Source organism: Ahaetulla prasina, chromosome 2 (genome assembly GCF_028640845.1).
Source record: "Ahaetulla prasina isolate Xishuangbanna chromosome 2, ASM2864084v1, whole genome shotgun sequence".
In the NCBI taxonomy this organism is placed as follows: domain Eukaryota; kingdom Metazoa; phylum Chordata; class Lepidosauria; order Squamata; family Colubridae; genus Ahaetulla; species Ahaetulla prasina.
The window spans coordinates 71253088-71541445 of NC_080540.1; the positions used below are offsets into that span (position 1 = coordinate 71253088).

The following is a 288358-nucleotide window of genomic DNA, read 5'->3' on the forward strand; positions in this document are numbered from 1 at the left end:
CAGTGGCCTCAATTTACCCTCCATAGGTTTGCTTACAATGAAATTAGAAGGCCAATTTCAGTCAAGTGCAGTTTTAACAACGCTCTAGCCTTTCCACAGTACATCTATTTCTGGAGTCTTATCTTATATTGGCACCATGAACTTCTAAGCAGCCAAGTGGAGCAGAGTTGTTCAACTCCCTGCAACCCAATCTCTATCTATTGATGGTATGAAGTGTTGATGGGGACAGTCTGAAGTCAAAGTGCAACTAGATTTATCTGGGTGAAATTACTGAGCTCTGTATTAACAGAAATCTTGAACATTATTGGGAGTTGAAGTCCTCCAGGCTTAAAGTTGCCAAGGTTGGAGACCCCTGCTCTAGAGGATGGTAGAGGACAGGAAGGCCTGGAAGAACGGTGTCCATGGGGTAGCGATGGATTGGACACGACTTCGCAACTAACAACATTAACAACACCTTGGTGATCCCCCCCCCGCCATCCCGGATAACATTTGGCAATACATACAGCATCATGACCAGATTAAGGAGATAACCAGTCACAACAAACAAGCTGAAAACTGCAATCAGGAATATTATAATAATCTACTTGGGAGTGTTCTTTATTATGTAAACTCTTTGGTAATTTGCTTCATCCCTGATATCCTGTGCTTGGATTAAATGTAGAAAAGTACTCATGAGGAAACTTCCAAGTGGCCTTTTCAGACCCTAACTGAGAAGCTTCAAAGGAAAGATGTAAAGCAGGAAATACGATAACGAAGTCAATGAATTAGGTTATGTGCAACAATATAGCAAGTTTAAACAAATTCTAAAGCACTCTGATAAATGAGGCAAGCATCAGGAACTCAGATGATAAATTGTAGGACATATTAGATTTATTTTAACAAAACAATTTCTCACTGAAAACTTTTCAGCTGAAAACAAGCAGAACACAAAACTCATGAGTTATCTTTAAATAATTCAAAAGAACAGAGATTGTCTTTACAGCTTCAGAAGCTTCTGGATTTCTTTAACTTTCAATAAAATAGTTCTGAATGGAATGTTTGGAAAGCAAAGTCATGAATTAGTGAGTCATTGTTTCCATTCTAGCCATTATTTGCATACCATGGTCAGTGGATACCAATAAACTGTTTACAGATGTAATGGCTGTTCATTTTGAATAGTTATTTTGTATGCCCCAGTGTTCAAAATATGTGTTTATATGAACCGTTTGGCTAAGAGTTAAACAAATATGACTAAATTATAGCATAGGTTCTACAACTGCTATATTTAGAACAGTGTAAGGAATTCTCACTATTCATACCTTATTAGTTAAGAGGAAATACAGAATGAGCATTTTTTTTGGTCACCCACATATGGTTTTAGCCAGCCTCTGCCTCCTAACTCCTCTTTTTTCCCTTTCATAACTCTCGTCATTTTCATTAAATAACAAAACTTACCTCATTTTGGAAGACGTGCTGAAGGCTACTCCATGTACCCTTCAAAATAGCATTAGTGGGGAAATTTGTAGCTAACTTTGATCACATCCTATCCAGGACTTAGAATGGTCTTGAAGGTACAGAGCTCTGCAGAGCCACAGGGAAATCCACCACACAATGGGGAAAACAGGAATCATTGCCTGTCCAAGCGTTTTAGCTAGTGGAATAAACATATCATTCTAAATACTATTGTGAGAGTTAATATTTTTGTAGTAAAATATTGGCAGGCAACCAAAGAGATTTATAGAGCCTTTGGTGCTCTCTGAGATTTATCTCTTGACAGAGATCAAGTAAGTTTCTGACCATGCAATTTTGGAATGTTTAATCAAAGCGAGCCTATCTGGAACTATTGTTACAAATAGAACATCCCCCCATCCGCCAGCATTGCCTTCAAGTAGAAAGCAGGGGATATAGTTGAACCTGGCAGCACCTCTCCACAAATAGGGGACCCCAGTAATTTCACATGACACAGCACATCTGCAATTCTGTTAATTTTGTCCCTTTTCTTGGACTTTCAGAGATTAATTCATCCCATTTTATATTTTAATCCACTAGTGCAAGAAAACTAATGCCACATAGGTAAAGGGTAAAGATTCCCCTTGCACATATGTGATAGTAATTCCTGATTCTAGGGGCAGTGCTCATCTCCGTTTCAAAGCCGAAGAGCCAGCACTGTCCGAAGACATCTCCATGGTCATGTGGCCAGCATGACTAAACACCAAAGGCGCATGGAACACTGTTACCTTCCCACCAAAGGTGGTCCCAATTTTTCTACTTGCATTTTTTACATGCTTTCGAGCTGCTAGGTTGGCAGAAGCTGGGACAAGTAACGGGAGCTCACCCCATTACACAGCACTAGGGATTCAAACCGCTGACCTGCCAACCTTTCGATCGACAAGCGTCTTAGCCACTGAAACACCGCGTCCCTTAATGCCACATATATAACCTCTTTTGCCGAGAGTTACATTAATTGTTAGAAGTTCAGTTGGAGAATATGTATTCTATCAGCAAGTGCTTGTCAAAAATTCATCGGATGTATCTGTGGCAAGCGATTGTTTATAGATAATGAAATTGCTAGATTTCTGCCTGCACAAATACACAGTAGGTGGAATTTGGGAGAAGTACATACATATAAGGCAAATATTTATCAGGGGCCTCTGTCAACTGACTAGGGAAGTTGCTGCTCTTGAATTTCTGTCAGGAAATGATATTCCTCCAGCCCAAATTGACCTGAAGTATTAGAAGGAACAGGGTGTAAGAATCCTGAGCTGTAAATCCCTCAGGGAGTACAAAACTGAACAAAGTCTTCATAGTTTATGTTGAACAGAATTTGAGAATTTAATTATATATTTCAATTTCCCGGATTGTTTTTTATTTTATTTTTTGAAGCATGTCCGGCATGCTCACAGCTTAAGCTGTGTGCCGTTTTTTTTAATGAATGGCTTGGTATGTCTTTTGTTGTAAAGATCTTTTATTAGCACTCTGCATAATGTCGTAACCTACACCTGTAGAAAAAATACCTCTGTTGGGAGAAGTGTATTTCTCCCAGCAACGTTTTGGCTTCTGCCAGAACTGGTGAACCTACAATTAGATCAGAGGAAACTGAGCACTTCTCCTCTTGTTAAATTCCTTTGCATCTAAGCTACAGTGATCCATTTGAGAAAAATGCTGCTGTGAAAAATGCTGTTATTGTCTACATTATTCTGTTTGCCATTTTAATTGGAAGGTAGCTTCATGAATGCAAGAAGGTAAAGAATTTAGCATGAGTTCATTTTAAATTATAAATCTTCAATGAAACTACTAGAATCTATATGAGCCACGGTGGTGCACGGTTAGAGTGCAGTACTACAGGCTACTTCTGCTGACTGCCTGTTGCCAGCAGTTCAAATCTCAACAGGCTCAGGGTTTCCATCCTTTCGAGGTCGGTAAAATGAGGACCCAGATTGTTGGGGGGCAGTATGTTGACTCTGTAAACCGCTTAGAGGGTTTACATATAAAGCACTATGAAGTGGTATATAAGTCTAAGTGCTATAGCTATTGCTATCTAGATAATATGCTGCTTTAAGAGCAATTTTCCAAAATCTTTATCATTTTCTGAAACCGTTCATTTAACAAAACACAACCCAAGAATTATGACTGCTTTATGTATGGAGGTCCTTTATGCAGGATGGTGAGATACGGAACTAAAGACATTTGGAAGGTGGAATAGCCAAACTCAGACAAACTCAGTGTCAGTACCTGAGGTAAGAATCTGGAGAGGCCACCACAATAAATTACAAACAGAAACTAAAGGAAAGAGACTAAAGGGAAGGAAGTTAAATAGATTAAGCTTAATTTCTTATATTTTTTTCTCCTATTCTGGAAACAATATTCTACTTCTATATATTAGAACATCATACTACTTCATTAGTACAGAAATCAGTGCCAGAATAAAATCCCTCATTTGAAAAGGTCCTTGGTGCTCTCTGAGCTTGCTAATACTGATGTTACCTAGTAATCAAATGCCTGCAAGAAAATAAGCAACCTCAAGGAGCACCAAGGACCTCTCATATCAACCCTGAGCTACACATATTCTCCTTTATTAATGCCTCATTTGTTTAACTACTCATTTTCTCTCTGTATATCTGTATCAGCTCCTATCCTGAATCACCCTCCAATATACTGGAACACAATAGAATATTCAATAAAGCAGGGGTCTCCAACCTTAGTAACTTTAAGGTTTGTGGACTTCAACTCCCAGAGCAAAGCTGGCTGAGGAACTCTGGGAGTTGAAGTTCACAAGCCTTAAAGTTACTAAGGTTGGAGACCCCTGCAATAAAGAACTATTTTAGAGGCACAGAAGGAGCTGGAAGTTGGGCTTTGTCGCAAACCTCTTTCCCCCCCCCCTCCAATGGAAGAACTGGATCTTCCTATCGTAAGACTGCTAGCAATTAAACGTCACATGAAAAAAGTGCCAACACCAGAAATAATTCAAATGTGTGGGAATGTTTAATTAAAATGAATATAAGACTTAAGTGAATGTGAAAACAGCTCCATGCAATTTTGAGCTAGGACCAGTGACGTTCAATTCAAGGATGCGAACACTTTTAATCTAAGCCAAATTAAAGTCATTTAAAATCAATGCGCATTTTAAATGGTCTGATTTATTACAAATAGCCACAAATATGCTAGCTTTTTTTCTAAATGTATTTTCTTTACCAGAAGCAACAACATGTAAAGGAAAATTTTTATTAAAAACAAAATCAAGATTCTGAACAAAAACATCACGGTACGTTAATATTGTACAATAGCTATGGTGGCACAGTTACAAAAATTTGAAAAGGCACTTTAAAAGTTCACAATAAAAAAGGATAAACTAAAATCTTCTTTTCTTAGACAAAGAATGCAGCATTTTAATTGAGACACTACATGTGCCACTTGTTACAATTCTTCATACTTCACACAAGTACTATGAATTGTAACAGGACCCACTTCTAACAGTAGAAGTGCCATTAAAGAAATATCTTCTATTATAATTTTTTCATAAGCAAATACTTTTGGAGAAATTCTGTTATCAGTTGTCAATTACTGAAATCTTGCCAACGTTAACTGTGATTTCACACATTACAATGATTAGAAACTACTCTCAGAATATATAGCCTGACTAAGGAAACAGAGGCAGCACTCAAGGCAAGCAGGCAAAACGGCCTTCAACAAAATAATACTATGATTCCATAATTACAGCACAGTGATAGAGGTATTCTTTGTAAGACATATATGGAAGTAAAAACATAGTCACGCTGTCCTAAAATCCAAAGCTTGCTGAAATAACTAAGGGGTAGGAATAAGGGGGCAAACTCTTTCAGATTTACAAATAATCCTTGTCTTACAACTGTTTGCAAAAAAAGTCATAAAATCATAAAATGTTCTGTTTTACAATTATCATAACTTATGATCATAAATTGCAAGCTTCATTATGGTTGTAAGCTGAGGACTGTCTGTATTTACAAAGAGTGTAAACTGCAGAAATCAACCATTTTCTCTTCCTAGGCTCAAAGTAGTATTCCATTATCCACATATATAACCTTTAATTTCTGATATCCTTTCATTTTTTCTTCTCTCAGATGAGTGTACTTTATCATGTTGGATTATAATTTGTAGTATCTCCAGCAAGCATGGCAGTAGTGGGTTTCAAATCCCATTGCTACTGGTTTGCTCATGGACATGCGTAAGTGACACTTCTGCGCATGCCCAGAGACGTCCGGATGGGGCGAACCGGTAGCAACCCACCACTGAAGCATAGCCATAAATCAGTATCTCTCAAGATTAGTGGTATGGAAGACTGATACAAGCCATTAAGGCAGAGGAGATACAATCTTTTTCTGAAGAGAAATGTTCCTGTGTTAAGTTTACTGTAAAGTCCCCTACATATTAAATGAAAGCCCTACAGAATTCACTCTTAATTTTTCTGCAAGTATTTTAAATAGAAAAATGGAACTGAAATTGGGAGAGTTAGAAGACACAAAGGTGACAGAAATATTCATCGAACACCAAGACTACAATTCTGTAACTACAGAAAACTATTAGCAATGGGGAAAAAAAGTCCCATACCATATATCTCTTGGCTGGGATATTTCTGAACAGGGACTACAGTTCTCAGAATGTATATAATCTCATAGTGTTGGCTGGTTTTATGAGCTGCACTGATTTATTTTGGGTGCTGTGTCACTTTATTTGGAGCAAAGTTGTTTTCCTTTGGATTGGTTTAGCTATGCAGAAATTGGAAGACATCTCTATCCTGGGGTGTTAGCCCAGGGTTAGGCTTTCTTCCATATCAAATTACTTCCATGTGTAAAAAGTTTTGAAATGTTTCCACTTTCATACAAGTCTCTAGGATGCCAAAGGTATTACAGATAATGTTTATTTCAAGACAGAAATTCACCTTTCTTCTCTCAGATGAGTGTACTTTATCATGTTGGATTATAATTTGTAGTATCTCCAGCAAGCATGGCAGTAGTGGGTTTCAAATCCCATTGCTACTGGTTTGCTCATGGACATGCGTAAGTGACACTTCTGCGCATGCCCAGAGACGTCCGGATGGGGCGAACCGGTAGCAACCCACCACTGAAGCATAGCCATAAATCAGTATCTCTCAAGATTAGTGGTATGGAAGACTGATACAAGCCATTAAGGCAGAGGAGATACAATCTTTTTCTGAAGAGAAATGTTCCTGTGTTAAGTTTACTGTAAAGTCCCCTACATATTAAATGAAAGCCCTACAGAATTCACTCTTAATTTTTCTGCAAGTATTTTAAATAGAAAATGGAACTGAAATTGGGAGAGTTAGAAGACACAAAGGTGACAGAAATATTCATCGAACACCAAGACTACAATTCTGTAACTACAGAAAACTATTAGCAATGGGGAAAAAAAGTCCCATACCATATATCTCTTGGCTGGGATATTTCTGAACAGGGACTACAGTTCTCAGAATGTATATAATCTCATAGTGTTGGCTGGTTTTATGAGCTGCACTGATTTATTTTGGGTGCTGTGTCACTTTATTTGGAGCAAAGTTGTTTTCCTTTGGATTGGTTTAGCTATGCAGAAATTGGAAGACATCTCTATCCTGGGGTGTTAGCCCAGGGTTAGGCTTTCTTCCATATCAAATTACTTCCATGTGTAAAAAGTTTTGAAATGTTTCCACTTTCATACAAGTCTCTAGGATGCCAAAGGTATTACAGATAATGTTTATTTCAAGACAGAAATTCACCTTTCTTTCTCTCTTTCCCCTTAAGTAGTTGAAAAATTACTTTCAATTGAGAAATGGATTTATTCTGAAATGGTAGCAAAACATGCATTTAAAATGAAACATTGCTGTGATATTTCCTCCTTCTAATAGTACATTCAGGCTGGTGAGACTCTAATCAAAATACCACTTTATAAAACTATACGTGCCTATAGGAAACTGTTTGTCAGTTAGGTAAGAAAAATGGTTAATGTGGGGAGGAATGAAATATCCCATTTAAATAGCCTAGAGCAGGGCTATGTAATTTAATGTCCCTCCAGCTGTATTTAAATTCCCAGCAGCCTCTGGATGCTAAAGGCAAGGGATTCTGGGAATTATAGATAAAAGTAGAGGAGGTCACCACCTTATTTACCTTTGTTTGGTCCGAGTCCCTGTCTTCTTTTATAAGAGCACAACATGCTGTAATATTTTGCTGCAGAAGACAGAAAGCTGATAAATGATCCCATTCAACAATCTCCATGCAATAGAGAATACAAAAGATATTTTTTTTGGTATAGTGACAAAACTCCAATGAAATTCAAATATATGCATTTGATACTACAGTATATTTGAATATTCAAATATTTGATACTGAAAGACTATGCAACTGCTGTGTAATGGACAAAAACAAGGGGATTATTGACCAACATGCCCCATTTCTTGCTAAAGAGTTATTTCCCTATTTACTTAGAAAACATAGTGTTTCACATCAGATGTTACTCTTCCGTACTAAACTGGAAAGAGATTAGCCCATTTTAAATTGATTTTGATGAAATAATGCCAAAATAATCCCTCAAATGATTGTCCCTATTTAGTTCAATTATATTCCCAATGCTTACTTTTTAAGTTCTTTCTTAGATTCACACAACTCCCCCCCACACCCTTTTTCCCCCCCAAAAAAGTCATCTTTTAATTGTTTGAATATATTTCACTTCTCAAAACTGTGACCCACCCCTCCAAACAGGTATATCAGAATATCATCTTCAGAAAGAACTCCACATGAAAAAGGCAATTTGAAGAGGCTTCCAAACAGACACACAACAGCAAAAGTCCATTTAATAGGGAGCCTTTGGAGGATCCATGTATGCTGGATTATAAGGGGGTTGAGCTGGAGGAGCTGAGGCACCAGCTGTAAAAGAAATAAACAGACAAGCACAACAGGTTAGCAGCTTACTTTTATCTTTTTATATTTATTTCTGCATATTTCTTAGATTTTCATCACAAGTGCTGGTGTCCATATAGTTATGAAATCAAGGAAGATCTCTAGCTTGATCTATAAATTCTGAAAATCAAATTGAAGAATGAAGCGTATTGAAGTTCTTCCGTCATAAAAAACAATACAAACACATTACTTGGAGTGCTCTGTAAGATGTCTGCATAGAAGCCTTATTCCTATACTAGAAAAAGAAGCCCTCCTTGTTGGGCCAAAATGTCTCCTTAATCTTCATCTAGATCTCCTTCTCTATTGATAATTGAGTTGACTACCTACTGCTATAGAACAACGCTCCTTCTATAGAGGAGATTTATCCTATAGAGATTTATAGGAAAAGTGGTCTGTCTCTGGTTTCCTGATAAACACTGTGTAGGAAATGAAGCAAAGTTTGCTCTATGGAAAAAGACTAAGAGAAATCATCCTCTGCAGTGCTGGTCAAAGTCCTTGCAGATTGGGATGTCTCAGCAAACACTGTAGGAAGACTATGGAATGCATCAAACCCATCCTGTAGCATGAATCCAAGCAATCTGCCCTAAAGCCCTCTTCTCATAAACCAAAGCTCTTGTAGGCAGACAGGTTTCAGTGTCTGCTGAATTCTGCACCCTGGATTGAAGTCATCGAACCTGGAAGCATTTGGCCACTAGAGGAAATTTCTAGCACAGTACGGCTCACTGCTCAGCTCTATTTTTTAGGAAAGTTGACCACCAGTGGAATAAAATCATCAGTAAAAAAGAAATTTCAACCAGATAGCCTCAGAAGAATTGACACAGAAGTGATAGCTTATTTGTATTAAAGAAGCCAAGATAGCAAAAATGAATTTATAATTTGAGGCTGGACATATTTTGAAAAGAAAGGCTACTGTGAGGTACTATTTGTTTCCTTTTCTTTCTAGCAGTTTCAGTACATCTCTCCCCTCTTCTTTCCTTACCTGGCACTGTTTCCTGGTATGGCGGTGGTCTTATAGGATGCGTAGGATAGGGTGGAGGGTACTGGGTTGGGTAGGGTGCTGCTGGCATTCCAGGCTGGGGCTGTACCGGCAGTGGATTGTATCCTTGGTATGCTCCTCCAGCATAAGTAACTGGTGCCCCAGGCTGCTGAGGGTAAGGCACCTGCACCACAGTTGTGGCTGTGGTCACAACAGCTATAAAACACAAGAAGGATATTTAGGAAGGAATAAGCACAGGAATGTAGTCGTTGAGGAGTCTGGGCATCTATGTGGTTACTAGGAGTAGAAAATGTCATCAAGTCACATAATCAATTGATCTATCAATCACAGTGTAATGGGCATGTGGGAAAATCCTTTGGAGATGAGGCGAAGCGATGATACTTAAGGAATGACCCGATAAGAGGCAGCATAGCCTGCAGCTGGATAGTGGGCAGAGCAAGAAGCTCAGAAGGGGCTGTCCAAACTTTTTCAGGCTGTAGAGACGACAGCAGAATTGTACTTTCAGACCTTGCAGATTCTGTTGATGTTTCTTTACAATGAAGTAGAATTAGCTTCTCTGGTTATGTTTTCTTGTCTGGTTTACCTGGTAAGGCTGACTCAGGGCAGGAAGGAAACTCAACATTTCCCCTCTCTTGCTGGTTTTATAACTTGGCCACTGTTTTTTCAAATAAGTTTTGAGGCTTCCTCCATAGGCGTGAGGTAGAAAAAAACCCACATCATTCCTCCCACCAGAAAGGTTACTTCTACTAGAAGGCACACCAAGAGAAGATTCTGATCTTCTGGTATCTTATGTCCCATGTCTGCTGATCTGCCCAGATACTTAGAAACTGTAAGCCAATCTTTCCATCTTTATTCAGGCATGTCAAGACTATAATGCCCAGAATTCCCTGCAGGTACGATCACCGGCATCTCCCAGCTCCTGGAGATTTCTGAGAATTATAGTCCTAGGTTAAGTAAATATACCTGACACAGTAAGGCTGAGCTCCCTTAAGTTGGTCACACGTGCAAAGAGCCAAAGGAAACTGCATCTCTGATGACTGAGGTAAGTGTTCATTCCTTGTCCAGCCTCTGATCAAATGCTAGTTACATTTTAAACAGGCGACTTTTGACCTATTTTAAAAGCAGCATTTCTGGAAGGCGTTCCACTGTGTCTGCTTTTTCTCCCCCAGTGTGCTCAACAACATCACTCATAGTTTTCCTCAAACGGAGCAACAATTCAGCCGGGGAAGATACTTACGCTGTGGTCTCCTTCGGCAGGCTTTATACAGGCAGCAACACGAGCAGGTGAAGCAGAGAATGATGCCTACTACAAACACGACGAAAATCGAAATGCCAATTGCTATAAACGTCCCACTGAAAAACATTGAGAATGCAAGTTGTCCGAGTTAAAGGCTTCAGAAAATAATACATTTCCATCAAGAGCATTTTGCTATTTTAAATGCAAACAAAAATGGAAAACATGTCAGGCTAGGATCAAAATGCAAGATTTGGGCAGTCTCCATCAACTCAAACTTTCAGAGGGGTAGTTTTATTAGTTTACTGCCAGGGATAAGAAAAAAAAAATCAAGTAGGCAGGCCTGAAGATACAAAAGGAGTTTCACTTCTTTTAAAAATATACCATATAGACGTCAAGCATATAAAAAAGTGAAGAGGTGCGGCTCGTCTGGATAATCATATCCGCCATTCTGATTTCTTTTTACACCACTTTTTTTACTTCCTGTCTACTGCTATATTAATCAACAACTTTGACGCACCCAGATGTTGCAAACTACAAATCTGATCAGTCCCAGCCACTGTATGGGGATTACAAGACATGCTGCCCTAAACAACTGGACAGAACAAGGTTGCCACCTCAGCTATGAGCTTCCCCAGAATAAGCCTTACTAAATGTATCTATACAGTCACATTTATTACGTTAAATCTAGACAATATATCTTTTTCAGAAGACCACAAAACCCTAGGTTAGTTTCAATCCACAATGTTAACTTTACGGAAAACAATAAAGAAGAATTTCACTTCGAGGACTTTACATGCATGATAACTAAAAAAAGAAGTTAACAGAAATTCAAGGTTATGATTCAGAAATGCTTATTCATAAAGGCAATGTTTATGGCTCTGGTGGCTTGGACTGCTAAGACAGTCTGTTATTAACAGCAGCTGCTTGCAATTACTGCAGGTTCAAGTCCCACCAGGCCCAAGGTTGACTCAGCCTTCCATCCTTTATAAGGTAGGTAAAATGAGGACCCAGATTGTTGGGGGCAATAAGTTGGCTTTGTATATAATATACAAATGGATGAAGACTATTGCTTGACATAGTGTAAGCCGCCCTGAGTCTTCAGAGAAGGGCGGGATATAAATGTAAATAAAAAAAAATAAAAAAAATAAAATGACTTCTCTTTACAAAGGAAAACTGCATTCCAGTGAACTGTAAACTTCATATGCAAATAAAATCTTTTAATGATTTCATCCTGGTATTAGTCTTTAATTTACTATTTTATTTATTGATTAGATTTTATCCCACCTTTATTACTTTATAAGAAATTCAAGGCAGTGAACATTCCTAATTCTCCTTCTTCCTCCTATTTTCCCCACAACAACCACTCTGTGAGGTGAGGTGAGCCAAGGGTGAGTGAGTAGCCCAAAATCACCTGGCAGATTTTTGTGCCGGGTATATAGCATGCAAGTTAAAGGAGGCAGCATTTTGGCCTAATGTTTATGGTACCGGGCTAGAAAACGGGTATGGTAACTAAAATCACAGTCACAGTCACCTGCTAGAAACCAGAAATCTGGTTTCTAACCTAGTACCTTAAACACTACATTAAACTGCTGCATGCTTTTATGCTAAAGCTTTGCTTTCTGCACGTAAATGAAACGCTCTCATCTCTTTCCTTGGGGGAGCAGGTTGTTGCTCAGACTTCATGCACTTTACACTCAGACCGAATTGTTCCCACCGTCCTTTTCACAGGCTGACTGCTCCTATGCTGACTTGGCTCATGTTTATTTGACCTCTTAACTTCTGATGCGGTTACCTCTGGTAATATACCGTATATACTCGAGTATAAGCCGAGTTTTTCAGCATGTTTTTTGTGCTGAAAAACGTCCCCTCGGCTTATACTCGAGTATATACGGCTTATACTCGAGTTTTTTTTTTTTTCTTTTTTTCACATTATACCGGATGGTGCAAACTTGGCGGGCTTTTGCATTAGCGCGGGGAAGCCCTGCCGGTGCAGTGAGAGGGCGGGGCGGGGGAGCCGCCAGCCTTCTCGGCTGAGGGAGGGAGGCTTTCCCTGACCGGTAGCTGCCTCATTTCCCTCCCTCGGCTTATACTCGAGTCCCCAGTTTACCCCAGTTTTTTGGGGTAAAATTGGGGACCTCGGCTTATACTCGGATCGGCTTATATTCGAGTATATACGGTAGTCTGAGTCTATCCAAATGCCAGCCCTTCAAAGAAAGTGAAGTCAAGGAACAGACATGGCAGGGATCCCAGGAATTCTGCTTCACTGTTGGGGTGTATGTTAACTAAATATGAGAGGTTTGTCCAAAACTTTAATTGCCCTTTTTTTAAGGACAAGACTGTCAAGGGAGGACTATTCTGTCTCTTGAGTCTCTTTGGTCACACTTTTTTACTTTCCTAGAGCTAAGCAACCATAGTTGTCCGCCCCCCCCCCCCCCACCGCTCAAGACCAGAGCTAGATTTTTATATACAGCAACTTAATCTGCAAAATATTTGCTTTTTTTTTTTTTTGCATTGCTGACAAATCCTTCAGCAAGGGCATCTTATAAAAGCATAGCCAATGGTGAAAAGTAAGGTCAGAGGCTTGGCTTGGATTTTCATTCCATAGTGGTATAACTTCGGTATAAATTTAATAAATATATAGATATGAATGGATTTTGAGTGTGACATTGGTTTGTAAGTATAGGAAGCATTCTTTGGGGATAAAAGTTCTCTAAAACCTCATTTCCCCATGTTCTATTCTATAATGGAAATAATACTCGTGCAATGTTACTTTTTTTTAAAGAAATCCAGATGTGACGGCTTTTTTCACAATAAATAATAATTGCATGTGGCCCTCAGTCTATGTTTGACACATGTTTCATATTTTTTCTTCTGTAAGAACAATATTTATCCTGCCAATGCTAGATGATTCTGGGATACAGTATCTGGAATGCAAATTGGTTCTAAATCATTCGTGAGATCAGGAGAAATATTTATGGCTATCTCCCTGCCTCCCCCCCACCCACCCCGGTTTTTGTCAATTAACCAAAAATTTAACATTTAAAAAATTCAATCTTTTCTAAATTCAGGACTAGTGATTGTAAACACCTTTATCCATACAATGCAGAGACAAAGGAGAACATCTTGTCACGGTCAATCTTATGGTAAATCACACTAAAATGATAAAGACCAACCTAAATCAATGAGGTGAGTTAATGGTTAATTGTATATGGAATTGGCAAATACCAAAGAGATCCTTTAAAGCTACAGCTTTTATAGGATGGTGGTACTTTCAACTTTACAGATTTCAATCTTCATCATATCACATACCTATTCAGATCAGTACCAAGTAATAGCATGACAATGTTAATAACCTTAACATTATCAGAATGAAAATCAAAGGTAGTCTTTTGTGCCTTACTGGATAGTTAGTATTCTTTGTCCTTTGAAATCCTAGCAAATTCTTGGTTCCCACTACAGAGGGAATTTAGTGCTGCCAACCTTTAAGGTAATTAAGACATACAGTAAAAGGTAAAGGTAAAGATTCCACATATGTGCTAGTCGTTCCTGACTCTAGGGGGCGGTGCTCATCTCTGTTTCAAAGCCGAAGAGCCAGCGCTGTCCGAAGATATCTCTGTGGTCATGTGGCCTGCATGACTAAACACCAAAGGTCCATGGAACGCTGTTACCTTCCCACCAAAGGTGGTCCCTATTTTTCTACTTGCATTTTTTACGTGCTTTCTAACTGCTAGGTTGGCAGAAGCTGGGGCAAGTAACGGGAGCTCACCCCATTACGTGGCGCTTGGGGTTCGAACTGCTGGCCTTTCGATTGACAAGCTTAGTGTCTTAGCCACTGCCTCCCTAGACATAAAGTATTTGGACATTATTGGGCCAGAAATTAAATGTGAGATTGTGATCTAGAACAAACCTATTTAAAATGACAGGAAAAATATTTGTGGTGATGGTGCAGAGTTAAGTGGGGACCATTATACTTAAATGCCTTGATATTTTCCAAAAGAAATATGATTTACTTAAAGCCAGTTTGGTACAGTGAAATTATTAGACTACAAACCAGGAGGAACCAGGAAACTGTGATTCTAGCCATGCCTTTGGCGTGAAGCCAGCTAAGATACTTTTTCTCTGTTCTAGGAAAAAGGCTATGACAAATCTTCTCCAAAAATCTTGCCAAGAAAATGGCATGGACTTGTCTAAGTATCCATCAGGAATGAAGACTAACTTGAAGATGTACACACATGTAAAAGCTAAACAGTGATATATAGTACCAAATATATACTTATCTGGTCTATGGTGCTACATTATGATACTAAATGTATAAGTGGGTGGCTGTAAGATGGTTATTTTGTATGTAAGGCACTGGTTTTTCTCCTGAAGTCTTTTATATGATTTTTGTATGATCTGGATACTTCAGCAGCTAATAAACCTCTATCTAGTTTAAATACATTTTTAAAAAGGGTAAGCTAGGAATCCCACTTTACAAAAATACATTTGGAATGAAGAACTAGAGTTGGCTATAGTAACAAATCAATGCTTTTAATGAATACTGAATGTTCTTATGACCAATTATTCGACTCCTCAACCAATTTTTAAAATCTGATTATGATCCATATTTTGGAGATCTAATAACTTGAAGGTGCTTGATGTGTATTTATCTGATTATGTCCATTGTCAGTTGCTTTTTGGTTAAAGTTAAGGCTGAGGTGTACCAAATTTTTGGGAAAAAGTGAAGGTTTAAAGATGTTAATATATTGTCAAGTTATATCCCAAAATGCTGATTTAAAAAAAAATATTACAACAAGCTTTGGCTATATATTCCCTGGGCACAGAGAAGTATGAGAACAAAAAAAATAAGACATATTGAAATCTGCCCTTTAAAAAAAAAATCTTACCATTAATTCTTAAGATCTAACTTTTCAGTTAGCCTCCTTTCTGGTCTACTGATGTGGCTGTTAAGTACCTTGTTAGAAGCAGGTTCCATATTACTCAGTCATGGATAAAGAGGCTGAACTTTTGTGAGATCTCGTATCCAAGAGCTAATCGTGCCTAGGCCAGACCAATTCAGAAGAGAAATAACTCATGTTCTATTAGGATTAGCCTTTCTTTCCTTCTTCCAGAATGGTATTCCAATGTTAGTAAAGAATTGTTTGAAAATGTTCATTGAGCCAGCTTATATTTTATTAAATAACTTTATATAATGCTGCCAGTTGCGTTTCCACAGTGAAACCTCTAGAGAAGAGATAATTTGGAACACTTAGTGCGAAGTCTCTATTCCTATAACTTCTACTTTGTTTTTCTTCTAGGTGCTTAAGGTTTTCCTAGAATTATATACAGAAGTGGGGGGGCGGGAAACAGCTGGAGATGAAGAAGCCATGAGGACAGGATTAAAGATGATCTCACCAGGCATACTGCTTTGTTGTGCAAAACTGTTTTTGCCCAGAAGAGAAGCTGTCATTTTGATACAAGCAGGGGCATGCTCAGCTGAAGTGCCTTCCAGCAAGTGGCATCATCTAGCCAGGTCAAGAGAAAGGAACAAGGAAGGGGAAAAACAAATTCTTCCAAGCTTGCACTTTGTTTAAATTAAAATCTCAACAGAGAGAAAAGTGATGCGATCTACGCAAGCCAGATCGGCTTCTTTACCTATGCTAAAGAAGCATTATTTTTCTTTTACTGTAGATGCCCCAAGGAATGTATCAGCTTCCTTAATGTACAATACATGAAGTTATTTTAATTTACAGATCTGGACAAAAAGTCATCCTTTGTATTAGCTTGATTCTGGAAACAGATCCAAAATTCACTGTTAAAAGGATACTGTAGATCAGGGGTCTCCAATCTTGGCAACCTTAAGACTTGTGGACTTCAACTCCCAGAATTCCTCAGCCAGCTTTGCAGACCCCTACAGACTCCTGCTATAGACTGTAGTATTTTCTGTTGTACAGAACCTTATACCATGATAGGAAAAACAGGCTAGCTGTGCCACTCAATTATCTATTTATCTTTTTACAACACAACTCACCAGACAGTATCTATCAAGAAACACAAGACCTGTCCTCTCTAACCTGATGAAAACAAGAAACATAGCCAAGGACAAAGAATGATTTACTTCTATGCTAGTCTACGCTAAGTACTGTCATGGCAAATTATTTTATTGGGAACACAAGCATGACACGTTGCTACTTAATGACTGACTCTTTCTAGTTTGTGTAGTTAATTACCAACACATTAAAAGGATTGGAATTATTTTTATACTTTGGTAATGGCTTTCCCCTTTGGCTCAAGCAAAGAAATTCGACATTAAAGAAACCCTCAGCTTCTTCAATGTAGTTGTGTTTTCTGGACTTTGCAAAATGAAAAAAGATTAAATGACTGCTATTAATGGAATAGGCATTTTTTCTAAATAAATAATATCCCAAAGTTACACAGGAAAGCTCCAAAGCTCATGGTTAATGAATGAAAGAAAGAAAGATGCCTGCCAACAAAACGCACAAAGCTTACCTCATTTTGGCTTCCAGGGGGAGGGAAACCCCTTATATTTTCTTTTTAAAATTTCCTTTGGCGATTCTGTTTCTTAGAACTCTTAAGCTTTTTTCACTGAGAAATGAAACTACAGTAGCTACATTTCTGGATAAAACCGGAAGACATGTGATTTGTCTCACATCTCAACAGGAAAAGTAGCTTCTTTGATCACATCCTGCTCCCTGCTCAGAGTTTTCTTAAAGACACAGAACACTGCTGGGCCACAGATATCCCGAGCGCAGCAGGCACGGCAGAAACAATTGCTCAAGCAAACCTAAACTTCTTAGTAGAACTAGCAGAGTCTTCCCAACCCTTTTACCAGAAATCAAATTATCCCAAGTAACATTTTTCTGAAAAAAATATTTGGATGCAGCTTGAACAAGGGCAAAATGACTAATTAAGGACCGTCTCTTTAAATCCTAAAATCACACAGGGCGTATTGCTTGAATGATTTTATTCTTAAATATATTGCTGGACTACTTTGGTCCCTGCAAAATAAACAAACCATCTGAGAGGATTGGGAAAGTACATCTCACCAGTAGCTTGAGAAAGCACATCAGAGAAATGTGTAAAGAAGAGATAGAGAATTGCAGGTGAATAAGATGGTGAGATCTGCCCACGTGCTCATACTATAGCAGAAATCAGGGATTTGAATTCTCAACTGAGACTTGGGGAGGCTCCTGGGGGGTTTCTTTAATCCCTCCTATCTAATCAAAAGTAACTCAGCATTTATTATTTCTAGTTTCATTCTCTGTGTGGGCACATCTAGTGATCTGAAAGACCCACTGGTGGCTTATGTCCCTGTCCGTTTGATAATATGGTAGGGCAGACTCATTTGGGTCTCCTGGATACCAAAATTACGAGCATTTTCCACCGGTTCCAGGTATTTGGAAAAGAGCTCCAGCAGGACTCCATTTGGCTCATTTAAAAAAGTTTTCAGACTGCTTCTATTTCATGGGCTTCTATAATATATACCTTTAGTTTAAAGATCCCTTATTTGATATTACAACGATATAATGAACATTACCTGGTTGGTTAATGAAATGTCTGCAAGAAAACAATAAAGCTCAGACAACACCAAAGAGCCCAATCCTATAATTGTTTGTAACATACTAGTATTTCAATTGCTCTTTTATCCTGTGTCTGCACAGTGATTAGCATAATACATACTTCTGATTATGATTTTGTGGGTGTCAATGATGTCTCTAGAACAGTGATGGGTAACTTTTTGTCGTCACGTGCTAAAAGTGCGTGTGCATGCAACAGCACCCGCGTCCATAATGCAATGAACGTGCGCGCTTCCCTTGTGCATGCGCCCGCGACCCCCCTGCATTTTCCCCGCTCCCCCGCGCATGCACGCGTGACCTCCCCATGCCCCGTTTTGGGCCTATTAGGCCTCCCTGCAGCCTCCTGGGACCAAAAATGGGCCACAGAGGGCGCATGATGCACCTCCCTGCGCTCATCCCCACCCCCTGCGCATGTGTGCAACCCCTGCCCCCACACATACACATGACCCCCGCGCATGCGTGCACATCTCCCACATTTGCCCTGCCCCCCCGTGTATGTGCAGCAGAGACCTGAAAATCAGCTGGCGCATGGGCATGCACAGTAGAGCTGAGCTGGGTGACGGCTTGCATGCCCACAGAGAGCGCTCTGTGTGCCACCTGTGGCTCTAGGTTCTACCTCTAACTTCGTCCTTGTTGCTTGGTGGTCATCATATTCTTTTTCCTTCTATCTTTCCCAGCTTTACAGGTTTCTCCAGATAGTTGGGACTTTACATGTGTCTGAAGTATGATAGTTTATTCTGCTAATCTGTGCTTTGAGTGCGAATTCTGGGTTGATTTGGTTGATAATCCATTTGTTTCTTTTCTTGATCGACCATGGTATTCACAGGTGTCTTCTCTAATATCAAAGCATCAATACTCTTCCTATGCTGCTTCTTCAAAGCCCAATTTTCATTGTTGGGGATGATATGCTGACACTGTAAACTGCTTAGAGCAGGGATATCAAACTTGTGGCGTCACGTTGTCGTCACATGACGTATTGGGACTTTCCCCTTTGCTAAAATGGGGGTGGGCGTGGCCAACATGTGACGCATCTGGCCCGTAGGCCACAAATTTAACACCCCTGGGCTTAGAGAGACTGCAAAGCACTATGGATCAGTATATAAATCTAATGCTATTGCTATTGCTATTCCATGGAGTGTCACAAGAACTCCTGCTTGAATTATTTTTATCTTTGTAGATACAAATAGTCCTTGTTTAGCAACCACAATTGGGACCAGGAACTCACTCACTAAGCTGCGCAGTCACTAAGCGGAAATTGTATGACCCTATATATACAGTTTTACTTCTGTTTTTTCCATAATTCTGCTTGTTGTAAGCCGGTTGTGAAGCACACGAATAGCTCTCATGTTATTGCAGGACAGTGCAATTATCATAAATGAATAGCACTAGCAATAGCACTAAGACTTATATACTGCTTCATAGTGCTTTTACCGCCCCATCTAAGTGATTTACAGAGTTAGCATATTGCCACCAATAATCTAGGTCATGATGGCGAACCTTTGCAGCACCGAGTGTTGAAAAGGGAGCACTTTGCGTGTGTTCGTCACGGCCGCAACCAGGAAGGGGAACTGCCCAGGGGGCATACGCGCACTGGATAAGGTACTTCCGGTTTCCGCCACGCCGCAAGTCTTCCGGGTACTGCTGCGCATGTTGCATGCCCATGCTCACACTGGAAAACAGAAGACCAGCTCTTCCGGTTTCTGGCACTGCTGCACGCACAAAGCCCAACTGATTGTTGCGTGCGCATGTGCGCCAGAAAACTGGAAGAGGAACGGGTGATGCTGTGCGAGCCAGGCGACATGGCTCACATGCCACTTCAGGCATGTGTGCCATAGGTTCACCATCATGGATCTAGGTCCTCAATACCAGATGGGAAATGCCCGATTGGTGACCACATAACCTTAGGATGCTCTGATGGCTGAATTGGAAAACTTTTTGCTGCTTCTCTGACTCCTTTTAGGACCCAGTTTCTGCCACGGCCATTTGGTGCATGTTCGTGCTGAAGCCGCTTTTTGTTTTTGAGTTGAACTTTTTTCTGCAGAAAGGTTTTCTTTGCTTGCTTCCTTTCCTCTGTTCTTTAGCCAGGCAGTCATTCATTCATTTCATTTCATTTCATTTCATTTATTAGATTTCTATACCGCCCTTCTCGCGAAGGACTCAGGGCGGTTCACAGCCAACGTAAAACAGAATTCATACAATATATATAGATAAATTAAAAACACTGTAAAAATTTGATTAAATTTTGGCTAACAATTAAAATTAAGTTATTAAAATCAAATAATAAAACCCCAGTTAAAACACAACAGATTAGGCTAGCCCTGCGCGATGAAACAAGAGAGTCTTGAGCTCGCGTCGGAAGGTCCGGAGGTCGGGGAGTGATCGTAACCCCAGAGGAAGCTCATTCCAGAGGGTAGTAGCCCCCACAGAGAAACCTCTCCCCCTGGGGGTTGCCAGCCAACATTGTTTGGCCGACGGCACCCTGAGGAGACCCTCCCTGTGGGAGCGCACAGGTCGATGGGAGGCTACCAGTGGCAGCAGGCGGTCCCGTAAATACCCCGGTCCTAAGCCATGGAGCGCTTTAAAGGTGGTTACCAACACCCTGAATTGCACCTGGAAGACCACCAGCAACCAGTGCAGCCTGCGCAGGAGAGGTGTTATATGGGAGCCACTCTATCATCCGCACAGCCGCATTCTGGACCAGTTGAAGCCTCCGAGTGCCCTTCAAGGGGAGCCCCATGTAGAGAACATTACAGTAATCCAGGCGGGAAGTGACGAGGGCGTGAGTGACTGTGCACAAGGCATCCCGGTCTATGAAGGGGCGCAACTGGCGAATCAGGCGTATCTGACAAAAGGCTCCCCTGGCGATGGCTGTCATGTGATCTTCTAATGACAGCCGAGCATCCAGGAGAACACCCAAGTTGCGAACCCTCTCCATAGGGGCCAATGACTCTGCACCAACAGCCAGCGATGGAACCAGCTGACTGTACCGGGACGCCGGCATCCACAGCCACTTGGTCTTGGAGGGATTGAGTCGAAGCCCATTCCTCCCCATCCAGACCCACATGGCCTCCAAACACCAGGACATCACATTGACGGCTTCATTGGGGTGGTCCGGGGTGGATACGTACAGCTGAGTATCATCAGCATACTGATGATACTGCACCCCAAAACCACGGATGATCTCCCCTAGCGGCTTCATATAGATGTTGAACAGGAGAGGCGAGAGAACCGACCCCTGCGGCACCCCATAAGTGAGGTGACTCACGGTCGACCTCTGCTCCCCTGCCAACACCGTCTGCGACCGGTCAGAGAGATAGGAGGAGAACCACCGAAAAACGGTGCCGCCCACTCCCAATCCCTCTAATCCTCACAGCAGGATACCATGGTCGATGGTATCAAAAGCCGCTGAGAGGTCTAATAGGACCAGGACAGAGGAACAACCCCTATCCCGAGCCTTCCAGAGATCATCAACCAGTGCGACCAAAGCCATCTCCGTGCTGTAACCAGGTCAGAAGCCGGCCTGGAACGGGTCTAAATAGACAGTTTCCTCCAGGTACCAAGGAAGTTGTCGTGCCACCACACTCTCAACAACCTTCGCCAAGAAACGAAGTTTGGAGACAGGACGGTAGTTTGATAAAACAGCTGGATACAGGGAAGGCTTCTTGAGGAGGGGCCTCACCACCGCCTCCTTCAAGGCGGACAGGAAGACACCCTTCCTCAAAGAAGCATTTACAATTCCCTGTAACCAGCCTCGTGTAACCTCCTGTGTGGCCAGTAAGGTAAGTAATTTATAGATGTTGTCACCCTTTTTCTAGGCAGGCAGTAAATTTAGCAAATTAAGTTGTTAAAAGGGATTGAGATGGGAGGACAGAGGCGGAAAGTTTCGTTTCAGCACCTAAGGTAGGTGTGTGTGTGTGTGTGTGTGTGTGTGTGTGTGTGTGTGTGTGTGTAAAGATCAACAAGTCTGTCCTACCCAGATTTTTAGTTTGTTTGTTTTTCATTGAAGAAATGTGAGTTTCTGAGGAAGGGAGGGAGGGGGTTAAGCAAGGGAACGGTTTGGGGAAGCTCATCCAGAAGCTGCAGCATTTGCATGAATGCAGCTGGCTTCTCCAAAAACTAGGAGAGTCTTCTGATGGCCAGCTTATTTGGTCTCAGGTGAGAAATGCAAGAACTAGAAAGGGGATATTATTAATTTAAATTTAAAATGATTAAAAACATATAGTTCTAGCCCAATGCTGGGCCATGTTGATGGCAGAGATATTTCCAACCAGAAAATCATTCTGTGTTCATCTCAGTCCCAGAGGGCACTGTAACAGATGGATAGTTGTTTGAATACTGCCATATTTGCAGTAAATATCCTTGTCCTCAAGGAGAAAACCTCATTTTAACATGCGGTCTTTAGTTCTAGCCAAACCAGTGCGCAGTCTATTTAAACATCTCCAAACTATCCACACCTCTTCCGAACCTCCAGGCAACTCCTCAAGCAATTCTATCCAATTATGAAGATGTTTAACTTGAAGTTTCCATCTTTTTAGTGTTTCTTTTTGAGGTGTAGTAATAATCTTGGCGCAATCCAAAAAGCTCCTTCTTGATTTCAATTTTTTTGTAGGGGGTACTTGGCCAAATAATGGGTGTGTCAGATCCTGTAACACTGTTCCATATTCCACGTCTTGTGCCACGCTCCTGGGGGAGCTATTCGCACCAAAGATATATAACGTGTTTCCCTGAAAATAAGATCCACCTTGAAAATAAGCCCTAATGTGATTGGGAGGGGGGCGCTAATATAACCCTTACTCCAAAAATAAGCCCGGGGGATGGGCGTGGCCAGCAAAAGAGGTGGCAAGCACGCAAGAGCCGACAGTGTCCAGCAGCAGCCGCAGCCCACCAGCCCCTTGACACAGCACAGATAAGTCCGACCACGAAGGCAGAGGTGTGGAGGAGACAGGTGATCTGGACATGCTGCGCTGCTGCCTGGCTCCAGGAGGCTCAGCGGACGCTTGTATGGCAGCACCGGCAGGAGGCAGAGGCATGGGGGAGGGAGAAGCCAGGTGATCCTGATGCCCCAGGCGGGTGCCTGCCCAGTGCAGCAGCTGGGAAGCCAACAGATGGTGGGATGGAGTGGGTGTTGCATTGGAATTGCCTCCCTCCCTCCCCCGTGCCTCTGCCTGGCTTTGCCTCGCTAATCGCTCCATTTCAAAACATCCCATTTGCAAGCAGACAAAGCTTCATCTCCCTCTGTGCGGAAAGTGTGCAGTGGAGCCAGGCATTGCAGGGGGGCGGGGGGGCGGGGAGAGGTGGCTGATCCCAACATGCTTAGCTCTGTTTCAAAGCATCCTATTTGCAAGCAGATGAAGCTTCAAGTCTCTTGTCATTTCTCCGTTTGGGCGAAACATGCGTCTGCTCTGGGAATCTCCGGTTTTATTTTTGGGGAAACACAGGTAGTTTGGCCAGCTGCTCAAGGCAGAAAGCTCCAAAAGCAGCTGTCATTGCCACAAAGAATTGTTGGAGTACTGAAAATGGTGGTTGCTTCCAGGAGGCATAGGGAGCAAGCCCAAGTGCTGCAGGTCCCCTCAAGGCAGGATAGAGGTGGAGAAGGGTCGGGTGGTAGGGTTGCAGCAGACTGTGGACCTGTGGTCAATTGTAAAGGTGAATGACTGCAGGGTGCTGCAGCCACTTTAAGTCTGAAACACAGTTGTAGGTATCTTTGGAGCAGTTTGTCATTTGAATGACCATAAAGTGACTACTCGTATTTTGAGGACTACCTGCACACCTCTTAAAATGGCAGAATAATTGCAGAGTGCCAAAGTGACCTAGGTAAGGCTTCACTGCTCTCTAACTCTCTCTAACTCTCAAAGTGCAAGTGCTGCAGCTGATTCTTTTAGCTCTGTAGTTCATCTTTGAAGTCCACAGTCATTGTCCTTACAATGTTACAGTGGCTTTTATGCTAAGAGTGGTTAATTTCACAGTCTCTTACGTTTTTACTTTAGATTGGTGAAAGGATTATCATCAGCATAAAAAGAAGCATATTTAAATAATACAGGGTATTTCCTTTATAATTCCATGGTATTTTTATATATGTGTACCTGTAATCAGCTGTATATAGATCTTCAAAATCTGGGTCTATCTTGAATGGCTCAGGCTTGAAAGATGGACTGTAGCAACAAGATTAAAAAGAAAACATTTTAAAAGATGTTCACAGATTAAATAAAACAATGTTTAAATTGCCCTTTTCTAATAAAAGATGAGAAATGCTATATAACTAATAGAGTTAACTTATATAACATTTACATCTTGGTAATGCTCAGGATGACTGACTACAGTCCTTAGAAGCAATTAAAGAAAAAAGAAGACTTAATGGTGTATTGGAAAGAAACAAGCTTTAGTGAAATCCAGATTAAGATCACTTGCATTGATTTACATCACTTTTGTAATTGTGTAATTAATGTAAGAAGTGTTGTATGCAGGAAAACTTGTTAAACACTAAGTGAAATCCGAACAAAAAATCTCCAATGTATCTATCAAACCAAGACTTTATTTCATTGAAAGGAAGACAGGCACACAACTGAGATACTATAATTTGGATTATCGTACTGAACCTGATGGCCTAAATGCTACCTTCCAATTCTGGATTCCAAGATACAGAGAATAAATGTCATCAGGTATTAAGCCAGGGTCACTGACATAATTATTTGCAACCATGTTGCTTACTGCCAATTCTTTTCACATTTTTAAATGTTAAATTGTGCTTTCTGTAAATAATAATACAGTAAAGGGATCTTATAAAGCAATGTTCCAGTTTCCAATAGAATTTCACTTCCAGAAATTCTCGAGCCCCGACTAAGCTTTCTTTGAAAATAAAGTATATCCATATACATCTGGTAAATGTACAGTAAGGTCTGCAGCAGGCCAAGTCTCCACAATATTCATTTTCTGAAAGTACATGCAACATATTCTCAAAATATCTCCACCAGCTCAAAAAAACCTGGGGACCTTTGTATTTAGGTTTGCATAGAATTGCATGGGAAGATCCAGTCTGGGAAAGTGTTTGAATTCAGTACATACATGCCACTATGGGTGTCATATGATATAGCAGTTGTGTTATGGGCCAAATGAAAATTTCTCCTCAGCTCCAGTTCTGATGTAAAGTAAGGGCATGGCATTAAAACAAAAAATAGATACAACTGGCATAGTAGGTAAATTTAGGTTTGTGTTTCTCAATTTCGGCAACTTTTAGTTGAGTGGACTTCAACTCCCAGATTAAGTATTTTTTATCAGGGCAACCTGGCCTACCCAAATATGGGACAGAGCATACTGCTTCCGCTTTCGCCTTTTCAGCCCCAATCCAATAGGCCAGGGGTCTGCAAACTTGGCTTTTTTAAGACCTGTGGACTTCAATTCCCAGAGTTCCACAGCCAGTTTTGCTTCAACTCTGGGAGTTGAAGTCCACAAGTCTTAAAAGAGCCAAGTTTGCAGACCCCCGCAACAGGCAGTTGCTTTCGCAAATATTTTTGTGTTTAATTTATATTTTCCGACAAAGAAATAAAAAGAGACTAGTATAGATCTATAGATTTAAATAGCTTGAAATAGATCTATACTAGTCTCTTTGTATTTCTTTGTCGGCAGATATAAATTTAACACAAAAATTCAGCTCCCAAAGTTCCCCAGCCAGCCTTATTTAGGCAAAGCCCACAACTAGACCTGGCTATAACCTGTGCCACAGGGCGAAACCGGAGAGGGCTGCCCTATTTAACATTTCTAGTTCAAACAGGGAGGAGAACTTTAAGCAAGGGTCTAGCACTGTTTTCCAGTCGGATACTCCCTGCAGGGAGTATCTATACTCCCTGCAGGGAGCATATTGGAGGATTTTTTCTCCTGGAATGTGTTTTCTCTATAACCATGGTTTATCTTTGAAAACAGTCTTTTTTATTTTTTTGGCCAGGTTCTCATCTCCTGCCAAATATGGCCCAGTTTGTTCTGTTTTCGGAGACCCAAAGGTGCTTTTTCAAAAGTCAACTGGACTTTCTTTGTTTTTCCCTTAAGGAAAACAAAGGAAGCCCAACTGACTTTTGAAAAAGCACCTCTGCGACAACCATGACCTGGATGACTGAGAATCTCCACAGACATTTAGCTGTTTTTGGAGAGTTACCTTTGATAGGATAGGGCAGTATTTTCCAACTTTGGAAACTTTAAGATGTGTGAATTTTAACTCCCAGAATTCTTCAGCTGCTAAGCCAGGCTGGGGTTGCTGAGTAGGGAATTCTGGGACCTAAAATCCACACATCTTGAAGTTGCCAGGGTTGAAAAACACTGAGATAGAGAGAGGACAGACAGATGGACAGACAGCAGTGCCAAGCCTCTTGTTACTGTACTCTTGGGCTGGGAAAATGAACAAGATAAACAGGCAGCAAAGGCAGAACATGGAATTATGTTCTAACTTCAGTATCCTCCCCAGAATTGATATGTACAACACATCTTAAACAACCTCACAACACCCTAACCCTTGTGCAGTCATTTCCAATCATACCTTTCCAAGGAACATAGAAACTGGTAATTTTTGTCAAAGGGGTCTGAGCAACAATAACGATCCGTGCAGGTCCCACAACAAAATTTTGAGCAAATCTGCTGTGGATGCCAACGTCCATCAGGATCTTTGTAAGCCTCACACTGTTCAGAGGAACCTGAAAATTAATCAAAGCAAGAGGTTATTTTACCATATCATATTTAGCTTTGAAAAAAAAAAAGACAGCTGAGAAGAATATGGCTGCATTCTTCATATACCTGAAGTATCACGGCATAGCAGAAAGTCAAAACTTATTTCAACATTTCAGACGGTAAGATACAAAATGGTCTGAGGTTACAGGAAAACAGATTCCCAAGTTGAGCATTAGAAAGAAATTCTTAATGGAATAAGAACAATTTGCTGAGGGAGCGGGTTTTTTTTATTTATTAAATTTAAATAGTTGCCCATCTCACCAAAAGTGAGCGCAGGTGATATCCAGAACGTTACTATTGATGAATGTGTTCAGGCAGAAGTTGGAAAGCCATCTGAGATGTTTTCACTTGGATTTGTATATTCTATGAGGTTGGACTTCATTGCCAACCAATTCTATCAGTTACACAGCAAATGCTGAATATTTTCTAAGTAGATATGCTGATTCTTAACCTGTGGCTTGGCCCTGCAGAAAGAGTGAACTGTGTGTTTCCTGCTTATTACTTGTCTGCAGTCAGATAATGAAAGAGGAGTTCTGGGCAAATGATCTGAAGTTTCTTCAAAGGAATATTTGCTAGTACAACAAATATTTGAACCTAGCATTTAAAGAAATTGCTACCTTACATTCTTAAATAAAATAAATAAATATTTTTTTAAAAAAAACCAGGAGAGAAATCAATCCAAAATATAAATAAGCAGTTAATTATCTATGAATAATTTAATACATTCTACTTAAGGAGAAAAATGAAAGGAGCTCAGAGAATGGCAAGGAGAATGGGAAAAAGTTTTAAGATCCAATCCATTTTACAACGTTTTCAGCTATAACAGAAAAGGAACCTTAAGAAACCTGAAAAAGAAACCAAAAAAGCTTTCCTACCATAGAAAAGGAGGAAAACCACCTTTTACAAGATGGAACATTCACTACATGCAACACAGGAAGATTTTTTTTGCATTAGCACAATTTCACTTGGGACTGGAGAAAGAAAAAAAGCAGACAGATGGAAAGGTATTGTAATTACCTTTCCATTCAACTTGTCTACATATTTTTGATCCTTGAAGGATCCAGTGTAGTATGGCTCCTCCAAAGTTGGAGGGGAAGGAAGATGTGAGACGAATAGATGCTTGCAAGTGACCTTTGGCTGGGTACATCTGAAGTACTCCTGAATTAGAGACGCGTAAAGTTCAAATAGTATTTAAACACTTCTTTGTCTGATTCGGGATCAACTTTGATCGGGTGAAGCTAGGACTGTTTCAGAAATACAGGAAGATTGTGATTCCAAAGTCTAACAAGGCAACATACTGGAGGGTTTAATTCATCTCCTATGAAGCCCAGTGAACTTCTCTGTGACTGTACTACAAATCCAACACAGTAGTTGACCCTGGAGAGCCAGTTTGGTATAAAGGTTAAGGTAACAGGCTAGAAACCAGGGCACTTTGAGTTCTAGTCCCGCCCTAAGCACAAAGCCAACTTGGGCTAGTCATTTTTTCTAAACTTGAGGAAGGAGGTAACAGCAAGCTACTTATGAAAAACCTTGCCAAGAAAACTGCAGGGACTTTTTCAGATAGTCTCAATTGAGAAGGATTTGATTGAGCAGAACAAAAAAAAGATGGCCTTGACAGGCCTCTCATGGCTTCAGGGTCAATGGCTGGGATCAGGTATAGTCCATGATGGGAGTGTCTGGCTACAGATGGCCCAAGGTAAGTTCTCCCCTGAGATAAACATAAAGGTTGGCAAGTGAGTGGGGAAAGCTCTCTTCTGATTTCTAGAGAGGATGAGGAGATATGGGGTTTCTTTCTCCTTTCATAGGAATTTCTGCCCTAAGAAATAAGTACTGCTAGCTCTAGTAGTCCTGATAAATGGGTGACAGAAAAGATGGTCAAGAGTAACAAAAGATAGTCAGAGACAAAAGTTAGTCAATGAGGTTGAGGTGTTTGGTTTGAGGTGTTTGGTTTGGCTTAATCACTTTCCTCCTTAACCTGAACAAAAAAGTTGTGACAAGATTGATGGCCTTGAAAATATTTTTCAGACTCTTTGATTACCAAGCTAAGTTCCAAGGAAACCCAAAGCCTATGCCTTTGATTCAGGGGTGAAATCTAAAATTTTTCCCTACCGGTTCTGTGGGCGTGGCTTGGTGGTCAGGTGACTGAATGGGCATGACCAATAATAATAAATAATAAAAATAATAAAGTATACAAAACTTGGGAGTGCATTGCTCTACCTTCTTTAAAAATAAAGGCACCAGTCTACCAATTGCCTTTTTTTGGGAGGCACCGGTTTACCTTCTTTAAAAATAGAGACACTGGTCTACTAGCCTCCTACAGTGCTGATCAGCTGTAGTGCGGCCCTTTGAAGCGCCTCGGCCGAGAGCTTCAGGGACAGAGAAGAGGAACAGCGAGGAGTGGGCGGTGGGGGGGGGAGGGATTTTTGCTACCAGTTCTCCGAACTACCCGCCCCCATCACTACCGGATCACGTGATCTGGTCCTAACCAGGAGCATTTTACCCCTGCTTTGATTAGGAATGACCCAGGAATTGTTCATGGCTCCGGAAACATTGCCTTCCTAAATTTGCAACTGTTTTACCAAGACTTAGCAATCAGTCATGCAAATGGAAAGTTATCTGATGTTCTCAATCTCAGTTTGGAAACGTTATCTTCGGGTCTTTTTTAACATAATTTTTGTTTCCTTTTGTTACAGAATTGCTGCATATAGAAGTTTGCTCTGTTTACAGGAGTCAGAGAAGGGATTAGTAAAGGTTACCCCACTTTTCCAAATTAGAAATATCTGCCAGGCACCTTGTACATAAGGGTATTGATTTGACTGTGAACTCTTTCCTGCAATTTGCATTTTTGGCCTATTGGTTTTACCATACAGTTGCAATGGATGGAATAATTTAAAGGAGAAAGGACAACTTTCCATTCGAACCTTACCTGTTTTTGCATATCAACACAGAGAAGACAAAACTGCTTTATTCTATTTTGCAGCTATCTTTTTTTTTTTAAATAGAAAAAAAGCGGTCCAACCTGTCAAATGCCATGGTTCGGAGGTTGAGGGAGTAGGCAGAAGAGAAATGCAAGTTAAAATAGGCAAGCAATATTTCTACCCTATGCTGTGCTACTAATAATCCTACCTGGAATAGAATGCCCAGTTCTGGTCCCCACAATAAAAGAAAAATTGCAAAAGAACTGGAAAGTACAGAGAAGAGCAAACATAGTGAAGGGAACTGTAAAGATGTTTTGGAAATACATAAACCAAGGGCTAGTAAAACCAGGAAATAGATATGGTTCAGTGAGGCTTAACTCCCTTGCAAACTTGCTAAGCAAATGGCCTTTTCTAATCAACATGTCAGATACTGAACCTAACGAACTATATTAAGTCTAATGAAGTACATATAGTCCAGCTGAATGCATAGGTTATGTGGAAATTCAACATTATAAGGTGGACAAAAACAATGATATACCAAAGACGAGGAGATCAAAACATGACTGATGGATAAAAATACCAACAGCCAGACATTTTTTTTTTGTTTACATTTATATCCCGCCCTTCTCCGAAGACTCAGGGCGGCTTACAGTGTGTAAGGCAATAGTCTCATTCTATTTGTATATTTACAAAGTCAACTTATTGCCCCCCCCCAACAATCTGGGTCCTCATTTTACCTACCTTATAAAGGATGGAAGGCTAAGTCAACCTTGGACCTGGTGGGGCTTGAACCTGCAGTAATTGCAGGCAGCTGGTTTTAATAACAGGCTTCTTACAGCCTTGAGCCACCACGGCCCCTGAACTTCCATGATCAAGAACAGCTCAAAAAGATCTAGATCTCTCCCAAAATTGTAATATAACAATAGTTTGAGACAAGATTGATGAAAACCAGCTGACCAGAGTCTGATACTTCTAGGTGAGAAAGTAGAATTTAGCAAAGTTATATGTGTGTGCAGCATACATGAATATTTTGCTTGTTAGTTTTAGCTTGCTATTTTTCTCTCTATCTTTTGTAGCCTGGGACATTTTTTGGGAATGCACAAGGGTCTAATTCTGACCAAACTAATGATACTAAGACTAGTAATTAAAGCACACCCTCTTTTTTCCAGAGAGAGCTGCTTTAAGGAGTTGAAATGCCACTCATAAAGCAACCCCAACTTGGAGAGAGCTTTAACGATTAACAGAGAGGTGCCATGTTCATGTGATGTTTGAAGTAATTCTTCTGAATGATCATAGAAGCACTTACAGCCCAAAAGATGTGTTATAAATCTTTACTGACAGTCAAACAAATGCTGTACTCATTGCCTGAAGGATTTAATAGCAGCAACAAGAGAAAATTTTCTGGCTAAGGTTTGGAAACCTAAAAATTAAGGATTTTTCCATTTAGATTGTCACTTCTCAGCATCTATTTGAGAACAACAGTTCTGAGGGTTGAATGTGGGAGAAAGCCTAGGCTGCAATTATGGTACTGATAAACAGTTACCACATTGTACATTTTTGAAACTGATTGGTTGCCAAGTTGAAACCTACAAAAAACCTCAAGAGTAGATTTGATCCCTTCCAAATGGATACAAAACCATTCCAACCAATTCGCTTCTTCACTTATATTAATAAATCAACTCTTGTATTCTAAGTGAAAGGCTTGACCAAAATTACACATATTTTCAAGAAGACAAGCCAATTAACCATCACTGTTTCAGATTAATACACTCTATTAGCAAGCTCGAAAATAAAAGCAGCTCTTGTCTTAATATCTAGGGAAATCCTATTGTTGCCTAATCAATCTTTAAAGTTTTAATGTTTCTATATTCTTGTTTTTACGATGCTGTAAGCTGCTTAGCTTTATTAAATTTATATGTCAAACAAACAGTGAGATGGGCAGCATATAAATTTAATAAAAACAAACACAAGGTAATACCAACCTGAATGTAAATGCGGTGCAGCAGAACATATTCCAGAAATAGTCCCTAGAAAAGGAGTTAAATAAAAGAGTATCCTTGTCCCACTATTCAAGTTTGTATCAAGTCAACAGTTAGCAATTTAACTCAAGAACACCATCTTCCAAAATTAATAACTTGCAGCAAAACTGCTACATGCAGTTGACACAATAGCTCTTCATGTATTCCAGTAGAGAAATCAAACCTTTGCTGGCTGAGGGACTCTGGGAGTTGAAGTCCACAAGTCTTAAAGGGACCAAGGTTGGAGACCCCTGGTTTAAACCAAGTTATTTGTGCCTTATTTCTCTTTCTCCATCTTTAATAACTTGTCTTTCGTATCAGTTTTCTCAAAGTTCTTTATTAAGTTTCTTTCTGAGATCTGTCCTTCTGGGTTTTAGAGACTTGGCGATTTATTTATTCTATAATTTTTTTTTGTAAGTTTCCACTACTTTTTTTGACATCCAGCTTGCTTTCTTCTGCTTCTTGGTCTTTGGCAGGCTCTTTTCTCATTTATCCTGTAACTTATTTGATTCCATTCCATCAGTCCTTTGATTCCCTTACACATGGGGAACAAGACTTCAAAGTATTCCCCAAGCTCTCCATGAAATCAGAAGTATGATGGCACCTTTCCAGATTAACACACTTTATTAAAAGGCATACGTTTTCATGAACTTCAGCTTTGTGTATGTGATGAACTCATGAAATTTGAATCCTTTTTCCTAAAATCTGTTGGACCAAAAATATGCTATCACACACCTCCTGATTTTTTTTACCACTGCTGACTAGCTAAGCTCTTCTACAATGCCTCGAAAAATGGTATGTGCTCAAAATCATCGTGTGGAAAATGGCTGAGTTGTTCTTTAGCTTGACTTGGAACTTGCACAAAAGCAGTTCATGACCTTTATCACTGAGAGCTTACCCATACCTCTGCCAGTGTAACTGAGCTCCACTTCCTGATACCAACAATATAATATTTTGATCTCTGTGTATTCCACCTGGCAATGTGGATATATCCAGGTGCTACTTGCTTGCTTGTTTATAGCCTTAGCAATAAAGAAATAATTAGATTGGCAGAAATTGTTAAGTCATTCTCCTGCTACATTTTTATTTACCATATTGTGCAATTTAACCACATACCCTCTTTAATATTTTCATCACACTCTCCAACCACTAGCAGCATATCCGGTTTGCACATTCTGTCAATTTCAGACTGCCTTTAATCATAAAACATGTCAATTTCTGGACTGAGCATAAACTGGGGTAACTACCATATTAAGGAGTTTCCCCCAAAGTCTAACTGATATTATTTTTTCATTGACTACATTATAATATATGACTGTATTACTTGTTAAAAAATATATGACTATATTATTTGTTCACTAACTGCCAAAACAACTGGACACGAAGATAGTTTTTCCCCTCATGCCATCTCTCTGCTAAACACATAATTCTCACAGCACTGTCTTATACCTAAAGATACCTACCATGTAGTAAGACTGTATTACTATTATCCTCATCTTTCCTATTACCTGCTCCTATTGGTATCTTATAACTATCATTCTATTTTAATATTCTACAGGTGTTGATTTCAAAGAAATGTGTGCCCTAAGTAGTAAACATAATGAACTTCTAAGACTATCTAATTCTAGTCCACTTCAATTTGTTGATGTCTAAGAGAAAAATGTATAGTTGATTCAGTTCATTTTTTGCTATGCTAAGTTTTCCCATTACTCCTTCTTACATTTCTTGCCCCCGCTGTGATTCTATCTTTACAGCTTTGGATTTTCTTTTCCCTACATGGCAAGATTAGCAACCCGATGTCCCAAAGGCTTTAATCTAACCTCCACACAAAGAGCATTAATACTCTGTTCGTTCTTAGTAAAATCATCTGATACTATATCAACTATACCGTCCACACATTGGTAAAAGACCCCTTACAGGTTCCAAGAGGGATATGCAACTCTGGGGGTGATTGGTGACATGAGAGTTTTCCCTCCCCATCTTTTAACTTTGTTCATAATTCTGTTTTAACCGTTTTTATTTATTTAAACCACCCAGAGTCTCTTAGGTGAGATGGGTGGTGTAGAAAAGTGATCAATAAATAAAACCCAGGTACTGGCCCCAGAGTGATCATCGATGTCCAACATTATCCTATTTACTGCTGCCCAATATAAATGTCTATTTATTTTTAGCTGGGATAACTTCCACACTTTGGGTGGCCCTGCTGGGAGTGCATTCCTGGCACTCATCCTCTTCAAGAACAACCCCTAGACCAGTGATGGCGAACCCAAACTGCAACCCCAAACCCACTTGTTTATCACAAAGTGCCAATTTAATCTGAATAATGAGGTTTTACTACCTAAAATAATGATAAACAAGGCAGAGTTCAGCTAACTGTTCTAAGAAAAATGTGATAAATACACTTTTATGCCCCTTCATTTTTTTTCTGCTTTTGAAATATTTATTTATTTATTTATTATTTAAATTTTTATACCGTCCTTCTCCGAGGACTCAGGCCGGTGTACAGCATAAATAAAACATAAATATCGAAAGATTTTAAAATACAATATTCAATTAAAAATCTAATTCAATACGCTGCATGTTAAAATTGTTGAATAAAAAGTAATAAATAAATTAAAACCCCTTAAAAAACCCTCTAAAAACCCTCAATATTAAAATTAATCATTAGGCCAGCCCCGCTTGATGAAAGAAAAAGGTTTTGAGCTCGCGTTTAAAGGTCCGAAGATCAGGGAGAAGACGAAATCCCACAGGTAGATCATTCCATAGGGCCGGAACCCCCACAGAGAACGCTCTTCCTCTGGGGGCCGCCAGCCGACATTGGTTGGCCAACGGCACCCTGAGGAGGCCCTCCCTATGAGAGCGCACTGGTCCATGGGAGGTAACTGACGGCAGCAGGCGGTCCCGTAGATTTTTTTTTTATTATTTACATTTATATCCCGCCCTTCTCCGAAGACTCAGGGCGGCTTACAGTGTATAAGGCAATAGTCTCATTCTATTTGTATATTTACAAAGTCAACTTATTGTCCCCCCAACAATCTGGGTCCTCATTTTACCTACCTTATAAAGGATGGAAGGCTGAGTCAACCTCGGGCCGGGCTTGAACCTGCAGTAATTGCAGGCTGCTGTGTTCTAATAACAGGCTTCTAACAGCCTGAGCTATTACGGCCCATAAGATATCCCGGTTCCATGTCATGGAGCGCTTTAAAGATGGTAATAGAACCTTGAATCGCACCCGGAAGACCACCGGTAACCAGTGCAGCCTGCGCAGGAGAGGTGTTACATGGGAGCTATGAGAAGCTCCCGCAATCCCCCGCGCGGCCGCATTTTGCACCAGTTGGAGCCTCCTGGTGCTCTTCAAGGAGAGCCCCATGTAGAGACCATTGCAGTAATCCAGATGGGAAGTAACGAGGGCATGAGTGACTGTGCATAACGAGTCCCGATCCAGGAAAGGGCGCAATTGGCGAATCAGGCGAACCTGATAAAAAGCTTCCCTGGCGACGGCCGTCAAATGGTCTTCTAGAGACAGCCGTGCATCCAGGAGAACGCCTAAATTGCGCACCGATTCCCTGGGGTCCAACGATTCACCCCCCACAGTCAGCAATGGAGTTAGCTGACTGTGCCGGGACGCTGGTATCCACAGCCACTCTGTCTTGGATGGGTTGAGCCGAAGTCTGTTCGTCCCCATCCAGACCCGCATGGCCCTAAGGCACCGAGTCATCACATCAACGGCTTCGTTGGGTGGTTCGGGGTGGAGATGTACAGCTGAGTATCGTCAGTGTACAGTTGATAACTCACCCTGAATCCACGGATGATCTCCCCCAGAGGCTTCATATAGAAGTTGAACAGGAGAGGCGAGAGGATCGACCCCTGCGGCACCCCACAAGTGAGTTGCCTAGCGATTGACCTCTGCCCCCCTGTCAACACCGTCTGCGAACGGTCGGAGAGGTAGGAGGAGAACCACCACAAAACGGTGCCCCCCACCCCCAAACCCTCCAACCATCGCAGCAAGATACCATGGTCGATGGTATCAAACACCGCTGACAGATCCAAGAGGACAAGAACAGAGGAACAACCCCTGTCCCTTGCCCTTCAGAGATCATCAACCAACGCGACCAAAGCTGTTTCAGTGCTGTACCCAGGCCTGAAGCCAGACTGGCACGGGTCTAGATAGACGGTTTCATCCAGGTACCGGGGAAGCTGCCATGCCACCACACTCTCAACAACCTTTGCCACAAAGCGAAGGTTGGAGACCGGACGGTAATTAGCCAAAATAGCCGGGTCCAGGGAAGGCTTCTTATTAAGTTTAGCAACAAAAAGAAAAACTTCCATAGTATCATTTCTCTCTTTCCCTCCCCCTCTCCCCCCTCTCTGTTTCTCTCTCCCTTTATCCCCCTCCCTCTCTCTCAAACCCCAACAAAGCCAGTGAACTCTTCTTAGAAGGATCTACTCAGGCAATTGGAGGACAAACTGAACTTTTGGGAGCAATTGCAAACTTAGGAGAAGGGAAGCAACCTGAGTCTCTCTCTCTCTCTCTCTCTCTCTCACACACACACACACACACACACTGCAGTGGTTTCACTATCCTTGTCCTTGCACCAGGTCAGCCAAGCCCTTCTGGCGAGGGAAGTTCTCATCATCTGTGGGGTTTCCACTGCCGCCCTCTCCCCCCTCTCTGTTTCTCTCTCCCTTTATCCCCCTCCCTCTCTCTCAAACCCCAACAAAGCCAGTGAACTCTTCTTAGAAGGATCTACTCAGGCAATTGGAGGACAAACTGAACTTTTGGGAGCAATTGCAAACTTAGGAGAAGGGACGCAACCTGAGTCTCTCTCTCTCTCTCTCTCTCTCTCACACACACACACACACACACACTGCAGTGGTTTCACTATCCTTGTCCTTGCACCAGGTCAGCCAAGCCCTTCTGGCGAGGGAAGGTCTCATCATCTGTGGGGTTTCCACTGCCGCCCTCCCCTCCCCAGGTCAGATCTTTTCCGGACACCCTGCTAAAGTCCCAGGGCAGCCCATCTCCCTTTACCTGCTGCTGAAAGGAGATGGGAGAGCAATCCTTGTGGGAATGTGGCAGAGAAGCGGGGTGAGTTGAAATGTCACCGTGGCACAGGAGGGTACCGGACCAAAGAAGGGCGAAGCTAAAGAGTTCTCCTTGCCTTTTCTCCTTTCTATTACTCTGGTGAGGGCTGAAAATTTGCAGGGATTGATTTGAAAGGCCTAATCCTAGTCTGAACCTTAGGGGGCAGGGGCACTGAATGGTGAAGGTACTCTGCACATGATCCGAGACAATCCTGCCACAGGAAAAGAACACACCACGTGGACCAAGCAAAGGGTGAGGAGGAGGGCAGTGAGGGATCCATTATTGCTGCAGGGATCTGTTATTGCTACTCTTACACACATACCATTCTTTGCAATTAGGTCTCATCAACAATAACACACGTTATTTGCTTGTGTATCTGTGTAATTTTTGAAAGAAGGCAAGCAAATGACAACTACCAGAGGGAATCAGGGGTGGAAAAAACGGAAGGCCGGGGAGGGTTTTTCGAAATAGAAGGAAAGGAGCGGGGACCATTCGCAAACAGGCCCCTGGCTGTCTATCAAACAAAAAACGAAACCACATATACCAATCAGAGCCCTGTTCTGCCCATCACTTGTTTCGGTGTACGTCTGGCAGCGTTTCGTCTGTGCTAGGCCAATGGAGCGCGTGCCCAGAGGGCTCTGCATGCCACCTGTGGCACCCATGCCATAGGTTCGCCACCATAGCCCTGGACTCATTGTGAGCCAGCACAGTAGGATTTGAGAACTTACTGTTCACAATTATAGCAGGGCTTTTCCCTAATAAAGTTTAGCATCTTATCCACATCAATTTTCTTCTATGGTACTGTCAAATTAAAAAACCTGCTTTTTCAGAAAGAGTAGGCACTTTGAGAGTAGGAACTCTTGGGAACCATTTGTTTGCATCCAATTATAGTATATTGTGACTTGCACAGACTATAATATTCTTTGAGGGCCTCTTCCTCTAGGTGGATCAATTTTTGTCCAAGATTTTACAATAACACTTTGTGTATCCACATTCTCATTATTAGCTGCAGGTTTTGATAATTCAGAGTAGAATATTTATTCAGGTGGTCTAGATGTATGGCAGCTTATCTTAATGTTATCTTTTCCTATGTATACAGAAGCTTTCTAATTGTTCTATTTTGCTTCATTATTTTAATATTGGTCTACAACCGGGGTGTAAAACTCAATTTCATTGAGGGATGCATCAGGGTTGTGTTTGACCTTAGGGGGTGGGGAGCTTGGCCAGGGTGGGCATGGCCAGCTTGACATGTTTTCAGCTGCGAAGGCATCCTGCAGCCCTCTGCCAGCGAAAACGGAACTCCTCATGTGGCCTTCCCCAGCTCCATTTTTGCTGGCAGAGGCATCATGGCCCGGTCCTTTGTTGTTTCCAGGGCAACCCCGCAGGCCAATCTAAGCATCCTGTGAGCCAGATTCAGCCCACGGGCCTTGAGTTTGACACCCATGGTCTAAAACAATAGTAAAATATATTTTATTTGATTTTTTTTTGCTGTATATTCTCAACAGAATTTTAAAACCAAATTTATCCATTTTTTTATTATGGCAAAAGAGACATAATATTTGTTGGAAAAGTTCCCACAAATTACAATCTTTAAGCAGCTTTCTTACCTCTGAATGAGATTACAGAAGATTAAGAACTAATGCGCCTAGAAAGCACATTTTGGAGAAGAGAAACGTGCTGGAAAAACAATCATGTTCCTTTTGCTGCAGAGCTCCTTAATTAACTGGCAGTTAATCCTCAAGTTTTAGGAAATTTGGGCCTTAGGAAATCTGAGCAACAACAAAGCTAGTGGAGGAGACAGTATTCCAGCTGAGCTATTCAAAATCTTAAAAGACGATGCAGTAAAAGTGCTACACTCAATTTGTCAGCAAATTTGGAAAACTCAACAGTGGCCACAGGATTGGAAAAGGTCAGTTTACATTCCAATTCCAAAGAAAGGCAATGCCAAAGAATGTTCAAACTATCGCACCATTGCACTCATTTCACATCCTAGTAAGGTTATGCTTAAAAATCCTACAAGCTAGGCTCCAGCAATATGTGGATCGAGAATTACCAGAAGAACAGGCAGGATTTCGAAGACGCAGAGGAACTAGAGATCAAATTGCTAACATACGCTGGATCATGGAGAAAGCTAGGGAGTACCAGAAAAACATCTACTTTTGCTTCATTGACTATGCTAAAGCCTTTGATTGTGTGGATCACAACAAATTGTGTCAAGTTCTTAAAGAGATGGGAGTACCAGACCGTCTTATTTGTCTCTTGAGAAACCTGTATGCGGGTCAAGAAGCAACAGTGAGAACTGGACACGGAACCACTGATTGGTTCAAAATTGGGAAAGGAGTCCGGCAAGGCTGTATACTATCACCCTGCCTATTTAACTTATATGCAGAGCACATCATGAGAAAGGTGGGGCTATAGGAATCAAAATTTGGAATTAAGATTGCCAGGAGAAATATCAACAACCTCAGATATGCAGATGATACCACTCTAATGGCAGAAACGAAGAGGAACTAAAAAGCCTCTTGATGCGGGTGGAGGAGGAGAGTGCAAAAGTTGGCTTGAAATTCAACATTAAGAAAACTAAGATCATGGCATCCGTCCCTTTCAATTCCTGGCAGATAGATGGTGAAGAAATGGAGGTAGTGACAGATTTTATTTTCCTCGGCGCCAAGATCACTGCAGAAGGGGACTGCAGCCAAGAAATTAAAAGACACTTGCTCCTGGGGAGAAAAGCTATGGCAAATCTAGACAGCATACTAAAAAATAGAGACATCACCCTGCCAACAAAAGTGCGTATAGTCAAGGCTATGGTTTTCCCAGTTGCAATGTATGGCTGTGAAAGTTGGATCATAAGAAAGGCTGAGCGCCAAAGAATTGAGGCCTTTGAACTATGGTGCTGGAGAAGACTCCTGCGAGTCCCTTGGACTGCAAGGCGAACAAACAAGTCAGTCCTAGAGGAGATCAACCCTGACTGCTCTTTAGAAGGCCAGATCCTGAAGATGAAACTGAAATACTTTGGCCACCTAATGAGAAGGAAGGACTCACTGGAGAAGAGCCTAATGCTGGGAAAGATGGAGGGCAAAAGAAGAACGGGACGACAGAGAACGAGGTGGCTGGATGGACTCACTGAAGCAGTAGGCGTGAGCTTAAATGGACTCCAGAGGATGGTAGAGGACAGGAAGGCCTGGAGGAACATTATCCATGGAGTCACGATGGGTTGGACACGACTTTGCAACTAACAATAACAATCCTCAGGTATAGTTCAAAACATAGCGACATGTTTTAATCACTGGTTGGCTAGAAAGTTGTATGGGGATGAGGGTGAGATGCATGTTTATCACAAAATGAAGCACACAATGAAGAATAGCAAAATCTGTCCCTTGCCCTGTTTTCTTCCACTTTTTCCACCCTCTGTGGTAGCTAATTTGTCCTGGTTGGCTTTGCCTTCACTCCTATCTTCCATGTATTTCATTCTATTATCAAAACAGCCATCCCTCACCGCAACAAAACATGTTATTCCAAAACATGTGTGTTAGGTTTGCTCCATAAAGACCAGCCTGCTTTTTTCCTGAATGAACTTGCCCCATTCTGTTGATGTCTAGCAAGGCCATGTGCATAGTGCACTGAATCAGAGCAGCCAGCTATCACAAAGGACACACAGACACACTAACAGAAATGATATGAATATTAACCAACTGAAATGTACCAGGAAGAGAAAGGCTGTTTTAGAAATGCTAGAACAGTAAAAGGATGAGACAGAATTTGAAGTGTGCAACAAATTGTCCCTTTCATTTTTTTCTGCGTATGAAATTTAAAACTAAGAATATTGCTAAAGCAGCAGCAAACACTTGGCAGTATCTGTAGGGGGAGCAGGGTGCACGATGGACAAAGCAAGGCTGCATTATCATGACAAACCCCTGTCTCTTCTGCAAATACACTGAGACCTTACACAAAAGCATGGCAGGAGTAAAGGTTGCAGCATGAAGGCACATCAGACTCATTATTTTGACAAAAAGTTGTTGCTGACACCCATAAATGCAAGTGTATAAAAGTCTGCAAAGCCTATAAAAAGCCTATAAAGCTCAAAGTTCTAATATTATTTTTTTTTACATTTATATCCCGCCCTTCTCCGAAGACTCAGGGCGGCTTACATTGTGTAAGGCAATAGTCTCATTCTATTTGTATATTTATATACAAAGTCAACTTATTGCCCCCTCAACAATCTGGGTCCTCATTTTACCTACCTTATAAAGGATGGAAGGCTGAGTCAACCTTGGGCCTGGTGGGACTAGAACCTGCAGTAATTGCAGACAGCTGTGTTTAATAACAGGCTATCTTACAGCCTGAGCCACACCTCGGCCCCTAATATTGCCAAAGGCAATCAATATTGTAACTGAGTGGATGTTCATTATACTTCCTTCACTGATCATCTTCAAAATCTTGGTTTGATAGATGTTCATGGTTCACATTTTATACCATTTCCGATTATTATTATTTTTTGCCCTCTCCATTTTGTAATTCAAGGAAAAAGAATTTCTAACCCTCAGGGTCCTCATGTATGTGCCTGGATGGGATAAGAACCATGGTTTCACTTAATGATGATTCACTGAATGACAATTCTCTCAGTTTACACATGCCAAACCACAAATCATGATAAAAATCACAATGGTTTGGTTCACTAGGTCTCCAAAGGAAACCACAGTGATGTCACAATGATAAGAGCTGCACATTACAATCACATAAATGTCACTCCTCCAAACTTGTGTTCTGACAAGGGATGCTAGTTATATCATGCACAACATTATCACACCCTCTCAGATACCATATCACATAATAAACTAAACCCATACCAACAAAGTATTAAGATCCTAGTCTGGAAAAAATTAAATGTAATCCAGACCCTGAGGGAAAGTGATGGTGTTTAATTGGCTCAACTTTAATGCTACTGCTGTAAATACTGTTTCCCGTAATACCTACGGGAAACAAAATTAACATCCAAGTTGTTAATTGTTTATTATCAGAATAAATCTCACACTTCCTAATTGGAAATAAATGCCAGCTTTGTACAATCTAATCCCAGAAAAGTCTGGAAATTTTCAGATAGTTCCATTTAGGGATCAAATGTAAGAAAGAACTGGATGTTCTGCAAAATGAGAGAAAAAAATGAATTTCTCCCTGAGAGAGTGTCAGAATATAAAATACATAAGTTCATACAGAGATAAGCAACAAAGAAGTTGCACAAAGAACAGCAATGAGTCAATCTGATTTTGGTCTTATGGAAATTCCACTTTGGAGACTTTAGGACACACAGGCAGACAAGCGCTGTAAAATTAATTAGATGGGGCTTCGGTGTGACCAAAATGCGCGTCCCTTGCTTCTCTTCCAAGGCAATTCTCGGAAGCTGGGACGAAGCCACTCACAGCAAACTAACTCAAGACGATGCTTGGGTGAACAATCTGCCCCCAGCAAAGAGGATCCAGGAGTGACGGCCAATTTAACCCCACTGCGACTATCGCAACTGAAAAACGCATTGCGTGTTTGGGGCCCTCCGGTTCAGGTAAGGAAAGTTGATTTCTGCCACCCCCTCCAATGGATTTCCTGATCACAACGACTGCCTGCCCCAACCTGGCGGGCCCGCTCGATGTGTTCAACCCCACAACCCATGACGCCAAACAGCCCTGGCGGCAAGCTAAGCGGGACTGATGAGAGCTGTGACGTCACCCAGCCGTGGGAAAAGTCTCCTTGGATTCACACGAGGCAGAGGGTCGCCGGTCCTTCGTTCCTGCCTTTAGCGGCAGCCTCAAATGCTTTAGCCGGTTCCCCAGAAGCGGGCTGACCACAACCAGCCAGCTCTCCCCTCCAACATCCGTCACTCACCGCCGGGCGGCAGCAGGAGACCCAGAAGGACGCAGAGGAAACTCCAGGCGAAGGCCATCGTTCTCCTCCTCCTCCTCCTAGGCGAGGGAGCAGCTGCGGCGCAGTAACGACGACGACCCTTTCTGGCGTCTTTCCCTGCGTCGGCGTCTTGCAACGGGGCGTTCCTTTTTTCCCGTCAAAGAGCTCCGCCCGTCGGATATGCCACTCGGAGAAGGGTGGAAGTTTGCTTGCTCTCTTTGCTCCCGCACTGATTTCGCCTTAGGTTTTGCTTTTCGTTTTAGGGCGGCGGTGGCTGCGAAGCAACGGGATCAAGTTCAGCCGCCCGGGAGGTGAAGCCACCGGGGTGTCATTGTGGCGCCAAGCGTGCAGGAGGCGACTGGTGCAAGTGAGACAGTTCGCCTTGTGGCGCACACCCGTAGTCGTGATTTGGGCCGAACGTCCCTAGGCCAAACTTTCTTACAGTGCTGAACTGGATTTGCTCTTTGCGTTGCCGTTGTGGCAATCTTGATTTATATAGCGTGGCCTTCGGATTTGATCGTATGTACTAAGCCTACGGTGCTTTTTCCCTAAAAACAGTAATGAAATCGCCCGTTAAACGAATTAGGAGCTAGTTAATGCGTGGATCCAATCTCTGATGGTTTGCTATGCATCATTCCCTTTTCGGTAATTAATTTACTTAAGCCGTTGCCTGATTCTCACAGCACACTGTACTACAAATTAACAAATTTTACAAGAAGAGTTCTCCATTCTCTGAAAACAATAAAATACCTTATCCCACCAGACTTGAAATCCTAGGCTTAGAAAACTTGGAACTCCGTCGCCTTCGACAAGACCTAAGTTTAACTCACAGAATCATCTATTGTAATGTCCTTCCTGTTAAAGACTACTTCAGCTTTAATTGCAATAATACTAGAGCAACCAATAGATTTAAACTTAATGTCAACTGCTTTAATCTAGATTGCAGAAAATATGACTTCTGTAACAGAATCATCAGTGCTTGGAATACTTTACCTGACTCTGTGGTCTCTTCTCATAATCCTAAAAGCTTTAACCAAAAACTTTCTACTATTGACCTCATCCCATTCCTAAGAGGACCATAAGGGGCGTGCATAAGTGCACAAACGTGCCTACCGTTCCTGTCCTATTGTTTTTCTTTTCTTCTTCATATATATATATATATATATATATGCTTATACCTCCTTATATTTACTCATTTATGTGTTTATATACTATATAATCTTTTTGTATGATACCTACATATATTGTGACAAAATAAATAAATAAATAAATAAATAAAACATTGAGTGGGATCATACAGCTAGATTATGGTAATTTCTAATTGACTACCTCCCAATTCAGTGTGGTGTGAACCATAGCCACTCGGTGACCTCACACTGCGCTATGCCAAAACCAATGTGATTTCGTTTTTGGCTTACATGTACAGTAGTGGGGAATCCAGCCAAATCCAACTTTAATTGTGACTCCGGTGCCCTGTGTGGCCCCAGCAAATTAGATTCCAGAGGTGTAGCAGCAGAGTCAATGCTTTTGGCATGCAAAGCTACTCAAGTACCAGACACCCAAAGCAGGATACCTTGTAAACATTACTGCTCCCTGTATGTATATGTGTGTGTATACATACACATATATACATATATACATACACACACACACATACATACACACATATACATAATTTCAATATAAAGTCTTAAATTAGTATCTGTAGGGTAGCCTGAAATATAAGCAGAATTAATTTCTATCACTCTTAACAGTTGTCTGAACAGAGATAGCAAACATTTTGCTAGAAACAAATTCTGTAGTAGTTCCTCTATGTACCAATATATGCCAGAATTCTAAGATCCTGAAGATTTGAGTCCAAAAAGATCCTGTTTGAGGAAAAAGTCCATCTGGCCAGTTCCAAGGCGTGAGAAAGGCACTGGAATGGGTGAAATCCAGCAGGTTCTGTCAGGTTCTGGAGAACCGGTAGCGGAAATTTTGAGCAGTTCGGAGAACCGACAAATGCCACCTCTGGCTGGTCCCAGAGTGGAGTGGAAATGGAGATTTTGCAGTATCCTTCCCTTGCCATGCCCACCAATTCATGCCCACCAAGCCACACCACGCCCACAGAACCGGTAGTGAAAAAAATCGGATTTCACCACTGCACTGGAAACTATATGGAGGCTGGAGGCTGATTGAAAAGAAGGTCCATTTATTGATGAAGCAGAACCACCAACCACATATGATTCTGGGCAACTGGGTTTGATGAGTTCATGGATTTTTATACGTTTCAGAGATGCTGCTAGGGCGGGTTGTGCAATGTCTGAAATGCCCTTAGGAGATTGTGCAATTTAGTGAGCTCTGTGTCTTCTGCTAAATGACAGTGGGTTAATCCTATTATGTCCTGAAGGGTATGTCCTGTTCTTAATCCCATCATCCTGAAGCTGAAGGTCTTTTGTAGATAGGATGGGCCAGTTTTTCTTAATGGGCACAAAATATATGCTGGGAAGTGGGGTTGCTATTAAGAAAGACTGAGTCTGCTTTCTGTCTTTCAGAGCATGTTTCTCCATTTCTCCCTTTGGGGAAATATAATATTCTGCCTTTTTAATATTTCCCAAAATATTTCATTCTTCTAAGAGTGGGAGGGGTGGCTTTCCAGAATACCTTACTATTGCATGATATTGCATGAAACATCTGCAAGAAGACAACCGAGCTCAAAGAGCGCCAGGGACCCCACAATACAACCGTGAGGTACAAATATTCTATCAGTCTTGTGTTTTTATTGCATGAAGGCTGCAGAGGTCCATCACACTGAAACAGCAGTGCCAATTTCAGTGCTCTCAGTCTATGAAGGGAGGAAGAAACACCCAGGGAGGAAACAGAAAGGGAAGTGGGAAATTCACAGTCACTCTGGAACTTGGCCATTTTCACTGAGAGAATGCAAAAACAATGGAAATAAATTCCAGAGGTGCCTTTCCTAATCAGGAATCTTACTGCCTCCCCCCCCCCCGGGAAAACCTCCACACAGTGAACCAGCAGCCTTAGAAGCGTTTTCTAAGAAGGCTTCTGACTTTGCAAGTACATTGCTGAAAGGTGTGCTACGGATGAGTTTTCTTATACCATGCTAATCACTTTTTAAAAAAAAATAAATTAAAATGTTGAATAAATTAATTAAAATCAGATGAGTTATGGAAACTCAACAGCAGCTACAAACATAAGCTTAGGAGTTTCCCCTCTTAAACAAAATATAATCAAGGAAACAAGAAAAACATTAAACCAAGAAGAAGCTACTTATAAAAGGGTCCAGTGGTAGTAACTTACTATTTGTGCCTTCAAGGCAGTTTTTGACTCCTGGTAACTGCCTGAAGTAATGCCTGCAGTTTTCATGGCAAGGTTTTTCAGAAATGATTTGCCATTGCCTCCATCATTGGGCTGAGAAAGAGTGGATGGCCCAAGGTCATCCAGCTGGCTTTGTGCCTAAGGTGGGACTAGAACTCCTGATCTTATTGCCTGGTGCCTTAACCATTACACCAAATTTATATAGAGGGTACAATATGATCACAACTATGTCTTCAGTTTCCCTTTCCCTCATCCCATACACACTATGTGTATGGATAAGACTTACTTTCTGGAGAAGACCCTACTTATTCCTCCTAAAATAATACTGCCTTCTGATTTGTTTTAAAAGAAGCAAAACGATAGTCCTGGCCATAACGTTTGATATGCTACAATGTCCATTTCACCATTGATTTTGTCTATGACAGTGGATTATTTATGTCATAGTATTTCTATTTCACCCAGTAGTTGAAGTTGTTTCACTGAAATTCATATAACCATATAATATAAACACTACTCAATTTTCTTCTTTTTTCATGGTTTTAATTTTGATTTCATTGCTATTGGAAAGCAATGCCCTCTAGTGTTAAAAATGGGGATTGAAGACTTAAAAAGAGAGCAGTTCTTAAAATCAAGGGAGTGCGTCTGAGTTACTTGAAGCATTTACGAAGCATCTGGTTATGTTCTTTTTTTCCCCCCTGTTGGAAGAAATATCCATCTGGGTTCAGTTCCAAGTGGGGAAAAAGACACTGGAAACATGGAGACTGCTTGGAAAGATGGTTTAATGGTGGTCAGGATCACATGGCTTGAGTTCCTGAACAGAAAAGGGATGAGATCCTGTGCGCTCCCTGGCTTTATGCTTTTTCTGAGCTTTGAATTTTCTGGGGCACAAGAAGAGTATCCTGATTGGTTGTCAGACTCCCAGGGAGTGGGGGGGTCTTAGCTAGCCTTGCTGGCTGATGTAATCTTCCTAGGTGTCATGTGGTGAGTTTCTGTTGCTAGGTGGGTCCTATTGTGTTGCAGATGATGGTCCATTGACGAAGGTGAGGAGAATGAGTTTCTGCCTCTGGCCTATTGACAAAGGTGGGGGGAAATGAGTGAGCTTGGCTGAGGCTTTAATGGCCCATTGACAAAGATGGGGGGGGGTGGCAGGAAGTTGCAGGGAGCTGCTTTGTCCTTAAAACACGTTTCTCCTTTTCTCATCCAGGGAAATATATTCTGCCTTTTAAATATTTTCTAAAATATTTCATTCTTGTAGGAGGGGGGTGGGTGCTAACTTCCTACACCCCTTATCGCCATATCCCAGAATTATTCTGGACAGCTTGACCTGAGTAATACTGAGAACACCAACACCAACACCAACATAAGCTGACAATATCTAATATCTTTTTGTTAGAGCTGTCTTGAGTTCTCCTTTTAATTTGCTATTAATAGCTACACACAAGGGAGAGGAAGTGATAGGAAAAAAATTGTCCTTATTGAATGTCTGCTTGACAAGCAACTATTAAAAATATACAATAACTAAGAACAGGAGAATTCAAAAATATCTTGCCCATATTCCTAAAATGTCCTTCACGTTGTGTTTTATTTATAGCAAGCATATAAACAAAGATTCCTTTGATCTTCTGTAGGAAGTTAGCACCCACCCCTCTCCTAAAAGAATGAAATATTTTAGAAAATATTAAAAAGGCAGAATATATTTCCCTGGATGAGAAATGGAGAAACATGTTTTAAGGACAAAGCAGCTCCCTGCAGCTTCTTGCCTCCCCCCACCTTTGTCAATGGGCCATTAAAGCCTCAGCCAAGCTCACTCATTCTCCCCACCTTTGTCAATGGGCCATCTGCAACACAATAGGACCCATCTAGCAACAGAAACTCACCACATGACACCTGGGAAGATTACATCAGCCAGCAAGGCTAGCTAAGACCCCCTGGGAGTCTGACAACCAATCAGGACACTCTTCCTATGCCCCAGGAATTTCAAAGCTTAGAGAGAGCATAAAGCCAGGCCCGCACAGCACCTCGCCCTTTTCTGTTCAGGAACTCAAGCCATGTGAACCTGACCACCATTAAACCATCTTTCCAAGCAGTCTCCATGTTTCCAGTGTCTTTATCCCCACTTGGAACTGAACCCAGATGGATGTTTCTTCCAACACTTCAAAGTAAGGTTGAAGAAATAGTAAGGTGTTCAACTAGGAAAGCGGAGACCCAAGCCCAGTCCCTAAAATAATACTGCCTTCTGATTTGTTTTAAAAGAAGCAAAACGATAGTCCTGGCCATAACGTTTGATATGCTACAATGTCCATTTCACCATTGATTTTGTCTATGACAGTGGATCACCCAGTAGTTGAAGTTGTTTCACTGAAATTCATATAACCATATAATATAAACACTACTCAATTTTCTTCTTTTTTCATGGTTTTAATTTTGATTTCATTGCTATTGGAAAGCAATGCCCTCTAGTGTTAAAAATGGGGATTGAAGACTTAAAAAGAGAGCAGTTCTTAAAATCAAGGGAGTGCGTCTGAGTTACTTGAAGCATTTACGAAGCATCTAGTTATGTTCTCCCCCCCCCCCCCTTGGAAGAAATATCCAGCTGGGTTCAGTTCCAAGTGGGGAAAAAGACACTGGAAACATGGAGACTGCTTGGAAAGATGGTTTAATGGTGGTCAGGATCACATGGCTTGAGTTCCTGAACAGAAAAGGGATGAGATCCTGTGCACTCCCTGGCTTTATGCTTTTTCTGAGCTTTGAATTTCCTGGGGCACAAGAAAAGTATCCTGATTGGTTGTCAGACTCCCAGGGGGTGGGGGAGTCTTAGCTAGCCTTGCTGGCTGATGTAATCTTCCTAGATGTCATGTGGTGAGTTTCTGTTGCTAGGTGGGTCCTACTGTGTTGCAGATGATGGTCCATTGACGAAGGTGAGGAGAATGAGTTTCTGCCTCTGGCCTATTGACAAAGGTGGGGGGAAATGAGTGAGCTTGGCTGAGGCTTTAATGGCCCATTGACAAAGGTGGGGGGGTGGCAGGAAGTTACAGAGAGCTGCTTTGTCCTAAAAACACGTTTCTCCTTTTCTCATCCAGGGAAATATATTCTGCCTTTTAAATATTTTCTAAAATATTTCATTCTTGTAGGAGGGGGGTGGGTGCTAACTTCCTACACCCCTTATCACCATATCCCAGAATTATTCTGGACAGCTTGACCTGAGTAATACTGAGAACACCCAACACCAACATAAGCTGACAATATCTAATATCTTTTTGTTAGAGCTGTCTTGATTTCTCCTTTTAATTTGCTATTAATAGCTACACACAAGGGAGAGGAAGTGATAGGAAAAAAATTGTCCTTATTGAATGTCTGCTTGACAAGCAACTATTAAAAATATACAATAACTAAGAACAGGAGAATTCAAAAATATCTTGCCCATATTCCTAAAATGTCCTTCACGTTGTGTTTTATTTATAGCAAGCATATAAACAAAGATTCCTTTGATCTTCTGTAGGAAGTTAGCACCCACCCCTCTCCTAAAAGAATGAAATATTTTAGAAAATATTAAAAAGGCAGAATATATTTCCCTGGATGAGAAATGGAGAAACATGTTTTAAGGACAAAGCAGCTCCCTGCAGCTTCTTGCCTCCCCCCACCTTTGTCAATGGGCCATTAAGGCCTCAGCCAAGCTCACCCATTCTCCCCACCTTTGTCAATAGGCCATCTGCAACACAATAGGACCCATCTAGCAACAGAAACTCACCACATGACACCTGGGAAGATTACATCAGCCAGCAAGGCTAGCTAAGACCCCCACCCCCTGGGAGTCTGACAACCAATCAGGACACTCTTCCTGTGCCCCAGGAAGTTCAAAGCTTAGAGAGAGCATAAAGCCAGGCCCGCACAGCACCTCCCCCTTTTCTGTTCAGGAACTCAAGCCATGTGAACCTGACCACCATTAAACCATCTTTCCAAGCAGTCTCCATGTTTCCAGTGTCTTTATCCCCACTTGGAACTGAACCCAGATGGATGTTTCTTCCAACACTTCAAAGTAAGGTTGAAGAAATAGTAAGGTGTTCAACTAGGAAAGCGGAGACCCAAGCCCAGTCCCTAAAATAATTGAAGCAAAATAGTATCACACATATTTTATATATTCATCTGTTCTGATCTCTTATTTTATATAACCTTTTCCCCTGTCAGATTTTATCCTGCTGTTCCTTCTCTAGAGAAAATACTGAATAATATCATTAGTCCTTTCTTATCAAAAGAAAAAAAAACCTCCATTGTTAAAAGTAAATCAAACAATATATTTTAACCAAAAAAGAATGTGAGTGTAATCATCAGTAGTGGAACTGGGATGGGCTGATGTCCAGGCCAGAGCCAGGTGGCTCGAAGTTGACATGCGGCCTTTCAAAGTGCCCTGTTTCTTCTTGCAGGATCCTTTTTTCTCTTCCCTTTTAATAAGTAAATAAATAGAAAGGAATGAATTAAGAGCCAGTTTGGTGTAGTGGTTAAGGCAGGGGTGGCAAACTGGCGCCCCGCAGGCTGGATGTGTCACATGCAGATCACGCCCACTTTAGCTCTACGAAGAGAAAAAACATTGCGATACATCACATGACAACCCACGACAACCATGGGTTAAGGTATCAAACTTGAAGTTGGGGCTGAGTTCTAGTCCTGCCTTAGAAAAAGCCAGATGGGTGACCTAGGGCCAGTCATGTCTCTCAGCCCTAGGAAGCAGGCAAGGGCAAACCATTGCAGGGACTCATCCAGGCAATTATGAAGAATCAACACTGACTTGAATCTATAAATAAACCGGGCAGCAAATTGGCCAGGTGGATGATTATATATACCTCTGAGTTCCTTCTTTTTGTTTTTACAATGTATCACAGATCTTTGCAGGAAGGAAGGATAAAAAAAATGTCAAATAGCTTCCACAACTGTGTGATTGAAGTCTGTAACTTATGACCACAATTGAGCCCAAAATTTCTGTTGCAAAGAAAGACGGTTGTTAAGTGAATTTTGCCCCATTAGATGACCTTTTGTGCAGCCGTTGTTATGTGAATCACTGCAGTTGTTAAGTTAGTAATATGATGGTTAAATGAATCTGGCTTTCCTATTGACTTTGCTTGTCAGAAGGTAACAAAAGGTGATCACATGACCTTGGGATACTTCAACCATCATAAATATGAGTCAGTTGCCAAGCATCTGAATTTTGATCACTTGACCATGGGGATGCTGCAATGGTGATAAGTGTGAAAAAGGGTCATAAGGTGTTTTTTTTAGCACCGTAACTTCAAACGGTCACTGAACAAATTGTTGTAAATCGAGAACTATCTGTAATGAGTTGGAGCTTTCATTGCATGGTTAGGCCAACCATCTTGACTTCTCGATTCCCACAGACTTAAACCAGGGTTGGGCAACTATGGTACATTTATGGCCTATGGACATCAACTCTCAAAATTCAATACTTAAAATGAAATGAATCAATTGCTACCTAATAATTTCCTCTTTTCTGGAACAAAATTATTTAGTGGTAGTGTAATTCAAATGCTACATTTGGGGCATACAACAACCTGAAAAATTCTAAATAAGCACTTTTCAAACTTGGCAACTTTAAGATGTATGGATTTCAACTCCCAGCCTCTTGGCTGGGGAATTCTGGGAGTTGGAATCCATATATCTTGAAGTTTGAAAAACACTGCTATAAAATAATGATGGAGTGTTTCAGATTATATTGCATTCATATCACCACTAGAGGGCACTGTATCATTCGGAAGTAATAGCAGTTCCACATCTTTCAGAGCAGGGCTTCCAAGCCTTCTGCTCCCTGGGGAATTCTGGGAGCTGAAGCATATACATCTTAAAGTTGCTAAGGTTAAGAAGCACCATTCAGAGAATGTTAAATCCAACCAATATAGGGCAATGGGGAAAAGAGCTATTTGCAAACTGTAATGCCCTTACTACAAAACATCTAGCACTTGTGTGCTGGTGGGATGGATGGAGAGGAAAACTAAATGACATTTCGGGCTTGTCTTCTTAGATGTGATGCATTAAGGAAACAATAATCCTGTTTCTAATCCTTATACATTGCTTGGTTGCTGTTTATAAGCAGGCCACTCTTCAGAGCAATTAAGCATTTATACTTTCAATTTTGGCTATTTATACTTTTACTATACTTATATACTAATTTTGGCTAATTTTGGCTATTTATACTTTTAATTTTGGCTACTTAAATAATTTATTTTCTTCCTAAATGAACAGCAAGAGATGTTTGGGGGACAGAGGTACTATATGAGATGGTTTCTCTTTTATTATGCTTCTCACTTGCACGAGCAATTGTGCATAGGAATCTGCCTCACTATCTGAATAAATTCTGAATTGCTTTTCCATGTGTTGATCAGGAAACCAGATTAAATATAATGTAGTAAAACAATGGGTATAAAATGGCATCTCCATATAGGCTACATCAGAGGTTCCCAATCTTTTTTGGTTTGCGGCTCCCATAACACTTCGGATTTTTTCCGCGGCTCCCTTAATAGGTACATCCGATTTTTTTTTAAATTTTTGTCTTTTTAAGGATTTGGAAATCTACTTTTTAGATCATTAAGGTTAGGTTAATTGAAAAATAATTAAATACGAGCTTTAAATTCTCAATTTAAAGAAGGTCTGCCCGTCTGGATTTGCTGATGGACGCGCCGTCTCCTTTGATAAGAGCAACCTCTGCAAAACTTTCCCAGAAATGAAAGTCCCTGCTTCGGTCTCGGAGTTTGACCTCTCACGATCCTTGTTCCTCAAATCTCCGCCTTGTAAAAGAGGTGACTGTTCTCGCCTCCAGCCTGACTCACCTGGGAGGAACCAACAAAATAGTTTTACTATTTTCTGCGCAACCCCTCTTTCCCGATGCCATCGAGCGTGATGGCCGCAGCCATGTTGAACAGCGTGTCAGGGCAGGCGCTGGATTCAAACGGGCGGGCGAAGCCGGCGCTCGCGCTTCTCCTTTAGTCCGTCGTCTGGGCAGGCGCTGTGATTCAAACGGGCGGGCGAAGCCGGCGCTCGCGCTTCTCCTTTAGTCCGTCGTCTGGGCAGGCGCTGTGATTCAAACGGGCAGGCGAAGCCGGCGCTCGCGCTTCTCCTTTAGTCCGTCATCTGGGCAGGCGCTGTGATTCAAACGGGCAGGCGAAGCCGGCGCTCGCGCTTCTCCTTTAGTCCGTCGGCGGCGGCTGCCGTCTTCCTACCTGCTGTGGCCTGCCCCGCGGAGGGTGTGAGTGCGGCTGCGCAAAGGTCCCTTGGCTTTTAGAGTTATCCCAAGTTGCGGTGTACGAGTCCCGGTCGCTGCGGCCGTGTCCGGCTTTGTGCATCTGGGATCTCGCAACACCGCGTATGGAGCAGATGCTGCTTCTTCGCGGCTCCCTTATGACGATAGCGCGGCTCCCTGGGGAGCCGCGGCTCACACTTTGGGAATCACTGGGCTACATGGAGTCTGGAAAAATAAGCTGAGCCAGATGAGAATTGCAGATCAATAAATCTGCACTAGCAACCCATCTGGAGTATGTATACAAATATAAGTGTTTTGATTTCCCTCTCGTATAGTTTCAGACTGAAGAAATATGTAACTATCCCACTTTCTGGCCTGAGGAGGTTTATAATGTTTGAAGGATGATTGGATGCTTGCACTGCAAATATAAGTGTACTTCAAACTCTACAGTATTCTCTACATGCTATGTTTGATACACTAAATCCAAATTTAGTGTATCAAACATAGCATCAAACAGTTGTTAATACCTGGAATGCACTACCAGACTCTGTGGTCTCTTCCCAAAATCCCCAAAGCTTTAAACAAAAACTATCTACTATTGACCTCACCCCAGTCCTAAGAGGTCTATAAGGGGCGTGCATAAGAGCACAAACGTGCCTACCGTTCCTGTCCTAATGTTCCCTTTGATTGTATCCAATTTTGTATAGTTATTACATACTTATGCTTATACATCGTATAGTTATTTCATGCTTATGCTTATATATACTGTTGTGACAAAATAAATCTGGTTGAGTGTAGGATCATTTTACTGTCCATCAGGACTTCTTATCTAGATTCCTATGATTATTGTTCCATTTGAAACGCTACAAGCCTTGATTAGAAATTCTGTAAATGAAATTGTGGGTCAATCAAGCCTTTGATTAAAAAGTCCCAAATAGGTACAATGTGACAAACGGGTGCTTACTTATTAACTCAATTTCAACTTTTGGCTTAGTGGGTCATGCATGCATAACCTCGGATTGGAGTCATGTATTGTGGCTTATTGTATTTTGACTTTAAATGTTGTATGACCTCAGCTGCACCTGGCTGAACTATCAAGTCATAGTTAAGTAAACCATGGTTTAACATATTATATGAATATAGCATTTAGCTATTCATTCGGTACCAAAATTTTTATTTATATCTTATCTGTATTGTTTTTATAAATAACTCAGGGTGGCAAACATGTCTAATAGTCGTTCCTCCTATTTTGTCCAGAAAAACAACCTGTGAGGTGAGTTGGACTGACAGAGTGACTAGCCCAAGGACACCCAGCCATATTTCATGGCTAAAGCAGGACTGGAACTCATGGGCTCCTGATTTCTAGCCTGGTACCTTAACCACTAGACCAAAGTGGCTCTATGCATCAGTCCTCAAATATACTTGGCATTTAAGCATATTTATGGTCCATTACAAACAAAGCCAATTCATTACAAACAAAGCCAGGTAAACACAGTACAACTTCCAATACATCACTTTCCAATTGTATCGGGACTGCAGTTCTCCTCATTACTAATTATATTGGCTAGTAACCCTAGCAGGTCAGGGTCATGTACTAAAAACAACTGGAATTTTCATATTGTGGGAAACTACCCATAATTTACTGCAGGAATTGCCTATTAGAATTTCATGCTGATTATCTATCTACAGTCTACCTTTAGGATTCAAGTCCTCAATCCTGAAATCAATTAGTTGAAATTATGCTGTGGAATGGGAGTAAGCGGAAGTCAACTCCTGGGCTGAGTTTAATCACAGCTGCACTTATATTCCCCTTAGTATTTAAGTTCACTCATTAATTGCTCTGCTAAGGAGTGTTGCTGCTAAAGGCTGCTGAAAAAAGAGTGTAGCCTAACCTGTGATAAAATGGCACTATATGGAGAAGGAATAACATTTGGTAAATTGGATATTTTAAAAAGAGGCTTTTCTCCCCCCCCCTTCAGCAGAGAAAGTTAAGGAATGAGAGGCTTTAATAGGGGTATTTTCTATTTTTGTGTGTGTGTTTTTGGTTAGCCAAAATGTTCTATATTTGTGAAATGGAGCAATTAATGTAATAAAAGATATTTTAGTTTTATATTCTCTATGAGAATAAAAATTTAATATATATTATATTCTTTAATGTTTTTTCTTATAACAGCAACCTGTGAGGTAGCATGGAGAGATTTAATTAGATCAAAGCGTTTTAGCAACGCTTTAAAGTATTTTCTGATCTATTATATCAAGTTCAATTTAAAAATTATTCATTTGACTTACATTCCATCTCTGAGGAGTATTCAAAATGGGTAATATAATTTCAAAAAATAGTTTTAAACATTATATGTTATACTTAAATTGTTTCAATTTACTGATTAAAACCCTTTGTGAAAAAAGAGCTAGCTTGCTTTCCCAAACTTGGAAATAGAAACTACATATATGAGATTGAACAACTTTTTTTGCAGCAACTAACTTATGTTTGAAATTGTCTGGCATTCAATAATGTAGGATATATCAGTTGCATCTCTTCTGTCTTTTAGCATCAAAAGTAGCTAGTCCATTGCCTGTGCTTCAATCAAATGCCAGATCTCCAAAATGCAAAGGCTCACCTTTCTCATTTTATATTATTCAAAAAATGCTTGAGAGAACAAAGAGAGGGAAATTAAAAAGAAAAAGACTTGCCAAAACTTACATTGGATCTCCAAGTAATTTCAAGTAAGAAATAATAAATTTGTGTGTGTATATTATAATCATTTTATCTTTGCTATCTGCTTTGGAACAGTTGCTTCTTAAAATATGTCTTCATTTGTGCTGGGGATGGAAAGTAAATTTAAAAATCTGTCTGGAATTTGTATATTTTCACTGATACTGATTAAAAATTTAATATATTTCAGACATCTGTGTCATATTGGATGGAGCCCCCAAACGGATTTTGTTGTAAGTAGTTGCCAAGGTCTATAACTACTCCTTTGGGATCATATCTTTCCCATTTATATTTATTTTGAAAGTCTTGCTATTAAAGCAAAAACTGGTTTTCTGTTTGTTAAATTTACACTTCCACTTAATGTGTCAGAAAAGTGTGGTCTAAATGATTCATGGTATGCAATGGGATTTTTACAAAAGTCCTCCTGTGTGCTTGAAGCAAATGGGTATAGACCTGCAATTGTCAAAGACTTGTTTTTCTTATTTCTTACTTGCATCTTTATTCTTTACTCCTTTTACAGTAAATCTCCATGTTTGCTGTGGCAATGTTTACAACTCCCCCCCCCCACAAACAGTAAGAATTATAATTTATTTAGCAAGGGAAAACATAAAATAACTCCCAACAGATTGATCTCTCATAGCCAGCTAAGCCACAATGAAACAGTTATACTGTATCCTGCAACATCATTTTGGGTGCACTATATCTGTATTATTGGATTTCCCAAAATAAATCCTAATGAATTTGGTGAACTTGAAGCAAAGAGGCTCATTACCGTTCTTCTGATATAAGTAGTTGTTATGGCTTTATCTTGCAGACGAATATAGAGCCAGAATTAAAGATGATATTTACTCAAGCTGGTATAACACAAGATCACCTGAAGGACAAGAGAACGTCAAAAAAGATTTTTGAAACAATTGAGAATCAAGGGGGAATCCAAACTGTTTCAAAAGACACAAAAGGTATACTTGGATGATGAAGTATAGCTATCAGCTGTTTTCTGCAAATGCATGTAATATTACTGCACAAATATTGCAGCTTCCAATTCATGTTTATAACTTAATGGGTAATATTCTTTAAGTTTGTCCAATGGTTATATAACCATAAATGTAAGATCCTGAATATAAAATACATGTTGAATAATTCCATTTATTAATACTGTATTCCTCTACCAGGAAACAATCCGAACTGTTATTTATGTCAAAATGTTGGTTTACAGATTATCCTTGATGTACAAAAGCTTGTTTAGTGACCATTCAGTTACAACAGCACTAAATTACTTATGACCAGTTTTCGCAGTTACCACCTTTGCAGCATTCCCATGATCAAGAGATCAAAATTCATATGCTTGGCAATTGGTTCATACCAGTGGTGGGTTTTAAATTTTTTTACTACCAGTTCTGTGGGTGTGGCTTGGTGGGCATGGCATGGCTTGGGTGGGGCTTGATGGGCGTGGCAGGGGATGGATACTGTAAAATCTCCATTCCCACCCCACTCCAGGGGAAGGAGACTGTAAAATATCCATTCCGTCCCCAATCCAGGGGAAGGTTACTATAAAATCCCCATTTCCTCCTGATCAGCTGGGTCTTGGGAGGCAGAGAATAGATGGGGGGGCGGGGCCAGTCAGAATTTTTACTACCGGTTCTCCGAACTACTCAAAATTTCCGTTACTAGTTCTCCAGAACTGGTCAGAACCTGCTGAAACCCACCTCTGGTTCACACTTATCATTGTTGCAGTCTCCCATGGTCATGTGATCACTTTTTGTGACCTTCCAACAAGCAAAGTCAATGGGGAAGCCAGATTCACTTAACAACTAGGTTACTAGCTTATCAGCTGCAATGATTCACTTGGCAACTGTGGCAAGAAAGGTTGTAAAATGGGTCAAAATCCAGTTAACAAATGTCTCACTTAATAGAAATATTGGGCTCGATTGTGGTCGTACGTCAAGGACTACCTATATTTAACTTGTGGTTTGTATACCTAATGTATTGAAAATGTGGACAGAAGTGGACTGGGTTAGAGTTGACTAGCTAACAAATTAAATAGAAATCAAACCACTAAATAGATCAGGTGGGTGAGCTGGATTCCATTCTCAGTCACTGAACGATACATGCAGTGACATCCTAGCTGTGCTTTCTTCTATTTCAGAATCACGTGGATTAGACTGTAATGAAGACCTTCCTTCCGTACTCCTAGCTCAATTACCCTGCATGTCTCCTTCCAAAAAAACATCCCACCATAATTTGATCCAAAGCTTGAAGCAAGAGCATCTGAAAAGGGCACACAGTGATTATCACCTAACTCCGGTCAGTGAAGATCTAATTTGTCAGATCAAAAAAGGAACATCATTAAAACCAGCAAGTATCTTCTTTATTATTATTATTTTAGGATTACCGTATATACTCGAGTATAAGCCGAGTTTTTCAGCACGTTTTTTGTGCTGAAAAACGTCCCCTCGGCTTATACTCGAGTCTACGTCTTCGGGAACCCCGCACAGGAGGGGGTACCGAACGGACTCCCATGGGAGGAACGGGGAGCGGGCCCGCCGAGGTCTCGCGGGATTTGTCGCCCCCAGGCCGGCCCCCATTCCCGTGTCTGGTGGGCGGACGGCGCAAACTTGGCGGGCTGTGCATTGGCGCGGGGAAGCCCTGGTGGTGCAGTGTTCCCGTTCGCCCTGGCCTCCGTCCTCCGATCTCCTGCGCTGGGAGGCGGCGGCGAGCCAGCGAGCAACCGGGCACCGCGGACTTTGGCAGGAGGAAGGTGGGAGGAGCGGAGCTGCCGGCTGTGGGGGTTGAGGCGTGCAAGAGGTGGCGTGGAAAGGCCTTTTTGTGTGTGTGTGCGTGTGTGTGCGCGCCTGTGTGCCTAGGGAGGCGGAGCTGCCGGCTGTGGGGGTTGAGGCGTGCAAGAGGCGCGCCTCCTCCTCTTCCTCCACGCTCGCTCCTCTTGCACGCCCCTCAACCCCACCATCCCCCACCCTCTCCCCGCGTGAAGGTCACCTCCTCCCTCTTCCAGGCGGCGGCGGCGGGGGGGGGTCCGCGGGCGCCACAGCCGGCAGCTCGCTTCCCTCCCACTGGTCCCAGTCCAGCGAGCGGTGGCGACATGCGGCGCCGCTCGCTTTCACCGTTCGGCTGATTGGGACCGGCTTGGCATGGGTCCGCGGCGGGGCGGGGGAGCCGCCAGCCTTCTCGGCCGACGCTTTCACCGTTCGGGGAAACCCTCCCTCCCTCAGCCGAGAAGGCTGGCGGCTCCCCGCCCGCGCGGACCAAGCCAAGCGGTCCCAATCCAGCGAGCGGTGGCGGCGGCGCTCGGCATGTCGCCACCGCTCGCTGGACTGGGACCAGTGGAGGAAGCGGAGCTGCCGGCTGTGGCGCTCGCTGAGCCGGAACCGCCGCGCCGCCGCCGCCGCCGCCTGGAAGAGGGAGGAGGTGACCTTCACGCGGAGAGGGTGGGGATGGTGGGGTTGAGGCGTGCAAGAGGAGCGGCGTGGAGGAAGAGGAGGAGGCGCGCCTCTTGCACGCCCTCAACCCCCACACAGCCGGCAGCTCGCTTCCTCCCTAGGGCACACAGGCGCGCACACACGCACACACACAAAAGGCCTTTCCACGCTCACTCCTCTTGCACGCCTCAACCCCCACAGCCGGCAGCTCCGCTTCCTCCCACCTTCCTCCTTGCCAAAGTCCGCGGTGCCCGGTGCGGCTGGCGCTCGCCGCTCCCAGCGCAGGAGATCGGAGGACGGAGGCCAGGGCGAACGGGAACAGCCCACGCCCGAAGAGGAAAGGGAGCGAGTGGGTGGGTGGCTGGGACGAGACCCCACCACAAACACACACACACGCCCGTGAGGCGTCTTGCTTGCATGTCACACACACGCACGCTCGCTGGGAAAAAAAAAAGGATGGATGGATGGATGGAAGTAAGGAAGGAAGGATGGATTGATGGATGGGCGACCGCTTTGAAGCGCAACCCTTCTCCGCAACTAAGGGGGTCAATGTTTTCCCCAATCCTAGGGTGTGGGAAACAGTCATTCTTTCTTCCCCTAGTCTCTCCCGAGATCGCACTGCAGCGCCCATCATCCCCAGCCGGCAATCTGAGCTCGTGCCATGGCCGGCGTGGAGGTGTGGTGGTGGTAAACGGCCAGGAGAAAGCTTTCGCTCTTTTCGAGAGGTCCTCTTGGAAGGCTGCCTTGGAAAGGGAAAGTGGGGAGGGGCAGAGATTTCTCCTCAAGGTCCCTTGGAAGGCTGGGTTGGAAAGGGAAAGTGGGGAGGGGCAGAGATTTCTTCCTCGGGTCCTTCTAGAGTCCTTGAGAAACTGATATCATACAAGGTTAATAAATTATACTCCTCCTCCTCATTGATGAGTTTTCATCCTGAAATTGATTGAAACATTGTACCATCATATGCTGCCATAGTATAGTGTTAACAACATCTGTAAAGATGATATATGAGCATGACACTAAGTTTTTCTATATTTCCCCTTTATTGAAAAACTTCCATCATGCTTCTTTCTGAAAACAAAGGTCATTATAATATACCTCATTATATATTTGATTTGATGATATTTCAGTTAATAAATACCATTTAAGGTGTTAAGCTTCTTTTCTTTTTCAGCAGCAAAGTGAATTACAACTTTAAAGAACTTTATTACTTTATATTCATTTATTTTAAGTATAGATTTTAGATTTTTAAACAAATATGTTTAGAGCTTTTATATCTTTCAAGTTATTCAAATTATCCCCTCAGCAGGTATATAATGGCATCCAATTCCAATATCATGTTGGGGCTTTTGAGCAAGGGAGGAGGAACGTGAGCACCGCCTTTCGCGCTGGCATTCCGGGATTTCCCTTTGTTTAGAGCTGGGAATCCTCCTTCCCCCTTTTGCACTCCCTCCCTCCCTCCCTCTCTCTCTCTCTCTCTCTCTCTCTCACACACACACACACACACACACACAGACTTCTAAAGTCGATTGGCACAATGAAGGCAAAGACCACAATTGTTTTAAGAAAGAAGCTTTAGCAGGGAGGGGGGGATGGGAGGGTGTTTTAAGTTTTGGCAAACAGCCAGGCCAACTGTATTGGAGAAGGTCACACAACTGGCCTTAACATTTTAGCTGCTGTCTTTTTCCTCACACTTGGGTTTAATGATATTAGAGATCCTTATTGCCCTGCCAAAAAAAAAAAAAAAGCCACTAGCGTCTATGAAAATTAACCTTCTCTGCCAAGAGACACTGTGCAGGGTATTTTCACTATTGGTGTGCATACAGGCTTAGATTTGTGCTGGGTTCTTAGTGCTTAGAGCACTGACCTTCAGAGGCACCCTGGTCCCTTGGAAGCTAAAGGAGGACTCATTTTCATGCTTGCAGTTGTATTGTCAATTTCTGTGAGACAATGTTGTTGAAGTAACTCACTCACTCATTCATTCATTCATTCATTCCTTGTGTGTCCAATCACACTTAGCCAATAAAAATTCTATTCTATTCTATTCTATTCATTCATTCATTCATTCATTTTATTTTGTCAAATACATATTAAATAATTATATAAATATAAGCATGAATTGAATACATAAAAGGAATACAACTAAAGGGAACATTAGGACAGGGACGGTAGGCACGCTGGTGCTCTTATGCACGCCTTACAGACCTCTTAGGAATGGGGTGAGGTCAATACTAGATAGTCTTTGGTTAAGGCTTTGGGGATTTTGGGAAGAGACCACAGAGTCAGGTAGCACATTCCAGGCATTAACAACTCTGTTACTGAAGTCACATTTTCTGCAATCTAGATTGGAGAGGTTCACTTTTAAGTTTGAATCTATTGTGTTCTCGTGTATTGTTGTGGTTGAAGCTGAAGTAGTCATTGATAGGAAGTACATTGTAGCAGATAATTTTATGAGCTATGCTCAGGTCATACCAAAGGCGGCGTAGTTCTAAATTTTCTAAAGCTGGGAATCCTCCTTCCCCCTTTTGCACTTTTATTGTTTTTCGTTCAAATAAATATTCATGTTATTTTACTTGGCTCTATCTTTATTTTTTACATTGACCAGTAGCTGCCTCATTTCCAACCCTCGGCTTATACTCGAGTCAATAGTTTTTCCCAGTTTTTGTGGTAAAATTAGGTGCCTCGGCTTATATTCGGATCGGCTTATACTCGAGTATATACGGTAGTCCCAAAAGTAATTTTGGAATTAAATTTGACAGGAACGTTAGATGTTGAAAGTCCTGCAGGAATCTTTCAGTTAGTTGAGGATAATGCGGGGGTGGGTTTCACTTACCTTTGCTAATGGTTCACTTGCACATGCACGCTAACTTCGCTCGCTCGCGCACCACTTCTGTGCATGCGCAGATTGTATTTGATGACGTCTGGGTGGGTGGGCAGAGCCTCCTGCCGCTGCTGCTAGTAGTTCACCTGAACCGGGGCGAATCGATAGCAACCCATCACTGGGATAATGGAACTGAGTAACTGAATGTTACAGGCTAGAAACTATTGTATAAGCAAAAAAATATGCAGTAAAGAGTTTTACCGGCCTTAAGGGTTATATATTGAAAATAAGATGGGTTGCATATCTCAATGACAAACAGAACAGTATTGAAAAGATGAACAAGGTGGGTGTTTAATACTGGCCTAGTAAAACTCCCTCTCCCTCCTATAAGTAATGGATTGGTTAGCTAGCTCTATTAATAATTAGGTCCATTATAGGCTTGAACTCCTAAAAAATGTTTCAATATTTAATTTGGTGTTTCTGAGAAACAGGTGGCTGAAAATCAACTTTCCAAAGAAGAAGGAATAGTAGCTGCACTTAAGGATGTAATTCAGAAGAGGCACACAGCAATACCTGCTTCAGGTAGACAAAAGATTTAATTTGCTCTACCCACCCCCACCCCCCAACAAGAAGTAATGAAAGCTGCCATGCATACTAATTCTTTTAAAGAAGCCCAGGCAGGCATGTTAACTGAAGGAAAGTCAATTGACCCCCAAGAAATAGTCCAACATTGAAAGACTGGCTGTATCTTTCCTTTTAATACTGGGACCTTATTAGTCAATGAGAAATGTGTGTGGCCTGTAATGATTAATTGGATTTGCTCATTTATTATTGATACAAACTTGGAAAACCTCATACATTTTGACAAACCTAATATTCATTGTTTTGGATTTTTTTTAGAGTAAGTAGCTAGGGCAGAAGGTCCAGATTCAATCCCTGAATCTTTAAGGGCTAAAAAAACCCTCAATTAGAGCCATTGTGTGGCAGTGGCTGAAATTATACATTATGCTAAGTTAGTATCTGCTTTAATTGCAATGCATTTAATAACATTGGACGGATGGTTACAATACTAAGCCATAATCATGATTGATGAGTGGTTGAATTCTCTTCCCATAGCAAACTTCAGTGTGAACTAACAAATCATGATATAAGGCTCTTTTGCAATGGCAGCATTGCAAAAGTTGTTCTCTAAATTTGGTTGCTTTTCTCAAAATACTTCAGCTTAATGAAATGACTTTGTTTGTAAGCCTTACTTACTTCCATTAGATCTAGTTGGTGCTGATTGTCTGAATCCTTTGTTGTATATCCAGAATTGGATTCTGTTTGTGTCTTGATTCTAATTACATTGTATTTTAAATTGTTTAACAGTATATTGGGGTTTTTTTTTGGCATGGCTCTAGTTTTATTCATTTGGTTTGCAAAAGCAATTGCTGCAACTTCCACTTCTGTTAGTTTAGATAATGAATTAAGACATCTAACATGAGTATTCCTGTGTAAATTTTATTAATAAGAGAAAAATAGATACATTCCATTAAAACTGCTAAAGATTTAATGTTTTCAAGCATGTAATAGTGATGGTATTTAATCTACAGTATTTTTGGCAATTCGTGTATATTCGTGTAAAACGTATCTCCAAGAATCAAAACATTCCCTTCTATAATTTCAATAAATGATTGAAATTACAATAGGTGAATAAATAGTTTACTTAATATACATTGAATGAACTATTATTTTCCCTTGTTCAGTTTAAAACCATAATAATAAATTAATTTCCCTACTTTATCTTGATCTGTTTTTCCCAATTTCATAAACTCTTTTTAGGCTTCTGGTGGAAAGAAAAAAAATTAGAATAAACACTCACAAAACCACACACATTTTTTTTTCCAACAGAAGCCTAAACATTGACCTTGATATTTACATATTTATATTATTTTACAATATGCACCTCTTTAAGACATATAACATCTGCTTTCTCCTTTTTTTAAATTTCAGGCAAAAACTTTTTTATTTTTAAATGAGAATATTTCCTGAGGATATTTTAACTTGATCTATGATGTCAGTTACAGTTCAATTTACTCAAAGACCATTTGCTAATCAAATGTTTGATCTTCTGTTTGTTCTGAATCATTTTTGATGTGTTCTATTACAAAGACTCGAGCACTGTCTTAGTGCTCTCTGCTGAATGTACGAAGTGTCTGTCATCATCCATAAAGACTTACAGACAAAATGAACCAGCCAACCTATTAAACCTATGTTTAATTTTTCTTTCTTGGAAACAAATTGTTGAAAATCTCATCTCTCTCTGTTCTTTGAATATATCTGGAGGGTCATCTGCTCATACCTCTATTATTGTATCCCTAAGCTTTAGGGGAAGCAATTTGTTATTTTTGTTGAATTGACTTTACTGTATTATTTTTAAATTTAAAATTAAGTTTATGTTGTAAAATATGAAATTCAATTATACATAGATTGCAGTTGGTGATATAATGTAGAGAGGCCATAATTTCTTAACTCTTGCTGATCTTCACTCATTTTCGTCAAATCAGCTTTATTCCATCTCTTATTTATGTTTTAAAAACAAGAAAGAGATTTATTCTCAAATGCTTTTTCATAAACAAGTTTGGAAAAAGTATAATATAATGTTAAGAACGAAGTACTAACTGAATGTATTAAATTCAACAAATATATGCATTTCAATATAAAAACTTAAATGTTTAGCAATTAAGTCTTAACACAGTAGACAGTTCTTGGGGCACCATTTTAAGGTATCAGCTAAAGGTGAATAGTCTTTCAAAATAATCCAGTAAGTTAAATGAAAATTTAAAATACAATAACATTGGTAAAAATTGGATAAATTCAAAAGTATAAAATAGGGCCAGGTAAATACTGAATAGATTCAGTATGAAAATCTGAATAATTTGTAGAGCAATAGTCAACATTTAAAATTATTGAAAAAACTATTTGAATACCATGTACTAGAGCTCCCTCTTCTGGTGCCAAGTATAGATCCAACAAGAATAGATAATTTACATTATAGGATAAAATAAGATAGGATGATCTAAATTGCCATTGTATCTAGATTTTTCTTCTACTGTGCAGCCTAAACTAAGCTTTCCTGTTTACAAGACATACTTTTAGCTTAGGCTACTCTTCTCTCTTCTCTCCCCAGCATGTTCTGCCAGACAGGTAGTCCTTAACTTACAACAGTTCGTTTAGTGATCGTTCAAAGTTACAAAGGAACTAAAAATGTGTGACTTATGACCGTTTTTCAGTTAGGACCAGTGGTGAAATCTGAACCGGTTTACTACCGATTCGCTGGCTGCGTATGCTTGCTGTGCGCACATGTGCATTGCACACCACATACCAAATGTGAGGTGTGTGCATGCACGCAATGCACCCCAAAAGGAGGCATGGGGTAAGTAGAAAAGCGTGGGGGGGATTAGCTGTGGTGCGCGATTTTTTTTTTTACTTTTAAAAGCATTTTTTTACAATCTATTCGGCTGAAGAGGTTTTTAAAAAAATGCTTTTAAAAGTGGAAAAAAAAAAGCCTCTGACGATCAGGCAACTCAACTGGGATCGTCAGAGCCTTTTTTTAAACCTTTTAAAAGCATTTTTTACAACCTCTTCAGCTGAAGAGGTTGTTAAAAATGCTTTTAAAAGTAAAAAAAAAAAGGTTCTGACAATCACATGGCTCAGCTGGGCATGGGCGGTGGGGGGAGGGATTTTTGCTATGGGTTCTCCGAACCACCCGCTGCCATCGCTATCAGATCAGCCAATCTGATCCGAACCGGGAGCATTAAACCCCTGGTTATGACCTTTGCTGCATTCCCATGGTCACATGATCAAAATTCATATGCTTGCCAATTCACTCGTATTGATGATGGTTTCAATGTCCAGGAGTAATGTAATCACCCTTTGCAACCTTCTGATAAGCAAAGTCAATGGGGAAGCCAGATTCACTTAACTGGTTACTAACTTATCAACTACTATCAACTACTATCAACTTGAAAGGTCGTAAAATGGGGCAAAACTATTGGGTTCAATTGTCATAAGTCAAGGACTACTGTACTTGTGGGGCTGGGGGGGGAGATTTCCTGAGAGGTGTGAGTGAAGAATGCTGGGAGGACATACCAAGAAAATATATTCCTAGCAGGGTCACCCAGAGCATGATGGTCATGCGCCTGTCCAGCTAACAAAGTAGGCTCCTATATTGGGCAGCAGTGATACAAGAAGATGTTGGAGGCAGATAACATTTTAGTGATAATGGCAAAGGCATCTATTCATACTGTATTGCATAAGGCAATGGTAAACATGTAGTGACAACTAAGAAACTTTCAGAATACTAATAGGATTATCATATAGCTAGATTAAAGTCTTTGGGATCTCTAGTTCCTACTGTTGTCAGGAAAATTATTTTTTTATGTTGTTTTATTTATGACAATGTTTGTGTATACTGATGTGACAAAAAGAAATTAAAAAAAAAAAGAACTACTAAAGCTGCAAAGACAGAATTAGTGGAAACATGGAATATAGGAAGAATGAACATGGGAAAGTTCAAAGAAAGCTCAAAGCAAAATGAAATGATTACAAATTGGCATCTTAGGCATCAGTGAATTGAGATGGATTTATTATTAAATTTGGAATTGATAGGAAATGGAGTGGAATCTAGAATGCCAAAGCTGGAAATATAAGGAGGAATATGAGGTTGATTGTATGGCTTAGGAAACCAACATGAAGTAGGTGAATGACTTATCAGTTTCTGCTACTCCCATTATTTCTTCATAGCTAATGCCGTCTTCAAACAATCAATGCCTCTAAACATGGCTATAGAAATCAAATTGATATTATTGCTAAGGGGAGGTGGAAGAGCCGGTTGTAGCATCAAAGATATGGCCAAGTGTTGACTGAGGAAAGCCTTTGACGTCTTCTCAGGTCTAGCAAGAACAGAATAGAATGGTGAAGGTCAGCTGTGTGTCAGCTGGAGAATGAAAAGTTGGTTTGTTTGATTAAAGTTAAAATATATGTTATTTCTGGTAATAATTAATGGATTTTTTGCTGATTGGGACAAAACGATGACGCTTTAAAATGTATTTATAGATAAGAGATGAGATATGGGAAGAAAAGATTGTTGTATCAGAGAAAGGGATAATTTACTAAATTTGTATTTGTCATAATGAAGGGGGAAGTAATTTCTTTATATTTTTTATTATTTTTTCTTTTTAAAAATTTCTCTGGATTTTTTCTTTTTCTTGTCATATTATCATATTATCTTGTATTAGATTTTTTTTATCATCTTCTAAACTTTAATAAAAATTCTTTAAAAATTGATCTCCCCCACCCTTGCTTGATGAAGAGTTCTCTTTTGAAATTTGTAAGTTTGCAAACTAAACAATTAAGTTTTCCTCAAAGTCACATGGAACAATTCATTCCTCTGATGTTATTTTTAAGTATGTTTTGAAGTCCTTGAGACTTATGTTTCTTTTTATTTTGGGGAAATAAATTAAAACCTAGTATACTGCATTTATATTTCCATTTTAAGAACTGAAGATGTTTGGGACTAATATTGAGAAACTTATTTGCCCATTAATCTAAATTGAAGCCAGGGTCTGTATGGCTGGTTTGCAGGGCTTAAACCAGCTGATGTTCCCATTCTTTTTTCTGTTCTGAAGATAAAAAAGAAAAGTTAAGTAGTTATAAATTTCAGATTGAGTCTTCCTAATCTATATTTAAAGTAAGTAAATTTACAGACTGTAATTAGGATACTCTGCCAATCAGTCCCAAAGATTAAATGACACTAGATCTAACAACAAACTGGCTTAATACATTGTACAAATACATTTATCACTCCTTAAAAAGGTGGGTCACAACATTTTCTATAGTCGATTTTTTGTCTCTAGTTCTTAAAAGTTGTTTCATAGACTGGTTAACTAATCCCATTAATACTGAAATTGGAATGGGAGTAATAGAAGCAGAAATGAAATTGAAGAACAAGATTAGGGAAGTATCAACAACTGGGGAGACAATGGGTGAAACATTGACATACTCTAGAGAACAGTAACTTAGTAAGTATTGAATTTTGAATTTCAGGTGTGGAAAATATATCTCTGAGAGTTTACAGCATTCTATATGTGGGGGTCATGGCCAACTGTCTAGCTGGAAGTTTATTTGAGAGATTCTATTAGGAGATGAGGACTGCCAGAGTTTTCATTCAGAATACAATGTAATGCTGCAATATAGCTGTTTCTAATAATTCCCTACCTGTATGTTTTTGCAGCTCATCTAATAATTTAAAACTTGTATTCCTTACTTCATAGACTACTCTTTTTACATTTGTTTAAGACAAAATTATATGAGAATTTAACTTTCAGCCTAAGTATGGATGAGAGTGTATTCCATTCTATTTTTTTTTTTTAAAAACCCATTTCTAATATTTTAAATAATGGCTTCAGTGAATAAAACTACTTGTATCTTTGATCTTTTCTTGCAGGTAATGAAGAATTTCAATCTGACTTGGAGTATGATGATGAATGGGATGACTAAAATAGTGGTACCTGCCAGAAGCAGCACTACTTGATCTTTCTATGTTGCATTTATAATTTGACTTTTTAACATGCTAATAAAATGTTTTCTTAATTCTTCCAGTACCGTAACTCAGTTATTAAAAATACTAATCTAAAATGCCAGAGACTAGAAACAATCTTTTAATATTTTGTCACTTGTATGTTTATAGACCACTTTAATCCCAGGAATCCATTTTCAGCTGGATTCAGATTTAGAGAAACTTGTGTAAAATGGAATTGAGTTTTTTGAAATTGTGCTTACTACAATATTTCAACTTGTTAAATTTTATAATTGCTTCCATTCCTACCTTTAGATACTATCTTTTTGATTCTTACATTTTTAGATAAGCCTAACCTGTTCTTCCCTAGTGCCTTATTTCTATTTTTCATTTCTCTAGGTAAGAGGATAAGGTAGAACTTTGCAAGCGGGCAAAGGGGCCTGTAAGTCCATGCTCCCCTTTTACGGGAGGCGTTCAGTGATTTTTGGTGGGGATTATAAGAGACTTACCCTATTTGGGTTGGGATCTCAGGACATTCTGGAAGATACCAGATTGGAGAAAAGACAAGCTTAACTTAAACTAAATTCTGAAAGAATTTGAGTCAGTTTCAAGAAGAGAAAAGATCAGCTCAGCAGTAGCTGCTGGAGATACAGTACAGCAAAGTAGGAAATATATTGACAATAATGATATTGCCCATGTGCCCTTTAGCTCCATTGCAGCTGCCTAGGCCTGTGTCAGCTTCTCCCACAACTGCTGCTGGCCTTCCAAACTTTTCCACCGCCATTGTCCTAATAGGTTGGGCATGGCTGGATCAGTCATGTTTTGGAAGAAAATTTCAGTCAGTGTGGCAATAAGTGGAAATTATGGAAGCTTTAATATGGCAAAGAAAAAAATTCCATTTCACTATTTCTGCCATTGTACGTAGACTTTGAGAATTGTAGAATACATTAAGATGACTTTTTGGCTTGTCAGGCTTGTTAATAATTTTTTTCCAATGCTATTCATATTTATACTGATAGGGAAAGAACGTTCCAGTACTGTATTAGAACAAAGACCAAAAAAATGATAAAATGTACAAGTTATTAAAGGATAATTAGAAGCTTTCAATTTTGACAGAGAGTTTGAAATGTGCTACGCAGAAACATCCACAATTGCTTTGTGCATATTTGGAAAAATACTGGTGGAAGAGATTTGGTCAGACATAAAACATGCAGGTGCAAGAAGACAAATTGATTTAGTTGAAAATAACATGTCACACCAAAGGTGGAATCTGAAGCCCAAATAATCATGTACTTGCCCTCCACAAATGCCACAAAATGGCTATTTTGTAAAAGGCAAACTGGGGAAGCTCAAAAATGCATAAACAGGCAAATGTATACTCTTATTCTCTTCTTTGCCTCTGAAGATACTCTCATTTTCATTCCTATAATGTTCTCTTTCATCCCCTAAATAACCATGGCCTTTTTTCCAGAACAAATGGGCACATTTCAGAACAAAGCGTTGTGTTCCAGTCATTTTTATTCGCTAAGAAAGCATGCATGCCAATTAATAGATATGAAGAACAGCACTATTAGAGCATCAGGATTACATGAAATTCACAATAAGTTCTAACACAGACACACAGAGTTTGGGGCATAGGACTGAAAACTGAGAGACTGAATTCTAGTTCCATCAAAGGCAAAGAAACTTGGCTGATTTGGGGCCAGTCACTCTTAGTTCTAGGAAAAAGGCAAGGACGAAAACAATTCTGAAAATCTTGCAAGAAAACTGAAATGATGTTGCCAGGAATCCAAAGATGTGTCTGTGTATGTATGTGTTTGTGTGCATGCGTGCACATAAACACATGACCACATGCAAATGGAAAAGTATGTCCTCTATCAGTTGTCAATCACCAGTTAGCAGAAATCTGATCTAAATGGCTTTTTTTGGGTCATGAACACTAAAACATGATTTACTGGCAGTCTTAAGAGTTGAGATTGTCTCGTTTTGACTTCTCATTACATACCTCAGTAAATAAAAACAATTTTTATAATTAAAATCTTATTTAGTTTAAGACAATTCATAATTATTACTATAAGGAACCCTTCAAGATGAATATCAGACTTGGAATAGTGTTGCTTTTAACAGCATGCATTTCCCCATTAGCTCAAAGGGATTTTTTTAAAGCACCTACTTAAAAACGTCTGGCCCTATTCCAGATTTCATCCAGCTGGACCTCCACCAAAGAACAACCTGCTATTGTAATCCTTCTTTGCTAATGATTAGGTTAAAAACCCATTTTTCTAGTTTGTCTTGATTGCTACCTTGTTAACTATTGCAGTGAGACTTCTGTGATTCAGTGCTGTGCTCCCTACAGTAGGGAAATCTTATTTTCCCCAAATTATGTCGGTTACACAAGGTAATTGATGGTTTCTTGTAATGGTTAGAGTGTTATATGGCTCCTGCAGAGAAGTGTCTCCTTTAAGAATGGTGGCTCTGACAGAAGTGTGATGTTGTTTTCATTATAGCTAGTTGTTTTCTTTTGGAAGCCTGAAAAGTCTCCTTATACCGGATCAGATCATTGGTCCTTTACCTCAGCATTGTTCACACTGATTGGAGACTCTCTAGAATTCAGATTTATGTTTTTCCATTCCCCAGCTTGTCCCAAGCATCACTTTGGAAACGAGGACTTCCTGCATGCAAAGCAGCTTCTTTATCGTCGAAGCGCAGTTTGGAACGTTCTGATCTAATCTTTGCAGATATATAATAAAACCGACGCGAGTCTCCAGCCGAGCCGAAGCGGGCTGTGTGTGTGCGCACATGCGCATCCCTATCACAAGGTTCGAAGCTGACCTCCCCATGCTTTCTTTAGCCCACTGTTGGGTTGTTGTAACTTCTATGCGTCTTCACGTAGAAAGAAAGAATAAAAAGCCCCACATCCATTGCCTCTGAAAGGAATGCGGAAACCCTGGAAACGGCCCTTTGAAAGCCTTGAACAGCACCGATACGCCGGAGACAGAGGGAGGAAACCTCTTTGGAGCTTATGAAGGCGAGATTGACATATAAATAGGTTTATGGCTGGAGGCAAAAAAAAAAAAAAAAAGACGAATGAACCCGGAACGCCGGCTGCCCCATCTCTTCCTCTTAGCGACACCCGAATCGCTTTGGGACGGAAAAAGCCAGCGAGGATGGCAGCAGTTCTCCCCGCCTGTTTCTCCGCCCCTCTGGCAGCTTCTCGCCAACCCGCTCGCACTAGCGGCTGGAGTGCGCACGCCCCCCCTTCTCCGCGGCGAGGAGCGGGAGACCCTCTTGTGGGGCTTTGCGCCCTCGGCAGGAGGCTCCTGCGGCCGCCTGCGGATGAACCTTCCCCCGCCAGAGGTCGGCATTAGAGACCGGGCTTCCTTTTCGCCCGCAGGCTCCTATGGGCTCGGGCTAGCGTGCGCTCCGTGCGGCAGGTCGCCTTTTCGCTCCTGCCTTCTTTCCTCCTCCCGGTGGGGCGACCGAGGTCTTGGCGGCGCAGCGCCGAGGAGCGGGTGGCAAACGGCTCAGCCGCGGCACGGATGTCGGTCTCCAGGTGCTGCAGAGGCGGAGGAGACGGCGCTAAACCTGAGCGCCTTTTGCAAGGCCGGGCTTGGAAAGGTAAGGCGCCCAGACGCGGGATCCGCGGACGACCTGGCTGCGAACGTGTAAAGTACAAGCGCTCCGGGGGAGGGGGCAAGGCAAGCCTCACGTACGCGCAAGCCGCCACCGCGGGGCAAAGAAGGAGGATTCCCGCCTCCTTCAGGCTGCGGCGGAGAGCGGCATTGGCCATTGCTATTTTTGACTCCTTTGCTTGCTCTTCCCCAGCTCAAAAGGGTGATTTTACAGCCCGCGCTCGCTGCTTTTTTCTTGCTCGGCCTCGCCCAAAGGAAGCCTGGAGAAGGGTGGGGGCTATTTCCCTGTTGTTTTGCTTGCTTGGCTTTCCCGCGCCCGGACGGACGGACTCCGCGTTGGCGTTGCTCCCTTCGATGTGGCCAGCTTTGGCTCTTAACTCCTCCTTGGGGGGGAGGGGGGGACCGCCGTTCTCCTTAAGTCTTCTGCTTGTAGCAAACAGATTCGGCTGCTACCGCCAAAATTTCTTCGTTCTGGAGCTCCAAGCCGAGGCTTTAGGCTTTGAGAAGCTTCCGGCCCTCTCCCCTACCCCCTTCTTGCTGCTTTTCATTGACGTTGTTGGCCTCTTCTTCTGTTGTCTTTACTACACATATCTGTCCCAAGAAAGCGCTGAGTGGTTTCTTAAGAATCGCCTCTGACCTCTCAGATACACTTGTTATTCAAGGTAATTTTATAACGAACAGATTTATAACGTAAATCTGACAGTGAGATGTATTGAGAGGCAGGCTACTGTTTTTCCTCTTCCCAGCTTTGTAAGGGCAGGTTGCAGATATTGATTAATAATATCTGCAAATGTTTACGAGCCCTTTTATCTTTGTGTCACCATGCACGGAGTATTTTCAAAGTAGATTCGTGGGGTGGGGGAATGCCGGATTAAAGATTCAGTTATTTTCACCCGTTGGCATGGTTTTTATAGAGTTGGGTTGGAAACAGATTGGGCCTTTTGTCAGAGAAGAAAGGGTTAACTCTTGCCTACTAACCCTTTTAGATTACAAGAACTGAGTTCTTGCTTAGACCAGCTTTTAACAATAAGGACTTGCCTCAATCCTGTAATACTATTTTGAGACATCAGTTTGCTCTGGTGAGGGCTCCACATTAAGGAGAGAATGTGGGAGAATTTCTGTATTCACAAAGAAGTAAAATCAGTTATGACTACAGAGCAGTGTTTTTCAAGCTTGGCAATATGAAGATGGGTGGAGGATTGTGGTTGGGGGATTCTGGGAGTTGAAGTCCACCCATCTTCAGGTTGCCAAGTTTGAGAAATACTGCTATAGAGAGTAATAGTTGCCAGTTCCATCCAGGAAATAAATAGCACTGAAGATTGTGAAATTTTGCCTCGCAGGGGAAAAACTGTTTTGTTTTTCAGGTTGATCTTTTTACCAATCCAACAATACAATTTGTCAAAGTAACAAGGTTTTTTTGTACTAGTTGCTATGAGACCGTCAACTATAGATGAGTCCATACATGTTGTATTTCAGTGGGTTATTACTCTGAACTGCGTGTTGCAACTGCATTGTTCACCGATGGGTCAACTGTGGCGGTTAACTTAAGCCCTTTATATACATAAAATATTATAAAGAAAATAGAAGAAGCAGCCTGGCAAAGATCCTATTACAGTATAATCAGTATATTCTTTTATAACTTGTACCTATATTAATATGCCTCTGCTTGGCATTACAATCCTTTCATATAAATAAATTAATAATTTCCATGTCAGTTATTTTGCTTTACGATAGAAAGCAATTATTAGTTGCGATTTATAGGAGTATAGACTGTTTATAGGAGTATAGGAATATTCAGTTTCATATGAATATAGTTGTCATATTTTGTAAGTTACGCACTACATACTCATAGATACTTACATAGATTCAAACTCAAGGACACTGGTTGAAAGTAAAGAGTAAGGCTCACATAATCAAAAGATGGCACTTGCCTCCATAAGCAGTATTTAGCTTCAAAGATACCACTGCACAGTGTTGAGGAGATTAAGGCTACTAATAACTATTAGATGACTCTGTATAGGAGATAATATTGGAGTTGGTGTATCTCTAAATATTAGTTACTGTGAGATTGAGTAAGAAGATGGTATATTCATATATCCTGGCTGCATGTGGAGGCACGTCACTGGTACTTTTAAATTTGTTTATAAATTATGTGATGGGATTGAATAATGCAAGATTTGTTCATGTAATCTTACAATAAATAGATATCATTCTTCTGGGTATGCTACTTGTCTGGGCTGCCTGGTGACCCAGGGCTGACAGGGGACACTATTTTTTAATTTCAGTTGCGATTGATAAATCATGTTTCTGTGCATCTGAAGATGGCAGTTTTCGATCAAGGGGATACTTAAAGAGCCTGATGTACTAGATCTTATTGGGCAGGTAGATATTGCTGGGAAAAAGAATGTCCCACAGATACCCAAGCTCTGAACCTTAAGGCATTTTAAATACAGCAACCAGAATCTTGAATTGTATTTTAAAGCCAATTAATAACCACTGAAGTTTTTGAATAGAGTAGGGGTGTCAAACTCAAGGACCAGGGCCCTGATCCGGCCCGCAGGGTGCTTAGATCTGGCCCGTGGGGCTACCCTGAAAACAGCAAAGGACCAGCCCGTGATGCCTTTGCCAGCGAAAAGGGAACTTGGGAGGGTTGCGGGCAGCCTTCCTGAGCTTCATTTTCCCTGGCAGAGGATTGCAGGAAGCTGTTGCAGCCGAAAATGGAGTTTGGGAGCTCATTTTTGCTGGCAGAGTGGTCAGGCACCCCCCCCCCCACGAGTGACATTGAGCTGGCCATGCCCACCCTGGCCACACACCCTCCAAGCCCCCCCCCTCCTGGTCATACACAACCCTGGTGCGGCTCTCAATGAAATCGAGTTTGCCACCCCTGGAATAGAGGGATCACGTGGGTATTTCAAGATGCACTCATAATTACTTGTTCTTTGCAATCTGGATCAGCTGTAGTTCTAAATACTCTCCAAGTAGAATGCATAACAGTTGATGAATTAGCAGGTGAGACTTCCTGCTCCAGAATATGAAATTTTATGCTAGCACAATAAATAAAGACACCCCCCCATAGCCTCAGAATTTACCTGTTATTTCAGGACAAATGGAGTGTCTAGAGAATCCTTACCGTACACATATAGAATTGAAGGTTGGTTATTGATTGTAATAAGAGTAGTTTGTGTGAAAATAAATGGAATGCTTAAAGAGTAGTTGAACATCAATGATGAAATAAGTAAAGGATGTGTGAGGTCATCTTGAGTGTTTGTTTATAGATAAATGTATAAGAAATATCTATGATAATGTTAAAGGTATGCTAGTTAGGATGTAAAGATATGTATTTTTCTATGCAGATGAGGCTGTGTTATTGACAAAGAACCCAAATGAGTCATAAGAGAATGTTAGACTATGTGAGGCAAGAAGGAATGTGGTTCTGAAAATGAATGTATCAAAAGACCAAGATAGTTGAGCTGGCCGGGGAAAATGAAGTGGAATGAATCATTGTTCATAAATGGTGAAATAAACAGAATACAAGTAGGTGTATTTATATCCCCTAATAGAATGTTTACTAAAAGAAGAAAAACAAAGAAATTTTCAGTCATGCAAAAGTTAGTAAAAAGATGGTAGGGAGTAGATGGCCTATTACAGTGATGGCTAACCTTTTTGCCGTCACGTGCTAAAAGCAGGGGCATCACAGGAGGGTTGCGCACATGCGTGCCCACACCCATAATTCAATGCGCTCTGCCCCCTGCACATGCATGTGCGACCCCCTGAGTCCCTCCGGAGGCCGGAAACAGCCCATTTCCTGACTTCCGGTGGGCCCGGAAGGCCCGAAAATCAGCTGGCTGGCGTGCACATGAGCACTGGAGCTAAACTAGGGCAATGCTCACGTGCCCACAGATATGGCTCCACATGCCACCTGTGGCATGCATGCCATAGGTTCACCATCACAGGCCTATTACACCTTGGTTGCATATATACAGTACATAATTTGAAGTGAGGGGCAAATTTCTGATGATTTCAGACAGTTCAGGATTTGCAAGGAGTCTGAAAACAGCTAATGATGTTAAATGTAAGAAGGGCAAGTAATGCAATTTGGCATATACAACACATACACATATTCCAAACATCACATACACATGAATAAGAGATCAGCTGACAGTGTGTATCATCTGGAAAAAGATTTTAGAGTCATAGAATGCTAGAATAATTAGAAAAGAACTAATGATTACTTATTTAGGAAGTTTTTTATACTAGAATTGAAATTCTACACCACTTGACTGCCTTTTCCTTAGAAGGGAAATGAAAATTAAAATAAAATAGTCAATGCAGTCAACACAGTTAGTTCCTTATACAAATTATGATTAGACTAGATCCTCCTATTTGGAGGACCATTGGCAATTCTGGTCATGTGTAAAATATTCTGTCTCTAGAGAAGGAATATTTTAGGGTTTCTGAAACCAGGCCAATTCAGCTGCCTAGGAGTGTGTATTTTGTAGAAATAAATCTGGATGAAGTTCATGGTGTTTCAATCAGCTTAAATTAAATAGGATTAATTCTAAGAAATGATAAGGTTCAATGGGAAAACCAAACATTTTGAAAGAAACAAAATTGTTTTAAAAGAGATTGAAGAAATTTATAAGGATTGGCCTATTTGTCTTAATGTCTGTTTTATTCCTTCTGGAATTACAGCAGCCTATCCTAAATGGCAGGTGCTAAGAAGCAGTAATGGAAGAAGGTGTTCACCCTCTGGTCCTGTTTAGAATTTTCTGAATGTATTTGATTAGCCATAATGGCAGAATGTGTTTCATTTTGGCTATGAGGCTGATCTGACTAGGCTCTACTTCAGTTCTTAGGATTCTCCTGTTTTGTGTTTTTTTGTATTTACATAGAAGTGGTGTTTGTACAGGAATTTACTTATTTACTTATAGCCCTCCTCTCACTTTGTCCTTGGCTAGATAAAGTGCAGTCTTTTATGGAATCAAATCTAAAAAAATAAGTCCCAATGTATTTTTTTGTACTGGCTCACTAGAGACAAAGAATTATATAAATCACATGAAGAAGTATATAATAAATATGATTCATGGCTATTGTTTTCCATTTTTAATCCACTATTAGTAATGTTTTAACTATTTGCAAATATAAATATGGAAGGAATGGGTGTTTTATTTTATCCTCTTTGATTTGCCAATATATTTTCTAAAGCATATCTAGTATTAATGATGCATTTTTTTCCAAAGTGTACACTATGATTTTTTTAAAAAAATGTAAGGCACTCATTGTGATTAGGAATGTTTTAGAAGGTTAGGAGTTGCACCTTATACTGCAGGTTTGATTAGTGTAAATTACACTGTCAATCTTTTCAGTTTATAGCATACTTAAGCTGGATGATAAGAGTTTAAGGAAGCTATTTTCTCCAGTATGGCTTAAAGTTGAAGAAACATGCCCAATTGTTGAGATAGAAGTGAGATTCATGAAAATGGCATTGGATCTGGATATGTGTGAGTTGTAATGATGGCTTTAATTTTTCATAGAATATCACTATAATAATTTCCTATCTACTGGCTTTATAGCTGCTAAATGCTGTTGGCCCTGTTAACATCCCCCCAATCTTTTGGCAGTGGAAAGTTTACTTTTTTTAATTGTTGGAATTTTGATATCAGCATATATGTGAGAGGGAGAAATTTAGGTAAACAATTAAAAAAATAGTAATGGGTAGTCCCTTTTCCCATTCGTCTGCAACATGGTCTTCATGCGGTCTACATCTGCCTAATGATCAGCTAGTCTGCTGTTGACAATTCTATCATAACTGTTGTTTTTCCATGAGTTCAGTTTCTCAAATTATTTATAGACCTGTTCTGTTGTAAATTATGTAGTACCCTTAGTAATGGAGAAACCTTTCTCTGGAAATGGCTCAATTTGAGTCAGCATACTGATTGGAAAAAATCCAGAAATATCTATGATATTCTTAATCATTATTTCTTGCATCTTTTGTAAAGGAATGCTAAGATGCTAATATAAAAAGGCTGTTACGCTGTAAACATTTTCCTATGGGCAATATGAGGCAGAACAGATATAACAAATGTTTTTAAATTGCAGTTTAAGGGTCAGAAATAGGCTGGTATATCATATGCTTTCTACTTCCCCAAGAAGAACTATTCCTTTCTATCTTAACTACGGTTGAGAATGTGATTGTACAAATATTAAGCATATTTAAAGGCTAACAATAAATTGATCCCGGATAAGAAAGATTACAGGTAGTTCTCAACTTACAACAGTTCATTTAGTGACTGTTCAAAGTTAAAAAGGCAAGGAAAAGAGCGAGTTATGACTGTTTTTCACACTTAATGACTGTTGCAGCCTCTCCGCGGTCACGTGATCAAAATTCAGACACTTGGCAACTGACTCATATGCATGACCGTTGCAGTGTCGTGGGGTCATGTGATCGCCTTTTGCGATTTTCCAACAAGCGAAGTCAATGGAGAACCCAGATTCACTTAACAACCATGTTATTAACTTAACAACTGCAGTGATTCACTTAATAACTGTGGCAAGAACGGTCATCGAAAGGGGCAAAATCCACTTAACAACTGTCTTGCTTAACATTAGAAATTTGGGGCTCAATTATAGTCACACAATGAGGACAATTCTGAAACTTCTGTTTCAAATTCAAAACAAGACTGTTTTGATGTCAGAACACTTCTGGACTATTTTAAAAGTAAGATCTAGTTTCTAGTAAGATAAACAACTGTTTCAAACTCAAAACAGAATACTAAAACATTTTGTGCATCTGTAATGGGTAATATATGATCACAAAGATTCATTGGCCTGTTCCCAATCTTATAACAGTAGTTAAAATTGGCATAGTTAATAAGTATCTTGTTCAAGGTATATTCTTACCTTTTTCAGAGGAAGACGAGACCCAGTTTGGTCTAGTGGTTAAGGCACTAAGCTAGAAAGCTGGAGATTACAGCCATGGAGGTTGGCTAAGCGACCAACCTAAGTATAACACAAATATACTCCACTTATTCATACTAGAACCAGTATATTAGCTACATACCCTACACTCGTGCATGTAATTAGATATTGGCCTATGATTTTTATCTCTCTCTGCCTTTTTAAAATAACCGAACAAAGTATGTTATCTTACAGAGCATTTGAGCCCTAATGATCCAATACATCAAATTGATGGAAGGAAGCATTAGAACTTATACAAATTTTCCCTTGAGATAATGCAGTATATAAATTTTTAATACTGTAGTTTGAGATCTTTGTTGATATTTTGGAAATTGAAATTATGCCAACAAAAGGCAAATGGACATTTTACATCTATTTTTATATCCCTTGAACAAAAGGTATATAAATTTTTGTTTCAATAGAGCATGGAATCCCAAAATTGTTTGTTTCTCTAGATTAATATAAAAAAGCAATCTGATCTAATTCAAGATAAATTTGGAAGTCTACATAAGAAAAAAATAGTCTCCAAAATAACCATTACTAATGGGAGTTGCCCAATGAGATGTGTATTAGCCACTTCTTTAATATGTAATTTGAAAATTTAGACTGCATTAATTACTGATAATATAATATACTCCTTATGGAGTATATAGCAGAGTTTCTTTGGAAACAGATTCTTGTAGATATGACATTTATCTCTTACATTTTTGCCTTACTTTTGCAACTGTTTTATTATATTTGTTCTTACACTGTTTTTTCTTTATAATTGTGTCAACATGAAATTACATACATACATACATACATACATACATACATACATACATACATATTTGTTTTCGGAGGTTTTCACGGGTGTTTGTATATAGGTCTTTGGTTGTTCAGGTTTTCTCCCGTGTAGAATTGGAAGTGTCTTGGCGACGTTTCGACGAAGTCTCATTCGTCATCTTCAGGCTTCAGCTTCGTGCTTCTGGGAGCAATTGCTTCTGGGAGCATTGCTCCCAGAAGCAGTTGAAGCCTGAAGATGACGAATGAGACTTCAGCCATCGAGCCAAGACATATATATATATATATATATATATATATATATATATATATATATATATATATATATATAATGTTTTGTTCATTAGAATTTTATACACACACACACACACACACACACACACACACATATATATTCTGAGGTTTTCACGGGTGTTTGTATGCAGGTCTTTGGTTGTTCGGGTTTTCTCCCGTGTAAAATTGGAAGTGTCTTGGCGACGTTTCGACGAAGTTTCATTCGTCATCTTCAGCTTGGTGCTTCTGGGAGCAATGTGTGATCGCACCTGTTTCTTCCTTTTAACTATATATAACTATATATAGTTAATATATTTAACTATATATAACTATATATAGTTAATATATATATTTATATATATATAATATATATATATAAACATATATGTTTATATATTTATATATATATATATAAACCTCAGAAAACAAATATATATATATATATTTTCTAATGAACAAAAAACTTTTTATGTAAAATTACTGCTGGTATAGCATATGTATTATGTGCCATATGTGTATCTAAATATGACCGGATAGGAGTAGAAAAAAAATCCACATACATCTGCAAATGTTACATTTTCTAATTTTCAAATAAGCTCCAGAAAGATATAGATGGCAATTGAAAGATATATTTTAGCTGCATAAAATAGTGTCTGTGGGTGATGTGGTAACATTAAAAAGTTATGGATAAAGAGACAGATCTTTCCACATTTTTCCAGTTGTACTCTTGATATTTAGAATTATTTTAAAATTGTGTTAAAAAGTTTTGAGGGTTCTTCATTCTTCTAAATTCAACAGACTTCTTTCAAAGTAATTGTTTGATCTTTTTGGAGGGGATCTTTATCAATTTCAATCTGGTTGTCAAATACTACTGGAAAAAATAATAATTGGTAAGTGAGTATAAAAGTATTACCATAATTAAAGGACTAGTTATTTCATGTTTTCTAAACATTGAAAAACAATTGGAGATTTGCAGCTGAAGAGATGTTTCTTTGTGAACCCTAACCCTAACGGAAAAGTTAGAAATTTGTAAATATATATTGCTAGTGATTACAAACATGTTTAATTAGCACAACCTTGTGATCATTTTGTGTCTTGATTATTACAAAGTAAGGTCATTTAAGACTCATTCATATGTTTAAGCATTCTGAGCCTGATATATGTGAAATAAGATGAATCAGTATAATTTCCCTGAAGGTTTATGCATCACATGCCATTATTTTGGTAAGTTTGTTAACTCAGGGCAATTATTTGATATTTTTGAGTTAGATAGTGTATCTTTAAGGCTATTTTATTTTTGAATCTCAGGAATTTAGTGATATTCATTTTATTGACATTAAAAATTTACCTTGATTGTATTGATTTCCAGTATGCTGACTTTAATTGCTTCGCTGCTTTAATTAATGACTATTCAGCATTGCATATTATTGTATAGGAAAAAGAAGAAAATAAAATCTCTGAATTTGTTTAGCTTAGTTCTTGCTTTTCAGTTTTTCATACAGATACATATTTATTGTTCCTTATCTCACGGTAATTCCAGTTCACCATGGATAATTTGCATATTGATCAATTACCATTAAATTAGCTTTTGCATACATTGTGAATCCATTGATGTGTCATCTGAGCAGATTACATTCTTGTAAGAATGTAATCACTGTAAGAATTACAGGAACCACTGCAGCCTCCACCAATATCATATAAACTATTATACAGGTGAGTATAACAGTCTGAAAGACATATATATTGAATTCCTGAACTCCTAAAATGCCTTTAGTTGTATAGATTCAGATTCATTTTTTAACAAAACACAAGTAAAATAGTTTGGCCAGATCGTTAATGTATCCCCTCTGGTTGGAGATGCGTAATTGATTTTTAAATAAATTGTAATCGTAATTTTGAAATCCTCTTGCTGCATGCATGAGTTTAGAACAATGGGTGTTTTAGAACAATCGAGAGTTTTCTTTAGTATATTGAATTCTTTCAACTATCTGCCTAATACCCAATACCGCAGGTGAATTTATATTACAAATCATTTGAGAATTATTTTGAACACTGTATTAGAAACAGTCTTTAGTCATTAATTTTCACCTTTATAGGACACTATGTATTTTGAGAACTCACTTCCTTATTCCAGCCTTGCTCTTGGTGTAATAATTGATATTATTACTAAAGTAACAGCATGTATTGCATTACACAATCATTGCTTAGACAGTAGGTGCTACTGCTTGCAAATATTCAGTCTTGATGCCCTTGAAACGGCATTATAGCATATTGAGCGTATTTTCAATTATCAGTTAAATAGGTTGCAACGTACTCATTTGTATAAGAATATCAAGTTTGATATTTCAAACATTTTGAAAGAGAAAATGATGAAATAACACTTACACTTGTTGCTGTTACCATATATCAGTGATGGCAAACCTTTTCAGCACCGAGTGCCCAAACTGGAACGCATATGCATGTGTGCGCGCCCAAAGACAGCTGGCTGGCGCATGTGTGCCTGTTTTTTGGCTGTTTTCAGACAGTTTTCCAGGTCGTTTTTGGCCTGGAAAACAGCCTGTTTTTTTGGCTGGTTTCTGGCGCTCCGGTGCCTGCGAAGTCCAGCTGGCTGGAGCACATGTGCACGTCAGAAATCAGAAGAGCAGTTGGCGATGGCACGTGTGCCCACAGAGAGGGTTCTGCGTGCCACCTCTGGCATGTGTGCCATAGGTTCTCAAGAAGTAAGTGTATTAGGACAGCAGAGAGATACTTCTTACTCACCTTCCCTAAATTCTATTTTCCCCATTCATTTTTGCAACACCTCATTTTATCTGACTCAAGAGGCCTTTCACTGAGAAGAGAATAAGCAGCTGCATTGGGGAGAAAGAGCTAGAAAGTGGCTATGTATGCAGAAGTATATGGGAACAGCAAGGAGGAGCTTCTGAAGCAGCCCATCTATAGCAAAACAATTATTAGCCTTCACGGTCTTATGAGAATTAGCAGATATTATTTGGTTTTTTAGACCCCTCTAGAATCTCTCTTAACTTTCTCCAGTACATAGGAGAAAACCAAATTGCATCAGTTTACTCAGCTCCTCGGCACAAAAATTTGTAAGGAGGGACACTTAGTACAAATTGCTAGTAACTTGTGATTATTTTGTGTAGGCATTTTGGAAATGGGAAGGGTTGGTTCCTTCCCTATTGCCCTCTAACATGTTGGGACAGTGCATAAAGCATTCTGTTAAAGTTGGTTTCTGAGATTGCAAATGAAACTTGTGCATCCGCAATTTTAGGCCTCTGAGGTAATTTAAATTTATTTTTACTCATTATAGCTAGCAATATATTTTCTTATTTTCTAAGAGTGACCTTGACAGATAACCGCTACATAGATTTGTCTCATCTCTCTCTCTCTCCGCAAGAATTTTTTTCCATGCCCCTTCCTATTTTCTTTATTTACACTGAAAAAAACAAATTAAGATATCCTTTCTACGAGGAATATTTAAATAACTCTATTTTATATGTCTTTCTTCTTAAAGTATAACTAACATAAATGGGCTGTAAAAATCAAATGACCACAAGATAGAAGAAAAGACATAAAAGAAAATGCTAACTCTTTCCTGTCATGAGTGGTCATTGAGATTTTTGCAGTTTTATTCTCATAATTAAAATTGTGGAATATTTTTCTTCAAGTCAGATTGAAAAAAAGTTTCTACTTAAAAGAAACAAGAAGCCTGCGGCTAAGAAATTGGTTTTGTAAAAACTATTAAGAACTTTAAAAATTGAGATCAATCTTATGTTATCAATTTTCTGTGTTTTTAAGATTTAAATCCCAGCTTTCAGTCAAATGATTCTCAAGGCATTTCACAAGGAGCAGGTAATAAACAATGTTGTAACCCATGGAGAACTTTCCTCCTCCTCTCTTTGATGAAATGGATACGAATAAAAGGGAATATTAGGACAGGGATGGTAGGCACGTTGGTGCGCTTATGCATGCCCCTTAAAGACCTCTTAGGAATGGGGGGAGGTTGACAGTAGACAGTCTTAGGTTAAAGTTTTGTGGGTTTGGGGAAGAAACCACAGAGTCAGGTAGTGCATTCCAGGCATTAGCAACTCCATTACTGAAGTTGTATTTTCTGCAATCAAGTTTGGCACGGTTTACCATAAGTTTGTATCTATTGTGTGCTCATGTATTGTTGTGGTTGAAGCTGAAATATTCATTGACAGGTAGGACATTGTAGCAGATAATTTTATGTACTTAGGTCGGACCAAAGATGGCGAACTTCTTGGTTGTCTAAGCCCAAAATTTCAAGTCTGGTGGCATAAGGTATTCTGTTGCGGGCAGAGGAATGGAGGACTCTTCTCATGAAATATCTCTGGACTTGTTTGATTGTATTAATGTCCAATATGCAATGCGGGTTCCAGACAGATGAGCTGTATTCAAAAATTGGTCTAGCAAAAGTTTTGTATTCCCTAGTTTGTAGTTCAATATTACCAGAGAAGAAGCTATACAATATTAGGTTAACAACTCTTAATGCCTTTTTGGTTACAGTGGTTACAGTGAACTCTGGCACTTAGATTATTTGAGAGAGTACTCCAAGGTCCTTGACAGAGTGAGGGTCCTCTACGAGGTCGTACCCGCCCAGCTTGTATTTTGTGGACCAGAGTGTACTTCTCTCTGGATATTATCCCAGGAAAAATAGATGCAATTTTCTTTTTTCTCCTTTTGGTAGAAGGGTGATGTATGGTTTGTAGTTGCTGCTACTCCTTTAGCCAATGAATCAGGCCAACAGAGCTTCCTATTTCCCCCCTGGAAACAGGCTACAGAACATACAGAATTGCAAGGGAATTGGAAGACTTGGAAATGACCTTGGAGGTCTTTTTAATCCATCCCCCTACCCAAGCAGGAAATCCTGTATCATTCCAGACAATTGGATGACCAATCTCTTCTTTAAAATCTCCAGTGACGGAGTATCCACAACTTCTGAAGGCAAGCCATTCCACTGATTAATTGTTCTCACTGTCAAGAAATTTCTTCTTAATTCTAGGTTGAATCTCTCTTTGATAAATTTATATAAGCTATATAGACTTCTTCTAGCCCTTGGGCTGTTTGTCAGAATGTGCTTCACTTCTACAGTAAAGCCTCAGGAAGGAGGTCATGATTTTTAACACATTGTGGTTTGGAGTTACGAAAACACAACTGTCAGTTTCCAGGTATAAGGAGTAACTACTTCCTTCTTTGAATACTTGGATTTACCTTAAATTTCCCAACAAGATTTTGAAACAGTTAAAATCTCCAGTTTCAAGCATTATGCAAGCTATTTTATTGCACAACAGTAAACTTATTCTTAAATTATTTGTCATAAAAATATTAAGATTGTTTTTTTTTACTTTTGACCTTATTCTGAACTAGGTAGAATCTAGTTACATCCAGTTTGACCTTGAGACAAAGTTTTATAAATTGGCCACAATACCATGATTACTAAAACTCATCACATATGTTTTTCTCTTCAGTAATAAGATATGTTGAATAAGAATCTATTTTGACATGTATCATTAAAGATTGTTTTCTACTAAATAGGGTACATTAGATGAGCTACATTAACTGCATGGTTAGGTGAACAATGAAACCATAATACTCAGAAGTTATTTTTATAATTTTTCAATCTGCCCTACATCAAAATCCAAAGTTCACTTGCTGGGACAAATGGCTACTTTCAAAATAATCTTATTGACAGAATTAGTATGCTGCAAAAATACTTTTATGACACCAGAACTCCAATGTATTTTTTTTTAAAAAAGGCCTGTAGAAGTTATTTGGCCAAGTATCCACACAGAAATTTCTCTGTCCTCTTTGACAAATGCTTAGAAAAATTTGCCAAATACTTCCCTTACTCAGTGAGGGAGTTTTTCTGTTTCTTTGTTTGTAACCCTTATATAGCCGCCCATCTTTCAGCCAGCTCTGGGCGGCTCCCAATAGAGTAGATCCAAAGCAAAACTAAGGCTTTTAATTTAGTTTTAAAACCAAAGCCAAGCCTGTGTATTTCAGTACACTATAGTTCTCTGAGCATTTATTCTCTGCTGTATAGGTGATTTTTTAAAAAAAATATTTTTCTCAATCTTGGAACATATGAAGTAAATTCATTCATTTCCTTAGTGTTTTTTTTAAAGAATAGGGTCATTCTCTCTGAGCGTGGGGCCAGCAGTCAGGAATGGGTTAACTCTGTCATCTATCCTAGGACTGAGTCTGTAAGCTGTTAAGCTCCTCCTCTTCCTCTTGCTTCCCAGCTTTCAGACTCAGTCCGATCTGGATGGACATATTTAGCTGAGCTGCCCATTCTTGACTGAATTTGCAATAGCATTGGCTCCCAAGTCATTGGTTGAGCCATTCCAGCATGAAGGGTGAATTCCTGACCCCACTGAAGGCCGCTCCTCGGTGTTTCTGTTCAAAAGGCTCCCAGATCTCTGGTGAGCCCTTGACTTACCAGCGCGAAAGGCTTATGCCTGATACCACTGAGGACTGCATCTGGTGGTTTTCGCAGGCGCCTCCTCACTTGACTAGTGGCAGCCCCTGCGGTTCCAGAGTGAACAGCTTTGGTCGGAGCCCGCTGACGGCTGTTTCCTTCATGACGGGTCTGCCAGGCGGTAGATCGTCAGAGCAGCATCCCTGGCTTTTGCCCAAACGTCTGGCTGGTCGGACTGGGGTTCAGAGGCTTCCAACCCCCACTCTTTTTACTCCGTGGCGGTGCTTGCCGAAGGAGGACAACGCAGCCACGGTCGTTCAATCTACGGCAGCAGTGATCTTGGTACGGCTGTTCCCTTCTTCATCAGGCCGGGTGGAGGATCGTAGTGCGGCCTTGCCACCTAAAAACACCAGCAGCCATTTCTTTCAGCCCTGCCTGCGGCAGATCAGGCCTTCAGTTTTAGTTCCTCTGCTACTTCAGCCACCCGCCATTTTGAAGCCTGCCTTGTGCTGATTAGAAGCCTAGGCATAGTCTAGCAGATCCAAGATGGCAGCTGCCTCCTCTGCCCGGGCCTTCAAACGAGGTCCTTCAGACCAAAATTTAGCAGGCCCTTCTTAGCCGGGCCCTTCCAAGAGGGACAAGGCTCTGCAGGCTGTAGCCTCTAAGGCTAAGATGGCATCTAAGGCCTCGGAGAAAGAGGCCATCAAGAGGCACAGGGCCATAGAATGGACAATAGAAAAGGCTATAAGGGAAGCTGCTCACAGGAGCATGACTCCCCCCCACAAGGGAACCCTCATCTGGTCGGCTGGTAGCAGCAACTCAGGGGACTTCAGTAGCTTCTTCGGCCCAGGACCCTCCCCCAGCCTGATGGGGAATCTTCTACTTCTGCCTCTAGACGTGCAGGAGTCAGTGAACATCTGTTTGCCCCACTGCAGGATTCTTCAAGCCAGCCTTACAGGCCCCAGGGTGACCAAACTGAGTCCACTAGGCCCCAGGAAGGCCAGGCAGAGGCTGTCCTCCCTTCCGCTACAGCTGACATCAGTGAGGAAGAGGTCTAGCCCCTTGTATTCTCTAACCTAGCCTCTCTTTTTCAAAAGGCTGTTTAATGTGGCATTGCTCTGGAAATGAAGAAGAGAACCAGTTCCTGAGTGTCTGACCTTACTAGTTCTCACAATCACCTTCAGCAGTCATATTTGTCTGCAGACTTAGATCACTCTCAGGCCCATGATTATGGGGCTGCCTCACCCAGCTATGATTCTCTGGCAAAAGAGGAGGTGAGAGAACAGGAACTCTCAGAGGTTGAAGATCCAGGTCTTCAGATCCCTTCTCCATAAGACCAAGTCCACCACATGGCTGGGTGTCACTCAGCCTTCATCTGCTTCTGCAGGGGAAAAGGTTGATCCCTCAATGTCCTTGTTCGAGGAACCTACCTTCGAGGCTGAAGAGGTCCCGGCCCCTAAATTATTCAGGGATGCAGTACAGAGACAGTGGTCTGCCCCTGTTTCTGGGCCCAACCCCAATACCTCAGATACACACCTCTATAAAATGGCAACAGATCTTTCCACCATCTTACAGGTTCCTGAAGTAGATCCTCCTGTAGTTGCTTTCTTTGCCCCCTCTGTTTTGACTGGACCCCCAGAGGAGAGTCTCCGTCCAGAGGACAAAATGTGTGAGCATTCTTTAAATAAGGCCCACCAAGCGGCAGCCTGGGCCATTAAGGCTTCTTCAGCCGCTTCTTTCTTTAATAGGGCTTCACTCCTTTGGATAAAGCAACTGCAAGACCGCTTACCTACTTCGGATACTAGGCTCATCAGGACATAAACAAGATTGTGGCCGCCCTAGAGTACTTGGACGCCACTTTTAATGCCTCCAGGTTCGCCGCTAAGTCTATTGGCTCCACTATTGTATCCTGCTGCCTTCTCTGGCTATGCCAGTGGCAGGCGAACACCAAGAATAAATGGAGGCTGGCTTCGTCCCCTTACACGGGCAACAAAGTCTTTGGCGCCCCTCTAGAACCTTTCTTGATCGAGTCTAAGGACAAATGCAAGGTCCTTCCTAGCATGTTCCATAGAATTAAACCTAGATCTGCTGCCCCCTTTTGGCCCTTTTGGGGTTCGGAGGCCGGCTATTCTGGGCCGAGGGTGCAAAGATATTTTCCCTCCAGGCAGGGCAGACTCCAAGATAGACAATGTGGTCCCAATCAGAGAGGTCAGCCCAGATGCTCCTTCCAGGGTGAGCCGGGTCACCCCTTCTGTCGTTCTTGTTGAGTGCTCATCTGCTTCTCCCATCGGGGGCCACCTGGCTCTTTTTCCCAGCCAGTGGGAGGTATTCACATCGGACGCTTAGGTCAGGGAGACGGTCAGGTTGGAAATTCTTCTCCTCCTGACTCGATTTCTCCGATGCCCCCTGTTGTGGGATCGGTCAAAATGGCTCCTTGTGGAATTGGCAATCGAACACCTTCTAGACATTCAGGCCGTAGAGCTGGTTCCACAGGAGCAACACGGACAAGGATTTTAATCTCGTCTGTTTGTGATACCAAAATCCTTGGGGGAATGGAGAGCAATTCTCGATCTCAAGTCTCTGAACTGTCAAATTGTTTACCGACGGTTCAAGATGCAGTCTTTCCAGACCATCTTGGAGAGCATCGGGGTGGGGATTTCTTCACGTCAGTCGTCCTGATAGATGCTTATCTCCACGTACCCATCCACCCGGTCTACCGAAAATTCCTTCACTTCTGCCATGCAACTTGTTATTATCAGTACTGTGCTCTACCTTTTGGTCTCCCCTCGGCACCCCGAGTTTTCACCAAATTGATGGCGGCGCCGGTGGGCCACCTCTGGACTCTGCTAATAAGGATTCAGTTCTACTTGGATGATCTTCTTATCCAGTCAGTTTGGAGCGCCTAGCGCAACAAGACCTGGAGACTATCTAGGTCTTGCAAGCCCATGGTTTTTCTATCAACATGACCAAGAACCAACTGGTACCGACAACCTGCATCCAGCACTTGGGAGCAGTCATCGATACGGTCCAATGCAAGGTCTAACTTTCCCAGGAATGCCTTGCGGTCTCTGGTCAGGAAGGTCACCTCAGGGAGGACAATCTCCTTGAGGTTGCACTCCCAACTCATCGGAAAGATGGTGTCATGCATCGGCATTGTGCCATGGGTACGGCTCCACTGCAGGGTTCTGCAGTGGCATCTTCTTCCGTATCAATGGGCTCACACAAGCTCCTCTGCTCGCAAAATTCGGTTAACCCCCACAGTCCTACTTTTCCTCCGGTGGTGGTTATTCCCATCAGTAACCAGGGGCCAGGAGGTCTGGGAACCTCACGGATGCCAGTCTTTATGGCTGGGGGGCTCACCTGGACTACAGCATGGTCCAAGGTCGGTGGGCTCTAGATGACCTCGACCGCATCATACACTGGTTAGAACTCCGAGCTATCCATCTCACTCTTTGAGTTTTCCAGGACAGAGTACAGAACCAACACATTCTGATTCGGACAGACATTGTGGCCACCAAGGCCCACATAAACCGCCTTGGAGGGACCCATTCATGGCACCTCATGCAGGAGGCCGAGAGGTTGGGTCTCTGGGCAGAGACTCATTTGAGGTCCATAAGGGCCTCACACATACCAGGGAAGGCAAATACACAGGCAGACCACCTCAGCAGGGCCCCAGTGAATCCAGGGGAGTGGCGCCTGCCTCCGGTTTTCTTCCGGGAGATAGTGGCTCGCTTTGGCTGCCCAGACCAACCTCCCAGACCAACCACCAGATGGCAAGATTTTTCTCCAAGTTCCTGGCTCCGGAGGTAGAAGGCATGGACACCCTACTCAGCCCTTGGCCACTGGGCTTATTATACACCTTCCCTCCAATTCTGGTAATTCCCAGAGTTCTTCAAAAGATGTTGGAGGAGGCAGCGGAACTCATTTTGATTGTTCCTCACTGGTCTCGTTGGCCCTGGTTTGCTGACCTAATGGCCCTGTTGGTGGCTCCCCCTTGGAGGCTCCCCCTGGACAAGGTACTCCTCAACCAGAGGGTGTTGATCCACTCGCATCTTGGGTGTCTCCAACTGACTGCCTAGTGATTGAGCGGTGCCTCCTGAAGGGTTGTTATCTCTCTTTGAGGGTCATTGCCACCATACAAGCATCACGTCGCACCTCCACCAACCGCATTTACAACTCTACATGGTCTACCTTCACCGACTAGTGAAAGGAGAGGAACCTGGTCCCCACGGAGGTACACGTCCTGGAGTTTCTGTGGGATGGGTTCGAGGCTGGATTGTCCCCTAATATTCTTCGGAGACAGGTATCAGCCGTTTCTTCTATCTTGACGTGTGGGTCCACGGGTCCCTCTCCAGACTCCCTTTGATTAGACAATTTCTTAGAGGGGGTACAAACCCCCGCCCTCCCGCCCTTCATCAGTACCCAACCTGGGACCTTTCTAAGGTGCTCAATGAGCTCACCCGGAGTCCCTTTGAACCCCTGCGGGACGTAAGCCTACATTTCCTCTCCTATAAAGTGGCCTTTTTGGTCGTGATTACTTCAGTGCACTGGGTTTCCGAGCTGGCAGCTCTTTCCACCAGAGCTGACCTGTGTATCTTCCATGCTGACCGGGTCATCCTTCAATTAGACCCCACCTTTATACCTAAGATTAATACACCTTTCCTTAGGGCTCAAGAATTGGTGCTCCCTAATTTTTGCCCTAATCCTTCCCACCGATTAGAACACATATGGCACACCTTAGACGTTCGAAGAGCTCTTTGTATCTATCTTAAGCAGACCTCCTCTCTTCAAAAGTTGGAGAGCCTCTTCGTGTCCTTCCAACTGGCAATCCTGGGCCATAAGGTTACATCTTCCACCATTGGGCGCTGACTTCGGGCAACTATTGCCAAAGCCTACGATTCACATGCTTTGCTAGCTCGTCGCTGGATTACAGCTCATTTGACTCGCAGTGCCGCGACTTCAGCGGCATGGTCTACTCAGGCTTCCTTAGAAGAGGTGTGCAAGGCTGCCACCTGGTTGTTCCCTTCCCCGTTCATCCGCCATTACAAGTTGGACACCTATGCCTCGTTTGTTGTGGCCTTTGGCTGCTGGGTTTTGCAACAGGTTCATACGGGTTGGGGGGCTCCAGATCGGTCAACTCACTCCCATTAGGACGCCGGCTTTGGCATGTCCCATTCCTGACTGCTGGCCCCACGCTCAGAGAGAAAGAGTGTTGCCTTACCTGAACGCCTGTTCTGCTGAGCAGGGGAGCGGCAGTCAGCCCCACCCTGGTTTATTCCGGTCCTTGCCGGGGGAAGGGGCACTAATCTTTTCAGCTCAGCACACCAATCTGCCATATCTCCATCAGAAAGCTGGGAAGCAAGAGGAAGAGGAGGAGCTTAATAGCTTGCAGACTCACTCCTAGGATAGACGATAGAGTTAACCCATTCCTGACTGCTGGCCCCCTTGCTCAGCAGAACGGGCATTCAGGTAAGGCAACGCCCTATCTCTTTAACCTGTGCATTGTTTAACAGTAATTTACTCCTTGTGGGGGATTAACTTTGCCATGAAACTGAATATTTCATCATGAATTTAGGGACACCCAGCTCTGTTTTTCTCTTAACATCTGAGTCGTTAATATCTGAGTCAGGAGAGGCAAGTCACATCTGCTTCCCAGATGCAGTGATGGATTAGATGAGGGCCAAGAAATGTAAGTTGGGTCCTGAAATTATAGTATAGCTGGGAGGTTTTTTGATACAGTATTTGGGAACCTGTTGATGTGTTCACTAAGAGTCAACATTGACTTGATGGCATAGATTGAAATGGTCTGGAAGTTTCATAGTATTTTCTTCCTGGAACACTAGAATTTACTTCTCATACACCTTACCTCCCATAGTTTATATCTTGAAAACAAGTCTTGACAACAGAAAAAAAATACATTGAAATGCTAGTATTAATAGGAAGGCAGCTGGAAACAAAAGAGAGAATGTCAAAGGATATATTAGCAGACCAGAGTCATAGGACAAAAATGTCACATCTATATTTATCAGGTAATTGCAAAAAGAGGAATCAGTAGTAAGATGAGCTTGTGACTGGTGTATTGCAAATCATCAGTGACCACAGACTAAATTCTTCTGAATTTAACAGGACAATGCTATGCATGTTTACTCAAGAGGAAATAAATTATGGTATGACTCTTAAGTAAGGATGCATAGAATTGCAATTTAATTAATTTAATTGAGTCATATCATTATCTTGCATTATATTATTTTAAAAGGGAATTAAATATAAAAAATGGAATAAAATAACATAAACTATGAAAAAACATTTTTCCAGATTGGTTCATAAGTAAATTTATGCAAGAAACCAAGGGATTTTAATTATTTATAGGATAATTAATAGGATTTATTTTTCAATATTTACTTAGTTTCCTTCTTTGCATATAAGGGAAAAATGCAGTGGATAAATAAAAATTCACTTATAACATGTGAGTATTGTTGCCAGCTATTCTTAATGACACAAGAGCCTGACATTTTGAAAGAAAAAAAAAGAAAAGAGTTTTTTCTTTCAATTTAGATACATGTTTCTTTTTAAATAATTCAAATGCTGCCTCCAGTAAAATGGACAAGTATTTCTTCATTGAACAGGGTTGTGTGTAGATGACTAGAAGAATGATTATGTGAATGACATATGTACTAATAGAATAAATTAATAATGGGGGCGGACAGCTTTTAAAATATTTTAAATTATGATATTTTTCTACCATATTTGTTCATTTTAGAAAAGGCATACTAATATGCAGCTAGTACTTTCTATGGGATGATCTTATTATACTAGTGTTCAGAATAAGAGAAACTATTTGTTTTTCCTCACAACAGAACTGCCTTCTATTTCATTTTTTTATGCTTAGAGTAAAAGCTTCCTATTCTTATTGCCTGGAACATGAAAGAAAATCTTCCTATAGAGAGGGTTGAGTTTTGATCTTTATAAAAAGATTCTGACAGGTTAAGGAGATCTATCAGTCTCCAACTTCTTTTTTTGTGTAAATAAGATAGAAATAAGCTTAAAGTTTGGTACACATCCGCTATATCTGTGGTTTTAATCAGATCAGGTGAGTTAGTGAAACATGGATTTTTATAATGATAATTTGTAGGAATTTTACAAGAAGGCAAACAAAAGAAGAATGAGTTACTCTAGAATTGGGCCACTGTCGGGCAGTGTTTTGTCTCTAGTTTTTGGTATATGAAATGAACAGACAGTATAGCAGAGATGCCATCTACTGGCAGTGAACAAATGTGGTTCATCATGTCCATCCTGTGTTTTGCTGCTTATGGACTATGACCATCTGTGCAATTAAAATATGTTTTGCATTCTTGCTAATTATTTCATGTGCTGTTTTTTCTTAGGAGTGTGTCTCCAGGGTTTTATTAATGGCTTTGGACATAGTTCAAGAATGTTTTTAATTAACCTAGGAGGATTTAGAGATATTCCTATTATAGTGATCTTGGGTATGGTAGATATGCCATTAGTTCAGCAACAGGTAAGAAGTTAGACGTTTTATGTATTGTGTTTTCCTATTCTCTCTCCTGAATCATTCCTCAGATGAAAGATTTGATTTTGGTTAAGGAAAGTGACCTGATATATAGGACTATAATCTAGCTCAGGGATTTCCAACCCCCATCCATGGACTGAGACTGGGCTGAGGCATGACAACAACTAGGCTGCGCAAACAAGCAAAGCTTCATCTGCAGAATGCAGGCAGCATGCAAAACTACATACCCTCCGGTCCGCAGAAAAAACTTCCTCCATGGAACTGGTCCCTGGTGCTCAAAAAGTTGGTGGCTGCTGATCTAGCTGGTGTTACAAAATGGAACTATACTTTCCTGTTAATTAGTATTATTTTTTCTGAGTACATAATGCCTTTATAATATAAAACTTGAGAGTTAGGTGAAAAGATCTTATTGTCTATTAGAATTTCATTCTTTTTCTTGAAGTTTCTTATTTTAGAATGCAGTACCTGCAGGATAGTACTGCTGGCTAACTGCAATTTGGCAGTTCGAATCTTACCGGCTCAAGGTTGACTCAGGCTTCTATCCTTCCGAAGTTGGTAAAATGAGGACCCAGATTGCTGGGGGCAATATGCTGACTCTGTAAACCAGGGGTATCAAACTGGATTTCTCTGAGGGCTAGATCAGCATTGTAGTGCTCTGCGGGTCTCCTCTGCCCCATTTTCAGCCTCCCCGGCCTACAGCACTGTCATCCAAAAATGGACTGCATAGAGGCCTCCTGAGGCCCATTTTTGGCCGTCAAAATAATGGAGGAGGCTGTGGAGGCCAAAAATGGGCTGCGGGGGCTCCCCGCACACAGCCCATTTTGGCTGGCATAGGCACAGTGGGCCAGTCCATTGATATTTCCAGGCCAGCCCCGATCTGGCCTGTGGGCCTTGCGTTTGACACCCCTGCTGTAGAGAAGGGCTGTAAAGCACTGCGAAACAGTATATAAGTCTAAGTGTTATTGTTATTTTATTATTATCTTACTATAGTTGTGTTCAAAATAGCAGAAGCTATTGTTTACACCATCAAAAAAGACTCTTCCCAGTAAAGCTTCTTGTTCATCTAAATTGCTATCTGACCAGCTTTTGTTCATGTGCTCCCATAAACTTGAAATATCTAATTTGATATTGAATTTAATATTCAGAAGACTCTATTTTTCAGTTGGACATCAAACTCATGCCAATACTATGAACCTGAAATAACTCAGGATTTCAGGATTGCCACCCTGAAAACAGTTTTTATAGTCAAGTAAAATGATGAGAATTTGCTTTATTATTTATTTAGTTGGATTATGACACTGCTTAACATCAAAACAACTGAATGACATTACCATATCATATCCTGTTAAAAATTAGGCCTCAATCTCTTTTCTGTTGTGAAATACTTATTAAAAACAGTTTCCCTGGCACCAAAAACATAATGAATTACTGCAACATGGTTGTTGATTCACCTACCCGAGTACGAAGAAATCACAGGACTGCATCTCCTTTTTGTAGAGCAATGAAGAGATTTGATATTTATTTCATCATATGGCTCCTTCCTATTTCTACTGCACCTTCATGTATTGCCCAGCAGATGGAACTAAGAATTGGTTCTTAAGTTTCAAAGTCTTTTAGTTGAAAATCTTGGTAAAAGTGAAGTGGTGATTAATAATATTAACTCATTTATTATGGAGACACAAAGTTTCCCATGCAGTATACGATTAGGGATCTTAAAGGAACATGATTCTATATTGTAGAGAATTTCCTTCTAGGGAATTACATTTTTATACAGATTTATGCTCTATTTTTCTTCTGTGCATTTTCTTAGTGCCGTAAAATGTTACATACTATTTAAAATCTGCCATATCGTCAGCCTAATTTTATACATCACAATTGTTGAAACGGATGCTAAATGATTTTGATATGAGCTGGACATAATTTCTTTTCAGCTTCTTATCTCATGCTTTTATTTTACTTATAGTCTTTTGCAATTTGGCCATGAGGAAAAAACATTCTACCATAACAAGAACAATCTTGACAGTTTTTAAGATAAGAACATGAAATTGTTCACATTTATCTAGAAATATGAAAGCTAAACCCCTCACCCCAAACAATTAAGACAAATATTTTTCCTTTTCTATAAAAAAAAATTCTTAGAAAAAATAGGATAAATTTAAAAAAATCAATTGAAATAGTTTATTCTGGAATAATAAATGTAAAAACAGGAAGTGCTCTTGTGATGCTATCTTTATAGGCTAAAATTTTAAATTAACTTTGAAGATCTTTGTATAGACTAACTTCTATACAGAGCAGAAGTTGTGCAGTGCAATTCTAAAATGCAGGAACATGGTGTAATTCTGCTCCTGAGGGCAGTATCTATTTTCGCTAAAGAAAGGAACACTCTGCCCGATTTGCTTGTGGGATTTTTGTTGCTGACTTTTTATGTAGAGGTCAGTGAATTTGCTCCTGACTAGCTCTGAAAAGACATAAATGTTTTATTATGGTATTGATGTTTTTTTTCTTCCTTTCTCTTTGATTGTAGGGCCAGCAGTAAGGCAGGGGTTTACTCTTGTCTGATGTCTGAGGATTGAGTCTGCAAGCTGTTAAGCTCCTCCTCTTCCTGTTGCTTCCCAGCTTTCAGACTCAGTCTGATTTGGTCAACACATACCTTGCTGAGCTGCTGGCAAAAAAATTAGGTTTTTCTGCATCTTTGCCTTTTTTTAGCTCTATTTGACTCCCACTTAAACTGGTTGAGTTTCCAGCGTGAAGGGCATTGCCTGAAACCGCTGAGGGCCCTTTAAGGGCATTTCTTGCAGAGGGCTCCCTGCCACCAGTTGAGCCGCTGCTCCAGCATGAAGGGCTCACGCCTGACCCTGCTGAAGCCACTTTAGCGGGATTGCAGGGTCTCTCTGGATCAGACCTTTGCAACCTCTGGCGCGACAGGCTTTTGCATAAAACTGCCGAAGGCCACACTTCTGTGGCTGCTCTGACAGCCGGCGGAGCTTGGAGTGGCATCCGTGGGCTTTGCCCACATGCTTTATTGACTGCCCTGGGGGTCCGGAGGCTTCCGACCCTCCAATATTGCACTTGGACGCTGGATTCGTAATGGAGGGTCACGGAGGCTTCCCGACCTAAGGAGAGGACCGATTGGTGATCCGACGGTCCCTGGAGGCTTATGCGGCAAGCAGAGCAGCGCAGAGGTTTGGAATTCCAGGAACTTGGTAAGATTGTCCCTGTTAGGAGCGGAACAGCAGAGGAACCTGGGACCCCTCTTTCGCAGCCCGGGCAGAGGATTCAGCCATTTGGGGCTCCTTATTGGCCTCTGCTTAGTTGGCTGCCATTACATGTTTCCACGTGTTGCCTTAGAGGCCTTGCCTTAGCAGATTCAAAATGGCCACCGCTTCCTCTGATCGGCCCAGCAAACAGGGCCTTTTAACCAGGGAGAATCCAGGACCCTCCCAAGCAAGTAAGAGGACCAAGGCTTCCCACGCTACCTTACCCAAGGCTGCTAAGGGATCGGAAACAGCTGACAGGGAAGCCCTCAAGCGCCATAAGGCCTTGGAGAAGGTTATTGAGAGGGCAATTCGAAAATCCACCATGCAGGAGGCTTCCCCCCAGACCGTGGCTTCTGCCACTTCTGCCACTCTGACCAACCTGACTGCAACTCCTTCTGGCATTATGCACAGGAGACAATGCAGACTAATCCAGAGCAGGTTACTCCCTTGACCCTGTCACTGGATGGTGCCTCCTCTTCAGCATCCAAGCCTGGGGCAGTTAATGAGTGCCTTTTTGGTCCTATTTCGCCTCCTGAGCCACAGGCAGAGCAGACATCTGTTCCTCCAGTCCCTATTGAACCTCCAGCTACCACACAGGCCCCAGTGCCCGAGGCCCAGGTTTCTCCTGACCTGGCTATCATCATTCAGGAGGCGATTCAGAGAGGGCTGGCTGCTGAATTTCAGTGCAGGACCAGTTCCTGGGTTTCTGAGTGTATGGAATCTCACAACTATAGGTCTCAATTGTCAGTGGACCAGGTTCCATCTCAAATTCAGGATTACGCGGTGGTTTCGCCGAGTCATGTCTCATTAGCAGGTGATGATGTCAGGGACCAAGACTTGTTGGATGACGAGGTCCTGTCCCTGGACCAGCCATCATTCGTGGGCCTATTCAAACACCAACTTTTCTGATCGCTGTTGCATAAGGCGAAAATCACCATCAAGCTGGGCTCTCCACGCATCTCTTCGGACCCAGCTGCATCATCCGCCCAGGTATCCATTCCCTTGTTTGAGGAACCTGCAGTAGAATCGTGGTCTTCCATACGGTCTATCCTCGGCTCCCCGAGTGTTCACAAAATTAATGGCTGCACTAGCAGGCAATCTTCGGACACTGCCGATAAGGATTCAGTTCTACGACCTCCTTATCCAGTCCAGTTCAAAGAGGCTAGGGCAACAAGACCTGAGTACCACACTTCAGGTCTTGAGAGACCACAGATTTTCCATCAACATGGCCAAGAGCCATCTGGTACTGACAACTCGCATCCAACACCTGGTGCGGTAATCGATATCGTGAGCAATACAGTATATCTTTCCCAGGAGCGCCTGGACAGTTTGCAGTCACTGATCGGGTCAGTCACCTCCAGGAGGTCTGTCTCCCTGAGGTCACTATCTCAGCTCCTTGGGAAGATGGTGTCCGGCATAGGCATAGTCCCGTGGGCACGACTCCACTGCAGGGCTCTGCAGTGGTTTCTGTTCCCCTTCCAATGAAAGCATCAGGGGTCCTCCTCATGTAAGGTGATCCTTGCCCCAAGGGTGCTTCTCTGTCTGCGATGGTGGGTCTCACCGGCAATATCCAAGGGCAGGGAGTTCAGGGAGCCCCACTGCCTTGTCCTCACCACTGATGCCAGCCTGTTCGGCTGGGGAGCCCATCTGGACACTCACATGGCCCAGGGCAGGTGGACAGCCAGGGACTTGTCACACAACATTAACTGGCTAGAACTCAGGGCCATTCATCTAGCCCTTCGAGCACTTCAGGACAAGGTAGTCAATCAGCACATATTGATACAGACCGACAATGTGGTTGCAAAAGCCCACGTAAACCGCCTCGGAGGGACCCACTCACGCCACCTCATGCAGGAGGCAGAGTCCTTGGGCCTCTGGGTGGAGAGACATCTGTGGTCCATCAGGGCCTCTCATATATCCGAGGTGGCAAATGTTACAGCAGACAGGCTCAGCAGAGCTCTAGTGGACCACAGCAAGAGGTGCCTCCATCCAGACCTGTTCGAGCTATTGTCAGAGTGCTTCGGCGCCCCTCTTTGCCACCAAGACCAACTGACAGACGAATCGATTCTTCTCCAGATTCCTGAACCCAGGAGCAGAGGGCGTGGACGCTCTTCGCAGTCCTTGGCCTCAGGCTCTTCTGTACACCTTCCCCTAATAGCCAGGGTGGTTCGGAAATTGCTGGAAGAATGGGCGGAGCTCATTTTGATAGCTCCCCACTGGCTGCATCGCCCCTGGTTCGCAGACCTGCAGGCCTTATCGGTCAGACCTCTATGGCATCTACCTCCTCATCAGGCGATGCTCACTCAAGGGTTCCTGACAACCCTGTCCACAGGCTGGCTTCACTTAACCGCTTGGCGGTTGAGCGGCGACTGCTGAGGGGACTTAACGTGCCAGATAGAGTGATCACCACCCTCCAGGCCGCTCATCGCACTTCTACAATTCAACTTGGTCAGCGTTCACGTCTTGGTGCACTGACCGGGGCCTGTCCGCCACACAGGTTTTGAGTTTCATACAGGATGGACTGGAAGTCAGACTGTCACTGAGCACTCTTCTTAGATAGGTATCCGCCATCTCATCCATCTGGTCATGTATCCCCAACCTTTCTGAGGTTCCCCTGATTCGACAATTCCTGTGGGGTGCCACTAACCTCCGACCCCCCTCAGGTACACCACTACCCCTCATGGGATCTTGCCAAGGTGCTAGCGGCTCTTACCCGGGATGCCCTTGAATCCTTGCGGGAGGTTAGCCTTAAATTTCTCTCCTTTAAGGTCTCCTTCTTAGTAGCCATCACATCAGCTTGCAGGATTTCGGAACTAGTGGCCCTTTCCACCAGACAGGACCTCTGCATATTCCACCAGGACAAAGGTGGTCCTGAGGCTAGACCCTACATTCCTTCCTAAAGTCAATTCCATGTTCCACAGAGCTCAGGAATTGGTTTTACTCAATTTCTGCCCTAAACCCTCTCACGCCCTGGAACATTCGTGGCACACTTTAGATGTCCAGAGGGCCCTCCGAATTTACATTAAACAAACTTCCTCCCTTCAGAGGACGGAGGCACTCTTAGTGTCCTTTCAACCAGCTACTCTGGGCCACAAGGTTAATTCAGCCACCTTGGGCCGCTGGCTTCGGGCCACCATTGCCACGGCCTACATGACCCAAGCCCTACCGGTCCTGCGCCATATCACTGCTCATTCCACCCGTAGCGCCGCTACTTCCCCGGCTTGGGCAACTCAGGCATCCTTAGAGGAGGTCTGCAGGGTGCCGACCTGGTCCTCCCCATCGCCTTTCATCCACCACCATAAGTTGGACAGTTACGCTTCGGCAGAGGCACCATTCGGCCGTAGAGTTCTCCAACAGGTCCTTACTGGTACCACTTCACAGGACCGGGGTTCTCCCTCCCTATAGGACTTCTGCTTTGGCATGTCTCCTGTCTGATTGTTGACCCTACAATCGAAGAGAAAGGGAGTTGGCTTACCTGAACTCCTGTTCTGTCGATTGGAGGGCCAGCAGTCAGCCCCACCCTATTTCTGCCTGGTCCTGTCTTCTGGAATTTCTTAACCCTAGCTCCTGGGTGGGGCGGGGCACTAACCATGTCATTTCAGCTCAGCATGTCAGTTTGCCGCATCTCCTTCATCTGAAAGCTGGGAAGCAACAGGAAGAGGAGGAGCTTAACAGCTTGCAGACTCAGTCCTCAGACATCAGACAAGAGTAAACCCCTGCCTGACTGCTGGCCCTCCAATTGACAGCACAGGAGTTCAGGTAGGCCAACTCCCTTTTTCAGTTATTTTTTCTAAGTTGTCAAATCGACAAAACTGAGAGAGCTGAGAAACTATAGTGCTGCAGCTTATATTTCAATTTCATTTTCAAGAAATTTAAGTCATTTCAAAGCAATTCCATTAATATATTTTTTTTAATTGAAAAAGTTTTACAAAAACAAATGAATTTCCCCCCTCCCCCCTCCCTCCAAACCCCCCCCCGACTTCCCGGAGCAAACACAAGGTATAGTTCAATAAACAAACATTCATACATAAAGAAGTTTTTTCTGCCTCGCTACCCATGAATTAACTCTATATGCCTTGTCAATTTGAAAAACAACATCTCGAGGGTCCAATCCTAACATTTCAGCTAGAACTTCTGATATAACTTTTTAAAGATCTTCTTCCTTCTGTTCCTGAAGGCCCCTAATTCTCAAGACCTTCTCCAACGCCCTATATTGTAACACCACCACATGATCTTCATTTTTTTCCACTTTATTTTGCAGTTCTCCCACTTTATTTTCCAAATACTGATTTGTTTGACTAATTTCTTCCACTTTATCTTCTATTACTTCCAAATTTTTTGCCAAACCTTGAAATGCCATCAATAAATCTTCTCTAATTTTTTTATTATTCTCTTTAATTTCCTCTCTAAGCTGGTCCTTCACCTCATAAATATTATTTGTAAGTTCCTTAAATCTTTCCTCAGAAACTCTGTTCTGTTTCTTTAACATATCTTCCAGGTTTGATTCAGACTCCCTTCTTGTTATAGGAACTTTAGGTGGCTTAGAAGCCATTCTGTTTTGAATAAAGTCTCAAATTAAAGTTGTAAATTAAAAACCTTCACCTTGTTTCCTATGGAGAGCTTCAATTCTGCTGGAATCCACAAAGACGCACTTCACTTACACTTACAAGCAGCTTTCAATCCACTTCCTCTCAGACGCCATTTTTTTCCCTTCACTAAATTAAAGTGAGAAAAAGTTCTTTCCTTTTTTTAAAAAAGGGTAGAAGTCAGCTTTCTTCTTGCTGCCTCAGCAATCGATCACTTGTATTTGTCCCGTCTGCATCCAGTATTCAAAACGGAATCAATCAAGCAGAGGTGGACGTCTTCCTCTCATCCTGCCTAAAGCAGGATCGCGCCGAGTCCGGAGCAAGGCTGGGTTAGGCAGGCTACCCTCCAAGGCTCCACTAAACAAAGCAGAGCCCTTGGGGAGATCTTCTGCTCTCCAGCCGCTCTTCGCTATTCTTTCTCCCAGGGAAAGCTTTAAAGCCGGTGAACAGCTGTTCTTCGCTGTTTCGCCCGTTTTTTACGGGTTCTCGGTTCGGGGCACCTTTCCAAGTGTCCTCTGAGGAAGCCGGAAGCCACCGGAAGTCTTCCCATTAATATCATTATTGTCTAAATTAAACTTTTACATACAGAAGTATATTTTCTAACAATCTGAACAGCCCTGTAATTGATCTCTATTATTGCATGTTTGCATTTTGTGTATTTAAAATTTCAAAATATTTTTATATTTTAAAATTTTGAGTTTATTTACTACTGATAAGATCGGCTTGCCTACCACATTCCTTTGAATTATAAATTCAGCAGTTTTGCCTTCTGGCAAAGAGATGTTTTCTACTAGTCATGCACACAATTATAGCCATTGTGTAAGGACATCCATGGCACTTTCTTACCATGTTCAAAAGAGCAGTAGTTTTGAATACTGTATTAATAAACATCAAAAGAATCCATGGAAGAGTTCTGTTATAATTTCAGTTTATTTAATTTTAACAATAAAACATTAGCACATTACAACTTTATGTCCATTTATATTGTTTGTAGTGCAAAGCCCTATAATATATATGCACTGGTGAAACCCTTTATATGTTAGACAGCTAAGTAATTTGTTGTTAGCTAGATAATAATACAGAAATTAGAAAGGCTGTGCATACTTTCCTAATCAAAGTACTGATGATGATAATATCCATTCAATCCTGTCTGAATCCTCTTGGCTGATTCTAAGGGCCAGGTCTCTCCACATCTTCTAATCTTGCACTAATTCTTTGTTTTATGCCTTGGCTGGTGTCAGCTTTGATGGTGTCCAGCCAGCCACCGTGTCCTTTGGCAGTCTGGTTTCCTTTTACTGCTAACTCTTCCAAACATATGGCAATTGCTTTCTCCAGTGAATTTTCCTGCATGACATGGCCAAAGTAAGTGAGATGCAGGCTAAACTTTTTATGTAACACTTAAGAGGAATCTGTTTATATATTTTATATTGAAAAATGAAGAAACATTTTGCTACCTTAACCATTTGCTGCTGATTAAATTAAAATAGTAATGAAACATTTATTGTGATTAAATAATGAGATAACACTTATATCTCTTAAGACTGTGGCAGCACTCGCTCAGACTCCTTGCATTTATTTTACATTGATTTCTGAAAAAATTCCAAGTGGACTCTATTTTCTGGCAGAGGACTGTATATAGAAATGCGGCTCCCCCAACACCAATTTGTCTTCCTATGTTAACTCAACAAAATAACAAATTCAGCAGATACCAGAACTGATTTAGCTTCTAGAGAAGGTAAGAACAGCTGATAAGGAAGAGGTCATTAATACCAGATACAAGAAAAATTATTGTATCAAGAGTCTGATTTCTGACATTAGTCACAAAATGATGTTTAGCGTATGTTTTATTTAGAAAGTTCGCTTATTAATTACATTATGATAGGATATGATTCTATCATATTCTTAATATGATTGATAGAATAAAACAGTGAATGTACAAACATTTTAAACATTTAATAACATTTGACAATATATTTGTTTTAACAAGTTACTGTGCAAATTTTTTATAACTTCTTACATTCTTTAATTCTGTAAATGCTTTAAATAGGAAGATATACTTCTAAGTAAGCAAGTGATTTTATCACTTAGCCACTGTAGGCAATCTGTAGCCACTGTAGGCACTGTTTGTTCATCTTTTGAATGTTCTGTATTATTTTTTGGAAAATAGTCATCACAACACTAAATGTACATTTTATTTAAAACAGTAACTATTGTTTAAATGGTCCCCTTTCCAGCTCTCAAATCTATTATGAATGGAAAAGTAAAATGATAACTCAGGACATTTGAATGTAATAGATCCATTAATTTTATGAGATTATAAGATTAGTGTGTTTGTAGTGAGATTTAATTAATGACTTTGCTTAGTAATTTATTCATATGGTTTATTCTGAATTTTAATAGGCAATTGGACTTGATGGCCTCTTCCAACTCTGTGATGCTACCAGAAAACAATATTTATTGTATTTTATTGAGTTTTGCAGTATTTGTATCCTGGGCACTTCACAAACTCTGGGCAATTCAGAGCAGTTATTTAACACGGTTCTTCCCTAGGAGAAAGAGCAGACAGGAAAAAATTAAAAACACATGGCAAACACTTGCATAATACTTGGCTCCCTCACCTTGCAGACCTAAGAAGTCATACTTCTAAACATGCTAGGGCCAGGAATAATAATAATATAACAATTATTAAATTGCCTGGAAAATAAGTTATTACATTTATTGATCCCCAACTTGGATATATTAACTATTTTGTCACACAAAAATATGCGTTGCATGTTTGAATGTGTCTATATATCCCATTATAAAAAAAAAGAAAAACAAAATGAACAAATATACAAAAAGTAGGATGGGGATGGGGATGGGTAAGGAATAATATACCGGGAAGTATGGGAGAAGGAAAGGTGTTTTAAGGGAAAGTAAATAGAGGGAGAGAAACTCCATTTTGGTATTATAAAATGATTAAGTTGAAGAACTTGAGCAGCAGAGATCCCTTCCCAAGTTGGATGGTGACAGCTTAAATTATATTCAAAGCTGTCAATATTATCAGTGTTAGCAGATGTAGCTTCCTATCCATTTGCTCTTTTTCAACATTAAATTCTCTCATTTTCCAGTTTGGGGAAGAATCCGTCTTCCTACTAACATGGGAAAATGCTAGTTTTTTTAAAAAATTAAAATTACTTTTTAAACTGATTTCTTTACAATTATATTCGTGCAGAGGTGGGAGTGGGTAGCGTTAGTATACATTATGGCATAGAGAGAGCTAGTTTGATCTAGTAATTAAAGCACTAGACTAGAAAGCTTGATACTGTGAGTTCAAGTCCGCCTTAGCCATGAAAGCCACCTGGGTGACCTTGGGCCAGTTACTCTTGCTCAATCCAACCCACATCAAGGGTGGTTGTTGAAAAAATAGGAAGGTATGTTGAATATGTTTGCCATGTTGAGTTACTTGTAACAATAATGAAGGCAGGATAAATAAATGGGGTACTACTGTAGTGTCCAGCCTGTATTTGCCCTCTGCTATCCAGAAAATCATTTGCATGGAAATCTACCAAGAATCCTAGGGCTCTGGGCTAGTCTGGGAAGTTTAAAAGAAACCCTGAAAGAAAGCAATTATATACTATTTCCATTTTGCTGCTAATAAAAAATTATTACAAATTTAGCTCAACTTGAGGGATTCTTTATGGAGAATTTGGATGTGCAATCCTTCCTCATCTAAATCAAGATTGGAGCAAACAGCTGGGTTAAAACCTCATCCTGGTGTCTCAATCTAGCTTGAGATGAAAAATGGAAGATGTATATTTTGCTGTTACCCAATTCTTTTCCTCCTGAAATACTTTGCCTGTTTTGCTAAAAAATTTCAGTAGTGTGAATTCTGCCTTGATAGACTTGAAACATGGATCATCAGATAAGAAAAGGGAAAGAGTTGTGAAAAAAGCCAAATAGCAATTAAAATGGTCTTACCAGAGGTTGCTGAGATACATCAGTATCATTGATTTGTCCTCTGGCGATATAGTATAAATTCTGAACATGAAAAATGTAATTACTTGGTTTGTGTTACTGGTCTTTCTTCTCATGAACTATGGTTCCATAATTTCTATGTTTAAGAAGAAAAGCTTTATATATATTTAAAATGTTCTTTTATGTTTATGAATCATGTTTGGAGCAGTAACGCAAAGGTGTAAAGCAGACTGAATAATGTGTTATTGCTAGTTTGTGGTTCACTGTGTTGTGCATTATGGTTATGTGTGTTGGAAGTGGATTAGTTCAGCAAATCATGGAATAGCTAACCATGAGTTAGCAAATTGTGCAAACAGCCCTACTCTAATAAAACATAAGAAACCAACATGACAGCATCTCATGCAAGATAAGCTTATAACCTGGGAACTTTCTGATCATCTGTCATCTAAGTACTAATGAGGACTGATCCTGCTTAGCTTTTTCAAGAGCTAAATGATGCTGCCAGTTGCTCTGATTATGTATATATTGTATTTTAAGGCAGTGTCTTGGTTTTGAAGTGGTTTACTGCTAATGGGTGTGTGCTTCTGGTTTATTGCTAAACCTTTCAAATACATTTTCTAGGCTTCTCTCAAAACTACAGCTCCTAGAGTTCTTGGGGGTTATTAAGAAGATGAATTTCTCCATGTTTCATTTTGAATCAGAAGTAAACAACTGCATATTACACTAAATGCATCCAGAATATATGGAAATTTTGTCTTAGAGAATGAAAAAGAAACAATAGAGGATCAATTACGGCTGCAATCTTAGGCATCTAAAAGGCATTTTTCAGATGAAGATAGCCTGTTTACGGGGAAAAAATTGGAATCATCAAGGCTTTTAAACATTTGTCCTTGGTTTTTATGAAAAATATTTGTATCCATTTTTTAAAATCTAAGGGACACTTAGAAGGGCTGTAGTTTAGAAAACCGTATGACATCGTTAGTTTTTAAGATGACGGGTTACTGTTTTTGATCGGCTGTTACTTGCACGTCAATTGAGTTAAAACACCTGGCGGCTTAGTTCAGAGCAAATCCGCAAAGGTTTTCGGGTGGCATCTTTGCTTTTCCTAAAACACAAACCCTGCATCTGAAGCGCTTGATTTTTGCTACCCCAGCTTGGCGGGGCAAACAAAGCCTGGCTTTTCCCCTGCCTGTCCCGCTCACGCCACTTTCGCGGCTCTCCTTTGTCTCCGCTAAGCGCGCAGAGGGCGGGGCTGGGCGGAGCGAGTCCGCGTCAGCCTCGAGCTCCGCAACCTGTTCTCCGCGCTGGCCTGAGGAGGTGGGGCTTGCCTGCAGACCCCGCCTCCGCGGTGGCCTTGCCAGCCCCTGCCCGTCGCCGAGGGAGACCAGGCACAAGCCGGCCGGCTGGCTGGCTGGCAAAGGCGCGCCTTCTTGGACGTTCGTGCTTTGCTGTCGTAGCAGACGGGACTGCAGCAGAGCTCCGGCCCCGTAGGCGAGAATGGCGTCTTCGCCGGCTCGAGAGCTCACGCAAAACCCCCTGCAGAAGATCTGGGTGCCCTACAGCAATGGGCTTCCGGCGAAACATAGCGCGCAACGCGGCGGTGAGTGGCGGGTCGAAGACTGATGAGAGGCTGAGATGGAGAGGGGGCGGATAGGAGAGTCAGGGCGCTGGAGTTGCAGCACCCCGGTGCGGATATTGGGTGAAGTATGTGGAAGCAGGACTTGGAAGCGGAGGCCTGGCGCTCATTTTCCCCCCATCCCATGAAACACATGCCGGTTTAGCGTTGGATGGCCCTATTGATGGAGGGAGTTGCTTTCCTCCTTGCTGTCAAAAAGTCTCTTGTAAGACACGGAGATTTGGAAAGGAGACAGCTCGAGAGGAATGAAGTGGGGACCCCTGGTGCTCGTTTTGATTGGCCTAATGGTTTTGCAGCACCTGCTAGTTATGAGAATAGCTCTGGTATGGCATGGTATGCGTGGCACTTCAAAATGCCATTGCGCAATACTGAAAAGTTGCAAAAGCCAATTTGAAAAGAACTACAGGTGGTTTCTTGACATCAACCATTGATTGCAATGATATTCGTGAATTTCCAGCTCTTTCCTTTTGTACTTAACCACTGCTGCAGTATAGGACAAGCACATGGTATCTTCTCAGTGGAATAATAATGATAATAAAAAACCCACGTGGGTAATAAAATGTATGTTGATATGCCAATAATTTCATTTTTAACAGTGGTTTTATAATATCAAAATTACCAGTGTAACTGTTCATCTAGTGATTCATTTGCTAATGCATACAGTTTCTTGCATGACAAATGTATTATTAATATTAAATAATAGTGAAACCTTTACCTAATTGAATTTAAGAGAGTTCATGTAAAGATTTTGGGAAACTTACAAAATGAGCTACTGTGATCCCTGAGGTTGAAAACAATTTACCTGGATTTGTACTTAATACTGCTAACCTTTGCATATTAACCAGGTTTGTAGGTCAGATAGAACTAAGTAGGATGTGGTTTTGAATGTGCATGGAATAGGATAGCATTGGTAAAGCTGCTTCTAGAAAATATTGGGCAGAAAGGGAAAAACTGCACTTTTTAATTATATAAGGGAAAGGGGGAAAGTAAAAGAGAAAGTAATAAAGTTGTAGAGAGAGCTGCTTGTTTGTTCAAACAGACTATGAGATTCATTCACTTAAAACAGGAAAAGATGGAAATCTGGGAAACATCTGAAGATGTGGCACTCATTGGATAACCATAATCAATAGAGATTGAATGTTTCAGACTGTCTTTTTACAAGGTGTGATTTGTATTAGCAGAGATAGATCATCTTTTTGATGGCAGAATGAAGGTTGTGTATGCCTAGGAAGATCATAGAGAAGATATGGGGACCTTATATGGACTGTAATCTCAAAGAAGAGAAAAGCTGGCTTTTGGTCTATGTTCTATATCCATGCAATAGGAATTGCTGGAAGAAATATACAGAGTTGAGCGGGAACAGTGTCTCAGTTCTTTAGCAGCTGGATATGTATACTTTAATTATGGGAGAGAATATATTTTGGTGCTTACATGCAGCCAAAAAGTAGTTTTTACCAAAAGGTAGTGTTTCCATTTGCATCTAAGTTGTCAATGTAGGATGGAGCTGGTTGAATCAATACTGAAAGCATATTTCAATGTATTGTGTGCTGATAAAAAGATGTTACCATGTGTCAAATGTGGTTGTTTTATGCAGAGTGAGTTTACATGTGAATGGCTATGCATGTAGCTATTAGGGTTTTTGAGTTTTGGCTTAGTAGTTCTTTTCTTTGTAAAAAGAATAAATCCATGAGCAGCTTTCTGCTTTGAATTTTGTACTGTACCAGACACTGAATATTGAAATATATCCTAAAGAAAAATTAGTTCCCATAGAATTCTTTAACAGCAGTAAGATGCCTGCTTTGCCCCATAGTTACCTCATTCAGGATATAAAAGCTATGTGGCATCCAAAGGTGAAATATTATGCAGTCAGTATGATTGTGTAGCCATGGAAATCTAGTGTTGAATTGCCCTCCACTTAGATAATGTTCTGTCAGATAACAATTATAGAGAGCCTTTTTAGTTTCAAAATGCCTTTACCCCAAAAAAATCACAAATAGAAATTAACGTTAATTATTTTTTCATATTTTTTTACTATGCATTAAGTTAGGAGCAGTGATACTTCTGAATGGTTTGAATTAATATCACCTGGTACTTAGCTATAACTCTGAATGTTATTTGGACTTCAAACTATAGTTTCACCAAACAGGAACAAACTATAGAGTTTACCATTAGAGCAGGCCTTTCCAAGGTCCCAACTTTTTCTATACCCTGCACCCTTAGAACACTTCTGATATATTATTGCACCCCTTACAAAAGTAAATAATTATATGCATATACACTATAATTTTGAAACTTCTAAACCCACATTTTTGCACCCCCTGGAATATCATCTTGCACCCCCGGGGTGTGAGCACCCCCAGTTGGGAACCCCTGTGTTAATAACCAGTGTAGGCATGAAGAGTAAATAGATGACTAGTAAGTAGACCACATATTTTTGATAGACCGTAATATTTTATTTGTACAGAATCACGATTAAATTTATAATGCTTTATTTGATGTTGAATTGTTTTGAACAAATCATAATACTAACTTTCCAATTTGGGACAAAATGATGTGTTTCAAAATTTATTAATCTGTAAAATAAAAAAAAAATCAATCATTCGGCATCCCAAAGGCCATTCAATTTTGGTTGAATGGTGGGGAAAGTCCAGTTGCTTTTTGAAAAGCACCTTTGGGACAACCATGATCTGGATGATTGAGAATCTACATAGACATTCAATCATTTGGCACTTTTTAAAAATATCAATAAAATTAAAGTACAAGTAGTAGGGCTATACTATGACCATAATGACAATTGTAGTTAATATTCTAGTTACTGTACTAATTATTATCTACTAACTGGAGTTTCATTTTGGCCACATACACATACACTGCATTTCAAAATCTAAAGAGTATATAGTAGGAACGGATTACTGTTGTAAACCATTCTCAATCCAATTAGCGATATAGGTGGAATATGTCTATCCTAGAGATATCCTGGAGATATCCATAAAAACCTGCAGAATTGTTGAGAATCCTCAGCTAACTTTAGTGGGAAATTTTGTGTTAGGAAACACTGAAGTGACATAGAAAATCAGAAGGGATGCATTTCTTTTTATTATCTACAGGCTGAGGTCATGCCTCTAGAAAATTAAGACAGGAATAATAGATGTGTTGAAATTTCCTTTTAGTTGCTCTGGAGGAAGAAGGAATTTAGATAGATGATCTGAATATAGTAACTTGTATGACAAGTTGACCTATTTATGCATGCTGCTGTGGCAGCTGTTTTACATGCAATAAATGTATACAGTATAAGTGACATAGATGCATATTAATCTTTAAAAATAATTGAAAATTATTTAATATATTTTTTTAATTTATTCAATATAGGGGCCTTTCTCAAATGCATGATTATGGGAAGCTAACAATTTTTTTAAAAAAATAGTTTGCTTAGTGATACAGGATTTTCACAATATACCTAGGTATTATCAGTTGTTTTTATCATGCTTTTAAGTATGTCTTAATTATAGAAATAGGCAGCATACAAATTTGAACAAATAAATAAAAAAATACTGTTTTTGGTACACACATAGTTAAGTATGTTTCTTTGACATAGATACTTGTATGTATCATGTCCATTTCCATGTTTACTGTTTGTGAAATACTAACGAAATATCTTATTTATCTATATAAATTATCTGTATCATTTATATAAAATGCCTATGTCTGTAACCTTTAACTGGGCAAAATGGTGCATCATATGCAAATTATTTTCAACCAAGGTTATGGGTTAACTGATAGAATACATTCAAAATCCTGGATCCATGGAACTGAAATTGACAATTTTGATAAAACATTTTATGACATATTACAAAATGTCATAAAACGTTTTCTGTAGTTAATTCCTGATGTTTGACTGTGCTATACTGTTCAACATGGGCTATTTTTGAGATAAATATACATATTTCTGAATCTCTTACTAAATGTAAAGAAATTTTCAAGTACATTAGAAGCTTTGCTATTGTTAAAGACATTGAGGAATCTGTTAAGAAAATAGTAAAGTTGCTATATAGTTTATAGTAAGTACAATACATTTATGATATAAAATGCAGTTGAGTATTTAAAAAAAAGTTAAAACATAGATGCAGCAAGCTTTTCTTCTTAACTGTACGTCTTAAAAGTACGTCTTAACTGTACTTTGAAGATTTTTTAAAATTAAAAAACATTTTACTAAATGCCTATAGCCTGCTAACATGTCAAGATATAAATTTAAAAAAACACTTAAGGCATAACATGAATAAAAATAAACAATATTTATTATAAACAGAACTACAGATTTTTACAAGAGACACTAGGCACAACAAATCAGAATGGAAGGATAAAAATCCAGATCTTGGCTCGGTTCCAAAAGCCAGGCCTCGAGGAGAAGGGTGTTTTAAAGGCTGTGGTGGCCATTGCCCCCTGCAAGCATATCTCTCAACCTTCACTGTTAAGGAGATCCCACCTACAGATTGAGGAAAACAAATATTAGGAAAGAAGCTCCTTTGAATCTTAAGATGTGGCACAGTGGTTAGGATGCACTATTGCGGGCTAATTCTGCTGTCTGCCAGTGGTTCGATCCTCACCAGCTTGAGGTTGACTCATCCTTTCATCCTTCCGAGGTCAGTAAAATGAGGACCTAGATTGTTGGAGGCAATATGCTGACTTTGTAAACCGCTTAGAGAGGGCTGTAAAGCACTGTAAAGCCGTATATAAGTCTAAGTGTTGTTATCAAAATGCTCAAGCCATTGTATAAGTTAGTCAGTATATTTCTTTAGGATTAGTTTCGTGTGTGCAAAAGATGTTTGAGACAGCCTTCAGCAGCAGCCTCAAATGCTGAATCATTGAAGAGTCAGCCCATATAAGATAAAATACACTGCAGTAGTCAAGCCTGGAAGATACCAAAGTATAGTGTCTAGGTTATTCCTGTCCAAGAAAAAAACACTTTGTTGTTATTTGCAGAGAACATGACATAGAGAAGCCACAATTACAGATACAAAAATCACTGGGAACGTTTACTAGACACAATCAAGGTACCTGCTGAATAAAGCAGATCAGCTCCCCTCTTAAAACAGTTCTATAATCCCACCGATTGAGAGAACCATCTTCTGCTTTTATGACTGTTTTTCCTCTGTTCACTTTGGGAAGGCTTCCACAGGAATGGGTATGTATCCTGCATTATCTCATATCTTTTGCTTGTGTAGCAGGCAGTGGAATAAAAGGAGGGTTTGGGAGGAAGAGGAGGAGATAGAGGGAATGCAAGAGAAGGAAGGAGGGCTTGACTAAAAAAAAGAAAAAAAGTGGGAAGGTGAGGGATAGGAGAAGATACTTGAAAAAAAGGAGGGATAAGGAAATAGGAGAGGAGAGGCTTCTGTGGGGCAAGCCTGAAGGAGAAAGTGGGGATAGGATAGCAGAGGTTTCTGTGGAGCAAGCCTGAGGGAGAGAAGGATAGAGAGGAGGCTTCTGTGGGGCAAGCAGAGGAATCCACGAAGGAGCAGAGGTGGTGGAAGGAGAGCTCAGCAGGCAATTCAAGAGAGGGAGAGGAGAGAGAGAGAAGTGAAGAAGGACTGACCAGCCACATGAATACCATCTCATCACCCACCGGCTAGGAAACGACTGACCATCACCCCACCTCGTGACCTGCTTGGTGAGTGGAGGCTGACCACCATGACCTAGGCCAGTAGAGGTGCCTGAGTGAGGGACCAGTGTGGACCGGTGGCCATACCATAAAGGGCCAGGAGAATCCGGACTCCAGCAGCCCTTTTGGTGGAGTGCTACATTTGGAAACAGAGATATTGATCTTTTGGAGATTTTGGTATTAGCCATGTCTAAATGTGTGTGTGAGGGGGGTGTTAAGGCAGGAAGTCATCCCTATCTGATTTATGGAAAGCAGATTTCAGAGGCAACAGAGCATTAGAAAATTTATATGAAATAAATTTTGGTGCACTGGAATAATTGCAAGCATTTCTTTAAAAGTTAATTCCTTTGTTTTTATACACCAAATACTAATTTGTCTAATCATCATGGTGCTATCATAACTTAGAAACAGCATGATAAGAGGAACTACTCAAGTTGAATTGAGGTACAAAGGCTACATATGGTATAAAAATAAGACATTTGGAAAAGCTGTGTCCTATTTATTTTAAGCACATTTTCAATATATAAAACAGAAGAACCAAAAAGCCCTGCTTGGATTAGGCTATAGTTCCATCTGGCCTCTCATTCTTTATTACTCACTGACCAACTGTATGTATTTGAGATGCTCCCAAGCCTAGATAGAGTGCAATAACTGCTGTAGCTTCCCAGCAGCCAGTATTTAAGGCATGCTACCTATGATTCATCAGGAGAGAATAGTCATCAATCAGACGTTGATGGCTTCATGTTTCACACACCTGTTCGGTCTCTTTGAAGCTGCCCAAATTTACCTGTATTGCTAAAACCAAAGAATTTCCTTTGGCCAAATTTGACTCTCCCTGTATGTAGATTCAGTGGATGACATCAAGTTTTAATATTGTACTATAGAAAACAGTAAATTTTCATGCACAGTTTTATAAATATTGTATCTACCTTTACCTTATGTCTCAAGTTAAAGTGCCATGATTGCTATAATCTCATTTCATAGGAGAAATGCTCTCCTGATGAACCATAGGAAGCATGCCTTTGTACTGGCTGGAAGCTATAGCAGTTATTGTTCTCTATCCAGGCTTGTGAGACTGCTAATAATTTGCATTCCTTCGTTTTGTACCTCTTTCTGCAATAAAATATTCTTGTGCAGTTCTTAAAGTTCTCTGAGCATGGTAAACAATACAATGCCCTGGGTTAAGAACACCTAACTTAAGGACAACTTGTAGTCATGAACGGATTGCCGTAAAGCCTATTATATTAGAAATTTGAGTTAAGTACAGAGGTTTGCCATAAAGAACACACATTTTGTGGCACTCATGAAAACATTGTGTGGCTTCAGCAGTTTGCCAGCTCGAAGAAGAACATCATCCACCATTTTAAGTTAGATCACATTTTTTTCCGTCTTATTTATCCTTTACATATGTACTTGTTCTATCTCATCTACAGATTCAACTTAAAGGCAGACTTAGGGATGGGTCTCATTTGTAACCCAGGGACTGCCTGTACTAGAATATTATTGTATCAGCAGTTCTATTTTCAGTTTCCTTCTTAATTCCTTGCATGGACCTTGCCTTTTTTTTTGTTTTGTTTACAGCAGCTGCAGTTGAGTTAACTTTTTCATTAATTGTCTACTTGATGCCAAGATCATGTTGATATGTAAATGAAGTTTGGATTCTCTTTATATGTTCTACAGTACATTGAACAGCATTTTGAAATTCATTTACACAGCCCTTTTTTGCATTTATCAACTTGAACTCTTCGTATCATTAGCAAACATGACTACTGCACTACATAACCCTAACTCCAGATGATTTATTACAAATTAAAAAAAACACTCGTCCAAATGCCAATCCCTAATTCATATCACTTTATACATGTGAACATGAGAATAAATTCAGACATTTATTCCTCCTTCATATTTTTCTTTATTAATTATCTCTCAGTCTATGAGAGCATCTTTTAGCATACTTACTCAGAACCCATGTGTTAGGATTTGTAAGTTAGGATTAAGTGTCTTTTCCAACAGAGCAAAGACATGCAGTTGTGGCGCTCTTGACACTTCTCTGAAACAATGAGTATTATTTATTAATAATTGAGGAATTATTAGACTCAATCAAGCTGAGCTAATGTTAACGCTGACATATTATCTTCAGAGAGTTTTGTTCAGCTTGATAGAAATGCGTGCTTTACATGTTCTCAGAAGATATACTGAATAAAACCCTGCAAAATAAAGGCTGAACTTGTCAATAGTCCTCAACTTTCATCAGCTAAATTCAGAAGCCATTCAATATTACAGACTAAATTATTGTAACAAATACATTTAAGAATTGACAATTTTGGAGGAGAGAAAGGGGACAGAGATAGGAGACAAAAAACAGACATTTTGACACACTTATTCGTGGACAGGTTTGGGCAAAAAATAATTATGGGATTGATTATGGGTTTTTAATTTCATAAGGTAATGGAGAACATATAGCTTTACTTGCTTTTTAAAAAAAACCATTTAGCTTCTGTAATAGTGTTCTGGCAATAGATTTATTTCCTGTAGTTTGTGAATGTTGTGTGATCTTTAATTTCTAGTTGCTCAGAATTTCATTTTTGCATTGCTTCGAAAATTACGGATTGTCCATGTTCTGTCTTAATATCAACAATTTAGGTACACTCGGTTCTGGTTGGCAGTCAAAAATGAGAACTATGATTCAAAGTAATAGATGCATACCCTTAAGTTTTTGTTACTGCATTGTGATATCTACAAATGGAAATATATTTTTAAAATGCATATTAGCTTGCAATAGGTGCCATTGTTACTTAATCATTTGAATGTGGAATTCCCAGTTATGCTTGTGTATGAGTGGGATCATATGTGTTTTTATTTATAAGAAAAAACTTCATAAGCAGCAAACATATTATAAAATATTGTAATGTTGGCTTCCATCAAGTACAGTTAGAATCACATTATATTAATGGGCCTAAATCTTACTTTGTAACTTGAGAAAGTTCAGAATTAATGTATTTTTCATGCCTTTCTTGCAATTGTTCTGACAAGTTTTTATTGCTGCTTGATTTTATTGCTGCTGGGAAATTACTCAAAAAACAGTGTTGCCTAATGATTTGCAATGATTAGACTTTCTTAACTAAGTGGTTAAATATGGCTACACATGTTTGATGCAAAAAAAATAAAATAAATACAGTTACTAAATACCAGAAATGTGATAAATCTTTACTGACACCTGATGGCCATCTGGATTTTTAGTTCTAAATTGACACAATTGAAAGAAAAAAATGGCACAAAATGTGCTTGGTAGTTTTACATTGCATTATAGGTAGAAAAGATTAGTTTCTTCTGCTGGTAGACTGGCCATTGGAATCAGGAGGAAGAACTGATTTTCTCAAAATCATCTTCAGAGGTTTGGTGCATCATTTTGCAGAGATCTGAAGAGAAAGGAGAAAGAAGGAAATCCCACTGTATAAAATTTTCATAGTAAAGTTAGCTTGATTTGTAAAGAGTTTGATAAAATATTTATCAGGGTTAATTTATGTGTGCAGGAAGGGGAAGAAGCTTCTTGATTGTTATGTAAGATGAGTTTACATAATGCAAGGAATTATGTGGTATTCTAATATGTGTTTTAGTGTTTACAATATATATTTTTCTTGTTTTAGGTTAAATAGAAATTTAATTTTTGTCTTTTGGATACTCTTTGGAGGCATCATAATAGTAGGTAGATCTAAGCCACAAACACTTAGGTCCTCTTTTGAGGGTGCATTTAGCTTCCCCATCTTTTTTGAGACTTTTTTTTTACTTTGTTCCAGGTAGCTGTTTGTCAGGGAACATATTTTGATAAGAGTCTAAATTATTGGTTGGAGATGGGGCTAAATGTAGCCTCATGGTCATAAGTTGCTGATCCATATTGTATAGAAATATTACTACTTATTTTTATAGTGTTTATACATTTGAATGCTTTCTGAAAAATTCAGTAGAAGTGTCATAGCTTTATAAACCATATAAGTCTAGTGCTTTAATGGAGGAGCTGTATCTGTTTCACATATTATAGAAATTATATTTTTTATTTCCTAATTTAGTCTTCAGATCTATGACTGATACTCTTGTTTTTTGTGAACACTAACTGTACCATTTTTTTTATAGTATGCATGACAAACTGTCCTACTCTGATTGTAATGGTTGGCCTTCCAGCAAGAGGAAAAACCTACATATCTAAAAAATTGACACGCTACTTAAATTGGATTGGAGTGCCTACAAAAGGTGAGTGCTGTCACCACAGAGGGTTAACCAAAATTTAGGTAAGAATAGTTCCCATATACAATGTATCACATAGCATGGCAAATATAGACTTTTAAGGGGGCTTAAAAGTATATTAACCAAGTAGCCATTTTTTTCTTTTCTTTTTTCTGTTTAGATATTGTTGCCTATTTTGGTTTGTCTATTCTTTTTAACAACACAGTGGATAGTATTAAGTAATCAGCTTAAGCAGAAATTTATTTTACACCAAAAACTCTGATGTATTTTGGAGCTGCTCTTTAAAGTTATATTCAGTTTTGGATGTAAAAGCTAAATAACCTTATTTATTTATTTTTATTTATTACATTTATATGCAGCCCATCTTTCCAATTAAGCAACTATTATGCTTCTTAAATTTGGTATTTTAAATCAATTAATACTGATATAGTATCTTTTCTGTCTTTTTTGGTCTAAGTTATTTAAACTTTACAATGTTAATAATCTCTAGTCCACACTCTTGAAATAATAAATGTAATATATGTTTTATAATCACATAATAAAACAAAGAAAAAATGTAACAGAATAAGATTTTGATTGGTTCATCACAGTCAGCCAGATGTTTAGACCGAATTTGGCATTTTTATCAAATCTAGCCATGTAACGGGGAGAGCTCCAGTTACTTGTCCCAGCTTCTGCCAATCTAGCAGTTCGAAAGCACATAAAAAAATGCAAGTAGAAAAATAGGGACCACCTTTGGTGGGAAGGTAACAGCATTCTGTGCACCTTTGGCGTTTAGTCATGCCTACCACATGACCACAGAATATGTCTTCGGACAGCGCTGGCTCATCAGCTTTGAAACAGAGATGAGCACTGCCCCCTAGAGTCGGGAATGACAGCACATATGTGCGAGGGGAACTTTTACCTTTACCTTTATCAATCTATTGTTAGGTAGATGTTGCTGTTTGGTTAACCAAGATAAAAGACATTAGTTAAAGCTATTATTACTGTTATTTTTTTTAATCTAAAAATGTCATAGTGTGCATAGTTTTGAACCAACTTTTAAAAAGTTGGTTCAATATGCTGAACTACTTTCAATTAAAAAATAATAAAGAAAGGAAAATGGAAGCAAGTAGAAAAGGAAGCTAAGATGCTTTGTTTTCAGTTATATCTAACCAGACTTAATCACAGATTTAAGTTGTAAGTCAGCTAAAAGCTTCACAGGAAAAAATGGATCTAAGAAGAACTGGTAAAGAAAAGTAGTGCCCTTGATAGCTTCCCATAAACAATATATAGGTTATAATTTAAAGTTATCTGGTTTCAAGATTATACCCCAAAGGTGCTTTTTCAAGTGGCAACTGGACTTTCTGGGGTTTTTTTGAAGATGTTTTGCTTCTCATCCAAGAAGCTTCTTCAGTTCTTGAAAAAGCACCTTTGGGATAACCATGACCTGGATGATTGAGAATCTCTATAGACTTTTAAGATGGATAATGTGTATGTGTGTGTGTGTGTATTTATATCTATATGTTTTCTGAGGTTTTCGCGGGTGTTTGTATGTAGGTCTTTGGTTATTCGAGTTTTCTCCCGTGTAAAATTGGAAGTGTCTTGGCGACGTTTCGACGAACTCTCATTCGTCATCTTCAGGCTTCAGCTTCGTGTTTCTGGGAGCAAACAGCTGCAATCACACATTGCTCCCAGAAGCACGAAGCTGAAGCCTGAAGATGACGAATGAGACTTCGTCGAAACGTCACCAAGACACACACACACACACACACACACACACACACGGCTACTCGAAATAACTTACACCTTATTAAATGGCAGAAATAAGGTGTTTCTGTATACCTTATCCTATAAATGTAAATTATAGGAAAAAATAAAAACCCATTTTTCCTCCTTGACTTTTCTATACAGAGTTTAATGTTGGTCAGTACCGTCGAGATTTGGTAAAAACATACAAGTCCTTTGAATTCTTCTTGCCAGACAATAAAGAAGCCCAGAAAATCCGAAAGTAAGTTTGTCATGTGCCACTTTCTGTTGGCATCATGCTGCTGTTTTGATATAAAGGAATGTTGATGTTAGTGAATTAGAAAACAGCTGATGCCGTTGGTTGTTTCTACCAAATTGAGAAAGTAGGATAGCTGTCTTGAGAGATGCATGGCTCAGTCTTAAGTTTTCTTCCTGTAATCATTGTTTTCATTTTATTGTCCATAATCTGTAAACTGGAGGAAGACACATAAGTTGCTCCAGCATTTCTGAACCGTGCCTTTTAAGTGCTTTTGTATATAAGGCTGAATCCTGTTTTGTGTATAGTCTTTTAATAGTTCTAGAAATAGCCCTGTGTATTTATAACTATGAAGTCTTGTCAGGGGTATAACCAGGGTGTTGTCTCTTCTTTTTAAGAAAGTGTGCCTTAGCAGCACTAAATGATGTTCGGCGATATCTTTGTGAAGAAAATGGGCATGTGGCAGTAAGTGTTCTATGGTGCATTGCTAAACAAATGAGTACGAGAACAGTTTTTCCCAGCTTTTGAGGTGGTGGCTCTTAAATTCCATAAGCTGCTACAAAAATACTGTGAGGTTGGAGATTAGATCAATTTAACCCCTGTTTCATAGTTGATTTTGGTCAATCAATTTATTTTTGAAGAAGATTACAATATATGCTACATAGTACTAACCTTCTGCCAGCGTCATTGGATAATTTTCATATCTGTATCTGCTGACATAAATTTTTATAATGCAGAGGTAATTTTAAATTGTTGCATTGCTAAATGCTTTGTAAGTCACATTTGGACAGTCAATATCTTTTTTATTTATTTATTTATTTATTTATTTTTCGTATTTTTATACCGCCCTATCTCCCTAGGGACTCAGGGCGGTTCACAGCCAGATAAAAATATACATATAAATACAAAATAAAACATCCATTAAAAAACTTATTACAGATGGCCGAATAATTAAAAATGACAATACAAATAATAAAATCCCCATTAAAACCAATTCTAATTTAAAATCTAGTCCAGTCCTGCGCAAATAAATAGATATCTTAAAAACATATTCCTGTGAAATAGCTTGAATAATATGTTATTTTATTTCTAACGTGTTTCTAATATGTTATTTTATTTCTAACGTGTTTCTTAGTGAGTTGGTTTGTCTGCAAATCAAATAAATAGACAAACAGGTATAGGTTAGTATGAAATGTGTATGAATTATAATAGAAACAAAGGTGAATGAAACAAAAATTTGAACAGGCATTTTGCTTTTGAAAGTCTCAGAAATATATGGGAATAGCATGACATAAAATAAGCAGAACGTCCTATCTATTTTATTTGTAGTTTTTGTGCATAATCTTCAATGTTAGTTTGAGATGAGTCATTTCATGAATCTTGAGAGCATATGAGTTAACAATTCTGGAAAATTTTTATTCTTCTGTATTTGAATCTTATAGTAAAATTGTGCTATAATTGTGCATTCATAGTAAAATTGTGCTATGTAGAATAATATTATAATTATACAGTTACATTATAACTATATATAATAATATTGAATCTATTGAATAGATTCATTCTGTCATTTTATTCATGATAACACTTCAAAATATTTGTGGCAGCCCTGTTTGGGAGAATTAACATCTCAGCAAATACACGTTTAATTGCACTATTTGTTCTGCTTGCCATTAGTATACGTACATATGGAACATATATGTACCTATATACTATGCAAAACCATACAGTAGTTGCTAAAATATTTATGATGAAGCTGTTACATTTTATTAATGATACATGAAATATTATGAAGAGATGCATTTTTCCATTGATTTACCATTGATTCCTGTATTGTCTCATCTAGGTTTTTGATGCTACAAATACTACAAGGGAACGTAGAGACACCATATATAAGTTTGGTGAAGAAAATGGATTTAAGGTCAGTTGAGTAAAGATGTGAAAATTATTTAGTCCTAGGATATGCAAAATGTTTGTTCTAAATATTAGACTGGCTGCAAAGAAACAGACTATAACTGCAAATTGGCTGTGAGTAGTTCTGTAAAAAATCCCCTCAATTTTCTAGTAAATTATGCTTATAATAATTTATTCTGTAATTTTAATTCTGTGGTTGACATTAGCAATGGTTTCTGCTGCTAGTTAATATGAAAGAAGATTCTGTTGTGATTAGAAATGTTCACTTTTAAGACAGCTGTCAATTCTAATATTGCATGTACCATTAATTGCCTTGTTAATTATAACTCTCATGTATTTTGCAATTTTGGAATAAGGAAGAGAGATAGCCATGCTTCCTTGATTTATTCCTCTAGAATAAATCCAGTGTATGGAATTTTCTTTATAATTTCTATTACATGACAATTAAAATACCCTTTATACTATTTTAATACTACTCCAGGGGTCAGAAGTAGAAAGAGCAGAGTAGTAGAGAAAGAGACATTTCCTTTCTGTGTAGCATGAACTCTAAATCCAGAATGCCTAGATTCCAAAGGGCTTCATTAAAGTCATACTATGTGAATTAGTTGAGAAAAAGATCAGTGGAATGTTTAACTACATTATAATAATTATACAAGAAAAAAGTTTGCATGATTATGTTTGAACTATTACAGGTAGTCCTCTTTTAGGGATTGCCTTGTTTTGCAACTGTTCATAGTTATGGAAGTGATGAAAAAGTAACTTTAAACCAATCCTTGCATTTATGACCATAGGTCTGTTAAGCAGTGGAAAGCTAAAGTCAGATCATAAGCATAGTTGTGATTTTATTTAGTGACTACTTTGCTTAACAATCAACTAGCTGGTTCCAGTTGTGGTTACTAAATAAGAACTACTATTTGTTTTATTATACAGCACTGTGTTTTGCTTTTGAATAAGTACATTGAAGCCTGCTTTGCGTTTTTTTAGAAAGTGAAAAATATTATGTAAAGGTCCAACATCAATGTTCTTCCTGTTTGGCTTACAGACTTTTTTTGTGGAGTCAGTATGCGTTGATCCTGAGGTTATTGCTGCAAATATTGTGGTGAGTTGTAACTTCCGTTTACATTAAAATGTTTGTGCTCAGTTTACTTCCCAGAAACACTGAATCTTGTTTCACTCCCTGCCATACTCAAGTAAAAAAACCCTTTTAAATATTACATATACATAACAAGCATACAGATAATGTATTTCACTTGTATATTGATTTCCCATTAAGGTTTGTTTGTTTGTTTTTGATATTTAATTTGTACATTTTCCCTAAATTGTTGAAATATAAGTTAGGTTTCTCTTTTAAATTTTTTCTACTCAAAATGCAGAATATAAGACAGCATCATACAACTAATTGACTTATTTTATAATATTTAGAGATTTCTTTGTTCTGTGGTTTCTTAGCAAGTGAAATTAGGCAGTCCTGATTATGTTGACTGTGCTAGTGATGAAGCTACAGAGGACTTTATGAAAAGAATTGAATGTTACAAGAATTCATATGAGACGTTGGATGAAACTCTAGACAAGTAAGTGACCATTTCAATTTTAATTAAAAAACAATAATATGGTACCTTAAATTTTAATCATTTAACTATAGCATAAGTTTTAGGAGAACACATCCTCTCAGATGAATGATATAAATTAACATGAGCGAGATAATATAAATACTATTAATAAAAAAGGGGGAAAATGGGATAGTGATGAGAATAAACAGACGTGCTTTTAGTATTAGAAGATAGAGACAGAATCGTGAGGTAAAGCAGGTCATAAATAAAGCACAGGGATGTGTGCTTGTCAGTCCTAGGTAGCAAAATCAACAAAGAACACTGGTCCTTTACTGAGAGATATTTGTACTCCTGACAAATTTTATTACTCAATTGTTGATGTTTATACCTTGCTTGTGATCTGGAATGAGGAAAAATGGAAAGTAAAGAAGATTAAAGAAAAAGTGAAATTCCATGATTGCCTAAAAAAATGACCAAATGTGAAATAGTCACAGCATTTAACATGGGTATTTTGGACATTAATCACTATAATTTCAAAATAACCCTTGGTCCATATTCAGTCCATGACAAATGGTATTACATCTTCTGATTCAATCTGCTTTGTTCTTTTTGTCAAATATGACCATCTTTTATTTTTATTTTATTTATTAAATTTATATGCCTTGAAGTGACTTGAGATAAAAAATAGACTGAGGAGTTTGTGTGTTTATTTATATGACCACACATTTAAAAAACAACAACTAGGCAACTCACAGCAGCACTAAAAACCCAAACACATTAAAAAAATTAAAAACCATAAAAAGCTTTTTCTTAGGCCATTTCCTTTCCAAGAAAATCATCTCTAGGCTCCAATCTCGCCCTATCCCAATGTTTAGGGTAAGAGCCAGTTCTTTATTTATTTATTTATTTATTTATTAATCATATTTATATACCGCCCTATCTCCCAAGGGACTCAGGGCGGTTTACAGGCACTAAAAACAGATAAATAGAATATAAATACAATATAAAACATTTAAAAAACTTATTCTAAAGCCCGTCCAATTAAAAATAGAAATAAAACCCAATTTAAAACCCAAAATTTAAAATCTAGCTCAGTCCTGCACAATTAAATAAGTATGTTTTAAGCCCGCGGCGGAAGGTCCGAAGGTCCGAAAGCTGACGAAGTCCGGGGGGTAGATCGTTCCAGAGGGTGGGAGCCCCACAGAGAAGGCCCTTCCTGGGCGCCGCCAGACGACATTGCCTCGCTGACGGCACCCTGAGGAGACCCTCTGTGAGAGCGCACGGACGGTGGGAGGTATTCGGTCGCAGTAGGCGGTCCCGTAAATAACCCGCCCAATGCCATGGAGCGCTTTAAAGGTGGTCACCAAAACCTTGAAGCGCACCGGAAGGCCACAGGAAGCCAGTGCAGTCTGCGCAGGATAGGTGTCATATGGGAGCCACGAGGCTCCATCTATCACCAGCGCAGCTGCATTCTGACTAACTGTAGCCTCGGATGCCCCTCAAGGGAGCCCCATGTAGAGAGCATTGCAGTAATCCAGGCGAGGCGTCACGAGTGCGTGAGTAACCGTGCATAGGGCATCCCGTCCAGAAAGGCGCAACTGGCGTACCAGGCGAACCTGGTAGAACGCTCTCCTGGAGACGGCCAAATGCTCTTCTAGAGACAGCCGCTCATCCAGGAGGACGCCTAAGTTGCGGACCCTCTCCATCGGGGCCAATGACTCGCCACCGATGGTCAGCCGCGATTTAGCTGACTGTACCGGGATGCCGCATCCACAGCCACTCTGTCTTGGCGGGATTGAGCTTGAGCCTGTTTCTCCCCATCCAGACCCGACGGCCTCCAGACACCGGGACAGCACTTCGATAGCTTCGCTGGGGTGGTTCGGTGTAGAAAAGTACAGCTGAGTATCATCCGCATACAGCTGATACTTCACACGAAACCACTGATGATCTCACCCAGCGGTTTCATGTAGATGTTAAACAGAAGGCGAGAGGATCGACCCCGCGGCACCCCACAAGTGAGGCGCCTCGGGGCGACCTCTGCCCCCTGTCAACACCGACTGCGACCGGTCGGAGAGATAGGAGGAGAACCACCGATAAACGGTGCCTCCCACTCCCAATCCCCAACCGCGCAGCAGGATACCATGGTCGATGGTATCGAAAGCCGCTGAGAGGTCTAATAGGACCAGGGCAGAGGAACAACCCCTATCCCTGGCCCTCCAGAGATCATCTACCAACGCGACCAAAGCCGTCTCCGTGCTGTAACCGGGTCGGAAACCGGACTGGAACGGGTCTAGATAGACAGTTTCATCCAGGTGCAAGGGAAGCTGATATGCCACCATACTCTCTACAACCTTCGCCGCGAAGCGAAGGTTGGAGACCGGACGATAATTACCTAAAACAGCCGGGTCCAGGGGAGGCTTCTTAAGGAGGGGCCTCACCACCGCCTCTTTCAAGGCGGCCGGGGAGACACCCTCCCCCAAAGGAGCGATCCGAATCGCCTGGAGCCCGCCTCGTGTCACCTCCCGAGTGGCCAGCACCAGCCAGGAGGGGCACGGGTCCAGTAAACACGTGGTGGCATTCAACCTACCCAGCAACCTGTCCATGTCCTCGGGAGCCACAGGGTCAAACTCATCCCAAATAATGTCGCCAAGACCACCCTCGAGCGTCTCACCCGCATCACCGCAATCTTGGTCCAGACCATCCCGAAGCTGAGCGATTTTATCGTATAGATAACCGTTAAACTCCTCAGCCCGTCCTGCAGCGGGTCATCCCGCCCCTGATGAAGGAGGGAGCGAGTCACCAAACAGGGCGGCCGGGCGGTTATCTGCCGATGCAATGAGGGAGGAGGCGAGCTACGCCTCGCTTCCTCAATGCCACTAGGTAAGTCCTAGTATAGGACTTCACTAGTGTCCGATCAGCTTCGAGCGGCTAGACCTCCAGGAACTCTCTAGGCGCCTTCTCCGCGCTTCATCCCCTCAGCTCCTCGGAGAACCAAGGAGCCGGTTGGGCCCTGCGCCGGGTCAGAGGCCGCAAAGGCACGACTCGGTCTAAGGCCCCGCCGCGCCCGCTCCCAGGCCGCAACAAGTTCCTCGGCCGAGCCGTGAGCCAGACCCTCAGGAAATGGCCCAAGCTCCGTCCGAACCCATCCGGTCCATCAGGCGCCTGGGACGGAACCAACGATCGGCTCCGCCTCCCGCGGTGGTGAATGGCGGTCAGAAAGTCCAGGCGAAGAAGAGAGTGATCTGACCATGACAAAGGTTCAGTGACTATTTCCTTTAAGTCCAGATCTCTCAACCACTGACCAGAGAAAAATCAGGTCCAGAGTGCCACCCCCAATGTGAGTAGGGCCATCAATTACCTGGGTCAGGTCCAAGGCCGTCATGGAAGCCGTGAACTCCCGAGCCGCTGTCGATGACGGGCCGGAAGATGGCAAGTTAAAGTCCCCCATGACTAAAAGTCTGGGGGTCTCAACTGCCACCCCGGCCAGCACCTCCAGGAGCTCGGGCAGGGCAGCTGTCACGTAGCAAGGAGCCAGGTACGCGATCAGCAAACCCATCTGACACCTATGACCCCATCTCACAAAGAGGGATTCGCACCCGGCAATCTGAGGCACAGTGGTCTCCCTCGGCTCTAGACTCTCTCTAATCACAACCGCCACCCCACCACCCCTACCCTGGGCCCTCGGTTGATGGAATGCACGGAAACCCGGCGGGCACATCTCAACGAGGGGCACACCCCCTTCCGTGCCCAACCAGGTCTCCGTAATGCCTATAAGGTCCGCGGAACCCCCCTGAATAAGATCACAAACAAGGGGGGCTTTGTTTATCACAGACCGAGCATTGCACAACATCAACCGAAGGCCCGGGCTCTGAGGATCCTGACCATCCGGGGAACGGGAGAAGTCCAAGGGGTCGGAGCGCGTGATCGCTTTCAGACATCGAGCACGCGCTCCCGAAACTTGGTAACTTATGGCCTTCTGGAAGACTAGGACTAGGAGGGTAGGTTGTGCCTAATACTGGGGTCGGTTGAGGTTGAATGTTCTGCAGAACAGAAGCCACTATGGAAAAGACATACCTCATAGGTCCCACTAGATTAAGATGGAAACATATCACAAATCTCAGAACATTACTGTTTCTGATGTCATCTCTGGATATTTACTTTTTTTATATGTAAAATATAGTAAACATTGCTGATCGATGTTAGATAGAAAATGAGCAAATATGTACTGCCGTAACATTGGGGATGTTATTATTGGATTTTGTGTATTTTCAGAATATTTTTTTTATAAAGCTACGGACATTTTTTTCACTGTTTAATATTAGCCATTTCAAATTGTTTAAGTGAAATCTCTTAGTTTCCTGTAAAATCTTAGATGTCATATACTTATCTCATGGTTTTTCAAGAGTTCTTTTGCATATTATTAAAGCCATAAAAAGATGAACCAGTAAATATATTCTCCTGGAGCCCTGCTTGCGATTGCTTGCTATACTGTATGGTTTGTAGTGGTAAAATTAGTGTTTGTTTCTGTCTTATAATAAACTGATTTTTTATTTATTCATTTGATTTATAACATGCCTTTTTACTCTTGCAAGCAGCTAAACTAATACGATTGTTAAATTGTAATGACACAATTTTAAAGAAAACATAAAAACTATACAGATTTGAAGTTGCATCAACACTCAGGATGTGTTTTCATCAACAGCACACAGCTGTGGACATTTCCTTATATGGACTTGAACTGGTAGATCCCAGGCCCAGATTTACCATGACCCTGAGAATTCAGCTCTTATCAGTGTGCTGTATAAGGGGGTTTGCAAATAGTGTCATGCAATTTTTAGGAAGTTTTCCCACATTCTCCTAAATTATTTTATGATTCTGGCAGTAACTTGGTTAGTTTACAAAAGTAGTTGACTATATGTATTGCTTACTGGCTACAGTCAACAGATAAAAGTTGTAGGAAAACATGAAACTAGTTATGAAAATGGTGTTAATTTATACTAATGAATGAGAAAAAATGCAGTAACATGTGGCTTGGGCAACAATGTTGATATATTAATTCCATGCTGTTGCTAGCATAATTGAAAAAGGATCTCGGAACTGAAATTTAGAGCATCAGTAAATGAGATCCCTAACTAATGATTCAGCAAAAAACCCAAATCTGTCAGAGAAAATAGCTTGAAATATCTGATTACAGAGATAAATCATCCCAAAGAACACATTAAAAAGGTAAGCTAAACATAATTCACACCCGCTGTTCTGAGATCTTGGCCTCTTTGCAGGCTGATTCTTTTTAATGCATGCTTTCTAGGCAAACAAGGAATTATCTGTTAAAATAGAAAATGACAGCCACAAGTTATATGGATTGACAAATTCTGTATAATATGGATAATATGGTTAATTTGGAATTCTCTCTTCAGATCTTAGTAAATTGAAGATATAAAATGCTGTATTACTTATATACAGTTAGCTATTTTTATTAACTTTCCAACCGGATTCCATAATGTAAAAAGAATGTAAATAAAATAAATACATTGCATATTAACAAACATCCTATTACTTAAAGTTCTTTTTGTTAGACTCTGGAACTACAGGTAGTCCTCGTGATTGCAGTCATGACTGGAATGTCCATCACTAAATGATGGGGTTGTGAAGCACAACATCACAGCACTGTCACTGAATCTATTAGCAGTGGTAATCCTGGTTGCTGTCATAACCCCAGGACCACTCAGGTCATTAAATGGAAAGAGGCAAACGGGTTAGCAGTTCAGAGAGAAAATGGGGTGGGTGGGTGCCCCAGATGGGTGCTGTAGAGTGTAGGCTGGTGCTGCAGGCAGGAGAATGGGTGGTACAGGTAGGCACTACAGCATGGGTGTCAAACTCACGGCCCGTGGGCTGGTTGCGACATGCGCTGGCTGCGCCCATGCCCAGTTTAGCGAAGAGGAAAAAAGTCAAGATACATCACATGACGATATGAGCGTGACACCCCTGCACTAGGGAATGTGGGAAAGTGCCAGGAGAAGGACTGAGTGGCTGTAAATGCAGGCTAGCCCAAATTTTGATCATTTGACTGGGGAAGGGGCAGATGTGATGGCCAAAACTTCAACGGCTGGTTCAAGTCCATTTTTTTCAGTTTCCTTGTAACTTTGAATGGTCACTGAACAAATGGACACAATCGGAGGACTATCTGCACTTTTTCTCAAATGTAGATGAGTAAAATGTATTCCTGGTCTCTGGCTGATAAGTAAAGCATTAGGCTAAATAGGACAATAATTAATTGTGTCTTCTATTGTTACAGGGATCTTTCTTATATTAAAATCATGGATGTTGGAAGGAGTTACCTTGTAAACCATGTAATGGATCATATTCAGAGTCGGATTGTTTACTACCTCATGAATATCCATGTAACTCCTCGTTCTATCTACCTCTGTCGACACGGTGAAAGTGAACTAAATCTAAAGGGAAGAATAGGAGGAGACACGGGCTTGTCCCATAGAGGGAAAGAGGTAGTTATGTTCTATCTATTGTAGCTCTGCATTTTATTACAATTAAATTTTATTTTAAAATTTAAGTAATTTTTAAAAACGTGTGTTGCCTTGCATTTGTTTGTGCTCTGGGATTTAAGGAGAGATTTGGATCCAGACAACCAAGGATATGGAACATTCTGCATTTTGCTTTTGAACAATAAACCAGATTTCCATTCCAGAGAATGAACGAGATCACAAAGAAATGAATAGAATCAGAACATAAATGACCTTGGATTAATTTAAATAAAATGTTAAATTAACTGCAAATGTACACAACATATTTATTAATTTTCCCTCAGGGACATGTTAAAAATTTCAAGTCAATGGCAACTTTTGTGGGGCGACCAAGGTGTTGAGGCTTACAGTGTGGCTTGCTGGGGAGGAAATTTGGGAATTAAAGTTGCTAAGATTGAGAGATAGTGATATCAGAAGATTCTTAAAAACTATGAAACATTTCAAGAAAGACAAGCTGATCGGACACTAGTTAGGTCCTATAATAGGACCTACCTAGTGGCACTGAGGGAAGCGAGACGTTGCTACATCTCGTCCCTCATTGCGTCGGCAGATAACCGCCCGGCCGCCCTGTTTTGGGTGACTCGCTCCCTCCTTCACCAGGGGGAGCGGGATGACCCGTTGCAGGGACGTGCCGAGGAGTTTAACGGTTATCTATACGATAAAATCGTTCAGCTTCGGGACAGTCTGGACCAAAATTGGGTGGATCCAGATGAGACAGCTGAGGGCGGTCTTGTGGAGATTGTCTGGGATGAGTTTGACCCAGTGGCTCCTGAGGACATGGACAGGTTGCTGGGTAGGTTGAATGCCACCACATGTTTACTGGACCCGTGCCCCTCCTGGTTGGTACTGGCCACTCAGGAGGTGACATGAGGCTGGCTCCAGGGGATTACGAATGCTTCTTTGTTGGAGGGAGTCTTTCCGACCGCCTTGAAAAAGGCGGTGGTGAGGCCCCTCCTCAAGAGGCCTTCCCTGGACCCAGCTGTTTTAGGTAATTATCGTCCGGTCTCCAACCTTCGCTTCGCGGCGAAGGTTGTAGAGAGTGTGGTGGCATGTCAATTCCCCCGGCACCTGGATGAAACTGTCTATCTAGACCCGTTCCAGTCCGGTTTCCGGCCCGGATACAGCACTGAGACGGCTTTGGTCGCGTTGGTTGATGATCTCTGGAGGGCCAGGGATAGGGGTTGTTCCTCTGCCTTGGTCCTGTTAGACCTCTCAGCGGCTTTTGATACCATCGACCATGGTATCCTGCTGCACCGGTTGGAGGGATTGGGAGTGGGAGGCACTGTTTATCGGTGGCTCTCCTCCTATCTCTCCGATTGGTCGCAGACGGTGTTGACAGGGGGAGAGAGGTCGGCCCCGAGGTGCCTCACCTGTGGGGTGCCACAGGGGTCGATTCTCTCGCCCCTTCTGTTCAACATCTATATGAAGCCGTTGGGTGAGATCATTAGTGGCTTCGGTGTGAGGTACCAACTGTATGCTGATGATACTCAGCTGTACTTTTCCACACCGGACCACCCCAACGAAGCTATCGAAGTGCTGTCCCGGTGTCTGGAGGCTGTACGGGTCTGGATGGGGAGAAACAGCCTCAAGCTCAATCCCTCCAAGACAGAGTGGCTGTGGATGCCGGCATCCCGGTACAGTCAGCTGCGTCCACAGCTGACTGTTGGAGGCAAGTCATTGGCCCCAATGGAGAGGGTGCGCAACTTGGGCGTCCTCCTGGATGAACGACTGTCTTTTGAAGATCATTTGATGGCCGTCTCCAGGAGAGCTTTTTACCAGGTTCGCCTGGTTCGCCAGTTGCACCCCTTTCTAGACCGGGATGCCCTATGCACGGTCACTCACGCTCTCGTGACGTCTCGTCTGGATTACTGCAATGCTCTCTACATGGGGCTCCCCTTGAGGAGCACCCGGAGACTCCAGGTAGTTCAGAATGCGGCTGCGTGGGTGATAGAGGGAGCCCCTCGGGGCTCCCACGTAACACCTCTCCTGCGCAGACTGCACTGGCTGCCTGTGGCCTTCCGGGTGCGCTTCAAGGTTTTGGTAATGATCTTCAAAGCGCTCCATGGCATAGGGCCGGGCTATTTATGGGACCGTCTGCTGCTACCGAATACCTCTCACCGACCCGTGCGCTCTCACAGAGAGGGACTCCTCAGGGTGCTGTCAGCTAGGCAGTGCCGTCTGGCGACACCCAGGGGAAGGGCCTTCTCTGTGGGGGCTCCCACCCTTTGGAACGAGCTTCCCCCAGGACTTCGTCAACTTCCGGACCTCCGAACCTTTCGCCGCGAGCTTAAAACTCATCTACGCAGGACTGGACTAGATTTTAGATTTTAAATTTAAACTGGTTTTAATGGGTTTTATTATGTATACTGTTATTTTTAATTATTTGGCTATTTGGAATAAGTTTTTTAATGGATGTTTTATTTTGTATTTATATGTATTTTTATCTGCCTGTAAACCGCCCTGAGTCCCTAGGGAGATAGGGCGGTATATAAATACGAAAAAATAAATAAATAAATAATAAATAAGTTAGATACAGGAATGTGGAGGTGTCATAGGCCTCCATTTATTTTTACTACGTAAAAAACATAAATCTTTCAGTGTTAATAAAAAATGTTCAGGAGGTTATACTTCTACAAGCGCCCTCTCATTTTAGTAAACGAATATTGTCATGCTCAAATGCAAGCCAAATTTCTTCGTTAAAGGACTACATGAGCTTTTTGAAAGACCCCATTCAAAATTTATTATCTTTTGACACTGAATCTGAGTAGCTGTGATATTATAATGTGTTTTTTTTAATGACTTCTTCCAGTTTGCCAAGAGCTTGGGCCAGTTCATTAATGATCAAAACATCAAAGATTTGAAAGTCTGGACAAGTCAGATGAAAAGGACCATTCAGACTGCTGAGGCTCTAAGAGTGCCTTACGAGCAGTGGAAAGTTTTAAATGAAATTGATGCGGTAGGATGCTTTTCTGTTACATGCATAACCATCAATGTTTGGAAGTTTTTTGATGAAGAAGAGCTCCTGAAGCTTTGTACCTAGTCCTGAAGTCTTCAGGGACTATAAGCCCTGAAAACTAGTCAGACAAGTCTTCAGGGCTTATTTCAAATGTATTAGATTGTATTGTACCTATTGCTCCTCTTGCCATAAAACTATAATGTTAATTGTCATACTATGCTTAAAAAAGGTAAATGTTAGTTGGTTTCAGCAATTTTAGAAAGCATTTGTGGAACTTGTCCCTTCTTGCTACAGACTTAACTTCCGTTTTTTTCATACCGATGTGAGGCAGTAAACTATTTTTATTTTTAATAACTATCTCTAATTTGAAGGGATACTTTAAAGTTAAATTGCAAATCAAAGTTTGTTTTAATCATTGTGTGAAAATAAAATGGCAGTTTTTCTGCCCTGATGTCTTATTGATCAATCGATCGATTGAATTTATTTGCTACCTATCTTGTAGTGAATGACTTTTCAACCTGAAAGTGATATAACAGTATTTTTAAAAGAATATTGTTTCAAATAATTCATTTTAATGACAAATTGTTTTGTTTATGCTGTTTGTAATTTGATTACCCTGTTTCCCCCAAAATAAGACATCCCCTGATAATAAGCCCAATTTGGCTTTTGAACGCATGGCAATAAGGCCAAGCGCTTATTCAGGGTTGAAAAAAATATAAGATAGGGTCTTATTTTTGGGGAAACACGATAGATTTTAAAAGTAGTTTTATTTTATTTGTTGAAAAGGTAGAAATGTGGATTAAAATTCAGTAAATTAATTGAAATAAACTTATTAAGGATTTTAAATTAATTGAATTTTGGAAAACATTAGTGCTAAAGTCTCTGATAATAACCACTGATTTTTTCTGATGATATTTGAAAAAATAATCTGAGAAAGCAGATTCAATTAGATTCAATTAGATCAAGCTGGGAAATGCCACTGTGTTGTTTCCATTTTCAGGAGGTCTGGTGAGGGGAGTAAAACCATTTGTTATGATAAGGCTCCCCCCCATCAAGGTTTGCTTAGCTCAAACAAGAAGCTAAACACAGATATTTTTGTACCAGAAGGTGTTTGGAGTCTTTGCTCTTAAGTGGAGTTTTGTTTAGTTTGTTATTGTTATTTTTATTATTATATATTTTGTTTTAATTTTATTGTAAACTGTTAAGACTTTAGTTTGGATTACAACAAGGTATAAATTCGATTAGATAGATAAATATTTCCATGAATTGAATTTCCATTTGTGCAGTTTAACTTCAGAATTCATAATGAGGATGATAATAACACAGCCTGATCAAGTCAGTTTACATAGGTTATCTCTCAGTAAACATTAAAACATAAGATATAATTGGAAGCTGAAAGAAGAAGCTTCCAGTGAATTCATGATGAAAGTGGCATTTTAGTTCAGAATCTTTGTGAGCACAGCCTAAGTTTCTTGTCATGCTTCATGTAGTCTCTTATTTTCTTTGTTTCCCATAGGGAGTCTGTGAAGAAATGACATACGAAGAAATTCAGGAAAATTATCCATTAGAATTTGCTTTGAGAGACCAGGACAAATACAGATACAGATACCCTAAGGGCGAGGTTTGTTAAATTTTACTTCTTGCAAGCGTGAAGATGCAGAAGTCTTTTTGTAAGTGTTTCAAAAGAGAAATGTTTTGAAATAAAGGCAGTTTGTTGCCTCTTTCTCACGAGGAAGTTCCGCAACTTCTTTGTGTTGTTGCTAAAGTAGAAACCAATTTCCCATTTGTGTAGGAAATGTTAATTAACAGCAACAGAGCTCTTTTGTTTGTAACTTAAAAAGCTATCCTACAAACTGTAGAGTTCAAATTTTAAGCAGGGCTGAAAGGCTTCTTAAACTATTTTGGAAACGGAGGAAATAAAATCTGTTTCCATTTCAGACTTTTGGTTCAGTGGTTTTGATGAGGGGTAATGCTGGCCATCCTGCAGCCACACACCCAGGGCCCTCTGATGGAACATGCATCAGCGTTTTCATGTGCTTTCTCTAAGTAGAGCAACAAATTTTAAAACCACATGTTTGAGGCTCAGTTAATTGCTTGTTAGCTTGCCCTTTTACAGGCTGCCACTAAAAGTCAACCATTAATCAAAAGCACCGATAACAGCAGCTGCAAACAGTATTTGTTAAAAGTGCAACATGCCTTAAATCCATGTATCATGTATTGGCTGAGTGATCATAATGTTCAAAACGCTGCAGGAGTACAGATGGCATAGAGGAAGTCTAGTTATAATGGATGTTATGTAAGATGAAAACATTTTTGGAGCTGTTTGCCGATTGTAGAGAGAAAGGATGTGTGTTTTACAGTCAATAGCTGCACATCTTCTTAATGACTACTGCTGGGTTAACTTTGGTTGTGTACTGTTCACATGTTCCTTAGCAAAGCAAAATTGTATGTTTTGGTAAAGCATCAGGTGACTGCTGCCCTCCACTTTATCAGCTGATCTATTTACAGTAGTTTTCAAAAACTTTAATTCCACGTTTGAGGGTACAAAAGATACAGCTTCTTAAAAATTAACTTCTGTAGCAGAATTCCTGTTTTTGAAAACTCAGCAAGAACATGTTTCATTACTTTTACATAAAAACAAGGTAAATGCTAGCTGTATCAATTACCCAGCTATTTACAAAGTTTTTTACATAGGGGAAAATAAACAACTTTTGTAGAAATAGACAAAGAATAAAGTGACAGAATCATTCTGTAATCTTCTGCAACTGAAATTCTGTGGTTTGAAAATCATCAAATATAGAAAAACAGACACAGATTGCTTAGAAAAGGATGGATGCAGAGAGGAACAATGGATGTTGAAATCATTTCATGTAAGTCAGTAATTACTTGGTAGTTGCCATTAAACTACCACTTGGATTTTAAGCACAAGATAATGATTAAAAGTTACAAAGAAGAAATACCTCTGTAGGATTAGATCCACATAGAGCATAAACCTCTCTAATATGCATCAGGCAGCCTAAAGTAACAATGCAGCTGCTTTAAGAGTTGCATTGATTTTAATGAGTTGTTTCCTAAAAGCATCTGCATTTTTTTCAGTTTCACATGGAAGTTAAAAAAAAAAAAGGCTTCCCATTTTATGCGAAATCAGAAGCATTTGTACCATTACGGTATTTTAAAGAGTGCATAGGTGGTACTATTTAACCCACTTTAGAGCAAATCAATTTTATTATAAAACTATGACCATTTAGACATATATCTATATTACAATGACTTTTTTTTTGCTATTGTTTTTTCCAGTCCTATGAAGATCTTGTTCAAAGGTTAGAGCCAGTAATTATGGAGCTGGAAAGGCAGGAAAACGTGCTTGTAATCTGTCACCAAGCTGTTATGCGTTGTTTGCTTGCTTACTTTTTGGATAAGCCTGCAGGTAGGTAACTTACAAATGGTCACAGAGAACGCTCAAGTTAGTCAACAGTAACTTTCATTTTGATACCAGATAATTGCAGACAAGTAGTACATAGTTAGGATACCACTGTGTCAGTAGTTCTCAGCCTGTGGACTGCAGACCAGTGGTGAAATCCTCTGCGGATTGCCACTGGTTTGCTTCTCGCACACACGTGGTGCGCGCCAAATGCATGCTGTGTGCATGCATGTGCAGTGTGCGCCAAAAGTACACATGCATGCACAATCCACACCAAAAGCACGATGCATGCACATGTGCAGTGTGTGCCAAACATGCACTTTGCATGGAAAAAGGAGGCTTGGGAAGGTAAGTAGAACAGTGAGGGTGGGGAACAGCTATGCCGCACGATTTAGCTTCGCTAGAAAGCAGGATTTCCTGCTTTCTAGTGAATGTAAACTGCACGGCACAGCTGATCATTGGATATACCGATTCGGACAAACTGGTAGCTTTTTTTAAACTACCGGTTTGCCCGAACCAGTAGCTTTTTAAATACCGGCTCACCTGAACTGGTAGCATTTTTTTTACTACCAGTTTGCCCAAACCAGTAGTTTTTATCACTTCTGGTTCGCTCGAACTGGTGCGAACTGGTAGCATTTCACCCCTGCTGCGGACACTTGGGTTATCACGGGCTTGCAAAGGCTTGAAGAAATGTTATGATTTAAAGCTTAAGTCTTAAGATTTATGGTCATGGTCTGTGGCCACAAAGGGTATTTAAAGGGGGTCCATGGTAAAGAAAAGATTGAGAACCACTGTTTTTTTAGGTAGGTTAAAATATTTTTATTTGTTTAGTGATTTCAGTTTACCATTTCTTTATTCTTATGTTTCGTCTGGCTAAGTTTTAGAATCTTATCTGTGTCTGTTACTCATGGTAGCATTGCTCTTGGGTTTCTACAAATGGAAACTGTTCTGAAGATTTATTTGGTGAAGTAAGATATAAATATTAACCAGTAACCAACTTTATAGTTAATAGTCAGAAAATATTCTTTTTTTTATGTTTTTCTTCATTTATGTATTTCAGAACAACTGCCTTATCTCAAGTGCCCTCTGCATACTGTCTTAAAGCTAACTCCAGTGGCTTACGGTAAGATATTCAAATTTAAACTAAGCAAATTAATCAACTCTATTACAAAAAACCCCTTTTCATTAGGTTACATCTATCAGAGGCAGACTATTAGTTCCTAGTTCTAACAGTTTGTATATCAAAACAAATCACTTCTACTTGTTAAGCAAGTTACAGTTTGCATTAAACTGTTCTGTTCATCATAAACGAAAATGTTTTAAAATAGACATTGCTTCTATTCTTCTTGAGGCAAAGCTGGGAATTGAATAACTAGGTCCTGCCACACAGTGGTGTGGTGTGAATTACTCTATTCAGTATCTTCAGAAGTGTGGCTACTCAAAATGCTTCACATAGCCTCCTTGATTAGTGTTGATTTTTCTTTAGAAATATTTTTAGAATTTTTGTAGGTACTGGGAGTTTAGTAAGTCTGTGCATTTGTGTGTATTCCATGCCTTCTTGTTTCAAAAGCCTTGGGGTGCTTCCAGAATCTAAGAATTGTAGCTGAAATGTAACTTTTAATATGATAGAATGGAAAATTATTAATTATAGGAAGGAATATACTACCACAGAGCCTGAATGATGAGTCATGGATTTGCCTTTATTGTTTTATTGGTAACAATATAGAAGTGGATGACTACTGCCTTCTTCTTTAATTTTTTTCAACTTTTCCATCCAGCCTCCAGTTGTCATGTAATCTGTTGGATCCCTTTCAGATGCTAGCTGGGTCTGACTCTGCTTAGCTTAAATTTAAAAATTAAACCTAATTTTTACTTCGCCATACTATTTCAACCAGGGTGAAACAAAGTTGTAATTAAAATAATTTTAAAATGCCACTTAGTCTAAGTAAAAAGCAACATTATTACTTATTAAAAGAAAATTTTTAAAATTTTAAAATTTGGAATTTCTGAAGAAAACATTTAAAAAAACGATAGAGCTACTCCTGTAACTTAGTTATCCTTCAAATAAAAAGAAGCCTGTAGTGACCTCTAGTGTCCAAAAAGCTGCAGTTATTGCAGATAAATGTATTACTGTATGTTAAAGGCAGGCTTCCATTTTTAAAATGCCAAGATCTCCAGCTGGAGTAGGGTGCAAAATGAAGCAAGGACAAGCAGGGCAAGCCACTAGCATATAAAATGAGAGCAAACCCCACTCCCTGTTAGCACTGATGATGTTACCTAGTTTGGTTAATGAAACATCTGCAACAAAACTTCAGCTAACACAATCAAGCAATCTCTGGGCAGAAAGTCACCCAATAAAATTGAAGGACATTTTTATTCCAGCACATGGCTTAGAGCAATAATATATTTTCAATATCAGAATTGAAGTTGTTCTTACATCCAAAAAGCCACTCCCAATTTCCTTTCTCCAATTCAACAACCTGACTTAAAGGCATGCATTAAAGACTAATCAATATTTTTAGGGAAGATACTCGACATACTCTCAATGTACAATCAAATGTTTTACAATAATTTACAAACACTCCCCCCCCCCCAAATGTCTGTCAATATGAAAGTTGCTACAGCTGCTGAAAATTGCTATCCATGATTCTCAGGAGAAAGCTTGAAGTTGCATGTCTATATCTATGGAGTACTATGTCTGCCACTCATATGCCAGCGTGTCCTAGGAGGAAACTTTATAAAGCAACCTTATCTTGAACAGATGCTACAAGTAATAGCAAATCTTAACCAGAACTATTTTTAACCAGTATTTATTTGTGTCAAATTCCATTATCCATTGCATATAAAAGGAAAACGTTATTGTTATGCTGTTGATATTGTTCTTTTTTGGTGAATAAAATGTATTTAATATGAAAATGTTGATTTTGCCTACAGGTTGCAAAGTGGAATCTATTTTTCTAAATGTTGAGGCTGTAAATACACACAGAGATAAACCACAGGTAGGTCTTCTTACCGAATATGAATTTAAAACTTTACAAGAAGTTTGGAAGAAGTATTAAAGTAGAAAACCAGCCAGTAACAGAAGATTTAAGCACTCCCTGCCCCTTTCTTGGCTACACCTTCTTCCAGATTGCTTCTTCCCAAAGTAGATTTTTTAAAATGTACTTTTTAAAAAATAAGGTAGCAGGAGAGCATTGTAAAAAAAAATCTGAGCTTCATACCTTCTTTGATTCCTGGAGTGGGGATTCACAACCATCCAGAGTTTCATATTTGGGAACACTGATAAAACAGTTTATCTGATGACTGGAATGCTGTATGTTCTTTTTAATGCACTTTGATGACTTTGATGAAAACGGTAACGATGTTATACAAGATTTCAGGGATGAATGGCTTCTATACATGCCTGTATCCCTCAATACAGTGTAGACAACACCTCTGTAGTATTCAGATACTGTATATTGCCATCAAATGAGATATGCCAAATGCCATTCTTTTAATGTAAGGGAAAGAAAGATTTCAGATTTGTAGGTACTTTCTCTGCAAGCATCTTGTCCTGATCCTAATTTCAACAGGCTCTGTTTTGCCTTGTGCTCTACTACAGCAACCCTGACTGTGTCATGTCAAATATCACTGCAGTAGTTCAGTTTCCAGTATCTGCATGTTTTATGTGAAATGTATTACATTATTTTGGAATTTTTTTTGTTATCTATATTTTGAAAGCCACCTGTTGCTCATTCTAGAACAACAGCAGCAAAGATTTTTGTGTCCGGCTTGTTTGGAAGCTTATTTTTGATATTAAAATTCTGGAATAACCATAATTCTTAGGCACTTTTTTTAGTGCAAAATTATGGTTATTCTCTCTTTCTTATACACATAGACACACATCATTGTTTAGTGATTGACTTCAGTTTGTGACACTTGGATTTATATGAAAAGTCTCATCTATTTTCCTCATACTTCCTAACATGAGGATGAAAGGCTCTGCTAACAAAAACACAAACACAATTTTGACTGAGTTAAAATATCATATAAATGTTTCTATGTGCAGCATTACTTTTCATGTTTTGATTCTGAGCCGTTTGTATGTCTATGCTACCAGTACTATGATTTACTACTAGGTCCATATAGTCAAACTATGGTTTGTTTAATTTTGGTTTAGTTATTGTGTGAACAAACACTCGTAGTTTGTACCCCTTAGTTCATGGTTGATACCTGGTGGTTTGTTCATTAAATGTACCTTATGATTCTTGATGAATGTATCTTTTCTTTATGTAAACTGAGAGCATATGCACCAAGACAAATTCCTTGTGTGTCCAATCACACTTGGCCAATAAAAAATCCTATTCTATTCTATTCTAAATCAAAATATAATTTAATAAGATATATAAACCCAATCAGTAAGACAGGAGACTATGATTGTATTCTTGGTTTCAGTGGGAATCAAGTATATCAAGCTAAGTTAATAAGAGGAAAGTGGAGAGAGAGAATAAATAAATGTATACATAATAGTGTGTTCAGTACGTATTTTTCTGTGTTTTAATTCATAGCTGCTTTTTTAAAAGATTTAAGAAAAAAGATAGAATGTTCAGAAGCAGAACATTGATCATAATTACTTTGGTTCAAATGGCTTGTTGATTGAAAGTTAGCTAGTTTAGCTAGTTTCAGTCAGTTAAAACAGTTGTTTGTAAAGGAAATTTGTAAGTGATTTTTTCAGGATCAGTAATAGAGTTGCAATTTGCATGGGAAGGGATGGGTGGTAGTTAACTCCTCCTTGAAAGAGGGAGTGGTCCCACCAGCTCTTAAAGAGGCAGTAGTTCATTCCGTCCTCAAAGAACCATCGCTATCCAAGCTGGATAGTTTTTGCCCAGTTCTCAACCTTTCCTTCTTAGGGAAGGTGGTGGAGAGAGTGGTCGAACGGCATCTGCAAAGGACCTTGGATCAAGCCGATTATCTGGAAGCCTTTCAGTTGAGATTCAGGCCAGGGTTTGGGACTGAGACTGCATTGACTGCGCTCATGGATGACTTCTAGTGGGAGTGGGATGGAGGTAATGCATCCATCCTGCCTCTTCTTGAATTCTTGGTGGCATTTAATACAATCAATCATGGTATCTTTCTGGACTGGCTTGGGAGTTGGGGTGAGTGGCACTGTGTTGTGCTGGTTCTCCTCCTTACTCCGGGATCAGTTGCAGTCAATGTTGATAGGTGGGGAGAGAATCAGGCTGCAGCCCCTACTTTCTCTCTCCTATTTACCATCTATAGGGATGAGGTGATCCATTAGTTTGGGGTGAGATATACAGATGATACCCAGCTTTATATCTCCACTCCAGTCCCCTTGACTGATGCTGTGGACATCCTATCTCGGGCTGTCCAGGTCTGGATGAAGCAAAACAGGCTCTGATTCTTTTTTTTTTAATTTGAATTTATATCCCGCCCTTCTCCGAAGACTCAGGGCGGCTTACACTGTGTTAAGCAATAGTCTTCATCCATTTGTATATTATATACAAAGTCAACTTTTATTGCCCCCAACAATCTGGGTCCTCATTTTACCTACCTTATAAAGGATGGAAAGCTGAGTCAACCTTGGGCCTGGTGGGACTTGAACTTGCAGTAATTGCAAGCAGCTGTGTTAATAACAGACAGACTTAGTCTGCTAAGCCACCAGAGGCTCTTTTAGCCAACCTCTGAGATGGAGAGGCTGTAGGCATTTGGAGCCTCTTGAGACAAGGTTTTTCAATCTCTAATTCTGGATGGGATAACACTACCTCAGGTAGACTTGATGCACAATCTGGGGGGTCGTACTAGACTCAGAGCTCTGGCTTGAAGAGCAGGTGGCAGCTGTGGCTAGGAGAGTTTATGCACATCTATGGATGGTGCGCTAGTTGTGTCCATTCCTGCATCTTTATAAGACCAAGGAACTATCCACATATATATCACCATTTACATTCATATTATTGATCCTTATCCGATCATGAAACTTTTCTGCAGTTCTTTCGGCTTGGTAGGGAGAAATTGAAGGGTTGAAGCCCAGAGAGAGCCGGGTGGAGGCAGTACTGAACTCTGCTTTATCATTCTCTTCACTTGCCTGTTGGACCTTTCATCTGGACTCAGCCTGGGTTTTCTATTAACTGGAGAGCTATTCCATTTTACTGCTTACCTGGACAGGAAGGGAGAGACGGGAACTGCCGGGGTGGGAAAGTCTCTAATATTTAGTATAAAAACTGGGATGGTTGGTGATTGTCAGATATGTGTGATATGTGTGGGTATATGGATGCCTTTGAAAGGAGAGCCAGGGAAGGGAGGACTGACAGTAGAAAGCAGAAACTTCAAGACTGTGACAGGCAGGGATAGGTACGGTCAGAATCTGAGGGGCTGCTGGGATTGCTACTTGAGAGCTTGTCCAGAACCCATACTCAACCCATAAACCAAATTATTGTGTCCTCATGCCTTGGGCTCTGACCGTTGCTTTTGAATGCCAGGTTGGTCTATATAAAATCTGTTCTCATTGATGATTTAGTCATGGATGAGGTGACTTATGTGGCATTATATAATCATGGGCCTGGAGGTAGGAGTTCTGTGTTGGAGATGTACTTGCCTAGGTTTTAAGTTCGACATAACTTCAGCCGAGAAAAGTCAGAGTGCTATTAGTAGAATGACAGACGATAATGCTAAAGTAACAGACTAATACAGGCAGACCCTGGGTTAAGAATGTTTCATTTATAAACAACCTGTACTTAGAAATGGCCTGCCTTTTACTAAAATGGTGGGCAGAGTTCTCCTTCCTTGAGTCAATGAACCACTGAAGCCGCACATTTTTAATGTAGGGCCTATTTTCAGCAGTTCGACAGCTTGAGAAAAGAAGAACACCATCCACCATTTTCAGTAACAGGCAGCCATCTTGTAAGTATGAGTTAAAATTTGAATTACAAAGAGTTAGAAACTGAACTCATTCTTAATCTGGGGATTTCCTGGGTCCAAAGGAAGGCATGGCTAAATGACCCTGAGATAGTCCATGGTTTTTTGTATACAGACAGGTAGCCCATAAGGTCATATGATTTAGTGAGCAGAAGTGATTATGATTTAGTGAGCAGAAGTAACAACTAATAACAGAGTTCTCTACTGCACAGTCCCCAGACTGACAAGCCATTTGCCAGATAAATGACAGCACTGCTAGGAAAGAGCTGATCTTTTTGGACAAAGTTCACCAATTTAATAGCAACATATTAAAGATGGGTGGAAAAGGGATCTAAGTTGCTAAGGTTCATTGCCACCCACTGCCCCCACTAACCTGGACAATGTAAGAGAACAAGATTTGCAGGTATTTAGATACAACTATATGACTGAAATTGGAGTATTTTTAAATTGTAACCTCTCCGTGTATGGGAAGAAGGTTGCCGGTGCTAAGATGGAACTTCAGAATTATTGTTGTTCTGTAAATCAATAGTGTATGTTTATAAGAAAAACGGGCACAATTTTGCTTGGTGAATTGCAATCATCCATTAATTTAAATTCAGGAGATTACTTGTGGAAACACTGATTGGCAGTCCTGCACGATAAATATTTTCTGTATTTTTATTATTATACAGAATGTAGACATTGTCAGACCTCCTGAGGATGCCCTTGTAACTGTCCCTGCTCACCTGTGAATCCTGTTTCCTGATCAGCTATGAAAGATGTGGTGCTGTTTTTATCATACTTTATTAATTGTTAATCAATTATTCCGATCACTTTGGAATCAAATTCAAATATAGCAGTTTTTGTGTATTGCATGACTTGGAGATCAAATTGTTTTAGACTATTTGAATTGAATAGTTGAATCATTAACAAGTTCACTTCTGTTAAAATGTGATTAGTTCCTTTTAGAATATAACAATTATTGCTGATTTTTAATTTGATGTTTTATGTCCAGTAAAGCTCAGTTCAGTACTTTCAATGCCTAAGTTATTAATAGTTACAATATATCTGACAGTTGCAATAAATACAATAGAATCAATGAGAAGATAAATGGATATTTTTCAGGTGATAGTGTGTTTATTCCAGTGTCATTGACCAATGTAATTCTATCATTAAAAATTATAATTCTAATGTATTTAAAAAGTTGTTTCCTATTAAGTGGGGGCAGTATTTTAAAAACATTGTTGGCCCATCTCCAACTGCCCATCTTTACTTCCTAGGCTTCAAAGCTTTTTCTAAACCAGCTGAAGAGTATTGGCTTGGTTCCAAATGCTAGTCCACACAAGAGCATTAGTGACTATTGCCTTTTTCTCAGCTGTGTTGTGTTTGTGCATCTTTCAGCTCTGGCTCTTGAACCGGTGTTGCCTCTGCTGCAGTGGATTTTGGAAATGTTCAGGGAAGTCATGATTAGGATGTGGAGTTGCATGTTCCCATGGCTTCCACATTTGCTCTGCTGAATCCTATCTCCTCTCCCTTTAGGCTCTCATGGCTCATATTCATCTTTGTGGCTTCTCACTAGGTCTGCCATTATCTGAGATGCAAAAGCCAGATGACCATCAGGTGGCAGCAAAAGCACAGTGTTTTAGGCATCCCTTTGCTTCCTTCTTGTGGATGTCCAAAATTTTGCACGCAGCATCTCTTTTGTATACAGGACCATAATAGCATATCCCAGCAATTTCTTCTTGACATAATGTGCCATATTTGACCTTATGTTTAAGATTTGTTAGTCATTGAATGAAAAAGTTCATTTTCAGTCTCATGGGCACTAAAGAAAGACTCATTTTGTAATCTTTCATTATATCACTACTCTGCTAGTCTGTTTGAAAGTAGGTGTTTCGGTAAAAGGTTGTGCTGTTTAATAGTTTGCTTGATTCAGGGTTGTATTTAATGCAAGATAATAGTAATTAAACTATATGTCATGTATCTACTTAGTAGATACCAACCAATCTGCAACGTTTGGCAGGATATAGTCAGGTGGTGGTACCTGAAAACAGGTATCCTGTTTCCTATGTGCAGGAAAATCAACATTGATTACAAGCCTTCTCTAGTGAAGGAAAAATTTGGGCAGTATTACTAATGAAACTGTCATGTGATTTGCTAACGTAGGAAGTTGTAGTGCTTCATAGATTGGGGCCTAAAAAAAGATTTCATTGAAAGAGGAGGAGAGGTGGGTGGATTTAGATGAATGTATCTTAGAAGTTGTGATTCTCCTGTGCTTGTGCGTGTGTATTGAAAATAAAAACTTTGCTGTCTGTCTGGGTTATTTGAAGAGTTAAAAACATTGTGCTGTGCCTGATCCTAAATTCATGTTAGTTAATGGTGAAAAACAATCTTCTGCTGTTCTTCTACTGAAGCCAATATGTGGGTCCCAGGAGTTCATATTGAATAAAACACATCATCTCTTGAGTTGGCAGTAACTTGAGCTTGTGAAAAAGTTTATTGACTATGTCAGCCAGTGGGCAGCTGCTATTATTCAGTGTATAATCTTGAACCAGACTTCTTTATAAATTCTCCTGCTCCTCAATTCTAGTGTTGTGAGAGAATAAAAATTTTGATATATTATGCGTGATTTTATGTATCTATAACTTCTGGTAAAGTCCCAAACCCTAAAGTTGTCATCTTTTTTTCATGGCTTCTTGGTCTACGTATTTTATTCTATGTCTGAAGGTAGCTGCTTGGGGAGCATTTCTAGAATATTTCTAGAATACAATGTGGGTCTGCAACAGTAGTTCATCTTCAGAAATGCAAGGAGTTTATTAGATCTGAAGATCTCTAAAGGCAACTTATCTTTGGATGCAGTTAAGCTGAATTCCTCATTTATTACTTCTTAAGAGGGCATTTTTCTAAGAGGTTAATCTCAGTGCAGGGTTACTGTCTTAATTCCCTAAATTTATCGAGAGAATCTTCTTGGTCAGGCCAGAGTTAACTATGCATTTCCTTGGACTGTGAACCACATAAAGCTTGCTAACCAATTCTTGTTGTTTTATTTTCAGAATGTGTGTGTGAGCCGCTCTCGAGAAGAAGCCTTGAGGACTGTACCTAATCATCTTTAACTCTCTGGTCTCCCAGCACTGTCCCAGGCTGCTATCCAATGTCAACATTAAGGACACTTCTCAGGGACACGATGATGAAAGCCTTCAAAGGAGGCAGCCAGCAAGGCAGAAAAATGCCTGCTCTCTTCTTTTAAAACGGATTTCAAGACAAACTGAGCATTAAAGTCAAAAATGTACCAAGTATTTATGGAATACAGGATGAAATTAGTTTTAATTTAATATATTTTGTCTTCAGCCTGTCATTTTTGATCTTGAATGTTATATATATAAATCGTCAGGTGTTGTTTTGAGATTCTTCTAGAGTTAGAATATTTTCTTAAGCTGGTCTTTCTGTTAAAAACAATCCTCCTCTGATTATTTTATTCAAACTTTATGCACATGAAATTTTATGCACACCGAAAGTATTTTAAACTTTTTCAGGTTATTTATCATCTCCATCAAACTTCATTCAAGTATTTTTTTTTTCATTTCATAATTACATTGCTTTGGTTGATAACACAAAAAACTACATGTGTATAATCATTCAGTGTTATAAAGTGGTCTATTAAAAATTCCAGTTTTTGGGGTGGGACAATAATGCTATAGCAGTTGGTATTTATAACACCAACTTTCTAAATAATTTTATTAAAGGTTCTATTTACATTTTAACATTTAAAATATTTTCTCTTTTATGCTCCTATTATAAAATGCTCCAGAGCCTTCTAGATAATTTATTCAAATGATTTTTTGATTGAAAATAACAGCAAATTTCTTTCTACTTTATATAGAAAATAATAGCATTTTCAAAGCCCCTCTTTTAAAAAAAATCTCTAATTCTGTTTAAGAATACTGATCGATACTCTAATTAGTAAAAGTTGGCCCGCATATTATCCATAATTTCCATAAGCACAATTTTATACAGGGGTCCCAATCCTTGGGCTGTGGCCCGATACTGGGTCATGGTCCATTTGGAACTTGGCTGCACAAGTGGTGGGCGAGCATGCACAGCTCCACTTGTGCAAGCTGCAGTCTCGCATACTCATGCACAAAGCTCCCATTTGTGCAAGTGCGTTCACCCGCTGCACTCTTCTTTCTCGCCCATAGCTGCCAGTCCATAAAGCCGGAAAGGTTGGGACCACTGATTTTTTTATATTCTTCAAGGAAATTTCTGTAAAGTGTATGGAAATTAAAATAATCTTACATGGACAAGAGTAAGACAATAAAGTAAGAATGTGGAACATGGTGGTTAGAGGTCCAAAAATCTTAGTGCAATGTGCATCACCAGTTTTGAAAAACACTTAATCTGACTTAAGTTCATAGTATTGATGCACTTCTTCCTTTTCCTTAAACCAGGTATTGTTTAGGTATTGTTTTGAGTGGTTTTTTTTGTGGTGGGAGTGGGGGGGGGAGACAACTACCGAGTCCTTCCATTTTTCATTTTAAATGTAGCATTGTTAAGTTGAAAGATATTTTTTTTACTGGAGGAGCTAGCAGATGTCATGCACTGAATACCATCAACAAGTTCGGGTAATGATGGAAGGTTTCACTCCCAAAGTAAATAACAATGACAGTTTTTCAAATTGTCTTTTAAGATTTCTCAGGCCCATCAAATCTTAGAAGATTTCATTCAGCTTAATCCATTCTTGCCTGAAACTTTCTGAGATATCGGTGTCTGAATCTGAGAGATTCATGCAAGAATTTCAAAACGCTGAAGATTTGGAAAATGGCACATGATTCCTGCCTTTTTAATTTTTTATATGCTTTTAAAACAATTGGGGGTGTGGTCACTGAGATGTTTGCAAGACTTTGTTGCTAAGCCCTGATTTAGCATTCTGGAGTTCTTTCACAAAAGAAAACCAGCACATCCTTCAGCCCTATCACTGCCATCATCACCATCACCATCATCATCATCATCATATTTGGAGATTAGTATCTATACTGCTGCTCCTCCTATATAACTTGAGAGGAAAGCATATAGAGAGATGGAATAACTACTCCTGTAGTTGGATTCCCAAAGATGCACAGAAGAATGCAGGTTAATTTGCAGAATTTTAACATCCTGCTTTCGAATGGAATTTGTACAGAAGCAATTCCTCTGAGTTTGCATATTAAGTCATGTATATATTTGTATTAAATCATATAATGTAGTTATTTGTGTAATAGAAATCAAGCAGCAGATTAGATACCTGTAAATTGTTGAAACAAAAATAGTTTTGTCCTCACCAGTTGGAAGTGTTCTTAAAAATCCCACTATCTATATAGATATCTTATTGAACCATACTATCTTAGTGGTAAAAGCTCTGTGCAATGTACTGTGTTAGCTTTGCAGATGTTTGTTTCTTTTTTTCCCTTGTCGCTGGTGCTATCACGTGTGCTGTGGCCATGCTGTGAACTCCTTGTTTTGCAACGCATTCAGTGCTGTAGAAATAAGCCAGAAAGTCAAACATACATCAGAAAGATAAACAGTGGTGATAAAATAGAAATTATTTAAATAACATATTAAAAGCACTTGAGCTGTATTTTATCATAAAATGATTTCTGCATTGTAAAGTATTTATTCAGGTAGATAAACATTTACTGTGTTTACCTGACTGGAAGAAACACTCCCACCCCCACCCCAATATCTCTGAATTCAGTCACTTAATGGAAAGGTGCTATTGAAAATAACATAGAAGATGAGAGAGAGACTGTTTTTCTGTAATGCCTAAACAAGGCTTCTCTCTCTCTCTCTCTCTCTCTCTCTCTCTCTCTCCCTCCCTCCCTCCCTCCCTCTCTCTCTCTCTCTCTCCCCATCCAAATATACCTCCCACTTCTTTTCTTGTTTTTGTTTTCCAGGGAAGCCACCCCAAAACTCTTTATCATCCACTTTCCCCCTTTCCCCCCTTTTCATTAGAAGAAAGGAGGTTGGTAGGTACATACATATTTGTCTGTGTAAGACTGACTTATGTGTGAAAGAATGATTGACATGCACACAGGGAATCTGTTTATATCGTTTGTTCTGGTCTTGTCTCTATTAAGACGTCATTTTTAGAAGATACATAAGCACAGCTGCATGGATGCCTAACATACACAAGATATGTCTTAAACATAAACATAGGATAAATATAAACATAGGAGAGATGTGGAAATCTCCAGGATGGGTTTTATTTGGAGTGGCAACCATAGGCTTCCCATAATACATTTGCTTTTTTTTTTCCCTTTGGAGGAGATGGGTTTCCTTCTGTTTGGATAAATACGAGCAGTTCTTGGCTTACATTTAGCAACAGTTTGAACCTGTGACAGTGTTCAACAACAGGTCCTCAGAGATCCAGCTGTTGCACTGCTCCCTCTGTCACAAAATCACAAATTTCGATATTTCCTCCCAGCTTCCCACGATCAGAAACTGGCAGGAAGTTGGAGTCATGTGAGATCCTTGCTTAACAACAGCCTGGACTGCCAGAACTCCCATCACTAAGCAGTCCCAATTGCTGTCGTAAATTGAACACTGCCTCTACGGTACTAGAAGGGACCAGGAAAAACACCACTGTATTTTAATAGTCTTTCTTATTCAGCAGTTGTGTTTTATCATGATACTTTTTGAACTTCTCTGGATGTGGGGTACTGAGGGGGGAGGTTAATTACTCTAAAAGTTGAAGGTTATCCAGAAGAAAAATGTGTAGATGTATAAATCTCTCTTAAATTTTGTAGAAATTTTACTCATTTCTAAATGAAGGCAGTAGAGTATCCTTCAGTGAAAATATATCATTACTTCATAGATTCCCTTTATTGAAGAGAACTATTTGTTTGCATATCTTCATATTTTTTTAATGTGTACAACTCGGTGGCTAAATATTTAATTTATAGTAGATATTTTTATAGGTTATATCTAAATATACTTTGTTAACTGTGGTTTCTATTCAAAGAAAAGGCCATATAACCGAAAAAAATAATTGTATGCAATACAAATTATAAATTTTTGTTGATACTTGAAAAGACTAAGTTGTTGATTCTGATTTAACAAGCTGTGATCTTAAATACAAAATTTGGAAGTAAACCTCTTGAAATTAGTTGCACTATCTTCCAAGTAAATAAGTCCAAAAATCATAAATCATAAAAACTGTTTACTATCAGTTTCAAGTAGATAAACTTGTAACCACCTCCAGAATATCTGCTGAATATTTTGTTTCACAGGGCTTGCTACCTTTTTTAAGAGTAAAAAAAGAATTATAGAAACATGTGAATCTTAAATAAGCCATTATTGGCATTTGCTTAATGTGTGAAATAGCTTATAGAAATAATATGGAAATGAGAATGTTATAAATATTGTATCTTTTCTCAATTTGTATGGCGGATTCATATGATTTTGAATTAAATTTTAATTCAGATATGATTGTTCATTTATTTAATGCAGATTTTTCAACGATAGTTGGGCAATTTATTACTTTCCATAAGAGATGTGTTAAATCTTTCTCCAAAATAATAAAATATTGGTTCTAAATTAAAATGCACTTTAATTTCTTTGTAAGTTGAATTTTGCTACCATATTTAAGATCACCATTAAATCATCTGATAAATATTTGTAAAAAGTCTGTCCAAGAAAGCAAATTTTGATGATATATTACATTACTGTATTTATATAAAATACACTATTTTAAAATAAGTGAATGAAAAAAACCTATCTGCTTCCTTTAAAGACTCAAAAAGTTTTACGTCATGTACAAACAATTCTTGTAAAATTCAATTTTCAAACTTGCAGAATTTACTGCATTTAATTATATAAATATCAATGAAGTTGCATCTGATTATCAAGAATCCATTCAGTTGTAATAATGCTTTTGCTGACTTTAAAGACAATATGTATGGAATGTGCTTGAGATTGTGACTTTGCCCTTTCTAACAGTAGTTGCGGTTCTGCTAATGCCTGTTGTATTCAGCAGCTTTGGATCCCACTGACCTGTGCGGTATTACTGAGACTGCTTTTTGGGATGGGTGTAATAAGCAAGGTATACAAGGTTGTCTCTGACTGAACAAGCTTCACCTTCTCTGTCAGGTAATTCCTTGGAGTTTGTTTGGTGATTCTAGCAGGGGACTTACTGTACACCCTTGAGAGAAGATCAGTAGACTCCTTTTTTCCACCAACTGCACAGTTTTAATAGAATGCATAGAAAGCTGTAAGGGAAGAAGGGGACACCTGTTTAGCCAGCCAGATTAGCCAAAACAACCCTGGTGAACTTGAAATGGCCTATCCTGATTGCCCTCTCACATCCTGATTCTGTGGAATCTATGCAGTTGGACCCTGAATTCTTTCGACCCTGCTTTTAAACATCCAAAGTTGCATCAAGTACATGCAATGAAGTGACATCAGGATGCTAATAGCATACTGCTCTCTACGTACACATTAAAACATTTTTTCTAATTTCTAATAGTATTAAGCTAGTTTTAGTTTGACCAAGCAGCTTATAGTGATGTTTTATTCATGTATAGAGATAGATTTTGTTTACACAAAATCACTATTTTCAATAACTTCATCTGTGATTCAGCTTTTACACAGTAAATGCTTCAAATAACATTTGCATTTAGATAATTAGCTATTATTGTGACTCTAAATTTGAAATATCTAGTAAAATAAATGCACAAAAGTTGTAGCTGAAGATTGGCAATATTCTACCCTTTACATTTCTGTGTTTCTGATGCATTGATAGTGGCAATTAGAAAAAGTTTCTACTCCAGTAAGCCAATGGTGGGATTCAAGTAATTTAATAACCGGTTCTCTGCCCTAATGATTTATTCCAACAACCAGTTTGCCAAACCACTCAGAAAGTTAACAATCGGTTCTCCCAAAGTGGTGCGAACTTGCTGAATCCCACCACTGCAGTAAGCAATCTATATATATAAAAGCAAAAACCACTTTTGTCGTAATCATGAAATCTCCAGAAGCCTACAAACTTGAAATTTGCCACATATGTTCCTCTTGGCTTCTAGGTGCTCACTAAGAAAGGATTTTTTGAAATGACCATCAGAGCATTAGTATTTCCTATATTATGATTAACACGCTCTGATGCTAAAGAGTTTTACTCCTCCTCCCCACCGGAAAAGAAATCTGTTCCAAATGCAAAACACAAGCAGAGGACAGGAGTTTCACTTTCAGTTTTACTTTCACAGCAGCAACCAGGGGATAGGATAGGGGAGGCTTCTGTGGGGCAAGGCTGATGGAGAGAAGGGGAGAGGAGAGGCCAATCGTAACTCATTAATTTTCAAGCTGTAAGTGTCGATTTATCAAGCCCGATCACATAGTTTCGTAGTGAAGCACAGGTATCCAGCTAGTACTATATATGTTTGAAAAGTTGAGACAGTAACTTAGATACAAGATGTAAAAGTCAGGTAAAGTGAGAGAACAACAGACCACATTTATTTACATTTTAAGTGTCATCAAGTCTTTCAAGAATAAGAAAAAACAATTCTCAGTCTTCAAGTTTCAACTGTTCTATAACATGTTACCATTGTCTCTACTAAAAACATTTTGTTATAAAGTAAAAAAAAAGCCTTGTCATAACAAACTGCACATTTAAATATTCCTATAGAAACCAGATAACAATCTCACCAAGGGCGATGGCACAACTTATATTGGCCTACACTAATGGACAGCCTAATGGACAATTGGTAGGTGCTGTCTGTAGGTCATGTCCAATGGCATCAAAATATTCATGAGGCTAAACTTGTTCAGTCTGTGCACATTGTAAGGAGTTTCCAAGAAATACACATTTTGTCTCTCAGAAGCTTAATATAATTATTTCCATTTTTTGTTGCTAAAATGCACCTGCAAAACTCAAGTTTTGTGCTTTGGGGTTGCTCTTTTTTTTTTCTCTTCCAAAATCAAAATAATACTTCAATTGTTCTCAAATCAACTCAAGGTTCATTTGCCAGGCTTATTTTCTTTGCTCCATTATCTTTCATTCTGTATCTTTGGAAAAGGGTGCATATATCTGTTTAGAAGTAACAGTCAGAAGAAACTGACTGTTATATGGGATTTCTTCCATCGTGAATTTTAGATTGTAGATGCAAGTTTAGTTTTGCAAACCATTAAAATTAGCAAGTATATATACTTTGGGGTAGTCTTTATTTATCTATCTATTAAATTTATATACTGCCTAATTCCCAGCAACTACAGATGGTTATTCAATGGCAAATGTGTATTTTTAAGGTGCCACCAAACACTTTATTATAATCAATGAATGTAATTACATATTGTGGAAGCAAACTAAAAAAGGGCATTTTAAAATTCTATTTCATGATTTTTAATAAATCTTTATCGAGGCACTAAAAGAAAATAAAATTTTAAGGAAGAATACACGTTACAGGAAGCCGTATTAACCGATGGGACTTATTAAAAATACCAATATTTGAAGCCCAGATTTCATTAAATAGATTGTCAAGCCATTTTACTTGATGAGAATTAATGTGTTAGCTGTCTCATTGTATTTAAAAGTTATCTTCATAATCAATATCTCCCCTCTTAAGCAAAATAAAGCGCACCACACGCATTGTCCAAAGAAAATAACTACATTCAAATATTCCTATAGAAACCAGATAACAATCTCACCAAGGGCGATGGCACAACTTATATTGGCCTACACTAATGGACAGCCTAATGGACAATTGGTAGGTGCTGTCTGTAGGTCATGTCCAATGGCATCAAAATATTCATGAGGCTAAACTTGTTCAGTCTGTGCACATTGTAAGGAGTTTCCAAGAAATACATTTTGTCTCTCAGAAGCTTAATATAATTATTTCCATTTTTTGTTGCTAAAATGCACCTGCAAAACTCAAGTTTTGTGCTTTGGGGTTGCTCTTTTTTTTTTCTCTTCCAAAATCAAAATAATACTTCAATTGTTCTCAAATCAACTCAAGGTTCATTTGCCAGGCTTATTTTCTTTGCTCCATTATCTTTCATTCTGTATCTTTGGAAAAGGGTGCATATATCTGTTTAGAAGTAACAGTCAGAAGAAACTGACTGTTATATGATTTCTTCCATCGTGAATTTTAGATTGTAGATGCAAGTTTAGTTTTGCAAACCATTAAAATTAGCAAGTATATATACTTTGGGGTAGTCTTTATTTATCTATCTATTAAATTTATATACTGCCTAATTCCCAGCAACTACAGATGGTTATTCAATGGCAAATGTGTATTTTTAAGGTGCCACCAAACACTTTATTATAATCAATGAATGTAATTACATATTGTGGAAGCAAACTAAAAAAGGGCATTTTAAAATTCTATTTCATGATTTTTAATAAATCTTTATCGAGGCACTAAAAGAAAATAAAATTTTAAGGAAGAATACACGTTACAGGAAGCCGTATTAACCGATGGGACTTATTAAAAATACCAATATTTGAAGCCCAGATTTCATTAAATAGATTGTCAAGCCATTTTACTTGATGAGAATTAATGTGTTAGCTGTCTCATTGTATTTAAAAGTTATCTTCATAATCAATATCTCCCCTCTTAAGCAAAATAAAGCGCACCCGCAATACGCATTGTCCAAAGAAATAACTACATTCAAATAATAACACACATACATCTACATTTTCCCGGCTACAGAGAAAAATTACATAATTCACAAGGATACTTCAGTCTTACAAGACAAAGTTTGTGCCAGTTGCTAAAGAATTAGCAGAAGTATTGATCACTACACAGATGGTCACAACGAGGTGAATGTCTTTCAGTCACATTCCATATGAAGAGTTGGAAAGCTTTCATTAGGGCTGTTCCTCAGAGTTCGATTTAATTATTTCTCTAGAATTCGCTCAAATTTAGGGTTGATGAATGAAAAACCAGCAAATGCTGACTGATCCATAGAATCTATTAGGTTTTTGTCGCTGTGTGATAATCGAGGTTTCTCACTCAAAAACTCTCTGTCAAAGTTGTTATAATCACTTGCTGATTTCTGTAAAGAAGAACAGAAGCAATTAAAAATAGCTGAAATGACCTACACTGCCAAGATTGTTAGGGCCTCTATTTGAGGGGCCTCAAATCCATGGAGTGTCAATTGCTGATGGTCTTTCTGCCCTCTCAAAACAACTCTGGCCATTCTGCTGAGTGGCCATGATCAATTCTACCTATTTTATAGACTTTTCTTCAGGGAAGCTGTGACAAGAAAAATAGGTAGACCAAGAATGTTTAAACAATTGAGTACAAACTCTAGCATGAACTGATGCCTAATTATGTGATAAATCTACAGCTCAAAACTTGGTTATTTACTGGATTTCACATTGTTCAGGGTTTTTGATATTTTTTAAAATGCTGGAGATATTTCAAACAAAATTAGTTTTTTAAAAAAATATGCAAATTAAATACTATTACAAATTCCTTGTGTGTCCAATCACACTTGGCCAATAAAAAAATTCTATTCTATTCTATTCTATTCTATTCTATTATGTTACTATTAGTTACAGGTAAATAAAGTTAATTATCAACTTACAACTGATTTCTTAAAGACCATTCAAAATTACAATGGATTTGAAAAAAGTCCTCAAATTTATGACTGCCCCATCACCTCTATAGTCACATAATTACATTTCAGGTGTTTGGCAACTGGCTTGCATTTATAACTAGTTACAGCATTCCATGGTCACAAGATCACGTTTTTGCTATTTTCTGTCAAAAAATGCCTATTCAATAAACTGGGTTTGGACCCACAATCTCATTATTTGCTTAAGAGCTATAGTGAGTAGCTTAACAGCCATCATAAAAATGATCATAAAATCAAGTCTAGTTATGTGGTGACTCAATCTACAACTGCAACGACTTATGATCAAAATTCCAGGGCCAATTGTGGCCATAAGTCAAGAGCTACCTGTATATGCACAAGTGAGATGGAAACAAGAAAAATGTATTTGTTCCGCTAAAGGGATTCCATGTGTTGTGCCTTTAGATCTCGCTTCAATGAGAAGACAAAGGATGAAAGCATCAGAGTTCCATGCTTTCGAGTGTGTGGAATAGATGTTAAGGCTACATACCACTTTTGGTTTGAAAGGAGGTTCCATTTCTCTCTTTTCTAGTGTTGTCCAATTAATTGCTTTGAAAAAATGGTGATCTCTGATGTTTCCAGTTATTCCCAATCGCTTTGTTGAATCTCTTTCAAATAGCTACAACATATGAAAGTATTCATTTGGTTAATGAGACAAACTACTTCTGGAAAAAAAATACATTTTTAATAGCTATTTTGACCAAGAGCAGAGAACCTGTATTCTTCCAGAAGTTGCCAAATTCAGCATCCCTCATTGTGCTGGCTGCCAGTTCTGGGAATTATAGTTTAGGGATTTCCTCTACTTCAATTTAGGTAAGTTACTGAAACTAGCAGCTAGCAAGCTACAGAGCTAAAGCCTCTAATTTTAGTTACTGTTAATTCCGATATTCTGGAAAGGGAAATTAGTTATAAGAAATGCTTTCTCATTTACTCCTCTCAATGGAATCATCTATTCTCTTTTTGCCTCAGAGATGGTGCGTTATGTCTAATGTAAATCTTTTGGCCAAGAAGAATGGCATTCGGATTAGGACTGGGAATAATTTATCTGGTCCACATTTTTAAAGTGAATTTATTAGAATGTAAAACAGAAATCAGGCCCTTTATAGATTGTGCACTTCTCCACAAGTTTGCAATGATGTCCTTGCCTTTGAAACAACAAATTACAAGCAATCCTTGATTTATGACTATAATTGAACCCAGAATTAAGGCCATAAATTGTGGCAGTCATTAAGCGAGGTGTGCATGTGATCACCTTGCTTTATGACCACAAACCCCGCTCTCCCCATTGCAGTTGTTAAGTGACCGTGCAAGTCAAGCAGTGCCCCATGAGAAAGAGAAGCTCAGGGAGGCCAAGTGCAGGTTCAGGCCCACATTATAGCATCTCCCCATCCCACATGCAGCTTGATCCAGGCCTCCCAAGGCCTCACAAGACAAAGTACCCTGTGCTCTGCTTCCCACCCAGTGGTGGGATTCAGCCAGTTCGCACCACTTCGGGAGAACCGGTTGTTAACTTTCTTAGCAGTTTGGTGAACTGGTTGTTGGAAGAAATCATTAGGGTAGAGAACTGGTTGTTAAATTATTTGAATCCTACCACTGTTCCCACCCGACTAGGGCGCACAACCTTGGGTCGTCTCCTCCTCCTGTCATGCCTTGGTCCTGAAGGCCACATACGATGGACTTTGTAATACTTTCAATAAAGGTTTTGCAGTAGCTAACTAACATGGGTTTTTTTGTATTTTAAAATTGTCTTTTTCAAATGTATTGCTAATAATTGAAATAAACCTTAATCTTCAAGAAAAGCCTCCCTTTTAGAAACCAGGAGGGCAGGAAAACCCTTGATACATTGCAGATAACATAGCTTTATTTTCAGCTGTTCTCAAGCCTCCATGAACAAAACAATTTTTCAAACCCAGCATTGGAAAGTGTTGAGAATGTATCTTAGTCATACTATTCTGATTTCTTTCTCTTGCGAATGTTTTTTTAATTTTATTCAGAATACAATGCTTTATTCAATACTTATTGATCACCTATTATACATTATTCTGATTAAACTGGACAGATAACTTTTCCTTAACCAATCAAAATGTTCTTTAGTACTTTTTTATTGTGCAAACTATAAAAGGAAAGGTGTGATTTCTCCCTTTGTTCTCTCTCTTGAAATCAATAACAAAGAGAAACCTTTTTAAAAGAAATACTAAAATTAAATCCTAAATCAAGTGATCTTCCTTGTCTCTGTGTCATAATTGGGGTCTAGCAGTTACCAAGAAGCCACATTTGGCCAATAGTCCTCCCTCCAAAATGGCACCCTCTTCCAAAATGGCACCTGCTTCAAGGACAGCACAACCCAACCCAACCCAACCCAACCTGTGTATAGGAAGGCCTTGTGGCAGATCAGCCATTTCTTTCCCAATCTCCAAGATCGCCTTTGGAAAGAGAAGTGGCTGATCTGCCATGCAATCTTTGTATACAGAGGCTATGTTGTGCCGTCCTGGAAGCAGATGCCATTTTGGAAGATGCTGCAATTCTTACAATTTGCAAATTGCAGCTACTCCCCAAATGCCACCCACTTCAAGGAAGGCTGCATGGTGGATCAGCCATTTCTCCTTCCCAAAGGCAATTTTCTGAAAAAATAAGTGAAGCAAGGTGTGATGGGGCGGGGAGGGAGACAAGCCCAAGAGTATGGGATTTAGTGGGGTGGGGAGCAGGCCCAAGCTTCTGGGGACTGAGTCAGGTGGCAGGTAGTCCCAAGGGACCCAAGAAGGTGAGATGGGGAGGAAGATAGCGGGTGGGAGCAGCTGTAGTGTCCCTGTGATTGTTGTCAGTGCCCAAATGTTATGTGTGTGACTGCAGGGGCAGTCCTAACTTCAGGTACAGCTCATAAATTGAACTGCATATGATTGTACAATAAGTAGAAGCAACACCAAGACTGCAGTCCTATATTTGGCTGTTTCATACACATTAACACAATTTGGATAGGAGGAAGGATAACTTAATTTTTCGTGTAAAAGTACCATTAACAGCTATTTTAGTGTATTAGATTGTTAAATTCTAATACTCCCAATATTTTTCATTTTTCTATATAGAAAGTATACATTACTCTTAGCCAATGTATACCTTTTCCAGAATATCCTTGGATTCCTTGGTAATCCAACGTGGGTAATGAGGAGTATCTACTCGTATTGATTCAAATAACTCATCTTCATCATCACCATGGAAAGGAGATTGTCCAATCAGCATCTCATACAACAAAACTCCAAATGACCACCAGTCTACAGAAAATGTATATTTCAGGCCTTGCAGGATCTGTGGCAAATATAGGAAAAGACACAAACATGAAATGCAGCCAAAGACCTCATATATGTATATCTGTATGTGGTTTTTCCACTCCGTAATAGAAGGATCAGCAATAGTAGGCTCATCCTCTGATGTGATAACTGAATTAAAATGTGGCCAACATGCTAGAAATATGCTACAGCAAGATATGGATTTATTCTTTTCTCTTGAATAGAATAGTCCTAAGCATTTTGCTTCTCTTTTAAACTGAAGTATATAGTTACACCTAGATCCTGATTAACTGAGGCTAATTGTAGCTGCAACACAGTGAATAAAAACTGTCGTGTCCCACTCCTTCGCTGACGGCCGGGTCAGGGAAATCCGAATCAGGCATGCCTCTGCAGCTCTGTCAAAGTCCTAGCAAAGTTCTCAAGGCAGGCAGGAGACCAGGAAGTGACTTCAGCAAGATAAGGTAGACTTTGCCTGACTCAGAGAATGCCAGAAAGCAGATCCTTTATATAGGCCATGGGGTGTGGCTCCATGACTCAGCACTTATCCAGGCCTGCCCCTCCCTTCCTTCTGTTGATGCCGCCTATCTATTCTCCTGAAGTGAGGGTCACTCCAATCTCCAGCTGTTGGTAATTGACCTTCCTCAGGCTCACATGCTGTGGGGGAGGGGGAGGGGTCTAGTTGCTCCGTTTGCCTGGGCATGGAGCCAGGGCTGGGGGCTGGAAGCACTTCTTCTTCCTCAGCCTGTCTGGGCATGGAGCCAGGGCTGGGGCCTGGAGGCATGCTAGGACATTCCTCAGCGTTCGGAAGAAGATAAGACGGGCCCGGCCGCGGGGAAAGCGAACGAGATACAACAAAAACTGTCTTATTTCAATAAACTTATTTCAAAATTAAATATTATTCGGCTCAAATGTAATGCTCATCACTGAGCTACTGATTTCCCTGTCATTTTGCCAAATACAAATAGGGATAGAAATATGAATCTTAGACTTTATAAAAACAGATCAAATTTATTCTAACTGAATACAAACTGTAAATATTTTCAGAGCAGATATCATTTCATGCTCCGTGACCATAAAAAAGAAAACACTCTAAAGTTTGTAACCACCTACATCTGCAGTAGAAGTCGTACAGTATATAATACCACACCCATGTAGAGAAATATTTCTAAATACTCAGATGAGTACATGTGCATGCCTTACTTCAGGGGCTATATAATCTGGAGTACCACAGAATGTTGTTGCCTTGTTTTCTCCAAATACATTTTCTTTACACATCCCAAAATCAGCTATTTTGATATGGCCTTCTTTATCAAGCATCACATTGTCTAATTTGAGATCCCTGTATGGAAAAAAAAATCCATCAAAGAATTAAAATAATCAATATTTACCTAAAATATCCATTTTACATAACTGACTCACTTAAAACAGCTTCCAGACTATCTATACCTCTGTAGCACCCTCATACCATCAAAATCTGTCAGAAAAATACCTTAATTTCAGCAGTATTACCACTCTTAATATCTTGAAAACAAGCTATGGTAATTCTAAAGAACTGAAAAACATCGCCCCTGTCACTTCTGGAGATATTATCATCCTGTAAAAATCCAAAGGGTTCAAATTCCAAATTCTGCTGATCCTGACTTAAAACCTGAACTCAGCAGCCACTTTCCTGATAGAATAAGTAGAGGTTCTCAATGTAAAAACCAAAGCCTATTTTTGAAACTAAAAAGAGCCTAGCATGACTGTTTCTTTAATTTTGTCAGCCAGCAAGGTTTCTCTGATTAAGTCAGGTTGAGAGCAAAGCTACTTTCTAGATCCTCAGTATAAATGGAAATTGTGCTTTTAAGAGAAGGTCAGTCCAATTTAATATAAGCTGAAATGTGAACCATCTCCTTTGCCATTCTAGTAAAGATAAAGTACTACAGTCTTGGGGCTAAGTGCCTGGCAATTAAGAATGTGAAACAAAGACTCTTCTATGTAATGTAAATAATAGCTTTATCCATCTTGCCAATGAGATAAATGTAAGAAAATAATTACAGATTGTTCTCAAGGGTTTTCCGAATTGCCCTTTTAAACACCTCTGGAATAGAATCAAAATTTTAACAGCAAACAATTCCTTGTGACATATATCACATTGTATCAATCACAGATCCCACCAATTCCTCAGTAAGGCATAATGGTTAAAATATTTTATGAGACTCTTGTTAAGATCAACAAATCACCCACCTATAAATAATGCCTTTACTGTGAAGAAACTGCAAGCCACACACTATTTCAGCACCATAAAACCTGAAATTAAGCAAAAACATTCTCAAACAATGTAAAGTCTTATATTGCGTTAATAATTATATTAATTATATAATATCATAACATATCAATAACATCCTTTTAACAATGTATTAGCTACATTTCCAGTCATTTTTAAAAACCTTTCCCCATCAGCTTAATGTTAGAATCTACTTGACATGGCTTCTTCAAATTGCCTTCCCAATTGAATCAGGCTATTACTATGCTTCCATAATTAAAACCGTCCCATCTAATCTGGCTTCAGACAATCATTTCTCCTTTTCAGCTCCCATCCTATTCAAGCCTTTTGCTTTGCACAGCTAAAAAGCAGTTTTTCTTACCTACAAGTGTTTGTTTTAACACAGAAGATAGGGTTGTTTAACACTATCTTTGAACATTTTTTAATTAAAGAGTGTTAAACCAGCATTTCTAATTCATAAAAAAAAGTTTGCATGGCCTGAAAAGGAAATGTGCTGGGATATACCACTATTATTTTATTTTTTCCTCAGGAATTTTATTTTTTCCTCTTTCATTCTTTGTTCCTTTTAAGTCAGTGCTGAGTCTTGATCACCGCTTGAACTAGTCCCTGAAGTTTTATTTTATTTATTTTATTTATTTTGTCACAACATCATACAAAAAGATTATATAGTATATACACATATAAACATATATAGGAAGAAGAAAAGAAAAACAATAGGACAGGAACGGTAGGCACGTTTGTGCGCTTATGCACGCCCCTTATGGTCCTCTTAGGAATGGGGTGAGGTCAATAGTAGAAAGTTTTTGGTTAAAGCTTTTAGGATTATGGGAAGAGACCACAGAGTCAGGTAAAGTATTCCAAGCACTGATGATTCTGTTGCAGAAGTCATATTTTCTGCAATCTAGATTAAAGCGGTTTACATTAAGTTTAAATCTATTGGTTGCCCTTGTATTATTGCAATTAAAGCTGAAGTAGTCTTTGACAGGAAGGACATTACAATAGATGATTCTGTGAGTTAAACTTAGGTCTTGTCCAAGGCGACGGAGTTCCAAGTTTTCTAAGCCTAGGATTTCAAGTCTGGTGGGATAAGGTATTTTGTTGTTTTCAGAGGAATGGAGAACTCTTCTTGTAAAATATTTCTGGACACGCTCAATTGTATTGATGTCAGAGATGTGGTGAGGGTTCCAAACAGGTGAGCTGTATTCTAGAATTGGTCTAGCAAATGTTTTATATGCTCTGGTTAGTAGTGTGGTGTTTTTGGAAAAGAAGCTACGCAAAATTAGGTTTACAACTCTTAGAGCTTTTTTTGCTATGTAGTTGCAGTGGGCTTTGGCACTTAGATCATTTGACATGAAAACTCCAAGGTCTTTAACGGGATGGGGGTCGTCTGTAAGGTAATGTCCATCTAGTATGTACTTAGTTTTAGAGTTCTTTTTTCCTATATGTAAGACTGAGCATTTGCTGGTTGAAATTTGGAGCTGCCAATTTTTAGACCAAGCGGTTAGATGGTCAAGGTCGTTTTGAATGATAGAAGTGTTGTCTGTGGTGTTAAATAGTTTGACATCGTCAGCAAAGAGAACACAATTACTTGAGATATGGTCACAAAGATCATTAATGTATAGAATAAAGAGTGTTGGTCCAAGGACGCTGCCTTGAGGAACGCGCCCCTTGACAGAAACAGAATTTGATAAAGCATTGCCATTTTTGACCACTTGTTGTCTGTTAGACAGAAAAGCAGATATCCATTTGTGGAGGGGTCCTGAGATGCCATAGGATGTTAGTTTAAGGAGAGTCAAAAGCTTTGCAGAAGTCTATGTAGATTGCATCTATTGATTTGCCTTGATCTAGATTTGAAGTCCATATGTTTTTGCAGTGGAGAAGTTGTAAGTTACATGATAACTTTTTCCTGAAACCAAATTGTTTGTTGGAGAGTAGGTTGTTAGTTTCTAAGTGTGAGGTAATGGATTGGTTGATGATAGATTCCATGACTTTGCAGGTGACGCAGCAAAGGGAGATCGGTCTGTAGTTTTCGACTAAGCTGGGGTCTCCTTTTTTGAAGATGGGGATGACTGTGGCTAGTGACCATAGTTTGGGAAGAGAACTGGTAGTGAAAGCTTTATCAAAGATAATACTTAGGGGTTCAGCTATATTAATGGAAAGTTTTTTTAAGAAATATGCACATAGTCCATCAGGTCCAATAGAAAGCGATGGTTTTAAGTTGTGAAGAGCTTTACCAACATTGTCTTCTGTGAAATCTATATGAGTTAAATCATCATAGTCATTGCTGGTTCGTTTGTGGAATTTGTGGAAGTTTTTTCAGCAGTGGCTTGCCATTGCCTTCTTCCCAGAACTGAGGGAGCATGAATGGCCCAAATTCCTCAGTTGATATTAGGCTGAAGATGGGACTAGAACTTCCAATCTCCCAGCTTCTATCTAGTGCCTATCCAAACTTGTCTTCATTTCTTAATAGTCCAGAAATGTTTCGACCAACCAAAATGCTTGGCCTGAGTCTAAAGTAATATGGCAGAGCCCATATTTGATTTGGAGGTTTTACTTAGAATCATAATGTATTTAAGTAAACTTTATTATTAAGTAAAACCTGCCCTATTAGTAACTTCATTGTAAGCTTTATTGGCAATTTAAAAAGCCCTAATTGTGGACATGTTTGACAAAAAGAATGGAACAATTTACAAATGTGTTAATGGATTGGATTAGAACTGGCAATGCTGCAGAGAGAGAAACAAAGCTTGCATTATGATGAATAGGTCTGATTAATGCTGTGGGATTCAGGAATGCTAGCCTAGAGACTTTGTGAAAATATCGAAAGCTTGCTAGAACTGTGGGTAATAATTTAAACCTTTCTTTCAATAATCCTGCTTCTAATAAGTTTCTCAGAACAAAAGACTTCCTTCCTCTATTATGCAGAGAATTTAATAGCCAAATTGAAAGATCTCGTAACAATCTTTCCTTTTATTAAATTTTACATAATGTTATATATAAAACCTAATGGGTTTTTTTTCTGCAGCTTATATTAGCAGTGAAGATGCAAACCTGAGGAAAGTTTCCACCACATTTCTTTCTTAGATTTCTACTTCCTACAATTTTTCCCTACAGCAATAACCGTGTGAAGTAGGTTGGGCTGATTCACCCAGGCAGCTTTCGTGCTGAATGTGGACTTGGGCTTGAATCTCCCCACTCCTAGCCCAATACCTTAACCCCTATTCCACGCTAGTTTTTTCTGCACAAGTTAACAACTATATCTTCTCTGCTTTGCAGAAGTTCCAGCCCAACACATCTGGAGGGTAATCAATGGGAATAGCTGCCCTGCTTAGTGCATTTTAAAAATACCACCTTAAAGAAACATTATCAGCTGACAATTCTAACACTTTCGGAGCTCTTTCAAATAAATCCACTGGCCCTTCCAAAGCACATTTGCTTGCACAGCATTTCAGCCTACACTATGGGGAGTCTCTTATTCTCAGGAAGACTGAAGAAGAGGTGGCTGTGAATGATGCTCTCTTTCAGTCGACCTGAGTCTTAAGTGGGTGGGGGAAACAGGCCATTTGATGAAGAACCAGGTGCTTCTCAGTAGCATGAAAGAATATCTCTGGTGGGGTGGGTGGAGGGAGTCCTGGGCATAAAAAATAACAAAGGAATTTGTCTGGAAGTTGAGCCGTAGCAACTGGACGTATTTGCTTGTTGGTTTGGGAGTAAGAATAAGTCCTTCTTCCATGACTGAACTTCCAGGCAATTCTGCCTGGATGACTGAGAATCTTTCTCGACATATTGCCATGCGCTTTGGCCTGAAGTTGGTGCAGAACACCCCCTAAGAATTTTAGGAGTTAGTACATTCCAAAGACTCTCTCAGATTCCCCATACCAACTTGTTCAGGCTGAAAAAGCGGATAAGCAGTGAAATGTCTCAAACCAACAAGAAAACAAGTCCAGTTGCCATGACTCCAGACAATTCTACCTGGTGACTGAAAATCTTCAGTGACAGGAAAAGGTTTTGTTCGTTCAGGCACTTACATGTTTTAATATAAGTTTCATTTTAAAAATGAAAAGGTTTTAAATTTCTGGTTTCTGCCTAGTTTAGGAAACTTTCCATCTTATTAGTTTATTATATACATTACTTTGTTCTCATGATACGAAAAAGGTATAAACAATTTAGGTAAATCAATATTCTTCAAGCTGAATTCTTTTTGTTATGTTTCACACATCTACACAAACATGTCAAAATATGAGAATGTACTGTTACAACAACTTATACTTTGTTTGTATGAATTAGGCTCCAATGACTCTTGAGATAATGTGTCCAGTACAGTAAAAAACTGACATAGACTTGTAGAAATTATTGTGATCCTTTTTTTTTTGAATATTTAGTTTCTGACAAAGGAAACGTTTTGCTGATTTTGCAAAGATACACAACTTCTCTCGAATGTTACTTTATTCTTTATCTCAAGTACTTCCCCTTTCACCTTCTACTTTCTCTACAGAAGAAGTTTGCAACTGCACTGAGAGATATCAGATGTTTCCAACCACAGTCCAAACCAAGTGTCTACTTTTTCATTTTATGAGTGGGGTGGAATCTTTAAAATGGTTTACCCATGTGGAAATCCTTCCTTAAGACAATCTAGCTAGCCTTCAGTGACCCTGATGGGAAGCTCTCCAATCCTGCTGGGTCTTTCATTTACAGCATTTACAGCTTATCACCACAGGAGGAAAGTAGCTGGAAAAAGCTGCCCTGCTTTGTGTGCTTTGAAAATACCACCTTAAAGAAACCTTGTGGACTAGCAGCCAATACTGGAAATAGTTTTTAGAAGGAGTAGGTTGCACCCTTTCCCATCCCCAAGGGCTTTTGTTGTCTTCCCCAACTTCCGCTCCCTTATTGACTTTTCCTGAAAGTAAAGAGACAAAGGCTCTTGTTTTGGGCCAGGCATGGCTTTGTCCAATGTGGCAATTGCTCTCTCCAAAAGATTATTTGCTGATTCTGTCCCACTAAGCTCACACAATATCATTTCCTGTTGGTACACACTAAGTCTGACATTTTTCTGGGTCACCTGCAAGGGTGAGGAACTTTGCAATAGTTCTGCTTATTTCTTGAGCAGGCTATTCCAGTCATTAGTTACGGGGAGGAGAGGTTGAGCCCTCAGGCACCCCAATGAGAGAAGATATCTGCCGCAGAGAGTCAGATAACATCATTAGGTTGATGATAACCAGCTTGTCCTTCCCCACCAAGGAAATCTTAATTGTGTGCCGGAAATCTGTCAGGGTCTTGATGGGGAAAAAAGAACTTCCTTGTCTCTAGCACCTTAACTGCTACACCAGTCTGACTCTCTACTTGACAGACCTGCTTTCCAGGCCACAAATAACTAGCTTGGTAATTAATACTCTGCTTAAGGTAAAATAAGTCCACAGCCTACCAGAATCCATACGTAAGTAGTAAGTGTCCTGATTTTTTTTAAAAAAATTGGGTAATTAAAAATGTTCGAGCTTTCTAATATTATTTCTATAATTCTGGGCTACTCTTCATGATGGGGTATCACTCTTTCCATCACTTATGTTTGCCCTTCTTTCCCTTAGATTTTCACTATTCATTAAAATCAAAATATTGATTTTTTTGTTAGTTTTTATCTTGCTTCTTTAAAATTTTAGTAAAGATAAAATATAGATATAGGTACAGAAATCATGAGTCTAATTATTTCATTATTTCCCTCCTCCTGTTAATGTTACAAATCAAGGATAGGTGCTCCTCTTGGGTCTAATCTTCTAAAGAACATAGTTGTCAGCAAGTCAAGAAATGAATGTCCTGGAAAGACCAGGCTTGATAGAACATTAGGTTAAATAAAATCTTCCGTTACTGAAGTTTACTTCTGGCAAGCATCATTTACAGCTTTTTGATTTAACAGGCACTGACAGAATCCAATGTGTTTTTAAACCATTCTTCAGCATTGTAACCAGATACTACAATAATACAATACTGCCAAAATCATTCATTGGGATTTCTAAACAGCTGTTGATTTGTTTAATATATGCTGTGATTTCTCCTCCCTTTCTCTACCTGTATTTTTTTTCTATTCTGTATTTTTTTATTTATTATTTTATTACTGGTATTTCTAAGCCACTTTAGTCTAGAATAGATCTGAGCAGAGTGCAATGAGCATATGAAACTTTTTTTCTGCATTTGTCTTTTATTTCTGTCACCCATGACCGTAGCAGGGGTCTCCAACCTTGGCAACTTTAAGCCTGGAGAACTTCAACTCCAAGAATTCCCCAGCCAGCAAAGCTGGGAGTTGAAGTCCACCAGGCTTAAAGTTGTCAAGGTTGGAGACCCCTGCCCTCGAGTACAGTTATAATAGCCATTACTCGCTGTCCTGGCTATGTTTAAATGACTATTTTAATTATCATAAAATGGAAAAAAATATATCCAGTAGTTGTCTAGAAGATATTTATGATATATGTGTTACTTCTAGGATTAGAAGCAACATGTCTCTCAACACCAACTTCTGAAGAATATGAGCTTTTCATAATAATTGTTAAGCATATGTCTATGCCTAGATTTTGAAGAACCATCTGATTTGTCACTAGGAACACTAGTCATTGTTCTGATCCAGAAAGAATCTTTGAGATTAATAGACTATATTATTTTATATAGGTATAGAAAGTAGCATACTCCTTATCTATTTAATTAAGTTTCTCCTTCATACATCTTAAACACTTGGGCTTGTATATTTCTTAAATCTGCCTTCCTTCAAATCCCAAACTCCACATTATGCTGTTAGAACTTACGTAGCTCTGAAAAGATCAAAACGACCTTTGTCCTGTATGTGGAACATTAGATCTCCACCATTGAGGAATTCCATAACAAAGAACAAATGTTCCTATTTACAAATAAGAGAAGAAAATATTAGTCCTCTGACAGAACTGCAGCTGCAGCATGAGCATATAGTTTTTCAAGTGAGTCCAATCAGATATGGTGAAAATATCTTGCTGAAAATCTTCACAGTAGTGTCAGACACATATTTTTTTTAATTGGAACACACACACAGTCCCCATTAATTTTTATAGCTCAGAACAGTTAACAGCAACTCAAAACAAAAGCTTTGAGCTGACATGAAATTCCAAACAAAGGAGCTGTAGCTCTCACTACCCAAATTTCTTGAAGAGAACACCATTAGCATGCAGGTTGAGGGAGGTGGCCTGAGAATATGTTGCCCAAACCTAATTTGAGATCCAAGCTGAAGATAATGTTCTTCTATTTAGCTCTATATTGTGATTATTAAAAGTTATGGATATAACTTATACACAGAGACATATAGATATATAGAGATACTGCTGAAAATATGAATAAGGCCCAAAGCAAAAAAATTAACTTGACATTATCTATTTATAATTATACATAATTAAAACAAATATAAATATGCATCCTTTCCCAATCATACATTTACTTTTCCCTTTGTGTTACTTTAAACTGCACAATTCAACAGAAATATATGTGAGTCTCTGGATGCCACACTTATAACTTTTAGAGGGTGCATGTACTCTCAGGGAATCTTAAATTCTGCATTTCTGTCTTAACTAAATTATATTATTCATCAAACAAGCCTCCAATACATTATCAATATCTATCATATCATATTATCAAAAGATAATTAAATATTGCACTGTACCTTAGTCTGAAAAGTGCAATAAAGATGTGTAAGAAACGGGTTTTCCCATGCAAGTGCTAAGACCCGCTTTTCCACCATGGTACACTCCACATCATCATCAATAAGTACCACATCTTTTTTCAAAGCTTTTACTGCAAAAAATTCATTCTTCCCCTTAAGCTCAGCCAGTAGCACCTGTGAAGTGGAAGATAGATAGAATGTAGTTATGTGCAGGAGCTTTTCCAAATATTAAATTCCTGAAATTGTCTTTTTGTTATGCTACTGGGATTATCCAGTCCTTGAGTAATTGGTAATTGTACTTGATGTCACTAACTAGGTGGCAACATCAAAATGATTCCCTCTGACTTCTGGTGGCTCTGTTGGTCGTTGAGGATGGTCTTTTTAGACCACCAGCCCTGGATCGCGTAGAGCCGCTAAGACAGCGAAAATCAGCTGTCTAGCAGCCTGGAAAACTTTCCCCCGGGTGAAGAGGGAAAGGTGAGCGATCGGGTGGAGGTAGAGCTCCCCCAAAAGCACCAGGAATGATCCTGGAGGCTTGAAGGGAATAGCTCCCTTGGGAACTCGAAGAGCTCTGGATCCAGGATGCCTGTCTTTTTTTGGCAGAGCAAAACGCTGTGACCACATCTGCGATCAATATTGAGTTTAAATGGTTTTTTGACTTAACCAGACAGAGCAATGTCAGGAGGCAAGGTAGATATAAGTACCAGACATCAACCCCATGTGTGGATTCCATTTGAGAAGAAAGGAAATGGCGTCTGAGTATAATGGGCATGAAAGTCAAAGAGGTGCTTATTAACACTGTTACCGTTTATAACTTTGCTTAAACTTGCTGGATTTTACATTTATATGAAGAAACTATAAAGTGAAAGCTGGAAGGATTATACAATTGACTTATTCAACTTAAATACTGTGTTTACGAAAAGATTTGACTTTGTTCCAAATTATAAAATCAAAGTAAGATGGCTTCTGTACAAATACAGCCTGCTGTCTTCAAGGAAGTTGGAGCCCCATTATTTCAACTACATAAATTACAAGAGGAGCTGAAGGAATTTCTGAAGGCTCAAATTTCTGTTCGGGATAAAAAAATTAAGGAAATTGAGGAGAAAATATTGAAAATCAAAGATTTGGTTGCAGCTGAGAATGAAGAGATAAGAGAAGAAGTGATGGCAGCAATTAAGACTCTGGTTGAATATATAAAACAATTGGATGAAAAAGTGGAAGAGATTGATCAAGTTAATTTGAACTTAAAAAGCAAAATAGAGGAGTTTCAGACCAAGGTGGAGAATATAAAGCAATTGGATGATAGAGTTGAAGAAATTAATCAAGTTAATTTAGACTTAAAAAATAAAATAGACGTGCTCCAGATCAAGGCGGAGAGAGCAGAAGAAGAGCGGGTTTTATTGCAATACAGAGTTATGGAATTTGCATTGAGAGTAAGAGGTCTGAAAGAAAATAAATGAGAGGATTTAAAAAAGATTTTTGCAGAGGCTTTTGCACAGTTGATTGGACAGAAACCAGTGGACTTTGAAATCCAAATTGAAAAAATGTACCATATTAATTCATGGGTTGCAAAGCAGAGACATTTGCCAAGAGATGTAGTAATTTATTTTACATCTAGGAAGATTAGGAATGAAATTTCACAAGTTTCTTATAAAAACAAATTTCAAATATTGGGACAAGAGGTATTGGTATTGAAAGAAATTACTTCTAAAATGTTAAGAGATAGAAAAGAATATGCTTTTTTGGTGGATCCGCTTAGAAATCTCCAGATACAGTATAGATTGAATGTACCAGCTGAATTAACAGTAAACTATAAGGGAGGGAAATATTGTCTTAATACGGTTTTTAAAGCAAGAGATTTTTATACTAAAGTATTGAAGGTTTGAAGTTTGCCATTGTTAGAAGTTAAGATGGAAGGAGAGGTGGGAATGGTTAAAAAAGGGGAAAAGGAAGCAAAGCAAATACAACCTAAAATTGGGGCTGTAAATTTGGGAGAAGAAACACAGAAAGCCGCAGGGGAGAATCAAAGTATGATTGTAACTATTAAACGTAAAGAGCAAGGAATAAAGAAGTAATATTTTCAAATGAAAAGACTTTCCTTTCATGGGATAGGGTAAATTATAAGGGATATTTTTGAATATAAAAAGTAAAAAGAATAAGTCATATTTACTTTTAGCAAGGATAGTTAAACTAGATAGTATAAAAGTTTTCAGGGTATGATGGATATATAAATTTGAGGGAATATAAGATATATTGAAATCTTTTGATAGTGTAATATTTTGTAGGGATAAGAATTATAATTAGTTATGGATTGTATGATAAATGGGGTGTAAAATGTTTAGAAATTTATAGTGTGGGGAATATGGGGAAGAATATGAGGTAAATGTTAAATTTATATATAAAAAGATGATATTTATTATTATGTATGATGGATATACAAATTTGATGGATTATAAGGTATATTGAATATAATTTTTGATATTACAACACTGGAAGATGGGATATTGTTTATTACAGAAGATTGGACTTTAAACTTAATGGACTTAGATGAAAAGGTAGAATTATCAGCATAATAGCTTTTAAATGAATAGAATGTAATTGTATTAGTATTAATATTTTCCTTTTTCTTCTTTTTTATGGAAAAGGGGAGTTGAGGTTCAAGAAGATGGATGGGAGTTTATTTTAATTAGCATATTTTAGTTTATGATTGTTAGATACGATACCCTGTATTTGCTCTGGGAAGTTGGGGGGGCAGGGAGGGGATGGGGGAAGGAGGGAGGAGGGAGGGAAAGGGTTAGGGTTGGGGGGAGGAGGGGATGTATGGGGGGGAAACCTTTGTAAAACTTTTTCAATAAAAAAAAAATTCTCTCTGATCTCAGAAAGCTAAATAGGATGTCCAATTAGAGGTTCCCAATAAATCCAGGGCTATAGAATAGACTGATAATTGGAAAAAAAAGATTGAGATAAGGCAATAACAACTATTTCAGTGGCATTACAAAAAATTTTTTACATGTCAGATAGTCATGGAGTTAAGCTCTATTGAACTATTATTTTTATGAAGTCTATTGACTCTGTCTGGTTGGTCGCAACAACTAGGGACATGTCAGAAATCCCCTTAGCCCTGTGAGATTCATGGACAAGATGACAGGCATTCTAGGTGGTTTCCTGCAATGTTTTAGAATACTACCCACCCCCAAGCTGAGTTTATTCTGCCAAATTCTTGCACATCCAAAAACAATAAAATAATGTACAAATAGTCATAAGTAGTTTATTTATAGGAGATCTTTAATGAATAAAGTCATTTTTAGCAAGGCTCAAAATTGCAGAATGTGTATTTAAGCTTTATTTCTAAGAAACCGCATTTCAAAGCAACACTACAGAAAAGGACTTTTTGTTAGCTGATGGGTTAAAGAACAGAATTTTCCCAGATATATGAAGTTCCATCAAACTGGACAAAAGTAGTGAAATGGAAGTTTTATACATTTGAAATTTTTCTATGTAAAATAAATTGCATGAAGTAAAACATCCACTTCAAGACAAAGCTGATATCTCATTGTATGGTAGTTATATACCAAAACTTTGAAAGACATTTCTTATAGCGATTGAACAGAATCATATTTACTAAAATTCTAGCCGAGGAAATTCATACTAGAAACTTTCAACTGAAACTTGCATTGGAAATTAATACATGTTTGTTCTGAATGCTGAATGCTGTTTTTTATGTACAAAGGGCTGATCAGTTCTATCACTGATCAGTTTCAAATACGCCACATCATCAGTGGTTTACAGTCTATAGGTAAGAAAAATAAAAATAAAGAATTTAAATAGGCATCTGCATATGCAATTAAATAATTAGTGGACCAGTTGATATAATTTACTTGGACTTCAGTAAAGCATTTGATAAAGTAGATCATAACCTACTACTAGATAAAGTAGAAAAAATGTGGGTTAGACAGCACCACCACCAGATGGATTCGTAACTGGCTGATCAACCGCACTCAACGTGTGGTCCTCAATGGAACTACATCCACATGGAGGGAAGTATGCAGTGGAGTACCCCAAGGTTCTGTTTTGGGCCCAGTACTCTTCAACATTTTCATCAATGACTTGGACAAGGGGATAGATGGGGAACTGATCAAATTTGCAGATGACACCAAGCTAGCAGGAATAGCCAACACTCCAGAAGATAGGCTCAAGATACAGAAGGATCTTGACACACTTGAACATTGGGCGCTATCTAGCAAAATGAAATTCAACAGTGAAAAAAGTAAGGTTCTACTTTTAGGCAAAAAAAACAAAAACAAAATGCACAGGTACCGTATATGTGGTACCTTGCTCAATAGTAGTAACTGTGAGAGGGATCTTGGAGTCCTAGTGGACAACCATTTGCATATGAGCCAACAGTGTGCAGCAGCTGCCAAAAAAGCCAACACAGTTCTGGGCTGCATAAACAGAGGGATAGAATCAAGATCACGTGAAGTGTTAATACCACTTTATAATGCCTTGGTAAGGCCACACTTAGAATATTGCATTCAGTTTTGGTCGTCATGATGTAAAAAAGATGTTGAGACTCTAGAAAGAGTGCAGAGAAGAGCAACAAAGATGATTAGGGGACTGGAGACTAAAACATATGAAGAACGGTTGCAGGAACTGTGTATGTCTAGTTTAATGAAAAGAAGGATTAGGGGAGACATGATAGCAGTGTTCCAATATCTCAGGGGTTGCCACAAAGAAGAGGGAGTCAAACTATTCTCCAAAGCACCTGAGTGTAGAACAAGAAGCAATGGGTGGAAACTAATCAAGGAGAGACACAACTTAGAACTAAGGAGAAATTTCCTGACAGTTAGAACAATCAATAAGTGAAACAAGTTGCCTCCAGAAGTTGTAAATGCTCCAACACTGGAAATTTTAAAGAAAATGTTGGATAGCCATTTGTCTGAAATGGTGGAGGGTTTCCTGCCTGGGCAGGGGGTTGGACTAGAAGACCTCCAAGGTCCCTTCCAACTCTGTTATTATGTTATATTATATTAATCCAAAATAACAAAATATTTTCACATTAATGTAAATAGACAGCTAGTAATTAAACATTCTATATAGAAAATAGATACTTTAAAAACAATGCATCTTCAACTTACCTTTCCAAAGCTTCCTTTTCCAAGAACCTTATGGAATGTAAAACTATCTATGTTGAATTTTCTCCTAGTGGATAGTCGTGAGGATGATCTTCCCTCCCACAGCTTATCATATTCACAATTATCTTGAAAGACAAAATGAATAGTTTTTGCTATTTCATTTAAATATTTTGCACAGCACTTACAACTCATAAGATATTCTGTGTAGCTTCCACTATTACTAGTACAAGTATATGTGTGTGCATTTTTGAAACTATAATTAAGAAGTGATAATATTTCAGAAATATCCTGTGCACTCATGGTTTATATGCATATGTCTCTAAACCAATTATAAGTTTAGTGAGTTGTGCATTTTTACCTGAAGTTTTAAGTGTTGACAAAATGTGTGATTTGATCTTCTTTTATTTAATATAGGGCACCTTGAGAGGCAGGAACAATTTTACCTAGATTTCATTATGCCATCCTTCTATTTACATAACATGTAGCAATTGCAATATTGCAATTGCAACAATACCTGCACTCTAGCAAAAACACCACCCACAAGAATAAACTAGAAATAAAGCCATCAACCCAGTTTATACCAGTTTCCTGTCTTATCCTCTAACCTAACACTCTTTAGATTCTTTGGTCTATACAACAAAACTCCCTTGCAATTCACACTAGCATTTGCATAATATCAACATGGCAGAAGAGTTGGCACCCCTGACTGCTGCCTGGGACATCTTCCAGACAAGCCCAGGTGGGAGAGAGACAAGATGGGAGAAAGTCTAAAGCCAAAATAATGTTCTAACAAAGAAGATTCTTATAATTTTTTATCCAATCCCACAAGACTTCAATTAAGCTGACTAGCCTTTGGCAGAGATGTCTTACAAAGCCACACTAATTCTTGGATAAAAGTGCAGCACAATCTATCTGTAAAGGTATTAAACCAAAATCAATTCAAGTTTAAAAACACAGCAATTGAACTGATCTGTTCTGATGCAGAATAGTTATAAAAAAATTATTGGCGCTTCATATACTTATAAAATTACTTCCAAATAAATTAATAAAATTATTTTTAAAATAAAAAATTATACATATGCTGCTATTTTAAGGTGGATTCATTTTTTTTTAAAAAAAACATACAAAATATTGATTGGATTCTTGTACTGAGTTTGTTAAAAAGGTAAAGGTAAAAGTTCCCCTCGCACACAGGTGCTAGTCATTCCCGACTCTAGGGGGCAGTGCTCATCTCCGTTTCAAAGCTGAAGAGCCAGCACTGTCCGAAGATGTCTCCATGGTCATGTGGCCGGCATGACTAAATGCCAAAGGTGCACAGAACGCTGTTACCTTTCCACCAAAGATGGTCTCTATTTTTCTACTTGCATTTTTTATGTGCTTTTGAACTGCTAGGTTGGCAAAAGCCAGGACAAGTAACGGGAGCTCACCCCGTTACACGGCACCAGGGATTCGAACCGCTGAACCGCCGACCTTTCGATCGACAAGTTCAACGTCTCAGCCACTGAGCCATTGCATCCCTATATAACAAATATATATAACAAAAATATATATATAACAAAAATATCTAACAAAACTGAGTTTGTTATATATATTTAAATATTTCTAAATTGTCTGTCATGCTGTGCACCTCCAGGGAGTGAATAACATTAAAATATAAATTCTACAATGTAAAATACAATGCAACATATAAAGCTGAGCCCATGACTGGTGGAATTGTATCTTCAGAAGATATCAATTTATCTAGTTGAATTAAAACCAGTACTGGAATTTCACAGAATGCAAGTCTGAACAGAAAAGGCCATTCTGGTTGATGGAAAAATAGTATCTACACAGAAGGGGCTATTCAGAATGAAAAGAAGCAATTTCTTTTTACCTGTCATATCTACACGAAAACCTTTAGGCTTCTTGTCAAAATCCTGATAAATTCCAACACTTTCTACTGACCCTGAATCAGATTTTCTAGTAGACTTCTGGAAAGAAATATATATTTCAATTATTTTAGTATCAACATATTTTTATGAGCGAGAAATAACAAATTTCCTATTCATACAAGATGTACTTGCATGTAGAAGGTTTTTTTAAAATAATAATGTGTGAATAAGAATACTCATATTAAATATTATACAACCAATTATTTACAGATTTCAGAAGAGATTCAGTGTACGTAAGATGAATTTAAATTCATTACTGCTAAAGCCTCAGCTGACCTTTATATATTTCATATAGTCTTCTTTACAGATAATCCTCAGCTTATGTCCACATTTGGGATCAGAATTTTGGTCCTAAGTTGTGTTATAAATTGAGGCACCCACTGGACCAGATCTATTTTTCTACAGAAGTTTTTAAAACAACATAATATGGATTTACGGCATGTGATTCACTTAATGTGAATGCCACTTAATGTGAATCACATGCCATAAGTCTATTTTATGTTGTTTTAAGTGAATCATGTAGTAGCAAAGTAAAACCATTCTCCTGAATGATGGAAACAAGCAAAAAATGTCTCAAATTGCACTCACATGACTATGGGATGCCACAAGTGATTATAAATGCAAGTTGATTGCCGAGCATCCCAAATGCAGTCATGTGACTGCAGGATGTTGGCTCAACATTTTACAATGGCCAGAAGTGTTTTCCTAGGCTGTTGTAATTTCAAACTGTTGAAAAACTGGAAAATATTATACAAAGGACAATGAGTGATCAAGATGCCCAGGAAAAGGAACAGCCAATTGAAAGAGCAGATGAAAAAGCGGAACAGATTACCAGCAAACAAAACAAGATGACAAAAAGGAGACAATAACAAAAACAACAATGACTGATGAAATAAACCAAGGGGAACACATTTTAAGAGATTTAAAAAGGGAACCGGAGATGCAGGAAGGTATTTTTGAAAGGGAGACAGGGGCAGGGGTAAATATTTTAAAAGCTAGATATGGGAGAAATGTTTAAAATGAATACTCAGGATGTAGATGCAGAAAGGGATAAAGATCCAAGAGAGGAATATGGGAGGCAAGTTAAAAAACGAACAATTAAAGCTTTAAAATGGGCAAGAGATGACGGATAGAAAGGATTTGTTCTTAAACATAATGGTGGCATGATTAAAAGTTAGAATGGAGATAGAAATAAGAGAGAGGGGGAATTAGTATATACATTTTTATACAATAAGATAAAAGTAATAAGAGGGAAGATTAGAAATTGAATGATGATATTATTACGTATGTTTAAACAATATTGTGATTGGCATTGGAATAACATATTGAAACATTGAATAATGAAATAATGAAAGTCTATAATTTAATACAAATATGTGTATTGATACTAGAACTACATAAGGTTGAGGAATGTAACAAATATGATTAATAGCACTATTCTTATTTCTACTATAATGTATGATACCCGGATGCCACACTGTTCACACATTGATATGGATATACTGTAAAATAAAAAGAAAACTTGAAAAAAAAGATTAACATGTAAGAAACATTTATAATATAGCATTATAATTTGAAATTCAAAATTAGATGTATTTATAATTTTAAATGTACATGTGAGGGAATAATACATACCTGACTAACTTGATTTAAGGCTTCTGCCAATAATTTCTGATTGATTCCACATAGATTTGCTACTTTCTTTTGACATTTATGGTGCACATTCATTCCACACTCTAAAGAAAAGAGATTATTACTGATAAAAAGTAACGAACAACTTGTAAGCATATCAACAATCTAGTATTTTTACCAATGATAAACTGGAGGTGATTACCTTGTTGAGTTCTTTAACTTGAACCCAAATATACAATCTTTCTGTTTCTACTCTCGGTATTAAAAAAAAAAAAGAACTTGCTGAACGACCCCCAGCCTCCACAAAAGGTTTTGAGATTATTTGTGTATTTTTAGTTGTAAATACTGCTGCAGGTTGTCTAGTCTAATACAATCATACATATTTCATATTCCAGAAAATGTATTTATTAATCTGATTTGTATCCTGCCTTTCACAGATCCTTTTTTGTTGCTTTCTATTTTAAACCTTTAATGATTGAAAATAAAGACTGTACCTTCACATTTTAATCCTTGTTTTACTAGTCCCCAGAGAAGACTACCGCAATGGTCGCAGAAAGTAGGGCTCATATAATTATAAACTTTGAACCTGTGAGGCATATCAATATGAAAACGCTCCTTCTGAAACTGAAGATACATTTATATTAGAACAAAAGATAAACAACAATCCTTTTCCTCTCATGATAACCAAGTTTTCAATGCCAAATCTAATTAAACAGTTATGTAACTGCTGAAAAACTGATGTACATTTATCACAGTCAGTTAAATAAATCTCTTAAATTTATTTGAAAAAATAGTTTACAGCCTACACAAACAATACATTTATCAAAACATTTCGTTATTGTTCTGTCCACTATGCTATGCTAACATTTTTTCAATGTTAAACTTCTATGTGTTTAAATCCTTCTGAAATCAAAAGGAACTTTCAGTAATTTATTTCAATGAGCTTTCAGAGTTGGGCTTCTTTGAAAATATGGGGCATCCTAAAAATCACAACTTCATATATTTTCAGGTGGCAAGTGTGGGGAAGAGATGTTGGCAAAAGAGCAATACATCTGATCAATTCCACAGAATTTTTAAAAATTGCAGAATATAGGCTCCATATCAGGGAAACAAAATTTGGTAATTTAATAAATAATTTCAAGCATATTCTATCCACTTGCTGCTGTCTAGATTTCAGTTTGGAGTAAAAGATTATTGCAAGACCTAAATCCCAGCAGCCACAAGAGCATTCTTGAGAATGCGGTGCTACCTGAATTCATGCTTATACAGCAGAATCTTTCATGTATTTTCTTTTTGTGCATGGTGACTTTTTAAAAAATAAAATAAAATCCAGATCTTTCATTAACATTTTAATCCATTTTTGTGGTCTATGATCCCCACCTCATTGGTTTTTATTCTTATGTTTCATTATTAAATTGCTTAGAAGTACTTTAAAATTCTTCTTGCCATGGCATATTGATAAATAAATACTTTAGCAAATTTAGTTTAGAGAATTGCATTAAGTATTTTGCTCATGTTTTTACCTATTTCAAACAGAGCCAAAATGAATGACTTGACAGTCCCTGTTTGCCATACCCATTTTTCAGTGTGCTTTCTCCATTCAAGGAGCAATCATTGATCAATCAATCCACATAATGCTGATTCTAAGAAAACTGCACATTCTTTATATAATATAATTTAGGGTGTGACTAAACTACAGGAGCAATGAGGTCTTGATCTAAACTAATGGTCAGAGATAATCCATTTTAAAAAGATTTTTTTGAAGAGTTATGTTTCTGGGTCACAGAGACCAGCCAGTATTTACAAAACAGAATCCATGCAAGGTCTGTGAATAGAATGCAGAGTTTCCTGGAATTTCTTTGAGGACTTTTGTATAATCTCTTATGGGCTCTGCTTCATATCCAGCACGTGAAAAAAATCAAAAGGGACATTTTAAGTTATGTTTGTATATAGTTAGGTTCTTGAAGTAAGGATTTCCTCCAAAAGATATGGAAAATATCTACATTGTTTTGTCTCTGCTCTAGATATGCCCTTTCTTTTTCTTTTAAATTTTTGATAACTTAGTTTGTATGAAAGAAAATGTTAAACAAAAGACAGCTATAAACAAATTAAACGTGTAAATATAAATTCAGAGTTTTTTTTAAGATTGCTTTTTTTGTCAAAGAATAAACATTACTTAATATGTAAGCTACAGTATTACTTACCATTGTATCTCTGCTGTTTGCTGCAGTTCCAGTACATCTCCCAATGATTTTATCAATGCATTTTTTGTGAATAGCAGCATTACATTCTTCAAAATAACAGTAACAAAAGGTGCAAAAAGTTAAATTTCATCTTTTGGGGAAAAAACAAGGAGAATTTAACCCCACAAATTATAATCAATTGACACTTTAAATCAATAAATTGCTATGTCACAAAACAGCAAATTATATTATTTTGTTCTTTTTCACTTAGTTTCTGTATTATAATTTTGTTTACCTTAGTGGTAATAATATTTTTATTATTATTACATGATTTTATCATGTACAATAAACTTATTTTTCAGATGGGGTTAACATTTTATAGTTTGCTTCAGTAAACTATTGTGAATATATCTCTCTAGTTTCTAAAACTTCAGTCAGCGTATCAGTATTTATTAGCTAGTATTTCGTTTGAGTAAACCTGAAATTAATGATTGAAATGATTCACTGGCCCCAAAATAAAAACTGATGCAGCAAACTTACGTCTACATTTGTATCCTTGCTTATTTAGTCCCCTATAAAAGAAATAGACAGGGAAAAAAAACAGTGAATAGAAGAAAAACTTCACATCTGAATAGCCGAGACTAGATGATTAGTCAGGACCATATTTACAAAGCTTATTTCTTTCTAATTCATATTTGTATATATTCTTTTCTAAAGGAGCAATAGATTTCTTTTGAAGTGACATGCCTTCACTATGCTGATAAAAAAACACTAATTTCATAACTGCCCTGGATCAGGACAACGATTTCAAACAAGAAAGTTCAGTTCAGTAGAAAATGGTAAACTAAGTGCACACTGAAATAAATGGTAAAAAGTGAACTTTTAGCCCCAGATGTAGGATGGAAGCACAAAGGATAATTACTATTCTGTGCTCACTCTGCCCAAGTGCTGTTGCTTCTCTAAAGATATTTTTACCTAGACGCTATTACAAAACTAAGAAGACAACTAAATTTAAAACAGGTAGATTTTACCCAAAGCATCTGAAAACTGCCCAGATCAGATTTTATTATTAATAGTGACATTTTAGAGTCATTTTGAAATCGGATTTTAGAGAAATTCAACACCGAGTTTTGATAAAAATAAGAACGTGGTAGTAAGAATGGAATCAATTATGCTATCATTATAGACCCTGGTAGTGCTGTTGGGTGTGGCACTAATTTTAGTGATTCTAAATGGGCAAGGAAAATTTCTGCATTGTTGATCCTGCTCCTGGTATTCATTCCCATGGGAGAGGGAGGCAGAGTCATTATAAGTATCCATGAAATCTGATCAGGTTCTTTTTAAAGGGGAGAAATCTATCAGGGTTATTATATGTGGTGACCATGAAATTACATACATCATTAGTTAATTTCCCTGCTAACTAATTCCTATTAACTGTCAGATAAGTTGATAAAACTTTTTAGGGCTTTCTGAAAGCAGAGTCAAATTCTCTGAGGAAAAATAAGGTTCTAATAGATTTCTTACATTCAATCTCACAATGAAAGAAAAACAATGGAAATTCTTCAGTGGTAGAACTATATACATAAAAACAGACATCAAAAAGGCAGCATTAATTTTTCTTACCAGACAAAATCTTTGCAGACAGAGCAAAATGTAGGTTGTCCAAAAAAAGTGGCAATGAACTCATGATTTTTAATATAGTGGATCTTTGCTTGTTTGATTGCTCCTCTTCTATTTATAGTCACAGTTCCTTCATCTTCTCTTATTGATTGCAAAGGATCTTCAAGTAAAGAAATAAAACATAAGTGAAGTTATAGAAAGTGTTGGTCTTCATTTGATTATATGCTCTTAAGTTTCACCAACCACTTGTTTAATTAACAGATTGGTATAATAAACTTATATATAATATAAACATCTAAGAAAATCCTATGTGTTTGTTCCTTCACCAGGAAGTGAGTTTTTTCAAAAACTGTTTTAGCAATTTTATGTTGCAACCAAAAATCATGCCTGCTTTAAAATATACAGTCAGACAATAAATACAACGGCCATAAATACAATGCTGGAGAAAAAGCACCACACCTTACTATTTCTGACCAATAAGGATTAATGGCATGCAGAATACTGACATTGAGTAAGCAGTTATTTAATAAAGGCTTCTTTGCTTAGTATCCTCTAGATATAACAGCATTTCCAGAATTTTCAGCCAGGTAGCAGACCAGTAATCATCCCACTCTCTCTCCCCTCCCCACCTCCATTATAAAGAGCCATGGTGGTAGAGTGGTTAGAATGCAGTACTGCAGACTAACTCACTGTTCACTCCAGGAGTTTGATTCTGAATGGCTCAAGGCTGACTTCAGCCTTCCATCCTTCTGAGGTCAGAAAAATGAGGACTCAGATTGTATGCTGACTCTGTAAACCGCTTAGAGAGGGCTGAAAAGCACTATGAAGCGGTATATAAGTCTAAGTGCTATTGCTATTGTTATCATCATCATTACCATCTATCCACCCATCCATTCTTAACATCAGAAATTTGTGGCTCCATTGTGGTCAGAAGTTGAAGTCTACCTGTAATTTATTGCAAGAGATCTTACGGAATGTGTGAGTTTGTGTGAACTTATACTTTGTTTTCCCGAATATAAGACATCCCCTGATAATAAGCCCAATTGGGCCTTTGAGTGCATGGCAATAAGACCAAGGGCTTATTTCAGGGTTCAAAAAAATATAAGACAGGGTCTTTTTTTCGGGAAAACAAGGTAGTTAGGTTTCAGAACACGAGAACATCTTTTTCCTAAATTCTGTATTCTTCCAACAAAAGTGTTACTTTCTTTTGTTTGTGGAAAATATAAAGTTGGAATCAGAGTGATTAGTCTTACACTAAAAACTGCATCACTACTTCAAAACTATTGTTGTATATGTGCATTTAATGCTCACTGTCTTTCAAAGAGAATGGAACAGCTGCATTTTTTGGGTCTTGAATTCTGAAGCAATGAAACAGCATGCTAAGCAGCTTATTTTCAGTGTGGAAAATTATTCCAATAGCTCAGATTGCAACCCAAAGAAATACATTTGCCACTGAATCTAGTAAATACATTTAAAACTAGAAGGGAAGCCAAACTGCTACACTATGATAATCAAGGTGATACAAAATGTGTTTTAATCATATATTTTGGAAAAAAACAAATGAATAAGGAATATAAGGATAGATTTCAAACCGAACTACATGCATCCTATGAAAGGATTTTAAAATTATTGCCTATTATCATGATCCAATAAACAATAAACTTGCATCAGTGTTTGGCAGATTTAGGAAAGAAAAACTGTGGGTTTTTCTGCGGGATACCGGAAATCATCTTTTGGTGATTGGTCTCACTTATTTGCTATTTAAATTACTACAAAGTAATCCACTAAAACAAGAGAAATAAAGAATAAAAATTAAAAGTCTGCTCATTTCTCTTTGAACTACACTTACATAAGATTCCGAATTTGATTACATTCCATCCAAGACATAACATACAATATAGCATGTTTATGAGCTGAATAAGGAGACATAAACTGGGAATTTCTAGGAAAGCTCTTACTGCAGTTCCAAATCACCTTGAGATGTTCTCTATTAGTATGCTAACTATGTAATGTATTTTGTTGTATTCTGTTCTCCTTCCACAAGCCAATTATTGTGATAAGAGAATCAAGGGGAAATATTTCTCCTAAGCATTTAGCTGGAATTCATAAGATCACAACACTCCACCACAAAGACTTTCATGAACTTAAAAGTAGTGAAGGAACAATGAAGCAATGAAGAAATTTTGTGTCTGCTTTCCACAAAGTCATGGCCACTGAGTGGGAGAACCTAGTATGGGAAATAAGTGGTTGACGCTGTATCTTGAGGCACACAGGAACATCCTCTTTTTAAACAGAGGCTGTTAAAAACAAAGAAGAGCAAGGGCAAGGACTGCATTTTTGCTCTGCTTTAGAACATCAGCATTTTCAATCCAAGTTGGATAATAGGCTGAAGTAAACAAGTTCACATTCTTATAAAAGGACTTGCAGAGGACTCTGGGCTGTTTTGATGGGCTCCAAAATCATGCTCAGGAAAGTGTCAAAAATGAAAAGTGATTTCCAGAACATATCCCCAGTTTTTATTTCCTAAATAAGAGAAGAATCATATAAAATATAATATTTATCAGAGTAACATGGGGCATGTAGTAATAAGGAAGATTTTTTTCCAGTTGTTATTTCTGCACATGCAGAATTAATTCTACAGCAGGGACAGGTTCAACAGGGTTCAAGAACTTTTATAGGTCAGATTTTTCATATGGAACTGATGAAAATATTAAATTTGGCTCTAAGGAAGAACCCTTGCTGGGATGGCAAAATAGATAAAGTGATATAATTCCCCTGCTTTCATTTGGCATTTTCTACCGTATGTGTTTCCTAAAGGTTCTGAGATCAGGCTAGTCTTAGTTTGATGTTGGATACCTAAAAATATCTTCTTAGCATAAATACATTATAAAAGAGGTTTTTAATCATCTATCAAAATATCACATGATAAAAGGCTAGCAAATGATTGTTTCTGACTAGATGATTTGAGGACCATGATTACAGAGCCATGCAATGCCTAAAGCAGAATCTAGACTGAATTCTAATTTCTCTACATGTGTTTTGGCATAGTGGAAGCTTCACAAGCAGGTGGAGCAGATAAATCTGTGGAGAAACAATTACTGAGCCAACGGGTTGAGTCTGTTTTTCCATATACCAAAAAAAAAAAACACCTATTGACTCTTAATCAACACACCATCTCCATTTCCAGTAAATCCTTAGCCAAATCCATGGTACAGATAAGATCAGCCATCCATTCTCTTTACAGACACAAAAACCTGAATATTTTGAAATTCTGTCAAGTTTCTGCAAATGAAATTATTGATATGTGCAACAGAATCAATAATGCTATGAATTCAGAGAAAAGGGCATCCAGGGATCTGGATCTTTAAAGGCAAGATCAAGTGTGGACTAGGTGTTATAGCTAGAATTGCGGCTAGAGAGGTTATAGTTCCCTACTCTTGGAGTTGCTGGGGATCAGATGCAACCTGTGTCCCTGCCAGGATGGGTACAATTTTTTGTCTAGACATGCAGTAGCCCAATGTCCTCGGCTCTTGCAATAAAAACAAGCAGTATTTAAGCCTTTTTTTCTGGAGATAACTGAGTCTAGTTCCACCTATTTGCATGGATAGTTTAAGCTGAAGATATGTGGCCAGCAGTGCCTGCATTTGAGATCTGAAGGATGGTTAGCAGAGACTTGCACATAGGTTAATTAATTAATTCAATTTCTATAGCCACCCATTTCAAGCAAGTGACCCTGGTTGGCTGTATTGGGCCAGAAAGTCTGTGGCCTGGCTATGAGTCTCATCCAAATTTTTTAGACACTGCTACAGAACATTTATGATATGATATTGGAGGCAAGTTACAAATGTGCTGTTTGCACGGTGAACTGGAAAAGCTGTACATTTAATTGTTCAGTTTTTGCTTGTAATTATTCCATTTCAATGACTGCCCTTAAAAGATGACTAATCTATTGTGTTGAGATGGCAAACAATGTCAAACTCCACACCAGCTGATATAGTCTGGAACAGTGCCTCCTAAGCTACTCCTCTTACCAGTGCACTCACTTCAGACAATCCCTCTGGTTTAGGTGAGATTCAGTCTGCTAAAGGTATTTAGACTGATCCCAAATTCTTTTCAAAATATACAGGAAAATATCCATTCAGATTTGGACTTTGACATTATATTTCAAAGTAATTTTTACTACCGGTATTTATTGGAAGGCTTAGCTTTCTTACCTCCATCTTCTAGAAAATATTGTACAGCCATGAGTACTTTTCCTTGAGGTTGTAAATCAAGCTAAAAAGGAAGAAACATCTGAATTACTTGCCAGTTTTCGTAAAACTATATAATAATCTTTCTGCTACCGTATTAAAAATGCAGTAAGTGATTGCCTAGAGCAGTGTTTCTCAACCTGAGCAACTTTAAGACGTGTGGACTTCAACTTCAAGATTTCTGAGGGGTGAAGCCCAATTTAAAGTTCTTGAGATTGAAAACACCTGCCCTAGAGTGTTACATCATAGGAAAAGCTGCTTTCCTCAGATCTTCCTCCCTCCCTCCTTCCCTCTCTCCATTTCTGGAGGCTTGATCTTTAGGGTTTCCTATTAATTAGGAATGGATGAATAATCAGGGACTCATGTAATCCTAGAAATGTATAAACTGAACAAAGAGAGTTTGGTCCTAAAGCAAAGATGCACTTGCCTGTGGTTCCTGAATGCCTTCAATAAAACCCATACAACCCAATCATAATCTTTCCAAGCAAAGGACTTTCCTCTCTCTTTTAATGATAGCTGGCAAAGAAATAGCAGTGCTCTGGTCCAAAGATACCCCACAATGTTCTTTCTGCTGAATAACATCTTTCGTTTATAGGGGTCCAGGACCATTCAAGAAAAGGGGAAACAATGGTGCATTTAAGCCCACTGCCAACATCTGATTAAAATATATAATGTATGTACCATTAAAAGTGTTGTTTTTAGCTGAAGCATTTCCTGTCTGTTATGTACTCATGGGAATAGATACCGTATATACTCGAGTATAAGCCGATCCGAATATAAGCCGAGGTACCTAATTTTACCACAAAAACTGGGAAAAACTATTGACTCGAGTATAAGCCGAGGGTGGGAAATGAGGCAGCTACTGGTCAATGTAAAAAATAAAGATAGAGCCAAGTAAAATAACATGAATATTTATTTGAACGAAAAACAATAAAAGTGCAAAAGGGGGTCCCCAAAAAGAATATGGTATCAAAAATACAGTATCTTTAAAAGTAACAGCAACCAAGCTAACAGGAGCTAAAATCCTCAAAACTGGAGTTCTCCTCCGCATCATCTGTTTGTCCAAACAGAGCTTCAGCTACTTCAGCTTCTGTGATGTTATCCGCATATACGTTGTCGTCATCACTGAGTTCACAGTCGTCATCATCACTGCTGTCACTCTCATACAATGCGCTGTCTTCACTGCCATCCATAGCATTACTAATGCCACATTTCTTGAAGGCACGTTGCACCATGTCCTCTGGAATATCTTCCCATGCATCACGAACCCACTGTGCTATTAGTTCTATGTCTGGCTTTCTCAGATTTCCAACTTTTGTCAGACGAGCTTGACCAGATGTCATCCATTCATGCCACATCCTTCGCACATGGTCCTTGAAAGGTTTATTTAAACTGACATCTAGGGGCTGCAATACAGATGTAAGCCCACCTGGAATAACGGCCAAAGTGACTTGAGATGACTTTGCCAATTTTTTTATGTCATCAGATGTGTGGGCTCTGAACATATCCCAAACTAACAGTGATCTTCTAGTCCAGTCCCCACTCCTCAAGCAAGAGATCCTATACTGTTTCAGACAAAGGATTGTCCAGTCTGTTCTTTAAAAACCCTCCAGGAATGAAGTGTCCAATAAGGTTCAAATTGCAAGTACCGGTAGTCCTCAATTTAAGACTGCAATTGAGCCCAAAACATTGTTTTGTTATTTTTCCCTAACCGTGTATGTATCCCCCTGCCCCCCATTTTACGTCAGGCTGCCATCAAAGCGAAGCACGGCTGAATATTATTATTATTATTATTATTATTATTATTATTATTATTATTATTATTATTATTATTATTATCATTATCATCATCATCATCATCATCATTATTATTATTATTATCATTATCATTATTATCATTATTATCATCATCATTATTATTATTATTATTATTATTATTATTATTATCATTATCATTATTATCATTATCATCATCATCATTATTATTATTATTATTATCATTATCATTATTATCATTATCATCATCATTATTATTATTATTATTATTATTATCATTATCATTATCATTATTATCATTATCATCATCATTATTATTATTATTATTATTATCATTATTATTATATGATGATGATGATTTTTACATTGGACAGAGCGAGCCTCAGTTTACCAACCCTTGTATCTTTTAATGAAACGTGTTAGTCTGGGAGGGACAGTTTGAACTCACAAAACACTTGCAACTTTTAGTTCCGTGCTGAGGATTTTTGGAAAGCAGCCCAGCAATATTTATTTATTGCTCGGACTGCTCTTATTTTCACTCCCCTTTTCTTTTCTTTTCCTTCCCTCCCTCCCTCCTTCTCTGCCTCTCTTTCGTCCCCCACCTCCCGGGATCCTTGCGGGTCGAAGGCTCTGCCCTGCCTTACACCAGCCGCCCACCTATGCCAAGGTCTCCCTGGCTCTTTCGCTCTCTGTAAGCAGCGGCTTCTCGGCAGCGTCGCCCCTCCCTCCATGGATCGGCTCCTTCCCCAGCACTGAAGGCATCCTTAGGAATACACCTCCACCTCCAGGAAAATAAAAGAGGCAGAGAAGGTAAATCGCCCGCCCGTTCGGAAAGGAAGGAGAGGACTCCAATGGAAGAAGGAGGAGAATTACCAATAACAAACACAAAGCGCTGGGTTAGAGGTGCCTTGTCATGTACAAGGAGATCAGAGAGGGCAACCACCATGAAACAATAATCAGACTCAAAGCAGGCTGCTTATTTGCCATTTGCTCTGGGTAGAACGGGTTTTTTTTTTAAAAAATTGGTTTGGAGAAGGAAAGCTAATTTGCTGATCTGCGCGAGGGTCGGTTTCTTTTGCCTCCTTCTTCTTCCTCCTCCTTCTTCCCACCCTAGCTTGCAATGCCCCATCTCTCCTCCTCCTCCTCCTCCTGCCCCCTCTCGGGAGAAATTGTTGTTCTTGCCGTATTTCTCCGCTTTCCAAGAGGCTTTTCTTTTCACCTCTTTCTCCCCACCTCCCCAATTTCCATAGGGAAAAAAACCCTAGGAAAACTTGGCAAAAATAAAATAAAATAAAAAGTACTGAGTGCAAATGTTTTTTTTATACTGTAGTTGGAGTTTTCCACGTTTCTTTTCACATTCAAGGCAGCATTCTCCCCCATCCTCGCTGCTTTTCCAAAACATGCTTTGAAACCTTTGCATTTTATTGGGATGTATTAGTGACAACGCCTCCGCCCCTCCGAGGCGAGAGGAGGCAGTAAGAGGAGGCGAGTGACAAACAAATAAAAGAGAGTTCTTCTCGCCTTGGCGTTTGACACACTCGCCGTCCTCTCCAGCGAAATTGAGTGCGGCGGCAGTGGGGTGGGGGTGGGTGGGGAGGCCGCCGTGAAGTGCCGGCTGGGGGCCGGGATTGAAGTGCCGGCATGCTTTGCCAGCTCGGCCGGCTCGTTTTGGGCGGCTGGCCTCCGGCGTTTTCTTCCGCCGCTTTTGATGGCGGCGGCGGTGGTCGGCGGAGGGGCGGAGGGGCGTTCGACATTTCGCCTCTCACTCGTCCTCCTCTTGCCAGCGGTGGGGGCGGGCGTTGTCACTCGCCCTCCTCTCCGAAAAGCCGAAATTGAGTGCGGCGGCAGGGGAGGCCGCCGTGAAGTGCCGGCTGGGGAGCCGGGATTGAAGTGCCGGCATGCTTTGCCAGCTCGGCCGGCTCGTTTTGGGCGGCGGCTGGCCTCGGCGTTTTCTTCCGCCGCTTTTGATGGCGGCGGCGGTGGTCGGCGGAGGCGGAGGGGCGTTCGACATTTCGCCTCTCACTCGTCCTCCTCTTGCCCGCGGTGGGGGCGGGCGTTGTCACCCTCGCCCTCCTCTCCAGCCGAAATTGAGTGCGGCGGCAGGGGAGGCCGCGTGAAGTGCCGGCTGGGGGCCAGGGCCAATCCCGGGCTCCCCAGCCCTCACTGCCGCCGCACTCAATTTCGGCTTTCGAGAGGAGGCGAGTGACAAACAAGCGAAGAACTCTATTGTTTGTCACTCTGGTTGTCACTCGCCCTCCTCTCCGGCCGAAATTGAGTGCGGCGGCAGGGGAGGCCGCGTGAAGTGCCGGCTGGGGAGCCGGGATTGGCTCCCGGGCTCCCCAGCCGGCACTTCACGGCGGCCTCCCACCCACCCACCACTGCCGCCGCACTCAATTTCGGCTTTCGAGAGGAGGCGAGTGACAACGCCTCCGCCCACCAGCGGGCAAGAGGAGGCGAGTGAGAGGGGCGAAATGTCGAACGCCCCTCCGCCCCGCCCCTCCGCCGACCACCGCCGCCGCCGCCATCAAAAAGCGGCGGAAGAAAACGCCGGAGGCCAGCCGCCGCCCCAAAACGAGCCGGCCGAGCTGGCAAAGCATGCCGGCAGCATTTGGGCTCGTCCTGCCGGCCCAGCTGTTCCCGAGGGCAAAAAACCCTCTCCCTGGGTCGGCTCTGCAAGGGTAGACCCGAGTATAAGCCGAGGGGGCGTTTTTCAGCACAAAAAACGTGCCGAAAAACTCGGCTTATACTCGAGTATATACGGTAAATAAAAAACACACAGAAAGTGCTTCTTTAAAAAAATATAAAAAGAAAAAAAGGATTTTCTGGTTTTTTTGTCATAAGAAGCAATAAAAGAATAAATTAAAGAAGTTTGAAATTATTTGTTTGTATTAAACAGATGAGACAGTGGATGTCAGTGGACATTCAGAGAAGTTCTCTAGGAGTACAATTATACCCCTGACATTTCTATCATTTTAAGAAACCCTCTAAATTTTGTGGAAATATATTCCACAAAACGTTCTCCAAATCAAACTGGTATCCAAGCCGTAGTAACTTAAATATCAGGTCCAAGGAAGAAATTACTTACATCACAAAGAAAGCACTATATCTAGTTATTTCTGAAGGCTGTACGAGGCTAAATAAGTAAGTTTACTGGAAGCAAGATGTCTTTTGGATGTCTTACTTTTGAACTCTAGTGGTCCAAGGTAAATAATGACAAAAAGAATTGATCTCATAAATTAATACCCACCCAAAACTCTGCTTTTCCATTGCCTTTTTTACATCTTTCAGCCAAAACTGATACGCCTACAGTCACTTCAGACAACGGCTCTTCTGCAGCCTTCATGAGAACAATCTGAATCACACGTCCTTCATAGATGTGGGCATCAAAGGAAGTTTTCCAGTCGGGATACATAGTGGGCTTCTTCTGAATCAAAGTTTTTCCTCTCTCTTTAATACAAAAAAAAAAGGCATAAATGACAAGTTGACAAGAAAAACTCTGTACTTCATTATATATTGAAACAATATGTGGTCAATTTATTAATTAAGGAAAGGAAAAAATATTTTAACAACTTTAAGGAAATTATAAATCTTACAATCAATACCTATTTGTATTTATTTTGTACTGATATCTTCACTATTGCCAGGTCAAGAATTGAAGAAGTAAGAAATGGTAAGTCAAAGAAATGAAGGCATTAGAAAACAAAATGATATATAACTAAATCTAGTTTACATGAAGCCATTAACTATGACTCTTAGTAGGTCTCTGTCTTTCCAAACCATCCTTCCACTAAATCCACACGTTGTTTCGTATGCTGTCTTTGTTCTTTAAACTTCTGACATCTCTCTTTAGAGGATCTTTTCAATTCCAACCACAATTTTCTCATCCTTTCCCTTTCTCTCAAAACATTCATTCTCCCTTTAGACATTCATTTGCAACTGGATTCTCATTCATTTATGACTATGCACCTTCAGTGCACAGTACTTCCCTTGTACCATACTCACTTTTGTATTCAGTCACTAATTAGTTCTAGACCCAAAAGTATATATACATACAGTAACCAACCAAAGGATTCCGAAGGATTTGTAAGACCTAATCTATCTAGATGAAGGTGGGGCTTTCTGTCTTTTAAAAATATGTTCCTTCAATCTGCGTTCCATTCTTTTTTCCAAACGATTGTCAGATTTTAAAAAAAATCTGTTTATCAAGATTCACCAAGTTTTCACTGAATGTGTCCCCCTTATTTCTTTATGGTATAATTTTGGCTACATTTATGCAAGAATAGGATGACTGGAATTAGTTACTGGGGTGAACGCTCCTTTGCAAAAAAAAACCAAAAAACCTTCAAACAAAAAATCTTATTTAATTTCTGAATCACTCCAATGTAATTCTCTTTCTTAGGTATGCTTGTTTGTTTCTTTACTTCTATGTTTGCTCAGATTTCCATGACAACACTGGAAAACAATTGCTTTTATTCTTTGCTGACTCTGGTCCAAGTACAAGCTATAAAATAATGAGCCAGACTAGTAGGAAAATGCGATGGGTAATATGTAACATGTTAGATGAGAAATCCTATTTTGTTTTCCCTTTTCTATCTATCATTTAAATGAAGACATTTTACATTGTTTTGTTGCTGCTTTTTACTATGTTTATCACAAACTGTTTTAAGATCAAATTGAATAAGTGGCATTGATATGGATGAAATAACATTAATCAAAATTATTAGATAAATAAATTGTCCTTCTATATTCATAAATCATGGAATATTCCATGTACAACCTTGCATTTTCTCACTGGTTTGGCACAGCATGAAATCATTTATGTTTCTAAACTAAAAAGGAATCACTGAACTCCAAATGCACTTTATATTTCTGGAAGAAGGCCTCAAGTATATTATTTCCCACTTTAGTGTTTAAGATAATAACTGCATCCCCTCTAAACATCTGAGGAATTATTTCATTACATCTGAACACAAGCACAATAAAGCATCAACTGTTAATGGCTCAAGTATTGTATTAATGCATAAAGAATTAAAGATACTGAATATACTGACATACACTATAGATGTATCATGATCCTGAATTCATAAAATATTCAATATATCAAATGTATCCATTTTGTTGAATAGCTTATGCATGCACTGTTTCAAAATACTTAATATATCCTTGAACTACACTCTTAAATTATAATTTTATACGTAAATGCTTCTTCCATTTCAGAACAAATACAGAAATATTCAGTTTGTTATTTATGTGATGGAATTAATGAAACATGAATGTGTATATGGATATATAGTCATGTTCCCATTTCTCTATTTCTTTTTTATTTTATCTTAGCAGCATCCAAGTTAGCTTGAAGTCACAGGAAGAGAGGACTGAAAAGAGGTGTGTCCTGTTAAGCATTTTTGATCCATGTCTTAGAAACTGACTGCAAAATGAAAATGGCTAAGTGGGCTTTTCAATGTTCTAGACATGAGTGGAAAAGGGCAACGATACTTCTAGGCTACATGAAAAAGAAAATATTCAGCAGCATCCAAAGTGATGATGTTAAGGGACACAAAATAATAGAAGTCTAAGAAAATAGCTCCAAACTGACAATATTCAGGTTGATTTGACAAGAAAATGGTGGGAAGAAAAATGAATTTCAGCAATGGGATCCTGGGTTGCTGACTGTCATCCCTGCTCCTTTATGTTTCTATCAAGCTCATCTTCCTTACTCTCTGCAATTACCGTATATACTCGAGTATAAGCCGATCCGAATATAAGCCGAGGCACCTAATTTTACCACAAAAACTGGGAAAAACTATTGACTCGAGTATAAGCCGAGGGTGGGAAATGAGGCAGCTACTGGTCAATGTAAAAAATAAAGATAGAGCCAAGTAAAATAACATGAATATTTATTTGAACGAAAAACAATAAAAGTGCAAAAGGGGGAAGGAGGATTCCCAGCTTTAGAAAATTTAGAACTACGCCGCCTTTGGTATGACCTGAGCATAGCTCATAAAATTATCTGCTACAATGTACTTCCTATCAATGACTACTTCAGCTTCAACCACAACAATACGAGAACACAATAGATTCAAACTTAAAAGTGAACCTCTCCAATCTAGATTGCAGAAAATGTGACTTCAGTAACAGAGTTGTTAATGCCTGGAATGTGCTACCTGACTCTGGTCTCTTCCCAAAATCCCCAAAGCTTTAACCAAAAACTCTCTACTATTGACCTCACCCCATTCCTAAGAGGTCTGTAAGGCGTGCATAAGAGCACCAAGCGTGCCTACCGTCCCTGTCCTAATGTTCCCTTTAGTTGTATTCCTTTTATGTATTCAATTCATGCTTATATTTATATAATTATTTAATATGTATTTGACAAAATAAAATGAATGAATGAATGAATAGAATAGAATAGAATAGAATTTTTATTGGCTAAGTGTGATTGGACACACAAGGAATGAATGAATGAATGAATGAGTGAGTGAGTTACTTCAACAACATTGTCTCACAGAAATTGACAATACAACTGCAAGCATGAAAATGAGTCCTCCTTTAGCTTCCAAGGGACCAGGGTGCCTCTGAAGGTCAGTGCTCTAAGCACTAAGAACCCAGCACAAATCTAAGCCTGTATGCACACCAATAGTGAAAATACCCTGCACAGTGTCTCTTGGCAGAGAAGGTTAATTTTCATAGGCGTTGGGGTGGCTCTTTTTTTTTTGGCAGGGCAATAAGGATCTCTAATATCATTAAACCCAAGTGTGAGGAAAAGACAGCAGCTAAAATGTTAAGGCCAGTTGTGTGACCTTCTCCAATACAGTTGGCCTGGCTGTTTGCCAAAACTTAAAACACCCTCCATCCCCCTCCTGCTAAAGCTTCTTTCTTAAAACAATTGTGGTCTTTGCCTTTCATGTCGCTCAACCTTTCACCTGCCAGGTTCCTAGCCCTTCACCCTTGACCCACTGCTGTGTTTGCTTAGCATTGTGCCAATCGACTTTAGAAGTCTGTGTGTGTGTGAGAGAGAGAGGGAGGGAGGAGGGAGTGCAAAAGGGGAAGGAGGATTCCCAGCTTTAGAAAATTTAGAACTACGCCTTTGGTATGACCTGAGCATAGCTCATAAAATTATCTGCTACAATGTACTTCCTATCAATGACTACTTCAGCTTCAACCACAACAATACGAGAACACAATAGATTCAAACTTAAAGTGAACCTCTCAATCTAGATTGCAGAAAATGTGACTTCAGTAACAGAGTTGTTAATGCCTGGAATGTGCTACCTGACTCTGGTCTCTTCCCAAAATCCCCAAAGCCTTAACCAAAGACTATCTAGTATTGACCTCACCCCATTCCTAAGAGGTCTGTAAGGCGTGCATAAGAGCACCAACGTGCCTACCGTCCCTGTCCTAATGTTCCCTTTAGTTGTATTCCTTTTATGTATTCAATTCATGCTTATATTTATATAATTATTTAATATGTATTTGACAAAATAAAATGAATGAATGAGTGAGTGAGTTACTTCAACAACATTGTCTCACAGAAATTGACAATACAACTACAAGCATGAAAATGAGTCCTCCTTTAGCTTCCAAGGGACCAGGGTGCCTCTGAAGGTCAGTGCTCTAAGCACTAAGAACCCAGCACAAATCTAAGCCTGTATGCACACCAATAGTGAAAATACCCTGCACAGTGTCTCTTGGCAGAAGGTTAATTTTCATAGGCGTTGGGGTGGCTCTTTTTTTTTTTTTGGCAGGGCAATAAGGATCTCTAATATCATTAAACCCAAGTGTGAGGAAAAGACAGCAGCTAAAATGTTAAGGCCAGTTGTGTGACCTTCTCCAATACAGTTGGCCTGGCTGTTTGCCAAAACTTAAAACACCCTCCATCCCCCTCCTGCTAAAGCTTCTTTCTTAAAACAATTGTGGTCTTTGCCTTCCATGTCGCTCAACCTTTCACCTGCCAGGTTCCTAGCCCTTCACCCTTGACCCACTGCTGTGTTTGCTTAGCATTGTGCCAATCGACTTTAGAAGTCCCTCTGTGTGTGTGTGTTAGAGAGAGAGAGAGAGAGAGAGAGAGGGAGGGAGGGAGGGAGTGCAAAAGGGGAAGGAGGATTCCCAGCTTTAGAAAATTTAGAACTACGCCTTTGGTATGACCTGAGCATAGCTCATAAAATTATCTGCTACAATGTACTTCCTATCAATGACTACTTCAGCTTCAACCACAACAATACGAGAACACAATAGATTCAAACTTAAAGTGAACCTCTCCAATCTAGATTGCAGAAAATGTGACTTCAGTAACAGAGTTGTTAATGCCTGGAATGTGCTACCTGACTCTGGTCTCTTCCCAAAATCCCCAAAGCCTTAACCAAAGACTATCTAGTATTGACCTCACCCCATTCCTAAGAGGTCTGTAAGGCGTTCTTCAAAAATAAAAAGCTCCATAGTACCACTTTGTTTGGAATCTTGCACAGAAAATAAGACAACAGTGAGATGGTAAAGAACATCCTGGATGGCTAGAGAAACATCATAATGCCTTCTGCTAAATGGTTATTTTGCAGTTGGGCTAGTTGACTTTGGAACCATTTTGTTGGAGTATACATGCTATACATTAATAATCCTAAATGTATTTACAAGCCTAAAATAGTTAAAGTTTGAGGTGGGTTCACACTTCATCCTAAACCAAAGCCAAATAAGCCAAACTGTGCCTTCATATATATTGTGTGAACCTATTATTTGCTTTCCTGACTTCTTTGGCTGGCAAGGAGAATTTTGATGGGAGGCAAGAAAGATTTTTTTCAAGCTGTATCAGCAAGTCATTGCAAAAAGCAACTTTCTTTTCTCACCTGCATAGAAAATTAGATAAGTCATAAAGCAATTTAATAGCAGTTTGGTTTCCCTTTCAATTTAATGAGTAATGAAAATAAATGGCAAGCATAAAATAGATTTGTTTTCTCTAATTTTCTGGGCTTTTAAGAGGAAGGTTGATGCATAAAACATGGCAGTGATGCTGGTGATAAAAAGAAATTAGATTACCTTTGATAATAATACACTGCTGGCTAAGTTATGAGTTAACCCTTGTTAGCTGCCCAGAGTCACTTGGCGAATGGGCAACATAAACAAACAAACCAATAAACAGACCGACCGCCGACCAACAGATACATACATACATACTTACATACATACAATTGGTTTTTTGGGGTAGGTTGGTGGGGTGCTACAACATCCCTATGCACATAATTGTCCCTTTTCCATAAAAAATAAAATACTGTTAACTTATTTTACTTGCTTCAGATATGAATTTTTTGATGAAAATAAATTAAGTGCATTAATTCAGATCATATGAAATTATCATCATTGTTCCAAATAATAGTGAAAATACCCTGCACAGTGTCTCTTGGCAGAGAAGGTTAATTTTCATAGACGTTGGGGTGGCTCTTTTTTTTTTTGGCAGGGCAATAAGGATCTCTAATATCATTAAACCCAAGTGTGAGGAAAAAGACAGCAGCTAAAATGTTAAGGCCAGTTGTGTGACCTTCTCCAATACAGTTGGCCTGGCTGTTTGCCAAAACTTAAAACACCCTCCCATCCCCCCCTCCCTGCTAAAGCTTCTTTCTTAAAACAATTGTGGTCTTTGCCTTTCATGTCGCTCAACCTTTCACCTGCCAGGTTCCTAGCCCTTCACCCTTGACCCACTGCTGTGTTTGCTTAGCATTGTGCCAATCGACTTTAGAAGTCTCTGTGTGTGTGTGTGTGTGTGTGAGAGAGAGAGAGAGAGGGAGGGAGGGAGGGAGTGCAAAAGGGGGAAGGAGGATTCCCAGCTCTAAACAAAGGGAAATCCCGGAATGCCAGCGCGAAAGGCGGTGCTCGCGTTCCTCCTCCCTTGCTCAAAAGCCCCAATAACCTTCACCAGCAAGGCAGACCCCCACGGGAAGGAAGGGGACGGGCTGACTCACCGAGCATCTGGCTGAAGAGCAGCTGCTCCAGGTCGCCCAGCACGGTGAAGCACGGAGGGAGAAGAAAGAATGAAAGAAGGGGAGGAACGGCCCCTCCTTTCTCTCTCTCTCTCTCTTCCAGCGCCACGGAACAGAAGGGGACTAGGGCGCGCACACACACGCCCAGCTTCTGAAGCACGGAGGGAGAAGAAAGAATGAAAGAAGGGGAGGAACGGCCCCTCCTTTCTCTCTCTCTCTCTCTCTTCCAACGGGAAAACGCTCTTTCGCTTGCGGGGGAGAGGAGGGAGGGAGGGAGGGAGGTTGGCTTGCTTATTCAACCCTTCCTGGCTAGCCATCCAGCCCTTCCCAGGAGAAGGCGAGGAGTTTTGGGCGAGCGACCTTTTTGCTAAGCGGCAGCTGCCCCAACACCACCAGTTGGGGCGGGGCCGGTGAGCTGCAGTAACTCCCGCCAGGCTATGCATTGGCGCGGGGAAGCCCTGGCGGTGCAGTCCTTCTCGGCTGAGGGAGGGAGGGTTTTCCCCCCCTCTTCTCTCTCCCGTTGCGCCTGAACATCTGCCTAGCAACAATGACGACACGGGGAGAACCTTTTTTTCTACTGGTTGAGCTTGGCCAATCGCCGGCTTGCTCTGAGTTGCTGCATTGTTTGTTCACCCGGGCGTCTCAATTTACCAAGCGGGCGAGTTTGAGGTCGCGGGATGGCGCTGCGCTCTGCGCCGCCACCCAAAGGCCAGAAGAAAGGTCATTCCATCGAGTAATGGAGCGAAGGCTCCTTCCTCTCCCACCCATGCTGTGCGAGCCCGGCTGGGCTGCAACCCCGCCGCCGCTCCTTCCTCAGCCTCCGGGGCTCGCGCTCTAGCAGCCGCCAGCTCAGGCGGACTCGGCAGCTCCCCATCAGCACTCGCATGCGGCGCGATTCGGGCAGGAGGAGTCGGGCTTGCTCCGTGGCGGTGGTGGCGGCGGCGGCAGCGCGCCACCGCCACAGAGCGAGCCCGACTCCTCCTGCCCGAATCGCGCCGTGCAGTGCTGATGGGAGCTGCCGAGTCCGGCCTGAGCTTGGCGGCTGCTGAGCGCGAGCCCCGGAGGCTGAGGAAGGAGCGGCGGCGGGGGCGGCGGCGGCGGCGGCGGCGGCGGCGGCGGCGGCGGCGGCGGCGGCGGCGGCGGCGGCGGCGGCGGCGGCGGCGGCGGCGGCGGCGGCGGCGGCGGCGGCGGCGGCGGCGGCGGCGGCGGCGGCGGCGGCGGCGGCGGCGGCGGGCCTCTCACTGCACCACCAGGGCTTCCCGCCAATGCACAGTCCGCCAAGTTTGCGCCGTCCGCCCACCAGACACGGGAATGGGGGCCGGCCTGGGGGCGACAAATCCCGCGAGACCTCGGCGGGCCCGCTCCCCGTCCCTCCCATGGGAGTCCGTTCGGTACCCCCTCCTGTGCGGGGTTCCCGAAGACGTAGACTCGAGTATAAGCCGAGGGGACGTTTTTCAGCACAAAAAACGTGCTGAAAAACTCGGCTTATACTCGAGTATATACGGTACTTCAGATCTTCTTGGAGTTGTACACAGAATTGTACAACTTTACATAATCAATATAGTTGGTAGGATTGCCAGATAATCTACAGACAGCAGCTTGATACTTGCCCTAAAAACCCACCTTTAATTTTTTGTTTTAAAAAATAATTATCATTAGTTTTAAAAGAAGAGTGAGAACCTCAAGAAGAGATGACAAGAAACCACCCTTGAGCATAATATATATATTTTTGGCCATGCCTTGCAATTCTTCTCCAGTCTGAAAGGCATTCTTCAAAAATAAAAAAAGCTCCATAGTACCACTTTGTTTGGAATCTTGCACAGAAAATAAGACAACAGTGAGATGGTAAAGAACATCCTGGATGGCTAGAGAAACATCATAATGCCTTCTGCTAAATGGTTATTTTGCAGTTGGGCTAGTTGACTTTGGAACCATTTTGTTGGAGTATACATGCTATATACATTAATAATCCTAAATGTATTCACAAGCCTAAAATAGTTAAAGTTTGAGGTGGGTTCACACTTCATCCTAAACCAAAGCCAAATAAGCCAAACTGTGCCTTCATATATATTGTGTGAACCTATTATTTGCTTTCCTGACTTCTTTGGCTGGCAAGGAGAATTTTGATGGGAGGCAAGAAAGATTTTTTTCAAGCTGTATCAGCAAGTCATTGCAAAAAGCAACTTTCTTTTCTCACCTGCATAGAAAATTAGATAAGTCATAAAGCAATTTAATAGCAGTTTGGTTTCCCTTTCAATTTAATGAGTAATGAAAATAAATGGCAAGCATAAAATAGATTTGTTTTCTCTAATTTTCTGGGCTTTTAAGAGGAAGGTTGATGCATAAAACATGGCAGTGATGCTGGTGATAAAAAGAAATTAGATTACCTTTGATAATAATACACTGCTGGCTAAGTTATGAGTTAACCCTTGTTAGCTGCCCAGAGTCACTTGGCAAATGGGCAACATAAACAAACAAACCAATAAACAGACCGACCGCCGACCAACAGATACATACATACATACTTACATACATACAATTGGTTTTTTGGGGTAGGTTAGTGGGGTGCTACAACATCCCTATGCACATAATTGTCCCTTTTCCATAAAAAATAAAATACTGTTAACTTATTTTACTTGCTTCAGATATGAATTTTTTGATGAAAATAAATTAAGTGCATTAATTCAGATCATATGAAATTATCATCATTGTTCCAAATAATAGTGAAAATGGTTTTTTTTTTACTCTGAGGGAAAGTTTTCAGCAAATGAACCAGCAAACATGTGGAAAACTCTTAAAAATATCACTGGCTATGGCAAACCTCCTTCCCAGGCTGAAGGTAATCAGCAACTGGCAGATGACCTGAATGAGTTTTACTGCAGGTTTGAAAGGAAACTACAGCCAACTATCTCCACAACCCCCATCTCAGACACACCAACAACAGCCAAGTCTCCTACAACTGACCCCATTTCATTGGATTCACAACCTCTAGTGATCACAGAAAAGGAAGTGCAGGACCTATTTCACAGACAAAAGCCAAGAAAAGCTCTAGGCCAGACAAAATAACACCTTCTTGCTTAAAAGTCTGTGCTGACCAATTGGCCCCCATTTTCACCCATATTTTCAATAAATCACTAGAGATGTGTTATGTTCCTTCTTGCTTCAAGTGCTCTACCATCATCCCAGTGCCGAAGAAGCCCACCATCAAGGAACTGAATGACTACAGACCAGTTGCTTTAACATCTGTAGTCATGAAAACCTTTGAAAGGCTAGTGCTTTCCTACTTGAAAACCATCACGGATCCGCTGTTAGACCCCTTGCAATTTGCATACCAAGCAAATAGATCAACAGATGATGCTGTTAATATGGCTCTGCACTACATCCTACAACATCTTGAGTCTCCAAAGACCTATGCAAGGGTCCTTTTTGTAGACTTTAGTTCAGCATTCAATACCATCATTCCAGACATTCTTCTAACTAAGCTAAACCAGCTACAGGTACCGGAACAGACTTGTAAGTGGATCACAAGCTTCCTAACAAACAGGAAGCAGCAGGTGAAGCTAAGCAAGATCACATCAAATACCTGTACAATTAGCACAGGGGCCCCCCAAGGCTGTGTGCTCTCCCCACTTCTCTTCTCTCTGTATACCAATGACTGCATCTCCAATGATCCATCTGTTAAACTACTGAAGTTCACAGATGACATAACAGTGATTGGTCTCATTCGAGACAATGACGAATCCGCATATAGATGAGAGGTCGAACGACTAGCCTTGTGGTGCGACCGAAACAATCTGGAACTGAACACACTCAAAACCCTAGAAATGGTGGTAGACTTTAGGAGAAACCCTTCCATACTTCCACCTCTCACAATACTAGACAACACAGTATCAACAGCAGAAACCTTTAAATTTCTAGGTTCTATCATATCGCAAGATCTCAAATGGACAGCTAACATCAAAAACATCATCAAAAAAGGACAACAAAGAATGTTCTTTCTGCGCCAACTCAGTAAGCTCAAACTGCCCAAGGAGCTGCTGATTCAGTTCTACAGAGGAATTATTGAGTCTGTCATTTGCACCTCTATAACTGTCTGGTTCGGTTCTGCAACCCAACAAAAAAGACACATACTTCAGAGAATAATTAGAACTGCAGAAAAAATAATTGCTACCAACCTGCCTTCCATTGAGGACCTGTATACTGCATGAATCAAGAAGAGGGCCGTGAAAATATTTACATATCCCTCACATCCTGGACATAAACTGTTTCAACTCCTACCCTCAAAACGATGCTATAGAGCAGGGGTGTCCAAAGTTTTTTTGGTGAGGGCCAAATACAGAAAAATAAGCAAAGGCCCGGGCCACACCATTGAACCGGGGTGGGGGTGGGGCTAATTTTTTTTCCTACCAGTTCTGTGGGCATGGCTTATTTTGGGGTGTGGCTTGGTGGTCATGTGACTGGTGGGCATGGCTAACTGCTCATGTGACTGAGTGGATGTGGCTATGGGCATAGAAACTACTCAGAGGGTAAAAAAAGTAATTTTTGACCAGTCCTCACACTTATGACCATCCTCACATTTATGCCCATTGCAGCATTTTTAACAACCATATCACTCATTTCACAACTGCTTCTCTTCACCACGGTTACAAGATAGGGTGCAAAATGTAAAGATAGTTGTAGGTGTGAGGACCAGTCAAAAGTGTGAGGACAGGTCAAAAATAACTTTTTCAGCCCTCTGAGTAGTCCTTATGCACAAAATGCTGCAACAGGCATAAATGATGACCGGTCATAAGTGTGAGGACTGGTCAAAAGTGTGAGAACCTGTCAGAAATCACTTTTTTCAGCCGTCTGGGTAGTCCCTATGCACAGTTTGGGCTTAAGTATACGAAAGTTTGGTGGTTGAGACACGAAGGACTTCACAGAGATGGCTATCAGTCATTCTGGATCTCAGTCTGCTTTTGTTCTGATTTAACAGAGAAAATGTTTGTTCACATATGTATGTTGAGCCGAACAGTCTCATCATTCTTTTTGTGTGGCGTCTCATCAGAGGAAACTTGGCATGATCCAAACTCTGATAGAAGTCAGGGAGGGAGAGAAGCTGATGTTGACTCTTCAGAGAATCATCACATTGCATTTCAATCAGTTCTAACTGCAGACTCTCCTCCACTTCTTCTGCATCCACCAGGAAGGGGGTCGAGAACAGCTTGATTTGTTTTTCAATGACAGAAAAATCTTGAAAACGCTGGTTGAATTCTGTCACAAGAGATGTAATTACAGAAACATATTTCTCCTTTTTAGCAGAAAGGTCTGCCTTTGGAAAAGCAGACTTGATTTCAGACAGCGCAGGGAAGTGTGCAGTTTACAATATGTGGATATCATCTTCATTTAAGGGGGGAAAATGTTTCATATTCATTCATCTTGGCCAGGGGTGTCCAAACCTGGTCTCTTTAAGACTTGTGGATTCAACTCCCAGAGTCCCTCAGCCAGCAAAGCTGGCTGAGGAACTCTGGGAATTGAAGTCCACAAGTCTTAAAGACCAGGTTTGACACCTGATCTTAACTTTGTTTTGTATTTGGTATGAACTTGAAACTCCCTTCGTTATTCCCTGCCCAAGGGGTGGAGGCGCGAGGAGCCTCGCCAGGCGGCCCGAGGAAGGCGAGGGTAGAACTGCTGGGGTCGGGCACGGCCAGCAGCCTCTTTCTCGCTCGCCGCCGCCTCCTCCGCCCCCTCCCTTCGTTATTCCCTGCCCAAGGGGTGGAGGTGCGAGGAGCCTCGCCAGGCGGCCCGAGGAAGGCGAGGGTAGAATTGCTGGGGTCGGGCACGGCCAGCAGCCTCTTTCCCGCTTGCCGCCTCCTCACCTGTTTCTCGATGGCTGTCACTGCCGCCACGCGTGTCCGACATGGGGAGGCGCGAGGAGCCTCACCAGGCGGCCCGAGAAAGGCGAGGGTAGAACTGCTGGGGTCGGGCACGGCCAGCAGCCTCTTTCCCGCTCGCCGCCTCCTCCGCCCCCTCCCTTCATTATTCCCCGCCCATGGGGAGGAGCCGCGAGCCTCGCAGCGAACCACCGGGCAAGCACCAGGAGGCGGCCGAAAAGGGCCATATTCAGTTATACTTTCAAAATTTGCTGCGGGCCAATAAAAACTGACCCGCGGGCTGCAGTTGGCCCGCGGGCTGTAGTTTGGACACCCCTGCTATAGAGTATTGCACACCAGAACAACTAGGCACAAGAACAGTTTTTTCCCGAAGCCATCACTCTGCTAAACAAATAATTCCCTCAACACTGTCAAACTATTTACTAAATCTGCATTACTATTAATCTTCTCATCGTTCCCATCACCAATCTCTTTCCACTTATGACGGTATGACTGTAACTTTGTATCAATATAAATCCTTGATAAAGGTATCTTTTCTTTTATGCCTGTACCTTGATAAAGGTATCTTTTCTTTTATGTACAATGAGAGCATATGCATCAAGACAAATTCCAAATCACACTTGGCCAATAAAAAATTCTATTCTATTCTATTCTTCTAAATGGGTGGTTTCTAAATTTGACAAATAAATAAAACAGCTTAAAGAAAGAAAGAAACAAACAAACAAATCTGCTTCTGATATAAAGTAACACAACAAGATCCAACCCATGCTTCTAACTTGAATACTGCTAAAAGAAATCAAACCTTTATTAGAAGTGTCTGACTTGTTTTGGCCCACCAGCTGTATTTGAAATTTAAATAATATTTTCCTATTGACTCAGAGGCAGTTACCGTATATACTCGAGTATAAGCCGAGTTTTTCAGCACGTTTTTTGTGCTGAAAAACGTCCCCTCGGCTTATACTCGGGTCTATACGGCTTATACTCGAGTTTTTTTTTTTTTTAAAGCCCCTCGGCTTATACTCGAGTTTTTTTTTTTAAAGCCTCGGCTTATACTCGAGTTGTTTTTTTCTTTTTCACATTTTGCGGACGGAAGCCTGCGGTGCAGTGAGAGGCGGGCGGGGAGCCGCCAGCCTTCTCAGCTGAGGAGGAGGGTTTCAACCGTAGGTGCCTCATTTCCCACCCTCGGCTTATACTCGAGTCCCCAGTTTACCCCAGTTTTTGGGGTAAAATTGGGGACCTCGGCTTATACTCGGATCGGCTTATATTCGAGTATATACGGTACTTCTAAGTAAACATGCACAGGATTGAACTGCAGTTTTCTCAGACTACTTGAGAAGAGTTCCACTTAAAATCCACAGTCAAAATCATTTTATTTTACCTGTAGTCAAAGCCTCTTTCATTTTTATTGCGCAGAAAGGCTGTAATTGCTCTCCCTGATTCTGGACTGGTCCTAGCTCAAAAGAGTTGAATGATATTCGTAAGAAGGGTGCCATAATTCACAGCTCAGCAGTCACCTGTAGAAGAAAGACCAGACAATGGTGTTAAGTCAAAAATTATACTGAGTAAAAATAAGAATTAAGAAAGCATAAATAAAATCTGTTTCAAATCTGCTCACAAATTTCCACTTTTATTATTGGATCTGCCTTTGTTTTCTCTCATAAATATTCACATTCTTAAATCGCCAAACCACATTTGAATGGGATACAATAGGGTACAAGAAGCAATCCATTTTCCAACCTATAACTACAGAAAATAATTGCCTTTCAAAAGACTGAGTAGTTAAATCTGAGTAAATTAATTTGCAATTACTACAGATTTAGTTAATCAAAACACTATCAGATTCATCTGACTTTTAGTGAAGCAAGATTTCTAAATTCTGAGTGTACATTGTATGTCAGAACAAATAGTGGAAGTCACAAGAGTTCCTAAAAGTAGTATATGTAGTATAACTTTGATCCTTAACTTATTAAAAAATGAATAATTTGAATGTTTATTATTAAACATTATAGTTAAGTGACCCACTTAACTATAATTCTTTAAATTAGGTATATCAGTTGTACTTTGCAGTTTTCCTCATCCCTCTTGTCTAAACAAATAAGAAATAAGAAATGAGCCTGACCAATTCCCCACCCCCATTTATTTTTTAAGTCAGGCAGCTTTGAAATCTAATAAATAAACAAACAGGCGTGTATGAAAAGAATCAAACTGACAGAAACTTCTGTAATCAAAGCCCTGCCTAGTAGTTTTGATTGCATGTTCACACCCACTATCCTTGACACATCCTGAAATGTTCCTGTGCATGGAATTGTGTAAATTCTCTTGCAGTAACACTTGTAGGATATGTATATTAGGAAATCAAATATTTCATTTGACATATGTAAGAAATAGCAAGGAGACATCTGAATTTAGTTTGTTCCTGTTTCTAAACAATTTCACTCCATGTCTTTTTTTTAAAACAAAACAGAGTACTAAGCCTTTCTCTTTCCTGGGCAGCATATACAACAGCTTCATTTGTTACCTCCCTTGCTTTCTCAGTGATATGCATCTGCGTAAAATAAAATGTAGACTGAAATTATGAGGATCAGAGCTAGTATCTCTGCTGGTTTAGAATTACATAGCACATGCATATATAGTTTCATCAGTTAAATTAAAATACGAATTCAGAATTATATTTCCTATTCTATTAACATTGTCCCATGGCACTTAGATCCCAAAAAATTATCATGTATGTATCCTAATATCCAAGCGAAATGTTGGAGGTGTGATTGTGATGATGCTACATATTTTCATATTTGGTGGACTTGCAAGAAAATTAAGGTCTTTTGGATAAGAATTTGGTGGATTATTCAAAATGTACTGAAGAAGAAGATAAAGTTCCTGCCACAATTTTTCCTTTTGGGAATTATAACGGATTGTACAGGGATTGAGACTAAACTGATTCTGAATTTAATAACAGCAGCAAGACTGTTGATTGGACAATACTGGAAGAAAGAAGAGATACCTACAATAGAAGAATGGATACTGAAAGTCATTAATTTGGCTGAGATGGCTAAAATCTCAGCTTTTTTAAAAGACAATACGCAGGAAAGATATTTAATTGAATGGAAAAAATGGATTGATTATCTACAAAATAGATATCAGATTAAGAAATATCAGATTGCCTTCGAATAATTAGAAAGTTATTTTATGTAATGGGGAGGGGGTTGGGAGATGAAAAGCTTTGGATGTGGTTAATTGGATTGGAAGGGAAAATTTTATTCTATGTTTGGTTTATGTATAACAATACCTTGTGATTGACCCGGGAAGCCGGGGAAGGAGGGGAAGGGGTTTTAGGAGGAGGGGAAAGGAAATGTTTTGTTTTTTTAAAACTCTTTCAATAAAAAAACAACAACATTGTCCCATGATTCTTCTTCTCCTTCTGTTAACATATTCCCACTCCTGGAATATTGCAATCCACAACTGGAATACTGCAACCAATTTTGGTCACCATATTACAAAAAAGATGTTGGAACTTTGGAAAAAGTTCAGAGAAGAGCAACTAAGATGATCAAAGGCCTGGAGACCAAAACATATGAAGAATGGCTGCAGGATTTGAGTTTGGCTAGTCTAAAGAAAAGAAGAGTTAGGGATGACTTGATAGCAGTATTCAAGTACTTGAAGGGCTGCCACAAAGAATAGGGGGTCAAATTGTTCTCTAAAGCACTGGAAAAGAAACATTGGTTGGAAACTAATCAAAGAGAGAGCAACCTGGAATTAAGGAGAAACTTCCTAACACAGTGAGGACAATTAACCAGAATTGGTTGCCTCCAGAAACCGTGGATGCTCCATCACTGTATGTTTTTAAGAAGAGTATAGACAGTCACTTATCTGAAATAGTATAGATTCTCCTGCTTGAGCAGGGGGTTGGACTAGAAGATCTCCAAGGTCCCTTCCAGCTCATTCTATTCTATTCTATTCTATTCTATTCTATTCTATTCTATTCTATTCTATTCTATTCTATTCTATTCCAGTCTATTCTATTCTATTCTATTTTACACATTCATTTGCAAGTTTTCTTTTTAAATCAAGCAATTGTTCCATATGCCATAATCGAGGAGATCAGAAGAAAACATTCATTTAGCTCAGATTTTTTATTCATACTTGCTAGTCAGTAGGTGTCACTCTCTCATACTATTTTCAAGAAAATGCAGTATTATGCCAAATATATATAATGTTTTAAATATCCATAATATTGCCACTTCTGTCCAGATCCCAGCCTAGCTCTATTCGTTAAGTGACTCCTTGACATGTGTACTCTTTTCTTTAAATTATCTCAGATTATTTCCAGCCATCTGCTACAATGTTCTTATACTGTATGCTACTTAGTTAGTGAAAATATTTTTATTTCAATATTAAGAAATGCATGTAATATACAACCATGTTTTAATAAAGGAATTTAACAAGGAAACATTGACAGCCAACTGTTTTCAAGGAATGCCTAATTTCAAAATAGCTTCCGTTTGCTCAATGATATACACGCGTCAGGTACATAAATTAATCAAGCGATATCAATCATTAATGCTTTTATCAAGCCATTAATAGATTCTAACGGTAGCACAACATTAAAAGGTGCAATGTAACATTAAAAATAATTAATTTTCTATATAAATATTCCTTAATATCATTGCTGCAAATGTTCAGTTCCTTGTACATTTAATAAACAAAATTAAAGCATCAAATCCCACCAAGTTTACACCTTTTGGATGAATACAATACATGAAGAAGTCATGTTTAATCCATAACGTGAAAATGTCACCCTTGTAATTATTTCACTTCAAGATAAAAGCAATAATCAAAAATTTAAAAATTTAAGTACTATAAATTTGAAGGCAGGTTTACAGTTTTTATGGGGGACTGTTTGCTTTTTAAGGAAAAGATGCAAAAAAAAATATATCTCAACTTTAAGTTAATTTAACAGAGGAAAACTATTGAGATTATGGTGGAGACTTTAACAAAAAACATTCATCTGCCTGCAGCTGCTGTGTAAAAGATAAATTTCTTCTAAAGATGAACTCAAGAAGAAATTGAGAATCATGCCAGAATCTGCATTTATTCAATTTCTTGGGAAACCACCAAGAATACTACATGGTATATAGATAAATCCATTCCAGAAAGAAAAAAAGGATACAAAACTATCCATGCTAGTACCTACCTAGCATGCTTTCCTTCTATTCCTAAAAAACCCAAGTAGATGCTTAGGATAAATCCACAAGGGACGGTGTGCAAAAGGATGCATACAGAAGTAATATACTGTAGCAGCAGCATCTCCATAATTCTAGAAATGAAAAAGGCTATAAAGAGCAATCAAAATTATCATAGGATAAAGAAATATCACTCTTCTAATCTGAGGAAAAGAGATATTTATAGGAAGGCATATTGCACAAAGGTGCTTAAAATTACACGCGTTACAATCTCAGAATCTGAATGTAGAAAAATTCCAAAAACAGAAAATGAAATAGTTTTTCATATAATTTATATGTAAGTCACAGCCCACAAAATATAATGATAGCCATCATCTAAGATGATATTAAAAAGAAATGTTTTGTTATGTACATACCCCAACACTAAAAACTTCAGAGTACAGATAGTCCTCAACTTGATTCGTTTAGTGACAGCTTGAAGTTAAATGGCACTGAAAAAAGTGATTTATGACTGTTTTTCACACTTGCAATCATTGCAGTATCCCCATGGTCACGTGATCAAAATTCAGATGCTTGGCAACTGATTCATATTTGACGGCTGCAGTGTCCTGGAGTCATGTTTTGTGACCTTCTGACAAGTTAAGTCAATATGGAAACCAGATTCACTCAACAACACTATTACTAACTTAACAACTGCAGTGATTCATTTAACAACTGTGGCAAGAAAGGGTATAAAATGGGGCAAAATTCCCTTAACAAATGTCTCCCTTGGCAACAGAAATTTTGGGCTCAATTGTGGTCATAAATCGAGGACTACCTGTACTCAATTAAGTGATGTTAGTGTTTAGTCACTCAGATGGATATTCTGAACTGAGTGATTTCTCCTGCATTATAAAATTACTTCAGCTAGGGCACAAAAACAAGCCACTCTGTTCTACCAACATGACAGGAACGATGACATGTTGTTCTTTTTACTTGGCAAATAACATTTATTAGCATTTTAAGAAATGACATATTAAAATTTCTAAGAAAGTATTTTTTTTACAAAAATAATTTTATTCAAATTCTTGCATGTCACACAGAGCAGAAAGCTAGAATTTTTGTTTAAGATTCAACAATGAATTGAAATGAACACAATCTTATTGTTCTTGCTTGCTTTCTGCTATTTGGGCTTTTCTACCAGTGCAAAACTCCATGGCTAGTTTGCTTACTACTTTATCCAAACTGGCGTTTCCGACCTGCTATTATCCAACAAATCAGGAACCTAAAGCAAAGAACAAATAATGTCATCAAATTCTGGTTTATTAGGAAACCAGTGAACCCGGAATTCATATATGGGTATAACACTAAACAAACCAGTGCTGCAACTTTCTTGTTTTGTTTAGCCTTTCCTGCTGAGAAAAGGCAAGCATAAGGAATTAAGCAATCACTTTGTGTTGCCTATTATTAATAAACCAGGATTTCTAGCAATTAGATTATGACAGAATAAGAAACCTATGAAAAAGATATGGGGAGACAAACTTTATTTGATTCTTTAGCCAACACCAGGAGACAAACATTTTTACATTTATGAAATGTGTTGGCAGAGTGAATAATGAAATGCAGCTTAACACACACAAGGAAATCAGGACACACCCAGTGCTGAACCGACAAGAACTTCATTGCCCACAATCACCTGAACTAAGTAGAATGACCTGTGCCCAATAGAGATTTATTGACTTTCAACCATATTGAATAAATTCAAAGCAGTGATGCTGTTTTGCTTTATTTGTCCTTAGCTCAATGCCTGAAATCAGCATAATATCTAGTGATGAATGTGACAGCACAAGATGAAATACAGTCTGTTTTCTTTCTTTTTTTCTTGCAGAGGATACTTCTTTAAATATTCTCTTCCTATGTCATTTCAGTTTGCAGATGGAAGAGCAATTGCTTAACCATCTTAATTAATTTTAAAAGTTCAAAGGTATGCTGTTTCAGTGCAGAAATTAAATCTCACTTTCAGTCATACATGGCTTAATTACACTATTCCAGGAACATACACACAAAAGGAATTATGTACACAGTACAAGTAAAGTCCTCCTATCTTGTTCTTTAAAAAAAAAAAGAAATAGACACCACATGCAAATATATAGCACTGTTCAGGTAACCAGCTTTACATGACTGGACAAACAAAAGATAAGTTGTATTCTTCAGAGTGGACTACAATAAGCCCTTGCAAGAGCAAAGCAAAGAAAAATCTCAGCAAAGTTGGCTGAGGAATTCTGGGAGTTGAAGTCCACAAGTCTTAAAATTGCCAAGGTTGGAGAGCCCTGCTCTAACTAATAGCAATAAGATTTGGTATCAAAAGGTAGGCTTGGGAAACATTGATGTGGGACCAGATGCATTGCTCTTCTTCTTTATTTTCTCTTTTACTGCTTCGGATATTGATGGAGTTACAAAGTTCTGATTCTTGCTCTTCTGACCTCCCATTGATAAGGCAGACTTTGATTAGGTTCAAGCACTCTGCATACAATTCTAGCATGTTTGGAGGAGGAGTTACTTCAGGATAGATAAAGCTTGTTACATCAGATGTCACTTCTCAGCTTCCTGATCCAGCAGAGATGGTACAAGAAGCCTTCTGGAAATGCTGTATACTTTAGCAAATAGTGTGAAATAAACTAAGGATAGCTAATTTAAAAAAACACACAATGATGCCAAATAGCTCTTTGCAATGTGCAAAACCAGTTTTTCATTTAAGAATTATTTCAAAATAAATATATTTTGATATATTTAATTCCGGGCATGTAGAAGAATTTAGCATTTCCCTTTTTTCTTCTATGTCAGTTATGGTTCATTGTACTTTCCTATTAAACATCAACTTCATTTATTAGATGAGTATACTATTTGCAACTGAAAGAAGACATATGTTACAGAACCAATGTACCATTAAGGACTCAAAATTCCAGAGGGAGAGATTACTCTTTTTTTAAAAAGTGAAACTTTCTAACAACTCTACAATTTTCCAAAGACTAAATGGAAATATAGTAGCTGAATGACCTTCATATCTGATACATTGTTTTGAATAGCTCATAAACAGCCTTTCCCCACTAAAACATGTCTTAAATAAAGCTCAATATCCAAGATGGAAAAATAATCAGTTTCCAGGATTATGGTAGACAGAAAAAAATGTTAAGTGTGTAAATAATGACCGTCTGGCATATACAATTAATTTGGGGCAAACTGAAGAAATGGGTCAAGGAGGCACTTATGAAATGAAGCTAGCTTCTTTTTAGAGTGCTTCTTTTAGAGTGAACTATGGAAGAAAATCAAACAATTTGAAGTTGCTTAACAATTATTCCCAGCAGAGTCTGTTTTATTTCTCGGTAATATATGTTAACATATGTTTTAGGAATGCACTAGTTGCTTAACAGAATTAATACCCTTTATTCAAATGACTTAAAATAAATGTGTAAAAAGCAAGACAAAAAATGGGGAACTTAAATGTAGCTTATTAAAAAACCCTTGTTCAGTGATTGCAGAATGAGCAGCCCTTTGAAAGATAATTCACGTTTTAAAATTAAATATTGAGCAGAATGAAATCTAGAAACCATAATTGAAACAAAAATTAGCAAAACTATTAGCTTAAATTAGACATTACAATAATAGCTTGCATGCAATTAGCATTCTGGATGTTGCTTGCCTTTGCAATGGATGACATTATTTTTCAGTAATGAGATTTAAGGATAGATTTTCAGATGCTTCCTAGCTCTATATGCCCTTTCTAAAAATGGATGTTATGCAAAACACTGAAAAGAGAGGGCTGTTATGGCTCTATTAAAACAGTATTGTCAGGTGTTTGGCTAAAAGTGATGCAGGTTTTTTATTTTAATGGCAGCTACTTAAAAGCAAATATGTCAATTTTTAGAAAGCTCATTTAGAGACAGAGTTAAGAATTACTAAAACAGACACATCCTTTGGACAATCTCCATGGCTACTTCAGAAGCTGCTCAAAGGATGCTCAAATTAGATTCTTAAATTCTGCTAACATGCTTTGCAAAGTTTGAAGGACCTGCATAATCATCTAATACTTAATGCTAGTTTTTTTTATTTTTTATTCCTGGTATTGTATTACCAGTTAATGGTAGCCAGAAATCTCCTCCCAGTCATTGGTTTGGACTATTTATAATTTCATTGGTTTGGACTATTTATGTTTAAAAAAGAGCAGCAATAAACATGAGTTAAATCATATGTAAACCAGAACTATGTAGAGAACACCAATCCAATACTCTGAAAGAGATCTGATTTTTATAGCTTGCTCTGCAGTTATTTTAATTTGACTCCATGACTAGATCTGGAATAAGCCTTGAAAACAGGAAGTCACATCTCCTACAGCAATGCCTATGGAAGCAAAAGGATGAATTATGTTTGCCTATATGCAATAACATCTTATTCTGTGAAAAATCTACAGATTAGTCCAAGAATTCTTAACTATGATTCTTTAAAATTTGAATTACTGTAACTTTATTATTTTGGGATGGAATATAAATATGCAGTGATAGTAATCCTGTAGGGGAAAACTAAATTTTGTAATTGACCTCTTAAATAATCAAACAAATTATTCTGAAATGCATTGGACTGGGATTTATATAACAACCATAATACAGATAACAATGGCAATCACCAAAAACATGTAATGTTCTAGTTGTAGATAGGCTCAATAGAACAAATAATGGCCAAAAATCTGGCCATCTGGAAAGACATTTCAGACATGGTGAAATAGAAGTGATACAAAAGCAAGGCACATTTTTCTAGAGTAGTTCTTTAAAATGGGATATGTATATTCTGTGGAATCTCTAAGCCTCATGCTCCCTTGCAGGTCTCTTTACCGAGAGTCTCTGAAGATATATATATACATATATATTAGCAATATATCTTCTGAGATTCCCTGTAAAGAGATCCACAAAGGAGCATGAGGCTTAGGGATTCAACAGAACCATCTCCAAATGGGCAGAGGAAGAAATATCTACCCGTTTTATACTACCGTTGGCAGAAAATGTAGTTTGCACCTGGACGACGTGAAGGAAGGTCTGACAAAATTCACAGTTAGAATTGGAGAAAGGCAAGTTGGCACATGCCCATTGGAAAAATCTGTGGACTGTGAGGTTGGATACTAGGCTTAGATTGGCTTAAAAATCAATATCCCAGCTACATTGCTTAAGGTGACTCCTGGCATTTTCAATCCCTAATGGACAGAGGCTTTCCAAAGGAAAAAAAAATATTCAAGTCACATGCTGAGCAGTGTTTCCATTTCTTCCATCGCTGTTCCTCTCCTCTTTCGTATTATTGTGGATTGCATAAGCATTGAACTTTTCACACGTCCCATGATAATTTCTTTGTTCTTATTGATCATTCTTATCGTGGAATGATTCATGACCTAAGAACAAGCCACATTTGCCATATTCTTCTCTGTCTATAATCTCTGTCTTCATCTGCATCAAGATAGTTTGTTGCTTTTTTGCGATACCCGCCTTCCCATCATCACTTTTGTGCTTAACTGCAGACATTCGCAGTTACTACACACCACATACAACTAAACAGAGAACTGGATCCGAGCAAATCTATAAACAGTATGTGATTGGGAAGTCAGGACAAGGCAGGGAAGGGTTAATTTCTAAGATGCCACATATGTGGTGCACCAGAAACTAACCTGTTCCTGCCTTCTCCTAAATACCGGGACCTTCTAAATTCCAGTAACAGTTACAGACAGGTTTATTCCTACTGGCGAAAGTTTACAACTGAAAAAATTGTAAGTAGAATAAGAGTAATCTGTACCTTACTGCACAAATCCTTTAAAAACCAAATCAGGGAAAGAACTCTTAACAAAATAGGCAACAAATGTTTTGAAGAACTTTAAATGATGCCCAGTCCTCTGAAGATCTGGTAACTTTAGAAAAATTTATGGAGCAGAGCTTTCTTGTCAACAGTACAGACTGCAATTTCAAATTGCAATTGTTTTCTTATTAAATGAGCTTTTGATTCTTATTTCCAAGGGATAAACTCTGCTATTCTTTGGAAACCTCACATCCTGGGCCTGACCCCTTCCAAGGCCAGACAAGCAGAATAACAGAACAGAATAACAGAGTTGGAAAGGACTTTGGAGGTCTTCTAGGAGATGTACAGAATTTCCAAGCAGGAAACTCTATACCATTTAAGACAAATGGTGGCCAATCTCTTCTTTAAAATCTCCGGTTTTGGAGCACTCACAAATTCTGGAAGCAAGTCATTCCACTGATTAATTGTTCTAACTGTTATGAAATTTCTCCTTAGTGCTAGGTTGGTTCTTTCCTTGAATGGTTTGGTGCCATATTTAAATTGGCTTTAACAGGATCCTACTGCTAGATAATAATAATAATAAAAAGATGGCCATGCTTTTAAAGATACCTTTCAGCACAGTACACATCAGTGTTTATCAACCTTGGTCAATTAAAATATTTTATTCATTTTATTTAATTATATGCTGCCCATCTTACTATGAAGCAACTCTGTCAAGATGTTTGCTGGGGGATTCTGGGTGTTGAAGTCCATACATCTTCATATCACTAAGATTGAGAACAGTGGTATTCACCGAGACTGGCCACAGCCCTTCTGATTTTCCCTTAAAGTATGGTTTGTCATGGGTTTGGGGATCCATGGAAGTGGGGAACCTCTAAAATGGCTTTATGGTATGCAATATCTTGAAATCATTCTCCTGTAGTTATAGTTATATTTATGTTTTAATTATTAATCATTCTTTTAAAGTTTATTTCTAACAGTTCTCTTTTATCACTTAATGTCTAGAGACACATTTATAATATGGACAACTATCTATATTTGGTAATTAAATAAATACACAGTATAGAGTGAAAAATATGCAATGTCATATCCAGATGAACAACAATCAAGATAATTTCCAATTTTAGGAAAAATAATTAAGAAAATATTGGATTGTGCAGAAATGAATAGATTGACCTTGATAGTTAAAGAAAGAGAGGAATAGGAATACTTTAAAATATGGGGGCAATTCTATTATTGGTTGGAGAAGAGATACAGATAGGATAATATTATAATGAAGAAAGAGGAGAAAGAAGAGAGATAAATCTATTAATAGAACAGCAAGTAGATAAATGTATAAATGTATTAATAGAAAATCAAGAAATGTTGGAGAAATGTTATAATAAAAGAAATGATGGTATTAAGAAATGATAAATATGGGAGGAGTAAGAAGAAGACACAAAAGATACACTCAGATGTTACACGGAATGTTGGATTATGTATTGTATGTTTGTTTGTCTATAAAATAAAAAAAAACTTTTGAAAAAAAGATAATTTCCAATTTTATCCCATGGGAGAAATAATATATTTAAATAAAGTAATATTTTGATATTATTTATGTAACAGGTAATTTAAAATAAAATTTCATAGGTCATCTATTTAGGCAAAACCATATTTTACCATAAATTCACTAGTTATTTAAAACACACAGTCATGTAAAAAGCAAAATCATTTTTACTATTAGTTTATTGTCAAATTAACAATAAAAATATTACAGGTAGATTTGAGTTATGACCATAATGAAGCCTACCCATCATGGTTGTAACTAGTGATGGTAGTAAAGCAGATGGGTCACATGACTCCTTTTGCAGTGGTCATTAAACAAACCAATGCTTCACTATGGAAGTACTGTAAATGCCAATTTTTGAGAAAACTGTTGTAAAATGGATCACATGATCACAGGATGCTGCAGCCATAAATATGGCCCAGCTGTTAAGCTCCCAGCATGCAGTCATGTGATGGGGGAGGCAACAGTTGGAACTATAAATACCCCTCAGGTAGCTCCATTTGACTGTAGTATGGTCAGTAAGTGACCCATTGTAACTCGAAATATCTGTAGTGGAGCATTTCCTAGAATGCCGTCCTCTAGATCAGGGGTGTCAAACTGGTGGTCAGTGTCATGCACAGGCCACACCCACCCCAACTCCATGAAGGGAAAAAACATTGCAAAATGTCACAAGATGGCAATATGATGCCATGAGTTTGATACTCGTGCTCTAGATGTATTGGATATTCACTTAATGAAACATCATTCACTATAATGAATAATGAATACAGGTAGTCCTTGACTTACAACAGTTCATTTAGTGACCATTCAACATTACAACCTCACTGGAAAAAGTGACTTATGACCATTGCAGCGTCTCCATGGTTATGTGATCAAAATTCAGACACTTGGCAACTGACTCTTATTTATGATCTTTGCAGTGTCCCAGGATCACGACATCCCCTCTTGTGACCTTCTGACAAACAAAGTCAATGGGGAAGCCAGATTCACTTAACGACCATGCTAACTTACTCAGTTGGCACTGATTCACATAACAACTGTGGCAAGAAAGATTGCAAAATGAGGTAAAACTCACTTAACAAATGTCTCACTTAGCAACATAAGTTTTAGGCTCAATTGTGATCGTAAGTTGAGGATTACCTGTACAGTAAAAGGATATGTTAAATAGGTGGATGTTTGCAGTATTTATTAATTTAAAATTTTCTTGGCTCCATCACCCTTCTCTCTCTTTTTAGGCTAAACCCGTAGTTTCCCACATGTTGAGGCCTCCATCTTTCCATACATAAGAAAGATTACTAAAGATCATTTCAAGGTCTGATTTTGCCCACCCTTGGTATACAGGTAGTCCTCGACTTACAACAGTTTACTTAGTGAACTTTTGAAGTTACAATGGCACTGAAAAAAGTGACTTATGATGATTTTTCATACTTATGACCATTGCAATATCCCCATAGTCACGTGATTTACATTTGGATGCTTGACAAATGACTCTCATTGGGCTAGTTGCAGTATCCTGGAGTCATGTGATCACCTTTTGCAACCTTCTGACAAGCAAAGTCAATGGAGAAGCCAAATTCCCTTAACAAACGTGTTACTAATTTAACAACTGCAGTGAAATGTGGCAAGAAAAGTTGAAAAATGGGGCAAAATTCACTTAACAAATTTCTCAATTGGCAACATAAATTTTCAGTTCAATTGTGATCATAAGTTGAAGACTACCTGAACTGTATATACTGCATGTCAACAATCATTAGGCCAATTAATAAAATTAATATATTGATCTTAATAACCTGATGTGTTGTCTGTGTACACACAGAAGGTTGGAGAAACTGAACTTTAATATTCCAACTAACCCAATGCACGCTGACACTCTGTTGACATCTTTCCCTTATAAGTATAAATTACATAATTTTTTTTCACATGCTTCCTTATCATTTTATTTAAACAAGCTGCCTTCCCATGAGTTAACGCTTTGTCTCAGTTGCCACACACATGGGCGGGGTGGAGAAAATTGCTCATTTCAATCCACAATTGTCATCATAGTCATTCATTACCTAGTCACACAACAGTAGACAAGAAGGTTTAAAAATTTTAGGTACCACTTTATTTTCCAGAATAATTTTGTTCAAGAACTTAACTTAAGTATTTAGACATTAATAAATAAATGCCTAAATACTTAAGCAACACTGGAGACCAAAAGTAGTGAAACTAAAATGTTACATTCCAGATAAACATAGATCAATAGTATTTAATAGCAATAAATCATCATTTATTCTTAATGTTCATTAAGAAGAGCTTAGGTCACTAATATTTTTAGCTTAACTTTGTTTTCTTTCTTTTTCACTCCTTTTTAATTTAAAAGTAAATATTAACTTAAATACAAGTTACTGACTATTGATTTTTCTTACCAAGAAATATATATTTTAAAAAATCCAATTATGCATAGCTATCCCATATCAAGACACCTAATCTCTCTTTAAAAAAACCCTCTATTTTTCCTAAACATTTATCTTTCTGTGTTAAAGAAATAACCTATTATTTTCACAATATTCTTACATTGTCCTGAGAAATGCTATTGCACAGCTACCACAAATATTGCAAGCAAAAAGAAAGCAAAACATTTCCACTGGGGACCAAAGGCAATCCTTCCTTGAGAGAATTGTGCTACTTCATGTAGCTTTTAAAGATTAGAGGTTGTACCTGATTTAACAAGAAAGAGTCAGAACACACCTTAGAAACTATTCCTCCTTATGCAGTGTCCATACTGTCGTAACAACAGGTAGAGAAGTAATAGTGCACTCAGTAATGTATCAAAAAAGATTACCCAACTAATCAGTGCAAGATGCAGACATATTAGAATTTCAGGATCCAATTTGGATCATCCTGCAATATTATTGTAGGACACGTATATTTGCTTCATTTGTCATATAGAATTGTTATGGAATAAAACTTATCACCCCATTCTTTTAACACAGCAAAAAGGAAACAATCTACAGATTTAATTAACCAGGACATTTTTAAAGTTTGCATTATGCTACAAATGTTTTAAAAATTTGAAGAAGGGAAAAGCATCTACTAATTTAGACTGCTCTCTTTCTGAGGACATGCTGTCTTTCTAAGTTTGGGGAAAATCCAGTCATTTAATACATAGATGGGAAAGCAGATGGCACCATTAATACTCTTGCAAAATATGGTTCTATCAGTATACCAATGTTTAAATGGTTGGTATTATGTGAAAGAGGCTATCTCTTTGTATGAACATGAAATGTAGGTGAGGTTGAGGAATGAATCTTTCATAATTTATTGCCAAAACTTTGATTAAGTCTTTGGTCACTCTTACAATTCAATCTTAGACAGAGTTAGGGCAAACCTATTATTAAGTGCTACATTTAATCATAAATATTAGTAGGATAAATATAATGAAGCAACTTTTTGGAAAAAGTGCCATTTAATTAAATTATAAATGAAACATTATCCTATATTGATATTTCATTAAATAAGTAACTTTAAAAAGTTATTTTAAAACATTTGAATTATTGGAGCCACAAGCACTTCAATGAGGAGACATCCCTTTAACCACAGCCATGTTTAAATAGGGCTTAGCAACTGATTCTATCATATATGCAGACCTATGAGGAAAGTTCTGGAATATCCAGTCATATTTTTCCAAAAGTCTTAAGGTTGAAGGAACTTGTTTATAATGATCATGTCCAAAGATTTTTCTACCCACAACGACTTACGGTGAAACCAGTAATTATTATTGGCATGATCTGGCTGATTTGACAAGTTTTTTAAAAATAGATAAATTATATAATACTATATAATATCAATTTACCAGTTTCATGCATTGTTTTAAGCTGGTAGACTAGTTTCAAAAATTCCTTGTGAAATTAAAACTTGATCATTTTTAGAGCTGGAAGCTTTCTCCTAATTTGGAATTTCATACATTCTTTTTAAAATGATATTTCATTTGAAGTCCTACCACTTAAATGTCATTACCAAGAATTCTTTTTCTACTTTTTTTATCCTAAGCGAAACAAAGCACTACACTGGAATTTTTTCTTCAAGCTTCAAAAGTCATAGCAACCACCTAAGATTTGCAGTATGAATAGGCAAAATGGAACAGCAGCAGCTTGGACAATCGGGTTAGATGGTGATGTGTGATTCCTTTAAATTATTTAAAAATCACATATAAAGTTATAAATGAACATGAACTTGCACTTTAGACAGTGAGACTATGATGCCTTCTGATTTTTAGAATCAGGTGATTAAAAAGGAACTTAGCAAATGAAAGGACATTCCTATCTTGGAGGTATGAAAGTGAAAGCTGTTCTGTCTCCGTCCTCACTCTGGAGTAACGAGCTGGCCTTCAGCCAGTGGATATACTTATCAGTCCTGGCCGGGAAAACGCAGCTGCCTGCCAAAAAGTTCAAACAGATTAAGACTTCAGCTCACTTCGCCACAGTTCAGCTAATTTGCTTCCCGTAGAACTGAAAGCAGTCCCAAAACTCTTTATATATCCTGTGGGGTGGGGCTGTTGCCCACCCTTCCCTTTGATGACGCTGCCTCTCTAATCTTCTGAAGCGCAGATCGATCCAGGCTTGATTGGTATGATTATCAGCTGTGTCTGTAGGCGTAGCCTGAGGAAGGGAGGAATCAGGGGATGTTGGCCTCATTACGTCCTCCGACTGGCCTGGTTCTGGCTCCTGGAGCCGGGCCAAAGGAATTGGTGCTCCTGAGGTAAGCCTTACTGGCCCTTCCCCCCCACTCTCAGAGTCACTTTCGGGCATGGGGCCAGGTTCAGAGGCTGGAGCCACAACAGAAAGCATTCATATCTAATAAATGACTGGTCAAAGGTTAGTTGCACTTCAACTTGACTATAACCCTGCAATGCTAATAAAACAGAGTCTCAGATCATGAAAGTTGCAGTACTTGCATTTGTACAAACAGGAGTATCGAGTCTCATTTGGAGCTTCAACTAATTGCTTGAAAGCTGGGCAGAAACAAGCAGGGAGCCAGTACAACCTGTTTTTCACTGGAGTTAGATACAGCTTCAGAGCCATGCTTTGCCTTGATGAAATTTCACACAAAGCATCAAGACCTGCTTTGAGAAATAACACAGCCCCATTGCTTCTAAAAGCACAATGAAGCAGCTGGATCCCTGTATTTCTCAATCCTTTGATATTCTCATACCAGGAAGATGCCTTTGGCACATGGACAGAAATCTCTTCTGAGGCTTCCAATCAGCTGCTGGAAATAAATGAAGCAGCTTCTGTGAGTCTCCAGCTCTCTCTGACTAAAGGAACCGCTGTGAAAGGTTTTTGGCAAACTGAGGCAAAATAAATAGCTTCCTCAACTCACTGAGACAAATCACATTAATGTTGCATACCCCTATTTTTCATCTAATTTGAGACTCTATGCATTGAGATGAATGCCTAAAGCCATTTCTAATATTGTTGTATTTAAATATACATTCACACATCTTTACACTATAAGTCAGCGGTATCATCCTTCATAACATAAAAGTTACAGTTTCCTTTCCTTTTTGGCACTCAGTGGTTTGCAAGGCAAAACTTTAAAAAAAAAACTTTTCAGTATTTCGTAGAAGGAAGTTTAAGCATATTTTATTTTTAAACAGCTTTTTAAATTCATATTAATTCTCTTCAGATATGTTTCAGAAAGTTTGGATGACAGGCATTAATATGTTGAGGAATCTTTTATTGTATTGTGCAATAGACATCTGCAGAAAATGATCTGGAAATGTACATTATTATAAACAAAAGTACCCATTCCTAAATAAATACAATATATTTTATTGTCTATTACAAAACAGAATTTGTTTTAAACTTGTTGCTGCTTGAGTGATATTTTAGATAAACACTCATAAAAACTCAAATTGGTAGTGGCGGGCTTATTGAATGTGGTAAAGGCCTTACCACTTAGAAAGGAGAAAGGAGTAGAAAGTTTTGGAACAAATCATGGCCAAATATGGTTCTCCCCCCCCCACATTTTTAGCCTTTCTAACACAAACAAATGTTAGAAAGAAATTATGCAATGAAGTTTTGGAAATAGTCCAGTCATCTGTCAACAGGGTAACTCTCACCAGACAGAATGGAACAGGCCAAATTTGATATGGGAAGAGAAGGGGAAGAAACCGGCAGAAGGATAGTTAAAAACTGGATCACAGAAAACTATTCCAATCACTAATGGATCCTATGGGTGAAGCAACTGGGCAGTGGTTTTAAATACTGCCAGCTGTTGCATTATAAGCCCCTCTTATCACTGATTTGGTGGAGCTGCTATTAAGGGGTTGGAAAGAAATCCAGCAGTCACACTCTGCAACTCTCTCCTGTTTTGATATTAACTGAATTAATGGAGCACTCTAATCCTTCAGCCAAGATGTTTATAAATGGAGTTCTCTCTTCATCTATTAAAATATCCCATGCAAATTTTCAGGGATGCTCTTTTGTCTTTTCTTCCATGGAGACAATACAGACAGTCCTTGACTTACCACACTTCATTTAGTAATGTTCAGTTACAACAGCACTAAAAATAGGGATGGCCGTTTTTCACACTTACAACTGTTGAAGTATCCTCATAATCATGTGATCAAAATTCAAACATTTGACAACTGACTCATATTTATGATGGCTGCAGTAACCCGGGTCAGCTTTTGCAAACTTCTGACAAACAAAGTCATTGGGAAAGCCAGATTCACTTAACAACCTATTATCCCTGATTTGATACAGATGTTATTAAGGAGTTTGAAAGAATTTCATAGTCATACTCTGCAACTTTCTCCTATTTTGTTATTACCTGAATTAATGTGGGGCTCTCTAATTAACAACTGTGTTACTAACTTAATTGCATGGAATCATTTAACAACGGTGACAAGAAAGGTTGTAAAATAGGGCAAAACTCACTTAATAATTGTCTTACTTAGCAACAGAAATTCTGGGCTCAATCAATTGTGGTAATAAATCAAGGACTTCTGTATTGTCTCATTAACAATTATGAATGCTTTATTTCAAATGCACTGATGTAATACAATAGCTTGGTAAACAGGTTAATCAATTAATTAGTGTTTGGTATACTTCCTATAGATACCAATGTAAGTAACAAAATTGTGAAAAAATACAGTTTTATCAACATTTTTTTACCTTAGCTTAACATTCATATAAACAGGTGATCAAACTCAGAGGATTTATGGAGAAAGATAAATATTATTTTAAAAAAAGGAATTTCACCCCAAATACATTTAAAATATTAAAGTACACTGATAAATTATTGAGTTTTTAAGTAGAAGGGACAAGCTTATGTATTTTCTTTATCTAATTATAATGATTACAAGGATTTTTAGTTCCCTGATTTTTATTTTTATTTCTGGACATATTACTTGGACTTGTATTTCTTCAGGGAATTTAAGTGATCAAGTTAAAAAACCATTATAAACATAATTAGAAAGTTGTTATCCGGTATCTCTGACATCATGGGAAAGGTTTGCACTCTCTAAAGCCACAATTCTGTTATATTTCAAGCATTAAGGGTTGCATCTTATAATATATGAAGTACACTGTTGGACAGTTCCTGTTTGAAAATTGTTTAGGGAATGGATCAGATGCAATGCTCTCATAGATCAGACCCCTGGCCCTGCCCCACATAGTCCAGTAGTCTGGTCTCACAGTGACCAGTCAACTGCACAGAAAACTGAGTTTCCTAGTGGACAACCTTCAGGAGCAGGCATGCTACCATGAAGACTAATAGCTATTGTCTATTAGCCTTCTCATAACTTCCATAAAATGGTCCAACCTTTTTTGAAGTCAGCCAAACAGGTATCCAGCATTACATCTCCTGATAATAAGCTCCCAAAGTTTAATTATATGTTGGGGTAAAAATCTTTTTCTGTCCTGATTTTTCCAGCTTCAACTTCATTGGGTGACCTCTAGTTCTGTTGCCCTGGAAGGGAAAATAAGCTTATCCTTGCACTCTTTATCCAAATCATGCATCATTTTTTGCATCTCAGCCATATCCCCTCTCATTTGCCTCCTTTGTAAATTAAAAACACCCAGCTGCACAACCTGTTCTTATAGGGAAGGTGATTCATATCTTTGATCATTTTAGTTGCCATCCTCTGAACCTTCTATACCTCTATTATATATTTTTGAGATGCAGTGACCAGAACTGCAAACAACATTTTAGGAGAGGTTGCACTAAGGATATACATATAAGGCCATTATGATATATGCAACTCTATTTGCAATACATTTCTTATTACAGTGGCGCAGTGGTTAGAGTGCAGTACCGCAGGCTACTTCTACTGACTGCCAGCTGCCTGCAATTTGGCAATCTCACCAGGCTCAAGGTTGACTCAGCCTTCCATCCTTCTGAGGTGGGTAAAATGGGGGCCCAAATTGTTGGGGGCAATAGGCTGACTTTGTAAACCGCTTAGAGGGCCGTAAAGCACTGTAAAGCAGTATATAAGTCTAAGTGCTATTGCTATTATCACAAACATCCTTCTGGCCATTTTTGCACTGGATGCACAATGTTGACACTTTCATTAAATTGTTTACCCTTATTCTCTTTTCTCATCAGTCATTGCTCACTTTGATCCCATTAGTTACATGAATAGTTAGAATTTTTGGCACTAATATACATCATTTACATTTGCTCACATTAAATGAAATCTTCCATTTTGATCCCCCACTCACTTCGGATCTCTTCACTACTGTTTTTCCACTCTAAACAGATTTGTGTTATTTGCAAACATGACTCCACTAGTCTCACCCATTTCCAGATTATTTATAATGTTGTATGTGTCTCTTTAGATCAGTGTTGATTCCTGGCAACAACTTGGACAAGTTCCTGCAATTTTCTTGGCAGGATTTTTCAGAAGTGGGTTGCCATTTGTTCCTATCCAGGGGTGAAATCTGAACCGGTTTAGTACCGGTTCGCTGGCTGAGCATGCACAGTGCACATTGTGCATGCTCAAATGCGAGGTGCGCATGCAGTGCACGCCAAAAGGAGGCATGGGGTAAGTAGAACAGTGTGTTTGTTTTTATTTGCCTGTACACCGCCCTGAGTCCTTCGGGAGAAGGGCGGTATAAAAATCAAATAAATGAATGAATGAATGAATGCGGGGTGTGTGTGATCAGCTTTGGCGCGCGATCTTTTGTTTTACTTTTAAAAGCATTTTTTTAACAACCTATTTGGCTGAAGAGGTTGTAGAAAAAATGCTTTTAAAAGCAAAAAAGAAAAATGTTCTGGCGATCACGTGGCTTAGGGGGAAAGGGATTTTTGCTACTGGTTCTCTGAACCATCCGCCGCCATCGATACCAGATCGGCCTATCTGGTCTGAACCGGGAGCATTTTACCCGTCCTCCTACCCTAGGACTGAGAGAAAGTGATTAGCCCAAGGTCACCTAGCTGGTTTTGTGCTTAAAGCAGAATTAAAACTCAGAGTCTTCTGATTTCTAGCTTGATGCCTTAATTATGACATCAAACTGGCTTTCTATAAACATGATATAATTTGTATGAATTGTAACTGGAAATATTTGGACAAGATGAGGCTGAAGCCTAGCAAGATGATGTGTTGATTTGCAGGAGAGTTGCCCAGGAACATCATAAGGTTTTTTAGTGACTGTTGTTTTTTTTCCTCTTCCTTTCTTTTCTTTTCTTTTCTTTTTTCTTTTCTTTTCTTTTCTTGCCTGTCCTGTCCTGTCCTGTCCTTCCCTTCCCTTTTGTGATTTGTGAGATTATGATGGCTATGCAAATATTATTTATAATAATAATAAATATGCATTGTTTAAAGGAAGGAAGGAAGGAAGGAAGGAAGGAAGACTAGAACCCTGGGGAACCCCACTAATACATCCCTTTAGCCAGTTGCTTGCCTATAAAGATGATCTTCCCTTTCATTCCATGGCCCTTAAGCTTACTGACAAGTTCTTGATAAAGGACATTATTAAAGGGCTTTTGGAAAATCTAAGTAGATGATGCCACTCTGATTAACTTTAGATAACAGTAATATTGCTAACAGGCATTAACATGATTTTGAAGTATATACCAAACACTGAATTTATCATTATATGAAGAATTAGGCATTTAGGTTGCAGCAAAAATAATGTTTCTTCTTTGATTGAAAAGCATTACTCTAGTTTTGCAGTCTCGGATTGATGATTTGAACTGGCTCTTTATAAGTGCAATGAAAAGTCTGATCAATATTATTCCATTTGGACATTTGGTTTAATAAAATGCTTCAAGACTGAGCAGTTTTCTCTATATACATTTCTGTCTTCTTTTTCTTTGTTTTTGTTTGGTTATGTTTGTATCATCTTTTTTCCTGCAATAAAGCAATAAAAATAAGGTTTTTGCTGCAATTCTCCAACTCTCTACTACTGTGTGCAAATAGCCTATCTTTGCTCTCTCATTAAAATGATATATGATACAATTCACATTATATACACAAACGTCTCCTGGCTAGGCCTGCTTCTGCTAATATGGCAATCATCTAACCATGACTTTTGTTTTTATTCTAAGCAAAAGTGATGGATCTATAAATTTCTGTACCCCTCCCACTTTAAATTGGATTAACTTCAGAAAAAGCAGCGCTATTTATTTGACACTATTTTCTGCTTTCTTCATGTTTTAGACTTAATCTATACTTCTTAATTTATTACTGTTGTTGTATATAAACAAAGATAGTTGCAATAAGAAAAATCACTTCAAAAACATTATTTTATTGATTTCTGTTTCTTCTTGCCACTTGAATCAATGTCTCAATATAACTATGAGCCTTAGTTCATAAACTCTAGCTGAACTTCTTGGGCCCCAAAAATTGGTATTTAACAACTTTGAATAGCCCTGCATTTGCACAAAAATAACAGGTGCAGAATGTGGCTGGTTCATTGGCAGTAACCTATGACAGAATCAGCTGATTCCCAGTTAAACTACATGTGTCAGGCTTATGTACTATCATGTCTATCTTACAAGAATTCTTGCTGTCTATTCACCCTAATGATTTGAAAACCAAATATAGGAAGGAACATCTCTTCAAAAATGTAAACTCCAAAAAGGAGGGAGAAAAAGGAAAAAAAACCATGAACCACAGTGGCACAGTGCAGTACTGCAAACTACTTCTGCTGACTGCCAGCCGCCTACAATTTGGCAGTTCAAATCTCACCAGGCTAAAGGTTGACTCAGCCTTCCATCCTTCTGAGGTGGATAAAATGAAGACCCAAATTGTTGGGGGCAATAGGCTGACTGTGTAAACCGCTTTGAGAGGGCTGTAAAGTACTGTAAAGTGATATATATATAGGTCTAAGTGCTATTGCTATTCATTGATAAATATGTGCATCTTTAACATACTATCCCTTTTTTTAGTAAGCAACAGTATGTAAGGCAGAGAAAAAAGAGTAAATAGTAAATAAAGAAATAACATTGAAGGCAGAAGTTAAAACTAAGGAAAAGAAAATATAATTAAATCTAGTTTATGCTGACATAATTCATTATACCATTCCATCTTGACAAATTATCCTTGCTTCGACTATATCTATAGTCTTTGTTACTATTTCCAAATCCCTTTATATTATGAAAATCAGTTAGAACATTACATTTCTGTATGATCTAGATTTAGTGACATGTTAAAGCTAGTTGTTTATCACATTTATATATACTTTTTATTTGTATTATGTTGTGTTATTTTTGTGCATGTCTAACTAATAAAATAAAAAAATGAAAAGAAATCTTTGCAAAAGACCATACACTAATCGACATCTACCAGCATAACATCATTAATTCTAATTTCCTCTGTCAAACACATCTATCTTTATTTTTCAGATCCATATTTCTTGCTGTGTCACACAATCTAACGTTCACTGCAAATCAATTCAGTTCTCAGTCAACAAATGGCATCGTCTGCAATCAAAAGAACATACACATCCATGCTTTTGATAAATATTATATCCAATATAATCTTAAGGATTCAATAAGGATTAGGGAATCCTCTTAAGGATTCAGTATACACATATTGATAAATACCCTGAACAATTAATGGGGCATTGTATATCCTTGACTTATTTCTTAAAACATCAAGCCTCCTTAGATGTAGTTTTTTTTCCATATCAATATATACTCATATTTTATTACCTTTCCATGAGTTTCCCTTAGATTTCTCTCAGCTAAAACATAGGCTTTTTCAAGACATACAGTATCTACATAGCAATTTTTCTAGCATCTTTGTACTATATTGATACAGATTTAGAATTCTGAATGCATTGTAGACACATATTGATCATCACATTTACCTATTTTATCAGAAAGCACTTTGTGAATTTGCTTTCTATCATCTCTTTTAATTTCTCCATTTTTTTCAGGATAGATAAGCACATTTACAGATTGAACACTAAGAATACCTTCGGATGTTATGTGAGCTCAGAAGCATTTTTTGGAAAAAAAAAGCTACGCTTGAGGACATGCTTTTTATTAAAAGAACTGAATAATAAAATCAATTGCAGGATGGATCTGGTGGACATTAAAGGAGATGTTTGCAAGGGTATTAGCATCCTCAGGTACTGTTAAGGATCCAAATATAGATACATTTGCCTCATGGTATTAAAGGATCAGAATCACCATGGGGAAATATGTCTACAAGTCACCTGGCAATGAGAACATCAGACAATGCACTGTTATTTGTCCTCAGTGAATAAACTAGCAGTCAGTGAATAAACTAGCAGTCTAGCAATAGCAATAGCACTTAGACCTACATACCGCTTCACAGTGCTTTACAGCTCTCTCTAAGCAGTTTACAGAGTCAGCATATTACCCCCAACAGCCTGGGTCCTCATTTTACTGATCTCAGAAGGATGGAAGGCTGAGTTTTGAGCTGGTGAGATTCGAACTGCCAAACTTCTGGCAATCGGCAGTCAGCAGAATTACCCTGCAGTATTGCATTCTAACCACTCTGCCACAACTGCTCTTCACTACATTTAGTTAACTAAATTAACTAAGGAAAATTTATGTACAGTGATACTAGATCATCTTTGATTAGCATCAGGTCATTCCTATCTAGAACTAGTCACAAATGTATCTGTTTAAATTGATAATGATTCATCACGGCTGTGTTAATATGTGTTCCTATATGGATCCAGAAATAACCACAAATTGTAGACCTGGTCCTTCGGGAAGAATGTATCTTATTCTACATATGTACTTATTCTTATGAGCAAAACTTTTTCTAAAAACAAGATTCTCATTTTGCTATGATTTCATTTATTTTACCATAGCATGACACAGTCTACTGTCTACCAGTACAGGTTCGTTTCAAAACATTCCTTACTTAGCCAAGTTAGATGGACATCTCCTACAATTTCAGAAAGAAGGTATGGAGGATAAAAGAGTGTCATGTAAGATTTTAAAACAAAACTGCCACAAGTGATTATTTCCAGGAATATTTTGGCAAACTGCTAGCCAAACTGCTGAAAAAAAGTGTTTGCATCTTAAGACAGACAATTAATTCAGAATGATCCCATGACTGATAGAATCAAGCCATACAGCTCAAGTACATACCAACTCTGTCTCTCTCTTGGTGAATATCATCCCTCAAGGTTACCAAATCCAGACATAAAGCTAAATTTAGTGTGTGCATGAATGCCTCAATTAACATCTTGTTTAAAGAGGAAGGTAATGACAACTCTTATGGGAGCTCATAGTCTCCTTGGATCTAATTGGCTACCCCTTCCTTATTAGCTATAACAAATCAAGATGAGCAAGGATGAAGAAACAAGTGACTGAATTTATTCAGGAATCTCATCTACATCCTCAGCAACAGGAATTCATCCAAATCAATGGATAACATTTACATATACATGCTCACTTAATTCACTGTGGAGTTCACATTCTACCTAAAGCATGTTATTTTACCACAGCCAACAACTAAGGGCACAGTTAATGTGTTAAAACATACTGATACACTAGGAGATATCAAAATTAAAATGTTCAATAAATAAAAATATCATAGTTTCACATTAGTATCATTGAGAGCAATTTCATTGCTCTAAAATAAAAACAAAAAACACTATTCACTAATAGTACACTGCTATTCAGTCTTCTTAAACTTGTAAAATTGATGAATCACTGTATAAACATCTGAGTTAAATATGACTTCAGAATTCTAATAAAGACAAATAAATACTTATATCTCCAAATCCAGTCATCTATAATTTTTCCATGCACACCTATACCCCACCATTTTATCTCTATAACACTCTACAAAACAAGTAGAGTGACTACAATTTTGTGTATAATTGTGGCCAATTCAAATAAGTTTTTACTAGTATTTTAATTGTATCTATAATGTATTTTCATTTTTTACTTGGCTGTGAACCTCCCTGAGTCCTTCGGGAGAAGGGCGGTATACAAATTTAAATAATAATAATAATAATAATAATAATAATAATAATAATAATAATAATAATACAAGCATTTGACTAAATGCTAATGAGCGATCCAAGGATCCAGTGTGTTTTTATCATTTTAAGGAGCACTGAAAACACACTTATCATACTATGCTGTACAATGAATAATGAAGTACTTATATGTTTACTTAGAAGTAAGACACACCAGATGCAATAGAGATTACTCTCAGGAAAGTGTACATAGGACTGAAGCCAAAGGATAAAAAAATATCCTGTTTAACATAATGCTTTACTTTCCCTTAGCCAGATGCTCTAGTGTTCTGAAGATCTACAATTACATTTAATTTGCGAATAAACAAATTGTACCAATTTACAATATTCTCCTATTCTTATGAATTAAATTATTAGCTTCTCCCTCTATATTCTTTACACATACCATGTTATGCTTATTGGAAATAAATATTTTAGATCTCAAGACTAGATTAAAACTAATAGTTCCTTATATAAAATTTAAACTTTTTGTTCAAAAATGGTTGTATTATGACTAGGAGCAACAAGAAATTGTTCTATGCATTAAAAAAAAACTACAAACAATTTAAAGACATATAAACAATCAATGTAAAAAAGGTCCATCTCTGGAAGATCTGAACAATTATAGTTTGCTACCTACAAGATATACTAGCAGAGTATGTGAGATATACTAGTAGAATATGTTCAATATTGCATACTTTGAAATTTATTTGATATAAACATTCCTCCGCAAATATACAAATTTGCAATGCCAAAGAAATTTCCCACTAATACCAGTAATGCAACCATGTAGAAAAATTCAGTCCCTGGTGAGTTAAGTAACAAGATACCTCCCATCAGAGTAGACATTTATGTAGATTGGAGCTTTCCAACCTTCGTAGGCTAGTGGAACTTTAGAACTTTAAAGTTTGAAACTTTAGAAATATAATTAAGAATTTTAAATTCTCTGGTATTTACTATGTACTTGCTAGCTTACCAAATTAGTCATGCTGTGTAGTCACCTGACTCAACATTTTAATTTCTAGGAATGAATCTACACTTTATTTATTTATTTAACAATTTGCTAGTACCCAGGTGGTAGACTCTAGGCCAGAAGTTACATTTTAGGCATACGAAACACTCTGAACAAAGGAAATTAAGAAATCTAGTGCTCTCAAGTGTTAATGCCAGCAACCCCAGGGGCTAAATTAAAAAAAAACGTTTTGCTTCAGCATAAGGCAGCTGCCTATCTTTTTATCACATGAAACACTGAAAAAGTTCCAATTCATTCTCTGTCCACCCACTATTAAAGATTAAGGTTCACAAGCAGATAACAGATATACAACAGAAACATACTTACACGGCAAATACTTTGAGATGACTAATGCAATCAAACTTATCCATTCACTGAACAGGAAAGCAAACATCCCTCTGCCTCAAGCTAAACAATTACTGACCAGTTCAGAACCCCACTCCACTCAGCCTACAGTGGGAAAATCCCCAACTTCCTAAACACTAAGCCACTCAGCTTGCTGCTTCTAGATGCAAGAATTAGGGTGTGAGCAGTTGTGAGCCAACTGATCACTGCACAAAATAAATGAAGATCGCAAGGCATATTTCATAAAACCCGTCAACCACTGTCAACTTTCTGTCAACATAATCTGCCAACCGCTGTCAACTTTCCATCCAGAGCAACATTGGTAAAAGAGTTAGGAAAACACACACATGGCTGAATGATTCTATTGGATAGCAGTATTGCACTTGATCACTTGTTAAAATGTTGCCATGATATTCTCAGCACACTTATCCTTTCAGGTGAGCAGACCTCTTGCCAACATCACATTTCTGATTTTGGAGGACAACAGCTTTTTGCAAAGATTTTCTGAATTAGAGTAGCCTCAGGTATCCCATTCCAAAGCTCCCTTTGTCCACGGGTTCTTGGCTTTTGTTTTTCTTCCCAAAGACTCTTTGACACGGTAGGGAAGATTTTGAAAGAATGGATAGCACAATAGTTGTGCTACAGAGATCAACTAGCGAAAGGTGATGCCTTAGCACCAACCCATCAACCTCCTATTTCGGATGAAGCTCAATTTTCAGAAATGTAGTAAAGTACTTCAAGAAAACATGGAGTCTTTAAAAACAAGGAAGTCCCGGCGGAGCTAATCGTCCAACAGATGTTGCACACAGCAGCTCTGCTCTTACCAGGAGTTATGAAAGACCCGCTAAACTCAGCAGCGCTTTGCCCCATTCCGGATTCCCTGCGAGCGCAAAGAGGGAAACAGGAAGGAGGAAAAGGGCAGCTCCTCGGAGCTTCTTTCATAAAGTCTGCCACCTAACCCAAAGCGAGAGGCGGGTGTCAAAGTCGCTCTTCCGAAGGAGGAACTCGAGTTTCTCAGGGGATGGACCGCAGGCTGACAGGGGTTGGAGTGGAGGGAGTGAGGGGTGACTACCGCACCTCCGAAGAAAGGCGGAGAAAGATGCTCAACCCGTCCGCACGACCCCCTCAGGACCGGAAGCAGGGGGCTGGCGGGAAGAGCCCGCGTCTCAAAGAGGAATGCCCGAGCCCGCTTCCTCCTCGGCGAAAGAGCCAGTCGAAGAGCTTCGGAGGCGAAAGGGAATCCGCTCCTTCTCTCCAACGAGGGAAGAAGTTCTCCAAGTGGCGGAATCCCCCTTGGCGCCAGCGGATCACTTACCCGTCTTACTCCGAAAGGTCCAGGCTGAGCTGGAAAAGGCGCAGGACTGCTCGGAGGGGGCTCCGAGGCCGAAAGCAACGCTCTGCAAAGCGAGAGCCCCGTCGAGTGGGGCTGCCTCCGCGTCGGACCGCCCTCCCATGGTACGCTCGCACCTCCCCTCTTTCCTCCTCCTCCCCGCGCGCGCTCCGCCTCGGGCTCGGGCCGGACGCGCTCACCTGCTGCTGGGACTGGGGCGCGCGGGGATTTCCCCCTCCCGCTCCCCCCCTCCCCCCCAAAGAGCGGCAGGAAAAGCAGAGTCATCCGCGCGGTCTTTCGCTTTCTTTCTTTCTTTCTTTTTTTCTCCTCCTCCTCCATTCCCGGGCCCTGTTAACTTCTCCGCTTGGGACTTTCTCCCAAGCTAGAACGCCCAAAAGGGAACTAGTTTGTACGAGCCTCGCCCTGTCGCTCGGGGCCCTTCCCTCAGCGGCTGCCCTTTCTGCTCCGGGAGAAGGGCGCGCGCAGTACCTGACATCCCCCTGGTGCTCGCCATAGGTGCTTCCTGATATGAAGCCATTCGCTCGTCTTCCTGCTGAGCGGCTTCTGTGGGGCGGAGAAGTGGGGGTGTGGTGGAGGGCCTCGGGAGGAACTCGGCAGCGAACGGTGTTGGGTTTGGGTGGCTCGGAGTCGGGAGGAGGAATGTCCCTTGACTCGCGTTTATAATCAGAGCGCTGGGAAAATGTTTGAACGCTTGAGGCTCGGCAAGGTGTGCCTGGCCTTTGAGGAGGAAAAAAAAAAGTTTCAGCTTTTTTTCACCATGCTTGCAGTAATTACAGGTGGTCCTCAACAATTGAGCCCAAAATGTATGTTGCTAAGTGAGAATTTGTTAAGTGACTTTCCCCCATTTTATGACTTTTCTTGGCACATTTGTAAAGTGAGTCACACTGCAGTTGTTAAATTAGGACGTGTGAAATGCTCCTGGTTTGGACAGGATCGCCCAATCTGGTAGCGATGGCGGTGGGTGGTTCGGAGAACCGGTAGCAAAAATCTCTGCCGTTCCCCCCCCATGCCCAGCTGAGCTGCGCGATCATCAGAGGGTTTTTTTAAAAAACTTTTAAAAGCATTTTTTCTTTGGCCGAAAAAAATGCTTTTAAAAGTAAAAAAAAAGGCTCTGACGATCATGCGGCTGGGATCGTCAGAGGCTTTTAAAAGCATTTTTTCTACAACCTCTTCAGCCGAAGAGGTTGTAGAAAAAATGCTTTTAAAAGTTAAAAAAAAAAAAGTTGGCCATGCCCACCCAGTCACATTAACCCCCTAAGCCACATACATAGAACCGGTAGTAAGAAATTTTACATTTCATCACTGAATTAGGAACAGGATTGTTAAGTGAATCTGGCTTCCCCATTGACTTTGGTTGACAGGTCTCAAAAGGGAATCATATGACCCCGGGACACTGCGATTGTCATATGTGAGTAGGTTGTCAAGCATCCAGATGTAAATCACATGACCATGAGGATGCTGTAACGGTCATAAGTGTGAAAAATGGTCATAAGTCACTTTTTTAGTGCCGTTTTAACTTCGAACAGTCACTAAGTGAATTGTTGTAAGTTAAGAACTATCTGTAGTCTAGTTGGATGGGTTCTGATAAACTAACTCTGTCATAGGTTACTGCAAATGAACCAGCCACAATCTGCACTTATTATTTTTGTGCAAATGCAGGGCTATTTGGTATTGTTGAATACCAATTCTTTGGGCCCAAGAACCTGTCTTATTTTCTGGGGTATTTTATAACTTTATGACTACATTGTACTTTGTAGAGAATAGGGGTGTATATGCCTTTTGATCCCAGTGTTTCTGGCACCTTTCAGCTCTGAATCTTTTAACTGGAAATGTAGTAGTTTGTATCCTCCACCTTTTTTGGGTGGTTACTAGCATGGACTTTCCCAGCTTCCATCAAGCTTTCATTTTGACATTGAATTTTTCTTGATATACTAGATCAGAATTAAGCCCAGTTAAACTTAAATGAAAGGAGAAAGAGTTCTGATCAAAGCTGATTATGATTTTTAATTTACTGCAGTACACCGAATAAATAGGGTTTGAGAGCCTGTTTGATGTGATGGTGAAAAGTGTTGGACTACAATTGGGAAGACTGAATTTTAGTTTTGCCTTAGGTACAGAAACCAGCTGGGTGACTTTGGCCCAGTCACACTCTCAGCCTAGAAAAAGGCAATGGCAAACTACTTGTGAAAGCACTTCCAAGAAAGCTGCAGGGATTTGTCATGCAATTGCCAAGAATCAAGACTGACTGGAAGGAAAAAATATTGTTCAATCCTTTATCGCCACATCTTATGGAACTTCTGCTTTAATTCTAGCTGGTAGGAATAAACTATGGTCCAAAATTAATAATTTGGATGACATAATGGGCAATAATGGTTAATTTGCTTTGCATCTGAATAATTACAGACAGTTCTTAAGCTGCTACAAATATAAAATCATTCCTTTTTCAATTTTCCAACAGGAAAGCAGAAAAGTTGCAAGGAGCCATAATGTAAATGTCAGGGTTCCAAGTAACCCCCAACAAAAGAAGAAACAAGAGGTTTGAGATTCCTCAAAGTTCCATTTTATTACAGATGTCATATTGGCACATCTGGGAAAACCTGAATCTTTCCAGGTTTTCCCCACCCAAGTGAAAGTTCAAGTCCCTGCCCAGCACCTACATGTCCATCACATGGCCCAATCATACACCATCCTAACTGGAGATGCCTCCCAGACATCCGACTTCAGGTGCCAAGGCAAGACATCCTTGACTCTCTGAGAAAGGAATGTTATTTTGACTATATATCTCCCATACTCCATACAATCCCCCCTCCCATTTTCCTACTGTAGAAAATATGGCAGGCCCGAAATCCCAATGTAAAAGATGGCTTCCAAGCCTGACAGGAAATCCACCAGATATTGTCTCCTCAAGACTCTTGACTACAGTTTATATGATCAGTCTAAACTTAAATTCTAGGTGGCATTCAGTGGACAGTAGTATTTTAGTGTGGTTGTTGCATCAAAAATAATTTCAGATTCTTAAAAAAAGGCTTGCATATTCTTGTAATGATTCCACTGAAATGTTGCTTCACTCATTGCAGTAATAAAATAAAATAATAAAATACTTTACGTACTTATAGTAACAATCCAGTTTATTTAAATACATGCATTGGGAAATTTCAGTTTGTGCCTGATTAGAGAAGGATCATAGCATTATTTATTTATTTATTTATTTATTTATTTATTTATTTATTTATTCATCAATTTGTATACCGCCCTTCTCCCGAAGGACTCAGGGCTGTTCACAGCCAGATAAAAACACACATCACAAAAGTTAAAAGCAATTATAAAAGACTAATTCAGTTTTGGCCAAAAAGACTAAAACAATAATACAATAAAACCCCTATTTAAAACTACTTTAATCTAGCCCTGCGCGATGGAACAAAAAGGTCTTCAGCTCACGGCGAAAGGTCCGGAGGTCGGGGAGTAGACGTAACCCCGGAGGCAGCTCATTCCAGAGGGCAGGAGCTCCCACAGAGAAGGCCCTCCCCCTAGGGGTCGCCAGCCGACATTGTTTGACAGACGGCACCCCGAGGAGGCCCTCCCTGTGGGAGCGTACAGGTCAATGAGAGGCTGTTGGTCGCAGTAGGCGGTCCCATAAGTAACCCGGTCCTATGCCATGGAGCGCTTTAAAGATGGTAACCAACGCATAATGATAAAATACAAACTTTGTGAAATATCAATGTTCTCAATTCAATTTCCAGCAACATGTCTGACTGAAAGTACAAAGAGATGTAAGAAACATTTTTTTCTGAGATTTTGGAAGGTACAATCTTGCAATTAGGTACCCAATTTATGGTTTTTGAAACTGATAAGTACACTTGGCCTAGCTGTTTTATACTAGTCACAATATATGTTTATCAGAAGGTAAATTGTTCAAGGACTAAGCAAAAAAACCAAACAAACTACTTGCCGTAGCCATTAATGTCCAGAAAATAGAATAAAATTCACAAATACTAACCACCTAATGCTTAGGAAAACATATGCACAGAGACATAACATGCATCCATCCATTCTCCATCTCTAGGCAAAACATATCCACTAGTCACAGCTTGGACAAAATGTGCTATGTGAAGGCTATGAAGAAGTCTAATATTAGTACCACACATTTACTTCCAAAGTACAATGTCAGAAACCCAACTCCCTACTGCCCAACACTTCCTACAACTTCTAATGTAGCTTTATCTTTCTCTCGCTCTCTCACCCAGTTAGATAAACCCCGAACACCTGAGCCACTCAACCAGCAATTGTTTGTTATTCTTTAACAATGCCTATTAGGCTTAAGAGACACTGATATGCATTCTTGAAAAAAAGATAAATCTGATATTGTGCTTTGCAAGTTTTACATTAATCAAACTTCTGCCTCTTTTAAAGTCAAAGATTAAGGATCTTAGTAGAAGAAGTAGGAAAGTGAAGTTATATGAACAAATAACCTACTGTTATATTGAGAAATTTCTTGTGATCGTTTTATCACGTTAGAAGTTTCTGGTGTCTGCATTGAAGTAATTTTCAAAAACAGGGTTTTATTGTCTTCATTTAACAGGATCATAGATGAGAAACGGAGAAAACAAATCAGATGTCCTCTGAATAAGCAGTTTCCAAGGCTGATTTTGTAGTATCTATGTAACCAAAGCCGTCTTTATTTATCCATGCAGTACAGTTATGCTTCTGTTAAAAATGATAGTTTGCTTTGAAATGAACGTGCCTGTGATTATGCTGCTATGTCTTTAATGCTGACTACCGTTTCTTTCAAATTCTCACTTCCTCTTTTCTGACAAAGGAGGGAGGACAAAAGTGTTTGTTAATGTCTGTGTCTTATGTCGTCTAGATGTGATAGACACTAAGGAGCATTCTTCTTTGGGCTAACTTGTGTTTTTATGTTTCATCCTTTCTGTTTCTGAAATGTACAACAAATACTGAAAGGTAGCCTTTGTCCAGTTCTTTCATGCTACACATACCTAGTTTTCCTAATTACAGTATCTGTGTCTCACTCCGTGTTTGATTTTTTTTTAACCAATGACATTTTTTCTAGTATATGTGATCAGTTAAACAGGAAGTATGCCTGTTTAATCAGTTCTCTTAATTAAAAAAGGGGAAAACATTGGTATGTGCATCTTGGACGTATAATTATAAACATAAAGCAAGAGGCTTTATTAGATGGCAAATGTGTACTGCTTATTATATCCACTGCTCTCATAAAACCATAGAATTAGTCCTGGTGTTTGGAATTTAAACAGAGGATAAACAGGGAGCAGTGTGGCATGCAGTGAAAAGGGCTGGCTAAGACCAGAAATATCTGGCTTCTGTGCCCATCCAGCCATTAAGAGTGACCTTGTAGTAGTCATCAAAGACCTCTTGGGGAGGTATTATATTGGAGGAGGGGTGTATGTTTCTGGGATGCGTATCCTCTCCTGAATAAATAAAAGCAAAGGAGGAATGAAACATAAGTAATAAATTCAGTCTTCAAATTAGATATCACATAACTATTCATTTTTAGAATAATAAGATATTTGCTCTGGACTTCACAATAGAGACAAATTTAGCAGTGAAGAATAAAAAGAGGTCACATTGAAAGAATATTCTCTTTTGTGGGTTCAGTCTATGTCTTTATCCAGAAAAGTTAAAATACCTATAAGGAGTTCAATCTGATGGTTTTGCTCAAATATAAGAACATGAATTCTTGAATAATTACCTTAAAAAGTATTCATAGCTGAACACAAATGTGGAGCAACATATGGAAACAAATGCAACATTTAGCAAAAAAATAAAATAAAACTCTTTCCCTTAGCTGTATAGCTAAAACTAAGTTCCAGTTATTTTGCTTCCACTTTCTGATCCAGTTGTAACCATGTTTGCACATTTTCCAAGAGACTATATACAGCTTTCCATTACCTGATGCCTCCCTCCCCCATACATTTACGATTGTCATTAGCAATGCCAGTTTGGAAATTGTGGGATTGAAGTTTTGGGTTAATCAGACTGAGGAAGGTGAAGTTTACACAGGAAAAAAAGACACTTGAATACAGTACCACATTTAGTCACTGATCCCTATTGCCTGGTTATCTGTCCTATTTTTTTTTAATCCTGATGCCCTTATTTTGAAATGCTTTATTAAAATTCCCTAAATACCACAATAACATATTGGCAATAAGAAGATACAAGTAACTACTTTCTTTGGAGAAAAAGACTTATTTTTAATTAATTAATTTAATATCACTTATTTCTTCCCACTTTACCTAATTGTAGGGGGTAAAACTATTCAAAAATTGAGGCAGTGGGAGTACTAGTTACTTCTTACCTCAAAAGTACCAAGGAAAAGGAGGAATAATCACTACAGGTTTTCTCTTAATGTGTGTGTGTTGCAGGCAGGGGAGAAATCATATGTGTGGGAATTAAAGATGTCATAGAGCAGCTGAACTAGGATTCCTGCAGAGTGAAAGATGATACATGACAAGCTCTCTGCAGGTCATATACCTGCATGGTTTTAACTCTTAAAATATTCTCAGTAACAGAAAGAAAACAAGGAAGTAGAAACAGAGTGGCATGAGAGTGACACACAAACTGAAAGTTTCTGTTGAGAAGTTCAGTTCAGTTTCAATTAATGGAAATGACTCTGTCCATTCCTTTTTTGTAGGCATGTGAAAGAAGGAAGCAACACAGTCTGTGTTCTTCTCCCACTGATAGAAGTTAATAGCAGCAAGACACAATAAGATGGTTGTATATTTTCATCCAGATCTAATTCAGGAAAGGACCGCGGACGTTATGGGCATTACGGAAACCTGGTTGGGCACCGAAGGGGGGGTTCCCCTAGTGGAGATGTGCCCACCAGGTTTCCGAGCATTCCATCAGCCGAGGGCCCAGGGTAGGGGTGGCGGTTATTATTAAGGAGAGTCTTGAGCCGAGGGAGACCACTGTGCCTCAGATAGCTGGGTGTGAATCCCTCTACATGAAGTGGGGTCGTAGGACTCAGGTGGTCTTGCTGATCATGTACCTGGCTCCTTGCTGCGTGACAACAGCCCTGCCTGAACTGTTGGAGTTGCTGGCCGGGTTGGCAGTTGAAACCTCTAGACTGTTGGTCATGGGGGATTTCAATCTGCCATCAACTGGCGTGGCATCCTCAGCGGCTCGGGAGTTCATGGCTTCCATGATGGCCATGGACCTGATTCAATTAATTGACGGCCCTACCCACGTCGGGGGAGGCATCCTAGACTTGATTTTTATCTCTGGCCAGTGGTTGAATGATCTGGTTTTAAATGATTTAGTTGTTGAACCTTTGTCATGGTCAGATCATTTTCTCCTTCGTCTAGACTTTCTGACCACTACCCACCACCGCAGGGACACGGAACCAATGCGTTGGTTCCGTCCCAGGTGCCTGATGGACCCAGAGAGGTTCCTGACGGAGCTTGGGCCGTTTCCCGAGAATCTGGCCCACAACACGACTGAAGAACTAGTCGCGGCCTGGGAACAGGCCGCGGCTGGAGCTTTGGACCGTGTTGTGCCTTTGCGGCCTCTGACCCGGCGTCGGTCTCAACCAGCTCCTTGGTTCTCCGAGGAGCTGAGGGAGATGAAACGCCGGAGAAGACGCCTAGAGAGTGTCTGGAGATCCAGCCGTTCTGAGGCTGACCGGACACTAGTTAGGTCCTATAGCAGGACCTACCTAGTGGCATTGAGGGATGCGAAACGTTCCTACGTTTCCTCCCTCATTGCGTCAGCAGATAACTGCCCGGCCATCCTGTTTCGGGTGACCCACTCTCTCCTCCAACAGGAGGGGCGGGAGGACCCCCTACAAGGGCGTGCCGAGGAGTTTAATGGTTATCTATACGATAAAATCGTTCAGCTTCGGGACGGATTGGATCAAAATTGGGTAGATCCAGGCGAGAGTTCCGAGACCCGTCTTGTTGAGGTGGTTTGGGATAATTTTGACCCTGTGACTCCCGAGGACATGGACAGGTTGCTGGGTAGGCTGAATGCCACCACATGTTTACTGGATCCGTGCCCCTCCTGGTTGGTACTGGCCACACAGGAGGTGACACGAGGCTGGCTCCAGGGGATTACAAATGCTTCTTTGTGGGAGGGGGTCTTTCCCGCCGCCTTGAAAGAGGCGGTGGTGAGACCTCTCCTCAAGAAGCCTTCCCTGGACCCAGCTGTTTTAGGAAATTACCGCCCAGTCTCCAATCTTCGCTTCACGGCGAAGGTTGTAGAGAGTGCGGTGGCATGTCAGCTACCCCAGCACCTGGATGAAGCTGTCTATCTAGACCCGTTCCAGTCCGGCTTTTGGCCCAGATACAGTACGGAGACAGCTTTGGTCGCGCTGGTGGATGATCTCTGGAGGGCCAGGGATAGGGGTTATTCCTCTGCCCTGGTCCTATTAGACCTCTCAGTGGCTTTTGATACCATCGACCATGGTATCCTGCTGCGCTGGTTGGAGGGGTTGGGAGTGGGAGGCACCGTTATCGGTGGTTCTCCTCCTACGTCTCTGACCGGACGCAGACGGTGTTGACAGGGGGGCAGAGATCGACTCCGAGGTGCCTCATGTGTGGGGTGCCGCAGGGATCGATTCTCTCACCCCTCCTGTTCAACATCTATATGAAGCCGCTGGGTGAGATCATCAGTGGTTTTGGGGTGAGATACCAACTGTACGCTGATGACACTCAGCTGTACTTTTCCACCCCGGGCCACCCCAGCGAAGCTGTCGAAGTGCTGTCCCGGTGTTTGGAAGCCGTACGGGTCTGGATGGGGAGGAACAGGCTTAAACTTAATCCCTCCAAGACGGAGTGGCTGTGGATGCCGGCACTCCGGTACAGTCAGCTGCAGATGCGGCTGTCTGTCGGGGGCAAGTCGTTGGCCCCGATGGAGAGGGTACGCAACTTGGGCATGCTCTGGATGGGCGGTTGTCCTTTGAAGATCATTTGATGACCGTCTCCAGGAGAGCTTTTTATTAGGTTTGCCTGATCCGCCAGTTGCGTCCCTTCCTGGACCAGGATGCCCTATGCACGGTCACTCATGCTCTCGTTACCTCTCGCCTGGACTACTGCAATGCTCTCTACATGGGGCTCCCCTTGAAGAGCACTCGGAGACTTCAGCTAGTCCAGAATGCGGCTGCGCGGGTTATTGAGGGAGCGGTTCGGAGCTCCCACGTAACACCTATCCTGCGCAGACTGCACTGGCTACCTGTTGTTTTCCGGGTGCGCTTCAAGGTATTGGTTACCACCTTTAAAGCGCTCCATGGCTTAGGACCGGGCTACTTACGGGACCGTCTACTGCTGGCTTCTATCTCCCAGCGTCCAGTGCGTTCCCACAGAGAGGGACTCCTCAGGGTGCCGTCAGCCAAACAGTGACGACTGGCGGCCCCCAGGGGGAGGGCCTTCTCTGTAGGGGCTCCTACCCTGTGGAACGAGCTTCCCCTTGGGCTTCGACAACTACCTGACTTTAGGACCTTTTGCCGCAAACTTAAAACCTATTTATTTCGTATGGCTGGACTGGCCTGATTTTTAAATTTTAAATTTTAATTGAATTTTGATGGATTTTAAATTTCTGTAATTTTATGGGGTGTAATGTTATTTTAAATTTCCTGGCTAATTGAATAAGTTTCTTAAGGGTTGTTTTAATATTGTGTATGTTTCTGTTTGTATTTTACTTGCCTGTTCACCGCCCTGAGTCCTTCGGGAGAAGGGCGGTATACAAATTAAATTATTATTATTATTATTATTATTATTATTATTATTATTATTATTATTATTATTATTATTATTATTATTATTATTATTATTATTATTATTATTATTATTATTATTATCCTGGCAGAAAGACTGGGAGGAATAAATGCTATTTTCTTCAAACTTGGCAACTTTATGTGTGGACTTCAATTCCCAGAATTCCCCAGCCAGAGTTCTGGGAGTTAAAGTTCTTATATCTTAATATTTGATCTACAATATATGAACATTTATAGTACACACACATTTGGACCCCTGTTTTAATTATAGGCCAAATAACAAACTAGGAATGTATTAAGAGGCACGTCTTAAAATGTTTTGAATTAAAGTAATTTAAAATGTAATTGTTTTCGAATATGTTTAGAGAGAAAAATGAACAGTCTTAAACTTCAAAATTATATATTCATTTTGAGTTGTGCTCTTTTTCTCAAGTGGAGAAAAGTAACCAGCATACCATGAATGAAACCACCTATATACAATACAGGTAGTCCTTGACCTATGACCAATATTAAGCCCAACATTTCTGTTGCTAAGCAAGGCAATTGTTCAGTGAGTTTTGCCTCATTTTATGACCTTTCTTGCTACAGTTGTTAAGTGAATCACTGCAGTTGTTAGTAACATGATTATTAAGTGAATCTTGCTTCCTCATTGAATTTGCTTATCAGAAGGTCACAAAAGGTGATCACATGACCCCAGGACATTGCAACCTTAATACATGCCAGTTGCTATGCATCTGAATTTTGATCACATGACTATGGGAATGCTACAATGGTTGTAAGTGTAAAAAATGGTCATAAACTACTTTTTTCAGAGCTGTTGTAACTTTGAAAAGGTTACTAAATGAATGGTTAACGAATAGTTTAAAGTTGAGGACTACCTGTATGAATTGTGGATATTCAGTTTCAATAGGTTGCTTGGAGCACATGAGGCAAGAATATATCTTGCCTGTCTGCAACTTTAAAGAATCTGTATGGTTTTCTAGAACCACTTGCCAGGAGCAGAAGATAGCTGTGTTTCAGGTAAATTATACACAACCCTATTATTTATTCCCTATTGAAGTGTCAGCTGCTGGATCTGATGGTTTTGGTTTGCAGGAGAGAGATGATTTGAACACAGCAGTAGCAGTGTCATAAGTTCACTTTCTCAACATAACACTTTTTGCATTTTTATATTCATATTGGTATTTATACACTCTCGTGTATGAATAAACTGTAAGCAACATTTATGTTTACTGATTCCCCAAGAAACTGAAGCCAACTATGAAGCAAGGGTCTAGAACTTGGCTTATTTCTTATTCAGGCTCAAGCTTTGTTTATGAAATAAGCAAAAATTGTAAAACTTTAACCAGTCAACTAAAATGCTTGTGGAATACTTTTTAGTTTTGGCTGCAAAATAACAACTGCCTTTAAAGCACTAGTTTTCATTGTAGTTGATACTGGCACACCTGTTCAGCAAACATTGTGCTCAAAGGGCAGTTAAGAGACAAATAGCTCTGATAATTTCACTAGATATTTAGCTTATTAACTTATATAAGCAAACATGTGGTATGTGTCTGAACATGACAGCTATTGAAGAAACATTTTTCTACAATAAGTACTTACAATAATATTATCTTTCTTATGAGGTGAATGAAATAGTCTGTATCAAAGAATAAATGTGGAAGGATGTAGCAGGATAGGTGCCTCCTTAGGCCCACACAAAAATTCTCTGAAACTCAATTCATGGAAAGTGAAGAATCTTGAGTAGGTAATATACTGCAAATATCAGCAAGCCAAGTTATGGTTCATAGGAGCTTCTACAAAGACTAAAATCTCTCCCCCAACCACTCCAAAGGGGAACCACTTGGAACATACATAATCTAAAACGGGTCTTTAACCTTGGCAACTTTAAGACTTGTGGACTTCAACTCCCAGAAGTTGAAGTCCACAGGTCTTAAAGTGCCAAAGTTGGAGACCCCTGATCTAAAAGACATTTGACTAGAAGAGTGAACCAAGTTATAATTGGGTTCACTCTTCATCTCAGTCATGGGGAAAAGCTCCACTCATCTTGTTAGTAATTGTCACAGCAATAGAGGTGTTGCCCTAAAACAGCATTCATCCTCTCTGTTTTACTCTTGGGTTGTGGTTATTCCCAGAAAAGGAGAATACATCCAGTAATTGTAAAGGTGTTTCCAGGAACAGGCCATAAATTGTGAACAACCCTAGTTGCTGGAAAAACATGGTGAATAAATAGATGAGCCATCTCAGGAGCAGAGAAAAGGCCTTGTCAGGAGATAAAATAAATGCCCTTAGAGCTTAGACAAAAGGCTACAACCAAATGCTATTCAGCCTTTGATATGTGGTAATGAAGTTCAAGGATGTGTCCCATGGTTCTTGTAGGGAGGAAAGGTGATATATTAGTAGTCCAACTGATTGGTGGTCTAATAGTTTGGCATGGTGACAAATGGGGCAAGTCATCCATCTGAGCCTAAACAAAGGATACTTGCATTGTCTAAGTATGGATTTGAATAATCCTCTTTCCAGGTCCAGTGTCTCTCCAAAACAAGGTTAGTGGTAGTGGGATTCAAAGTATTTGAGGCACAAGTGTAAAGGGGAGTGAGGTTGTTAGGTGCAAAGTATTCTGATTTATGAGACAAAGCCTTCTTTAATGAGATAGGAATTCAAGATAGTAGTGTTAGTGGAAAAGAACTGTACCTCCTGGACTTGGCATTGAAGAAGTCTTTGGGAGGTCTGCAATTGTTCTACATTTTGTGGTCAGTTGAGATTTCAGTGCGGTGTTTGGCTGCTTTGAGAAAAGGACAGCAGGGTAGAAGTGTCATTTTAAAGCCAATTGATATTTATCAAAACATCAAAATTCCTATATATTTACTAGAAAAAATCTAACCAAATTCAAGCAAGAATGGCTACCTTATATACAAAATATCACATAGCAAGGCAAGTTAAGACATTTAGAATACGATTTTTGAGGCAAAAGAGAATCGGCCTTTTAAAAATAATAATCAAAATAGCCAAACTAAAATGAGTAATAATATCCCAAATATAATATAAAAATATTCAACTTTCCCAATTAGTGGCTAGAGGAAAAAAGGGAGAATGGAAAAAGAGAGGATACCAGAATGCCCTTTAAAAAAAACTGTAAGCCTTTTTAAAAAATTCTTTTATAATGATCATTTATACATGTATCATTTTATTTTATTTTTGCTACTTTTTGTTTGCATCTTTTACTTAATTACTGAAAAATAGTGATGTAAAAATATAAACAAAACTGAATAGATTTTAAATTACATCTTTTTCAACCAAAAATATTTCTGGAATGATCTCATATGTAATTACTACTATAAGACTATAGTATGTGTAAACATTAGAAAGATTCTGAAATATCCACAATGGGGGAATGGTTGGTAAAGATGACAGAACTAGCTGACATGGCAAAAGTAATTTAATTAGAGAAAGATTAACAACTAAATTTATCAGTGACTGGAAACCCCTTATGTACTTTTTGCTGGGTGGGGGGGAAGAAAATGAATGTGTGATTTATGGGTTTGAAGATTAGGAAGGGTGGCCTATGGAAAGAAGGAAATTAGATAACTTTAGAGAGAGAAGGTAAAATATAAATATATTTATAACCACTGTCAAAATCAGAAGTTACTTCTCTATAATTTTCCTCTTTTCTAAAAAATTTTCCTTATTTACTCTTTGTTCAATACATCTTTTTGTGTGTGTATACATATATAACTCCTATCATATGGGAGTTAACATTGGACAAAATAGTGGATTTTCTCTAGCTTACTTACAAGTAAAATACTTTATTGTGCAGTATTGGAAAGACAAACATGGTTTATGCAGTTGATGTCATTAGCAATTATTGAATCAATACCTTATCAATATAGATTAACTGTGGATAATTGTAACAATTTATAGCTTCCATTCTTCAAAATGTACAACCATATACCTATATATCTGAATATATGCTCTGTATGTTTTTTTCCTTTTAAAAGATTGTGTATTTTTTATTAATAAAATAATGAAAAACATCTTAGATCCATTTGCTTCAAATTGCTCCAGATTCTTTAATAGTACTCTTCCTTGCTGTCTAAGGGCCATGTGATTGCATTCACAGGATCTTCTACCATGTTCTTCTCTATAAAAACTACAAAGGACAACTACTTCAAGATGAACAGTGACTGTGCAAATTTCAGGATGAATTATGTGATGATGAGTAAAGCTGTTCCTGACAGAATCATGACGGGCATCACATGGATTTTATTTAGCAATTGCCAAGGCACATGAGCCATGCTGGGATGACTGGTGTCCCCATATTTCTTTCTGTTTCTTTGAAATTTTCCTCTTTCCTGAATATTCTGAGCCTCTGGTGGCTCAGACTGCTAAGACAGTCTGTTATTAACACAGCTGCTTGCAATTACAAGTCCCACCAGGCCCAAGGTTGACTCAGCCTTCCATCCTTTATAAGGTAGGTAAAATGAGGACCCAGATTGTTGGGGGCAATAAGTTGACTTTGTAAAAATATACAAATAGAATGAGACTATTGCCTTATACACTGTAAGCTGCCCTGAGTCTTCGGAGAAGGGCGGGATATAAATGCAAATAAAAAAAAAATTCTTCAACAAGGACTTGTTTTTGTGTCTTATGTCTACTTGTTTGAGTTTGGTATGTCATTCACCTCATTCCAGTATGATCTGGCCTCAGGATGGGATTTTCCAGGGGAAGAGTGGCAGGGAGTATTCTACCACCTGGGTCTGAGTATGATCAGAGTGCTTTCAGTGCAGAGTGCAGAGAAGAGCAACAAAGATGTTTAGGGGACTGGAGGCTAAAACATATGAAGAATGGTTGCAGGAATTGGGTATATCTAGTTTAATGAAAAGATGGGACTAGGGGAGACATGATAGTAATATTCCAATATCTCAGGGGTTGCCACAAAGAAGAGGGAGTCAAAGTCAAACTATTCTCCAAAGCACCTGAGGGTAGAACAAGAACCAAAGGGTGGAAATGATCAAGGAAAGAAGCAACTTAGAACTAAGGAAAAATTTCCTGACAGAACAATTAATGAGTGGAACAACTTTCCTGCGGAAGTTGTGAATGGTCCAACACTGGAAATTTTTAAGATGTTGGATAACCATTTGTCTGAAGTGGTGTAGGGTTTCCTGCCTGGGCAGGGGGTTGGACTAGAAGACCTCCAAGGTCCTTTCCAACTCGTTGTTGTTGTTGTTGTTATCATCATCATCATCATTCTTCCTCTAGTGTTTGTTACCCTGAAAACCCTGGGCTATTAGGGGATATTAATGAGTTGAAGGCTGTTGCCTAGAGGAGTTAAAGAATTAGTTGACTTGTTTAGGCTTAATTGCTTCAGTTGTTGCTCATATTTGGATCCATTTTCATATTTTATATTTTAACAAATGTAGCTAAATTATATAGTCCTAGTTTCCTTCCTAATTGACCATGATGGCTGGAGGTATTCCAAGGATAAAAGGTTATCAAGTCCTGCTATACAATATTATTTGCTCAGCCTTTACTAATGTAAACCCTGAACTGAGCTATTCAGATTTGAATAACTCACTTTTACACAAGAACAACTGCATACTGCATATTAAAGAATTACTGTGCAAACTATATTGCTCCTAAAATGTACATTTCCCCCTTTCAGAAAAAAATTCTTATTACTTATTTTTTATTTTATTTTATTTTATTTATTTATTTTGTCACAACAATATATGTAAGTATCATACAAAAAGATTATATAGTATATAAACATATATATGAGTAAATATTAGAAGGTATAAGCATATATATATATATAGGAAGAAGAAAAGAAAAACAATAGGACAGGAATGGTAGGCATGTTTGTGTGCTTATGCACACCCCTTATGGTCCTCTTAGGAATGGGGTGAGTTCAATAGTAGAAAGTTTTAGGATAAAGCTTTTAGGATTATGGGAAGAGACCACAGAGTCAGGTAAAGTATTCCAAACACTGATGATTCTGTTACAGAAGTCATATTTTCTGCAATCTAGATTAAAGCGGTTGACATTAAGTTTAAATCTGTTGGTTGCTCTTGTATTGTTGCAATTAAAGCTGAAGTAGTCTTTAACAGGAAGGACATTACAATAGATGATTCTTAGGTCTTGTCGAAGGCGACGGAGTTCCAAGTTTTCTAAGCCTAGGATTTCAAGTCTAGTGGGATAAGGTATTTTGTTGTTTACAGAGGAATGGAGAACTCTTCTTGTAAAATATTTCTGGACACGTTCAATTGTATTGATGTCAGAGATGTGGTGAGGGTTCCAAACAGGCGAGCTGTATTCTAGAATTGGTCTAGCAAATGTTTTATATGCTCTGGTTAGTAGTGTAGTGTTTTGGAAAAGAAGCTACGCAAGATTAGGTTTACAACTCTTAGAGCCTTTTTTGCTATGTAGTTGCAGTGGGCTTTGGCACTTAGGTCATTTGACATGAAAACTCCAAGGTCTTTAACGGGATGGGGGTCATCTGTAAGGTAATGTCCATCAAGTATGTACTTAGTGTTTGGGTTCTTTTTTCCTATATGTAAGACTGAGCATTTGCTGGTTGAGATTTGGAGTTGCCAAGTTTTAGACCAAGCGGTTAGATGATCAAGGTCTTTTTGAATGATAGATGTATTGTCAGTGGTGTTAAATAGTTTGACATCGTTAGCAAAGAGAACACAATTACTTGAGATATGGTCACAAAGATCATTAATGTATAGTATGAAGAGTATTGGTCCAAGGACGCTGCCTTGAGGAACGCCACTCTTGACAAGAACAGGATTTGATAGAGCATTGCCAATTTTGACCACTTGTTGTCTGTTAGACAGAAAAGCAGATATCCATTTGTGAAGGGGTCCTGAAATGCCATAGGATTTTAGTTTTAGGAGAAGTTTATTGTGTACTACTGAGTCAAAAGCTTTGCAGAAGTCTATGTAGATTGCATCTATTGTTTTCCCTTGATCAAGATTTGTAGTCCATATGTTTTTACAGTGGAGAAGTTGTAAGTTGCATGATAATTTTTTCCTGAAACCAAATTGTTTATTGGAGAGTAGGTTGTTTGCTTCTAAGTGTGAGGTAATGGATTGGTTGATGATTGATTCCATGACTTTGCAGGTGACACAGCACAGAGAGATTGGTCTGTAATTTTCAACTAAGCTGGGATCTCCTTTTTTGAAGATAGGGATAACTGTGGCTAGTGACCAAAGTTTGGGAAGGGAACTGGTAGTGAAAGCTTTATCAAAGATTATGCTTAGGGGTTCTGCTATATTAGTGGAAAGTTTTTTTAAGAAGTATGCACATAGTCCATCGGGTCCAATAGATAGCGATGGTTTCATGTTATGAAGAGCTTTTCCAGCATTATCTTCTGTGAAATCTATATGAGTTAAGTCATCAAACTTCAAAGCTTAATAAAATATTTTTTTTCCTGAAAAATAATATTTTTGTTCTTTTATTTGTAATTTGTCCATATACAGGCAATCCTCAACTTACAACTATTCATTTAGTGATGGTTGAAAGTTACCATAGCACTGAAAAAAGTAGCTTATGCCTGTTTTTCACACTTATGACCATTGCAGCATCCCTGTGGTCATGCGATGAAAATTCAGATGCTTGGCAACTGGTTCATATTTATCCTGGGATCATGTGACCACCTTTTGCAACCTTCTGAGAAGCAAAGTCAAGGGGGAAGCCAGATTCACTTAGCAACCGTGTTATTAACTTAATAACTGCAGTTATTCACTTAACAACTGTGACAAGAAAGGTTGTAAAACGGGGCAAAGCTGACTTAACTGTTCTGCTTAGGGATAGAAAAGATTCATGTTTTCTGAGGCAACTATTATTTCTGACATTTAATCTCAGGTTAGATTCGCTTTTTTATCTTAAGGTTAGGCCATACTAACTTTAAATTAACCATAACCCTATTTAAGCTACTGAAATTCACATTTTCACCATAGTTTGAGAATTATAGAAGTCATAACACTGTTTATAGATCTATAGATCTATCAATAAAAGTCATAACATTGTTTATAGATCTATCAATAAATTACAATTTGTCATCAAGTTTATTCATTTATTTGATTTTTATTACTTCATAAGTTCCTGAAGGTAGTAAACATACAAAAAAGTCCTTCCCCTTCCTATTTTCCCTACAACAGGGTTGTCAAACTGGAGGCCCATGGGCTGGATGAGTCACGCTCAGGCCACGCCTACCCCAGCTCCACGAAGGGGAAAAATGTTGTGATACTCAAGTGATGCTACAAGTTTGACACCCGTGACCTACAACAATCCTTGTGAGATGGGTTAAGAGAGAGTAACTGGCCCAAAGTCACGTCAGCTTTTGTTTTTAAAACAGGACTAGAACTGATGGTCTACCAGTTTCTAGCCTGGTGTCTTAACCATTAGATCAAACTGCCTCTCAGTTAAAATCTGTAAGTCACGAAGCAAAAGAAAACAGTATTCTGAAAAGAAGAAAAAACAATAGATGCATTGATTTTTTGCCATTAAAACTCACAAGAATAAAAACAGATGAAGAAAAGAAGAATTGAAGAACATATTTAGTGAAATGAACCATGCTTCCTGGTATCTGTACGAATATTGGTAACTGGACAGTAATTGAGGAAAAATGTGGGTTTATTTTTTATATAAAAGTATTGTCTCTGATGAAAGAACCATATTTATTTCTTGGCCGCATTTTTTGAAAGAAAATTGATCAAGCAAAATGTGGTATATCTCACATCTGCAATGATTCAGTCTTAGACTTTTAAATTGGTAAGTAAAATTGTTCTGATGCAATCAAAATATTGTAATTTTATTTTCAGTTTGAAATATAAAACCATACAGATTTTCTGTTTCAACATGTTGCACCGAAGACCCCACTCCCCCGAAATATTTTTAGGCACCATTTGCAACACAAATGATTCATAAGATTATGTAAAGAAATTCCAGTGCAGCACAGCCAGGTGGATATTGAGCTCACCCTCAAGCAAAAAAAAAAAAAAAATTGCTCAGATTCACACATCTCAGGGAATATTAAAGAAGGTATTAAGTTCTTATACTAATTATACTTGCTAAGTGTACATGCCAAAGACTCTGAAACACATCCAACTCTTTCTAGGATTTTCGTTATCATTAAATGCTTGATTTTATTTTAAAGGAGACATGCAAATTAAATCTTACTTATACATCAAAACAACTTAATATGCAGGCATTAATTCATAACATGACATATTTTCTCTCTCTCAGCCATTGACAAAGCCAATTCACCCCAGGGGATAAACTAGCTGTGACATTTATTACCAAGGATGCCTGCAGGTTATGGGAAAAAGCAATCAAGTAGGTAGCCTTAATGGTACAATTGAAGGACAAACCTTTTTTTAATGTGCTTAGCACTTCAATATGTTTCCTTTACATTGTTATAGCTGCTGGCTGTGACTTTTTTATTATATCCTGCAGAGAACCTTGTCTATCACTCCAATGAGCAGCAGGGTTGATTTACCTAATCTAGCTAGCTAAGTTGATCTTCTGTTTCTCTCTCAAGGCTCCATGTACATCCTACCTGAAGCTGTATATTTAGATAATTGCACTACTCTATTTTCAGTCAAGGTATAAATACCTTATACCCGTGATGGCAAACCTATGGCATGCGTGCCAGAGGTGGCACACAGAGTTCTCTCTGTGGGCACACGCGCCATTGCTAGCTGCTCTTCTGGTTTCCAAGACATGCAGCTGAACTTTGGGTTTCTGGTGCTCCAGTGCACACATTTATTTATTTATTTATTTATTTATTTATTTATTTATTTATTTATTTATTTATTCATATTTTTATACCGCCCTATCTCCCTAGGGACTCAGGGCGGTGTACAGCCATCTAAAAACAACATAAATATACACAGTAAAACATTAATCTAAAAAACTTATTAAATAGGCCGAATATTTAAAATAAACATAAATAATAAAACCCCAAGTTAAAACCAAATCTAAAATTTAAACAATTAAAATTTAAGAATCTAGTCCAGTCCTGCGCAAATAAATAGATGTGTCTTAAGCTCGCGGCGGAAGGTCCGAAGGTCAGGAAGTTGATGAAGTCCTGGGGGAAGCTCGTTCCAGAGGGTGGGAGCCCCCACAGGAAAGGCCCTTCCCCTGGGCGTCGCCAGTCGGCACTGCCTAGCTGACGGCACCCTGAGGAGTCCCTCCCTGTGGGAGCGCACGGGTCGGTGGGAGGCATTCGGTGCGCACACATGTTTTGGTTTGGGCACTCAGTGCCGAAAAAGTTTGCCATCATTACCTTATACATTAAAGTATACATTAAATGTATACTACTTATACATTAAATGCATACCTTTCAGGGAAAGTCACAGTAAGAAATAGGGATCATGATTGCCTGCAGTCACCATGAACTCTCACCATGAAATTCCATGAAAGGAGTATGTTTATGTAATTTGTTATCACAGACCCCTTCAGTTTTAAGTACCACCATTGCTTCAATTGTAGCAACCTTCTGTGCATATAATCCAACTAAAATGAACAACAGCAATTTAATTCAGTGGTACAAATCTAATTAACTCAATGGTGCCTCTGTATCTACATCACAAATTGGATTGTAGAATCCTTGGAGCTTGTTTGTTTGCTTGCTGATATTTTATTACCCAACTAGGTAACATCATCAGTGCTAGTGTCTATGGGATTTGTTCCCTGTTTATATGCAGTATAGGTTGCCCTCCCAGTATTGGGGTATTTGTACTCTCCTCAGTAGTTCCTTGACTAGGGCATTGTTTTCTGCCTGATTGTCTGGTATTAATCCCTGCTTCTCTGGTGTTGGCTATTAGACAGGATGTATTTTTTTTTGTTCCCTTCCTATATTTTTATCGTCTCTTTTAAATGGTGTATAAATGTGATTTATGTCAATCTTTTGGGTGGCAGGTACTTTTGCGCAATTTGGAACAATTTGGCAGGCATCAAAAATAAAGATGTAATTTAAAAAGAAAATATAATGAAGTTTATTATTCTTGCCTGAAATTTCACAAAATTTCCCTATTTGAAATGTCATGTGATTACATGGAAATCCTGCAAGGGGTATGCAAAGAAGCAAGAGGAAATTCCCAGCTGATTTTGAATTTTTTTTAAAAAAAAAATTGGCTTCTTTCAGTCTGCTTTAGCGAGGATTTCCTTATTCCTTGTTCAGTAGTGACCCATGGAAAGGAAGCCTGATTCTCAAACTACTTGCTGGTGCAGCTGCTGTTTTTTCAGTATTTCCTTTCTTCTGCTTTCATCTTCATAAATTGTATTTCTTGCATGGATTTGATCAGTTTTACTGATTAGCACATGAAGACATCATCAACCTCATATAATATAAATACAAAAGTATACTTAACACAATGAACCATTTTCTGGGCTCATATATATTTACCTCACAAGCATAAACTCTAGCCAGCAATAATCTTTAAAGCCAATACAGTATACTCCTTTGGAGCCTTACTATGACAAAATATAAAAAGTTAGCAGGAGTTTCTTATTCCATTCTTAAGTTGTTTTTAATGTGTTCTTTTGGGTCCGCTAATGAAAGAAACATGTAAGCCTTTGGCTGCAATGCAGCTTATGTGTCTGGCTGTCGGCTTTGCTGACAACTTGCATAGAAACCATCTGTTTTGCTTTCTTCCACTGTTTCATTTTCAAAAATTCTTCTTTCCATCCTTTTTTATGAAGACAATTAATAAAAGTTGGTAACTGATAATGTTTAAAAAATTTAACAAAGGCGAAATTGTATTAACTATATTTGGTAGAAACAATTTCTTCCTGGCCCAAAAAGGTTCATGTTGCCCTGAAAGGCCCATTATAAAGGAAAAGTTGACTGTCTAATTCAACATTACGATTATGGTTGCATGCCATAATTGATTACCAGACTTTCAAGAGCTTTATAACCAAAGCCTTTTGCCAGCATGGATAAATCTATTAGTTTTGTCTTTTTTCACTTTCAGTTTTTTTAGTCTCAATGTTCTTTTTGGAGTCAGGAAAACACACCATTTTGTTAACTTCATTTCAGAAAGGAACTGAGCCAAATTCTCAACCATCCTTAATTGTCCAACCATTCTACAACATTCAAAGGCATTTACAAATGAAAATAGTTCACTAGAATGCCCTTTTTAAGCATCATTTCAAATATTGAATGTCAGAAAGCTGTACAACAGCAGGAATACTAAAATATAGTGGGCACCTGACTGTGTTCTGAGAGGGTGTGTATGTGTAGGCATATATAGGAAGAGAAACAAAGTTCAAAGAAGGCAATGGCAAACTATTTTACCTATCATTTCCATAACAACTATATCTATAAAATCACAAAGAGTTGAATTTGACTCAAAGTAAACTTTATGTAAGTAATGCCTCATATTTATTGCTTACTAATCACAGTATTCTACAACAAACAACCTTGATTTGTCCTTGGATGTCTGTTGACTTAAAAAAAAACCTTCACACAAATTCAGCCTACCCTTGTTTGCTGGATGTGTGTCAAGGAATCCTTTTACAGCTTATAATTTAAGTGCTAAAACTGGGCCATGTACAAGTGTTTCTAGTCTGGAATCATATCCCAGTTTTATATAACTTCAGGAAATTTAAGCATGCCACAAATAGAAGACGGCTCTTATTTAGAGTTCATCTCTTGTTTTTTTTAACACACAACAGGCAAGCAAGTTAAAGGACTGCTTTTTGGATCATGACAAATCTCTGGCAGTCATAAATAAATGGTGATTGTTGCAAATCAAATAGAAGTGATAAGCTATAATCCTGACTACACTTGAAATAAAAAGTAGATTTCCCCCCCTGTGTGTATCTGGCTAAGATCAAAACCCTAAAAAACTTTGATATTAATATTGTAATAGATAATAAATAGGAATCTGGTGCAAATGCTTATGGCATTTTCAAAGCCTAAGGGCAGAAGGTCTCCACTGAAAAATCCAATAGATGGATTTTATCAATAGCTTTCTTAAGCTACCTTGATTTAAAGCAGTCTCTAAGGCCAATGGCATTAAAGCAATAGAGAAGAAAATTAATTTTAAACTTCAAGATTATTGTGCTTTGTAAGCAGTGGTGGGTTTCAACCGGTGTTACAACCAGTTCGCTTCGCACATGTGCTTTGTGCTAAAAATAACTAAATATGCTGTATCAAAACAAGACATGAATCCAACCCAAGGAAAGGAGGGTGGGGAAAGAATGTTTTTTGTTGCTGACCAAATCCTTCTGTCAATTTGGTTGAGAGGTGTTGTTTTTAAGACAGTATTACAAAACTTCAAATGGGTGGTGGTGGTGAAGCTTATATAAGGTTGTGCAGTGCTGTATTAAAGGTGGCATGTACATCTAGAGAACATAATGAACAGTGATGGCATGACCCACCTGGCTATGACATCTTTCAGGATATTTGGTGTAACAGTTAAGGTGCTGCTCTAGAAATCAGGAGACATGAATTCTAGCTCCACCTTAGGTCTGAAAGCCAATCGATTGACTTTGGGTCAGTCACCCTCTCTTGCCCCAACCCATCTCACAGGGTTATCATTGTGGGGGAAATAGGAGGAAGAAATATTATATATGTTCAACACCTTGAATTATTTAGAAAGTAATAAATGTGGGGTAAAAAACTAATAAATAAACATGCAAATTTTGACAACCACACATAGATAATACATTTAAAATCAAGTTTAATGTTATATCTCATATCAGTTATTGTCATTGTAGGAAGCCCCCTCCCCATATTAAAATATTTTTATTCTTAATATTAAGACAGGCAGGATAGAATATTTCCCCAAAGGAGAAATGGAGAAACATGCTTTTAAAGGCAGAAAGCAGCCCCCCCCCCCCGCACTTTCTGCTATAGGAAATGGCCACCAGCAGATGCCTGAAGTCTTTAGAGATGGATATTTTGTGCTCATTAAATAATCCATGCCAGCCTATTCATAAACAAAATGCTTTCAGCCCAGCTCCCTCAGAAGGGATTAAAAGTAGAAAAACAAAGATTCCTAAAATATACATTCCCTGCCCAAATTCTAAGGGTGACCTCTAGGACATAATAGGATTAACCCACCACCATTAGAATAGCAAAAGACACAAGGCTCACTACATTGCATAACCCCCTGGAGTATCTCAATCAGAAGACTATAAAGATCCATCCATTCACCCAGCCAAGGGTCAGCCACTCCAGAAACATTTGTCACAGTCACTAAAGTTTCTGGAAACCAAATAAACCTTCTTTCCTTGCAATAAATCATTAATAATTTTATATTCAAATAGGTTTCCTCCAGGTTAAAGTACAGACAAATAGAAAGTCAATCTGGCAGCGTATCTTACAGTTATGAGTAATGGTTGATATTACCTAGGCAGCATGGTGAATGTTAAGTGCATTACTAAGGGAAAAAAGAAGCAGATGACATAGCTATCTTAGACACAATCCTGAAAGTCAAGATGACATTTTATACATCATAAATGTGTCATCAGTTAGTTGCAACAGATGACTCTTAAGCATGAAGTCATCATTCCATGGGTACTTCTTGTTTGCAAATAAATCAAGTTCATGAACAGGTCTCCAATGTTCCTAGCTGATGTTCTCCTGTACTCACTCTGCCCAATCTGTTTGCAGAACAAGATGATCAAACAAATCTGCTATGGGACAAAATACTTGGAATGTTGTATACTAATCTTTTGTCTTTCTCTGCAGTTAAGTTCCAAGGAACATAAACAGCTTCTAAGATTAGCTGAGCTATGCTTTCATGACCCAACCAATCCTCTGCGGCAGTAAATTCATTACTTTCCCCTGAATATTGTGGGAAGAATTTTAATAATCAGTAGTATCGCAGAAGATTCTTTCTCCCACTTATCTAATAACGGATCAACACTAGAAACTATGTTGCAATTAAACCAGTACATTTTAACAAAGATCTGCTGCTAAGATTCCTTAATCAACTGATAGTAGTAAAACCAATTACTTGGGCAAGAGTAATTAACCAGGGAAAGAACCCATTCTTTGCCCAAACTCAGAAATAGGCTGCTGAGACACTAAACAAAACAAAAGCAAACCAACAGACACAAAGAAGGACAATTAAGATTGACCTCTTGACAGAGTCACACACTAGAACCAACATGTACACACACCCATGCCCTACAAGTGTGACACACACACTACAACTAGCACTTATACACATACATGCACGTCAAGTGCCAAGGACCAGTTCCCCTTATAAAACAACCTCTCTGTATCTCATTTTCTTTGTAGCTACCTCCACAAGCAAACCTCTTTGTGGGAATAAATAAATCGCTCTTCATATAAACAGCATATCTGGATTTCATCCTGATTTGTTCTTGCACAATCCCAGCTCAAATTCGGACCCCAAATTATTCTCACAAGAAAAAGATATAGAAATTTGTGAAACATTTTCTTGGCGATAATGTGTGACTAAGAGAACAGATCCAACAAACAAAGCTTAGCCTTCCATCCTGCATTGTACGAAAATCAATATGGTCTGGTCTGTTCATGCTCTAACTGCTTGGAAAAAAAGACATCAGTGTAAAGTTTTCCATAGCAAACAAACAAACAAACAAAACAAAAAGGCCTTTGGAGTTTGGACTTCTTGTCCCAAGGTTGGAACCTAGCCTCCTAAATGCTGAGTTCTCAGTTTTTAAGCACTGTGCCATACAAACTTTGTTTGTATGGTGCGGTTACCCTGCATTGATTTTATTCAATCCAGTGTTCTGGATTTGTATGTCATAAATCTTAAACTAGCCACACTGTCCAGGTTTCCAAAACACTGAGCCATAATGTGAGGGATTGATCTGTGGTGTAGCATGTTGTGCTGAGAGAATCATTACGAATTTTGTGGTGTTTTTTAAATACTTGGAAATGGCATAACAATTCAAAGCCAAATATGGCAGATCAATGAGTAGATCTGGTTTGTTTCTCACAACAACTGGGTTGGATGGGGAAAAGAAGCCCTGCAAACAAGCAGTAAAGTTGGGCCCCTTTTGTAAACAATACCCCCCCTTTTTTCCCCAACTTCACCAGTGGAATGATGAAAAGTTAACCTTTTTAAAATATATATTCATTGATGGAACAATAAAGCAGTAAGCTTTCCTCAATTTCCCCCAATCTTCTCCTCTTTCCTCTTCCATAATGTAAGAAAATGCAATGTCCTTCCCTTATAAAACAGACTCATTTGCACAGGTGTAAAAAGAGAAATATTTTGGTAAGGATATTTTTGGGTATGATGTAGAATTAGCCAGCATGAGCACAAGACAGGAGCCCTTAAATGGTGCAGGAAGTCTTTGATTTATAACAATTCATTCAAAGCTAGTGCTGAGAAAGTGACTTAAAACTGGTCCTCGCACTTATGACTGTTGCAACATCCCTGCAGTAATGTGATAACGGGCATTTGCCAACTGTGTGCATTTGCAATAATTGCAGCATCTTACTGTCATGTGATCACCATTTACAATTTTCTGAGCACATTCAATGGGGAAGGTCACAAGTCATATGATGTCTGACCTGGCGCAGGTCTCGTCCGGCCCCTTGGTTCTCCGAGGGGCTGAGGGAGATAAAACGCCGGAGAAGACACCTAGAGAGCACCTGGAGGTCCAGTCGTTCCAAAGCTGATCGGACATTACCTAGTGGCAATGAGGGAGGCGAGGCGCTCCTACGCCTCCACCCTCATTGCGTCGGCAGATAACCGCCCGGCCGCCCTGTTTCGGGTGACCCGCTCCCTCCTTCATCAGGAGGTGCGGGATGACCCTTTGCAGGGACGTGCCGAGGAGTTTAGTGGTTATCTATACGATAAAATCGCTCAGCTCCGGGATGGTCTGGACCGAAATTGGGATGATCCAAGCGGGGGAGAGGAGGCACATCTTGTCGAGTCTGTTTGGGATGAGTTTGACCCTATGGCTCCCGAGGACGTGGACAGGTTGTTGGGGAGGCTTCACGCCACTACATGTTTACTAGACCCGTGTCCTTCCTGGCTGGTACTGGCCACTCAGGAGGTGACACGAGGCTGGCTCCAGGGGATTATCAACGCTTCTTTGTTGGAAGGGGTTTTCCCTGCTGCCTTGAAAGAGGCGGTGGTGAGACCCCTCCTCAAGAAGCCCTCCCTGGACCCAGCTATTTTGGGTAATTATTGTCCGGTCTCCAACCTTCGCTTTGTTGCGAAGGTTGTAGAGAGTGCTGTGGCGCGACAGCTACCCCAATACCTGGATGAAGCCGTCTATCTAGACCCGTTCCAGTCCGGCTTCTGACCCGGATACAGCACGGAGACAGCTTTGGTCGCATTGGTGGATGATCTCTGGAGGGACAGGGACAGGGGTTACGCCCTGGTCCTATTAGACCTCTCAGCGGCTTTTGATACCATCGACCATGGTATCTTGCTGCGCCGGTTGGGGGGATTGGGAGTGGGAGGCACCGTGTATCGGTGGTTCTCCTCCTATCTCTCTGACCGGTCGCAGACGGTGTTGACAGGGGGGCAGAGGTCAACCGTGAGGTGCCTCACTTGTGGGGTGCCGTGGGGGTCGATCCTCTCGCCCCTTCTGTTCAACATCTATATGAAGCCGTTGGGTGAGATCATCAGTGGCTTTGGGGTGAGATACCAGCTGTACGCTGATGACACCCAGCTGTACTTTTCCACCCTGGGCCACCCCAATGAAGCTGTTGAAGTGCTGTCCCAGTGTTTGGAAGCCCTACGGGTCTGGATGGGGAGAAACAGGCTCAAGCTTAATCCCTCCAAGACGGAGTGGCTGTGGATGCCGGCACCCCGATTCAGTCAGCTGCAGCCGCAGCTGACTGTTGGAGGTGAGTTATTGGCCCCAAAGGATAGGGTGCGCAACTTAGGTGTCCTCCTGGATGAACGGCTGTCGTTTGAAGATCATTTGACGGCCGTCTCCAGGAGGGCCTTCCACCAGGTTCGCCTGGTTCGGCAGTTGCGCCCCTTCCTTGATCGGGATGCCTTGTGCACAGTCACTCATGCGCTCGTTACCTCTCGCTTGGATTATTGTAATGCTCTCTACATGGGGCTCCCCTTGAGGTGCACTCGGAGGCTTCAGTTAGTCCAGAATGCAGCTGCGCGGGTGATAGAGGGAGCTTCGCATAGCTCCCGCGTAACACCGCTCCTGCGCAGATTGCACTGGCTACCTGTGGCCTTCCCGGTGCACTTTAAGGTTTTGATCACTACCTTTAAAGCGCTCCATGGCTTAGGGCCTGGGTACTTACGGGACTGCCTGCTGTTACCGCATGTCTCCCACCGACCCGTACGCTCTCACAGAGAGGGACTTCTCAGGGTGCCGTCCGCCAAGCAATGTCGGCTGGCGGCCCCCAGGGGAAGGTCCTTCTCTGTGGGGGCTCCCACACTCTGGAACGAGCTTCCCCCGGGTTTACGCCAAATACCTGACCTTCGGACCTTCCGCCATGAACTGAAGACACATCTTTTCATTCGCGCGGGGCTGGCTTAAATTTTATTGATTTTAAATTTTCTATTATTAATTTTAAGGGGTTTTAGTTTTATATATTTTAAAGTTTTTTAGGCCAATTATAAAATAAGTTTTTTAATTTGTATTTTAATTGTATATTGTATTGTCTGTTTTTTATTTTGGCTGTACACCGCCCTGAGTCCTTCGGGAGAAGGGCGGTATAAAAATCGAATAAATAATAAATAAAATAATAATAATAATAATAACTTAACAACCGTATCCCTTAATAATGAATTTTCTGGTTCCTATTATGGTAATAAGTCGAGGCTTACTTGTAAGTGTAGTTATCTCCTTAATTCACAGGTAGTAATATTTTCAGTTTATTTTGAATACATAATTATAAAGCAAATAATTTTGCACTGATGATGTCCCACCTTGAGTATTACAGTGAGTTCTGGATAGTTTATTGTAAGGATTTAAATAAATTGGATCTGGTTTAGAGAAGGTCACTTGACACTAGATCAAGAGACAGAAAATAACTCATATCAAGAGAGGGATAGAAGGAAGTGAATGTGTTTAGCCTTGAAGGGATGACTGAGCAGATATTATAGCACTTTCCAAAGATGTTGAAAAGATATTCATTCAGAAGAAACAACACTTTTTTAAATCCTCTCAGAGTACAGGTTAATGTACAGGTATAAGAAGACTGATTCTGGTTCAATATCAGAAGAAACTTCCTAAAAATAAGAAGAGACCAGTTTGACTGTGAAATCAATTATCCATAGAAGTGATGATGGGCTCCTCTTCCCTTAACGTGTTTCATTTGACTGCAATGTTTTAACTGGGATTTCAATACAAGGCAAGGATTGGATTTGAGGCCTCAAAGGCCCCATCCAGTTTTATAATTCTGCATTCCAACATTATGGTTTAATAAATACGGATATCATTTCTATAAAGGGAAAAACAATAAATATTATGCACTTTAGAGATTTACATTTTTAAGGCATAGATGCACGGCCATTGGGTCCCACTTAATCCATAACCACTTAAACTAATAAATAAACTAGCCTCTCTGGTGCCACCACTTTGTACTGAAGGTAGGGATGGGCAGCCTGATATTTTCTAGAGATTCCCTGAGCTCAGATAGAAGGACCCAGTGACAAGAAACTGTGACATTTGTCGTCCAATGTATATTTGGCAGCTCTTGGGTGCCTACTGCTGACGGAAGGAGAAAACTCCTTTTTGAGGAGGAAAGAAATCAGCACAGTTTTCATCCCAAAGGTGCTTTTTTTCAAGAGCCAACTGGACTTTCTTGTTTTTCTTTGAAGACGTTTCCCTTCTCATCCAAGAAGCTTCTTCAGCTTTGACTAGGTGGTGGATAATGGAAGGATTTATATTCCTTGCAGACAGCTGGTCATTTCCATTCTTTTAAAGAATTGTTGGGGTTTTGTCTGTATCCCCCAGGGTCACCAGAGTAGTGCAAACGGGTGTGGAGCCTTCCTGGAACTTCTGAAAGGACTGTGTTGTGGTGCTGTGCTTTCTGCAGGATGTTTTCTGCCATGGGTCCCTTCACTGTTGAACACAGGTGCAGGCTGTTGGGGGTGAGTCTGTGTTGTCTGCATCTCAAACTGAAATGCAAATGGTTCCTGTAGTCTGAAATTTTTCTGGAAACCCATTCATACTCCCTTACTATTCGAAGGGTGTTCATTCCAAAGCACATAGCTAAATGTCTATGGAGATTCTCAGTCATCCAGGTCATGGTTGTCCCAAAGGTGCTTTTTTTCAAGAAGCAACTGGACCAGTAGTGGGTTCCTCTTACCTTTGCTACCGGTTCGGAACTGGGAGCGCCTACATGCGCAGAACCTTCTGTGCATGCGCAGAGCGTTTGTGATGACGTCTGGTTGGGTGGTGGAGCCTCCTTCCGCTGCCACTACCAGTTTGCCTGAACTGGGATGAACCGGTAGAAACCCACCACTGAACTGGACTTTCTTGGGTTTTTTTGAAGACATTAAAACCTTCCATTCCCCACCATCCTTCCAGTCAGAGCCGAAGAAGCCTCTTGGATGAGAGCGAAATGTTTTCGAAGAAAAACAAGAAAGCCCAGTTGTCTCTTGAAAAAAGCCCCTTTGGGACAACCATTACCTAGATGACTGAGAATCTCCATAGACACTCAGCACAGTTTTCATTTTGTTGTAGCCAGTGTTCATTTTAAGAAAGAACATATCATTTCAGAAAATTCCTTTTATCTTCAGTTCCAAGGGCCATTTCCCCGTAGAACTTCAAAGATTTCATAATATTCAGGAGCAGCATTTGGGGAACATGATGGGTGGAGATGGGAGGAGGATGGGAGGAGGATTCAGAGCTGAATGAATGAGCAAAAATTAAAGTTATCCCATCTTGGGCAAACGAGAGTGCTTTCTACTTGTTCAAAACCATACAACTTGTTATTAAAACAAGAGCTAATGACAATATCCTACTGTTAAGAACATTTAAGAGCTTTTAGATGAATAATAAGAGTTCATTATTTCCTTCTCTCCAATATTTAAGTGGGAACTTTTCTTATGTTATTCATAAATTTGACTATCCTTTTTTTTAAAAAAAAAACTAATGTTCTTTGAAGAAGAATATTCCTCTGTTTCAGAAAAATGATGAACAAGAAATGAGTAACTCCTGAAATTTATTTGGGACATTTAGTTCCAGTTTCCATCTGATTGCATTAGCTGTCGGTGATCTTTCTTTCCAGAACTTATACAGAAAGAAACACAAAATAACAACTATACAAAATTCAAGTCCTTAAGATTTTTCTTTCATTTTTTATTATTATTTCAAAACCAAAGTGAATTCTCTGACTTTTAATTTTTTTTGTTAATACGTTGGACTGTAGTAGGATTTTTATTGATCTCTAATTGGATGAATTTTATCAAACTAATGAAAAAGTGTTCATAGCAATAATACTATTTAATCTTGCCAAGGAAAGTTGAATATTATAAGGTTCCTATATCTTTTACCACTGGTTCTCTTGCAAGGGACAATCATGTTTTCCTTCTTTCATTCCTAATGTAATGTATATTATAAACATTTGCATTTAAATCTACATATAATGATTTAATATAATTTTAATAGGCATGCAGTTTACATCTCCATAGAGGGGAATCATCTCCTCGGATGAACTGTGAAACTGTCTTGGTTTCAGACAGATGTTGCAGACAGACAGAGAGACAATAAGTTGGACAGTTCTTTAAACAGAGCAGGAGATTAACATTGTCAGTAAGAGGTACATTTTTACACTGTTCTTTAGGCATTGAGGGTTGGAAGCATGGCTGAAATTTTGAGTCCCTTTAGAAATTTTAGATGGTTGGAAAAATATGTAGGTTAAGCCTATTGTTGGTTAACACACCTACTTTACTGTTGTTTTGTTTTGTTTGCAAAAAATCTTCTCACCATAATTGGATAATTTATCACATTCTGGGATTTGATCTGAGCTGAAAAACTATATATAGAGAGTACAAAGACCACAAAGTATGAAAAAAAGATCCTGAATGTGCTTGAAGATATGTTTTATTTGGAGTAGGGAAGTTATGGCAATTCTTCAAGATGTTTGGGCAGAACCTGAGAGAGGGAGAGGAAAGGTAAGAAAGACAGAAAGAGAGAAAGAGAGAGATAAAGAAAGACTGACAGAAAGAAACATAAAACATGGAATTTACTTCTCAAAAATTCCAGCATCAGTTATTGATTTCCCCTTTTTTTAAGTCTGCAGGTCAACTGTGCCATACTTGTGGTTTCCAAATGAATTCTCAGGATGGCTGCTAGCAAGGTTCTTAGAATTCTTGAGCAGATGAAGATAGATATACAATTTTGGTGTCAGTGGATGCTTTTCTTTCATCCTTGTTACATTTTCTTTTCTGTAGTATGCTTTTTATAAGCTGGTTGGGCGTTAGCTGTTGAAAAATTGATGTCAACTTTAAATAAATCAGGAATATTTGATTTTTATCTCACTTTTATTATTGTTTATAAATAAGGCAGCAAATGTATCTAATACTCCTTCCTGTTCCTATTTTCCCCACAACAATCCAGTGAGGGTTTGAGCTGAAATAGAGCGACTGGTCCAAAGTCACCCATTCAGTTTTTTGTGTCTAAAGTGGGACTGGAACTTATGGTATATAAAAATACTAGAGTGTTGCATATTTATATACTTATTATTAAAATACTCATTTTTCATCAATACTGAACAGATAAATACAATTATCGGAGTGTAAACTGTATGGAATTCAGCTGGTCTTACTTCTGATTAGATTTATATAGGATTTTGTGCTAATATTATATTTTATTCTAGCATCTGGGAATATATTTCAGGAATGAAAGGCTAACTAATTTAGAACTGCCACTTCTGGATTGTAAAAATCCAGATAAAACATAGATGGTGGCAAATTGTATGTTTTCTGTATAGCTTTACTGCCACTTACTGGCATCCTTAATATTGCTGCCCAGATATGATAGTCTAACACTCCACCAAATTCTTACTATTTGTCTATGTAATAATGTAGTAATTATACAGAAATAATATTCAGCTTTTAAAAAATAAAAATGATACCTAGCTGAGTCCGATACTTATTTACTTAAAATTAAATCAGTGGACTTTACTTCCATTTCAGCATATATAAGGTTGTAACCCATCGTGAACTAGAACCAAAATGCTATGATTAAAGCAACCTATCATTTAGCCCAAGGGATAAATCTAGGCAGTATCTTGTTCATATAGGGACCATCTCTTTATCTCTTGAGACATATACTATAACCCTACTCAAAGCGCCAAATAATAGGCTCTTTGTACATGGGGAAAGGTTTGAAAATGAGGATAGGGATTTTTCCTTCATCTGTTCATTGTAAGATTGCACATATAAACATGCATGGAAGCAGGATGAGGTTAGTGTCAGGACCCCATTATTTTAACTTCCATTTTTTGAGTATATAAATTTTCCATCAGAACTAATCTGGTAGCCTTAATTCTTCCAGTTCCGGTAGACTTAATTTTTCACCTTTTTTTAAAAAAAAGTAATCTATTGAACGTACTGTTCTGGCACGGTGTAAGAATTGTTAGAAATAAGGTTGATCAGCATTACTGGATGAAACAGCTGGCGGCTGTTGCACAACAGAAGGAAAAGAATTCTATTTTTAATCTGCTCAGTAACAGAAATTCTACAAACAGCGCTTGCTTCTGGTGTTGAAGGGGGTGGTAGATAGAAATGGCACTGCCAGCACTAAGTAGCTAGTAGCACATTAGGGAATAGTTATTTATTCCGCATCCATATTCCTGTACGGTGCTGCCTCTGGCATCCCATCCCCCCACTCACCATTTTTTGGCCTGAGCAAGAAATACTGGAAATTATTTCTTTTCTGTTGCCATACAATAGATGCTGATGGCTTTATATAACGAACAATTTGTCTATGCATTAAGCAGGCTGAACACTCAAGAAGGATTATTTTATGTACAAGGTGGTGTTCTTCAACTTGACGTCCTCCAGGAATATTGATCATGCTGTATGGAAGATGATGCAAAATATAGCACAATTAAATTGTAGGGAAAGAGATATAGGTATTTTTTCAGATACCAGTAGTAATATCTCATTTTGTATCTCTTGCTATACTATAACTTTCAAGAATTGGCAATTCTTCTGAAGCAGGGGTGGGTTCTACTTACCTTTATTACCAGTTTGCAATGGGAGCGCGTGCATGCGCAGATCACCCTTGATGATGTTGTGGCAGGTGGATGGAGCCTCCCGTCAGTTTTACTACCGGTTCTATACAACTGGACCGAACCGGGAGGAACTCACCACTGTTCCGAAGCCAAAAGAACTACTTTAAAAATATAGTGTAGTTTAAAGCGTTGAGGTGTAATCAGTAAATTATGTTATGTAAAAATTGGTCATAAAATCTACAGATGGCTAATTCTGAGAACTTGAGAACAGTTCTGAGAACAATTAACCCTGTTGCTTGTAATAATATCAGTACCGACTTAATAACAGCTCTTCTTTTATCCAAAATAACCCCTTCTATTTTGGTGAACTAAAACTGCTTTTTAATATCTAGGAAATTATTTAGACTGTAGACTGCCTCAGAGGAAGATGTGGCTTAACCAATCGGTTGTTAACAAGGCTTCAGAGAGACACTTCAGAAGGGCTGACCTTATTTGAAAACAATTTCAAACAAAACAGTTGACAGGTGGGTCGAGGGAGATCCTCAGTCCTAGAAGATTGGCCTGAACACACAACAAAGTTGAGCATTCCTGTGTCTGTTCACTTGCCAAAAAGAAAAGCTTAAACATAAATATAACCATGTGGACTTTTTCAGTCTTCCCATTAAATTGCTATGGAATTAATTCCCATAATGGAAGAGAAACAGATGAATTTTATTTGGTAACCATAGTCATGAGGCAAATTTAAGCATGACAGAAAACACAATAAATACATATACTGTATGTAAACTGAGTTACTTAGTTCACAGGCCACATGTTTTTTAATTTCTATTCCATTTTTCTGTTATATGCATCCAATTTAAGGAGCATGTTTTTTGTTCCGTTCTCAATTTGATCCCATAAAAACTAACTTCTTGAAGCACTTAGTTAGAGAATGAGTGATATTGTTTAGAATTATGTAGTTTAATAGTAGGAAAATGCATTATTTGGAGTCACTCTGCGCCTGAACTGGTTCTAGGCAACTACTAGTTTCTTTTTTAGCTGGGTCAGTTTGAGCTTGATTCACCATGGTGACATAAATTGTCTTCGTAAATGTTAGGGTATTGAGGAGAAATCACATTAAAATGTGACATGGGTTTGTGTAAAGTAATACAGTGATGAGCAAAGTTGTAATCTAACCAAGAGATTCAGCACAAGAGAGCTAATAATTCAGACTCTCCCTTTCGCCTGGGCTCAGGGGTGAAATACTCCGGTTCAGACCGGCTCGCAGGATCCGGTAGTGATGGCGGCTGCTGGTTTGGAGGACTGATAGCAAAAATCCCTGGCCCCGCCCCCCCGCCTCTGCTGAGCCACACCATCAGCAGAGGGTTTTTTTAAACTTTTAAAAGCAGGTTTTTCTTCAGCCGAAACATGCTTTTAAAAGTAAAAAAAAAGCCTTTGAGGATCCCACCCCTCAGCTGAGATTGACAGAGCCTTTAAACTTTAAAAAAAAAATTTTTAAAGGCTCCTCTGATGATCTCACCTGAGTTCCTCATCAGCAGAACCTTAAAAAACATGTTTTCTGTAGAAAACATGTAGAAAACCTTTTCTGTTACTAATCAACATAAATGGACTAAATTCAATGACAAAAAGGAAAAGGATTTTTGCAAATTTAATAAAACAAAATGTAGATATTATATGCTTACAGGAAACACATATTCTAAAAACTGATGAAAAATATTTAAATTGCCCCAAATTAGGGAGGCTGTTTACAGCTTCTGCAGATCAGGAGAAAAAGAAAGGAATAGCGGTGTACATTAAGGAAGAGATAGAGGCAAATTTAATATTTGAAGACCCTAAAGGAAGAATTTTGGCAATAGAAATACAGATAATTTTTAAAAAAATCCTATTAGTGGTAATTTATGCCCCCAATGACAATCAAAGTGAATTTTATAAAGCCCTATATGACAAAATTATTGAATTAGAAAAGGAAAATATTTGTATCATAGGTGATTTCAATGCGATATCAAATTATCAAAAAGACTACAACGGGGGGAATAAGAAAGTGAAAAAAAAAAGAGAGCTACCAAAAATATTTGTAGAAATGACTAAAGAATTAAATTTAATAGATATATGGAGAATACTAAACTCAGAAAAAAGACAATTTACCTTTTATTCAAACCCCCATAAATCTTGGTCACGCATTGATATGGCATGGATGAGTGGAGATCTAGTAGAAGAAGTGGCAGAAGTAGAAATCTTATTGAATTCATGGGCAGACCACAACCCACTTAAAATTAGCTGGAAGGGGGGAAAAAAGCCAAGGAGAAGATGGACACTAAATACTCAATTATTGAAAGATGAGGAATTTACCAAGAAAATTAAGGAAGAACTAAATTTTTATTTTAAAGAAAATAATAATCAATATACATCGACCCAAAACCTATGGGATACTATGAAAGCTGTGATTCGGGGAGTTATAATATCCTTTATTGCAAAAAAGAACAAAGAAAAATATGTCCAACAAAATAATATACTTCAAACAATAAAAAAATTAGAGACTAACCTACAGAATAACCCATTAAATTCTCAACTACAAGAACAATTGATTCTCTATAAACACAAACTCAATTTAGTTGAGCAAGAAGAACTGGTCAGAAATCTGAAAGCAACCAAACAAATACACTTTGAACAAGCAAATAAACCAGGAAGATGGCTCTCTTATAAACTCAAAAAAGAGAGAGAGAAAAGAACCATCTACCAATTACAAGATGAAAACGGAGAAAACCAATATAAAATAGAAAAGAAAAAAGAGATTGCACATAAATATTTTGAAGATCTCTATAAGAAAGAAAAAATAGATGAGGAGCAGATTAGGAACTATCTAAGGGAAAAAAGAACTCGAGAAATAAAAGATGAACTGAAAGAAATGCTGACTATGGATATAACTATGATGGAATTAAATCAAGCAATTAGATCCCAGAAAAGTAGTAAAACACCAGGCCCTGATGGTTTTCCAGCAGAAAACCTCCTTTTAAGAGATTCGAAGGCACTTACCTGATTACTAATCGACCGCATGGCTTTTTTCCCAGCCCGAAAGCCCCAGTTTCACGTTCAGCACCAGACAGAACTAATCTAAACTTAGCTAATCTATTTCATCACTGAACAACTAATGCTGGCTGGCTTTGCTGGCTGAGGAACTCTGGGAATTGAAGGCCACAAACCTTAATAATAACATAAAATATTTGTGCAGCTTTCTGAGTTTTGGTGTGTTTCTGTAGTGTTTCACTCTAACTACACAAACACACAAAAAGCTGTATGTGGTATTTTGTGTGTGTGTGTGTGTCAGTTGTGTTGTGTTGTGTGTGTGTAAAGTGTGAAAGTTGGTTTTTGAGCTTTTTGTGGCTGTGTGAAGTGTGAAGTGCAGCTGCTTTTACATTGTGTGTGAGTCAGTTGTGTTGTGTTGTGTTGTGTTGTGTGTGTGTAAAGTGTGAAAGTTGGTTTTTGGTACCTCTTATTGTTTTTTATACTTTGTTTATTGTTTATATTATTGTTATTGGCCATGCCCACCAGTCATCTGACCACCAAGCCACGCCCACCAATTAAGCCACAGAACCGGTAGGAAAAATTTTTAGATTTCACTCCTGCCTGGGCTAGTTAAACTGTTGCTAGTGGGGGCAACTCTTAATACTTAGGAAGACTGAGACTTGCAGTAAGGAGTGTAATGAGAAAAGCAGGTGAGACTAATTCACACATGTGTAGGTCTTGTATTTTCACTGCCAGTGGTGATGCAGGACAGAGGTATTTTCTCTGGGGCAAGCCCTATACTTCATGTGATTCCTGCCTCCAAGACATGGTCAGAGCTATACAAGCAATTGTTGGCCATTGTGCTGCTGAAATGTAACTGGCTGCAGAAAAATTACTGGGAGCTACCAGCACTCCTGGAGGATTCAAAAGGAGATGAAGCTAAGTCACAAATAAGACATCCATTAATAGATACAGATCATCAGGTAACATGGAGCCTGGGAGCCATAACTGCTTTTCAGAATCAATGTGAATGATTCTGCTGACAAGGGAGTGGCCTTTCCCCCCCACCCTTCAAACATGTTAGTATCCAGAAGTATCTTGTTTGGATGCTATGGGAAGTATGGTGCCAGATGAATTTGGTCCAGATTTAAGTCTCTTTTTATGAAGGCTAGATTTACACTTTCCTTCAGGATAATTCATAAGTGTGGTTTGTAAAGGTCATAGCACATAGCAGTCTTCCCAGCGAAAGTATAATTGCCACCTGAACCCTGAAATATTGTCGTGGTAAATGCCTTTCTTTTCTTTTACTTTTTCTTTTCTTTTGTCACAACAGTATACACAAGCATCATCATAAATCAACAAAATATCATATAAGCATATATATGAGCAAAAGTATGTAATAATTGTATTAATTTGATATAATGAAAGGAAACATTAGGACAGGAACGGTAGGCACTTTTGTGCTCTTATGCACGCCCCTTATAGTCCTCTTAGGAATGGGGTGAGGTCAATAGTAAACAGTTTTTGGTTAAAGCTTTTAGGAGTTTGAGAAGAGACCACAGAGTCAGGCAGTGTGTTCCAAGCGTTAACAACTCTGTTACAAAAATCATATTTTCTGCAATCAAGATTGAAGCGGTTAACATTAAGTTTGAATCTATTGTTTGCTCTTGTATTATTGCGATTGTATTATTGTGATTGATTCTTGGGTTGTGTTCTCTTTAGAGTGCTGCCTTCTGAAGGAAAAAAAAGGCAAGCATGATCAGCATGGGATTCATAGATTATTGTTTCTGATCCGTGATGGCAAACCTATGGCACGTGTGGGCACACAAGCGTTGGCCTAGCTCAGCTCCAATGTGCATGCACGTACCGGCCAAATGATTTTTGGGCCTTCCGGGCCCACCGGAAGTCAGGAAATGGGCTGTTTCTGGCCTCCAGAGAACTTCTGGGGGGTGGAGAAGGCTGGTTTTGCCCTTCCCAAACTCCTAGAAAGGCTCTGGAAACAGGCCTATCTGGCCCACCATGCCATCATGTGCCAAAAGCAGGGGGAGCACGGGGGGTCACACACGCATGCACAGGGGGGCAGGGCACATTGAATTATGGGTGTGGGCACGCATGCATGCAACCCCCCTCTGTGCTCCCCCCACTTTTGGCACACGTTGGCAAAAAGTTTAGCCATCACTGTTTCTGATACTGAATTTTTCATAAGGGCATCTAAACATGATCTACACCTCCATTAATAGGTAAGTTTCCCAGGCATTCAGATTAAACCCATCTTCGATATGTACTATAAATCAAGGATACTATAATCTCATTATATGTCTCAAAATATTGTTATATTGCCCATAAAGTTCATATTGGGTATACTGCTATTTATTTTTACTGCTACTTATTTTTACTGTGGCTACAAATCTATATTGCAGCCTAAACTGCTTGTCCCACCAATGTTCCCAGCTATTTCTAAACCAATTTCAGAAATTCCAATCCAGATCGCAATGTGATCTAGCATAGACCTTTTTTTTCTTTTTCCCTTTCCTGGTATAATTATAGGTGCAAAGATAAGATAAAGTAATTAATAGAACAGGTTATTCTGTTGTTCCTACCTTCTGTTGTAAATCCATGACAGATTTGTGTCATGAAACAAGTAGCAACATTCCTAGGCTGCAATTTGCATATGTTTAAACATGGCAGGGGAAGGAAGCTTTACAGCACTGTAGGCAGGGTGTAGATGACTGGGGGGAAGAGAGCAAAGGAAACAGGTGTCACCCAACTTGCGGGAGCTAGTAGCAGATGTAATGGTTGAATGAGCTTGTAGCATTGAGTTAATTCATTGATTCAGCATATTAATACTAGCAATGGCCAACTATCAGAGAACATAGCAACATAGCAGGCCAGGATGGTTCACAGCTGCTGGATGGAGAAATATCTATAGCCAATTGGGCTACTCCTTGAAAGAAATGAAGTACTGGAGACCATCCTCTCCGCAGAGTTTATGACAGCTTAGGTTGAATCAAAGCAGGGAAACCCAAGTGCTGAGTACATTTGAAATGGGATGGAGGTGTAATGGAAAGTGTGAGTGACCTTGGGGGACAAGGGGAAGAGATGCTGCCTAGACAAGAGAGAGAGGAACCCCAGTGGTTTAAGGGCTCTTAATCTTAAAGCTTGTCGATCGAAAGGTCGGCAGTTCAGCGTTTTGAATCCCTAATGCTGCTGTGTAACAGGGTGAGCTCCCAGCTTCTGCCAACCTAGCAGTTCGAAAGCACCTAAAAAATGCAAGTAGAAAAAATAGGGACCACCTTTGGTAGGAAGGTAACAGCATTCCGTGCGCCTTTGGCGTTGAGTCATGCCGGTCACATGACCACGGAGACGTCTTCAGACAGTGCTGGCTTTTTGGCTTTGAAATGGAGTTTAGCGCTGTCCCCTAAAGTCGGGAATGACTAGCACATATGTGCGAGGGGAACCTTTACCTTTTACCTTTACAATTAATTCATCTAATCATGTTTCCTGTCAGATTTATCTGGATGGGCTAATGAGGGGTGGACATTGTTTTATTGTGGGTTCAGACACTGGCAATGTGTAGGCAGGACTCCTGGATAGCAGGTAATTTACTTTATTAAACCTTCTAACATAGTTAACAGCGGTTACAATATGAACGAATGAACTCTCCCCCGCTCGTTTGACAGCTCTTTTATACTGGCTGTCAAAACAGCTTAGCCAATCAACAACAGAGAAATACTTTTCTCATTCTCCACTAAGGAAATGGGCTCTGGGGAGAACTTAGAACACGACAGACATGATGCCCAATGCCCTGGTTGCATTTCTGCAACCAGAAAGCATTGATGGTCTGTATGGGTGATGGACTAACTAGGAAGTAAAGATCTGCCCACATACAGAAAAATAGTAATGTATTTAGGCTAGGCAAATGGCTGACCTTGCGAACAGATATCTCTGTACACCAACAAATAGTAAAGCTATCTTCAATTGTAGCAAAAGTGTTCAATTTTTTCTCCCATAGCTTAGAACCTGTTGGGTTCCCTGCATTTTGGACCAGTATAACTAAGCCTTAGTATAAGTTTAATTTTTTTAACTAATTGTACATTAAAACTGAATAATTCAGAAATTGTTTGATATCACATCTAAGTATTAACAGATTCAACTTGGTTTAACTTCTAAAGTTCAGCCAAATTCAGCTAGGTGCTGTTATCTGCTCTATCTATTCAAATACCTGTGAAAACCAGTGTGATATATTGGTTATGGTGCTGCACTAGAAGCTGTGAGACTATGAGTTGCAGTCCCCTTTAGGCACAGATGACTTTGAGCCAGTAATTCTCTCTTAGCCTAAATTGGAAATGCAAAAATATCCATCTACTACTAACTCATAATAGATTAGCAAGGTAGATATGGGCCATAATCTCTGACGAAAAGATCTTAATCCTGTTGTGAATTTGATTTGGGCTGATAATTAAATAAACTACAAATAAAGAATAGAAAAAGAAAGCAATACATATCACAATATATCACATACATCTAGTAATAGAAAATTACTACAAGCAGTAAAAAGCTTCTAAAATGGAATTAATTAGGAAATTCTTGATGTCTGAATGGAGCTTTGGAGACAGGAATAAGAATTTAATCAGAGATCTACATCATCCTACTTTTAAAATCAACAATTATTAAATAATTAGTAAATAATTGCTAGTGATATCTTAATCGAAGGGGTTCATACTATTCAATGAGTATCCTTGGTGGTTTCAAAATGATTAAATTAAACGAAGCTTTCAGACATTTTGGAGTGCCAATCACAATTTGGTGACCTCTAGTTTCATTGGAACTGCAGCACTCACAATTCCACTTAGTATGGTCAGAAGGTTGGAGAAGTTTTTTTATTTCTTCCTGGAAAAAAGCATATCCTATTCTGTAAGAAGCATTTCCCCCATTTCAACATTTTTAGCTCTTTCCATCTAGATGTTAAAAAGGCAAGACCCCTATATATGTGAATATATGAGAGAGGTTTTCTGGAAATCAGCTGGGCCAGAATGAGTAAGTGAGCTAGACAGTGTATGTTTTCTTTATTTTGTACAAGGTCAAATATTTTCCCCTCATATCTCAGAGGAATTGCTGTATAAGGCTATTTACTTAGTACTTGGTATTTTATTGTGCCTAATGGCTCTTGACATCTTATGCATGAGCACTTGTTCATTAAAATTGGCCACCAGTATTGTGTCAAGCAGAACTCACATGCTTTAATTTAATTAATTTAAAGATGTGAAAGTACCACCTCCACATGAAAATGGAATAGCTGAAGGAAGATCAAAGGTCACCTAATCCAACATTTTTTGATGGCCGTAAACCACTGTTATCATTCTGTTATGTACAATCATTCAGCTTTTCTTAATTTAACATGGCAACCTTATTGAGACTTTGGAAACTTTAAATCTAAATTCCTTCTCTTATTGTTGCAATTCATTCTAGTTTCAGAAAATACGGTACATTAACTCCATCACCACCAGTTCTACAAATGCTTATCATATCATTTTTACAGATCTTTGATGCCTGTTTCTGAACACGTTATCATTTATTGGTTTTTTTCTTCATATTAACACAATTATAGTTCATGGTGAGTCATACTTCCAAAATCAAAGATGTAACATTTCTGTTTTTAACTCAGAGTAAGGAAATACTTCTTGCCGGGAGTCTCTGGATTGGAGAATAATATAAACTGGAGTAAATCAATATTTATTTACAATACACTTTTATTTCTTCTTATTTTCCTTCTCCAGCGAAACGGCACAAGTTACAGTTATCTAATTTTTTAAATATTTCAATACTACATTTCAACTTATTCCAATATTAAAAACACTATGTGGTAGAACATAAAGTAGATGCCACCACTGAATAGACCTATATATATTGCCATTATCCCAGAAAATAGCAGGACGTTTAAGAGTTCTGATGATGAAGAAGATGATGTTGTAGAGCTGTTTGCTTATTAAAAAAAAAAAGGTTATAGCTGGATTTATTTATTTTATTTATTTATTTATTTTGTCACAACAGTATATATAAGCATAAGCATGAAAGTAACTATATAATATATAAGCATATATATAAGCATAAGCATGCAATAACTATATTAATTGGATATAATGAAGGGAAACAATAGGACAGGAATGGTAGGCACATTTGTGCTTTTATGCACACCCCTTACAGACCTCTTTGTACCCAAACACTAAGCCATATTATGGCTTTTAAATTTTGGCTTTCACCCCGAAGTTCTCATTCAAGACACAAATAACAAGACTCAAATGATCTTACTTTGACTCATCATGTGAAGACCCAGCTCACTGGAGAAGGTTCTAATGCTGGGAATGTTGGAAGAAAATAAGACAAAGAGCAGGAAGGTAGATGGACTCAATGGTGATGAATGCATTGTTGGTAGACTTGAAAGACCAGGTTAGGGACAGATCATCAGGGAGAAAATCCATATGGTTGCTAACATCAACGATGACCTGATAAAACATAATCAATTTGGCTTATATGAACCTAGCTCTTGTGGTTTTGTAAACCATGTTTATATTTCAATATGCTGCATTTGAACTCAACAGTGGTAGCTTAGTTATTAGACAATGGTTAAGAATAACCTGGCTGAGCAAGAGGTGTCATTTTGTTGACTTGTTCATTTTTTTTCCTATGTCCTGACAACGGTATTCCCCCTGGTTCTGATTTGTGGCAAAGTGTGTGTTCACAGCACAGATCAATTGTCTTTAGCAAATAGTCTGAAAACAGTATTCTTTCAGCATAATGTTTATGACATATTAAATATTCCATATCATCAGCTGAGACTGCTAGTCCGTAAACAGTATTGCTTAGGTTAGTTGTTGTTTTTGAATAAATATTTTTTAATCTAATCCAGTATGAAGCAACTTGACTTATTTGAATGGCATTGTTTTCAGAGGAGACTTCTTTTATATTTTATAATTTTAGCTGATTCTGTAAGAATTTCTTTGGGACAGAAAAAAATTAATCAAAATTTCATTATTTAGGTTCTGTATATTAAACATCTATGTGGGGAGAAGATGTGATCCAGAAATTTTAATATCTATATTGGTTCACATATTGCAATTAACCATAACAAAAAGCTGTCCCCACTTCTTCCTGAAATAAAGTTTCCCCATGGAGATGATTAATCAGGAGACAGCCATCAAGAAAGGAATACTGCAGAGAAAATGCCTTATTGGGAAAGAAAATGGCTGGGATCTGCAGATATACTGAGGTAATATGCTTTCTTTGGGTATGCAGCTATTTCTGGTTGTAACTCTGGGATTAGACCTTAAGCAGCAGCTCAACCTCAAGATATGTCCCTTTAAGTGAAGCTGCTCTGTGGGTAACACAACTGTGGTCTGAAAGCTAGAACCACAATTTTTAGATCCACAGCAATGTACTATAACCTACTCCAATGTGCTTCAAGTGGATAATATTTAGTGCAAGTAGTGAGCATGAAATACATCCTCAGCCAGTAATTGAGCTTCTAAAGAAAATTCACTGAAGAGGCAAAATTGTTTAGTACTAAATTTGAAGTGAAATAATTTTACTTTTTTTTTCCAGGGTGCTTTAAGATTTTTCTTGGTTATATTTTTCATTGATTTGATTTTAGGTCCATTGGTGTTTTTTTTCCCCTTTTCTATTATTTCTTCCTCCCTCCCTGCTTCTAGAACCTATTTGGCTGATTTTCTTCTTAACCAGAGAAATCTCCACGGGAGAAGCACCTGATTACAGGGTTTAATTAAAACATGGAAAGCTAAGAAAAATGTAGATTGCCCCAGGCGTGATTGATCAGTGAAAAACAAGATAATCTACGCCCTTACTCATTTTCTAAGTAAGGTCGAAACCATCTTGTTCTTTCATACAAAAATCAAAAGCAACTTTTGTTTTCTTCAAATCAAGTAAGAGGGTAAAATGATAGAAGCGTTGCGTTTGTTTGCCATCCAAGGACAGCTGCATTCGTGCTGTTCAAGTCCAATGTTACATGAATGAATTCACACCTAAAAAAGTGCTTGGTCTTCTTTGTTTAAAAAGAAATGTATGTCCCGTATTTTTTGACAACTATGTTTCCTTTCTGACATGAGGTATTTTGCTGCTAGGAGTATACAAGATGCAGTCTACCCATTCATTCAAGAGACTGACTGGATTTACTTTAGCACTGTCAGAAAAACAGCAGGCCAGCTTCAGAGGTTTATAGGTTGAACCAGGTACAAGTAGCCCTTGATGTATGGCCAGAATTTTCATTGCTAAGCAAGAAGGTTGTTAAGTGACTCATGCATGGTTTCATAATCTTTTGCCATGGTTGTTTAGCAAATCACTTTGGTTGTTAAGTGAAGCATACAGTCATTAAGTGAATGGCTTCCCCCATGGTCTTTGCTTGTCAGAAGCTCACTGGGAAGGGTGCAAATGGCGATTTCATGACCACAGGATGATGCAACCAATGTAAATACATTCTGGTTGCCAAGGAGCTGAATTTCGATCACATGACCCTAGGGATACTGTGATGGTTGTAAATGCGAGGACCAGTTATAAACCGCTTTTTTCAATGCCATTATAATTTTGGATGGTGGCTAAATGAATGGTTGTAAGTCAAGAACTACCTGTATTAGGAACAGTGTATCTTTACCACTTCCCTACCTGCAGCAGAGTCCTTCAATTAACTGGACCAACTACAATAGCCACAAAATCTATTATGGTACTTGCCCAGAAAAAAACCTATTTTAAGAGATTTCCCTCAGTAGACATATCAGTTTTAGTAAAGTGGTTTCTTTCTAATTCTATTTTTGTCTCTTGAGTAATTTTCCTCCATTTGCCAGTTGCAGGAAGAAAAATAATAGTGTCTTAACTTTTAAGCATGTGTTTTATTTGATAAAAAAGTATTTGAGAATCCCAGTTGGCTCATAAATGGTTTAATTCATAAATCTGTATTACTTGAATGTAGGATTAAAAAAAGATAGACATTGTGTTATCAAAAAAGCAAATAACGTTTTCTCTACAAAGGAGAATATTTGTAGCTCAGGATTGAAATGAGGGGTCCTTGGTGCTCTCTGAGCTTTCTTTCTTTCTTGTAGACATTTCACTAGCCTAACTAGGTAACATCATCATCAGTGCTACTAAGGCAAGGCACCAGAATATAAACTGACAGAAAACAGCACTCCTTACTAGCACTGCTGATGGTACCTAGTTAGGCTAATGAAATGTCTGTAAGAAAACAAGCAAGCTCAGAGAGCACCAAGGATAGAGGGGGGTTTCATCAGGTTCTGACCAGTTCTGGAGAACTGGTAGCAGAAATTTTGAGTAGTTCGGAGAACCGGTAGTAAAAATTCTGACTGGCTCTGCCCCCATCTAATTCTCTGCCTCCCAAGTCCCAGCTGATCAGGAGGGAATGGAGATTTTACAGTATCCTTCCCCTGCCACGCCCACCAAGCTATACCAACCCCCACCAAGTCACACCCACAGAACCGGTAATAAAATTTTTTGAAACCCACCACTGACCAAGAACCTCTCAATGTTTTCACAAGATTCATTTAGAAAGATGAGTAAAGGCAATAGGGAAGGCCCACCTTAAGATACACACTAATAAACGTCAACCAAGGTACACATATTTTTCATTTCCCTAATTCTGTAACTTAATCCCTTTTCTTGCTTGTGAGCTGCTAGGGAGGGCTTAAGAGTTACATTATCCTTTGGGGGTAGGGCAGGGGTGAAATGCTCCCGGTTCGCACCGTCTCGCCCGATTAGGTAGCGATGGCAACTGCTGGTTCGGAGGACCGGTAGCAAAAATCCCTGGCCCTGCCCCCCTGCCTCTGCTGAGCTGCACCATCAGAAGGTGTTTTTTTTTTACTTTTAAAAGTTTTTCTTCAGCCGAAACAATCCTTTAAAAGTAAAAAAAACAAACCCTCTGATGATCGCGGTGCTGAGCAGAGATCATCAAAACCCTTTAAAAGTTTTTTTTAAAAAACCCTCTTCAGCCGAAGGGGAAAAAAAACAAGAAAAAAAACACGAGGTTTTAAAAGCCTCCTCTGGCAATCCCAGAGGAGTTTCCTGATCCTCACAGGCTTTTAAACTCACTTTTTAATAGTCCCCACTTACAAGAACCCCCACCCATGCCCAGCCAATTCCCCCTCCTCACTTACCTATAATTACTGCTCTTTTGGGCTGGCAACGCCATGCTTTCTTCAGCTATTGAAGAAAAAAAAAGCTTGCTTTGATTTCCTGCTTTGCTGGCTGAGGATCTCTGGGATTTGAAGTCTAAAATAAAATAAAATAAAATATTTGTGCAGCTTTCTGAGATTTGGTATGTTTCTGTAGTGTTTCACTCTAACTACACAAACACACAAAATCTCAGAAAGCTGTATGTGGCATTTTGTGTGTGTGTGTGTAAGTTGTGTGTGTGTGTAAAGCGTGAAAGTTGGTTTTTGAGCTTTTTGTGGATGTGTGAAGTGCAGCTGCTTTTACATTATGTGTGAGTTAGTTGTGTTGTGTTGTGTTTGTGTGTGTAAAGTGTGAACGTTAGTTTTTGGTACCTCTTATTGTTTTTTATACTTTGTTTATTGTTTTTATTATTTATTGTTATTGGCCATGCCCACCGAGTCATCTGACCACCAAGCCACACCCACCAATTAAGCCATGCCCACAGAACCGGTAGGGAAAATTTTTAGATTTCACCCCTGGGATAGGGGCGTGGAGAGGAGATAACCAGTCTGACATTTCCTTCATTTTCTATATTGTATTCTTCCCTTCAAAACTGCAGAGTCTAGTGAAATGATTTACATTTGAATTTTCCATATCTAAATCGAATATATGAGCATGAGTAAGATTTCCCTACTGAATTGCCTTACAATACTTAAACAAATGGTTTTCTTGTTAACAATTGACATAACAGGATAAGTCATTCCATTTTTAGAAACTCACAATATAGTCAGGATTTCATTGCTATAAAGCTACTTTTCAATGGCACAATTTGGAGAAATCCCCTGAATTGATTTGAGGGGGATATATGATATATTTGCAATACAAGAAGTCAAATTAGCATTGTATAGAGAAAGATGTGAATAATCAATCTTAGGGGGGAAAAATCTCCCAAAATGGAATTCAGCTGAGCAGCTCACCAAGAAGAAGCAGAAGATCTGACCAAATCCCACTGGCAGATGTCCAAGCATTTCTTCCACTTCTAATGACCAACAATCCACCCATGCCTTTTTGGGGAAAGCTTTTTTGGCTTGTTTTGCTTGGATCAGCCCCTTCTTGCCATTGTATGTCTATGCCAAGACAAGGGGGTTGTCATGGCAAATGTGCCAGGAATCCAAAGGAATGTTTTTCACGTCACCCCCCTCCCCCCCCAAAAAAGGGGGGGGCTCAGAAAGAAGTTTTCTTCCGTTCCTTCTCAGACTGAGAGCTAATACAATCACTTACAAGATTATTTTCATGGAAGAAAATATGTATATATTGAACTAACTTAACATAAGAGACACATGATAGTTAGACTGTGGATTAAAAAGGAAAGTTGGTTTGAGAAATAAACTGATGTCCACATGACCTGCTGTATATGCCTCTCGTAATGATCCTTTGTGAACAGGTGTGAACTAGTTTTAGGTTACTTTCAGAAATAATTTGAGAGAGTCTGCTCCAAAGTGATAAGATTTATTCACCATGGAAACAAGTATCTCCAAAATTGCTTTCATCTTTTTCTAACATCTTTATGGATTTAATTCCATGTTTCCCCCCAATGGACGCTCAAAAGCAGTGCACAACAAATTACAAGGAAAAGACATACAATAAAGGAGAATATTTGTAGCTCAGGGTTGAAATGTGGGGTCTTGGGTGCTCTCTGAGCTTGGTAGTTTTCTTGCAGATGTTTCATTACCCAAACCAAGTAACATTGTCAGTGCTAGTCCACTAGTCCACTAGCATTCCTCAAAAAGCATACAATTGTACACATTTCAATAAAACATTGCAAGTATGTGATGAAATGATCATACAACTTCCCTAGTACATCAGTCCTGAATAAGCTGAAAAGTCCAAAATATATTAATGGTGATTATTTTTCAGATATGATGTTATTTCGTTGAAGAGAAATATTATTTAGTGCTTTATGGTTTTAAAATAAGTAATTTTTTTCACCCGTTAATCCGATCAAGGTAAATTTTAGGTAAAATCAGAAGAATGTACCCCAAATATTCTTTATAATATTTATACTTTTGTTGGGAGTGGGGAAGGGAGAACATTGGAGTCACTAATGATTTCCAAACTCTGGGCTTGGCAGCATTGCTACAATTCATTGCAGAAATTAACTTGGCTTATTTATTATCCAGCTGCTTCAAGCTGGAGACTGAACAAAGGGGAAAAAAACCTCTTAATCTGATATTTCAAGGACAGAATGGCTGGCCTGAAGTCAACTCTCTTGGGAAGAATCTCATTGCTCCTTTTTGAAATCAGAACTGGCAAAAAGAAACAACCGTTTCCCTGTTTGGTCTTTTAAACTTCTTAACAGGGAAACGGAGTTTTCCCGAGCCACCAAGTTTTTGTTTGCTTGTTTCTCATTCTGTTTCAGCAGTTTTCTCATTCAAGATACTTTTGCAATTATTATGGCTCCCTACAAAATGCATTTGATTAATTTAATTGCAAATATATCATTTCCTTGCTCTGGAGAACTAAATGCTTGACAAACGGTTGTCCAATCTCTTCTTAAAGACTTCCAGTGTTGGAGCATTCACAACTCTAGAGGCAAGTTGTTCCGCTGGTTAATTGTTCTAACTGTAGGAAATTTCTCCTCAATTCTAGGTTGGTTCTTTCCTTGATTACTTTCTATCCATTGCTTCTTGTCCTGCCTGTTTTGGACAATAGGTTGACCTTTCTTCTTTATGGCAGCACCTTAGCAGTGGTAAAATCTGAACCGGTTTACTACTGGTTCACTGGCTGTGTATGTGCGCTGCGTGCACGTATGCGCGGTGCGCACCACGCACCAAATGCGAGGTGCATGCACGTGGCCAAAAGGAGGCATGGGGTAAGTAGAACAGCGCGCGGGGTGGTGGTGGTGGTGGTGATCAGCTGTGACAATCTTTTTTTTACTTTTAAAAGCATTTTTTTACAACATATTCAGCTGAATAGATTGTAAAAAAATGCTTTTAAAAGTAAAAAAAGGCTCTGACGATCAGGCAGCTCAACTGTAATCATCAGAGCCTTTTTTTTAACCTTTTAAAAGCATTTTTTAAAAGAAGCAGGCAAGCGGGTGACTGGGTGGGGGGCGTGGGGGGGGCAGGGATTTTGCTACTAGTTCTCCGAACCACCCACCATCGTCGCTACTGGATCAGCCCATCCAGTCCAAACCGGGAGCATTTCACCCCTGCTCCTTAGATATTGGAACACTGCTAAACAAACGGTGTCCTCTAGAGTTTTAATTTTACAAATAAGGCATGTTTCCACCAATCCCAAATCTGTAATATGTATTGCAGTTGGATGAAAATAATTATCTTGGGAATGTTTTTCACAAGATGTCCTTTGCTTGCCTGCTCGTATGATAAATCTGTAATGCTTAGTTTATGTCATTTTTCTGCATACCATCACCACAGTTGGTCTTTCCAGCTGCTTTCAGGCTGTTAACATTCATCTATTGTGGTATTAAAAGAATTGCTTCTCACTGCTCTTTTCTTTCTTTCTTCTTATAAATCTTGATTTATTTAATAGTTATCTTTTTAAAATTCAAATCCCTTATGATCAAATCTAAGTCGTTTTCATGATTTCCCTTTGTTCTTATTTTTTACTAAATTCAGCAGAAAGAGGACTCAGTTTTTCTTTGATTACTTGTAATTTTAGTGCTTTCTATCTTTAATTACAATCATTTTAATATGTTTCTAGGAATGAAAACTGTTCTTTGGGAGAAGGGTTCTCTTTTTATATTATTTGCTGCTAAGAGAGAAAAAATTGGAAAAGGATGACGGAAGAGAAGGAAGAATTAGTGCATAAAGTTTAAACGGAATCTTTATATTTATTTCCTAACTTAATTTGAATGCAACAAATAAGACCCATTCATTTTACTTACAGATTCCTATTATCTTTTTCACAATTTAAAGACTGCATATTTCTACTGTTCTTTCTCAGTATAACAACTGAAATCGGCTGGATTTTTCCTACTTCCCGCCTCCAGTATTCAGGTCCTGACCCCTTACTTTGGATTTATGGTTTAGAAGTGGCTTTAAGTCTTGAAAAATTAAGTCACCCTGATGATGCAGAGATGCCCTCAGGATATATTTAATTACCTATTACATATATATGATTTGTGAGATCCAATTTTCATGGGAGCTCTGTTCAATTTAACTCATCATTCATAACTATTTTTCTTGCATTTCTTTTTGAAATAGATTCCATGAGGATTCCTTCTTCCACATAATATAATTATCTTCAATGATACAAATCTTTAGTTGGGAACTTCAACTGATTTTCAGGGTTATTCCTACCCACCACCACTTAATGTCAGAAAATTAGATAGGGTTTAGCAGTTACTTTCCCTCTAGACTCTCAATCATCATTCAGCAGCTGTAGAAGAAGAATCAAGACTAGGAGAATTAAATTGGTTTTATTGCAGACACATGGATCTTCATTATAATAATAAAAAAAGAACATTGGGAAGGCATTTATATTCCAGACTGCTATATATGAGAGTTCCAGAGTTTAAATCATTGCCTTTATCTTCTGCCCTTATGCAATGATTGTCTTGCCTATAATTTTTGAGCATGGATTTGGGGGCCACTACAGTTTTGGTGACCATATTTTCTTAGAAAAAATATAAAGGATAATCCTGAAAACAGGGCAAATATAAAAACAATTCATAATTATAAAAGGTTCAAATTGTTTATGTTTATAACATTGCTTTACAAAGGAAAAATTAAGAGCAAAACCAAGAAAAACTTTTATAAAAATGCATATTCTTATAAAAATATCTAAAATCAAATAGTATATGTAAATTTAATTTAAAAGTACAATTCAATTTCCTTATGTTTCATATGAATATGAAAGATGGTGCCTTTGTACAGTACTCTTTGTACAGTAAAAGTTTAAATGTTAAATTTTTAAAAAAATAAAGTGAGTTTTGGAAAAATAAATAAACCTAAAGGACAACTTTCTGAAATACTATAAAGGACTGATCTTTGTAATAAAGGACCTACGGTCACTGTAGGCAGTGTGTTTTGATAATGTTCCTGTTGAATCTCAATCTCTTTGAATTTTATATCTGCAATGCGTACAGCTACAGCTTCCCAGACTGTCCCCCTCAGTTTGGTTCACAAGTTCATTTTAACATTCTAAGCTTAGTTTATGACATCAAATCTGATACCTAAGATGGCGCCGACGAAGGCTGCCTCGGTGAAATGCTCTCTAATTGTTTCTTTATTTCTAATTGTTCTCTGTGACTCACTACGGATTTCCTACTCACGAGACCATCTGCTAAAAATTAAGGAACATTTCTTTAAGGAGCAGCTTTCTTTAATCTCACCCCCACCTGTCTTTACAAACACGGAGGAGATTCTAACACAGGAGGAGGCAATTCCCACAGAGCCATGGATTACTAAAAAAACCAAACGATGGAAACGAAGGAAAAGAGGTAAACGATCTGGGATCTTAAACAGATTAAGAAGTCGCATTAAAACTCCTCTGCCTTCAATTTTCCTAACAAATATACGCTCACTTGCAAATAAGATGGATGAAATACTCCTCTTAAACAAATACTATTCTGATTTTCGCAATTCAGCAGTCCTATGCTTCTCTGAAACCTGGTTAAATGAATCAATTGAAAATAGCAGCCTGAACATTCCAGGATTTCAAATTGAACGATCAGACAGGATTCCAGAAACATCTGGTAAAAAGAAAGGAGGAGGCTTATGCCTATATATTAATTCAACCTGGTGTCAAGATTTTAACATAATTTACAAATTCTGTGACAACAATTTAGAGACTCTAATTATCAACTGCAAACCTTACTATTCGCCTCGTGAATTTTCCTCATTTCTTCTAATTGCTGTTTATGTCCCACCACAAGCCTGTGTAAACAAGGCATTACGAACTCTAGCTGACCAAATCATGGAGGCTGAAGCCAAACACCCTGATTCACTGGCCATTGTTTTGGGAGATCTAAACAAGGCAAACTTAAGGAAAGAACTACCAAAATACTTTCAGCATGTCAATTGTCCCACCAGAGGCAAGAATACTCTAGACCACTGCTACACAACACTAAAAGATGCCTATCGGTCTTTACCACGTGCAGCTGTAGGACACTCTGATCATTGCATGATTCACCTTGTACCTGCTTACAGGCAAAGACTTAAAGCCATAAAACCAATAATTAAATCAGTGAAAACCTGGACGGAGGAATCAGAATTAAAGCTACAGGCATGTTTTGACTGCACTGATTGGAATATTTTTAAAGATACCTCTGCAGACCTGGATGAACTCACAGATACTGTAACATCATATGTCAGCTTCTGTGAAGACCTATGTGTACCTACAAGGAACTTGCGAATACACAGTAACAACAAACCTTGGTTTACACCTAAACTTAAGCAGCTACGACATTCCAAAGAGGAAGCCTACAGAAAAGGTGATAAAATGCTGTACAATCAGGCCAGAAATGCACTAACAAGGGAGATAAGAGCAGCAAAAAGAAGCTACTCTGAAAAGCTAAAGAATCAATTTTCACTAAATGAACCAGCAAACATGTGGAAAACTCTTAAAAATATCACCGGCTATGGCAACCCTCCTTCCCAGGCTGAAGGTAATCAACAACTGGCAGATGACCTGAATGAGTTTTACTGCAGGTTTGAAAGGAAACTACAGCCACCTATCTCCACAACCCCCATCTCAGACACACCAACAACAGCCAAGCCTCCTACAACTGACCCCATTTCATTGGGTTCACAACCCCTAGTGATCACAGAAAAGGAAGTGCAGGACCTATTTCACAGACAAAAGCCAGGAAAAGCTCCAGGCCCAGACAAGATAACTCCTTCTTGCTTAAAAGTCTGTGCTGACCAATTGGACCCCATCTTCACCCATATTTTCAATAAATCACTAGATATGTGTTATGTTCCTTCTTGCTTCAAACGCTCTACCATCATCCCAGTGCCGAAGAAGCCCACCATCAAGGAACTGAATGACTACAGACCAGTTGCTTTAACATCTGTAGTCATGAAAACCTTTGAAAGGCTAGTGCTTTCCTACCTGAAAACCATCACGGATCCGCTGTTAGACCCCTTGCAATTTGCATACCGAGCAAATAGATCAACAGATGATGCTGTTAATATGGCTCTGCACTACATCCTACAACATCTTGAGTCTCCAAAGACCTATGCAAGGGTCCTTTTAGTAGACTTTAGTTCAGCATTCAATACCATCATTCCAGACATTCTTCTAACTAAGCTAAACCAGCTACAGGTACCGGAACAGACTTGTAAGTGGATCACAAGCTTCCTAACAAACAGGAAGCAGCAGGTGAAGCTAAGCAAGATCACATCAAATACCTGTACAATTAGCACAGGGCCCCCCCAAGGCTGTGTGCTCTCCCCACTTCTCTTCTCTCTGTATACCAATGACTGCATCTCCAATGATCCATCTGTTAAGCTACTGAAGTTCGCAGATGAAATAACAGTGATTGGTCTCATTCGAGACAATGACGAATCCGCATATAGACAAGAGGTCAAACGACTAGCCTTGTGGTGCAACCAAAACAATCTGGAACTGAACACACTCAAAACCGTAGAAATGGTGGTAGACTTTAGGAGAAACCCTTCCATACTTCCACCTCTCACAATACTTGACAACACAGTATCAACAGTAGAAACCTTCAAATTTCTGGGTTCTATCATATCGCAAGATCTCAAATGGACAGCTAACATCAAAAACATCATTAAAAAAAGGACAACAAAGAATGTTCTTTCTGCGCCAACTCAGTAAGCTCAAACTGCCCAAGGAGCTGCTGATCCAATTCTACAGAGGAATTATTGAGTCTGTCATTTGCACCTCTATAACTGTCTGGTTCGGTTCTGCAACCCAACAAGAAAAACACAGACTTCAGAGGATAATTAGAACTGCAGAAAAAATAATTGCTACCAACTTGCCTTCCATTGAGGACCTGTATACTGCACGAATCAAGAAGAGGGCCGTGAAAATATTTGCAGATCCCTCGCATCCTGGACATAAACTGTTTCAACTCCTACCCTCAAAACGACGCTATAGAGCACTGCACACCAGAACAACTAGACACAAGAACAGTTTTTTCCCCGAAGGCCATCACTCTGCTAAACAAATAATTCCTTCAACACTGTCAGACTATTTACTGAATCTGCACTACTATTAATCGTTTCATAGTTCCCATCGCCAATCTCTTTCCACTTATGACTGTATGACTATAACTTGTTGCTGGCAATCCTTATGATTGATATTGATATATTGATCATCAATTGTGT

The 288358-nt window shown here is 39.1% G+C and overlaps 5 protein-coding genes and 1 long non-coding RNA gene across 13 annotated transcripts; 3 read left to right on the forward strand and 3 right to left on the reverse strand.

The window, feature by feature from the left end:
• Positions 1-7027: 7027 nt before the first annotated feature.
• SHISA5 (shisa family member 5) lies at positions 7028-42986 on the reverse strand. Its single transcript, XM_058174137.1, has 6 exons — positions 42825-42986; positions 26738-26891; positions 24297-24365; positions 10637-10752; positions 9382-9594; positions 7028-8369 (listed from the first exon to the last, which is right to left on the reverse strand). Exons 1-6 carry the CDS (start codon positions 42880-42882, stop codon positions 8296-8298), a joined length of 684 nt encoding a protein of 227 aa, XP_058030120.1. The 5' UTR covers positions 42883-42986; the 3' UTR covers positions 7028-8295.
• On the forward strand, positions 41468-68979 carry LOC131193679 (uncharacterized). Of its 2 annotated transcripts, XM_058174140.1 has the most exons (8): positions 43136-43361; positions 54661-54888; positions 55953-56127; positions 56307-56349; positions 56931-57075; positions 58263-58420; positions 62857-62947; positions 68853-68979. In XM_058174140.1, the coding sequence occupies exons 3-8, from the start codon at positions 56048-56050 to the stop codon at positions 68903-68905; spliced, it is 570 nt and encodes a 189-aa protein (XP_058030123.1). In that variant the 5' UTR covers positions 43136-43361; positions 54661-54888; positions 55953-56047; the 3' UTR covers positions 68906-68979. The 2 variants fall into 2 exon arrangements, with proteins under 2 accessions (XP_058030121.1, XP_058030123.1); XM_058174138.1 differs by lacking the exons at positions 43136-43361; positions 54661-54888 and adding an exon at positions 41468-42504 and having other exon boundaries at positions 58263-58471.
• Positions 56367-92565, reverse strand: LOC131193680 (uncharacterized). The gene is made up of 3 exons (XR_009153977.1): positions 92230-92565; positions 62378-62511; positions 56367-56990 (listed from the first exon to the last, which is right to left on the reverse strand). It is a non-coding gene; the product is annotated as an uncharacterized LOC131193680 (long non-coding RNA).
• PFKFB4 (6-phosphofructo-2-kinase/fructose-2,6-biphosphatase 4) lies at positions 72035-151065 on the forward strand. 4 transcript variants are annotated; one of them, XM_058174133.1, is made up of 15 exons: positions 107673-107939; positions 117763-117879; positions 119767-119863; positions 120256-120322; positions 121701-121775; positions 122811-122867; positions 123218-123339; positions 129614-129821; positions 132667-132813; positions 134330-134434; positions 136111-136240; positions 137295-137357; positions 139169-139233; positions 143818-143909; positions 146179-151065. In XM_058174133.1, the coding sequence occupies exons 1-14, from the start codon at positions 107837-107839 to the stop codon at positions 143875-143877; spliced, it is 1416 nt and encodes a 471-aa protein (XP_058030116.1). In that variant the 5' UTR covers positions 107673-107836; the 3' UTR covers positions 143878-143909; positions 146179-151065. The 4 variants fall into 4 exon arrangements, with proteins under 4 accessions (XP_058030118.1, XP_058030116.1, XP_058030115.1 ...); XM_058174135.1 differs by lacking the exons at positions 107673-107939; positions 143818-143909 and adding an exon at positions 72035-72542; XM_058174132.1 differs by lacking the exon at positions 143818-143909 and having other exon boundaries at positions 107675-107939.
• Positions 151066-154222: 3157 nt separating this feature from the next.
• On the reverse strand, positions 154223-233473 carry PRKCD (protein kinase C delta). Of its 3 annotated transcripts, none has more exons than XM_058168616.1 (18): positions 233455-233473; positions 204682-204817; positions 190719-190918; positions 185660-185720; positions 181449-181605; positions 180366-180397; positions 179847-179932; positions 178137-178266; positions 177646-177746; positions 175953-176049; positions 174083-174204; positions 168948-169121; positions 168067-168158; positions 161239-161301; positions 160213-160351; positions 158843-159031; positions 156219-156347; positions 154223-155146 (listed from the first exon to the last, which is right to left on the reverse strand). In XM_058168616.1, exons 2-18 carry the CDS (start codon positions 204794-204796, stop codon positions 154988-154990), a joined length of 2046 nt encoding a protein of 681 aa, XP_058024599.1. In that variant the 5' UTR covers positions 204797-204817; positions 233455-233473; the 3' UTR covers positions 154223-154987. The 3 variants fall into 3 exon arrangements, with proteins under 3 accessions (XP_058024599.1, XP_058024598.1, XP_058024597.1); XM_058168615.1 differs by lacking the exon at positions 233455-233473 and adding an exon at positions 233166-233285; XM_058168614.1 differs by lacking the exon at positions 233455-233473 and adding an exon at positions 232951-233105.
• On the forward strand, positions 216860-242695 carry LOC131190994 (uncharacterized). Of its 2 annotated transcripts, XM_058168617.1 has the most exons (3): positions 232958-233090; positions 235445-235522; positions 237566-242695. In XM_058168617.1, the coding sequence occupies exon 3, from the start codon at positions 239969-239971 to the stop codon at positions 241520-241522; it is 1554 nt and encodes a 517-aa protein (XP_058024600.1). In that variant the 5' UTR covers positions 232958-233090; positions 235445-235522; positions 237566-239968; the 3' UTR covers positions 241523-242695. The 2 variants fall into 2 exon arrangements, with proteins under 2 accessions (XP_058024601.1, XP_058024600.1); XM_058168618.1 differs by lacking the exons at positions 232958-233090; positions 235445-235522 and adding an exon at positions 216860-216904.
• Positions 242696-288358: the final 45663 nt, after the last annotated feature.

What these genes read in the sequence shown, in the direction of transcription:
- PFKFB4 (XM_058174133.1), top strand. Translation starts at nt 107,837, where the DNA reads ATGGCGTCTTCGCCGGCTCGAGAGCTCACGCAAAACCCCCTGCAGAAG. An exon ending in TTATTGCTGCAAATATTGTG is followed by an intron (nt 122,868 to 123,217) that starts GTGAGTTGTAAC and finishes GTGGTTTCTTAG; the next exon opens with CAAGTGAAATTAGGCAGTCC. An exon ending in TGTCCCATAGAGGGAAAGAG is followed by an intron (nt 129,822 to 132,666) that starts GTAGTTATGTTC and finishes GACTTCTTCCAG; the next exon opens with TTTGCCAAGAGCTTGGGCCA.
- SHISA5 (XM_058174137.1), bottom strand. Translation starts at nt 42,882, where the DNA reads ATGGCCTTCGCCTGGAGTTTCCTCTGCGTCCTTCTGGGTCTCCTGCTG. An exon ending in TCTCCTGCTGCCGCCCGGCG is followed by an intron (nt 26,892 to 42,824) that starts GTGAGTGACGGA and finishes ATTAATTTTCAG; the next exon opens with GTTCCTCTGAACAGTGTGAG. An exon ending in CTGCCGAAGGAGACCACAGC is followed by an intron (nt 9,595 to 10,636) that starts GTAAGTATCTTC and finishes TGTGTTTTATAG; the next exon opens with CTGTTGTGACCACAGCCACA.
- LOC131190994 (XM_058168618.1), top strand. Translation starts at nt 239,969, where the DNA reads ATGAAGTGGGGTCGTAGGACTCAGGTGGTCTTGCTGATCATGTACCTG.
- PRKCD (XM_058168616.1), bottom strand. Translation starts at nt 204,796, where the DNA reads ATGGCACCCTTCTTACGAATATCATTCAACTCTTTTGAGCTAGGACCA. An exon ending in ATTGCACTTTTCAGACTAAG is followed by an intron (nt 168,159 to 168,947) that starts GTACAGTGCAAT and finishes ATTTGTAAATAG; the next exon opens with GAACATTTGTTCTTTGTTAT. An exon ending in CTCCTTTCAAACCAAAAGTG is followed by an intron (nt 155,147 to 156,218) that starts GTATGTAGCCTT and finishes TCTTCTTTACAG; the next exon opens with AAATCAGCAAGTGATTATAA.
- LOC131193679 (XM_058174138.1), top strand. Translation starts at nt 56,048, where the DNA reads ATGCTTGAGAGAACAAAGAGAGGGAAATTAAAAAGAAAAAGACTTGCC. An exon ending in GGATCTCCAAGTAATTTCAA is followed by an intron (nt 56,128 to 56,306) that starts GTAAGAAATAAT and finishes AATATATTTCAG; the next exon opens with ACATCTGTGTCATATTGGAT. An exon ending in TGTTTCAAAAGACACAAAAG is followed by an intron (nt 57,076 to 58,262) that starts GTATACTTGGAT and finishes CTTCTATTTCAG; the next exon opens with AATCACGTGGATTAGACTGT.